The following is a 256,498-nucleotide window of genomic DNA, read 5'->3' as shown; positions in this document are numbered from 1 at the left end:
TGATGTAGAGAAACCCTACACAGAGTTAAGCAGTAGCAGTAGCTCTTAACAACTAAATTTTGTTTCCAGGCAACAAAATTCTCATGCTTCCTTCAGTTCCTCATTAAGCAACAGAAAAGCCTGAAGAAAAATTGGACAAAAGTTTTTAGGAGAACGACGCCCTGTATCTAGTTGTTCCTGATGGTCCTTCAACAGCTTCACCCAGATATATCTGACAGCACAGCATTGACAGCAATTCAACAAGAAGAGACAAACATACTACTTTACATTTTATCTGACTGAATTACAGTTTTTAAGGAAATATTTCTATCTCTAATAACCAATTTTATAAAAGCACCTGCCCCCTTTTTTTTCCCAACACATTTGTCTACCGATTCCTATTATTTTTATTTGTGTACGTGTTTTCTGTGGTTGCTTGTGCCATTCCACTTGTGTATCACCTACTGATTCTGTGTGTGCCTCTTTTTCAGACAGTTTAATGCTCTAGAAGTTTGCAGCTTGATTGTCTAGGAACTACTATAGTACATGCACTGTATAGTCTCTTCTCATATTCTGGGTGAGTATGTCCAGACCATAAAAAATGTGAATGGCTTTAAAAAGCAGTAAGGTAGGCAAGTTGAGAGAAGCTCATTTAGTCATAAAGAGAATCATATTTAATGTAGTGGTTTGTGTATCTGTAGGAAGTTTCTTTTTTTTTTAAATCAGATCATACGCCATTTCATTTTTCTTCATTATTATTAATAGCACTCTTTTAATTTGTTTTTCTTGTCTGTGTCTCCATTTTTCTGAATAATGGAGTATGGTTCTATGCCAGTAGATAAAATATGCAGCAAGACATCACCTGTTACTTTACTTTTTGGCTTTTACCCCTAGAATGCTTGAGGAATTCACATAATATGTGTTGGCAGGGAAGTGCCATTATCTGTATTCTACAGCCAAGGAATTCACTCCAAAGAGCACAGCCAGAATTCATGGAGGCGACAGCTCAAATGCACATCGTTCCTTTCCTCACAACTGGCTGCAGCAAAGTGGAGGCCACCTGCGTGCTGGGATGATCATGGTATCGGCTCAGGGAAGCAGGAAACAAGTTTAAGGTCCAGAGGACATCAGTGTCACATTAGAAACACAAAGAAATAATTTTTTAAAAGGTAGGATTTTCAGTGGCCAAAAGAACAGTGATCTAACCTGACATCATTTGCAACCACTGGGAATTTTACTGCTGACTTCACTGGGGGAAGGCTAATTTAAAGACTGAAAACTCCACTTAGTTTGAGATTTTAGTAGTTCATAGGAGATCTCTGGGAGAACTTGATGTCCCAGTTTCATCTTTGTCTCTTTCTTAGTTGAATATTTCATCTACAAAACGCATTCATGCCCACTCTCTCCACCTTGTTTTAATGCAAACTAAAACTAAAATCCATCAAACAGTGATGTCACACTTGGTTTAAAAAGTTTTAGTTAAGTACATCTGAAACAACAAACTATGCACACATTCTTACTTGGTAGATGATTGTATTGTCTGCTTCATAAACACTAATCCAACAGCCTGCCAACTTCAGCTTCTGGTTACCAGGCCAAAAACTGGTTGGATAAAGATCTTAAGTAACAATCAAAAGGTAGTGGTAAAATGGAAAGCAGCAATCAATACAATGAAATAGTATTCAGACACTTCTCTTGTGGCCCTTATAATGTTTTTCTTGGTATGGTTGCTAAATGCTCCTGAATAGGTCCAGCCAACTGAGTTTTTTTATGCCTGGAAGCTAAACCTGGAAAGTCCTGCACTGTGCTTTTCCAAAGTCAAGAGATCAAAATGTAGTAAAAGGGCTTGAGTTTTTTTAATGAATAGATGGAGTCTATGCATTCCACGGCTGATGGAGTCAAAAACCAGAAAAAACAAACTACCTCACTAAACTACACTGACATTTTTCAAGTGCCCAGTGAAACAACAAATGCCAGGTTTGCTTTTTGCTTTTTTAAAATCTGCTGCCCAAAGGCCAGAATGACTGTGATATTTACATAAAACTCAGTCAGTTAATGAAGCTGAAATGAATTCTGATTCAGGCTTGCAAGTTTTAGTGGTGATGTAACTGAATCTAACATTTTACCAAAATGTTACTCAGGCTTTGCTTAGCAAATATTAAGGTGCTTATTATCTGATCACTCAGGTCCTTATTTTATTTCAACAGTACAACGATCAAGGCTATTCCTATTGCATCACTCTGCTGGATTTTACAGAAAGCAAACATAGACTTCAAGCCAGTGCTAGCAATAAGCTCCTGCATAGTAGCATATCTCCTCCTGAACTAGTGATCTCTTCTTGGTGACATTTACTGTGCACAAATTAAAAACAAACAGTGACATTTCATTTTCAGTCCTCTTTATTGTGTGAGCTTCGGGGTAGAACTGAATAAATAAAATTATAAAGCCAAATCTACACAACAGAAAGCCTCCTTTTCTAGCTGTTCTAGTACAGCTATACCACAGGCCTACCTGATAAAGTACAGCAGCTTGGTAGACCACTGCATTATACAAAATCAGCTGTACATCAGCAAATTTACATATTTATTTATGCCATTATATTGGACTATTTTTCAAGGTTTTTGCCAGTCTAGAAAACTCACAAGCCCCTTCCCTCCTCAGGAAGGGCTCATTCCAGTTGATCTCTGTGATGAATGATGGCTGGGGCAGTCCAACTGCTTACAGATCAACTGCGTCATCATCTGAGTGAGCTGGGGTACAGATTGCTGTCATGCTTGTATCTTGATATCTGTAAGCACTCAGCTCCCACTTGGGAACCCAAAAAAGGTCAAGTAGACAAAGGTCATCATCAGATGTACTTTTAAAAAATACCTTTTTTCTGTAGGAATTGATTTACAATATCTAAAATGGAGAAAGTCCTGCCAGAAATGGATTTGTAAAGAAAATCAACAAGCCACTGATAATGCTTTAACAACTGATATTTTTAATGATGTTTACTTGTACAAAATGTTTGTTAAAATGTCTTTTTGCAATGTCACTGCTTCTTCTTCCCAGAATACCCTGTAATCTCAGGGCTCTGGAGGAAGGTTGTGACATGTTGTTACCTGAACCCCCTCCTATTGAATGTAAATCCCCTTACTCCCATTGGCCCAGAGTCATACCCACTCTTGTTTTCTGTTGGTGGGTTTTGAATCCCTCCAAGGTTCATATAAACCCCTGACTAGCAATAAACACTCTCTTTTCCTTCTCCCTCTCTGGTGGTCCCTGTGTGTCCTTCTCTGGGGCTCTCGGGGATGACATGGTCAGGGAAACCAGGGAGCACATTTTCTGCTAAGCAATGGACTCAACTCCAGAACCAGGAGAATCATCCATACCGTTGCAGATTGCGTTCCTACAATAGACAGCACCAACGAGGCAGAAAGAAACCCCAGAAGGGACATCTTTCCACATCTAAGCATAAGTAGGGTACATACATAAAAGAGAACAGTTGAAGCTTTTTCTCTGATTCTGAATGCTGAGCAGTATGGAAATATCTGGACCTCAGAGACTTTAAATCAATACATTTGCTTCTTCAAAAACTGAAGAAGTCCATGATCCCTGGCCCTTTGTGATGACTGCATCCAGTATTGTTTTATGTTATGTTTCCACCAAGCAATATAAACATCATAGTATTTTGCTAATTATATTCATTTAGACATTTGTATTAGATTGTGAAAGGTCTTAAGCAGAGCTTTAGCAAATCTCAGATAAATGTTGTATAATTATTTTTATGTAGCACTCCTTCATCTAAAGCAAAAAGATGTTTCTTACTGCTTCACCCCACTATGGAAGACAGCACTATTTTTTACAAGCTGCTAAGCCTGGACAGATAAGATGATCTTATAAGATCCCTTCATATATGTTCCTACAGCATTGTGTTCACATACTCCCAAAAGAAAATTCCCGCTTTGAGAAAACTATTCAGTGAATTATTTAATTGCTTGCAGGAAGAAAGAGATCCAGAACCCTTTCCTATTAATACAGTTATTGCCTCAAATCCAGCAGCTTCCTTTGTTATTCAGTGCCATTACTAGACAGATCTTTATACCAGGAGGTTTTCCTGATATTTAACAGTACCTAATTTCTTTACTTTTCAAGTTACTAACATTTCAGGATTAGAAAGGTCTTGTGGTTTGTTGTGTCCAGCCTACCAACACAGGTACCCATGCCAAGGTATTAATGGTCACCTTATCATTATGTATCATTATATCAATATAATGTGTAATTTAAGGTTTTTCTTTTCCTGCTTATGTTTCTTATTCCCTTTGTTCCCTAATTGATGGATAAACAGCAAGCATATTTCCACCTCACTTGTTTTATTAGGTTTAATAGGCCAAGCTTAAAAGCTTGAGTAAACAGTTCTTTAACCATCCTAGAATCAACTATGACTGATGGACTTTGGAATACAACAGCAGGCATGGTTTCTCCACTGTCTTCTGTAGAATCCATGCCTCCATGCCTCTGATGGATCCACTCCTGGCCATGCCAGATCACAACACATTGTTCACAGAGGCATCATGCTGGCAATTCATAATCATCCTACAATTGTCTACCTCACCCAAAAACTTCACCTTGTTTCCAAATTATGCACTTCTGGTTTACTTCTTTTACTTTTTTCTTTCTGACTTAATTTTTCTCAGTTTCTACTTTTATAGAGTCCTAAATGGCTGCTGCTGTGCATCTGAGGTAAAGGCAAGTTACTGCAAAGTGAGCAAGTAAATATCCTTTGGTAATCACACCTGTGTATATTTGTATTCTGTTACAAACATTTTTTCCACATGCTAAAAAAGCATTCTTTTACTACTTTACAGTACTGTAAATCTGCTACATTCAATGAATTTAGATTTAAACACCTCCAGTGTGGCAACTTATTTGTTTTCCAATGTGTTCAGCTCTTTATCCATCGAGGTTCAGCTATATTGCTATTGGTAAACCTCACATAGATGTAGATTAATGTAGGGGGTTGACCCTGTCCAGCAATTAAGTACCCACCCAAACGCTCACTCACTCCCATACCCGTCAGGATGGGGGAGAGAGTAGGAAGAGCAAAAGCAAAAAAAACCCTCATGGGTCAAGATAAAGACAGTTTGATAACTGAAGGTATGAAAAAATATTAATAGCAATACAAAAGCAATCACTCACTACCTTCCACAAGCAGATGGATGCCCAGCTAGTCTCTGAGCAATGGCTACTTTAGAAAGACAGCCTCCCAGGTTCTATAGATGGGGATGATGTTATAGAACTTGGAATATTGCCTTGTTCAATTCAGGTCAACTGCCCTAGCCGTGTCTCCTCCCAGCCTTTTGTACACCCCTTACTTATTCACTGGGAAAAATAGAAAGAGTGGGAAAAATAGAAAGCCTCGATACTGTGCAAACTCTGTTCAGCATCAGATAAAATACTGGTGAGTTACCAGCACTGTTTTAGTCCCAAATCCAAAACACAGCACCATACTGGCTTCTATGAGAAAAATTAGGTCTGTGCCAGCCAGACTCAGTTACAAAGAGCTTGCTTTACACTGGCCGGCACAGGATGCTGCTACCTGGGTGGTCATGGCACCAGGTATCACCTCCTGCCTCGGGTCTCTAACTGCTCTGATGCCTAACAAGGGTTTTTTATCTCACTGCAAGTATTAACAGGTTTTCTGTACTTCACTGGCAGCCTACTCTGACAAATTTAGTACCTTTGAGATCTTTTTGACCTGGCAAAATTTGGTTGAAATTGACTAACTTTGAAAAGCTTCTGTGGAAAGACGGACAGACAGCTGCACAGACACAGATGGGGGCAGCAAGAAAGGGAGGCTAAAATCCAGATATCTACGTGAAATTCTCCCTGAGCTACTGGGCAGTGTGGAGTACTTAGAGAGATGAAGCTAAGGAGGCTAACCAGACTAATTTTGCCATTAAATGATGGCTATACAAAGCATTAAGCATTCACAGTCCAGTCTTAATTTCTACTTTAAATTGAGGTCAGAGGTTCCCCATTACCTTAAAGAGAAAATTATTGCATCATTTGGATAGGTGGCAGTGATAAATGCACACACCTACCCCACTGCCTCTTTTGGGGCTGTATAGGAAACATGAAGAAGTTCGGTGGATTAAGCTGAAAAGCTGGGCCTTGTCCTGTGGTGTTATTGAGTGATGTTTCTAGTGACTCATGGGGAGAATAAGCTTGGCATTAATTAAAACACATCAGTGATGAAAATTATACAAATTATCTGATTTATTTTTCATCAAGTGTCTGACTATATCTTGACTACAGATGAAGTTTGAAGCAACCACACTCCTAACTCAGATATCTCCATTTAATATCTCAAGTTGATGGGATGGCTGCAGCAGCAGTCTGCCTGCTTTTGGCTACTATTTAAAGATCACCAGCACACAGGCAGCATACCTCCCAGCTCACCAGGGAGGACATTCAAGGCACAGCTGACTACAGTCAAACTGTTTTCTGTAGTGGCAGGAGTCCAGGGTTACACGGATTATAGAACCAACCTTCTCACTTCATGTAGCTTCAAAGGATGTAACACTGAGGGGAGGGAGGAGAGGAGGGAAGATGTAAAGGTGGCTGTCAGTGATCTTGACTCTGACAGATTCCAAGCCGGACCCATTTATCAGCAAGGAGGGAATAGGAAGAATTTCTGGAGGGGATTATAATGGCTTTTTATCAGTAAGTGCCAATGTTTGAAATACTGACACATAATCACATTGTTGTATTATCCTATTTAGTTTAACATCTCGTGGGGAATTTTTAAAAGTATATTTTGCTTGGTTTTTATTTAAATCATTGTACAATGGTGATTGGCAGAATATAAACTATATTGCTAGATAATAACTTTAAAAAAAATGTTTAAAGGAATGCATTTTAAAAGCCCTTTTCCCCACTCTTTATTGCAGTATCTAAGAAACCTGAAGTTAAAATAATACTTTGCCTTTTCTGTCATTTATGCACTTTTAGGCATTTTGCCCAAACTTTCTCTTATACAAACAAGCAGGACTAAATAATTTGAATTTTATAGACATTGAGGAGAATATTAAAAAGGTATAGCAGGTATGATTTTATCCCTATATGCTCCTTGGAACATACACTACCCTATAGCATGGATAGAGTTCTCATTTCTTTGTCACAAAATCACAAACTATGTTGCGTTGGAAAGGACCCACAGGGATCATTGAGTCCAACACTTAGCCCTGCACAGGACCATTCTCAAGAGTTACACCATGTGCCCATGAGTATCATCCAAACACCTCTTGAACTCTGTCAGACTTGGTGCTGTGACCACTCCCCTGGGGAGCCTTTTCCAGTGCCCAACCACCCTCTGGGTGAAGAACCTCCTTCTAATATTCAACCTAAACCTTCCCTGACTCAGCTTCAGGCCATTCCCTTGGGTCCTGTCACTGGTCACCAGAGAGAAGAGATCAGTGTCTGCCCCTCTTCTTCCCCTCACAAGGAAGTTGTAACTGCAATGAGGTCTCCCCTCAGTCTACTCTTCTCCAGGCTGAACACACCAAGTAACCTCAGCTGTTCCCCATATGGCTTCCCCTCAAGGCCCTTCACCATCTTCATTGCCCTCCTTTGAATGCTCTCTAATAGTTTAATATCTTTTATATATTGTGGTGCCCCAAACTGCACACAGTATTTAAGGTGAGGCCACACCAGTGCAGAGCAGAGCAGAGCAGGACAATCTTCTCCCTTGATTGGCTGCCTGATGCCCCCAGGACACGGTTGGCCCTCCTGGCCGCCAGGGCACTGCTGACTCATGTTCAACTTGCCATCAACCAGGACATCCAAGTCCCTTTCCATGCACTGCTTTCCAGCATCTCATTCCCCAGTCTGTATGAATAACCAGGGTTGCCCCATGCCAGGTGCAGAATCTGTCACTACCCTTTCTTGAACTTCCTATGGTTGGTGATTGCCCAGCCCTCTCATCTGTTGAGGTCTCTCTGCAAGGTCTCCCTGTCTTCCAGGGAGTCAACAGCTCCTCTGAGTTTTGTGTTATCTGCAAACATGCTTAGTATCCCTTCCAGTCCTGTGTCCAAATCATTTATGAAGACATTGAAGAGCACAGGGCCCAAGATGGAGCAGCACTGGTGACAGGTTGCAAGTCACTCTTATCCTCCATGCTCAACCCTTGAGCCATTTGTTCAATCACCACATGATAGGAAGAAACAAAAAAAATCCTAAACTCTTTTACAGATCTTTTTTTTTTCTCCCAGAAAGAATACAAAACCAAATTACTTCTCTGCTCAGGAAATTATTCAAAAACACATATAACGTTTTAGCAAATGGCAGCACCACCACATAAGTGGCTTCAGTGCACCCACTCTGCAGACAGCAAAGGCTTGTCAGAAACCATTTCTCCAAAATAGGCTTTAGTGTTTCTGGACACCTTAAGACTTCTATACTCAGAGAGCAAACATAATAATATTAAAATCCTCTCATGCTGCTAAAGATCCTGTGCAGTTCCATCAAGTCCTACAACAGTGAGAAAGTAAAAAATAAGCTTTTTATGTACAACTTTGTCTCTTTGTTACTTCCTAGTTACAGACAATGTGAATCTTGAATTTTTTACTTCATAAATGGTGGTACCAAACACCTGCTGAACTACCGAAAATAGTGGAGCAACACTTCGGTCACAATTCATTCCTTGAATCAACAGTGTTGATGTCTTTGCATCAACAATGAACATTGTTATAAATGTGTCAACCAACATGGAAAACTAAGAACACTGGAATATGCATTCTGACCTGCATCTGATGACTTGACAGAGCAAAATGCATTCATGTGTATTTGCAGAAACCTCTGGCAGAATTATTCTACGACAAAGTATCTCCTTCTGTAGTAAATTGCTGAGGAGCAACAGTTGTTCCAAATATTACTCAGTATTTCTATTTTAATAGCAAAAAAAGGCAAACAAACAAATCCTAGTAGATACTTTGCTTCGGTTTTAGCTTCTTATTACCTTAAATAAACAAAGCAAGCACCTTGTCATTTCACCAAGAACTGAATCTTGAAGTGTGAGTAGTGGTATGAAATTTCAGTTTGAAAGCTGAAAATTGTCTAAGGTTTTAAATCATTGAAAGAGCTTTTCTATAAAGGAAAGTATTAGGCATGCTTTTCCTTTTTGCTGTTACAATCTCTTAAATCTGGACTCATTAATTACACTAGTGGCTATTATATATAAGGGCTAATGTGTTGACCCTGTACACACAAATGGCTGATTTATCTAATGCCCTGTATTATAGTACAGAGGAAGCTGTTAAGTAGGATGATAAAACAATTTTATCATCTTTCCTCTGCTGCTGTTCAGGCTGCTTCTGCCATACTTCAGTCTCTGCCAGCCAGGAGTGCAGGGCGTTACAACTGAAAGAGGCTGCACACAAAGATTTATGTGACTAGGCACTGGAGAAAAGGTAATGGGAAACCTGCACTTGTGGAACAATATCTGGACTAAACTACAAACCTCTCTCTGACTGACAATCCAGAATCCTCCTCTTTGAATTTGATATTAAGTTTATTCTACATCTCTGTGGTGAGAATCTAACTCATCCGAGATGATGACTATCACATTCCCATACATCTTTCTTGTGCAAGCGGGGGAGCACTTAGAAGAAGCACAAATATGCTGACTGTAAATCAGGCCTGAATTCTCTTTCCTTTTTCTGAAGAGTAGCACCAGTAATCATGAAGGCAGTTACTCACCACTTAGGGTAACAATGGCAGGATCAGATTCATGTCCCTGGCCTCAGCTCACAGGTAAGTTATGAAAATAGACTTGAACACTAAGACAGTCAGTGCCATCAAAAAATCCCATGAGGGTTTAAGTAACACACAATAAATATTTGTTTGTATTGCTGCCACAAACACTGAACAAGGATAATAAAACTATTTTAAATAAGTCCTCATTAAATGGGACTTGTTTCATCTTTGTCTGAAAATGGGACAGTGTCTGTGGAAAAAGGACTTGGTAGCCATGTAAGCTGAAACCTACATAACAAATGAAGACCCACAGATGAGGCAGTAAATTTGTAAAGACCATTTTAATTCTGACATTTCCATCTTTGAGTGGCTGACTTGGCAACATATAAATCTACACTGAAACAGTGCATGTCAAGATCTGTTGCATGTCTATGCCCTCTCTCCTTTCCCTAGGAGAAGAGCTAACTGTACATTCTTAGGAGAAGAGTCACTGTGCCTTCCATACCTTTCTGCAAAGATCCGATGTCAGCAAGGACCTTGGCAAACATCCTCTGAAGAATTTTGCTGAAGTGGCTGAAGACACTACTGTGCCTATCTGTCCTTCTTCTGTTACTTACCTTATTTCAATAAACAGTTACCATAGCTCACCTTAGGGGATGATTTTGTTGAAAATTTGTCCTATTCCTTGGGGCAGTTAAGACACACGCACATGTTGCTTCCTTGTGTTCTACAGTATTAATAACCCAGGGTAGGAAGGACAGCTATAAGACCAATAATATCTGAAAGTGCCCCTGTGAGATTTGCCTGAGTCTGTTTGCTGAAGAGCCCCCCAGCCAACTGTGTTGGAAAGCACAGTTAGAGGGCCACAGTCTCTGCTAGTGCAAACCAGTACCTAGTGTTGCAGAAACTCATGGTCCTACACCAGCTTGACCTCAGTTAACCAGCTCTACCTGTTCGTAAATATTCAGTCATCAAAAGGCAAGGTTCCCTACACTGTGCAATGATCAGATGCATGTAAGGCCAATCCATAGCTTCCTCTCTATGGAGCTGCAAGTCCATCCCATTCCCATGTGCCCCAATTCATTCCCCAAGGAGCTTCCACAAGCTTACCCAGCGTGATTTGCAGTCACTCACGTAGTGAGCTGAACACAACATTAAGGAATTCTGATCTTGTCTAAATAAGACAATGCAATCCACTGGTCGACAAATACTTTGGAATCTTCTTAATAACTCTATTTTTATCAGCTTGAGTGCCAGATGTGGTTGTGTGAGGTAATTATCAGTGCTGATATTTGAATTCAGGGAAGTTCTATCTTACTGTGCTTTTGCTCTGCTCATTAGAATTTGCTCCATGGTAAACCTGTCCCTGTGCCATTACTGTGCTGGCTCCCATTTGCTGCTAGCATCCAAGCAATTTTTCCTAAATTACTTTAAAAGTAATGATGGCCATGCTTCCAAAAATATTAACCAGCTTTTATGATATGGGAAACTAAAAGGGAAAAAAAAAAGAAACAGATTTAAATGTCTTGCAAGTAAAAAAACCTGGCCAGGAAGGTTTTCAACAACTTCTTTCTTGTGAGAAGGTGGATTTTGTCTATTTGTTGGCCTTCATTTCCTGATTGAGAAATGGCTTTCAGATTCTCAAAAATATTTAGAATAAAATAGTTAATCTATAAAATTAAACAACTTCTCCTGCCAAAACCTGTCATTTGTTACCTCCATTTATCTGTGGAGCATTATGAGCAATATTTTAGCAGTTCTTTACAAAGCCTTATTGTGCTTCATTTTGTCTAGCATTATAGCAGAAGGCTGTTCATATCCTTAAGGTGTCATGATCCTGGTGGTCGGTATTTTCTCTCTCCCACCTCACTTCCATGAGCTCTGCTGTAGTAACAGCCACAGTCAAAGGGCAAGTTTCTCTCAGAGACGTATCATATTTCCACAAGGTCTTATTCTATTAAGAGAACAGCTGCAATTCAATGGCAAAATCCATAAAATGCTATGTAAGCAGCTGGACTCCTCCAGCTATGATACACAGTGATTCCAACACAGAAGCCCAGGAATCACTTTTGGCTATTGGATGAAGCATACCACTCTGTGCAGAAGTCTTTACCACGAGGTTACACAAACATCACTTGTTTTCTCACATGATGGAGACTCCTGCACATGCAGGAAATTGCAGTTTGAAAGTACATGTGTCTTGGTGAGTGAATGTAACAACTGACAGTAAGATCCTTACACTGCACTAAACTGAGAATTGGCAAAACCCCTTGTTTCTGTAGAAAATTCAATAATTTCAAGAGGATTTACAGAAAGCCTTGTAGGCACAACTCAGTGCAGGAGGGTGGGTACATTTAGGATTGCAATAATTTAACCTGTGCAAATGCATGGGATTTGGTTTTACAATTAATTTCTTTAGCTAAATAAGGTATTTGAAACAAGAGATAAAAGAAACATTTCATATCTTCCAGGTAGAAAATTTTTCCTCTGGCAAAGACTTTTTATCTAGTTGTTGTTGATATCACACTACCTTGTGTAGGTCTTGGGTCATTGCTAGGATTTGGTGGAGATTTTTCAGCCATAGGTTTTGGCATTCTATCTGTGTTGAAAAAACCCAAATTTATTTTTCTTTTTAATTTTTTTTTTTTGTGACTGTTCTTACGAAGAAAAAAGGGACAAGAAAATAACACAACAGCATGGAAGAGGCATTTTCAGTGTATAAACAAACTCAGACTATGAGGTCACTGATGTCTCAAACACAGCAAGTCACTGGGGGTGATAAGAGAAAGAAATGCTTAGGGAGCCAGCTGCAGTCCTTTGTCTCCAAGGAGCAGCTGGTGATGAGATGCTCTTATTAATGAAATGGTTGCTCAGTGCCGTTGATTTACTGCAGCTAGTTGTCCTAGTTCAGTAGGTGGGACCAGTTTATCACTGGGGGGGGGGTGTGATCGAAGCTATGTATTCTACCCCCTCTATTAATTTCCCAAGAACAATGGACCATTTGCAGCAGCTGCCCAGGGCACAGCCGACTCCTCAGGGTGTGAGCTGGGTGTGAAAGACACCTGTGAGACAAGAGCTGTGATAACTTCCCTCCAGGGACTCATTAGCACCTTCACACCCAGCCTGAGGGGGCGTGTCTGCTAATGGGCCATCAATGATTCCAAAATACCCCATGACTCACAGAGTCAGATCACCCATTGTATAACTCCCTGCCCTGGCAGAGGGACTGGGTGCTCCCACCTGGACCTGAGGGTACATAATTTGGGGGCTTGAAGACCTTGGGGGACCAGTCCCTGGATCCAGAGGAGGACCAGAACATCTATAGGAGAGCACAACTTTCAATCAGACTGCAACCACTACTCTTCACCAGATTGTAACAGTCAGCTGCACCAACAGGTTTTTTCACTTCCTTTTACTTTGGACTTTGGGGAACCATGTGGGGTGCTGGGTCATACTTCTGGGTTTTGTGGGTTACAACCAATTTCTCTTTGTGCCATTGCATTTATTGTAATAATGTTATTAAATTGTAACTCTGACTTATAATCTCTTTTGTGTTGAGTTCATTTCTCCTGCCGGTTTACCTTTAAACCAGCACACTAGTGTAGCCAATTCTGATTCATGTTACCGTTATGGATACCATGCCTAGGAGGCAGCAGTGGTTTTTTGTTAAACTGATTCAAAAAAGGTGTGAAAGTAGTAGATTCAGAGGGTTTATGTAGACTGTCTTGTAATTGAATTGCCAGGTGACTGACTGACAGATCCCAGAGCTCAGTTTCCTGGATCACTGATTGTTAGTCATCTGGGAGTTGATGAGTAAGAAATGATATTAGCTGTGTTATTCAAATTGGGGGAAAAGTATCAATCAGTAAGGGGTTTAGGATTAATAACATTCTGCTAGCATGGAAGTGAGCATACAAATAAAATACTGTCAAATCACTCTGAGAATGGTTGTGCTAAACCTGCATCAAACAGCTGGGGCTGGCTCAAGAGCTGGTAAGGACATGGGCTTCCCAGGCTATGTGTGTGCACAAGCCTTTTTTTTTTTTTGTTGACATTGATGGCTTGAGGTTGGAGCACCTCAACTCCTGTGACGAATGACAGTAGGAAGACACTGAGGATTCTCTGCAGAGGAAGAAATTCCTTCTAATAGCAATTTGTGTCCTTTAGCCCATGAATTTTTAACACATCACACAAAAATTATCTGACATATACTTGCACTCAGCTTTGGTACTTCTGTATTTCCTACTGCATTTTCTATAAAACTACATTGTTGAGGGGGTTTTATGCCTTCTTCTAATACAAATACATGCCTAGTTAGGCAATTCTTATGCTGAGCTATAAAGTCAGTCTTTCTCAGAGAACTGTCCATTCTGTATACTGTACCTAACAGTCTCTTTCATGAGGGATTTGTGAAGCAGGCAGCACACTGATAAGGTCTTGCTTAGCAACTGTTCTAATGTACCACCTTAGTAACTTAATAGCAGGTTTTTGTTACCACCTCCTGGAGGTTTCTCCCTTCAGGGCCAAGTGGGAGTATTGCTCAATTTCTGACTGAGCCATTTGGGCATTTAGCCATAAGGTTACTTAGTATAGTTTCCTACTGGAGAGGTATTTGAAGCCTTTGCTTCAGGTTTGATGAATGTATTAAATTGGTGACAAGGGACCCATCAGTTTCAGGCAATGCAATGCTCAAGGAACTTGAGGATTGTTTTTAGGACAGCCTGCCAAGGGTTTGTAAGAGGTTGCTAATTACTATCTATTGCAGTGACTTTTCCAAAGGAAGTGGATTGAAATGCAAGTTCACAACTAGTTTCACATAGACCACAAAGGAGTTGTCTGAATAAAGAGGCTTTGATTTGCCACCCTCTTTTGCTGGATTCAGACTTCTGACTAGTTCCATGCCCTGTTGCCATACTTCTAACTATTCCCCTACGCTCAGGCTTTCTTTTCACAGAATCAAAGAATAGAAGGGAGAAAGATACCATAGAGCAGCTTGTGCCATGAAGCAAAGATGGATCCTGCCCAAAGATGGGCTGCATGAATCGAATCATGGCCAGCAGGTCAAGGGAGGTAATTCTCCTCCTCTACTCCACTCTCATGAGACCCCACATGGAGTACTACATCCAGCTCTGGGGCCTCCAACATAGGAATGATGTGGACCTTTTGGAGTGAGTCCAGAGGAGAGCCACTAAGACGAACAGGGGCCTGGAGCACCTCTTCTATGAAGACAGGCTGAGAGAGTTGGGGTTGCTCAGTCTAGAGAAGAGGAGGGTCCAGGGAGACCTCATTACAGTCTTCCAGTATCTAAAACTGGCCAACAAGAAAAATAGGGAGGGACTTTTACAGAAATGGCTTAATCTTTTGTGTCTGGTAGTGACTATGGAGGGTCTCTCTGCCATGGCACAGTGAGTGGCACTGTTTTGGAAAGCGGAAAAGTGTGGCAATATTACCTAGTTTTCTCCTACCATAATGTGTCCATGGATTACATGCCTTTCTTACATCTCTGGCAAATTCTTTAAAGCTTTGCCCCATGGACAGGCTGCAGGACAGCAGGGCATGATACAGAACTGGAACCAAACACGTATAAAATACTATGGTTAGGATTCACAGGTAAATAATTAGTGGATGTCAGCAAGGCATACAGAAAATCTTTCACATTGAGGCAATTTCACTTCAGAAAGTAAAACATCACTCTTTCAACAACATTTTCTTTTCATTACTGACTGTCTTAAGAGCACTGTGGTGTCTGAAATAGACTAAGCATTATGAGGCCTGGGCCTCTGAGAACTATTCTGTCATTTTTCTCACAGGTGTCCAGTTTGCTTTCCATTTTCTGGACCCCTTTTTTTTGAGCGACTGCTGCAAAGGAATGTTTAGATATCTTAATGAGATTTTCAGCTATTTCATGCAAAAACACTTTTGTCTTAAGACTTTCATGCTCACTTAAGAGCTTTACATTTATACATTCAAGAACTACTTTTCTTTTCTCTGGAAGTTAGTAATTTTAATACAGTATCCTTATTCAATAGCCAGTTCTGGAGATGCATCTGCAACCACTGAAATCAGTGAAATGCTACTGGGAGCGAAATCAGACCAAATCATAGAAAATGAGGAACTAAGACCTGTCTCCTATTGTGACATTGAAAATATGTAGGTTCCCTAAACCAATGCTTCAGGGAGGAAGAAAGTCCAATGGGAAGAAATGAGAGGAAATACAGTATCCTGTGTGCTTTTCACACAGGACACAGATTTGCTCTATTTATTGGGATAAATCAGTCTAAATGTATAGTGTACTGTATTTTTTCAATCATATCACAGATATTTCACAGCCCAAGACAAAACCAATATAAAATATTACCTGGCTCTTTCAGTCCTTTTCTCTAAAACCTGAGCTTCTAATGCTTTTTTGTATTTCCTGTTATCAAGTCTCATACAATCTCTTTCTGCAATTTAGTACCAAAGATGCTGCTACAAATTTTTTCATTCCATAATATGCATAACAGACTTTTACAAGAACTGTTAAGTATTCAGCTTTTACCCAATTAGGCTTTTGCTAATGCCTTTTTATTTAAAAATCTTATTTCATCAACTACCAGCTCATTTTAAGAAAGAACACAGCAGTACAGAATGCAAGTTAGCTCCATTTTTGAGGAGTTAAATTTGCTCACACAGAGTATCTATATGTAGTCTATAAGGCAAAACAAAATTGAACAAATGTCTCCCAGAATCATACTTCACAGAGCATCTCTAAAGTGTGGGGTCTTTATGAATAATTCATGATCTACTACAGTACACAGAATAAAAGATTACCCAAATCTGCTCTTCAAATACATCAGACTACATAGAAATTGAAAAACACATACCCACCCTAGAAAGACCGTTGCATAGTGATTATTTCCTAGCACACAAACGAGGGTTTATCCCACAATTTTCTTGGAAAATAGACAGCTCCCTTTATCACATCAGATACAGCTGTCTTTACAAAGGCAACACATAGGAGAACATGGGAGACTGCTACAGCTGATCAAGATGAGAGTTGAATCCTGTGTTGTGTTTCCAGTATGGACAGTGTGGTGCAGGGTTGGTGAGAGGACCTGCAGCAGGTAACATGTTCTTCAAGGAGCAATGTGTAAGGATGAGTATTTTGCCTTAGAAAATAATTAGGGTTTGTTTTTTTTTAAATTACATTTCCAATTCTGTATGATTGAACAGATAATCAAATGCTAACTTCAATGTAAATTTGGTGTTGGAACTAGAGTTGCTCACTGGCAGAATGAAGATGAATCCTTTAAATGTGGTTTAAAACTGCTGTCCCTTATGGGCAGGGTGGGGATGCAGCCTTTCACAGGGTGAGGACACTGCAACAAAATTTATTACAAACTACATCAGGCAGAACAACTTATTGCAGGGATTGCCATTTCATGTAAGTTTGTAAAAGTTCCAAATGGCAGGCTCACATAGCTCATCTCTACACATTATTGCAACATGAAGCAGCCTTGTCCTCATCATGCTGGAGTACCTACTTCCTTTTCTAGGTGAGGAAATGTACATATACAAACAAAAAGAGTGACAGATTGTGGGATTTGTTTCCAACTGTAAATGTCTGTGTAACTACATATGCAGATTAGGTATTGCCCTTGAAGACTTGGAGAGCAGCCAATGTGCTGCTTATGTGATGTAAACAGTTATGCATAAGCAGCATCTGTTTTTACAGGGTCTGTGATACTCCAGCTTCCAAGTTGTTCACACTGAGATTTTTCTTCTGCAGTTTCTTATCTGCATTATTCTGCAGTTTCCTAAGTACCCTCCAAACGATGCTTACCTTTTCAGCTCCGCAGTGATCTTTCCTCCAAAATCTTATAAGAATTTCACCCACACACACCCGTGACCATGCCAGGAACAGTTGTTGCATCTCTGCATTTCCAAGGTGCCATTGAAGTTCTCATTGTTTTGTCACTTTCTGAACTGTGTTTGATCAGAGCTGCAAGATTTCCTCCTGCCATGGGGTAGGTGTTTGTGTGTGTGAATGTGTGTGCATGCATACCTGTGTGTGTACGTCTAAAATATCTGCTCCATCACTGCACCTATAGGTATATCTAAAGCGAGTCACCTGAGCCAGCAAGTGGGGACCTGAAGTAACCCACCCAAGAAGTTTTTGTTCTAATCAAGCTTTAAGAAAACAAGAAAAACAAATATGTGGCATTTCTATAAGATATGTGTTTAAAGAGAAATAAAGGGTCCTCTTCTCCTCATAGGTAGGCTCAAGTTAAATACTTAAAACAGCTGTAGAAATAATATTTGCATGTATGTAAGGAGTATTTATTTTGTGGATGTCAGCAGATGTGAAAATATTTGGTCTAATTCTGTGAAGACTAATTTGGAAAACATTTTTATGATAGGATCCTTGGTATTTATTAATGGAATAGTTAAAAATTGTAAATGCACCATAATTGATTAGTAGTCACAGACTTGTTGCAGAAAATAAAGGATGGTGAAAGAATAAATATTTTAAAAGAAATGGTTTTTTGCTATCTCAGTATTCTTTCTGTATGTACTAGACTTTGTAAAGGGTCAAATTGCAGAGAATGGACCTTAATTCCTGTAATGCATCTCACACAGCTCTTTTGCTAATGTCTATTCAATTGAAGAATAAGCCTATTCTAAAATTAACTGTGGCCCCAGGGTTTAGTTTTAACAGGATGTTTCCATTTGTGGGTACTGTGTGGCTTCTGTGCAAGGAAGTGGGGTTTTCTATATGAAAGCATTGGATCCACTGTACAGCTGAGGTAGAGGAGAAGATGGCAGGTGTCACATTTAGGGTTAGTCCACATTAGAAAAACTTGCCCAGAAAAATTATTATACAGGCAATGAGTGTGATTTCAATGTCACTTCCCCACTGGCCTATTTAAACTGATACACCTGCATCCATTTTAGGGTTTCTATCATTAAAATAATGCATTGCATCAGTACCTCTCATTTTAGGTTTTCATAGTTAAATAAACTGTCAGCATATATTCATCTATGTACACATATTTTCATTTGGTTTCCTAGAGGAAAAAAAATTGTGCAGTCATGCTATATACAACAGTCCTTATAATACTTCCTGACCATGTTAGCTGATTTTAATCAATCTCCAAAAAGCAGCAGAGATCACAGACACAATTACTTTCCCACAGTTTTCATAAAGATGGATAAGTCAAGCACAGGAAAGACTTCCTGTTATTGCCTGCATGAAAGGACAGCCTGCAGTTCAGCTTTTATTACACTCAGCCTACACAGAAGAGGACCATTCTGAATGTGTTAAATGCAGAAAATGAGCCTTTTATTATCCACACCATGTTAGATGTTGGAGACTCTAACCATACAATGAACTGGACTTCTTGTGTACAGCTGCCCCCGGCAGCATATCAGAGTGTATCCCTGTATTAGTATATCCCTGTATTAGTACCCACCCTATCAGTCTAACAGCACCAATCCCAGGGTGCTGCCTTTTTTCTCTAGGCTGGCATAGCTAGAACCATAGAACTTTCCAGGATAGACAAGCTTTTCCCTGCAATAAAATTTCTGAAGTCAAATTCACAATTCGTCTAAAAGTGTGTGTGAGTAGGATGGGGGTCCAGCTGTGAGAACCAGCACGCAGTTAATTTCCTTTCAGTCATAAGAGATAACTGGGTTCCTTACCAACTGGAAGGCACATTTTGCCCAGTGCGAGTATGGGCGGGTTTTGGGTTGGGGTTTTTTTGTGTGGTTTTGTTTTAGTTTTGTTGCTGTCATGTTTTTGTTTTGTTTATTTCTTACAGGGAAACTCATTGAAAGTCAAGCCATTTCACACAGTGATGGATGACTGGGAGGCATCATTGAGTGGTGTAAGCTCCTGACTCCACTCTTGAGTCTTGCTTAATGAAAATAAAATATCTGCATATGCACAAGCAATAAGGAAAAAACTGCACTAAGGTTGCAAACCAAGCACTCAGAACAAGCAAATGCCAAAACGGACACCTGAAGAAACTTTACTTAGTTGCCCTTGGCCATATAGTGCTTTGTTTGTTTGATTTTTAATTAGCTGTACAAGTCTTAATATCCTCTATTCAGTGCACTGGAGGTTAGAGCTTAAGGAATCTGATTCCTTTTTATCCTCCTTGGTCATAGCACCTAAAAATGACTCAGTAAGGACATTACAAGATTGCTCTTAATACAGAAGTATTTTTTTCTATATGCTTTTCAACCTCTGTCATTACCATGGTATCTAAGAGCTTCATAAGATTTACCTTTTAACTCCCACCTTAAATAAGAGGCGTTTATTATTCATCTTTTCCTGGCTAGACTTTTGAGAAATAGATGTACTGTGTCAAAACTAGAATTCATCTCTCCACTGGAGAGTTTTCTCAGGTGTAAAGAATCCATAAAACCTATTACAGCCAGCTCCAGCTTAACACTAATTAAAGCAAGAAGACAGATTTTTATTATGGCTTCACAGAACATCCAAATAACCAGCTGCAGAGAGTTTGGTCTCAAGGACAGATAAAAGATGTTCAGACACTACCACAGTCAGCATCACGGTGCCTGACTTTTGGACTCTTGACTCTCAGGATAACACCTAGACACTGAGTGAGATACCTTGGACTAATACCCTCAGAATCTGTACATGTAGTATACATAGCTGCTAGCTGGGGATGCTTAGGACATAGCTGTGCTACAAACGCAGCCACTCTCCATAATTAGGTACCTCATTCAGGGATTTTAAGTCTTCTTCCTCTGCTTGGTGGTATCCCTTTTTTGTATTAAATGAAGCCAGAGAGTCAGACTTTTAAAATATGGCTGGAAAAGTTCCCTTTACCAATCTCTCTCCATGTAACAGTTAAGCAGTTAGACCACTGCCTCAGAAAGTCAGTGAGCAGGATTCAGCTCCTTCATGACCAAATGGAAAGACAGTGGCTAAATCTTGACCTCCTGAACAGTACACTCATCCACCTCCCAGCAGGAACCTGTCAGGGCCCTGATGGCACTGGTAGTTCTTAATGGCCCTGAGGAGCCATAGCCAGGACCCCCACTTACAAACTGCCCATGGACAGTCTGGGCAGTCCAGACCCTGCCTGAACTATCTGGTAGGTAGATCTGCCTTCAGTTTGATCTCCTGCTTTTCTTCCTAGATGGATCCATATTGTAGCTCATCTCCAGTTGTGGCTGTATCTCCTGCTGCTCCTGGCTGGATTCCTTATACAAATTTTACACTTGGTTCTTTGCTTCATCATGTCAAGGACTATCAGTGGAGCTGCATTGTGCTGTGACTGACGGTTCTGATCAAGTCTCAGGGCAAAGTGCTCTGGGTAACGAGTATAGTGCCTGTGCAGCAGCCACCCTCAGCTCAGAGCTTGTCCTCACAGAGAGCAATAGTGCTGATAATAACAACAATAAGGATGCAGGAAGTGAAACGGAGAGAGACGAATAAACCCCTGTAAAAATAAATGATGCACAATACTGTAGCTCACCAGCCACTACCTGATGCCTGGCCAGTAGTCGCCGACTGGGGTTAAACTGTGGGAAGTGTTTACTTGCGGTATTTCTTACGTTGAGGGTAAACAAAGATGCTGCGTCGCTGGGGCTCTAACAGCGCTCTGCCCTACTCAGCTGAGCCCCTGCCGGCGCCCCGCCCCAGGAGCCCTCCAGCCCCACGATAACCGGACGCCCGGCCCAGCGGTGTCATCCCAGCATCACCTTCCAGTGCTTTGCTGTTTAATAGACTCAGTTCTTGCTATTCTCTATTCAGGGAATCTGCTTTTCACTCCACAATCAGAATCTGACAGCAAATGTTTGCGTTGTCACATAGAGTGAACCTCGTGTGCCAGGGTACTCAGTGTTTGGATGGCTGCCATCGACATTTATCTAACTTTCTGCACAGCACGCAGGCCGTGGAGTTGCTTTTCGTTGCTAGGTTTCTGCTTGAAGAGGCAGATAGTCACAGGTGCCCATCACCCCGCGGCAGTCCTCTCCACCTTCACCCCACGTGTGCCCCGGTAAGGGATGCGGAGCGCCCAGTCCTGCCACTGCTGTCAGGAGACGGGCGCTGCCCTGCGCCCCTCCCCTTCCCCCGGCCCACCGCTCCCGCGCCCCGAAGCGCGGCTGGTGCGGGCGCGGGGAGGGGTCGCGCCATCCCGCAGCGCCGGGAGGAAGTGACATGTGGCAGCGGCGGAGAGGGAAGGCGAGGGGCGCTCTGTTCCCGGCGTGGAGCCGCCCGGCGGGTGGAGCCTGCCGGCCCCGCCCGAGCCTCCCTCCCGCTCCCGCCGCGTGCGAACTAGTGGCAGCCGGTGCGGCTCTGCCGCCGCCCGCTCCCGGCGCCCCAGCGCGGCACGGCTGCCAGGCTGCCAAGCCGCCGGCGCCAGGTACGTGCCCGTCTCCCCGCGACCTGCGCGCTCCTCAGGTGCGGGGCCGCTCTCCCCGCTCCGCCCGGCGCGCTGCCCGAGCCGGCCCCTCCCCGGCGCGCTGTAGCGGCGCGGCCCCGGCAGCTGCCGGCGGGGCGAGGGATGCGGGCGCGAGTTCCCTGGTTTATTCTCCGCCGCCGCCCGGACCCGTCGCGTCGTGTCTCCCGCGGCCGCCGGGAATTTTCCTGCTGCCCGCTGGCCCCCTTTGTGTAGCGAGCGCTGCCTGCGCCGGGGTTTCCGTGGAAACGGCGGAGCTACGGGCGCCCAGCCCCGCCGAGCTCCCCTCCGCCGGCTGCGGCTTCCACTTTCCCTTCGGTGCTCCCCGCCCGGGGAGCTGGCAGTGGCCGGGGAGGGGGCGGGCGGTGCGGTTGCCGGGGGAACGGCGGGTGCGATCGCCGGATCGGTGCCGCCTCCCCGAGCGGGCGCGGCGTGCCCGGTCACAGCGTGCCCCGGTGGTGGGTCTGGAGCGGGCGGGCTCGGGCACAGCGTGCCCCGGTGGCGGGTCCGGAGCGGGCGGGCTCAGTCAGACCGTGCCCCGGTGGCGGGTCCGGAGCGGGCGGGCTCGCTTACAGGTCCGTCGTGGCGGCTGTTCTGTCCGCGGTACCTGGAAGTCCGTGAGCTGAGGCGGAGGAGAGCGACGGGCTGCCTCCCTGGTGATGTGTTCACGCATTATAGCTGTGCCTTTCACCTGTCTGCGTCTCTTCAAAAAGATATTTAAGCTGAGTTAAATAATGGCCACAAACTGACTTACGGTGTATCGACTGATACCATGTGTTGAAGGGTATTTCAATAACAAGTTATGCCTTTTAGCATTTATTTCAACAAGTGAGCACTCCAATGCCTGAAAGGACGACCCCCAAGAGTCTGTTTCAGCAATGTCTCTCGGAGACTTCTGATCTTTATCTCTGATGCGCATTTCTAAGAGTTGTGTTTTCAGTCGGTTTGCAGTCATCTAAGCGTGATGTACCTTATACAGGTGCTTGCGTGGGAGGGAGCAACCTTGTTGCTACATGAAAACCGAAAATGCTTTACAAGAGGTAAAAAGATGCCAGAAATTCTCAAAAAAACCCCAAAATAACCAAACCCAAGCATTTCTTTAAAAAATAGTGATGCGTCCAGCCCAGAAAGTTGTACCAGGCGATTGTAGTCTCAGCTTGTACTGATAATGACTTCACGCTAAAAGTAAGTAACAAAAGAATTAAAAACTAGTAGAGTAGAGAAACCATTATGGAACAACTTAGGCCAGAATTTGTAGCCTTCTCTTTTTTCTCTAACTTGTCATCTGAATGATAAGATTGCTGTAGATGTACAGATGTCTGTTTATATATGCCAGGACTATTTCTGTATAAAGACTGATTGGGTGGATCATTAGAATAGTTGATATGTTCTAAATGTTTGTGTTCATTTACTGACCAGCAGCTTTCTCTAGATGCTTGTATCTGATAAAATGCCTAGGTTTTCCAAATAATATAGATTAAAACACATGTTTATTCAGTTTAGAAGTTTATGTAAATATTATGTAAAGCTTTGCTCTTTCCTGTTAATGTTTTGCATTAACAGTGCCTGAATAAGCTGTATTGAAAAATGAAACTTTAACCGTGTTTTGTGGCTGATGGGGCCAGGTTTCATGGGGAAGAATATATTGGGAAGCTGGCAGTGAACAGAGAAACTGTTGCAAGCTGCTGATGGATAAAGGTTGCTCTTAAGCAAAGTTTAGTTGTGTTGTTGGCAAGCACTTTAACAGATTTCAGTAAGTGCTTCACAGGGAGCTGTAAGTAATATATCTTAGAAGTGGAGAAACTGCAGAGGTTAGCGCTTACCCAGAGTTACAGGCCAGGGAATGCTGTGCCTAGAGCACAGTAATTAACTATGTTTCTTGAAACCCCATAGGTGTCTGTTTGGTAGGGACATTGTTTTTTCAGTCAGTCTTATTCTGTCCAGCCAAATTGCAGAGGCAGTGAAGCAGTGTTCATCACTGAAGTGGGGTGTGCTCTCCTCGAGTGATGGGTTTACATCACTTACAGTTTAGTGTACTTACTGTACCGTAGCAGAGAAGAGCTCTGTAGGAGGAGGGTTCTCTGCAGGTGATGGATGAGAATCCTATGGCTGTACTCTGCTCTGCTGAAAAGGCTGATTTTTTTCTGTTGTGTACCCTGTTTTTAATGCTGGAAGGTGAAGACTGGGAGGAGTGCCCCTTGAAATCTCTTCATGCAGGGGGAGACTGTCACAACTGTTCTGAGTGTAACAAGATACTATTCGTGTGTTACAAATGAGCACGTGCAGCCTTTAGAACTTGTATTAGTCATTTGATCTTAACATTTAAATGTGAAATTTCCCCTGCGTGATTCCCTAACTAACAGCATCACTACTACTGCTGTTGGTATGTCCTGATAAGGGAGCAGATCAGCAAGTGGGCAACAATGCATAATAGTGCACTGTACATATGCTTTGCTCAGCAAAATCTTTTGCAACTGTGGGCCTTGCTCACTAAGGAAAACATATAAGTCAAGGCAACTGTCTCCTCAGGTGAGATTTAGCTATACTGAATGTAGTGGGCTTCACTAGAAATGTGACTGACAGCGGTATGCTATGTGCTTTGTTGCCTTTCAACACTGGCATGTGGCAGCTGAGTATGTATTTTTTCCCTGAAGTGCTTTGTCTGTGGGATGGCTTTGGCCACTGATTCAGTTTCAGGTGCTTGGGAAAGTTTGCTCATCAGACCGTTGTTTGGTGGTCTTGGGCTTATTCGCATCTGACTGTGTGGTGAGTACCCTCATCACCTCTGACTAATGCTCCTGTGCTGCTCGGAAACTGCTGACTCACTTCATTTTCGTGCTTTTCCCCTGTCCTCCTCCAGTGCCTTGGACTAGAGATGGGGTAGGGCCCCAGGGAAGGTCAGGGAAAGAGGAAATGGAAATAAATGAGAATAACTGTGTTTTGCAGCACGGATGAAGATACTGCAAAGATCTCTTTTTGATAATTTGAGAAAAAGATGGTGGCTGTAATAGATTTGCTGAAATGGTACATAAGACGTGTGTTAGGAACTGGGCAGATGAGTCTTAACAACTGGAGTGAGCCCACAGTTGGGAGATGCTGGGTTGTGGTCCTGCTAGTGGTCTGCTCTTCAACTTAAAGCGTTTTTACTTCTATGCCTTTGTTTTGACCTTCTGCCCCTCTGTCTGTCTTGTTACATTCTGCTACAAAGAGCTTTACGCAGAAATAATTTTCTCCTGCTTGCAAAAAGAACAGGAACAGGGAAAGCAATTAACCAGTTCTAGGCTGGAAACAAGTCAGAGATAGAGGTCACTGAGAGAAGGTTTACTTTCCAGAAGGTTAGGAGCTTCAGGCAAAGACAAGCACACTGATTTCACTTGCATGTGAAACTGTTTATTAACGTGAAAAATTTCTGACGTGCACCAGATTTCTTTTTAGTCAGACAAAGTTAAATTTCAGTCACATTTTCCCAGTAGGTTTCACATGAATGAAAAGGTTTTCCTATGGTGATTCAGTTGGCAGACTAGGCAAGTTTTTTCACCTATCAGAAAAAGGGTAAGACTCAATTTAAAACGTGGTGTTTAAGACAGACAAAGAATATTTTTGGGGGAATTCTATACATAGAAATGGCACATGATTTCAAGTGACAGCTACTGTGTGAAAGTTAAACTGTGTCCTGCTTCTCCTCATCTCCACATTATCGCAGTCTTCACACATCGTAGTTTGCCTCTTACCATGTTTTTCAGCACTTTAGAAAATACCATTACTGCAGATGCTGCTTTGCACTTCTGGAAGGTCTGGAAGCATTCTGTCTACAGCAGACTACACCTGTACTTAAATAATTTATGAGGTTTCCCCCCTTCAAGTCACAGGTGGTTGTCAGGGGCTAATTCTGTGATTCTGTGTATCACTGTAAGATTTTACATGCCTGTGCCCCTGACCGTGTACATAAATATTGCATTTTACCCAAGATGCAGACAGAGAAAAGTTTTATTTTGAATTTAAGCCTTGTAAAACCATCTCAAATGCATTTGAAGTTAGGAGGAGAAATTCTCAAAGCCAGGCTTTTAAAAGTACTTGGGTTTCTGCGGTTGTTCAGAGGTGATATAGAAAATTCAGGTAGGTGTTGATGTACTTAATGCTTAATTAACTGCAAAATTTATAAAAGTATTACTGGATTCTTAGCAGCACATTTGGTAACTGTTATCTACACATGTGCCATCCAGTAAAGTAAATGCTGTCAAATCAAGCACTGTCTCTGAATGATTTTGCTGGATGTTTAAGGTGCTTTTGACTAGCCCTGGCTTTAGGTGCTAAGAATACAAGATCATTGATTAATTTCATATTTGGCTGATTTGGAGTCCTAATGTTTGATAAACAACAAGGACTATTGAAGCTTGTTGAGAGATTTCTTTTGGCTTCAACAGCATTTGAATCATGTCCAAAATGAAACCTCCCTTTATTACTGGACTTAATAAATCTAGGGTTTGTGATAGAGGCTTTTATTCTCTGAAGTTCTTATATTAAATCAAGCTGTTAGGGACTATCAGGGAAAATGAGGAGGCTGAAAGTATTCTGAGTTCAGGGTGTGGCAAAATAGTTCTCAACACTTGTATCACATGAGGCAGAGGTGAGTGAAAACTAAATGTAAAAAGGGACTGCTAAAATGTGGATAAAGCCATCACCATGTTTATTTGGGTTTTTACCTGGCATTTGAATGTCTGGTTTTGTGTGTAGGTGCGGCTGAGCCTTTCACTGAAGCTGGCATCTTATTTTTTGGAACTGTGCCAATCATATCTCAGCTATAAGATGTTTTTCTAAGTATTGGGTGTTACCTCTTTAAGGCAAGAATAGGTTTTCTTTGAATAATAAACCTGAAAGCTTCCTTGCCACATTCATTCTTCAGTTGAACTATTTTCTACAGGAAGAACCATTAGACAATATTTAATGAATAAATATTAATAATCCTGTGTATCTCTTGGTGTGGCTACATCTTGTGTTTGCATTGTCATTTCCAGTTTTGGAATGCAGTTTTCATAAAGGAGAAATTCAGCTGCCTTAGACTCTTCAGTGTCATATGATAGAATACAGACAAATAAATACTTGGAGATTAAAAAAAACCCCTTGTGAGTCTATTTCTGTTTAATGTTTCCTTAGTATTCAAAGAACATACTAATGTTACTTCATATTAATTAAAAATATGCAAATGGCTTAGCTGAAGGAGGCAGTCTACTGTCATAGAAGATAAAAAAACCCTCACAGCTCACTTGAAGCTGTAATCAGGTGAATGGCACTTTTCATTTCCAGTGCTCTTAGCAATGTCATGTGATTTGTACTGGAAGCTTTTGGATTCTCTCGTGGAGGAGGTCAGTGCTGTTTCCTCATATCTCAGTGATTCAGAAGCCCAAAGAATGTGGTCTGTGCCATGTATGTGTTGCATTTGGTGGCAGTGTTGGCAGCATGGCTGAAACCTGCCAGATGGGAGAACATAGTTGTCTCCAGCAGGCCATATAGCTGCTTGGAGGAAGGTACCATATTAAAAGTAGCTATACTGTTTTTCTGGGGACAGTAGAAAACCTGCTACCAGTGCACAGTCTGGTGATGGGAGTCCCACTTGTAAGCCAGTGGTACTCTCACCATTGTGTATTTCTCAGCTCAGTGATCAATGCCTTATTGCCGCCACTTTCCACAAATATTTTTTTAAGATTCTTACTGCTACAAATTCTATGTTATTCTTTAGTTGCTGTTTCTGGCTTTTTTAAATGAACAAAAGAGCAGGGCCACACAAGTTAGAAATTAGGCTCCTGGGAAAAGGCTTAGACTGCCCAAAATTACTAAATGTAAATCACAATTCCAGATGATATAAAGAAGTTGTTTTACGGGAGTGTCCTGAGGAAACAAAGCTATTCTTTTCCCAGTGCTGGTGATTTTTATCTTCTGATTGTTGTTCTGACAGCATCTATCAATGCCTTTAATTCCTTCTTAGGTAGGAATAATGAGGGAGATGTACATTTGTGTGCCTACTTGGTACTTAAGTTATAACTTAGAATTTATGGTACAGAACCATCTAAGTTTGGTTTTCATTTTTTGAGGAATGGAGAAAGGAAAGGAAAGTAGAGTTCATTAGCTCTTACATACATGGTAAGTTGTACCATATCCTGCATGCATCAACTGGTGTCACTGAACATCCTTTTGGGATGTGTCTGTTCCCTCTGTACTCTCTATGCGTAGCCTTTCAGAAGCTGTTGGAAGGAAAACTTGAGTGTGGGCAAGAAGGCAAATAAAAGAGGAGGATGGAAAGTACCATTTTATGTTGAAAGCCAGAGCCTGGGGAACTGGCAGGTTTTGGTTCTGGTGTTGGCTGTTCTATGGGTTTGCCTCATGACTGTCAGAAGCTCTCTTATGACTGTTCTAACTTCCCTACGTGTAAGAGAGGGGCAGTAAGACAAATGTTCCCAGATTTACTTCACTAGTGCCTGTAGATTTTCATATCAGAGGGGATGGATAAATCCAGGAAAAAAATTGACAAAATCCAGCTTTCTAATCCTATATATAAAGGATTGGACACTGTCTATAGAAGTGAACTTAGTCGTGCTGCTAAATCTGCTGAGTGGATGTGAAACTTCTTTGCCTGGATACAACTGCTCACACTGTGCTGTGTTACTTAGTCTGTCTGTTGCAGAACTGGAGTTGGGAGGTGATACTTTTGTAGTCTAACTTTGCAACCAACTAATTGTGGGTAAGAATAGGAGGATTAAATATTTAAAGCTTTGATCTAAATGTGATTTGTGTTTTCTTGTTGCCTCAAGTGTAAAGTTGGTTTGAATGCAGGGCAAGTATTTTGTCTGTGGAGAGCATAGGCAGTTCCTGTACCTTGTGCTGACCCTATGCATTGCTGTGAATGTAATTTACAGTTCTTTAAACAAAGGTGAGAGCTATTTGACAAGCATAAGCCATGAGTCTTCATAGGAGGGGCCTTCTTTCCAAAACTTACCTCTTATCAAGAAAATGTTTGGACTCCCACGACAATTTAAGAACAAAAATAAAAAAAGCAGCCCTGGTTTTATACCAGCTCCTGAAGACGTTTTCTCAGCCTTCTTCAATACCCCCATCTTTTTGTGCTCTTCTAAAACAAATGTTTTTATCATAACCACTGAAGAACTCAGTAGCTACTCCTGTGTTGGATCTGTTCCTGAAATGCCCAGAGTAGAGGTGATCAGTGCACCCTTGATGCGGGGGAAGTATCATGATGCAGGTGACAGCATCCTGCTGTACTGCCCCCCACCGCCTCTGTAGTTTTTGATATGTTAATGTCCTGTGTACAGGAGTGATCTCACTATTGAGAGATTTCTCACAGGCTGTGCACTGAGGACCAATGGCTTAACTAGACAGACTCTGACCTCTGTACCTCAAATGTACAGTTGCCTCAAATAGTCCATGACTTCTCTACATAATTTCATGTATCATAAATGTGGAAGTGTCTCTGCTTAGGGATGTATGTATATATATTTTTATTTGCAAAGGCTTAGTTTGTTGGAAACATTCAGATTCAGCCACCTTGACTTTCACAGAAAGCCAGATCATCCAGTGAAGTGACTTCATAGAAACACATTTTGGGGGGACTGGTTTTTATAGAGGGGAATGGCAAATGACTAAGCACTTAATATTGCCCATGAAAGCAAGTATTAAATTGGCTATGAGCATGTGTTATAGCTGCATGTCCTATACCCTTTGAGGTTATTCACCTTGGTTATTTTTGAGGAACTATCCAGGTTGCTTTTATTTGTGTGACAGCATAGCCCACATCCTGCTTAGGTTCTCAGTATTCTTTCTTATGAGATTTTTGCTCTTTAGTCCTGCTCCCTTGCTCAGTCCCTAAATTTTACTGGTGTGTGTTGTGTTGCCCTTGGTGGCAGTGCAAGTGACTTTTTAGGTTAATGATGCAGACAAGTAAAATACAAAACAGAGGGACTTGGTTGTCCCTGAAACTGAACTCTGGGACTGAACTCTTATAGACTCATCCAGATCTTGAGTATCTTAGTGCATCTTTTTATTGTAGTTTTTCCAAGTCAGTTGCAGATAATTATGCATTACATATATATATATATATGTGTGTGTGTGTGTGTGTGTGTGTGTATACATATATGCATATACATATATATATATATATATATATATATAAATGTATTAAAATACAGAAATCTGTGGGGGACAGTTGAAGAGCAGCACTTGGCATTCTGGAAAGAAGCAACTTGTTTTCCAGTGCTATTTTTGTGAACTTCATGTTCTTCACCCAAGATAACTGCTGTACTTCACTCTGATGTGGTTTTTGAGGATCTCTAGGAGCTTGGAACAGAAGTGCTTAACTTCAAGGGGTTTACTCTCTTCAAATAAATAGCACCCCACCTAGTCCTGCAGTCCCTAAATGCTGCATCTCCAAGGAGTTTTGCATTGATGTGTTTAAATTCATCTCCTTATGGCTTCCTTGTTCAGCTGTCTTCTTGAATATTTCGTCCTTCTGGAAGAAGAATCAAAACTAAACTGCTTCTGACCAGAGTTTGGCAGTGGCTCCCTGTCTTTCCCACTTCTTCCCAGACTATGCATGCCTTGCTGTATAAACACTTTGCTTCGTTGCTGGAACAGGCATTGAGGCTCACACAGCTCTCCTGTGCATTTTGCCAACAGAGTACACATACACAGAAAGAGAACTTGCATCCTGGCAGGCATACAGAGTTTGCATAGCTGTTTTTCCTACATTAGATCACAGCAGGGAAAATTGAAAAGGAGAAGGATAAAGCATTATGGTATGATAACCATTTCAAAAACTTCTGGGTTACTTTCACTTCTTCAGTTACACAAATTGTCTCTGTACTCAATAGAAAATGAACAATAATTCAGTTTTATAGCAAGTATAAAAATTGGAAATTCTAAAGCTTGCTGGTAGATGGTATTCAATCTTCAGCCTTAGAAACTGCCAAACTGACAGATCTCTGCTTTGTAGCAGTGTGCTGTTCAGGAATGCAGGACTGCTTATGAAAATCTAAAAGCATTCCTAAGTTCCCTTAGCTTTGGGGGAAGATCTTAAGATGCGCTCAAATTCTTCCCTGATTTGAAACTTTTTGGAGAAGATGTGGTGGGTTAACCTTGGCTGCCTTCCACATTCACATCAAGTGGCTTCCTCACTCCTCTTCCTCAGCTGGACAAGGGAAGAAAATAGCATGAAAAACCTTGTGGGTTGAGATAAGGACAGGGAGATCACCCCCCAGTTACCATGATGCTCAAAACAGACTCCACTTGGGGAATTGTAATATGATTAATTGTCAACTGATAATAAAGTAGAGAAGTGAAAAACAGATTGTAAACTAAAACCACCTTTCCCCCAAGTCCCCCTTTTTTCCCAAGGTCAGCTTGATTTTAGACTCTGCCTCTCTGCTGCACCCCAAGTGATGCAAGTGAATGGGGAAGAGAGAGAGGTTGCAGTCAGTTCTTAACAGTTCCTCTTTGCAGTTCCTTCTTCACTGTGCTATTCCCCTGCCACTGCGGAGGTCCCTTCCACATTACATGGTTCTTCAGAAAGAGATTGCTCCAGCCTGCGACCCTCCTGGACTGCATTCCCTGCCAGAAAACCTGTTCCTATGTGGGTTCCTGCCCATAAGCTGTGGTTTCCTTCAGGGCATCTGCTGCCTCGTGAGGTTCTCCCTGTGCTGCAGTGTGTATATCTCTTCTGCCATGATCTTTTATGGGCTGCATATGGAATAGCCACAATCTTCACCACAGGCTGCAGGAGAGTGCCTAAAGCATATCCTTCCCCACCTTCTTAACTGACCTTGGTTCTGCAGGGCTGTTCCTCTCATCTGTTTCTCTCACTCACAGATGCTGTGCAGCATTTTTTAATCCTTTCTTAAACATTATCATAGGTGTGTCACTAGTGCCACTGATGGGTTCAGCTTTGGCCAGTGGTGAGTCCCTTCTGGAACCGGCTCTGTTTGATGTGGGGACGGGTCCGGGTGTCTTCCCACAGAAGTAATCTCTGCAGTCCACCTGACAACAAAACCTTGCCATATAAATGCAACACAGGGGATAATGCTCTAGTAGTTGCTTTTGAGGGAAATGGGAAGTGTTTTAAACCCTAATTAAACCCTAATTAAGCATGAGGCAAATAGATGGATAATTCTTCCTCCAGACTTGGTTGGTTTTTGTTTTTTGTTGGAGTGGTGTGTACAGATAGTCTCATTTGTAGGTGAATACATACACGGCTGTGACTCAATTATTTCTAACTTTTGATGCTCACTGACAAGAAGAGAAGAGCACAAGGGCTTCCTTTAACTTGCTTTGTATGTGCATTTCATATACAGCGGTGTTGTTAAAATGGACTCAGATGTGAAATACAGGGTTGCTATCTGCTGTTTTCACAGAATTATAGAATCAGTTATGTTAGAAAAGATGTCGGAGACCATCAAGTCCAATCTATGACCAAACACCACCTTGTCAACTAGACCATGGCACTAAGTGCCATGTCCAGTCTTACCTTAAATGCCTTCAGGGAGTGTGACTCCACCACCTCCCTGGGCAGTCCATTCCAATATCTAATCACCCTTTCTGTAAGAAATTCCCCCTGATGTCCAGTCTGAACCTCCCCTGGCACAGCTTGAGTCCCTGTCCTCTCATCTTGTCCTCAATTGCCTGGAAGAACAAACTGACCCTCACTCGGCTACAATCTCCTTTCAGGCTGTACAGAGGGATAAGGTCTCTCCTGAGCCTCCTCTTCTCCAGGCTAAGCCACCCCAGGTCCCTCAGCCATTCCTCATAGGACCTGTGCTACAGACCCTTCACCAGCTTTGTTGCCCTTCTCTGGACTCGCTCCAGTGCCTAAATGTCCATCTTGTAGTGGGGAGTCCAGAACTGGACACAGTAATTGAGATGTGGTCTCACCAGTGTTGAGTACAGAGGTTTTGATGGCAACTGAAATTCACTTGAGACACTACGGAAACTACTTAATCTGACCTGAGATATTTTCATAATCTTAGTGTCTGTAACTCATCCACCCGAGAATCTCATTTAGATGAGAAAATGCAAGAACAGGCATCATCACCAGTTTAGTTGTTCTTAACATGCAGCAAAGCATTTAAGGACTTCATCAGGGTAGACTTAAGTGAAAACTTGCATAAGCTTGAAACATGTTGTACTGAAAATAAAAAAAGAGGTATAGTGCTGACTCTCCTCTATTTGTAAGTATGGACAATATCAGCTCAATCTAGATGCTGTCAAATAGGTACCATGTTGCTTTCCATGCTCCAAGGAATTTATTTGCTACATAAACTTAGGGAAACAGTGGGTGACAGTTCCTTTCTTCATTCTTACGCTTTCTGTAAAAGTACAAGCAGTTGTTTTCTCTGAGATCTCTAGTTGTAGTCTCAAAACACAGACTTGGAAGTATAAAATAGAATAGTTCATTGGCAGCAGCTTCTGCTGGCATGGAATTGTTCACCTTGCATATCACTTCTACATCCTTCTAGTCTATTAGTCTAAGCAGAAGGAAATACTAAGAGTATTTGAAGGAGAAAATGCAATGGATTCTGCTGAAGAATGAAACTTGGAGGAAAAGGTGTTAGAATGGATAGTCGTGTAGTGTGCTTTAAACCTGATCATGTAATCTCTTAGTCACAAGAATGGATACTTGTTGACTTGCTCCCTAGACAGACATTTGAGGTTTTAGTATTTGGTTCTGTATTCAAAGGAAAACTGTTATTAAGGAATGCCCCTATCTGGTTTAGATGCACTGGCTGGCCATTTTCTCCTAATTAATTTTAAGGGGTGTTTGATAGAAGAGAGAGAGCTTCTTGGCAGCTCTCTGATCTTAATAGCTTCTGAGAAAATGCATTGATTGGCCCTTTTGTTTTCAAAAGATTGCTGTAATTTTCAGTCATTATCTATGAGGAAATCAGTGTAATTTATTAAACCAGCATCATGGATTAAGAATTAAAGACCTGATTCTTTTAGCACTTAAACTAGTGTTTTGTTGTTACCCATGAGGAGCTTTAGTAAGACAAGATTAAGTGGAAGATGTTCCTGTGAACTCTTAAAAAGCAAGTTTCTAGATCTCTTTTGTAAGTTCAGAACTGATTCTTTTTGTTGCTTGTACCAAGAATAAACTGTATTTCTTGGACTTTGTGTAGGAAAACAGTCTAAAAACTATTTTATTAAAAAAAATCATGTAAGAATGAGCTTCTATCTGAGGAACAATACTTAGCTAGCACTCTGTATACAATGCTTGAATTGCAAATTCTATAGGGAAAACAGCTTGCATTTAATCAGAAGAGAAAATTATTCTGTGTAGTCTCTACTTTTCAGAAAAGAAAAATTTAAGCAGGGTCTCTGACATCTTGTTCCTTTTGCGAGCAAGCTGGGTTAGATGCATTTCAGTGGTGCTGCTTAAGTAGATTTAGTTTGCCTTAAAAACAGGTGTTAGAAACTTTACAGAATTGAAATATGATGGCTGAGGTATTAAAGTGAGAAAGAAATTACTTTCAGAGATTCCATTGTGACTTCACAAAATGTTAAGACAATAATTGTTTAATCAGGATCATCTCATCTTTCCATATTTTAATTCTGTGAAGTTTTGTTTTAAAGACCCAGCATGAAGTAAATCATTCACATAAACATAACGTTTAAATGCAGTTTGACTGCTATTATAATAAAAAGTTACAAAAAAACCCTGAATTGATGAACTAATTGGGGGACAAATTCTTCCGTGTTGTGAAGTATGTCAGTCAGCTGCTTGCTACAGTAGATTTCCATTGATCATATCAAATAGTAAGTTTTTAAGTTTCCACTCTAAGTAGATAGTGCTCCAGTCTTATTTATGGCTGGGTTTTTTATTTTTAATCCAGTGCCTGACTGATCTCTGAGAATTACATTAGATTAGAGCGATTCTGTGGGATGGAGTTAAGCAGGCTGACTAACACAAAATGACTTTTGATCAGTTTTAGCCAGGGACAGTAGGATAAACCAGTTGTCAGGGTTTTGGACACTGTACAATCTTTTAAATGATCCACTTGTAAGCAGCTGGTTGCTTGCTTCCATTCTGTCTGTTTTAAAGAAGTTTTCTGCCTTTTTTTTTTAACTTTTGGCTCTGTCTTCAGAGTGTGCGATGGAGTTGCTGAAGAATGAAACACAGCAATGGTTTCTACTAGACATTCTGCTTAGCCTTCAACAAAAACAAAGCCTTTGGTCAAAGTCCAAGCTAGTAAATTGTCTGCCACCCTAAGAATCATAACTTTAATAGAAAGGCTGGTTAATGCTGCAAAAGCTTTTTGCAAGTATTATGACAGTGGTTACTATAAAGAATAAAGGCCTGTTCTGCCATTCTGAGCTACAGCTGGTGTCAGCTGTGGTACTGAATAGTACAGCAAGATAAAGGGAACAAAAGGGCACATTTTGTCTGCTAATAATAGGTTTGGGACTGCCATAAACTCTTTATATAAATTATACAACAATACCAATTCTCTTTCTTAAATTTTTTTTCATTTTCCTTGTGGCTGAAAACCTGGCTAAATAACTTCCGAAAGCTTTGCAGTGATTCCTGTGTGTGCTCTTTGCTGTGGTAAGCAGAGTCAGCAAGGGCAGTAAAACAAATGTTTCAGGACACTGATCTAGACACAGTGCCTCACATACTGGGGTCTCACATAAACTAAAAGGGTAGGCCTAAAGATTTTTTCATCAGTTAATTCCCTGGGATGCTGACAGCTGCTGTTTTGTTATTGCCATGTGACTGGCACATTCAGTAATACTATCTCAGGCCTTCCTCCCTGGGAAAACTCTTCTATGCCTTAGATGGGGAAACAGTGGAGGAATGGAACAGGGTGGCAGCACCTCCTGTTTAACTGTATTCAGAATACTGGGGATTGTTTACTAAGGGATCATGTCTTCATGACAAGAGCTGGTTGTACTGATGGTGGGGGCAGGTCAGTACAGTATTTATTGGTCAGAATACTCTGCAGAGGACTCTTCCTCTGAATGCTCAACTGCTAAGGTTGGACTGGACCTTTCCAAAATTATAAAAACATTTTGTAAGTAACCTAAGAGTTGATTTCCTTTTGGAAACACTGCTGGGTCACGGGTCATTGCTGGTATTGATGTTTCCTTTCTGGGTTTATGGATTATAACTGACAGAATTGCAGTTTCAAGGAATAATTGAACAAATTGTGTGTATTGTGCATAGCCAAGCTTTTATTCTCTCGCCAAAATCAACTGTTTTTTGAATGTGAGATGGGAACAAGACAATGAGGCTAGAATTACGGGGCTGCTGCTACCTCTTGGTTGGGGAGCATGGCTGGCATAACTTGTAGAGAAAGGCACAAGTTCCTAACAAAGCTCTAAAGCTTGTGTTTACTTTGGAGCTGCTCTTAAAGATAGCAGAGGTCATTGTATATGTCTTATGAAGTACAGACAATTCAAATAAAAATATAAGTGGATTATTTACTCATATTTTGTCAGTAAAGACCTGTAGTCCAAGGAGTGGAGTCATATGCTCATGGGTTTTGCAGAACTAGGATTGAAATGTGAAAATTTGTTTCCAAAGCCAAATATAAATTGATTCAGAAATACAGTATTTTCTTTCCATGCTTACTTTTGCAACTATTGTCATCAGGGCTTTTTCTGCAATAAATTTAAGTTCCATTTTAGTGTATTTAAATGTAAAACATGAAGTCTGTATTAAGTCTGTTTATAGAAATAAATGCACTCTGTAACTGCTCATACTATTTGGTTTTGCAGGTTGTCTTCTGAATTTTGTGTCTGAAGGTACCCTCTTGCTTTCTCAGCAAATCATGGACATCGTTGGCTTTCTGAAGTCTCAATTCATTTGCCACCTTCTGATCTGCTACATATTTATAGTGTCAGGACTGATCATTAACTTCATTCAACTCTTTACACTTATACTTTGGCCAATCGACAAGCAACTGTTCAGGAGGATCAACTGCAGGCTGGCTTACTGCATTTCAAGCCGTAAGATTTCATTTTGTTTTTTAAAGTATTTTCCTGTTTTGTCTTGAGGGAATTGGTAGAAAAGTTCTGGATTTCAAAGTAACTTATACAAAGGTCATGACTACCTACACCACCTGCATTTGTGTGAAGAGATATATGCTTTGTTGAAATGTTTTCATGTGCTGCAATGTTTTGCCTTTTTTATTGGGATGCTTCCTTGACTCAGGATGTTGAAGAAAGATTGCCTCTTATTTGGCTATCCATCAAGTTCCCTTAAGCCAAGTGAGAAATACTGACCAAATAATCCATCTCAGCAAGTTTGGCTTACAGTGTTAACATGTCACTTCCGATAATGGTTTCAATCTTTTTATCATCCATGATTTTGTTAGTGATCTTGGTTTAAGTGTTTCTGTTGCAAATACTGGTCAAGACTGGGAAGTAACAGTAAAAAAAAAGGAAAAATCTTCAATTCCATATGCTTCTTTTTAAAGCCAGTTATAAACTATCGTTTCTTTGAATAGGCATTTCAAACCTTTAGCTGCATCTGTCTGTATTTAGTATATCTATGTAATTATGATGTAGAATACAGCAGGTAGCCTGTAAACATTTGAAAGAAGTAGGGGTTGCAATTATTTTGATTTTCTGGGGGAGCTGGGAGCACAAGCTCAGGGTATTAGTTGTAGAAAGACCAGACCTTTGAAACTGTTGAGAGATGTGACAGTTCAGTGGCAGTTGACTGAATGGTTAGTTCTAATGCAATGAATGAGAGCTGTACCCATTAATTTCTTCTCTGTTAGTAGGAGTTTGGTAGAATCTCCACCTGACAGCAGTGAATTGCCGGAGCATGTGTAGTTTTCTTCATATAATCAATCTGCTTATATATTTATTTTTAAAGAGCTGTAACTGGAGTTTCAGTGCAGTTTTATTGCACTGCTGCTTCCTGACTTTCACATAATTGCTCTCAACTTACAGCAGAGAAAACTCTTCACAGAAACTGTTAAAAATGCTTATGAATCTGTGATCAGTATCTGGGAGCATGCTGTTAATGTGTCTACCAGCCAAAGAGATTTCCCTGGGCCTTTCTGAAACTCAGAAGTACTTTCTAAAAAGGAAAGCATTGCAAAATACATGCCTTTTGATACTCCCTAAAGATGATATTCAAGTGATGATGTGACTGTCAATGCTGAGTGAGTTATGGATGGGTTTGTACTGGGGAAAACTGCCTTCCAACAAAGTGTTTAAGAAATACAGCAAAATGGTTTCTTTAAGGTCACCTGTTCTGCCACTAGGAAGCTGAAAAGGGGAAACATTGTTAGTATTCATAATAAACTACTTGAGATAGAAGTCTGTCATGTGCCTCAATTTGAGGACCACTAGGGGTTATTTATCTTTCATCGGTGTCTCTGATCAGCATGTTATCAAAATATTTTTTTAAACATACCTTTGACTTAAGTTTCAAAGCTGCATCGGCGTGTATAGGCCCAAATAAATTTGGGATGCTGTTTTATTATTTCTGTAATGTAGTGAGAATGTTTCTTCTGAAAAAAATAATTTTTGCTCTCTATGTTTTTCCCTGAAGTATGCAAATACTTTGCATTCGTATGTACAAACGGTGATGTTGAACATGGCCAAGTTTCTACCTTTTGCCTGACAGCATAATACATGTTTGAAGCTTTGGAATATAGAAGATAGTCCACAGCTATATACAGGTGCATATTGTTATTTTTCATGCAATGCTTTCTGCCCCATTTTTTCTTTTGGCTACTTAGTGCAGAGATATCAGCTATGCTAGAGTCTTCAGGCTGAATCCTTCAGCTTAGCTCACTCTGGTCTCATCTAGGGGATGGAGTGTGTAAAAGGGAGTAGTACTTTGTACTTGTCCTTGGAGGGGCAGATGGCTTTGTACTCAGGGTTGCTGATTTAGTCTTCAGTGCTGACACCACTAGAGTAAATTGTGTTGTGAATTTTTTGCCCAGTCATGCCCAGAATAAATTATGTCTAGGTTAAAGTAATCTATTTCTCTGCAACAGAGAAAACTATCATTTGATATGAGTTGCTTATCACACTTACCTGAGTGATATTTGAAAAGCAGAAAAAGGATAGTGAATTGAAAAAAATATTTCAAAGAACTAAAGACCGATTAATCAAAATGGGTGTGCTTTTTGTAGTTGTATGTGTGTATGATAATGCCTTTTGGGGCCATTGATGTGGTGACTAATAAATTAGTCAGGTTTGCAAGGGTCTGATTAAAGTCATGGAAACAGCCTACAGTTGGAGACAATGAAGCTCAACATTGGAGATTATAAAGAGGCACGTGCTTTGCAGTGGTGACAAGTGTCATGTTGCTTTGAGAGGCTGATACAGCCTGAGTGACCAAGTCACTGAAGAGTGAAATAAAGCAGGCATGGGTTAATTTAAGAATGAAATGAAAGCAGCAGCCATCTTTAGATCCTGCAAGTTCAGTTGGTTTCCATTTGATGTCAAAGGTAGAGATAAGGGGTTCCATAAAATTGGAGGAGAACATTTAATCTTTGACACTGTGCTCTCTGGGGGAGTTGGGCTTTTTTGTATTTTAAGTTGTGGTGTTTTCTTATCCTCCTTTTCTTTCTACTATCCTTTCTAATATAAGAACGTAGTATTCTCACTTCTTGTGCAATGTCTGCTGTCATACTGCATATGGGAAGCTAAAGTGCTATTGTGATTAATGACTTGAGTTGGGGGTGCTTCTCTGTTCACATGAATCAAGCCAGACTAGCTTGAGTTAAAATATTCACAGAATCTTAGAATCATTAAGGTTGCAAAAGACCCTTATGATTGAGTCCAACCATCAGTCCAGCACTGCCAAGTCCACCACTGAACTGTGTACCTAAGAGCCATATCTACACATATTTTAAATGCCTGAGGGATATTGAGTCAAATCCTGGGCAGCCTGTTCCAGTGCTTGACAACCCTTTTCATGAAGAAATTTTCCTTAATATCCAGTATAAACCTTTCCAGGTGTACTTGGAGTCCATTTCTTGTGTCACTTCTTAGTCGGCCAAAGGGACCGACCCCCACATCGCTACAACTTCCTTTCATGTAGCTGTAGTGAGTGCTTAGGTCTCCCCTGAGCCTTCTTTTCTTCCTCAGCTGCTCCTCATAAGACTTGTTCTCCAGTCCTTTCACCAGCTTCTTACCATAAAATGGCTATATGGAGCAACTGGGGTATGTTAGTTGAGCATGTGTAGCTGTGTGACTTGATGCTTCTCTACTGTGAGTTTGGTAACAGCACTACAGCTTCTCATTTGTAACTATGGACAATGCAGAAGACTAAGACACACACTTTTCATCAGTGCAAGTGAAAGAGGAGGTGGAAACCTGGTTTCCAGTTTGAATGTATAGTGAAAAAAATTAACTAGAGCAACAACTTGCTTTTAGTGGAATGGACCAAGTGTAATGGCACATACCAAGTTACCTTCAGTAATTGGTGTTGAGAAGTTGTTGCCTTTCTTGAAACCAATTATGAGTCAGACAGGGTGAGTTTAGCTTCACTATTGACCTGCTCCATTATGTGTTAGCATCGGGAAGACCTTTCTAATGAGAGTGTTGCACATGTGAAAGTACTGGTTCTGATAAACTGCCAGCTTTTACAAAAGTTGAAGTGGATAAATGTCCTTTAATTGCAGGTTGGAGGCCTTGTTCGGTTCAAGTGTCCTGCTCCCCAAAGGATGTGTAATCCATTTCCCATTTTACAGTTTGTGTTGCTTTTATATCTTCATGTTTTACTGTAAAAATAAACCATTCCTGTTTGATCCTCATCCCATTTGACAAATACCTACAAAGTAACGTTAGTTCTATTGCTAGTCCTCTGTGTGTCTTGACCTTTACTGAAGAGCATTAGTTACAGAGAGGACATTCAACTTGAACAGACTTTGGTCTGTGTTGGTCTTGAAATGAGCCAAAAGACTAGGAAGAGTTAGGCACCCTCTGTTGTGTTTTAAATTTAAAGAAACAAAACAAAGAAATGCCAAAACAAACATACAGCAACCCAACCCCCCAGGAACCCTACAACAACACCCCTCTCTGCCCCCTGCAACACAACACCAAAACACTAAAGTCTTTGGGCTTCTAGCTTTCAGAAAATATTTTCTGGCTCCAAATATATATTCATAGATTGGTTCAACTGCCTGTTAATCCAATCCCCTTTTGTAAAATGACAGTCCTGATCAACTGTCCCTAATACTGAACTCAACTGAGTGCACCCTAATAAGGAAATTGAACCCTGCAAGCCTCAACAAGGTGACAGCAATAAAAATTTTAAATGTTAATGTGCTTGGAAGATGACATAAGAACAAAGGTTGTGCAAGTAATCAATCTTGGATTTTATTTTTAAATAATTTAGGGACATCTTGTCCTCAATTGTTCTTTTTTAAAGACTAAGAATCAAGATGTATGCCAAGGAAGGAAGCATTTAGTGTGGAATACATCACAGTTCTCATGGATGCTGTTTGTGTCTGAATTGGAAGAGGTGGGAATACATCTTCCTTATCCCCTCGATGTGATAGCAAACCATCACAAAGGATGCACACAGCTATTCTACACTAGCTTATGAAGTTGACCAAACACATAGAGGGAACAGGTTGTCTTGGGATTTGTGCTATATGTGCACGTGACTGTGTAGCTTATTGGGCAGTGGGAAAGTAGTTTGTCATTGTTAAATTAGTTTGTTCTTGGTTGGCTGGTGCAGTGCAACCCCAGGTCGAGCAGAGGGTGCTGGGCTCCAGCGGGCTGTTTGGGACATAATTCTGTCACCTGCCAAGACCGCGAGAATGGTACATACCCATATGGGATAAATGGCTTCTTCAGAAGTGCTGGGTGGAAGGTATTTGCCTGAGTGGAACAGTGGTTGTTAACTTGTCCTCTTGATGCTACTGTATTGGGGAAAAACGAGCTTCTCCTTGTACTGACATCCCCTCGTGCTCCCAGGGTGAGTGGCAAACTGGCCTCCTGCTGACTTCTCCAAACCAGGTGAACTTTACATAAACAAAATACCTGGCAACAGTGACACAGTCATGTGGACTGATGCATAAGGGCTTTAAAAGCAATTGACTTAGTTTGTAATCTGCCTTCATAAATAAATTATAGTAGTACTAATACCTATTCTTGTGCTATGAAAGGGGTATTATTACACCTCTGGGTAAAGTTACACTTTGTAGGTTGCAGTTTATAAATCCTGCTGCGGGGAAGACCCATCTTTGTGTGGAAAGAGGCCCCTTGCTTCCTATTCATTGACTGCAGCAAAAACAAAATGGAAACTGATTCTTTTTATGACTGAGCTTCCTAGAAACAAAACCGGAGGAAACTGAGAACTGCTTCAAGTTCCATCATAATGGCTGGCTGTTATAATAGAGGAAAGCTAATTCCTTCCAAGTGCAACTATAGGCTTTGCAATGTGAGGACTGGACTTCTGAAAAAGGCTCTGTGGTAGTATCAGGGCCATGTTCATCTTCAAGAATTTGTTTCCCTGCATGTAACCTGCTGTCCACTTGGAGTTTCGAGGAGCCCTTGGCCCATTTTACTTGTTCATATGAAGGCAGTGCTGGGGCAGGGAGGAGAATTGTCACTTCTGGTGCAGTTGAGTAGGTAGGAAGAAACAGGAAACGAGAGCCCCAGAGAGGTTGGGCTTTCTTCTTCCACCACTTCCCTCTATTATCACCTTATACTGCAGAAGAAGCAGTCTGCTGTTGTCAAAGTATACCAGTCCCCTTAATACAATCCTATAGTGTCTTATTTATTATAAAGCAAACTGAGTTACACTTGTCAATGTACATATAGCAAGGAGCTTTCATAGGACACTTAGGACTGCTTTCTTAGCCTGTTTGCATCATTATTTTGAGTAATCTCTGCAAAATATATTTTTCTTGAGCTACTTGTCCATATAAGCCTTTGTTATCCTTGTTCCACACACCGTATCCATACAAAGCCACTGGTAAAGATTATGAAAAATTCACAGCTACTTGGGGGAAATTGGAGGTCAGATTTCATAGTCATGCAAGGAGAAAATGTTGATTTGAACCTGTGAAAGCTAGACCTTACCTTAGCCTTCTTGTTTTCTCTCAAGCCAAACCATGGCAATGACTCTAGAAATAGAGTGTACAAAGGAAATGCCCATGTTAGGTTTAATCTAGATAAATTCTAGAAAAAGTAATCTCCAGTAGAAATCATCTACTTTAAAGTGTCATCTACTGTAATTCATCAATGCCTTCCTCCAGCCTGCTTTCTAATACCCTTTTATACCTGTTATGTACTTGTGACAGTGCTGCTGGTTATCTGTACAATTCTCCACTGAGATCAAACCTTGACTTTCTCTTCTTTAATTTGTAAAGGCAGAAGGAGCCGATAACCGCACCAGGTTCTCCATTGTGTTACTGGTAGAGTAAGATTATGTATGCATGCAAGCATTTCCTGCACTCATCCCAGCTTGAACTCCCTTTTTTCTAGATTGTGCTTGTGGAGTAGAATTACATTATTTGCTATGAATAAGTCCTCTGCAGTACCTAACATGCCTCCACATTTTCCCTACTATCATTAACTTGCTGTATCAACTGATAACATTTCAGTCCCTCTCATTTTATGCCACTTGCAGGTGTTCTTCCTTCAGTTTTCTTAGTGGTTCAAATATTGACAGTCATCTCAAATGGATCAACCAAGACTGCAGGCTGATGCAAGCGTGTTATCCTATTTGAATGACATCTGTGCATGACCTTTAGCAGGTTTCCTAATTCAACCTAAAAGGGACATGGTCTGTTATGCTCAACTCTTAGTTTGAGAGAAAGGAACTACTTTCTGTCAAAATGAATGTGAAAAAACTTTTGATACCGATGCTTTCTATGCAAGACCAGTGAAGAGCTAGGGAGGCAGGTAGTCTGATCTTCAACAAAAAGAGCATCTTCACTGTCACGATACTATGTTGTTGTTGCTGGAGCCTTTGTAGAGATCACTTGTCTTCATTTTCCCTTTTTTATTATTTTTTATTTTTATTGCCTCAGATTCCTGTTCTGAAGAAGGGTGATGGTGATAGCCTACACACTGGAAAGAAGGATGGCAGGGAAGCAATAGAAGCTGAACTGCGTTCTGTTTGGTGTCTGTCATCACACTTCACTAAGTTTATAGCACCTTTTGTTAAGTATTAGATCTGGCCAGCAAACTTCCTAGATTCCTGAACTGAGGTAGATGTGGAGTGTTTGTATGAAAATACTTCTGTCTGACGCAACATAGTTCGGTAACATGGTATCTAATAGTTCAGGTCATAGCACAGAATGTGAAGACATTTTGGTGTTCTATTGTTTATACTTTAAGGATGAATATTGCAGTCAGAGGATCAAACTCTTCTTAAGAAACATTTCATATTTGTAGAAACCCCATTTTAACTATGGGCCTGATTTTAGTTGTTAAAGTGATTCTGAATCTGAACTGTAGTCTCTTAAACTTGATGCAAAGATGCAGAAAATAGCCCACTGATCACCATCAACAGTTACAAGCAAATACAAACTAGCAGTAATCCAGCCCTGCCTAGGGAAGAACACTACTACCACAGGAGGAACTACTGGGGGAGCTCTGAATTCTCTGTTTGGTCAGTCAGATCTACTGGTGTAGCATCTAAATGAGGTGCAGTGTGTCTCACTTGCTGTTGATTGGCTACATCTTCTACCCATCCTGCTCCCTTTGGAGCAATGTGTACCACTGACAGTGCACACCTAGGTGATTCTTCCTCTTTCAAAATTATGGGAGTCATGTAGCAGCAAGTTTTTGTGGAGCAGGTTTTCAGGCTCATCCTGTAACAAAAATTTCACCAGCTGGTCCAGTGGAAGTATCTGGTGTCTGACTAATTTTTTTGCAGCAGGATTTCCAAACCAGTAAGAACCAATATGTCCTTTCAGCAGATACTTGAGGTTTTTCAGTGTGACACTTGAGATGAAAGACTTGCTGTGTCCACACGCTTTGTACTCCTCTGTGGCCAGGTAGTTATTTCCTGTGACTTGTTTGCAACCTTCATATTAAGGCTTCTTATTTAAGGATTGTATTGTTTTCTCACTTCTCAGACTGTTGCAAGGTAACGGGGTCTTGTTGAGCAATCTAAATGTATGTTTCTGAATTTCCTTTACATCCTTCTTGGAGAAGTCTTATGCTTAAACATGTTTCTTCCATCTCCATGTTTCAGAAGTAGAAATCCTTTAACTGTGACTAAGAATCCAAATGAAAATTTATTCAAACAATTCTTTCATGTGCTTAGTTTGGGGAAGGCAGTTACCCCTTTTCCAGACCCACTTGCCAAAATAACATTTGAAACAAAATAAGGAACCACAAAGAGATTACAGTGCAGTTGTTTGTGTATAGATTGTTTTGCACTTCAATTATCACACTTTTACATCCGTGGGCTTTTTTTCTGTACTCAAGCAAATTGCATTGCAGTGTCAATAAGTAACATTTGCTTTCTCTCATGGTACTAAAGAAGTGGGAAGTAGATTTCAGTCTCATTATTCCTCACTTCACTTAGCTGTGTTTCTAAATTGAATCTCCAGTATGTTGTATCTCTGAGCATGGTGTTCTCTTTGAAAGTTAAAGACAAGTGGGCTTCTTTGAGAGGTTTTTCATTGTAAATAAATATCTAACTGTTCATTGGTATTTATGTGGCTCTATTAAAAAAATCCAGGAATCAATAAGTACTGCTAAAGAAAGATTTTAATGAATGAATGTATCTTCTGCCTGTATTCCGTAAGGAAATATAGATCATGATTGTACAGATTTAATTTCTTGATTCCACTTCTGAAGAAGCTTACCCTTGTTGGAAAAGTGTGGGAAGTCTGCAGCTGTGAGGCTTTTGGCTGGGGCTCTCATTAATACAGCCTTGGTGCTGTAAAGGAGCTTCCTTCCTATCTTACTGGATTTTTTTTTTTACCTGAAAGCAGTTTCATACCATTCTCTAACATTTTCCAGATATTTCCCTGTGCTCATATAGTGTCTCATCTAAAGATGTGCAGTGTGCTAACACTCTGCAGTTTTCTGAGGATGCTTTATTGGCAGTCTAATTATAGAGAACTAAAGAATCTTTTTCGTCCTACAAACTCAAAACTGTCTGTAGGGCCTATGTGACTGCTCTTTGATGGTTTGCTACTCTTTGTACAAAGGCAAAAGATAGGAAGATATTAACCTAGCAGTACTCAAAAAAGTGTTTTCATTTTTTGGATTGGGTTATGTTTTCAGAAATTGAATGCAAGCTGATCTAAGTGGAATTTTAATGAATGACTTGCCCTACCCACCAAAATATACCAACTAAAGCTGTATTATTTGAACATGTGTTGCCTTTTGTGCTCATAAAGAAGAGGGGGGGATACACAGGCAAAATAGCTGACATACCTCTTCAGTTTCCAAATGGTTTTAATTTAACTACAGTTTAAAATTGAGATCATAGTCCATTTTCCTTTTTGTATAACACTATATTTTCAGTATTTTTTTTAAATACTAAAAGTTCAGAAAACCTCTGCTTGGATTAAAGCTTACTAAAGAGTTCTTCTCCCTTGTGTCTTCACAGGCTCTTCATTAATTCATGCCTAAAATTCAAGGTTTCCTGAAGCACGATTTAAATTTCTGTTGTTTTATGATGATAGCTTGTAGCTTTTTGTAGGTGCATGCAGTTGTCAGGTGTGAATTGGGAAGTCTAGAATGGCAGATCCATTAGTCTTTGAGATACTGATTTTATTCTGATAAGAAGTGATGGATTTCTTCATGTGGAAAGCAAATGATGGTTGATAAATAGATCATTATGCAAGTGCAGGTGAGCAAAGGGGCAAACAATGTCTCAGAAGCAGCCCAAGCTGTGTGGATTACATTGTTGGACTTAGTGACTTAAAGCTAATGAGAAAGCCCTGTTCTGTGCTGTTGCTCGACATATGTGCCCTGCAAATAAGTCCTTTGGAAGTTCTTTTTTTGTGTTGGAAGGATGGGGATGGGAATTAGACCTCTTTTAAGAGCAGTGGTATGCTAGGTTATTCCTTGTGTTGTGTAGTATGTTGGGGTGCTGTAGTAATCTTCAGGACTGCTTTTCAAAGGTGGTTCCTGTGAACAATAGGAGAAGGTTGAAAATGCTGTTGATTACTTCATCTCAAATGGTGTGGGAGTAATAATGCTGTCTTTGATCTTCATAAGAAGCGAAAGTGTTGGGGTGCTGGAGTCTCTCCTTTATTTCCAGCTCACGTCATTATTTCTTGCTGTAGAAAAGTCTTGTAATCATGATTGCGTTTTTAAGCAGGGAAGACCAAAAAAGGAGTAGGAAGGTTATCTGTTCTTATATGTGAGCAGTGCCTGTTGCAGGTGGGTACTTTTGTTGGATGTCTTTTCTTGAGATATGAAAAATAAATGTTAGTAGAAGTAACCTGTGAGACCAACTTGTCTGTCTGGAAGGGCATTTTTACTCATTTCTAGTATTACATTTGCAACGTCATTCTTGCTGCTCTGTTTACTGCCTCTTTAGACCTACAACAAGGAGCTGTGTGTTGATCTTTGGAGGCAGTGCAGGTGGAGAGAGGACCAAGAGAAAATAAATGCCTGTTTGATTGTTACAAGCACTAACTGGTCCCATAAAGTGAACTGCTGGTTTATTGAAATGTGGGAGTATTGCCAAATTCCTTGGGGAAGAAGGATAAGAGGAGCCTTCAGATGTGAGACAAATCTCCCTGACACGTGGCTGTTAAATAATTAATTTCCCCAAAGGGTTTGAAAAGAGCATTTCAAAACACTGACTACTGTAGTTCTGTATTTATGTTAAACTCATTGTACTTGTGAGGCTGGCTTTGTTCCACGCACTGTGTAACTTGGAGAGAAGAAGCTGTTTTGTAGACAGATTGTGTCAGGATAAAAGACAGAAAAAAGCTGTGAAATTAAATGTTTGAAGTGTACAGCTGTTTTGTTTTTTTCTGAAGGGAGGGTTACTTTTAATTTGCAGCATGGGGATAGTTTAAAAGGAACAGTGGCTCAAAAAATGAACAAAACTTGTTTCTGAGTTCTTCTACCACTGTAGTTTAAGACTATACTAGAGAGGGCAGCATCAATTGAAACCTCTTGTTTCAAAAATACCTATGCTGACTTAAAATTTCTTCTTCATCTGAGGAAAAATTGTGGTTTACCTTTTTGTGTGTGTTAACTTAGAAAGAGAGAATCTAACTTGAATGATCAGTGTGCATTGGGAGAGGGAAGGCAATATGGGAATAGGAGCCAGAGAGAAGCTGGGAAGTGAGGTGGTGTGCCAGCACACATGCAGTAACTGAAGGGTCCTGTAGGCTTGTGCCCAGATCAGCTGTTGGCTCAAATAGTACAGACATTCCTTAATGTATGTTTTAAGGTATGTTTAACCACAAGTCTTCAGTTCCTATGATAGCCCCTATGAGGAAAGCCCATTCTGGCTTTCAGTGTAACTTGAAGGCTAGAGCACTTAGGATCTTGCATAAAATCTGATTCTGATCTTGGTTCCCAAAGCAATTTCAGCTTGTCTGTGTTACATCCTTGCTTGGCTGTATTAAACTACCTGTAGTTTGTTTGTTATGTCTCACCTGACAAAACTGATGACTCTCCATCAAAAAGGCTGAATCACCTTTTGATCAATAGTGTTTTGTTGTCTTAATTCTGTAAGAAAATTAAATGGATCATGTTCATGGAACTGAGGTCCAGTAAGCACTATAACCATCGCTGTGTGCTATCAGCCTTCAAAATAAGTGGCATAATGTTTTAATAAAGGAACGTATTTTTCACTTATTACACTATATGCACATGTACATACAGGTTTTAATTCTCTGATTAAGCAAGCTTTGAGGCTGAATTGCAAATAGATTGCCAAGAAGATCAAAACACAGATAAAGCTTTAGCTTTGTAACGGGTGTGATGAATCTAATCCTTATTTTGTGTAACTCAGCATGGTGTAACAGTGACTACACTGGAGACAAAGATTATTTTTATTCCAGTTGAGGATCTGGCCAACTTAAGTAATCATCAGTGTATGTATGAGGGAAGTAAAAAACAGAGGGGGTAAAAAAAATCTGTGTATCATCAGTCTTCAGTTCAGTTTGGTTTTTAACTGCGTAGTATATCAGCCTCTCTCCTAAACTATGAGTTTTATCTTGAAGTTATGTTGACAAATTAGTAAGTGTTGGGAAGAGGTGGCTGTTACCACTTTTAAGTGGAAGCTTCCTTTGTACTTTAATATTCCAAATGACATACTTATGAACTGTTCCTTTTAGCATATTATTCCTTGCCAATCACCCGCTACCTCTGCGTAGTGCATAACTGCCTTTGAGTGGTTACCAGTGAGCTCTGCTTTCAGCAGCCCGTCTGTGCCCAATGCTTTATAAAAGAACACTGCCTTGTATGCTTGCCTGAAGACTATTTCTGTACACTGCATACCCTGCCTTAGTTCTCTGCTTCTAAAAGGAGAGCAGTGGGCTCTGTGGCAAGCCTGGGACTCCCTCTATCCCTGCCACATAGGGTTGATAGATGAAACACTTCTTTCTGTCCACATTCCTGGTTGTGTGGGCTTTTTAAATAAATGGCCAGCTCTGATTTGAAAAAAAAAATTAAGTGTACTTTAAAATAATGTTTCAATCTTGTTTTACATTTATTTTTTCTTGATTGTTTAGATATTTTTTCTCAGCTAAGTGCAGAGAGTTCCACTTCAGGTTTATGGCTGGACCCTCATAGAAGAAGCTCTTCTGTTTCTTTTCAAGAGTATGTACCTCTTGCACAAAGTTCATAAATCAAAGTTCCTTGCTGAACTTTGAGATCTGTTTTGTACTGTGTCACGGAGCAGTCTGATGTGCTGCAACATCTAGATTTGGAGGACTGTGTGTTGAGTTCTTCCTTGTGGAAGCCTCCATGCGAGCTTTGTCCCACAGAGCCAGGCTGTTGGAAGGGCTTTTACATGCCATCTGGCTGAAGTGTTTTCTCACAAGCTTCTCAGTCACACCCTTGGCAGTCAGAAAAAAATTGTATGGAATGATGCTCACAGTAACCTAGATCATAAGTGATTTCTGTCCTTCAGCTGAACTAGCTGACGTTTTCTTTCACTGCTGTTGGGTTACATGGCAATTCCACTTGGAGAAGGATTTGAACTGTTAAAAATTACACCATTTTCAAATGACAAGCCCCTAATGAGACAGGACATACCTGGAATACCTCAAGGCTCTTTCTGTCCCTTCTTGGTTCTACTGTGGTGCAAGCAGTTGCTAAAACATTGAAGCAGCAGTATTGATAACAGAGGTTATTGTCTAAGTCTTCAAATATGATCAGAAATTCAAATGCTGAGTAGTCTTCATTTACACTGGCCTTCTACTTTTCAACTTTTTAGGCAGGACTTTAGAGAACTTCCAAAAGGCGTGCACAGAACCTCAGAGATCTCTGGCATGGTGCCAGTGGGCAACTGAACATTTGTGCAGTTTGCCTTTGATGGGTCTGATGTAGCTGTTACTGTGCTTCTCCTAATTTTGAGTGGTTGAAGTCCTGAAAGAAGTCCAGATGACCAAGAAGAATTGTTTTGAAAAAGCTGTAGGTCTTATGAAAAGAGCAAGTGTAAGCCTACATGAGTTAAAACAAGAGTATTTCAATAAGTAGTGTGTATGGCCTAGAAGGTTGGAACAGAATAATTTTGCCTCCATTGTTTTTCAAGCTTATAAATGCTGCATCCAAGTCAGTGAGTCACATGGATCCTGTTTTGAGAAAGTTGAGGCAATAAAGATGGTAAAGATAATTCAGAAAGGAATTTTGTAGTTAAGTTCAATGAATTCACTGACTCTTGAGATAGGCTGTCTTTTTTGTTCTGTGATTTCTCTACATTTTTTAAGAGTTTGTCATGGAATAAAATTCTGGTAGCTGTGTGCTGGTTTAAAGGTAAACCAGCAGGAGAAATGAACCCAACTCAGGAGAGATTACAAGTCAGAGTTACAACTTACTAAAAAGATTATAATAAATACAATGATGCAAAAAAGAATTGGTTTTAACCCACAAAAAACAGATGTATAACCCAGCACCCTGGAGCATGAACAGGATGGTGTTCATTAACCCCTGTGCTGAGTGCTACGTTGTTCTCCTGAATACAAAGTAAAAGGAAAGGAAAACCTGTTGGTTAGCATGATGGTCGTAGTCTTGTCAAGAGTGGTGGTCCCAGTCCTACTGATGTTCTGGTCCTCCTCTGGATCCAACAAATGGTACCAGAAGTCCCAAAACCTGAAGAATATATATGCTCAGGTTCCAGTGGGAATGCCCAATACTTCCCTCAGGGTGAGGAGTTTCACAATGGGTGATTTAACTCTGTGAGTCATGGGATATTCCTGGAATCTTTGGTGGCCCATTAGCAGACTTGATCCCTCAGGCTGGATGTGAAGGTGCTAATGCCTCGCTGGAGGGGAGTTATCACGGCCAAGTCATTGGTGTGAAGACAGGAACACTCCCCTATCTCACAGGGTTCTTGAACACCCAACTTGTAGCCCGAGGTGTCAGGTTCAGGTGTGCCCTGGGCAGCTGCTGCAAATGAGCCATTATTAACAGTTTGTTATAAATGACATAGAGGATATGGAATACACAATTTTGTTAGACCCACACAGTGATAAGCTGGTTCCAGCTGCTGTAACTAGGACATACCTGGTATACTTTATGTAATATTGTACCCCATGGTTAAATCTTGAAAGTTTTCTGATGTTTTTTCCTTGTGATTCTGTTGTGCTAGAAATATTTGTCATACAGTTGACAGAAATATAAGCAGTGTGTATGCCTCTGATTTTGTAATTCTAGTCTACTCCTGTCACATGCATGCCTTGTTTGTGTGATGGGTCTTTTTTTTGTTACTGCTAGGACAAGTCAGATCATGCCTTTTACAAGAAGCAATAACTGTTTCTCCTGTACCTACTTGAAATGGTGTGTCTGACTGCTTCCCTTCATAATTTGCAAAGTATTGAATGGGAAAATGTATTGGGTTACCAGAGAAGCACAGCCTGACTTTTGTAGGTGCCAGAGGTTGTCTTTGGAAACTGAATAAATGAGCATAAATTTGGAGCCAGTTGATGATGCAAGGTGTCCGTGTGCTGTGTAAGCTAAATCTCTGTTTCATAGGAAAATTATTCAACACCGATAGTTCTAAGACTACAACACTGTTGCAGCAGACATGAAAAAGCACAGAGCTAATTACCTCTTTACACAGAATTTCTGCAGTGTTATACTGAGCTACTGGAACTACATGGCAGTAAGCCAGTAAAACTTTTTTTTGTGGATACCCTTTCAGTTGTAGCAGTGAGAGGTTAGGCAAGTGAGTGGTACATTTGTACCCTCACTTGCTGGAACACATAAGCTGCAGGTTCTCTTAGCGGGTTGCCGTGTTCCACCAATGGGTTCATTTTCTAAAAGCTTTGAGGAAATAGGAATTAAAGCACAATCAAACTAAATGTGAATCGAGAGGCACTGGTGTCCTTAGGTGTGGGAATATTGTCGTATACTTTGAGTGCATGTCTTTCTTAACACAATGTGCACTTTCTGATGTGTATTACATTCTTCAATAAGAAAAAGTGCGAATTTGTGTATATTTATATATTTGGATAACATTATCTTAAGGGGTTACAGACTGACCCCAGTAGAAAAATCACAGCTTGATACTTGATAGGTATATCTGATCTGTAGTACTTTATTTTTAATTCATGAAAGCCATTTGCTTGATTTGTAGTTTCTGACCTTATTGTTCCTCTGAAGAACATTTTGTGAAAGTCACTGATAGGGATTAAGAAGCTAAAATAAGCACTGGGACATAGTTCTTGTCTCTCAAGACCTCATGTGATGAGATGCTGTAAAATTATAGGCAGAGACAGGGAATTCATAGAATGCAAGTGAAAAATGAGTAATGGTTTTGTTCTGAACAATGTTCTCTGTGATAGAGGTTCCATGGTTATTCACCATTAACTCTGATGATATAATATAGGTACTCAGTCAGCTCTTTGTTTCCATTATTGAAATTCAAGTAGAATATCTTGTGCATAAGAAAACTAAGCAGAAGTTACGTGCCTTAAGTAAAAAAATAGTTTGTAGCATATTATTTCTGATAATATGTAGGTATTTCTTATGACTGCTTTAGTTACCTGTAATCAAAACCAAATGCAGGTATTACTGAAAAAGTACAGAAACCTTAGAAGACATTATCCCTAGCTTTGTTGTTCTGCTGTTCTGCAGAGGCTAGTTCCTTCTTTTTTATGTGTTTACACATCTGTGAAATGTAACTCTTGCTAAATAGAGGCTTTATTTAAAAAACATTGCAGGTTTTCTGAGGATTTAAATTACCTTTTTTTAGTTTCCTAATTAAATTCACTTTTCTTTCAATTTGTGCTGGAAATTGCTTTCTCTGGCAACTGCTAGTTTTTTTTATCACAAGTCATTTTTCTGTAAGATAAATTTGCATGTCTTCCTTTCAGTAGCTGAAAATGCAGGTTAAACATCTTGATGGTGTGGATTTAGAACAGCAAAAATAATGGGATTTTCTGTCTAGTTCTCAAATGCTTTCTTTCTAAAGCCTAAATTCTTGATTTTTGATTTGCAACTAAGGAGGATAAACTTGCTATATATAGAAATTAAAGCTATTGAACGACTACACGCTAGAAGGAGAGAAATTAAGTGAAAATAGGTCTTCTTCCTAAATATATGAATTAAACATGATTCACTTGAGTCAAATAACTTCCCTAATGTTTAGATTATCTAATTAGTACATATAAGCAATGCATATGGCAAAAGAACCCCAGTAACAGAAGTGCCTGTAGTGTTGTTCTAAATGAAAGTGTGAGTCCTGAGTACAGACAGTGTTGATAGCCCTATAATTAAGGAAATGCTAATGACTCATTATATCAAAGAGGTCATTTGTGGTTGAATAAATACAACTTAAGACTGACATCTATTAACTTGGTTCATGTTTATTTTTTTGGATACTCGAATTTTCTTATCCTGGCCACCTGGAAGGTGATTGTCAACTGAGAACTCCTTTGGGAAAGGTTTATGGCTGATGCTACCCTACCTAAACAGAAGCCTTTGCTTATTGCTGCAAGGTGCTGTCTTCCTCCTTGTCCAGTGAATGCTTGTTGCAGTCTGTGGTAGCAAAGTGTTTCTCAGTCTGCAGAGTGTTTCTCAAGCAGTGGTGGAAGAGAAGAGAGGTCTGTACGACAGTCTGGAAAATCTCACTTGTTTTTAGAAATACAGGAAATAAGACTAGAAAGGAGGTACTGTATCACTGAAGTAAATTCACACTGTTTCTAGCAGTGGTATAATACAACATATATTTTATATATATATATACACACTCTTTTTAAGATGAATCTTATTCACCTTATAAAGCTGTTAAATATTTTTAATCTGTGAAAGTAAATAGAAGAAGCTTCAGAGTATCAGATACCTGTATTTTCAGTCACCTTAGACATGGGCATTCCTGTGCTGGTAGTGTTAAGCTTCAATTGTTCGCTTTCTGTACTGTTAAATTTCCACATCCATAAGCCATATTCACTGGGAGAACACAATGCTCTTCCAGCATTTGCTTCATAGCTTGAGTGAGCCAAACTTTTCTGCTCTTGGGCCATCCTGATACCCCTGATCTGCCTCTGCTTTGTTTCAGCATTTCCTCCTGAGCGTGGATGTCTGGTACTGATGTGCTGGCTCAGAGATTCTCCCAGTGCTGCAATGTGCCATTCCCTTCTCTCCAGGAAAAAACATCCTAATGCCATTTTTTTCCCTTCTTAGAGCTGCATAATACGAACAGCACAGAAACTTTCAGTGAGAAGCTAATGTTCCCAGATATTTCTCTACTCTGTCATTTCCGAATTATGAGGCTCTATTTTTATTAGTTCTGCAAGATATCATGAGATAATCTGTCCTATCAAAATTAATTCCAATTCTGTTACCCTACGTCTCAAAGTCATCTGATTCTTAAGCTGTGTTCTGACTTTGTATCATCCACAAAGTTTATTACTAGCAATTTCTTTTAGTCTGCCATGTGAATGGCTTAGTATTGCCTGGGTATATTAGATTTGAAGTCTCTTTTTTTCCTGGCCCTCCTGGTATCAGCAAAATACTTGAAAAGAAACTGTGGATATTCAAATACTTGATGGCAAGTTCATATGTTTGGTGTTTTGTAAGAGCAGATTTGTAATAACTTCATAATTATTGGATTTGATTTTTTTTGAGTCTATCAATTTAAGATGTCACTTGCTTATGCTTAATGGAGGTCACCCTGCTCTCATTTAATCTTCTGTTTTGGGATATAGACAGCAATATGCCACCCTAACCATCAAAATGAGAACTGGAGTAACATCATATGTACTGTTCATTTAAGCTATCATTGCTTCAGCAACCTCATCAGAGTGACACAGGAGTTGGTCCTCGCACACTCCCCTGGTAAGGCCTGATGCAAGGTCATACTTGAGGAAGGTGTGGCAAGAGAGAGATGTGTGATGGATCAGGTGTGGTTTTCTTTGTCCTAGGGTGAGTCTGTGTGCCAGAATATGAAAGTTGTTTGGTTGTCTCTTTAGAAAGCAATGGCTGATAAGGGCTATCAAAGGCTGCATTACTGAACACTGGAGATCACTTAACACCTTATTTTAAATTGTTTCTCACATACTCTTCATGTTTCTTCTCCCAGCACTCATCTCTTCCACCTGTGCATACTTGTACAGATGAATATACTAGGCTTCCTGGTTTGTGTACATCAGATACTGAATAATTTAATAAAAAACCTGACACCAGCTACCACTCGCTAAGATGCTTCCTTCTACTAAGGACAGAGCAAAACTTTTCATGATACTTCTTTTGTACATTTCTTATTCAGAAAATCTGGTTCATAGTGCAGACCTCGTGTAGCAGTCATGACAGAACCACTTACAGCATAATTCTCCAGAGTGCCTTGTACATCCTCACAGGCCACCTCAGCAGAACATATTATTGATGTGCATGCCAGAAACCCATGTTAAACTTCAAGAAGGTGATGTGTGTAAATCCTTTATTATTTACTTCAGAAATAGTTGAGTGCAAATAGCACTTGTTTCTTAAGAGAGATGAAGTTTGTGCAAGGTAGAAGAGTAGCTTAGTGCTGTTAAATTAGAAGTGACATCTGGAGCTCCACCTGCGTTTTGTGTGGGCAGTGATTACTTGTGTGAAGTGCCATTTGTTGGACATCATGAAGTACTGTGACAGACACTGCCTGTCCTCATGGTTAACAGGAGGCTGTAGCACATCTGGTCTTTACTGTTCGCAATGATGTCTGAATGACTGAGCACAGTTGGGACAGGGTTAAGGAAAATGGGTGATATAAATGATTTGAAGTCAAAAGTATTGTTTTTATTGGACCAGTTGACATACCTGGAAAACTGTAAAGGATTTTCATGCAGAAATCCTTTTTCAAGTTTAAGACAAATTGCAATATTCAGATTAATTTCAGGTTGAGAACAGTTGATTGAAGATTAATATATCAATTTCTCCATTTAATCTCTCAGGGGGAGGAGAGTTGGTACATACATATTTAGGCAGAGTAGGCATATAGAACAGAGAATGACAGAATTATCTGTGGAACACTAATGTATGTTGGAACATACAAGCATTGTGGAGGTGGCAGAAACAATAACTTCGTAGTCATCCTTTCCAGCTATCTTCTGACTGATTTTAATATATTATACAGTAGGCTTTCCTTGAGAGGAAACAGAAGTTACTCATGTGGATCTACCAACATGGAAAACCTGCAGATGTGCTCAGGACAGATACCTGTTGTTTCTTCTCAATTAACTTTGTACTGTAAGACCATCAGTAACTTCTTCCCAAAAACGTCTTGGGGATCACATGCTAGCTGGAGATGGTAGCTTTTGCACTTTGTTTCAGGCTGTCACGTCCCTTCTGCTGATAACTAATTCCCATGAAGAAGTGAACGTTGAGGTCTTTATAATAAACCAAATGGTCTTAATGTACCATTTGTAAGAGTGAATGGTTTACTCAAGTGGCTAGGTAGGGACAATATTTCTTAAAGATAGACAGGCTTAAAAAGTAATAAAACCTATAAGTAGGTCAAGGATGCCTGAAGAAAAAATGATTTTTGGTTTGTATGTGTGTGTAGGAAACAGCTTGAAAGAAAGTATTGAAACAAGACGTGTTCCTTCTGCACAGTGATTTGCAGTGAATGAACTGTAACCATTTTTTCTTTGCTAAGCAGTCCTTTTGTGGTGCTACTCCTGCACACAGTAGAAAAAGCTTTGTTGTCTTGTGTTTTCAACAAGTAACCACATCCTGACGAGATGTGACTGCCTGATTTCACGCCCATACAAAGCAAATGTTGGTGTCTTAGGAACTTGCCAAGTGGCATGTTTTCTTTCACTGTTTTTTGGTACTAGCTCCTTTGATCAACACATACTGTCCTCAGTCATCTGTGGCAAAAGTAGCACATTGCCTGTGCTGGAATATGTGATTCTTGAAGAAAAGTAAATTAAAACAATTTCCTGCAAGCAAGTACTGAAATTAATGGGACTTAGAACATGACTATATAAAAAGGCTGTACTGTGCTTATGTTTTTCCTTGCAAGCACACCCAGTAACTTACTGTGATGGATGGGGAATTAAAAATCATCATTTCTGCCTTCCTCTCTGTTAGTAACCTCTGCCCTTAAAAGCACAGCCGTGTAATTAATTGAAGTGTTATCCAAGGGAATTGCTTACAGGATCTTCCATGGGAACTTGGGCAAAAATCTTCAAAACCAGACCTGCAGCCAACAGAGAAGAGTTTCTCTTTGTTTTCCTTTTGAAATTTGTGTGCATAATTCCCCATGCCCTGTTCCTGTCACTGGCCACCTACTTTTTGCTGCAAGACAGCTTTAGGTAAGAGGAAAAGAAGTCCAAAGACATTGTGATGTCATCAGCTCCAGTAAATGGGCAGGGAATGGGTGGTGGCAGCACTAAGGAAAGAGGGGGCTGGATTTTGGTTTTCCCTTCTGTTTAAATATCTTAAGCATTTTCCTATGGGTTGATGACCAGGACCTCTGTGAACCAGATAACTCTCTGACACCTCATTGGTGCTCACATGCACACATGCATGTGATGCTCACATAGAGCAAAGAGTAGAAGGGAGTCTGCTTGATGCTGAAGAGCTGATGCCTTGTTAGGCTGTGCTCCCTGAATGACCTCCCCTTCATCTTGGGGAAGGGAGAAAAGCATTGCCTGACTTTCCAGCTGCAGGATTTTTTTCCTCCAAGAACTACTCTTTTTCCCCCTCACAGGAAAAACGTTTATGCTTTTTTATAACAATAAGTTTAATTTTTTTTCCTCCAGGCATTGACTTTTAGTAATGTTCCAGCTCTGAGATTCAGTTTCATGTGTAAACTTACAGCAGAATTCTTGTCTTCATGTTTTCCTCATAATACTTTCAGCTCCTTTAGATAAGAAGCAAGCGGAGACAAGAAATAAGTGCCTGATCAGGTTAGAAGGCATAGTGAAACACTAGAATAGCCTGTGCAAGGAGGCTGTGGAGTTGTCAATACTTAGAAGTATTCTGTAAACCTTTTAGGCAGCTTTGCAATTAGTAGGTATAGTAAGTATCACTGAGGGGTTTAACCCTGTTTGTAGTAGACAGAGGGTTTTTGAGTAGTCCAGGGAAGATACAGACTTGGTTTTTTATTTCCCTCTAGACTTAATGCTGTGAGAAATGTTTAGAAAGTATACCTCTAGTTTGAAAATCTTGAAAGGTAGTAAGTTATTGTAGGTCATTCATACACAGGCAGACATGGACTAGACAATAATATCTGTCAGTCTGTTTTTTCCTTATTTTTGCAGTTTTTTAAAATGCTTTCATCAGTCTTCCATGCAAGGTACTTGTTCATCATGCGTCCATTCACCCTGTCTGGTCTTTGAAATGGTGGTCCCAGCTTCCCCACTTGCCTTGCTTTAATTTGTATTGAAGAGCTTACTATGCTTATATGATATATTCCATAAGAATTTTCTGAGTTCTTTTTCTTGATGTTGCCTTGATTAAAGAAAATGAAGTATGTCATGGTGGGAAACAGTTGCCTAGCTCTTTAAAACTGATTACTTACTTGAGATCCTCAAATTATTGTACTTATTGTACATTTGTGAATCAACACATAACTATGCTTTTAATTGCATTTTAAAACAGGCACTTTTTTAGTTTGTCTTGTAAACAAATGTTTTCATGGCTTATCACATAATCACAGAATGAGTGAAGTTGGAAGAGACCACAGTAGGTCATATGGTCCTTACCAAGAATAGGTAGATCTAAGTTGCTAACAACTTCTGCAGAAAAACAGTGTGAACTGTTTTAATGACTCATTTTTGAAAACTTTGAGGTGGAAGATAACAAGACTCAATAAACTCTGTGTTTTTCTTTTTCCCTTATTTTTTTTCGTATGACTACTTATAGTTCACGTCTGCCTCAGAGATGTTTTCTTTCTCGTTATTGGTTCCAGAAGTGCAGGCATTGAAGAAGTTCAGATTTGTGCAGTGAAGGGCTAGGAAACAATCTACTCTAGCAGGAGGTAAAGGCTGTTTTGTGTAGCAGGATGAAAGCCTATTTTTATTTCAGAAAGGTAGAAAACCTTGTAATTCCTAAGCAGACAGAGTATCCATGTTAGGCATTTGAAGTCATGTTTTCTCCCTGCCACCAGCTTCTTTTGCAGCTAATTATAATGTGCTGCTAATTATAATGTGCTGCAAGGACTCTGCCTTCAAAGCAGGGAGTGGAGATTTCAAGTTTCATTTGATTTTTCTCCTTCCTTTGCATTAATTGTTTGAAAGCGTCGCTGAAGGAATTACTTTGAAAGAAAAGAATCTTCATAATGTGGCTGAATATGAATTTACCAGCTCTGTTGTAATGCTGAAACTCCAAAACCTCATCAAAAGGGAGTGAGGAAAAGCCTTGGAAATCTTAGACCAGTCCTGTCTGGGAGCAAAAGAATCTTTTTTTTCCCCCTGTACAATTGATTTCTACTTACACAATATGACTGGTGTACAAAGAGGAGGAAACTTCCTCCTGTCATCTGTACTGTGAAGTAGGGAAGGAGGGTATGCATGAATGACCTTGAGAGGCTGAGCCACCACAGCAAGTTGCTGGGTAATAGATTTCTGTGGAAGGTTGTAGAAGTAACCTGGTAGCACAAAGTGCCACTACTAATTGTAGCTTGAGATTCACAAAGAGAAGAGGGACTGGAAAGAAGGAGAAAGAAAGGGTAGGAAAGATGAGGGGCAGAAATATGTTAAGAACTTCGAAGCTGGCAGATGGTATTTATTGTATTTAAATACAGAGGCGTTTCTGCTTTGTGTTTCTGCAGCAACTGCCTGAGCACATCAGTGATAAATGGAATGTGAAGTGAGGAGTAGGAACCTATTTCTGCAGTATTTATTCAAACAAAAATCCTGCTTATGTGAAGCCTGAAGAATCAAACCACATCTAGAAATATTTTTGCCTATGCTCTTTTGGAATATATTTGAGACTGAAGCTATATAAGTGAAGGGCTCCATACCTGTGGCACGTCTATATAGTGATATATGATATGAGTTTTGTTCAAATCCCTTGGGAAAAGAAAAAATAAATAAAAAATTCACACCTGAAGTGGGTTGGCTTTTGTCAGGTAAAGTTGGCTTTTTTTGTCAAGAAAGCCTCACCATCATCATCTGTACTATTTATTTTAGGGAATAGATTTGATGGCAGTAGAGGTTAAAAAAGAGGGAATCCCATCTGGCAGTCATTTCTTCTCTTCATTGAGTTCTTAGTTAAGTTAGAAGCAAACTAATCCTGTCACTAATTTCCTTTCTTTTCTGTGATTGTATTTTGCCCTAGGATATGACTGTAGATCTTATAAAGGTTTGCAAATTACTTTGTTTTTTCCCCCTCAATTTTTATTCAATTTTGCTATGTTTTGTGGAGTGGAGGGCTTTTATTTCCATTTTAATGTAATAGAATGCTATGGCCTTGGAAAGATGTAAAATTGTGTAAGACGCAGCTCTTAGCAGGGAAATCTGGAAATATATGCTTCTGTATCTTCACAGCTGTCTCATTGAGATGTGATCATCTTTGGCTTTCATTGGGAAATTAGTTTCCAACCAGTGAAATCTGCCATTGCTCGGTTATCATATGGCAGTCTAAGTCTCCCTCTGCAACTGTGACTATTGTTTTGATGCATAATAGGATGGATTGAATACTCTGTACTCCTGCTGGGGTTGTAGTTACCTGCTCTGGCTAGAAATAAGTAGGTGAACTGACAAGTCAGTCATTAGTCTGTATCATAAACATGCTTTTATCATATTAAGGTAATTAGATAGAGATTGTCTATTAGCCTGGCTGTAACACTGTTAGGTAAAATTCATTCATGTCATTAATGCCTGCTCTCCACTGTACAGCACAATGTTGTCCAAGAGCTTCAGACACTTAATTTTGCTCATGATGACTGCACTGTGGATAACTTGTTCCTGGCTGTTTTCTGGTTTTGGTCATTAGTTGAGACCAGTAGGGGACCTAAATTGAAAGGAATCCAGAAGTGCATCCAGTACTGACCTAGTTTTGATCTTTCCTAAGGTGAATGAGGAATTGTGGTGCTTTCAGGCTTGTCTTGAGCCAGGAGGGCATCTTGGATGTCTCATCCGTCCAGCAGAGGCATTCATATGGCACAGCTTTTCTGAGAAGGAGATATGTTTCACTTAACAAGGAATAACCCCTGGCATTGGACCTTTGCTTTGGTTCAGAACTTTTGTGGTAGCTTTGACAGGAAGCAAGCACGTCCCCTAACTCCTTTTCGGTCTTGACAGACAGCTCTCACTTAGTGCTGTGATACTCCCAGCTCAACACGTAGGCTGCTTGAGGAGAACCACTGCTTTTAGTTTTCCTTTTTCCAACTCTGTGGAAGTAGAGCTTGCTGAGCTTCTTGATTTATTGACTCACCTCAGCTTCCTGTGCCCCACACCAGAAAGATTTCTCTAAATAAAGGTTTGATTCACAAGTCTTGTTATTAGACCTACAGGTACAAGCAAAACAAATACAAAGCCTGCAGTGCAGTCCTGTGCTTGATAATGGGATAAGCAAATAGGAACATGAAAGGTATATGATAGTAACTAGGTTACTGCTGGGAAACCACGCTTCAGCTTGTAAAGATAGCTGTGTTTTAAACAGCCCGCATTACATGTTCTTCATTACAGCCCTTTCATTGCCATGTGCTGTTGTGATGACTGGTATTTTCAACATGATACTAATTTGTGGTTTTGTATATACTGTATTTCTTGTTCTTTATTTCAGAGATGGTGATGTTGCTGGAATGGTGGTCAGGCACCGACTGCACCCTCTACACTGACCCAGAGAGTTACCACAAGTATGGGAAGGAGAATGCCATTGTAATCCTTAATCACAACTTCGAAATTGACTTTCTCTGTGGATGGAACTTTTGTGAGAGATTTGGGGTCTTGGGGGTGAGTTCATTTAGAATTTTAAAAAAATTAATTCTTTTTGGATGTGGAAAAAAACCCCAACCCAAGTTATTTATGTTTTTAAATGTTAACGGATATGTGCTCGAATTTCACCCAGTCACTGTCCAGAATTAGAGGTGAACCTATAGCAATACAGTTCAAGTATGTGGAATACTGAGACAGGATTTCTTGGGCAACCACAGAAATTTTAAAAGTGTTGCAGTTAAAGCTGATGAAGGAGATATTTCTTTAACTTGTGGAGGTCATTACAGTTACTTGTCTCTCTGCTCTTGCTAGGTAACTATGACGGTTCATTGTGCTGCAGAAAGATGAGCTGTTCCATGATTCTTTCCAAGTAAATTATAGACTTTATTTGCTTTTATCCAGTGTTGTCTTAAAAATCCACAGCTAGTGTTTGAATGATGTAGCCTGCCTCTCTCACAAGGAAAGAGCAGCCATCTCAAGTGAAAGCAGTAACCAACTTATGGCTAGTAACAGATGGAGGAGGAATGAGTTACCCACGATTGAATACACTGTTATATTAGTCTACAAATAAAGTCTGCATTTGTTTTCAAGGTTTTGTTTCCTGTACCTGCAGCATCCTTCTAGCTTTGATACTGGCCACTGTCAAAAGTCCTGACTTTAGATTTTGCGAACCTATTATTCTTTTGTGGCCTTTCCTTTGAACTCTTTGCATTTTCTGGAAATTTAGGCATCACTCCAGTGACTTCCAAATTACAATAATGGCTGTCTGTTAAAAAACAAACAACAAAACCCCAACATAAATAGGGACGATAAAAGAGGAAAATGAACCTAAGCATTACAGGCCCTGCATGTAGCCAAAATGGCTGTCGCATCCTAACTACTGAAGAACAATTCTGCTCTAATGTCTAGGACTTGAGCAGAGAATTGAAGGATGGCATGGGACAGTAGGAGATGTAGGGAAACCTGTTCCTGGCAAACAGATGTTCATGCAAAAAACAGCCTCCTATTTATGTGCTCTTTATACAGTGGTGCTTTAATATAGTCTGTCTGATTTTGTAAGCCTAATGGCCTCAGTTTTCTAAATAAAACTGTGTTTTAGGGAGTCAGTCGCTTCTTCAGAAAGCACCAGTGTAGAAAATGAAAGGATTGTTTCTATACAAAGTAGTAGGGGTCTACAAGGTCAAAAATACCTTGTTTTTTCATTGGTGCTGTGGGATTGGATTGAATCTCACTAGCTGTAATTTTTTTTTTGTCATAGCTTTCCAAGTTAATCAGGATTCTGTTTTAGTTTATGCTGTTCCCTATGCATAAGAATGCCACAACATAGAAGCATGCCTGTTGAAGGCTTACTGTGTTGCACTAACTGAAAATATTTTTTCCTTTTTTTTTTGCATACTTGCAGTTATTACTCAATTTATAATTATGGTAATCTTAGGATTCTTTTAGGAACTGATATATGTTGGGGTTTTCGCTTTTTTTTTCTTTGCTTTAAAAATCTATTTCAGTCTTGAGTAATGTATTGTGGTTTTACTTCCCAGAAACTGTTCCAGAAAGAAATAATTCCCATGTGCTCTCATTTGCATAGATGTCTTCACTCAGCAAAGCAGTGCATTTCTCTGTTGGGGCAACCAGCTAAGGTTCATCTTAAGCCAGGTTAACAAAAAAATAAAGGGAAAATGCAGCAGAGTTTCCTCATTGGACTGTTTGTATTGGTACAGTGGTACTTGGCTTGGGGCACTGCAGGGGTAGACGAATGTGTAGGGATGGGGAATATAGGTTGGTTTGACTTTGTGCTGCCTTGCATCAGTTTTCAGCATGTGAAGCTTCAGTGCATGGTGTGGCAGCACAATTAGGAATGTAAGAACCATTATGTTAGGGCTGATGTGTAGGAAAAGGATTTAGAGGGAAAAGGCAGGTGTCTGGTGAGATTTCTAAGATGTCCCAGCCTCCAGGGTTTTGTAGCTCAGAGACTTTGTGAGGAGTTTATATTTAATGACATTTAATTGTAGACTCCATGAAGTTTCTCTGCAAACTTTAGGTATCTGCCAGCACTTTACTCAGCCCATCTCACATCCACTGCAGCTGAAAAGTACATCTTGCACATGCTGTGTCCTGCATCTGTTCTGGTGCTTCTCTGCCTTGTTTGGCATGTTTCAGATACTCTTTTCTGCCTTAAATAATCCAGTGAAAAAAGGAGAGATGACTGGGGAAGCAGGAGAGGAAGAATATGAAGACAGCTTAGAGCCAAAGGAGTTGGAACTGGTTGTACTTGGCTGCAGCAGGGGGATAGAATGACACTGTTGTGACATCCAGCTGTACCCTGCAGCCCTGGGAGATAATGGCAATGCTCTTAACAGTGTCACATGCATGTGTTCAAACTCTCACCATTTTACAGCTTGAATTTTTTATTAAAGGAAGCCATTAAATGTTGTCATTTTTTGCTTAGTTGTTGTTTACCATCCAGGCACCACAGAGTAACTTGCTCACTCCCTGCTTCCCATGGGATGGGGGACATAACTGGGGGGTAAAATTTGTGGGTTGAGATAGTTTATTAGGACAGGAAAGGAAGAGACAAAAATAACTATGAGGATGGTAAAAGAATCAGAATTACAAAACAAATGATACACAATGGAGTTGTTCACCACACTTCAGTTCCTGAGCAGGAGCCCCCAACCAGTTTTACCCCTAGTTATATACTGAGCATGACATTATATGGTATGTAATCCCTTTGGCTAGTTTGGGTCAGCTGTCCTGGCTATGTCTCCTCCCAGCTTCTTGTGTCCCCCAGCCTACTTGCTGGCAGAGTGGTGTGAGAACCTTTATTTAGTGTAAACACTGCTTAGCAACAACTAAAACATGCACATGTTATCGAAGTTACTCTCATTCTAAATCAAAATACAGCTACTGGGAAGAAAATTAACTCTATTGCAGCCAAAACCAGGATCTTTTTTTTGTTTGTTTGAAAACAATATTAAAAATCCTTCAACCTCTGTTGCCCCTTCTGTCCCCAAAAGGAAAAAGAAAGCCCCATTTCCTTTTAGATTTTAATTATGATATGAAAACTGCCTCTTCTGGTCTTAGTTGCAACATTAAATCTGTGCATTTTTCTGCTCGTTCTTTTGTATCTCCTCTCCTGTCCTGGCTCTTTCCTTACAGCCAAAGTGCCATAATCTCAGTGGATTTATAAAGCTTTCTCAGTGTGGTTTTGTTTTTATCAATGTTGGTTTAGGAAATTTTTTTGCCGGTTTTGGCATGGAGTAGGAGTAACATAGTTTCTTGCCTGTTGTTTTTAGGTTTGTGAATCCAAGTGTTCTTCTAAGGACTCAGATCTTATATGACATGAGATTCTCTGCTTTCCTGGATATTTTTTTATTGGCTCTGGAAGAAAATGTGGCAAAAAAACCCAAATATGGTGCTAAGAATTTGAGAAATATGCATGGAGAATGGGGGGGAGAGAATGAAAATACTAACATTTCTTTTGCTTTTAACTTTTTTTTCTTAATATGATATTTTTGGAGCACCCATTGAAAACACTGAGTACTGAGTGAGAGCCAGAGACCTGTTCATTTGTAATGGAGAAGGAGAAAACCTTATGAAAAAGCAGTTCCGTGCTCGCTTTTACTCTTGAAAGTTATTGTAGCTGCTGAGATTATCTCGCTAGTGTATGGATGTGTAACTGTGCAGCACCAAACCTTACATGATTTTGTTCACTGTTGTTGGAAAATAGAAGGAAGCAAACTTCACAAACAATAAAGTCAACAGGGAGTTCAGGAAAACCTGCATTCAGCCCAGATTATAATCACTTATGTATGTATTCCTCTTGTGGGGGGGGGTTGAAGGGTTCTTTGGGTTTTGTTTTCAGTCCCTGACACCCTTCAGCCAGACATTCCCACCTCCTTGTGCTGCCAGACCTCAGAGTTGTGTGCAGGAGGAGGGGTATGTAGGGGTCCTTGATGCCAAGTGATGCCAAGGGCAGCATAGATATCCTTGGGGACAGTTGAGTCCTGTCTTCTGGTGACACAGAGGTGGCTGCAACAAGCTGTGAGGGAAGGAGGTGCTGGGGTGCCAACTTGACTTTCATAGAGTGGAAACAGCGCAGCCCCAACAGTACATAGCTTTGTCCACACCATTGTTTCCTAATAAAAGACAGGGCTGTTACTGTGATCCTGAGCCAGGGTTACTGTGATGATTGTGTTGTGGATGCTCTGCTTTTCCACTCCATGCTGGTATGATGGCTGGAGATGCTGAGTCTGGTGTCTGTGTGTTGCTTTGTTGTGGAAATAGAAGCATGGTCTTGGTGACAGGTCCTTGCACTCTGCTGTGCCCTTCCTATTTCCTGCCTGTGACATTCCAGTCACAGGATTTACTTTCTTAGCAGTAGACAACCCAGCTACTGTATCACCATTTAAACACATTAGTAGCATTTAGTTTCTTTAAAGTGTGTTGCTAACCATCTCACTGGAAACAGACCCGCTGGTACACCAGAAATTAAAATCAGGACATAGGCATGGTCTGAGGAGGGGCATTGTTGTTCAGGATTTTTATCAAAAACACTTTAATATGCCCTCTGACTGGACTGACTGCTTCATTGCTTGATTTGAGCAGGCAATGGTAGAATAACTTTTCTAGTAATTTAGTAACCCTTTTTCTGAGATGAAGACATTAATATTGGCAAAAACTGCCTATGTTTTAAAGCTAAACCTGCTGGTTTATCTCTTTAGCTTCTGATGTCTCTGGTGTTTCAAGCTATTAATGCTGGTGTTTCTGTCTCAGCAAAACATAAATGTTATTCTGAGGGGCTCATACTGTATGAAAATATATTCATTTTCAAAGAGACCATGTTTCTCATAAAAAACCTTAAGCACATGTAATAAATTTTAACCTTAACTGACCACTCAATATGTCAGGAAACCCAAATTTTATTTGAGTTGTTTATTTTGAAGCGTACTATTGGAAAAACTGATCATGGCTTAAATATAGGTGTGAGAAGAGACTTTTGTAGGTTATTGTGTGTGAGTGGTAGATGTGTGAGCACAGTAGTTTATTTGTGAATTTTAGTGTATTAATAGATTTTTAACTAGATTTGAAGGGGAAAGGGGACAAAATCAGGCTTCTAGAGATAAGGCTGGGTGTGGCATGCCTATGTTTGAGAGGTGGTGTTCTAGTGAGGTTCTTTGGTCTGGTGTCTCTGTGGAAGTAGGGCACGGGAATCTATGCAGCAGCAAAAGCACAAAGGTTCTTGATGTGTTAGAAACCACAGAAGTGCCTGAGAATGGTCACAAAGGAATTGGGGCTTCTGCCCAGAAAAGGTGCCAGAACCAATGGCCCAACTGAAGTACATGTGCACCAATGCACATGGCATGGACAACAAACAAGAGGAGTTGGAAGCCATTGCATGGCTTGAAAACAGTGATATCGCAGTCACAGAAACACAGTGGGATGACTTGCACAGCTGGAATGCTGCAGTGGTTGGCTATAAGGTCTTCAGAAGGAATAGGCAAGGAAGGAGAGGTAGTGGGATAGTCCTGTTTGTTAGGGAGTGTTTTGATTGTCTGGAGCTGGATGATGGTGATGAAAGGGTCAAGTGTTTCTGGGTAAGAATCAGAGGGAAAGCCCACAAGGCAGATATCCTTGATGAAGAGGCAGAAGAAATGTTCTATAAACATCTAGGACAAGTCTCACAGTAGGTAGCCTCTTGTTCTTATGGGAGACTTCCACTTACTAGATGTCTTCTGGAAATACGACACAGCAGAGAGGAAGTCTAGGAGGTTCCTGGAGTTTGTGGAAGAGAACTTCTTGACACAGCTGATGAGAGAGTGAGCTAGGGAAGAGGTCCTGCTGGACTGGCTGCTCGTGGTGTGGACAGGTGCAGTCTCTGCTAGATAAAAAATTGGCTGAACGACTGGGCCCAGAGAGTGGTGGTGAATGAACTAAATCCATCCGGCATCAGATTGCTAGTGGTGTTCCCCAGGGCTCAATTTTGAGGGTAGTCCTGCTTAACATCTTTATCAGTGATCTGGACAAGGGGATCAATTAAACCCTCAGTTTGCACATACCACCAAGATGGATAGTAGTGTTGATCTGTGGGAGGGTGGGAAGGCTCTACAGAGGGATCTGGACAGGCTGGATCACTGGGCCCAAGACCAACTGTATGAGGTTCAACAGTATAAAGTGATAGATTCTGCCCTTGGGTCACAACAGCAGCATACAGGTCACAACATCCCCCAGGCTGGGGGATAAATGGCTGGAAGCTGCTCAGCAGAAAACGACTTTGGGGTGCTGGTTGCCAGTGGCAGAACACGAGCCAACAGTATGCCCAGGTGGCCAAGGAGGCCAATGGCATCCTGGCTTGTATCAAAAATAGTATGGCCAGCAGGAGTAGGGAAGCAATTATCCCCCTGTAGTCAGCACTGGTTAGGCCACACCTTGGTACTGTGTCCAGTTCTTGGCCTCTCACTAAAAGAAAGACACTGAGGTGCTGGAGCAAGTCCAGAGAAGAGCAATGGAGCTGGTGAAGGGTCTGGTGTGCAAGTCTGGGAGCTGGGATTGTTTAGCTTGCAGAAAAGGAGGGTCAAGGGGAGACCTTATTGCTCTCTACAACTGCCTGAAAGAAGGCTATAGCAAGGTGGGGATTGGTCTCTTTTCCAAGGTAATAAGTGGTGGGACAAGAGGATGCAGCCTCAAGTTATATCAGGAAGATTTAGGTAGGATATTAGGAAAAAAATTTTCATGGAAAGTTTCATCAAGCATTGGAACAGGCTGTCCAAGGAAAGCAGTTGAATCTTCATCGCTGGAGATATTTAAAAGGCATTCAGATGTGGCATGTAGAGACGTGGCTTAGTGGTGGACTTGGCAGTGCTGGATTAATGATTGGTCTTGATAATCATAAGGGTCTTTTTCAAACTAAGCAATTCTATGATTCTAAAATACAAACTTGTTCTTGTAGGCAGCCAAAAGTTTGTTACTATTTGCATTTAACACAGCACATTAGCATGGGCTCGGACATACATCTTCTTAAATATTGCTATGTTACCTTTCCAACATGGAGAAGATATAGTCAATATAAAACATGAGAAATTAGGAGCCTAACTTGTCTTTCCATCTTGATGTGTCCCAGGAGTATGATGTGAAGGAGTGCTATATTTCAAAAATAGATTGGTTGGAATAATCAAAAGTATGTCAGTGCTGAGGGCAGCCTGAAGAGCAAATAACTTATAAGCCAAATTGCTGCTGCTAATGGTTTGCAGCTACAATGAACTTGTTTTGAAACTGTAAAACAAATTTTTTTGGACATTCTCTGCTGGCACAGTTATATCTTGCTGTTTGTTGTGCTGTTTGATCAAGATGTGTTGAATAACTGAGGCTGGATATGCAGAATCAAGATTTTCTTTCTTTGACAGCATAGCTGAGCAAATGCTTTTAAAGTAAGCTTGTAAAAATAGTTTTTCTTTTTTGTAATGTTGGTGCAGTCATTCACAAAAGGGGAACTTCATGTCTATTTCCATCTGAGCGAACTTGTTCAAAATAAATTAACCTGCTTTAAAATATTATTACTGTAGATACGTTGTTGCTGTCCAGCAGCAATTTCTTTAAACATCTGTTGAAATCACCCAGTTCTGAGCACTGAAAAAGCTTGACTTCCTTCAAGAAGGCAGCTTACATGATAAAAATTGGCACTTTTTAATGAATTTTATTCCGTTGAACAAGGTGAATTTGAAGGTTAGGGGTAACTGTCACATATTTTACCAAAGCACTTTGGTAAAGAAAACAGTGCCTGAAGTCATCTAGAGTTGCATTTTTTCCCCAGTATTTACACAGGAGCTGTGCATGTGTAGATGTCTGAAACGGACCAGACTGTAGCTCTAGTTATGGTAAGAGAGATTGTAGCTCTTGAGGGAAGGCCTAATGTATTCCTCCCACTTCAGAGCAGTCTTGCCAATATGATGCACTGAGGAGTTTCCTTTCCCTAATTAGTTCTGTCATTAGCCTTCCTTCCACTCCTAGGACAGATGGGTGCACAAAACAGTGTGAGGTGACTTAGCTTCTTTTAATGTGCATCTGAGGAGTCGTACTCATGCGTGTCTAGAAGGCCACTTTTAAATTTTAAAAAAGCATTGGCACAGTAAATGAACAAGAACATGCCCTAGGGAAGAATTCAGACATCTGTTCTGCTTTTGTGGTTATACCTGTGCCACATAACACCTTCGCTCACAATATCGTTTCTTGGGGGAGGGGGAAAAAAGGAGTGGTAGCAACTTCTCTTGTGCCTTCTGTGTAACTTGTACGCTTCTTAAAATATGCAAAACATTAGAAAATAGGTATGGTGAAGTAGTTATTTTAGGTAGCTTTTTGGACTGGAATTCCTGCCTTTTAAAGTCTGGGAGAGAGGGCTGGCAGATTCTTTGCTGACTCTGTGCTCTGGGAGCCTTGTACATTCTATACAGAGCACAGTTCGGTTAGTTTATGGTAATTCTTATGATAATGAACACTTACTGTACATAAACTTTAAGAGTGTATTGGATTTTTTTCTCTTTTGAGGGGGTGAAACTGTTGCTGTTGCCCTCAATGTACAGTGGCTTGTGTTAGGCTGTCGCTGAGGTGAGCAGTAGTTCCCTAAGGTTTTATGCCTCCTCACTCAGCTAGAAACACTTTGCATCTGTTGGGGTTTCTTGAGCAAAGCCTTGACTCAGATGTCTTCCTCAGGCACATACGGTGGAGAGGAACAGAAGAGCATGTGAACTGGTCTGTGTTCTTTTTACTGGAAGCTATGCTGTACATGGCCTACTATAAAAATGCTCTTTGGAGGCTTTTAAAGCTATATGATAGAACTATTTACACTTATTTTGGAAATAAGAAAATTACTTGTATTAAGAGTAACTGAGAAAAGGAAAAACCAATAGTGTAGGTAAAAGCAGAGCTAAGGAGAGTGGTAGGAAGAGAGCCTGTTTCTCTCTGCCCAATTTGGGAAGCTGGAAGAGGAGTCTAGGCTCAGTGTTGCTGCTGTGATGTAGTAGGGACTAAGGTAAAACATCGCTTGAAATTGAAATGACAAAAACTGCTGAATACTACGGCTGCTCCTTGTGGGAGAACTGGGTCTGGAGTCCTGATCTGAGCCTATCACTGAGATTCTGAAGGTCTCAAATGCTGAAGAAAGAGCACTTTATTACAAAGCATTAAATCATTTGATAGAGATGGTTTCTGTATGCTTAGAAATGGAATTGTCTGTCATCTTCTGTTCTGCTTCTGTGTTAACAGTTGCTAGTGAAGCTATGCAATGTGCACTTGCCTTCCAGTCTTATGAGCTTTGAGATAGCTTAATTATTTAAAGTATTTTCCTTCTCAAGAACTAAGAGCAGATGAAATAAATGAGCTGAGATAAAGAATTAGGTCAGGTCTCTTCCCCTAGCAACCAAATGAACAACAGTGGCCAAAAAAAATAAAAGTAAATATTTCCTGTTGATAGTAACTTCTATCATTAAATAGTTTCTACTAGTCCAATGTCCTGGAATCCGTCTGCTGAGCACTTTGATGGGCTAGCTTGTAAAGATATCATAGTTAGAAATTGGACTGGAACTACTCCATCTGTCCTTTAAGAAAATGTCACTTTTTCAGGAAATGCTGAAGCAACAATTTCTATATACACGGAACACACACATGTGCGATCTTATTAATTAAATAACCAAGTGAAATGTAGGACAGCTTACTAGTGTGGGCTGGCTTGAAAGACAGGAAAGGACCAAGTGGAATCAGTTCTCCTGTCCAAAGGGATGTCAGTCTGAGGTGATCACATAGTTAAATTCTGGAGTAAGATTTTACTTTTGGAACTTCTTGAATGCTTAATAAATCACAGACTTCTTGTGAAGGGTCTGGACCAGTCACTTCAGTGTCTGACACACCTGTGAGGCAGGAAGAGTGTTTTGGGGTTTTTTTTCTGCTTCAGAAGCAGGCTTTGAAGAGAAATGCACTACTGTGTGTATTTCTGGCCTTTCGTGGACAAACCTAAACACACATCAAGTATACTTATTGCTGCTTCTGTTTCTATTGCTTAAGGTTTCTTCCACTGTTAAACGTTGCATAGCATCAATATGTTGTACAGCAGTGGTTCTGTGACTCTGCTTCTCTTTTTTTTTTCTGTCATGGTTAGAACTCCCATCTTTGGGGAGAAGTATAGCGGTTCTTAAAGGAACTTGAGTTGCCACTTCCCAGGATCTGCTTGAATTAAGAATTAAAAGTTTCTGTTGGTATGGTTTGGGACTTTTGGATGAATTCATCAGTCTTTGAAGGAATTTGGCTTCTGTTTTGTGTTTCAGGATTTGGGTAGGATAGACAAACACACATACATACATGTTTAATTCTGTATGTCTTTTGTGTAGATATCTGATACTAGATTTAACTATTCTGTCATAGAAGAACTTTTTTTTCTTTGTTTTGGTTTTACACTGGAACTTTTCAACGGGAATCAATATATAAGTATCTAACTGCATGTGTCATACCCATGTTGAACTCTTAAGTGGTTTAACTCTGTTTTACTTGCTTTGATTCTGTTATGCAGAGTTCCAAAGTGCTTGCAAAGAAGGAGCTCTCCTACATGCCTATCATTGGCTGGATGTGGTATTTTCTGGAGATAGTCTTCTGCAAGCGCAAGTGGGAGGAAGATCGGAAAACAGTCATACAGAAGTTGCTAAGTCTCCGGGACTACCCTGAAAACTTTTGGGTGAGTGATGACTAACAAGTGGGTTGTGAGGGTTGGGAGGGATGAAGGGCACAGATAGTACTTGATACTCAACAAGTTGCTCCTGAGAACTTTGATTTGAACTTCCTGGCAGTATCAGGAGAGTTTTCTCAAAGAATTGAATTTTCTCTGAAATTTTCCATGTAATAATCTGTCTTGTCTGTTTTCTTCCTCTGTAGTATGTAGCCCTACAGATTTTACTGCAAAAATACCTGCACTGTGATCCATTCACTAAATTTTGTGTTTCTCTAAATACAGGAGCCTGGATAGGTATAGATGCAGGAGTTCATGGCAGTGTAACAGGTGATGTGACAATGTTGTATTGAAACACATCAGCCGTATTCTTTATCTCAGCTCCCCTCTTGCCCTAGATTGCAGAGTTCATACTAGTGTTTTCTCCTTCCCTGTGATTTTGCCTTTCCTGGGAAGGTGCTTGGTCAGACCTGGCCCAGCAGAAGTGGAACCCACAGAGAAGTACCTGGTCAGAGATGTGGCCCATTAGGGCCATTGGCCACGTTACAGGGAGAGGATTGGTATCACTTTTCAGTAACAGGAAAGTGTGCTGTTTTGCATTACTATAATTTTTTAGTATTGACCCTGCCTGGCATTTCCTATTTGAGAATGAAAAGCCTTTGAATTTTTCTCTTCTCAATAATCAGAAAAATCACAGTTCTCACGAGTGAGTGATGGCAGTGAGTGATGGCAAAAGGCAATTTAGTTAAAGAAATTGTATCTTAAGCAGCCTCACCAGAGCCTACAGAAACTATTGTTTAGGAAGCAGTTTTCTCATGAAGATGTAAATGCTATATGTCTCATTCTCTTAAACAAACCTTTTTTTTTTTCGGTCATTGATTGAAATGAGTGCTAAGCAATCAAAACTAATCTTTGTGCTTCAGTAACATTTAAATGACTTCCAGGCAGGAGGCTTTGTAGCAAAGGGGCCATTCTTAATTTTTAGTTTCAGTTTCTCTCACAGAGATTTGCCTGTGCTCTATGACTTTTAAAATGTGTTGAATGACTTTCTATGCACTTAGGCAGTTCAACACTAATCAGTGAGCACAAACCACCACCATCCTGTAGATACTGCTGTAGAGGGATTACAAAAAGGAACTATGCTTACCTGTGGGAGATAGATGTTGATGTACACCTGGGGTTATTGCAGTGTGAAATTTTAATTTGCCTTCATATAATGACATACGTAAAAAGGCACAGCATTAGCACCTTCTTGGAAGGTAGACAGGCAAACCATGGAAAGTGGACTATGAAGATTTTCTTGTCGGTTTCTGTATGTTTCATCTCTCTCCTTAATATTAGGTTCGTGATACGTGAGTTAAGGTGCTCTTTGGTGAGCTGGTGTTGAAGCTTGGCCAGTTTTCTTCAATCTCTGTTTTTGTTGGCTACATTTTTGCTGTGGGTTATGAGCCCTTAGCTTCTGTGATTTGGCAGTGCTGTCTGATGTGTTAGTTTGCATTCAGGCTTGGCAGAAAGCAGATGAGCAAGTGGTAAAATCTCCAAAGATCTTTGTGCTCTCCCCTGCCTTCCAGTGGCAAGACTGATTGTTCATGTCTGAACACTTCCACTGGTATAGTTCATAAGGGCATGAGGCTTTCAGTTGTTCTTCATCTGCTGCCTTACAACTGTTATCACTTCTGTCACTGGCATCAAAGTTACTACCTGTACCTGTCCATGGTCCTCATGCCATAGTGAAAGCCAGCAGGTTGGAGTGAAGGGGAGCAAACTGGGCACTGAAACCTTTCCTAGAAGTGTGTTTAGTTTAGACACTTACCAAGTTTTAGATACGATGATACCTGAACACTTCACCATCAGTGACGCATTTGCAACAGGAATATATTTTGAGTGTAGAGATAGAATGACTCATTTAGAGAAATCAAGTCATTCTGATAACAGGTAGCAGAGCAGATGTTAAAGCGTAAAGGATGGCAAGTTGGATCAATGTTTGGTTTTGACTTTTTTGTTGGGTTGGTGGTTGGTTGGAATTTTTCACTTCAGTCAGATAAGTTACCTATGTGTGTATGTGGCTACAACTGTCCCTGCTAGTAGTGTTAACTTGGGCTGTGCTGGTGGGAATCAGAGAGACCTCTGCTCAGTCAGACACAGAAGACCTGAGCTTCTGTCTAACTGTAGTTCTCTCTTGGTTTTAGTTCCTGATTCATTGCGAGGGCACAAGGTTCACAGAACAGAAGCACCAGATTAGCATGCAGGTAGCCGAAGCCAAAGGTCTGCCCAAGCTCAAGTATCACCTACTGCCACGAACCAAAGGATTTGCTGTCACCGTGCAGTGTTTGAGAAATGTAGGTAAGGAAAGTCACAGGGAACAATGCTAAATCATTATTTCACCTAGCTGCTGTCAGTTTGCCATGCTTTTCTTTTTCCTGTAGCATGTGTCCTAGCAGAAAAGCCCTGGGATCCTTTCTGACCTTTTTTCCGCTATGCTGTGGTTTTACTAATAAAGTCCTAGACCAACTTGGGGTTTTTTATTATTATTTTTGTTTTGCTTTCTGTTACCTTGACTTTGTGTTGGAGAATCTCAAGTCACATATTCTGTACCTATGGCCAAAGGATAGTATTTCTTAGGATTTACTAAGCTATTCTAAATGAAGCAAATGCATCACTAGAGAATATGAGGCAGTGTGTCTTAAAATATTTTCTTGTGGTAGATATCTGCCCCAAATGACATAATGTTTAAATAAAAACATAATTCCGCTTTAAATTCCTGTATAGATTTGCTCTTTAGAGTTTCTTTGTGGACCTGAGGAAGGGGAGTAGATCTTGACTGAAGATACATGTAGGCAAAATTTTTAAACTGATTATTTCGGCATTACAGAACATGAGTAAGTTTTTCTTTGTTAATGTTGTTCCCAACTCCCTACCCCCCAGTTAAGTCTGGTTACTTGCATAGAAAAGAAAAAAAAAAAAAAAAAAAGACAGTGCTAATTAGCCACAGTACATTATCTTTGGGGTTTGGTAGATTTATCTATTGTTAAAAGGCTGGTATGTAAGAAAGACAAAATGGTTATAGGTTTAGAAGAAAATGTTCTAGCCTGACTGAAGCTAATATCAAAACTTCTTTTGTCTTTTAAGACACGTTTTCATGTGGCATATTTGGGATAGCTGCTGTAAAAAGAGCCTTGCAGTCAGCTGTCTTGCTATCTGTCATACTTCTACATATTTTCTTGTGAGTCAGATAGATCATATCGCTGTTGTAGCTTATCAGGCACCTGCAACTTTCCACTTCCAAAATGGATTGTATAGCTTCAATCTTCTCTGCTATGTGAAGAAAAGGTAGGTTATGTTAGGTATCAGCAACTCCCTTAAGGGCACAGTTTAACCTTGCCTTGGCCGAGGGCAGGGTGGGTGGTAGACTTGAGGCATTGAGGAATAGATGAGTCAAAACTCTGTGACCTCTAATGCCCTGAGCTGGGAATCAGGGACAGGTTATTTTGGTGGTGATTTTGTTCTTTTCACTGCCCTGTGTAATACAAGCAAAACATGGTATGATTGTGGACAAATAGTTGATTTGTGGGGAAAATGTTTCAAAAGGAAACAATTTTAGGAACCCCAAGTAACGTTTTTAGAAAGTTTTGGACATTCATACAATACACTACAGTAACACTTACTAGGATCCTAAATATTTGAAAGACCTTCAGAAAAAGAAGGCTGAGACTACTAGATTAACTGCATACTTAAGGGAGTGTGTGTCACTACCTCAGTCCAGAAGCTGTGCCTTACTAGATCAAGCAATATATGGCCATTAAGATGGTAGTATTTCCCTGTGTGTGTTCAAGAAGAAGCACAGAACCATAGCTTCTCATATATAGTTTCAGCAAAAACTGTCAAGCTTAAAACCCCAACCAACTCTGTGGGCTTGATGACCCCATATTGGTGTTGCCGCTTCTTCTGGGTACATTGCTTTACTTGCCTTGTCACTTTTTGCAATGAGAAGAAGATACAAGGGTTACTGCCTGAGTTACTTATCAGCGGATTGTAAATAACCACCGATACGGTGGCAAGGTTTCTGCTTCCAGGAGCAAGGCTAGGAAAGCGGCCAGCGGTGCTCCCTAGGATCAAGCCCCTTAGAAGCGAGGTAGGCTCTTCCCACCCCCGGCCCGGCGACCACCCCGAACGGAATAAATCCACACCAGCCGGGGGTCCACGAGGAAAAGCCAAGTTTAATGCCGCGCGCTAGCTTTTAAGGAGAGCATGGGAATTCCCCGGATGTAGGCGGGGAAGAGGGGCGGAGACGGGATGGAGTGACGCACTTCGTTGGGTGCATGCAAACGAAGGGAAGGAGGGAGGGGAGGAGCGGGAAAAAGACCAATAGGAGAATGAGGTGGGTGGGTAAATTCTACCGTAGGGCTTCTGGCACCCCGGGGCAGGGACACCCCCCGCCCGGGCTCCAGCGGCACCTCGTGGGCGTCACCACCGGCAACCGCCCCCATGGCCGGGTCGGGCCAGGACAGGGCACTGCGACCCGGAGGGTTTTGTGGGAAGAGGAAACTTGGATAAGGAACGACTAAGGGAAAAATAACCAGGGTAGCCACATTAAGGGTATAACATTTAAACTGGGGAAACATCAATATAGGGTGTGAACTTATTAAAGTCCTTATAAATCTCTCGCAGAGCTTCCATATTCGGGGAGCCGGGTTCCTGGACTTCGGCGTCCTTGTCTATCCATCTCTTGTAGTATTATTGCCACTGTATAAACCCCGGGTCTCCTCCGACAGTTACTATATGTTCTCTCCTGCAGAAACAAGAGGTACATGGGAAGAGCACTTAAAAAGCCTTTGTAAACAATGTCTTACTCCTAGAACTCCATGTAACTTTATTATGTAGAGATAACAAGGAGGTCCAGGTGCATGCATATTGAATAGAGAATGTGATGGGAGTCTGCTTTGACAGTCCATAATCTAGATATGTAAGTTCTATCTGGAAGGTAGGTCAAATCTGTAGTGGGATATATCCCTGTGCATCTCTAAAAGTGAGAGACTGATTCTGAGATGCCTGAGCCCATTTTGAGCCCTGCCATTTAAGCTACTGCACTCTCAGCTCTCCCACAAGGGTTGGTGGGCCTGGCTGAAGTGCCTTGCCGAAGGACATAGCTGCAGTTCCACATAGGAGTGAAGTCAAGACACAGGTCTGGGACCAGTTCACAGTTGTGTGGGACAGAGCTTCTATTTTTTTCCTCCTTTCTGGCAAAGGTGTGAAGCACCTTGTCTGAGTCTGGATAGATGCTGTTTTTCTGTCTGTAGAGGTTGTTCACCCATAGTAGCAGTGATCAGAGGTTGGTCCTCTTCAAAACTTTGTATCATCTCTTCATGCTACCTGGTACAGTCATTCTGGAAGTGGTTCTGAAGTACTTCTGCAGTAGCTGGAAATAGACACTGGTGACATCAGTCTGGCATGTCCATCTGTTTTGAAGAGCTTAGCTTCAGAATAAGTTTATTCAATGTGCATACATGAAAAGCTGCCTCCATACCAGTGATGCCATTTCTGTCAGGATAAGCAGATATATTTAGATAAAAATATCTTTCACGTAAAAGAACAAGTAAAGAACCTTCCCTCCTCTTTTCTTTCATAAGTTTTAATGGAATTCTTTTCTCCTCAGAGACTTTCACAAATTCAGACTTCTGCACACAATTAGATTCCTAAAGAAGTGCTTTTAATATTTTTTTAACTTGTTCTAATAATTTTGTCAGTGATCATCTCTACCGATATGGTAGGAGAGACATGGTCCCCAGGAACCTAATTTCTAGAAGCTATCTGCTGTTTTAATAAACTGCTGTGTGCTACCTGTACTGGTCATGGAAGCAAATGAAAATACAGGTCTGTTTCTAAAACACTCATCCATTACTTACAGTAAAAATAAATGTCATGAATACTCCAAAAGATATATTTAACTGTTACTTTTATTGCCTGGCTCTATATCTGGCAGTTCCTTTCAGCTGTTTTGATTTACTTAAGACTTGTGTTTAAAAATATGGCTCACTATGGATTGTAGATAAGCCCAAGTTATGTTGTGTACCTTTTCCTCCAGTTGTGCATGCTAGGAACTGCTGTCCTAGAGGGAATGCATAAGAATAAATTCCAGAGTTATGTTCTCATGGAGTTCAGTATGACAGCGTTTGGGAGTATTTGCAATGACTTTTTTCTTCCCTTGAGCTGTAATTTAGTCCTGGATTATTTTTTTTCAAGTGGGTTTCTAGTCATCATCCAGAGCAATGTACCAAGTTTGAGTGGATGAGTGATTTTTGACCAAGCTGACCAGAGCAATGAAATGTTAAATCAAAGGATTGTGTCAAAGCAGTGTCATACCAAAAGTGCAGTGAATTCCGCTGTAGCTTCCCTTCCCTTCCCTTCCTTTCTGTAGTCTTCACTTCAGATCGTTGTGTGCTAGAATGAAGGTGCATGTAGGTGTACTGATGCCCTGTGGGCTGGTTTGTCAGATGACCCACCATGATTCTTGCATGATCCACCATGTCTACAAAATAATGCATGAAATTCAAGAGGACAGTTGAAGTGAGAAAAATCCTCACTAGATATGTAATCTGAAGATTTTTTTTAAATATTGAAGTTAAGAAATTAAATCTTCAATTCTTAGTGTGGAGCTCTCTGTCAGAATGCTGTACAACAAACAAAGATAAAGATGTGAAAAAAGCTGTGCAGAGATTAGAAAACAAAATAAAAAAACCCTAGCTTTTTTGACAGGAAATAGCAATTCAGCTGGAAAAATTTTGGTTTTAGTTATAATCTATTCTGAGCCTTTGAAAAGGCTTTCAAATATTTATGTTTGGTTTTTAATGAAAAAGAGGTCTGAAGATATAACTTCTTTAGGAAAATATTTCACAATTGAAGCAAAACTTCATTTGATGCTGCCTATATTAGCCTTAGAGTGAGACAGTTGTTGCAATCTTTCCAAGATACTGTGAAGTTGTTTTTTTACTTGTTTCAGAAAGTGAAATTTCTGGACTCTTCAACTTTGGATGAGAAAATCATGAGATGTCCAGTTCTAATTATGTAATTACAAAAGCTACGTTTAATGTTAACCAGTTCCAAAATGTCACAGAGCATGCTAGTGGTGCTTTGGCCATGGAAGCTCTCTGGCAAATGTTAATTTCATGCAGTCTATTTCTTTGACACTTCTGATGCCGTGAATGACCCTTCCCCCCAAAAACAGGACTTCAAGCCACGTTAGTGTAGGGTAAGATAAAAAGTAAAGGTCCTTTAATAACACAGGGCCTACAGCCCACAGGAATACAGGATGACATGCATGTGTCCCAGTTCTAGTTTCCATGGCTTTTATAATAAGATCTCTCCACTCATTGCTTTACACATTTCTTAGTCCAGCCCAAGTCCCACCCCTGTCCAACCCCCTGGAATTGGGACTGGGGTCATCAAGACCCTCTGTCTTCATCAACTCTTCTTCCTCAGGCACACAAAGGTCTCTTGGACTTCATCCAGTTCTGGCTTTTGGGTCACTCTGACCTATGTTTATGTTTCATTCTGTAGGCCTTCTGATATCCTTCAGCTCTACTTTGGAAAGGAGTCTAAACAAGATTAATTAACTAAAGGAATTTGAGCTCCCTGTTCTGGGACAGGGGTAGTGATAGAAAGGCATTAAACTTAAACTGTTAGAAATATTAACTTTCTAAAAATCCACAACTACTGTGTTCTTAAAATCTACAAAATGTGAAAATCAGAACAAAAACCCCTTTGGCATCACTTCTATTGTTCTTTTCCTGCACTTTTGGAATGGAAATGCTGAAGTCTTTAGTTATCTTCAGTTATATCTGGATATAACAGAGGTCTGTTTACCCCTGCACATGTTATCATTGCCTTGGGTTTGGCACTGCTTTGCACCAAAACACTTCAGTATTATTAAAAGGAACTGGACTGACATCAAACTACATACGAGTTGCAAACTGGAATAGGATTTTTTTGTCTCTGGAGAAAAGGAAAATTGTGTATGGCTGTCAGCACATAAAGATGTTCCTGTCCAACTTCACAGAAGTTTTCTTTCAGGGCAGGAGAACAATCTTCCAATGTGTACAAACAGAAACCCAATTCATATAAAAACTCAAATGCGTATGCCTTGTAAAAGATGAAAGAGCAAGTGTTATGTATATCATACTTTGCTTTATTGTATCCCTATTGTCATTAGAATAATGCTATTAAAGAATAAACTAAGACGCTTACCCTGTATAAATCAAACTGAGCTCTTGCTATACTTTAATTATATCGGATTAGTAAATTAGAGTAGATTAGAAAAATCCTTCTGCGCTAAGAAGCTTAAAAATGGAGGCAGATAATTTATTTTAAAAAAAAAGTAATTTTCTACTTGTCCATGGAGATTAGTATGCTTGAAGTAGATTTTGGCTAATGTGCTGTAGTTTTGTGCTGTAGTTTTGAGTTTGGGCTAAGAACTCAACTGTAGTAGGAAAAGAACAGAGTTGTTAGTGAGAGGACAGTCTGTATGCAGTGATAGGAGTTTGGTCTTTTTTTTCATGATTTTCCTTCAGTGCTGAAGCTGTTCTGTTCTGTGCTATGAATTCTATTTTGCAGTAACAAGTGATGTGGTGAGTTTCTTGGAGCTGCATGCTGTGACCAAGCCGTATTTATCTCTCATAACTAGAGAGGTTTCCAAATCTGTGCTATGTAATAAAAGTCTTCCTTAGAGTTTCTTAGGTGGGTCAAGGGCTCTCATAATAAAGGATCATTACATACATTTTTATTTATTCATTATTGCAAAAATCTGGAGCAGGAAATTAAAATACAGCAAGCTACACGTGGAATGCTTGTTAGTCACTTATGTGACAAAAAAAGAGAATTTTTTTTTGCTGTCATTGATCATTACCATGAATGCCCAACTGATTTCAGTGTCAGGAAAATGAATTGTTCTCTGGCAATTTTGTGACTTCAGGAAAATAATGTCTCCAAGGATGTGTTCAAACAAACTTTTTTGAAACACTTCATGTTGTTCAACAGTGAACATTTTTTTTTGTGGAAACTGCTTGTTAATGCTGTCTAGTTTATGTGTGTTCAGCCTTTGAAATGCTTTTGCTGTTACTACTCAGTCCTGAACTGCAGAATCAGTTTTCTCAGCGCTGAAAGTTTGGCTGCAGTTTTGTTCAGTGGAACTTGTGTATTATATGCTTCACATTTGCATGTCTTCATAGCAGCAGCCCAGCTCTCACAAGATGTGGTCTGTCATTCTGTCTCTGCCTTTGCCCTATAGCAAGTGCCTGAGTTATCAAACAATGAACACCAAAGAGGGGCTCTTTTGGACCCCAGCGATTTGCTGTTGCATTAAGCCCTCCTGCTGTAGGATGTCTCTCACAAACAGACACACTTTACCTATTCTTAGTCAAAGGCTATCTACTGTTGACTTTTTAAAGTGTGTATTTGCCTAGTTGTTTCCTTACATTTAGGGGGGTAGTTGTATCATTCACAGTGAATTGAGAAAGGCAGCAGTTTTTCAACTATTGACTCCTAGGAAGTCCTAAGTATATTCTGTCAAACTGTAACAGTTCCCTATGCCCATCATTCTGCACCTGCTGGGGAAGGAGGCAAGGGTGGAGAGCAGACATTTCTGTTCTACTGGTACAGTTTCTGAAAGGGTCACTGGCTCTTTGGCTTCTTAAAACCTGCATTTTGAATATTCCATTGTCATTTTTACCTTGGTGACAGCTCAAATTATGGTGCTATTGCTGATGACCTCATGTTTAAATATTCTCATTGTCTGAGAGATTACTTATTTCCATTGTAGTGCTATGGTAATCACATAACCTGTTTCTCTTCTTGTAGTTTCTGCAGTCTATGATTCTACCCTCAATTTTAGAAATAACGAAAATCCAACATTGCTGGGAGTTCTAAATGGAAAAAAATATCATGCAGATTTATATGTAAGGCAAGTACTTCATATTTTTATTTCTTTTTTAGTAAATAGGAGTGTGTACTTGCAATCACAATTGGAAAAATAAGGGAATGTTTTCAAGTAGGTAATGGAAAGCAAATCTCTACCAGCCTGACTTGACAAAACTTCAGATAAAAATTCATATTGGATGAGAAGGGGGGTTTGTAAAGTTCCATGACTGTAGATTTGCAAGGAATCCATAAATGTCTACAGTACTTTTTGTTTGTTATGTTTTTTATTCATTTGTCTGTTTGTTAGCTCAGCAGCAGCAGAAGGGCCTCTTTTCACTCCCTTGGCAAGAAGACCAAACACCATCTAAGTGTTCAGATGAAGCTGCTTTATACCTATCCCTTGCACAGGAGTTTCTGCTCTGGAGGAGGCCAGTCTCAGGACTGTTCCTGTCTGTTTGGTGGTGTAGTTGTTCAGGAATTTGACTGCTGCTTTATTCTACAAAGGGGGTTGTTTAATGAAAAAAAAATTACCTGGATTCCTTTTCATTAATATTTCTTTAAGTGATAAATACCCCAATGGCTTCCCATAATCTTAATAGGAATGAGCCAATTCCCAGGCAAGGTTCTACCAGCAGCACCCGTACTACAGGCACTCAGAGCATGTGATAGTTTAGTGTTGGAGCATAGGAGCTTAAAAGTGATGCCACAAGTGATCAAGAGTTCATCATAACCCCTTTAGACTATAGTGGACTGGTCCAGCTGGTTTATCTTGGATACCAACATGAAGTACAATAGGGTGACCTTTGCTTTTAACCTCCCCTTTTCTTCCTGTTTCAAAAAATAATTTCTTCAGACTGTTTTTGCCCAAGGGTAAAAAGAAACTTCCACTTGGTAGCTTAGCCTAATGTCCTTGTGTTTGGTGTACACGGCCTGGCTGGGTAGTGTTCGTAGAGGAGCAGCTGGCCCTACCAGAGCGGGACATCTCCCTGCGTTTCCCTTTGCATCACTCCAGCCTGCTGCAAGTCAGTCTGGCAGAGTATGCAAATTGATTTTCATGACTCAGGGTGATAGCTGTTTACCTTTCTGCCCTTTTGAGCTTCTTGAAAAGCACTTACAGACAGGATAAGATTCATGGCTAAATTTGTTCTGGCAATTAGCTGGGGACTACCACAGATGTTCTTCAAAATCCTCCATATTTGCTTATCGAAGTGTTGTAGGTATTGCATTAAGTGGAATTTTGCAAAATTTGGATGGCCGTGTTAAATTGTGTTGACTTCTAATGTTGGTCATCTTAAGACCTTTTTAACTAAAGGAGCAAACCAGTAGTCACACCTGTTAACTTATTAGCTGCAAACAGAAGTGTCCTGTCTGTGAGAAGCGCTTCACTTGTGCTGAAGAAAGTTAATTTGATGCTGCTCTTAATGGATAGTAATTAAAATGTATACTACATTGAAAATGTAAAATTATTGAATAGCGACATTAGTGTACCTAAATGAGGATACCAAGAGGACTTTTTCTCTCTCTGGATTATTGATCAAAATTCTTATGATGAGATGAAAACTTTGTTTTGTCAAGAGGATTTTTCAGTAATAGGAGCCATTTTGCTGGAAATTCTCCAACCAAGCTGCACATAACAAAAATTACATGAACTGGAAAGGTTGATGGAGAAGCACTAGAGAGCTTTACCCTAGGTGTGAAAAGAATAGTTTGTTTTTTCTCTCTATTGCCTAGCTGATTGATAGAGCCTTTAACTTCATAGGTAGAGTAAGAAATTAATTCAAAACCTTGGTATTGTAAATAGATAATTGTAAACCTTAATCTAGAAAATTGCTCTAGTGAGCTAAAACCTAATGCATTGCTATTTTAGCAATCTAAATTTCTGAATTTCACTTACCTGTAAAAAATTAAGGTGGCTCTAGAAGCAAACTATGCTTTGCTGATCTAGGAGTTGTTACCACAAGTTAAAAAAAGGTGGAAAATGTAGCAAGTCTTCTGTCAAATGGATAATCTGTCTGTATAATGCAAGTGCTGTTCGTGGGAGCCAAAGTGTGTAATATTCTTGAATTTCTTGTTTACCATTGGCAGGCGAATTCCACTAGAGGAAGTGCCAGAAGATGAGCAGGAGTGTTCTACCTGGCTCCACAAACTATATCAAGAAAAGGTTAGTTTTTTTGTCTAAACAGTACTTGTAAGCCCTAGTGCTCAGTTATTTATAATGCTAGTAGACCTTCACATTGTGCTTGTATAGTGGTCCTAATTTGGGGGCTTCAGGTGGCTTGGGTTGGTTTGTCTGGTTTTCAGGGTAAGAGTTCTGTTTCTCCACATACAAACTGATCATGTGCTCTCAGTCATGACTACCTTTATTTTGTACTTAAAGAGTAACAGGAAGAAAGCTTGAACAAGGCTTTATTAGAGTAGTTTTAAAACTCTTCTTTAGAAAGTTGCATAAGAATACAAAAACTGTCTTCTGTTGTCCTTCCTCTTAAGGGCACCTTCTTAATCAAGAATTTATGTGCTAAATGAGATATTTTTAGTGTCTTACAATTTTTGTCTTTTGTCTTTTTGTTAAGGCAAACCTCTAGTATTAATAGGACAGGCTGATAAATTGCTTTCACATTGTGTGTATAGAAGGCATGCATTTAAATTTCTTAATTACACAGGATGGGGAGAGAATAATAGTGACTGTGTCTTTGTAGATGGCTGGTAGGCTTTTTTCTTGTTTTCAAATGGTTTCATATGCATCCTTCAGTCTTTCAGACTCTGTTTCTTCTGGGTTTTGTCTTTATGAATATAGGAGATGATGGCCAAGGGATGTGCTTTTTGAATACATCCCACACTCCCATTTCAATCAGTGGGAGTCATAGGCATGCATGGCATGAGGGCCTGGCAGCTCAGTTTGCTTCAACACAGTGATCACACTGGAATGCAGCAGTGCTTTGGGTTGAAAAGTGATAGAATATAGCTACACTCTGGTTTCCTCTCACTGGGACAGTGAAATTCTGCTGTGCCATTTGTCATGTTCTACCCAGGACACACCACATTAGCATTTCTGTATTGACTTATGTCCTACTCTTTCTTGGTTTCATACCATGACTGTTTTTGGTTTAATTCATAGCCCCTCTAAGCAGCTTGCTTACAGGAATGTGAAACGTAAGTGTGTCTTGAGATCTCACTTGTAAGTCTACTACCTTTCCCTCTGATCCCCCTTCTTGTAATTTGTGCCAGTAACAGCTAATTCAGGCACAACCCCCAGCACCATTGCAGAAAGACAGGATGTTACCCACGGGTCCGAGCTCATTCTACGGACATATGTATGCAAATAGTCCTTTCGCTGAAAGGTGCAGAGGTCCACTTTCTGCTACTATGATTCTGTAGTCCTTTTTCGTGTTCCTGAGAACTGTTTAGACATTTGCAAGACACGAACATAAATGAGAATTTGAAATTGTTTTTCTGAATCCCTTATTACATAGTTGAAGTAATTCACTTCAACTTTTTGCTGTTATTCCCTCTTTGGTGAACACTCACTCACTTACAGTGCAAACAGAATGTACATCTATCCTTCATAATATCATATTATATGGCATATGTTAATATCCTTCATATCTGTTCTCCATGAAGACTTTGCTGGTTGGTTAAATCTATAGTTTCCTGTTTAAGTATAGGAGGGAAGGAATGTGTGTTCCATTTTGCACTAAAACCTTTTTGTCTATGTGACTTTTTTTGATTTATTATGGGTGGGGTTTTTGTTTGGTGATGGTTTTATTTTTTTCCTGAAGGTGACTTGTTTCTTTTTTTCCAGCTGTTTTACATTAGGGAAACTTATTTCATTGCAGTCATTCCTGGTTTACTGAATCCCATGTCTTTGTAAAATCAGACTGGCAGAATTTAGAGCAGAGACAACTTCTTCAAGAGTTTTGAGATGATGAAAGCCCACCTGCAGAATCAAAATGCAATTTTGTTTCACCTTTCTGCCCTGCATTTTTACAAAGATAATTTATGGCTTTTAGGCTGGATAACAAGCAGCAATGCCGCTCTGGTGCTGTTTCCCAAAATGAATTCTGTTTCAGATTGTCTTCAAAGTCACTACATGTTTATGATAAAATGTAACAAATCTGCATTCAAAGGGGAGTAATTTATTGCAAGATACAGATTCATCCCGGTTTTTGTCAGTTTTGGTTGTAGCACTTTCTGTTTCAAAGTAAGGCAAGGTTTGCACATAACTGGAAAACAGAGCCCCTGTTTTATGGTGCATTATGGTTGCATGTGCCTTTGCTTATTCTCAGTGATTTTAATAATTTTGCACTACTTTCTCACATTTGCATAAAGTGTGCTGAATTATGCCATAGTAGTATGATTTCGTGGCTGGGGAGTGTCACAGGTACTGAGGTCAAGGCCTGTGCTCTCATGGTGATCAGGACTGCAGAGCAGTTGGAACAAGTAATAAATCATCAGTTAGTGGACATGGAAGGTTATGACCTTTTTTTCTTTTTCTTTTTTTCTTTTTTCTTTTTCTTTTTTTTCTTATTTTTTTTAATTTACATTAGTAAAGGAGTGAGGGTCTTTGAGAGAAGCTTGTCGCTTTGTTTTTTAGGTCATTACCTGATCTCACAGGTACCTCTGTCGGAGATACTTCTCTCTGGGAATCTGAGATGTTTGTTTTTACTACTTAGTACTTCATTTTTTGGTTTAGCCACTGCTACAAATGCAGTGAACAGAATCTTGCCAGATTAACAATGGCACTGTGCTCTTCTAAACAAAACACTGTTCTCCTTCCTTTTCCAGGCTTACAGTAAGCACCATGTCCTTGTGCTTCTTCCTCACCTGGGATGGATTTTGTCCTTCCACGTGGCCAACACTGTATCACTTAATGCCAAATTATGACAGAGGTGCAATTTGTGTTGCACATTGCCTTTTCTTTTTATTTCTTTTATTTTTTTAAATTGCTGTTGCTAGAAAGGCTGCCTTTGACTTTAACAAGGACTGGGTTGAGAATCTTAGTGCCAGACTGAAGAGATACAGTGTAATAGACACAACTCAGCTAGCCATTGCATGTTTGTTTTCCTTTTTAACCTCCTTGCAGCCTCAGTGCCTGAAATAGAAGTTTTGCTTGAGAATCTAAATTTCCATTAAAAAGAAAGCAAGCTTATAACTCTTCTCACTTAAGCATGGAAAACAGGGCATGAAAATATATGCCAAAATGCCCTAGAGGATTAACAAAGCATTTCTGAAGAGGGGAAGTGTACAAGACTCCAGTGTTTGGGAACAAAGAGTATATTTCTGGGTACTCATTCTTTGTGGGCTTCCTCATGAAAAAGCAGCAGCATACCTCTGTCGTCAGACCTCCTGGTGGGAGCAGGGAGGAAGAATCCAGTTAGCCTCTCAGAAGATGATGGACGCTCCCTGCATTACCTCCACATTGTCTGCAGTAACTTAAATTTGGTGGGGCCGATAGAGGGAGCATGTTTCCATATTTGAAAAGGATACTTGAGTGACTGGGATTTATTAGAAACTGAAAACAAGGTCTGTATGCAGGAAAATGAAAGCAACTTAATGTGGGCAAGGTGATTTCAGGAAATTCTGAGGTACATCCTGTGTTTAAAGGCTGATTTGAGATGCCGATGGGTACCATAGGCACTCTTGCAAAAGCTTAGAAGACAAATCAACCCTCAGATGTCTTTTGCAAGGAAAGTGAATGTATATAAACATAACGAGTCTTAACTGAAGAGCTGTTCCCCACAACAGTGTGAAATGCTTAGTGGAGGTGTTGGCTTTGGCGATGTTTTGCCTGTTGTATACATTTTCCATCTGTCTCAAACCTCTCTCAGTGAGATGTGGTCAGCGGTTTTGCTGCCCCCATGCTGTGCAGAGCCAAGAAAGGAAACACTGCTGTGCTTATTTTAAGAAAGCCTGTCCTACTCTCTATAGAAACAGGGCCTCTAATGGCAATATCAGTAATAGTCAGGAATTCTTCACTTTCCTGGGTAATATGAGTATTTGGGAATCTAATTGTATATAGTAGAATTCCGTTTACTGATGATTAGTAGCTCTGTGTTAAACCAGTCATAAACCAAAGTCCTCAAGGCACTGTAAAAAAAACTTCATATACTGTGTAATCTGTTGAAGATGGCTAATTGGCTATAGTGATCCCAGTACAATCTAGCTCACCTGAGTAAAACAGTCATAAATTTTCTAATCTCAATAAGGAGAGTGCAGTGCTTTAATTTCTGTGCAATCTCTTAAAAGCTTAATGTTCCCCTTGAAATAGATCAAATGGTAGCAGCTTGTAATCGCTCAAGTTGCTGTTAAATAAAGAAAGAATTGTTTGTGTCAGCTGGGGGTGTAAGTAAGTGTAAAATCATAGCATAATAGAAATAATCTTCCTGTGGTTGATTAGGACAGTCTTGGCTTTGCTATATTTTTTGGAAACCCAACATGCTTTCTTAGAAGAAATACAGTACTTCATTCTGACTAAACTAAGGGTTCCTTTTTATGCCAGACTTGATTAATTAACCAATTTTATGTAATAACACAGATAAATAATCTTGGTTTTTGAACAAGTAGGAAGGGTGTTTTACCCCATCCACTTTTGATATATTTGCTTGATCAGATCACTGCGGGCAATGCTGTTCATCCATGTGGACTCTAAAGGAAGGTACTGAATTTTAAGTCTCCTGTGCTTTAAAAAACACACACTACGAAACAGAAGAAAAACAACACCCACCCCATTATTTCTTCATATTATGTGAAAAGGGAGGGTCCTTTGATCAAGACCAGTGAGAGATTGTAAACTGGTTGCACACTCAACTGCCTCAAGAAAGGTTCAGCACCCAAACGTCCTACCACAAGCTTCATGGGAACGAGGTGAATAAAACTGCATTTGTGGTTCAAAGCAGGCAGGAAAGGGTGGTGTTCTTTGGAGTCTGGGACAAGATGGTGTCTGGTCACCTTTTCTGATGGGTTTGTGGTGCTGTTTTAGAACAGTGCAGTGGTTGGAGAAAACATTAGGGAACAGAGGTTCTGCTGCTGAGCATGTACCCAGACACTCCACTGGCTTACCAGCAGTATTCAAGCAGTGGCTGTGGCTCTTGCACAAGGTTCAACATTACTACAGAAGTGTACATCCCACCACCCATCTTGCTTTACTGGGCTTGTTATACTCTCCAGGTATGCCATTTTCCAGGCTGCTATGTGCAGAGGAACAAAAGTATGCACACATTATATATATATATATGTATATATGTATATATATATATATATATATATATATATATATACATTTATTTTTTGACTCTGTGTTTCTTGACTTCAAGGTACAAGCTTTCCAGCCATCACTTGGTCTTTGATCTTCCTCCGTGGTTACAAGCCTGCAGCAGGAGGAACATCAAAGTCAGGAATGGCTAGTTTTGCTGGCAGATGGGAATTTAATTGTTGTCCTTCTTTGTTCTAACTAGGATGCATTCCAGGAAGAATATTACCGAACAGGAACCTACCCAGCAGTCCCTATAGTACCACCCCATCGACCATGGACACTTTTGAACTGGCTTTTCTGGGCCTTATTGCTGCTATATCCTTTGTTCAAGCTGCTCATCAACATGATCAACAGTGGATCATCACTGACACTGGCTAGTTTTGCATTTGTCATTATAATAGGTAAGTTTTCTGAAACAAAAAGATTACTAACAGGGTAGCTGTCAGATATGATTTATTGGCACCTACTAAATATAACTTGTGAATTCAACAGCCCATCTGTTATTATATCCACTCTAGCCTGGAATAGGTTAAAAAGATTCTTTTTTTGTTTTTTTTTATTTTTGTATAGTTGTATTTTTTTTTGTAAGAGCTGCATACAAAATCTTCTGTTTCTGTAGAAATCTAAATAGTGACTTCTCAGTGAGTTGCCTACAAAAGGCTTTCTTTTCTTGTGTTGTGTGTTGCTGGATTGTACTTTAAGTGCCTAGAAGAGAGGCTTAAGGATAATTTATTCTCTTGAGAATTCTTTTGTCTAATCATAGTCTGTGTAACACACTGGTAACCCATGAACTTGTGGTTTAAGCCCAGGCTGATGTGACCGTGTACACTGACTTATGTAGCAGAGGGAATGGCTGTCACAGGTAATTCCCACTGTTCCTGTGGTAGTTCTGAACTGCCTTGGCTTCTGTTTAAACTAGTATGTTGTTTAAGAGGAGGAAGGAAAACAAAACAAGGAGCTGGCCCATAGAAAGGGAAGGGAGGGAGATCTCATTTGATGCCCTTCATGGAAGCAGGAACCAGATCAGTTTGGCAAATTATATCAGATCTGAGTGTCTGTGATTAAGTGCTTGTTTGAAGAAGAAGTCCCCTTCCAGAATAAGCCATACATTTATAAAGCATATATTTTTTTAATGATTGCATTGACCATCACTTGTATTTATGGCTTCCTGATTTTAAGTTCTGTGTATATTACAAACACCCTTTGAAAAAGAAACAGAACTTCACAGTCCTGGCTCTGAGTGAAGTGGATGCAGAGATACTAGAGTTGGATTAAACAGCCATGTCCAGAATAGCGATACAGAGGAAACAGGAAAATAAGGAGCACTTTTTGTCTCAGAAGTGCATCTTTGCTCTCTACTTAGGAAATTGTTCCTAACACGCAATATTTCTTTGTGCTCTTAGAAGTCTGAATCTTGAGCAGGTCCTATTCTAGCCTGATCAAGATTAACCAACTAATGTCCTTTTGCCCATCTGTGAAGAGCTTGTTATGGTAGGCACACGATATCCTTTCACAGAAAGTGCCCACTGAAACAAGTCCTGCATTCAGCTACTGTTGAGGCTTCTTATAAAAGTGGAAAAGGAAGAATTGATGTGTGTGCATGCAGGCAGGAAATTTACTTCATGATGCTTTGAGCCAAAGGAAGGAAAACAAGAGCAAGGATAATGTCCAGCATGATCGTTGGTACATTAAGTAGTCAGGGTAGAGGAAAATAGAGCGCAATCCCTTGCTCTTGTGCTCACCTGGAGAAATTATTGGTGCCTAGAATGCTTTGTGTAAAATGCGTAAGAATTTCTCGGAGCAGTGACTACAACTTTGAAGCATTTTTTTTTCATCCACCTTACCCATAAGTAGGGCCTCTTTCCTCTTCTCTGACTGGTGAATAGGATGGGAGCGTAGTGAGCACTTTGGCTGGGATGTGCCCCTCAGGAATGGGAGGTGTTAGGTTCAAATCACTATCAGTTGCAGAAAGTTCTGTTGGCCTCCCCTGGGCTCTTGTTCAAAATGGGTATACAACAGTGGGTGGGATGAGGTGTGACATCATTGCAAATGCTTCATCCCTGGCAATAGCACTCAAGACGGCATTTGTTCTGCCTTTCAAAGAAACGCTGACATAGTCTGTTTGGTACTGGACTGTGAAGCAACGGCCCAGTGGTGCACTGAAACACAGGCATTGCAAATTTTTTTTGTCATCTTCTTTTCAGCATTTTCCTCTTACTCATTTTTCCACTTCAGCAGGGTGGTTGTTTCGGTGCCATCCTGAAATGCTTCATGCCTTTGTACCTTCCATAATTCAGGGTTTCTGGAGTTTAACCTTAGGGCTGGATGCTTTAATGCTTGGCATTGTGGCATCTGTGATGGTTTTGGATTTAGCCTTTAATTGAGTGACACCACACTCCTCACCCTCCACCCTAAGTCCAGTACCATCTTGCCCTCAGGTCACGTGTTCTCTCTTTCAGGAGGGAAGAGACAGAACCTGTAAACAAAAAACTATGATGCTACTAAGAATGGACAGCAAGAATGCCCTTTATTTTGGGGGGTTTGTTGGGTTTTTTTTCCTTTCCTTTTCATGCTGTCTTACTTTTTGCCTAGTGTTCTTCTGCTTCTAGCCACAAGTAAAGGTTAATAAGCAGGCTGCTGTGAGCCCTCTCTTGAATGCAGTGATAATCCAAAGGATTTATTCTCAGGTTATCTGTGTCACTGGGGCTAACAGGAGACTACAGCAGCAGTCTGCTGCCAGAATGAATGTGTGAGCTCCCAGGCTGCAAAAGCACAGCTGAAGAACACGTTGAGAGTGCACAATGAGCATTGCTGCCCCATACACATCTGTGGGATGGTGCAGGTTGGAATCCTCTGCAGCCTTTGAAGGACCCCTGTGCTTAGCAATAGCTCTGTTCTCACTCTGCATACATGGTGTGATCAAGCCCGGCCTGTAATTGGCCAGGATCTGTGGTGCAGCAGAAGACGCTGCATTGCCTGTAGTAGAAGGCTGTTGCCTGATTAGACTCAGCCAGACACCTTTAGCTGATAAGCAGGAAATAAGAAAGATGATGTCACTTATTAGCAGATAGCAACCGCTGTGAAGCTGTGGAGGGAAGAGAGTCTGTGAGAGTGGAAGGAAGCTCAGCCATTAGCAGTCAACCCAAACAAAAGGCAGAGCTGGTTTATTGCTGAAAAGTGGATGTGTTACTAAGTACCAAAAGAGCAACAGTTATCTTGGTATGTCATAGTCTGTTTCTGTTTCACTATATCCCTTTAAAACCAATGTTACTGCTAGTTGGGAATCATTGGTCTCCTTCTGTGGAAGCAGAAAAAAGCTTCAGCCCAAGCTGCCACATTGACTTTAGTAACCAGAAGCTGAGTTTCTGTAGCAAGGTCATTGTCCCCAAAACGTGTTCTGTATCCTAAGGGGTATCTTTGTCATGAATGTTCTAGATGTGATGCAGCCACCTTCTGGCAAAGGAGCAACCAGTATTTTATTTTGCACTTTGTCTCCAGCTTTAGGCAAGGGCTCAGAAGTGACTTCTGCCGTGGCTGGAGACAGTGGTACATGGACACAAACATACCTTGGAGGCTGTGCCAGCTGCCCATTTGTAGCAAAGCAGGGAGTGTTGTATTTGCTGTCTTTTCCAGTGTGAGTGGTAACTGGGACCTGGTGGCTTATCAGATGATATAACTGGCTTTTCACATTGCTCCTAGTAGACCTTTTCTCACTGTTCATTAACTGAAGCAGCACAGGTAGTATTTTTTTTTCTGTGTCAGTTTGACAGCTCACCTAATACTCCAGGGAGGTTTATCCCTAATAGTCTGTTGTAGTAGACTGCTGTTTTTAAGGGCACGTTTCAGTACCTGATACAGGTGCAGATATCACAAGATAAACCTTTTTACAGGTTTTGATAGAAAAGAGCAGTTGCTAGGATGTCCTTTATCTGGTACATTCTGCATTGTTTCCAGATTGTCCATTGGATAGTCTCTGCTTTTTGTGGGCTCTCATAAAACACTTTCTGGCTTTTTAAGTAAGTGACTGTTCAGGTGGAAAGAGCCATATGAGAAATGCTCCACTGCAGCTGGAGTAGAAGAACTGTAATCCCTCAGACCCTAACTTTCAGATCCAATGAATGAATAACCAATATATATCCAGCTCTATTGGTTCAGTTCAAACTCTTTCAGCCGTAAATAAATGACATCTCCTTTTTATACTGCAACTACTGTCCCCTCTTGCTTTGCTGTGCAGCAATTTGGCTATTTATACTCCCAATAATCATCTCATTATGCTCGGACCGGGAGCCCAACACAAGGCAGTCCCTGCTCCAAAGGATAAATGCTCAAGTAGTTTGAGGGACAGACATCTTTTGAAAACCAGCTTTAAGTTTCACAGGACACATGGCAAGAGATTTATGTACTTAGCTCACAACTGCTATTTAAAACTTGGTGCTGATATTTTGGTGTTAAAGCAGTGAGCTCTTCTGTCAAATGTCAGCATTTGTATTTGACAGCAGCTTCTTTTTTGTTCCTCCTCCCCTGATTCCCTAGTCTCATTTGGGTTCAAAGAACCCAGTAGGTGTTGCCTTTAGATTGCCTTTCATGTTTTGGTAACTTGTGCTGAGGAGGACATCCTTCATGCTTTAGAAGTACTTCATTATAGAGCTGTCAACAGCAGTTAAAAGGGGAATGCATGCAAAAGATGAGTGAGCTTCTCTGGGCTTTTAAAGGGAGAAGCAGCTCTTACATGTTTAATGCTAAAAGCACAATGGCATCTGGGCTGATAGCAAAGGGCCAGCAATTATGTATTGGTTACAGGCAAGAGAAGTGTTTCATCTGAACTAAGTGTAAGGAGTAATGAGCCAGCTTGGATTCTGTGGGAGCTGCTGTGTCTGCTGTACAGTCTGTGCTTGGGGGTCACAGTACAAACTGTGAGTCCTCAGGGACTGGAGTGTCCAAGTGCAGAGTGTGGACCAAAGGGCTGGAACATGATGTGACCTGGGCGGTGAGGCTTTTGATGCCCACAAGCTGAGATGAATGGAGGGCGAGGAGAGCACAAGCCAGCAGTGTTATGGTGAGTTTTAAAAAGGGATACAAACCATATGCAGGATTCTGCCTGTGTTCATTCTGCTTGGTGGTGGAGACAGTCTGGCCTTTCAGCCTGGAGCCTAAAATCCGATTTTTATTGTTTGTTTCTTCTCCTTCATAGTATGTAAGACAGGCCCTCAGTGGGGATTCAGTGGGAATTTCTACCATTCATATAATCTTTACTTGTACATATCTTAATTTCAATGTATTGCCTATATACATATAGGTGTACAGCAAACTATTTATGTGAATTTTTGATGCCCCTACCTACTGTGCTGTTTCTTGTACTTGCTGTGTGGTATAAAGGCAAGGTAACACACAAGAAGAAATTCTGAGGTGTGGAAGGTGGAAATCCTTTGTTCTGAGCTAAGGTTTTGCTGATGGATGTGGTACTATGTGTGGAGGTGGTGGTTTTCCTGGAGCTAAAACATGTTCCAAGGAAGAGGTTACATTTTTGGCTCTATTGATTTGTGTTAGCCCAGCCCCCACCTTCCAGCAGGCAGAGCAGGTCCTCAGCAACCTCCTGCATCTTTTGGATGCTTAGTCATTTGCTGTGGAGCAGTGCAGGGATGCCTCAGCCAATAAAGCCCCTCTCATGCTCTTCTCAGGGTGGACTTACTTAAACTCTCACAGCTATTAATTTAGGCACAATTCCTGCCTGATCTCCCTTTTACCTATTTCTTGAAGTAAAACTCCCAAAGTTCCCCTTCGTGCAGTTGTATTTGAAACCTGAGTAAATTCTCAAATATGATGGTATCACTAGGGTATGCATTGAGGCCCCGGGAGAGTTATGGAGAAGGCAGGCAGTGCAGGAAGAAACCAGGGAGGCACCCCAGCACTTACCCCCAACTTTGTTTCCACAGTCTAGGCAAACATGAGCAGGCCCTTCTCCTTGCACCCCACATTTCCCAGGATGCTGAGGGCTACAGGGTAAAATGAGGACAGAAGGCCCTGGCAGCTTCTGAGAGGGATAAAGGAGGGGGAAAAAAGACATCTGAACTGCTGAACTAGGTATATTTTTGTGTCCAGGCAGTGGCATTCTTGGAACTGGATGAAATCCCCAATGTGCTGTGTGGTTGCAATAACAGCTGCTCTTATTTATGCTTTGTGTCTATCTCCAGATGCTGTTTCTATCCCTTGTGGTTAAAATCTTAGTGATTTCATACTTACTATTATGTTATGATCCCAGACTGCAGCCTACATGTTGGATCTTTCTCTTCTCTTCCCCAGCTCATGGCCAGTTAAATGTCAGAGATGGTTTTCTTTTTGTCTTGTCTGTTTGTGAGAGCAAAATCCTTTGCATGTCTCAGTTGTGTGTATTTCTATTCATGGACTGACAGTGGAGTGTGACAGTGAGCTCCCTCGGAGCTCCCTTTCTGGGCTGTTCACTGCACAGCTATCTACCTGTGAGAGAGCCCTGCTTTCCTGGCATCCCAAAGACCTGAGGGCAGCCCTGTGGACAGACCAGCTTCCCACTGTCTAGCCACCATGGTGACACAACATGTGTGACTAATCTCTGGTATCCAGTTACCACTTGCACTTTAAAATCTGTCAATTTACTGTCATACTACAGAACATGGATCTGTAGTGATGTTCTTGTGGCTGATACTGTAATGCTCAGTTGCAGCTGCTAAAGCACAGGGCAGCACTGGATGCCAGCTGACAGCCCCTCCCATTCAAATGCTGAAGAGCAGCAAATGCCAGGACACAGAGTGTTGTATCAGCCCTGCTGTTCACAAGTGGTGCCTGGTAGTGGTATGAAGCCTCTGGATTCTCTTAGTGATCTCTGGCTCTGATTTAACCATAAAGAGGCCCCCTTGACTGGTAAGAATTTGTCCAAGGTCATCTTAGAGAAGGAAAGACAGAGGGGGTGAAACATTTATATCACCCTTATTGGGCCTTTTCACCATCAGTCAGAAAGAAAGTGGGATTTTGGAGGCTTTAAGGGAGGTTTGGGGCTTTCTTGGTTTGCTTGGTTTGGGTTTTTTTGTTGCTGTTTTTTGGGGGTTTTTTTGGGGGGAAAAGGCAGCCCTAGCAGAGGGAGGAAGGTGTCTGTGACTTCTAAGTAGGTTTAGGCCTGAAAGAAGCATGGCAGTTCTGGGTATGTACAGTAGCTGAGCAGAAGCTTGGGGAATAATAGATTTTGGGCAGCTGAGCCCCTTGACCAAAAAAACAAACTGTGAGGAAAGGAGGTGAGGCTACATTGCCTTTAACTTAGTCACTTTAGGTGATACAAATAAATAAATAAAATAATCCTTGCACATGATGAATTATTACTACTAAATTAGCTATAAAAGTCTTTTAAATTAATCAGGCCACTTGCGACATGCCCATTACAACTTAACATTTTTTTTTTATCAAGATCTGAAAGTGCCCTTGCACTTGTTTGTGCTCTTCCAGACACAGGGGCTGTTGAAAGCAGAATTCCCTTTCCCTGCCACACCTGGAATGCAGACATGTACATTAGTTTACTTTGTAACTTGATGCCTGGGAGCCAGCAAATACCAGCAGCCCCACAGCATCCCCATTACACAGCTGGCCTTGTCCAGCGTTTAAACAGGGGTGGGCACACCGTGCCTGTGCCTCTCACACTCATGCTGGTTCCTTGTAGCCTTTTCCCTGCTGGTGGGAGAGGACATGTCTAGCCTGAGGATCTTCATGAGATGCCAAAGGCAAATAACTTCTTGTGGAGGTGTGGAAGCATCAAACGCACCTGTGTCATCAAAGGCCACACAGGGGTAGTGTGGGCAGTTACCTTTAATGCTGTGCTGCTGCTGGAAGGCTGAGAACATTGTTAATCTCTTTCACCTGTGCAGATCTTCAGTCCTTGCCTGCAATGCGCTTTTCACTGTCTTTATTTTGCAGCTTCTGTTGGTGTCAGATGGATGATCGGGGTTACAGAAATTAACAAGGGCTCCACCTATGGCAACAATGACAACAAGCAGAAACAAAAGTAGCATCTTCAGAGACTGCGTCAATCCAAAGGGAACAAATGCAACTGCTGAAAACTCTTAAGTGCATATCACAGTCCTTCAAGTGACATCAGAGGAAGGGTAGGATGAGCAATTGCCGTGCATATCCGAGTATGTGCTCCTGTTGTTTTTCTCTGGGGGTTTGGGCTGATGACACACTTGAAAGATGCACTCCTTTGTATACTCTCCACAACAGGTTTGCATTTGTGTGGTTGGTTTGTTTTCCTATGAAGTGTCTTGAGTTCTGAAGAAAAAAAAAATTCTGATGTGCTTGTATGAAGAGACTCTACCTGGAAACTAACCAGAGATGCAAGCTTTAATGTCAGGAGATTGTTACAAGGTGATTAAAATAGATAGTTGTTTAGATCACACAGTTTAACAACCATAATCTGTCAGTGTTTAAAAACAGTACAGTAAGAGTACTGCTTGGTTATACCAGTATTGGACTGGAGCAGCTCTACTGAAGTAGCAGAACTGCAGTAGAGCTTTTGTACATCTAGAACTTACTGCCACTGTGCACTATGTGGGCCCTTTAAAACTTCAGCCAGACCCTGGACATCCAGACATCAGAGCCTTGCAGTAGCATAACCTGGAGCAGAATTTGGCCTTGTGGCCTGAGCAGAGTTACATTAGCCACTGCCATCTCTTTCCCCAGGCCATACATCTGAGAGATAGCTGAAACTTGTAATTCTTGAGAGTAAATGCCATTTATGGTTTGGAAAAACTGAGGTAATAAAATTCCTTTTGGCTTTAAACACTACTTAAAATTCTAGGCCTTCCTAAAAATGGTAGGAAGAAAATAACTGGGCATGGTGTAGTGAAATAATGCAAAGTGTGCATTAAAATGTAAGCCCCACACCCATAATGTTGTGATCCTAATTAATCTGCTTGTCTGTCTTTTCTGATAAATTAGTTTACTTTGTGCCTCATAATGATCAGCTTGAGGTAATAGTTTAAATATATTTTTTTTTCTTTTGGGGAGAAGAGGGGAACTAGGACAAAGACCTAAGGCAGCAATACAGTTCAGGTTTTTTTATGCCTGTCTAGACTTGACACCTTTCTTAATTAAATAAAACTAGAATCAAGCTCCTTGGTAAAATGGTGTTGCAAAGGCCTTCTGTTTTAAAACTTCCAGGGTTAAAGATCTGCAGGTTACTAAAAAGAACTTCATAGAATTACAGAAAACAAGAAAAAAAAAGGGGGGACTTCTGAATACCAACAATTATTGTAAAAAACCCCAGTCTTTTAAAACCTACAGATGCTGATACTTAGCAAAGGAGATTATGATTGGCACTCTCAAAGTCCACTTTCACTGCACACACAGGACTAAACAACGATAGTCTCTAGTGCAGAAAGTGAGCACTCTTTGGTTCTAGCAGCTGGTATAAAAACCAGCTTTTCCTCTACTAAAACAGAGGCCAGAAGAAACAGAGGCTAATACAACAGAGTATGAAACATCCCATGAACTATGTATTTGCTGTTCAGTACATTAGATAATTGCGAAACTCATTTTTTTAATATGCAGCACCTAAAGAGCAGGTGGAGCAGTGCTTTTAGCATGGGGCAGTAAGTGAAGTTTTTTAGTAGAGGAGGCAGCAAAATTTTCAACATCAAGGAAGGAATAGACTAGAGGAAGTGTGAGAGACTAGTTTTGGGGCCTTTTTTCCTCATGTGTCTTCAGTACACATGGCTTCCCTATGCTCTGAAGCTTTCTAGAGTAGGTTGCGTGATGTCATGAATAGAAACATGGGCTCTATTGCAGTTTTTCCAACACATGAAACAGGTAAGAGTCCACGAGCAAAAAATGCTGCCATGCTTACAATGCTATTCTTTTAATAAAGCACATGCCCTGCACTCTATTTGCTGTGACAATCTGAACAGTGAAACCCCAAGTATTACACAGAACCTGCCATCTGAAGCTATCCTGTAGTAATGATCAGGCACATTATTGAGCCAGACCTGAAGACACTGTACACAGGAGTTTGAAAATGGGTGTGAGGCAGAGGAAGTGTTTTACTGTACACAGTACCTGGCAGATACAGTGGCCTTTTCTTAGGGTGGTAGGTGAGTATTCTGAGCAGCAAATAAATACATACTCATGTAGTGACAATGACAGAGACCAGCTGTTTTGCCTGTTTTAAAGAGCCACTGACTTAAACATGTGGTAGGGAAGACATTTAATCCTCCTTACAAATCTCAGCCCTTTCCTCTCCAACTGTGTCCAGTGCCACCAAATGTGTAAATACTTCTGAAAGAGTACTTAGATTATTTCATACCCCTTTCCCTAGGACCAACCCTTAGAAAAGGCTGAGGGCCAAACATGCAACTCCTGGATCAGTCCCAAGTACTTCTGCAAGACCCAGCACACAAGAACTGCACCCCTGGGCCCTTCCACCACTCACTGACAAACAGGGAAAACTTAATGGTACTTGCCAAAGTTGAACCTATTCCAGTTCACTGTATTAAAAGAATGACATAGGTCATTAGGAAGCAGTGTTTGCCCCTCATCCCCATGAGCAACTCTGTTCTACAACTGCCTTAACAAAAGTAGTCTTAATGTTTGTTTATACAAAAATAAAACTATGAAAAGCCAATATGCAGTGAAGGAGTTTTCTTTTGCTTGGTAACAACAAACTAGTAACAGTTTGCAACCCCTATCCTGACTCCTAAAAGCCGTCCACAGTTCTTGTTTGTGTACAAGGGCATGTGAAACAGGGCAAGTGAGAACAGAAATGACTCAGATACATCTCTTCACGGCAAAGTGAAGCACACAGCAGGCTGGGGGGCACTTTTACTCCAGCTGCTTTCATAGTCCTTTGCTGAGGATGACAATATACTTACCTTCCTATCACAACTGAAAACAGAGAACCAAAAAGAAGGGGAAGTCTGTTTAAATTCAGCATTATATTTTTGAGAGCCTAAATCCACTGCACAGGTGACATGCACACCAAGGCTCATACTTTTCCAGATAGATTTTGTGATATGTCCTCAACAGCTCACCCCACACCTGGGACTAACCAAGGACTTGTAGATTAAGAGAAAAGACACTAGAATAAAACCAAATACTAAAAGAAATTCCAAGTTATCAATTCTAAGTCTAAAGCTGTAACAGGAATATGTAACTTGTACTAATGCTTACACATAACAGTTTTAAGTCACCTGTTTGTGGTAGCAAGTCAATCAATCAACTAGATCCTGGGTTGCAGCTGTTTCTTCCAATTGCTCACCACTTCTAACTCTTCTTCCTTGTTTGAGACTGGTGACAACCCAGGTGTGGTAGGGAAATCAAAGCCCAGGATCAGAAATCAGCTTTAAAAAACTAACAGTAAGTTCTTGGTTTTGTGACACAGAACACGGGAATAATCTTAAACAGTTCTCCTCTAGACCACAGAAATGCCATGCAGAGCACTCCCTGTTCAGAGTCCATGCATTCAAGAAGGAAGTTATCCCTGAGATAATTGTGTCAGGAATTGCCCATCACCTTCTTTCCTCAGAGGATGAAAGGGAGGAACCTTAAATCTGTTACCACTTGTGTAAGAAGGATCTTGCACTGCACGTCTCAAAACTCAACAAAACACTGACTCTTGTAATATAAGAGCAGCTTATTCCAGTTAGATTAGCTATGCAGTCTTATACAAGTGTTGCAAAAAGGTTTAAAATGTGACACAACCCCCTTTTTGGAAGAAAATCCCTTTACCAACATCTCCTAAAATAAACCATTTATTGAGAAAAAACTTTTTTTTAAAATTTCATTAATCAGCCTTGTGCATAACAAATCTGAAGCTTGCCAAAAACAAATAAACAAAAAAACCCAGTAAAAGTTCACAGTCAGTGCACTCAAACAGATTAAAAAACAAGGTCCATAACGCCTGATAACACTACAGCATTTTTCTGAACCTAAAGAGTTCAAAAATACTACATATTAACATTACGGTTCTCAATCAAATGAGAAACAGGAAAAAGAACAAAAAAGGTATGGTCCATATACAGTAGTAATGGCACTTTCACTGAACATGCAGCTTCTTCCAACTTGCAGACACCGTCACATGAGCAACATGTGCCAAGTAAAATGTACAGGAGCAGCAGAGAAAGTGACGCCTGTCACTTGTGCAGTCTTCGTTAAGTTCAACTTTTATACTGTTTCTCAGTCTTTATGTAAATATTACATACAGTAGTGATTAAAATCTCGTCAGAATAAAAAAGGCCAGAGATTGAGCAACTTCATTCTTCATCTGTGCAAACCTGTGAAGGAAGAAAAAGGCAATTACTGAAGTCAGTTGTCTCTCTGTACTGCAGCAAGAAGATAACAGATCAATTTCTTTAGCACCCTCAAACATCTTTAAAGCTTCTTCCTGCTTCCTTGTTACACAGGATAATGCATAACAAGCATTTATATGCAAGTACTGACATTCCCCCTGTCACCATGCAACCCTTAGGTGCCTAAAGCCACCACGTTCTTCCTCTCTGACGGATGGGATCTGTCTACAGTTGCACTGATGAGGGACAGGTATGACAATCCCAAACACAGTTACTGAACCAGAACACCAAAGCAAACAACTTTGTGCTGGAAAATGGGACAGAATTCCATAACCTACTGTGCCCCTACTTCTTCAAAGAAGTTACTAATACACCTCAATTCGTAGCTGTGAATATTTAAGGAAAGAATCACACCATAGTTCATGCAAGAACTGCAGATTGTTACACCAACTGCCAGATAAACATGCTATATGAACTTTAAATAGGAACTTAAAAGCAGACCCTTGCACAGAAGAATGGTAGCATTCTCAAGCATGTGCTGCTTTCACTTTTTATGGAGAGGGCCCTTATCTGTAGAAACCTGTACATATATACTTCCTGAAGTTTTCAGTGCAGAGCCCTTCAGATCTAATTAGCTATCACTGAGTTGAAGCCTGACTAGTCTTTTTAACATAAAGATAATGCATATCAAAACAGCTTTTCAAGTTTATTGCATAGTGTATACCAGGCCGTAGAGTCAAGTGCTTGCTAAAATTATCACATGTGCTTCTGAAAAGTTGCCACACCATGTTTTCTGGACAGCATCAACTTGATACCAGAGCCCCTCACCACGATACCAAGCCTTGTGGCATTGCTGCTAACAAGCCAACTAAAAGACTTTTCGAATTCCCATCTGCAGTTTTTGTAGCCGAAGTCATCAGACAAACCTTGACAAAGGGATGATCAAGGAGCTGGCTGGCCGTCCACCTCATCTTTGGGTCACTTTCCAGGCAGTGGCAAAGGAAGTCTTTCCCTTCTGGGCTCACTTTGTCAGGAATAGGAGGCTTATGACCCATCCCCACTTTATACATGATCTGGAAGTTGTGCTCATATTCATGCCAAGGCCTCTGCAACAGGTAACAGCATTGCTAAGTGCATGCTTTAGTGAGTAACTTACTATCCACTAGAGCATATATTGCTGTACTCAAGGAAATGAAAAAACCCCAGAACTTGCAGATTTACGCATGACAAATTGCTGAGTGGGGCCAGATTTTGCAGAGAAACTGCTAAAAACATTTTGCATGTCGTCAATACATGAAATATCCCTACCTTGCCGGTGACCATCTCTATAACAACACAGCCCAGGCTCCAGATGTCTGCTGCACGTCCGTGCCCTTCTCCTTTAGCTCTAGTAATTACTTCTGGAGCCATGTACGCTTTGAAACATCACATATGACATCATCAGTTCATACAGCAGAAGGAACGGTATACAGTAAGTGACTTAACTGGTAAACTTTTTTAATACATCTGTAATGAATTACTACTCAGTTTTTCTTGCCAAGTTTTGCCATTTGCTAGCTTCTTGTTCTTTGACATGTTTGCAACATAACTGTTTTTCAGTTTGAAAAGTGATAGTGAAAATGCTGCTACAGTACATGCTTTCTGTTATTGCCATTTTTTGAAAACAGATTAAAAGCAGCTGTTCAGTAAGAAGAGTACTGTTTCAGACTGCAGAGACAGACAAAACCCCAGAAAACACAAGCTCTGGCATCGTTATGGTTACCAGACAAATACAGTGTTATCTCTCTTGTTATATCATTCACTCATTGATTGGCTTATGGATACAAAGCACAACTAGCTAAGGTAAAACCAAGTTTTCCTGAAACACATGGTTTAACTCCAGCACAAACTTCTGGCAGAGGTATATTTTAAGGTAAGTAGACAACTACCTGCCCAGCACAAGCTTCCTTACCTGCAGTCCCCAAGGTACTGTTCACTTCTCCAGGCATTGTCTGGGTATTGTTCTTCAGCTTCACTGAGCAACCAAAGTCTCCCAGTTTAATCAGTCCAGATGAGGTAAGAAAGATGTTGGCTCCTAGGAAACACAAACAGAGTAACACTTGTTTAAACCAGAGCTGAACTGAGGAATGAGGGCTTCTTAATATATACCCTTGGCAGTTACACAGTGGATAATAGCTGAATTCACACTTAGATCTTTAGCTGTGGATTAAGTGTGGAATATGACAGCATTAAAGATGTTTTGGTCAGTGTTATCACAAAGCCCACTGGAAGTTGACAAGTGTTCAAACTGAACAACTTTTCATACAAGCCCATTACAAGAAATGACTTCTCCAGGACTTTAGGAATTCCAGTGCTTCTCCTTGTGAGCATTAGACTCTGAAAAAACTGCTTTGTGGCAGAGGCCACTGCTGCATACCTATCACTAGGCATCTTTTCAGTTCTGCTGAGTCAAGACAGGTGATATACTTGTCATCAAAAATAGTGTGGTCAGCCGGACCAAGTAAGGGTCCTGAACTGCAGCTGCACTTCAAGTAACAGGTCTGAGTCCCTCACTTCAAGAAGGACATTGAGGGGTTGGAGCAAGTCCAGAGAAGGGCAACACAGCTGGTGAAGGGTCTAGAGAGTAAGTCCTATGAGGAGCAACTGAAGGAGTTGGGGTTATTTAGCCTGGAGAAAACGAGGCTCAGGGGAGACCTTATTGCTCTCAACAACCACCTGAAAGGCCAAAAGCTGGATTCTGCAAGTATCAGAATGAAACCGCGAATCGACTGCAAGTATCACCTGGCAGAATGAGAGCTTCAGCTGTGATCCCTCTTGAGGAAAAACAGGTGGTACACACAGAAGAAAGCTACACCTACTCCAGGAATAGGCAAATGTTGGGGATTTCATTACACAGAGCCTCTTCCCAAGTCATACAAAAGATTCATTCAAAAATGGCTCATGTGAGTAAAACTATCCAAACGTTCTCACTTTTGTTCCACCTTGAACACTGGTCAGTGCAGAAGTCCTTAGCTGTTCCTCCTTTGTGTTATGTTGTCCTAGTCAATGACCTTTTCCAGTTAGCTTGGCTGGGCACCCCCAAGATACTCATAAAAAATACAAAGAATCCTCAAAAAGCTCAAGTTAAAGGCAGTGCAGGGTCAATGATGCCAAAATCCTGCCTGCTTCTCAAAGGGCTAACTACTCTAAGAATGGTTGATAACTATTTAGTCCAAGAGGAGTTACACAGAACTGCACTTAAAGGGGGAGCAAAACCATTAAGCAAAATACCTTCCAACCTTTAATTACTATAGGCTTTTGCAAGTTCTGAAAGAAGAACTAATATTCAGGGAATATAACTCTTCTGCACATTATGTCCATAGGTTTTCCACTTGCATCATTCAAATACTCCAGAATACTACACATACTCCAGAATTCTTTGTGTGGATTCTACAGTTTGCTATCAGAGGGACACACATGTCCAGAGTCACCTTGCAGTAAAGGGCATGTGTAATGGAGCTGGGTAAGACCATCCCTAAGCTTGAATGAATGAGAATATAGAAACGCAGAGAAGCAGTTCAAGAAGGCAGCTTGATGGGTCACTAAGAGTCCTGGCATTAGAAAAGTGACAGCTTCATCTTCCTTTGAACTACTGCCAACAGCTTTTCTAGTGATTTCCAAGCAGTTGCTTGTCAGAAAATAGGTGTACTCAGCCCAGAGAGCTTAGGAAAAATGGCCATCACTAGCAAACACTTTTTCAAGGATGTTTGGAAAACCTAGGTTTCCATTCCTCAAGAAAGCACCACAAAAATTTCAGGAAAGAGTACAAAGCAGTTTCCAACTACTACAGTGGGTGGAGCCTGGCACTGCTGAAGTGCAACATTCTCTCTCTTGAGTACATGTACTGCTATTGGAACAGTTTCATTTCATACAGTTCAGAACCTACTTCCAAGGCCTTTCAAACCAAAGTTTGTCATTACTTTTTATTAAAAGGACAATTTAGCATAAGTGTTACCATGAAAGCTGCTGTTAGCCCTTTTCCCTGAATGCACTTGGAACTGTCAAATGGGTAGAAGCACTAAACCGGTTTCACCAAGAAGAGAGACAGCACTTGACTCATGTTGCTGACACTTTCTGTCAGCTGAGTAAGTCTTCCACTGGTACACTGTCTGCTGAAGCCTCTGTTTTTTAAGATGCTTGTTCAGAAACCAAGACCAGACTCTGGAAGGAGTCTTTAAAAACAGCCTCCTTGTTAAAGAAAACCTAAGCAGAATCCAGCAGGACCTGGGTCAGAGAAGAGAAGACAAAAGGGCAGTACTTTGAGGGTGACCGATGCTTTTTTACCTTTGAAAGTTAATGGTACTGGGAAAGGAACAAAATTCCTACCATATCTGCAAGATTAATAGGGAAAATAAAACCAGAGACCATGATTAAAACAGCAAAAAGGTGTCACACTCCCATCTGTTTCTCCTCTCCCCCTACACATAAGCTATCAAAAGCATCTTCACTGAATGTACTAGTCAGAGGCCAGAGGTTGCCCAGTTCTGCCCAGCCCTCCTGCTGTTATACCACAAAACCTTCTGGGGACACTGCAAACAAAGAGCCAATGTCAAAAGCTGTACTCCTGCTAAAGACAACAACAGCCATGACTAAAGCATTTAAACTCAAGTTTCATGCCCTCTACCTCTGCCAAATCAGCCCGACAGTATGCACAGTGAAAACTGCACTAGCATGATAGTTCAAAGGTTTTGGTGGAAATCCTGTGAGTCCAAGGAGCAGGACCAAAAGCCTCATTAAAGGCTGTGGCATAAGTCCAGAAAAAAAGGCAGCTCACAGACATTCCTTAGCCAATGCTTAAGCAGTGCAGCAGTCAAATTGATTCAAGAAACAAGCAGGGCAAGTTCTACTCTTGGATGAGAAAAATCAGCTCTTGCATACTCTTAGAAAGCATGACATGTCCATAGTCTCCTGTTAAACAGTTTTCCATCTCCTGCTGAATGACCTTCCTTGCCTTGTGCTCACCAGGAAGACTGGAATGGCAGCAGTTCTAAGCAAACAACAAAGTTACCAAGAAGACAGTAACACAGTAGCAGTTTGATGAAGACTTTCTGGCCTGGGGCATCTCATTCACACATTCCTGATACAATCCCTTCATTTTCTGTGTTCACGCTGAAAACACTACTCCAAACACTCTTCAGAATATGCCCTTCTCTCCTGAAGAGAATGAACCAAGCATGGCCTCAATGATAATTCCTCTCAATTCAGCACGTGTGAGACCACGCCTTGAATGCTGTGTCTTCTTTTTAGGTTCCCCAGTATGACAGACAATGACATACTGGAGCAGACCCAGGAGAGCAGCATGAAGACGGTCAGAGGGCTGGGACACACACCATACAAGAAGAAGCTGCAAGATGCGTTTGTTTAGCTTGAAGAAGGGAAGCCTGAGGGAGCACGCATGTGGGGGAATTTATTGTGGTTTTCGACTGTGTAACAGGAGGGTATCAAGAACATGGAAACAGACTTTCTCCTCAAAGGCACACTGTAAAATGATATGGGGCAATGAACACCACAGCAACCTTTGCAAATTCCAGGGAAGTATCAAAAAAATGTTTCTAAGAATGGGGATTGGTCAGTCACAGGAACAGAGCATCTCCATCCCTGGAGATACACATATATCTCAACTATGAGCAATCTGATCAAATTTGACATTGGATCTGATACTGAGGCTGGACCTAGAACAGAGAGCTCGAACACAGATAGGTTCCCTTCAGCATTAAATATGCCATCATTGACCACTGTGCAGAACAGCTTCCTGACAAAGAGTGAAGTAATTCCAGCCAAGGAAACTGGTTAGCCACAGGGGTTAAGGTTCAATACCCAGAAGAGAGATTAAAAGAGTATCCCAAAAGACTAACTTCTGCTACATACTAGCACCACCTGCTTTTCATACTGATGCAGATTAAGCAAAAACTGTGCAGCCAAATGTAACAACCAGCCAAAATAACCCTCAGTTTGTCCTCACAACTACAGGTTGGGGCAAACCAAGGTTCTTGGCAGCTGTATCTTGCTTCATGTTTCACCCTCACACATCTGGATGCCACAACAGCACCTGAAAGACAACAGTGGCACAAGGGGACACTACTAACCAGAAGACTATTTTTGAGCACAAGGTACTTGGCAGACACTGTGAGATGCAGATAAGCCATTATTGTAAAAACTGTTTACTTGCTGCTAGAAGAAACAGATCCACAGTAATCTTTAGCAAACTGACCATGAGAGATGTAACATGATCTGACAGCAAGATTTTCATCGGAAAGCAGGCTGAACAGTCTGAATGACATATCATTCTTCCCTATAAGAAAAATAAGAGTACCTGTCTACACAAGACCTAAAATTAAAACCAGAGTGTTTTTTACTGCTGTTAGCCTGAAAACTTGGGGATGCAATGAATGCTAGCATAAAAGGAGAGAGAACAAAAGCCTTCCAGTGCAACATCAGATACCCTTTGTAAAAATACTCTCTGTGGTCTGTCTGCATGTTCTATCCTGAAGTTTCAGGAAGGTCTATACATAGATGTGTCTGCAGTGACCCTCTGTTTGTAACAGCGGTTACTCTTAAAAAGCACCCCAACATTTGACATGAGGAACCCATAGCAAGAGAAATGCCCTCAGATAATACACCATTACAGTTCCGTTAAACAGCTTTTCTCAATTCATGCATTTTCCTAAAGAGCAGAAGACCTATTTGGAAACGTATTCAGATATCAGCAATGACACTGAGCAGCACGAAAGAAATCCCTGTCCAGCCCTGGACTGTAATCACAAGCTTCCAGGAGAACGTAATCCAGCTAAGCAAAACCTGGATGTGGAAGGATCAAGAAAAGGGCAAAGGAGGGCACCGTGAAAAGCACAAAGGGGAATTCACAACTGGAGAGAAACTTTGGTGAGGAAGGAGAACCAGAAAAGGTAAGATTGCTGGAGAATGGGAATGAGGGAGTTTTCTAGGGGAAAAAAAAGCCAAAACTGACTCAAGAGTGGCCTACCTGGGTGGAAGGCCTCTGGATCGTAGATAGTTCTTTTCCCAAATGAGAAGCACGAGGCCAAAGGACCAAGAGCAAGTGGGAACCTCCTACACTGCTGCAGTGATTCAAAACCCTGTGAGCAAGAGGGACATAGAAACCCAGCATCGTTGGGTTGCACTGCCTTGCCATAAAATGAGCATTTGCAGGACACATTGTGTGCACTGTTTCCCCTGCCTTTGGTTCACTTTCTGCCATTGGTGAGCAAAGTATTCCAGACCAACAAAACCAAGACAACTAGACATGGAGGATGTTGTTGGAAGGCGCAGAAAAAGAAACAGGAACCTGGAATGAGGACTGACACTGAGTGCCCTAAACACATGCCAAAATCAACACCCCTTTAGTTACTGTAGTTCACATCTGCTCATTTGTAAGCAAATACTGACAGCCAGGCATGAGAAGATAAAATGTATGGAGAAAAGAAAAAAGACAATATAAGTAATTTTAAGATATCCCTTTAACTTCCTTTAACAATTACTATGTTTATTCAACTACTCATCTGAAATCCTAAAACTCTTTGGGAAAATGGAATTAGAAGGAAAAGTTCCAGTGCACAATTCTAGTACTGTACACTGCTTGTCAGCTCCAAAAAACGCCAGTGTTATTTGCACAGACAAGAAGAAAACCAGCATTACATAACTAGGTAAATTATTACTAAAAACGCAAGGACTAAGAATTAAGATTGTTTTAACAATTGTCCAAACTCGACAACCTCCAGAGAAACCATATAAATCATGGGCACAATTGATGAGTTTGAAATGACAACTGTGAACATTTTTTATGATCTACATTTAAAAAACCCAGCACATAACTATCCAGTAACTCATAAACTGAAACGTTAGTGGAAGGCTTTATACATTTAATGACTGTACAGATAAATGCACACTAAATCTGCAAATATGTTCCCCCATCCTTCCCCCTCCTCTGATCTACTACATTGAAACAAAACCATTACCTTTTCTGGTTAACATTACCTTTAATGTCTCGATGAACAATACCATGTTCATGTAGTACATTGATAGCAATCGTGATTTGCTTTGAGTAGAGCCTAATGACATGCTCCTGAAGGCCCAGTTTTGATACCTCCTCCAGAGTGCCCTCATCACAGTACTCCATGAAGATGTACATTTCTTCCTGTTGTGGGAACCAAACCAGATTTGACTGGGTATAGTTTTTTATATTTTATTCTTTTTAAACACTGAATTAGGATCAAGTTTTCCTTTCATCCTTCACTGTCCATGAAAAGACCAATGGAAGTATCGTGTAATGTTTTAATGGACGTATCTCTTACCATAGACTGTCTAACAATTATCAGTTCAGAACTCAATTCTCTCTGTCACATTGCAACCTAATAGAGTCTATTGCACAGCTATAAAATCTCTGCTACGTATCTATCTGCATCATTTGTACACAACTGATACTATTTGAGTGTATAAAAAAACATTACTTTGGCATCAACCAAACGACACTTTGGAAATCTTGCGAGTACACTACACAGAAATCCAAAAAGATCCTTCACTTATTTAGAAAACAGGGAAAAAGCTAAATGTTTTGGCCTTGGTTTTTATTCCCTCTTACTCCTAGTTCCTACATTATCATGTGTTGATTACTTGGGATGGGCAAGTATTTTGTTGTTTTCTGTGGATTTAACAACCCTGTCAACTCTATACTCACTTTAAGGAAAAGTTAGGTTACCGTTCCCACTCTGTCTCCAAGCCCAGCCAATTTCAGCCAGACTCAGTATAAAAAGGTGGCAAAGACACTGAGCTCTCAGAAACTAGTCCGAGAAACCAATGACCCAGTGACACAGACACCAAAATTTGTGTCTCCAAGTAGTGAAGTGCAGAGAGAAAGCAGCCTTTTTTCCCTTTTAAAACCAGCAGTGGATCTGCAAATCAACTAATTCATATTGGGGATATCAGTCAAATCCACTCAGCGCTTCCCAACCAGACATCAGGATTCAAGACTCACAGTGCAAGTGAGAAGAGCATGTGGGAAGCAGAGAGTAAGTTGGGGCTCTCAGCACACAACTCTCAATCCAACTCCATAAGAAAAACACATTTCAGTAGTTCTGCTGCTCAAGTAAGAATATTTGTTTTTATCTTCTGAAGAGGTGCTAGCTGAATTCCAGTACTCCTCTGGCATCAAGATTTAAATGCCAGCACTAAGTTTTTCCAGGAATCAACACAATATACCAGTACAACCTTTGCTGCTAACAGTGACGGGTTTTAGCTTGTCTAGTCTTTATCTACACAAAGAAGCTACCACACCATGCATGATACAGCTTGCTTTTAGAGCAGTTCCGTATAGTAGCAGCATACAATAGCTCCAGCATTACTCACTCAATTCATTTATTGTGAGCCTTCTCTGTTTATGTACCATTTCCAAAAACCTCCAAACTATGTTTCAGAGGCCTCAATATTCAGAGAAAAGACACATCGCTATTCACAGAAATAATCAGACAATTAAGGTGGACTAAAATGTTCTCAAATAAAACCTCCAATAATACAAAGCTTCTTAAAATTTTCTCTGTCCTACAAAAAAGTGCCAGTAATTTCCGTTTTCTTACCCTGTGGAGCTCCACACCAAAATAACGAACCAGATTAGGGTGTTTGATGCCTTCAAAAATCTTCAGTTCATCAGCCGTTTCTTTGATAGTTTTGTGATCATTAGGTTGAAATCTTATCTGCAAGGAGAATTGTCATTATTTTGCTACTATTTAAACTTAATAAGAAACAAAAAGAAAAAAAGAAAATGACCCAACCTAAACTCAACACAACAAAACCCCACAGCTTAAAAAAAAAGGTACTTTAGTCTCTTTTTTTTTAAATAGCATCATCACGCAAAGAGCCCCAAAATACTACCCCTCCATCCAGAGACTTAAAGCACACTAAACTTTTTTTTTGAAAAATAACATAGAACTCTGATGATTTATAAACTTTATAAGAGCAAAATGCTGTTACTTAAATGTATAAATACATGTGTGTACATATACATCTCTTCCAAGTTTGCCTTCTAGCTTAAATGTGGCAGATAGACAGAGTACAGGAGAATCTGAAAGCAACACCAGTGACAGCTATCATTCAAGACAGAATAGTTGCCAGGTACTTCATCAGGGGAGAGTCTAAGGGATTTCTTTGGGGGTTTCATTGAGAATGAGGCAGAGGCAAGGAAAGGGTGTGGCACGGAACAATTACAGGCAGTTTTTGATGAAAGAAACAGGTTTTCATTACTTCTCCTGCAATATATTGTGATGGATTCTTCAAGGAGGAAAAAAGTCTTCTGAAAAACTGATTTAAAGCTTCTAATCACACAAAGATAAGCAAAATGAATAGCAAGTTATAGAAGATGCTACTTTTACCATACTGGTAGAAAGCAGAAGCTCCATTAACTGAGTGCAGGACAACTGCTAAAGGAATAAATACACTTATTTTTCCTTCGGTTGCTAGAGCGTTATGATTGTTGTGTATAGTAATTCCAAGCTATTCTTAAGGAAATACAGAAAAGCCTTTCATATGGAAGTTGCAAACAGTTTGCATGCAAGCCTATATTTAGCCTATTAGAGAAATGTCTGTCAAACAAGATGTATTTATGAACTTATTTGAGCTTCTTCCTAAGGAGCACACACATGCTAATCTGTAGAAAGCACCTGCATCTAGAAAGGAATTCTGAATCCCAGAAACAGAATCCTACCGATGGGGGAAAAAATACGTTATTTCATCAGGAGAAAAAATGTAATAGCAACAAAATTGCAAGTGGTGTTATTAGTCAGTAAATGAGTATGGTAAAAGAAGTTAAGCACAAGTCCAGTCTTGCTTTTCCACACACAGGAGAACACGTAAGCATTGTGTGTGTGGAAGAACAGGCTCATGAAATGTAATTGCTGTAGTATCCAATACCAGCATGGTAACTGTTACAAAGAGTTGATGCTTGCAGTTGTCTGAAGATGTAGAAATGCATTCCAACTAAAGCTTTTCTTTTTTTTTAAAAAAAAAGGTGTTGTAGGGGAAATGGATCTCTACGCCTACATAGTTTTACTTATTCCTATCCTGAAAATTAAATTTTCCCTACCCACCAGGTTAGTCAAGTTTTGTGACTCAACCTAGCTCACGTAAACTGCAGCAGAGGCTGAAAAACATCTGATGTCACACTTCCTACCTTTTGCTCTAAGGAACTAATAAAATGTGAGAGGAAACACTGCAAAGTAAAATAAAAAATTTGTGTACAGTTTTCACTAATCTTTCAAAATTATTTAAGCTCTCCTAATGGGAGTTTACATATATTAAGCAAGCAATAATTAAATGCACAACATCCCTATAAGATTAGTAAGAAACACTGAATTTAAATTTACGCGAAATGGATAGTTATAAATTTGAAAAAGAAAAAAAAAAGAAAAAGCTTAAGCAAGTCGTGGAGGAAAAAGTGATAGCAGCAGCTGTGGCTACATGAAGAAAAATCTGTCTTCCCATTCTTTCCCAGTTAGCTGACAACAATGTTCAGGAACCCTCAATGCCTGCTAAGTCATGCACATGCAGTCTAGATAAAAAACAAGGGCAGCAGTGATTCTTGTATACACAGTACTCACTTCCTTCATAGCCATCAGCTCTCCAGTGTCAACACTGATACAGGTATAGACCTTCCCATACTGGCCTTCACCTGCAAAATTAAAATAAGAAAAATTACACTACATTCAATAAGCAACAGGTACATCACCTACAATAAGAAAACAACACCAAAACCAGCTTGTCAATGTTCTTTACCTGTATTTTAATTTAAAACTTCAAGTAGCTTTTAACTGTAACACCTAATACCACATTCATAGACCTGAATTTGAGCTTATTAAAAGTAAAAACATTACTTTAACAGGCTGACCTGAATGAAAACTTCTCATGAACTTAAGGATTTTCCCCCAGAATCCCAATTCAGACAGTGAAAAAGAATCACATGGGGGAAGCAACAATAAGACTAGTGAATTAAATCCCAAAGTTTGAGCTCATTTCCATTAATATTTCTGGTTCTTCCAAATGCAAAACTCAAACATTTTACAGGGTTAAACACATGCAGATCTCACAGGATTATATCTATGTAATTGTTCTAACCAAAACCTTCTCCTTTTTTCTTGTTTGATCAATGAAAATGTCAGTGAAGTTCTACATTAAGAAAATCCAAGCTACAACATTATTTTGTATTTTAACATTCTCATTTTAGTAAAGGTGATATTACCTATGTGGAAAGGAATCATTTTCAAAGATTAGATTCCCTTCAAAAATACTATGTTTGATATTTTAGCCTCATAAATGAACAATAGACATACCAATTTTGTTTCCTCTCTGCCACTTGAAAGTCACTTTTCTCAAACCTACATGCATGACGTTATCGTAAGATTTTGGTGTGTCACACACTTGGCCAATGATGTTCTTCCTTCTCATCTCTCTGTATCTCCTCTCTTCAAACAACTGAACAGACTTTTGAACAGCTTCCATCGGTGCTTGCTTGGAAGCAGTGTCTAAAAAGAGGAATGAACAATTTCCTTGACTCAGAAATATTCACTGTTATATTTTGTTACCATTTGATACCATGTGAAGTGACCCAAATTAAAAGAAAACTATTTTGTGAGTCTAATTTAAGACGTAGGAAAAGGACATTTTAACAGTCACATATGAAACAATCACATATGAAACACACATGAAGCTAAGGTAAAATGAGAATACTTGGAATTTCCTAATCATCTCTTACTCAATTCAACAAAATTAAATGTGTGAAATCTAACACACTTCTTTGCATGTGACCTGTAACTAACCTCTGAGACTGGAAATATGTTAGGGTCATTAAGAACACTAAGGAAAGAAAAACAGGTAAAGTTTTGCTCTACAGAGATATGAGAGGTTTCTTGAAAAAGTCATAGCATCTGTTATTGCAAAGAGGTATTAGAAACTCAGCTCTCAAGTCCTCAAACAGAATCCTAGGGAGTGAGGCCACACTCCTTCATCCCCTCCTTGTAAAGCACAGAAATTACACACCTGTGACTGCTGACACCAGTAGTTTAACCTGTTCCTAACAGTATCCAAAAGATGGACATACTGATATTCCCAAATGATATATTTTACTCCCCACCTATAAGTAATACTACTTCCTCTACACTAAATATGCTTTGCTGTATTTTAAGTCAAAATCTTTGTCTTATTCACAGTGGACAGTAAAACCAGTTCCCATTACAGCAGTCTTCTAGAAATTTAAGGTTTCCCTCATTCTTCTTTGCTAGTTTAAAACAAACTCAAATTACTTCAGTATTTATGTTCCAAACAAAACGGAAAGACTTCAATCTCAGAACAAGAATTTGTAGCTCTTTCTGTGTTTTGCCTAAGCCACATAATGAGACTGGTTTTTAACGTGACAAATTTTTTTCTAATGTTTCGTGAGGCTCCATCCTGCCTCATATGCAAGCAAGCTTCATGTATAGGTATCTGTACAGTACAGGACTGTCTGAAGTAATCAAGTTACTTTGTTTCATGAAAATCAGCAGCAGGACAGAGAGGAATATGCCCTATAATAGCCTTGAATTTAGGAAACAGTGTGGGATCACACACTGTTAGACACCCAAAATAAGAAAATCCCACACTGGGGAGAAATCTTAGGAAGTGAGGAAGTACTTCCTACTACTGTCATGCAACTCATCATTAGGCTGAATAGGGACAGCAAACTTCTACAATTCCTATACAGTAACAAATTAACTCAGTTTTGTAGAATGCTACTAGTATCTTTCAGAAACTGAAAAGAATTAACTTTTATGAATTACTCTCACCTTAGAGTGTACACCATGTGATTTTGTTAGCAGTATCTTACACCTGCCATCAGACTTTTATTCTTTCTCCTTTCTGCATAGAAAGCTGTGAAAACCTCTTCACCATCAGCAATAAAATTCAGTCTCTTAGTCCTTTTAACAGGTTTAACAGACACTACATTATAACACTCCTAAACACCTACCTTTGGTCTGGTTGATTAATGTTCTGAGCTCCCAACTCCGCCGGGATGAACCACTCAAATCTCCTTTTGGATACAATGGCTCTAGAAAAATAACAGCGTGAGCACAAAAGCACCATTTATCTCATGTTAAGGATTATGCCACTACACTCAGCAGAAGCTGAGATATTACATGTCAGAACTAACACACCCCGTATGTATAGCAACGTATGCTCTTGAAATCAAAAATGAACTTCTCTTTAGAAAACAAATTATGAAATAGAATTTAATTTATATAGAAACAGAGATCTCCCTCCACAGCTGAGGGAAGCACTTAAAGCCAGGGCACTCAGAATCCAATATGCAACATATGTGTAGGAAAACAATTTTCCATGGTTTCTTAGAATAAGGCTTGTGTTCATTCCAACTTAAGCCAGTTCCTGTTCATATAGATACATAAAAACTGGAATAAGCACAAGGCAGACAATATTTTCAACATTTACTTAAAAACAAAAATTAAAAAATACCCCACACTTTTTAATATAAATTTTTAAGCCATTTCTCTCTTTGAAATACAGTATGGATGACCACAATACCAACTCTACTTTGCTGTAGATTTTGCACTTCCTTTTAATTTGCACAATCTTTCAAGATATTTGTTGCAATAAATACCACATACAGAGAGGCTGAAGGAGGAGCCCTCATCAGGACATCAAGTCACATACCCTGTTCCATCTTCCAGGATTCAAGTAACAGCAAGTGTTCATAGTATGAATACTGTAGTGATAAAGAACTGGACAGAAAACACTTCATGGCCCAGAAGGGTCCAGTTCATACCTCATTAACAGTGTTTTGGAATTTACTATCAAATGGATTATATAATTTAGAAATCATGCTACTAATTTCATTTTGAACATTGGAACTTAGTAAGACATCAGGAAATCTCTCCAGATACAATTCAGAAACAATGTGAAAGGCAAGAGAATAGTAGATATGTATGAAAACAGAACTTTTGCTGACAATATAAGCCTAAAAGTCTAAGAATTCTCAATGAGGTGAAAAAATATTTGGAAAGGGTAAAAACTGGGAACAGAGAGAAACAGCTTAACGACATAAATCATCTGGACATCCAGGTCACAATTTGTTACTATAACAATCACCTTCTCGCTCTTCAGTGGGACTGGAGTGACGACTAAGGGATCTGAACTGCAACTCAGCTGCTATTGAAGCAAGTCGATCATTTTCAGGAACACTGGAACCCCTGTTAAAAAGAGCCATCATACTAATTAATTTGTCATTAGTATTTATTTAGTGTGATGCTAATTTAGCTGCAGTTTTAAAGAGAAAGAACCTCTGAAGCCTAGGATACAAACCATGAAAGCAATGTGAAAGAAAAACTGATGCTGAAAGGTAAACTGCAAACCCCTTCTATGCTATTTTTCCTCCAAATGATTTTAGTTATGCTACTCTATGAAAAAGCCCCAAGCTTCCAAAGTATAAACTACTTCAAACTATCGTTGCCAATAAAAACAGAATCCATTTTCATGACTTGTAATATACTATTAAGGCAGCTGCTGCAGGATGTAGCTTGTACAGGTTTGGATATACCACCAGCAGTCATTCAGCTGGGTGATAATGTGAGCCACATTATCAGATGAAGGGTGGTAACTGAATTCATATGTGCCTCGTGCACTGCAAATACAGGCATAGTGCACAGTCATTACAGCAACACTAGTGGGAAGAGAGAAGCTGTTGGCGGGAAGGACGCTTAAAATGACAGCAGCTTGACTGCTTGGAGGCCCTAGTTCTTCCACACAGCATGGAGTAGAATCAGATGCCTCAGAAAAAGAGCCAGATGAATAAGCATTCTAAACAGAAAGGAAAGCAGTACTGAGAGAAATGAGACTTAAATCCTCAGATCTCCAGGAACTTCTCTCCAGCCTCAGACATTGATCAATACACTCATGTTTTAGAAGCACAAATTTCTTGTGAAAGTCTTTCTACCACAGCTTCCTTTTGGACAAGGTTCCCTTTCAAAGTATGATCAGGAAGAATTATCACTGATACCTCCTTAAACATAATGCTTGAGAGGTATGAGCTGAACATTACTGGAAAATGGGTAACATTGTTAAATCCTTCACTGTGAGCTAATAACTACAAAAAGAAGAAAAATATCTGGCATCATAAAGTGCACACACCTATGAGAGGACATCCCTACAGGCCTAAAGTTGCTTTGAAATTGTATATGATTATTACCTAAGAACAGTTCAAGATAATCCTAAGAACAGAACCTAAAACTGTATTCCCATGCAAATGTTCTCCACAAGATGTTTGCTTTGTACTTCCTTATACTGCCCAAGTAGATTTTTTAAGTTTGATCAGGACCTGAAACTAAACTAGTGAAAACCCTCATTATTCTTCAGGAAGTTGAGGCTAAGGTAGTTTTCAGCACGCACAGAGCAACAACTCCTGATGCACAAAATGCTTTAAAAGAAGCAAAGCTAAACCACCTCTAAAATGAGGCAACAACTAAACAGAGGACCTTAAGCATCATAGCTTTGAATGTAGTATCTAAAACCCATTTCAGGCCCATCTTAGTCATCCAGATGTTTTGTTTGTGTCCAGAAAGACTGTCTGCACACTTTATGCAAAAATATAGTAAAAGAAAAAAAGAACATTGATACATTTTGGCTTCAGGCCTGAATAAATAATAAAATCATGAACAATAACCTTAGCTAGCTCAGAAATGAAACGTCTATACAGGTCATTAGCATGAACACAGTGTAAATGTCTAACCATCAGAAAGCTCAATGTAAACAACCAGGTATCACTGCTTTGGAGTTTTTAATTTGTAGTTGTATTAAATTGATTTCTTTTGTTTTGGTTAAGAAAAACTTCACCAGAACTATGGTGGCATTTGTGCACTGTGCACTGCCTATTACAATTGATTTACAAAGTTCCTACATTCAACTTTTTACAGATATTTAATGTTTATAATCATCCCTAAATGTATAAAGAGTTTCTGGAAAGTGTACAAAAGTTCTGTCTTTGTGCTATTCCAGCAGCTGGACTCCATACCTTGCATACAAAACCACAGAAAACACTTTCTTGATCCAAAAGATCGCATTTCTCTTTTGGAGCACAAATGAAATCCATAATTAAGACTGCAATGTGTTAAAGTCTGTAACTGTGTTTTAACTATACTAAAATAAAAAAATGTCTAGAAATGTATTACATCATAATGTTTTGCCTTCCTCAATAAACAAAACCACTTAAAAGTCCCCAAAAGCTTCCATACTCTCTCTGCTTTGGTATTTTTTCTTCAAAAACTCTTCCTAGCTCATACAGGGTATTAAAGGCTATTTAGAAATCCAGACAGTGCACAAATAAAACAATAAAATCATGGAATATTTTATGAACAACACTCAGAAAAGTGAAAGCTGAGAGCTCTAAGAAAAACGCAAGTCTTTAAAAAAACAGGCCTAGACAATTTGCTAAAATGCTACATTCACAGCAACTTTCATGTTACAATCCATGAAAGCAATATCAATTTGACTGCAACTAAGTAGAATTCTCATTTCTTTCCTTCCTAATGACTATCTTCTAGAACTATAAGAAAATGTAAAAATGCCAACTTTTACACTTTTATCAGTATTTGTGTAGGACAAACACACAGAAAACATTAAAAGAATACACCGTCATATTCAAGTATGTCAAATTATAAAACTGACAGTTTCAATGAGTGGTATAAAATCACAAAAAAGCCTACAACTATTAAAAACTAGATCCCTCTTGGAAAATTAACTATCTTTAAAAATATGCCTTGGCTCAAAGGGCTGTACATTGCCTAGAAAAAAATCCCTTTTATATGCTGTGTAAAGACTAAGTTAACTATCAAGTAAACAAGTTCCACAACCTCAAATTCATAAACATTAATTAACCTCACACTGTCATCTTATTAAGCTTCCAGAACCTCTCAGTGAAAATCCTCTACAATGTTACTTGAAAGAGCTATTCAAATGCTGCACACTACTGACTACTCTGTCTTTTCCAACAGTGGGCTTAAAACAGAAGCATGAAGGATAGATAATAAAGACATGTATTTTGAAAGGCAAAAATTAAGGATGCATTTTCAAACAAATAACAACAAAGAAAAAACCAAACAACCCAAAAAATAAAAAGAACAAAAAAAACCACCAACAAAACAATACCCCAAACCAAAATAAACCAAAATGAAACAAAAAAACACCTGCACTCACAAGCTGTACATCTAGAGGCTACTGCAGGGTGCAAGTCATATCTTAGCAAAAAAACAAACTCAAAAAACTTGCAGGAAAGATTGTATATAAAAAGTCATGACTTTCTTCCCTCTTCACAGCTTAATGCATGCTGCTGCTGTGCATCTGGTAATAAATCAAACCATGGTGGTTTTCTAGCTAACAACCGAAAACTACTTACTAAAAACCAATTTGTAATCAAGTCACATCTAAGTTTCCTTCAGTCACCATCAATCCTGTTGTTCCTTCACTACCTGTTCTTTTCTCTACAGCCATGTAATACAGTCAGATATGTGTCTCCATTCATAGGAATCTCTGTCCAAGAGAACTTTTGGTATCTGCAGTAGAAAAAAGAATCCAAAAACCCTAAGATACTCCTATGTAAGAGCACAGTTTTCAGAGGCAGGGATGCACGGGGAGTGGGAAGGAGTAAAACTGGGAGATATGTCAATGGTCTGACTGTGGTATGGGAAGAATAAATACCAACAGCCTGAAATATCAGCCAAACTGAAGGTCCAAACACAAGAAAGATATTAACATAGGTCTGTTAAAACAAAGCCACCTATGACAATACAGGAGTTGTTTCTTGTACATATCCTGATATAGAAATGGTTTCTTTCATATTACATTTATTCTGTACCACCTGAAGAAGCCAAAGTTATAGCAAGAAATAATTAAAAAAAAATCCTCCTGAAATCTTCTGTATTTAATTTTGCATTTGCCACTACATTGTGTTTGAAAATATGTCTGACAATAACAATACCAAAACCACTAGAGAAATAAAATGCAAATCCTTGGGTTTATTTCTGTCTTAGTTAACTCAATGAAAGTGATTCTACGATTCTAAGTGTTAGTTATCAATACTAATTACTTAGTAAAGTTATACCAATGAGCTGACTGGCATATGTTCATTTCATGGACATATTTACTGAGCAAATCTGTAATTTACATCAGAACTGCATGCTTTTAACTACCACATTGTTCAGACACTTTCAATCTGAAAGCAGTCTTATCATCAATTTCCAAGACACACAATTTTGCTCAAGTCAAACATGAATGAAGGAGCCAGTGGAAGGCATGATGGGAGGGGAAAGCATGGTGCAAATGATCTACTAGGATGCAAGTATGTGGGACAGTTATATGGGTGATGTATGTAGGATGAGGCTTCTACTTCACGAAGCGGAGCTACCTGGTATCATTTGCACTGCTGCCAGGTTTGGGCTGAGCTGAGTCGCTACCGACGGGAGCGGGGCGACTGACAGCAACACTGCAATGGTTCCGCGCATCACAAGGGACACTCCGAGTGCTGTGGTAAGAAGGAAAACTTCAGGAAACAGTTAAAAAATGTTTGGAGTTGAAAGTTTGTGTGACGATCCTTGTGTTAAAAGTTTTTGAGTACATCAAGCAGTACATGGAATAATTCTCTGTCTCAGAAGCTTCATGAGCTGCCAATACATGCAGTAATAATAATCTTCAAAATAAAAATTTCCCATCTTCAAAGCAGTACTAGTTTCTGCCAACAGCTAAGTGACTTCCAAGAAAAGAAACAAGTGTAGAGTTTGTCACAATTTTTATCCTCTTGAAAAGTAAGGCCCTCTGTGTAAATTTATGTATGGTAATGTTTATTTTGAAATTTTTTAAAACTAATTTGGCATTAATTCTCATGTCAACTCTTTCAAATGCAAGAGGAAAGATCCATTGTTTCAAGCTTATTCACAGCAGGTTGGTAATGATGCAGAAATGCCACCATATTTCAGAATGCTACCTGTTTAAGTTCTATATATGCTATACTACAGAAAGCACTGTCACGGGCACTTACACAGACGTTCAAAGTGGGGAAGGAAATAAGAGTTTCATTAATCAGAAGTTTTCACCGAATTACAGCTTTACATTGCAACATTGTGTCCAGGGAAGACAAAGGGGATAAGTATGACTTCAAAGTAAGAAAGCATGCACCAGTACAAAAGGGGGGTGGGCATGCAGAGAGAAAGAGAAACCATATTGTCATTAAAAGTACATCAATAAAGTCTGGATTACTTACATGCCAATTTTTTCTATTTGTTTTGCCCTCAACAGCAAAGAAAAGGTGTTCAACTTACTGACAGTCAGCATAACCAAGAGAGGATAAACGAGGTTAGAATGCTGTACTAAGGCTAAATACCTGAAGCCTTCAGGCGTGGGGATGATAAGATGAGGATTTGGTGGATCACTATGACAACGAGGCACTTTCACAGGACGGGGACTGTTTCGATGAACAGCTGCAAATTAACAAATAGAACACATTTGTTCAGATGTCAGAAAAAATCTACTAGGGTTGTTTCAAGACACAAAATTAAAACAAATTCCTAGTTTACAGAATTAAGTCTGAACTGGTACATTTTTTTTCTTATCCTTTAAGAAAAATACAAATTATTTCCATTTTAAATACACTGGTTGTATGCATTAATACTCTTCATATTATTGTATCATTTAACTCATCCATAAAATAATGAAAATTCTCCAGATAAGTAAAAATTAGCGATTAGAAAGTGTGTACATGCATCACTAAAACTACAACGTCATTATTTCAACTTCACAAATTAAAGATTTGTTATCTTATTGCAAAATAAATATGAACAAACCAAGCAATAATTAAAAAAACAAACAGCATCACTGTTCCCTTTGCATGAGAATTAGCTTTCTCAGACAATAATGGAAAGCAAGATGAGTGGTGGAAAAAGCCACACCTGACAATTTTACTCATACTGATGCCCCTCATGACAGTCTGCCCCAAGAAAATGGGACAGGATAAAGAGTCAGTACTTTCTGCCAGGATAAGTCCACCTCAGTGATCTGAATTTCTGCCTTGTTTGCACAACTAGGACAAGCAGAAGATGCCAGGGCCAGGTGTTTGTTGTCCTGTTACAATTCACAAATACACTAGTGGAGACCCAGACAGCATATCCTAAACCACCTGGGTGGACATAGGCTGTTTCACAAAAGCAAAAGACAGGATAAAACACCAGGAGACAATCATTTACATGCCTAGAGCAGCAGTGTGAACACAACTGGATCCTCAGCTTTGGAAAAAGGGATTAAGATCACAGTGGGTTTAGGTCCCTCAACATGGTATGCAAAAGTAAGCAGAAAGTCTTACTTTTCTCCTAATCATGACACAGGAATGGGTATCTACAGTATCTACAGACAGAATACAGTTTATATTTACCTCCGTTTATTTCACATGTATTAAAGTTTCAGACTGCTGTTCAAGTCTGCACCATCTGTTAGCCCTGTGCCTCTGAGACAAAAGCTGTCCAGTAATTCAGTTTCTGTGATCTGCTATGTCTGCAATAGCATTTGTAAGAGTTTCAATACTTTGGCATCATCATGCTAGTGATTGATCTAGAATGGGACTCCCTCTCAACAACAGTATCCAAAGTGAATGTACAGGTTTTACATCACAGAATTCAGCTACATTTCATTTTAGACTATGCTTCTCTTCAAAGGACTGGACTGACTCTCACTGCAAAACATTTCTCAGCTGTAAGACATTCTCATCAAGATTATATCAAAACTGAAACTTTACTGAAAAACCCCCTCTTGCCAGAGTCAAATTACTCTCCTTTATGTCTTCTGTCATCAAGCCTGCCCAGTAAGTGACATCAGGAGAAAGAAAAAAAGATGACATGGTATTTTGAAAAGTAAACAAGTCAAAGGACTTGAGATGAGGAAGAGAAACAGTGCTGAGAAAAAGATGCTTAAATGGGAAACACAGATGAGGAAATGTTTTCAACAGATATACAATAAAAAGATGTTGATTTTGTTCTAATTAAATGAACATTATATCTATAAAGATATATTTTACACTATGACAAATTTTATATTTCACACAGCTCTATCAAACCCTCACATATAACTCATTTATACCTTAATAATGTAAAGTCCAACAAAAGTGTAAATATTCACAGTGCCACAATGAAGGTTTCAGAGAGGGAACTGTAAATGCCTTCTTAGACTTATAATCACTTCTATACCCAGTCTAAAAATAACAGCCCTTTCCCAGAAGATTTGTAAGACTTCACAGGAATTCAAGGATAAAAACAAAGGAAAGCATCTGTAAAGCTTAGAAGTTTCCTGAATAAAACCTCTAGTTAGGCAATAATGGTTTCACATAAACAATCACAAAAAGATTAAAAATACTTTTATTGGTATTTCTAGCACTTTAAAAGTACTTTACGATCAAAATTCTGTAACAGCAGCAGCAAAGCTCCAGAACAAATGCCAGTAACTTCTGCCTTACCAAGGTACAAACCTGTAACAGGACTGTGAGGTTTTCCAATAACATGGCCAATGCACTCATTCATCAGAGCTTGTAAACTCTAGAAAAGACAAACAAAAAGTTGTGATGTTTTGTTACAAGAGAGTTGATAGTCACATGATGAAGCTCACAGTAACAAAATCACACTGGTTAAGTACATAATCTGTTAGGTAAGCAGCTCTATATTCTACCCATTATACTAAACTTTTGGATCCACATTAGGGTTTGGACTTCATTTTTTTTTAAGCTGGGAAATCTTAGTTTTGTCTTGCCTTTTGCCCATGTCCGAATTACATGAGAATTGAACACTGATGTATCACAAAGAACATTACATAATGTAAAGCTAGCAGAACTTAAAAATAGCCATTTTTCATAAAATTAAAATCAAGCTTGCTGGAAAAAGCTGCAACAACCTTCTCTGCACTCTCCTCTCCACATCTCAAGAAAACATACCTAAAAAAACTGAGTGAGAGTATGATGGCCTGAATCACAAGATCAAAGTCTGTGAAACAGTAAATACAAAGCCTTGCATATTAAAAGAAACCCACTTCTCTTATCTACCCATGAAGCTAGCAAAAATCTTTCATGAATGGGATTTTAACAGTTAAAATCATTGAACTGGTGCTCAGGCAATCTGAGTCTAATTATTAGGTCTACTATCCACTGTGTATTAAACACAGACAAGGTGTTTAATCTTCCTCCGGTTCAATTTACTTGTCGGAACACCAGGGATATAACATGTCTCCACAACCAGGTAGTAAAATTGTGTTATTTGGTAGATCTGTTAAGAAGGGCACTTCTGTAATGCCAGTCACTCAGAGTAGGCAAAATTTCTTCCAGAATTTCAAGAACTTAGTGAAGACCAGGAACTTGAAGCTAGACTAACAAAATCCAGAATTACTGAACTAAGAAAGCGTTTAGCTTGGGACTGGCATATCTTAACAAACCAGACTGAGCTAGAATCTCAACTTGAAATGCAGAGCTTTAAATCTAGTCCATTATTCTTCCATGACATCAGATATTACCTAAGTAAGAGACGAGGACTGGTATTGCCATTTCTAGGTGAAATCCTGTGACCTGTGCTATACAGATTAATCAAAGTGGCTTCAAGTATATTTCAGTTTGAAAGAAAAAAGTCCAAAAATGCAGTTCAGATTATGGGGGATCCCCTTTTCTCTCCCCTCCTTGTTCAAAGGCCGATTTAAAAACTGTGTCAAAGCAAAAAAAGTTGACAGCTACTTTCTAAAGCTGAAGTATCAGTGTATTCCAAACACAAGCTTAACTCTCTCATTAAGGCAGGCAATCCTTTCCCAGCAACACACACACAGGACTAACACATAACTTACTAGAGAACGCTTGATAAAAATACATGTGGGAAAAGACTAAACTACATCATTTCTGTTACATGTAAAATTAATGTGGCTGGCATTTTACAGCACATAAAAATCAGAGGCACTGACACTCACACTATGCTATTTTGTGGCAACTGTACTTTCACTTCTCTGTAGTATTGTACCAAGATCAGAGAAATAAATTCTCGGAATTTTATTTCCACAGGAAAAGGACGAAGGCAGAGCATACAAAAAAGCCAGTTATAGTCTACTATTTTTTTCCTTATACAAGCAAAAGAAAGATGCCTTAAAGGTCTCTTTCATGCTGGAACAATTTGAAGAAATATCTTTAAACAATTGTGATTTTGTATTCATACCCATAGATGAAATCTGGGTGTTAACTAAGCCACAGAAGCTTACATTTAGAAATTCATTATGACAACTATAAATTATAACTCTGTAGAAAAGCTGCTGCCAACTTTCCCAAGACACAAAGGGAGGTGGCTTCCCAAGACAATACCAGCAACTTGGCAGCAAATTGAAAACATTATTGTCAACAGTCACAAACCTACTCTCTTCAGAATCTTACAAACTGAAGAGATATCAGCATCAATATACAACAACAGCAATTGTCTCAGAACAGCATCTATATTCAGATCTTGTTTTATAAAAAGAATCATATACTAATATAAATCATATAATGATCATATTAAAAGAAACATATACTGATAGTTTCACAAGAACCTACAAATAACTACAAGCAGAATAACTTATTCCATACCAAAAAATCATCTTCTGGGAGAGCTGAAATAAATGCTGGCTCAATGGCTTGAAGAAAATCAAAACCTTGAGTTGCCCATCTATCTCAAAGGAAAAAAAAAAGTCAGAAAATGAAGAGCTCTTTGGCTAAAGCCATCCTAAGAGTTTTAACTACATCCAAGAACAGTAAATGACAGTTAATTATTTTTCCTCTGGAAAACATGATAAAACTTTTGTAAGAAAATGGACTAATACGTAAAACAAAAAATTTAACTTTTAATAATACATTTGCCCAATTATACACAGATAAAGTCTGATTTTAGCAGACACTGTCAAATGAAGTGAGCAGGCCACGCTATGTATCTCAACTCTTCAGGAACAGTATCATCAGCTCACCCACAGTATGCTTCAGAGCAACGAGTCAAACCACTATGCTCCCTGCCTAAATTCTCCTTTCTGAAACAAGACTGAAAGGATACTAACGATTTCATGACCATGTGATTAGCAGTGACTAAACTTCAGTGTTTTCCGGCCTAGACTGGTAAAATAAAACAAGTAACTTTGCTAGAATGAGTTGTGTCTTCAGCTACTTGCTTTCCCCCACTGCCTCCTCTTAGACCTACTAGAATAGTAGCTGCAACTGACAAAATACAAAACCATTGGATACCGTGAGATGGAAAAGATCCACATGGACCATCAGAGTCCAGCTTCTGATTTTACACAGGGCAACATAAAAGTTAAATCATGTATCTAAGAGCATAGTCTAAATGCTCCTTGAACACTGACAGGTTTGGGGCCATCACCATTTCACTGTGGAGCCCATTCCAGTGCTTGGCCACCCTCTCAGTGAAGAAATTTTTCCCAATACCCAATGTGAGCCTCACCTAACACAGATTTAAGCCATTCCCTTGTGTGCTGTCATAAGAGAAGACATGAGGAAGTTGCAGACAACAACTCACTCTCCTCCTACCTAAGCTGGGCAAACCTAGGATCCTAAAGCACTTCTCATTACATCGTGCCCTCCAGCCCTTTCACCATCTTTGTTGTCTTTCTTTAAACACACTGCAGTACTTTTTACATCCTTCTTAAACTGTGGAGCCCAAAAATATGCAGAGTACTCAAGTCAAGGCTGCATGAGCACCAGGTATGGTAGTACCACCAACTACTTCGAACTGGTTAGCCATACTGTGCCTAAGGCACTCTAGGATACGGCTGGCTCTTTTGCCACCAGGGCACACTGTTGACTCAAAGCTTACCATCAAGAGGAACCCCAAGATCCCTTTCTGAAGGGCTGCACTCCAAGCTCTTTGCCCCCAATCTAGTGTATATCCAGGGTTACAGTAACCCAGGTGCAAAATCTGGCATTTGTCCTTGTTGTCCAGTACTCATATCTATTAATTTCTCTCTGTAAAGTCTCTGTACCCTCGAGGGAATCAATGGCTCCTCCTAATTTAGTATCATTGGCAAACTTGTTTTGTATGTGATCAACTCGCATGTCCAGATCATAGATAAAAACAAAAGAACTGGCTCTAAAATTGAGCCCTGAGAACACCCTAGTGACTGGCCACCAGCCAGATGTCACTCCATTTAGTCCAACTCTTTGAGACCAAACCTTTCAAGAACTACTACAGCAGTAACAAGTTGGCTGTTACCTGGGTCGTGTGCCTCTGCCACTCTCACATTTTGTTAGCACATAATTCATCCATTTTCTGGCAAAGCTGATATACTTGTCTCCAATTTTCTGCCTGAATTCTCCCGACATCAGACGAACAACTTCTTTATGGTACTGCAAGAAACTAAAGATTACTTTTCACATATTAGTAAGAAGAACAAAAGTGAGAAGTACTGTTTGCAATATCCACTGGAGTATTTGCAGGCCAACAAAACTCTACAGTATGGTAAGTTCACATCCTATCCTCAGACAAAATTATTTTATGCAAGTGGTTGCCTAGTTGTAGAAAAAAAAAATCAAGGAAAGTGCATGATACAAAACGTGTTATAGTGAGAGTGAGAGGCAGCACTGAGCTATACTGTAGTCTTCTGAACACGTCAGGGAAGTGATGATGTTTAACAGCACACACATCTTTGAAGAAACATCCTACATAAACACTCAGTTCTGTAAGAGATTGAACTGCAAAGTAGTGTTCATTTTTAGTTACATTGCAGGCAATTTTAGGGGATAAAGTAGTTATTCATGTACATTTAGAAGTCAAAGAAATACTAGCTGTTTCTTATAAGACTTTCCCTAGAAGTATGTTAGGATATGATATAATCTTAAAAACAATTTTACAATGCTCATAGGAATCAAATAGTGAAATAGATCACTCAAAGCCTTCGAGTGTAACATTTACAGTGCCTGCACTCTAAGGCAGGCACTTAAAAGCTCTATGTACTGCATAAAGAACCACCATAAACTTTGAAAGAATGTCTCAGTACACTATTATGCTAGTCTAGGTGGAAAAACTGTGACAAGACGTTACACCACAGGGTGGCAGAGTCACCATCCCTGGAAGTATTCAAAAAAATGAGTAAACTTAGCACTTTGCTGTATGGTTTAACAGGCATGGGCATTCAGTTGAAGGTTGAACTTGATCTTGGAAGTCTTTTGCTATCTTAATGATTCTGATTTCATCCAAACCACTGCCAAACAGCAGAGCCTACAAGACTATACCTGAAATCAAGTTCTTAAAAGATTTTAGAGTTCCAGGCATTGCTAATTTAACAGATTTATCAGATTTAACAGATTCGTCTCTTGCTTTCTGATTATTTTCATGTACGATTTCTGAGGCAACACATTTTTTATGATGTTCTGCTAAAACTGGAAGGTCACAGTTGACTAGAAATTAACAAATATGAGACTCATCTACATGAAGGACTGGAAGGAGATTCCAGGCAACACCAAACCTGTCACTCCAAAGGTTATGGAGCAGGTCATTTGTAGTGTCATCATGAAACAAGAAAAGGACAACCAGGTGATTAGGTCCAGCCAGCATGGGTTTTTGAAAGGCAGCTCCTACTTGACTGACCTAATGTCCTTCTATGACAAGGTAACCCAGCTAGTGGATCAGGGAAAGGCTGTGGATGTCATCTACTTAGATTTTAGCAAAGCCCTTGACATAGTTTTCATAGTACCACATTTTCTCCTGGAGAAACTAGCTGCTCATGGTGCAGGTGCAGACAGGTACACTGTTGGCTGTGTAAAAAAGTGGCTGGATGGCGGGGCCAGAGAATGGTGGTGAGTGGTGCTACATCCAGTTGGCATCCAGTCACTAGTGGGTGTGCCTCAGGGCTCAGTTTTTAAGCCAGTCCTACTTAATATCTTTATCAACTATTTGAACAAAGGGATTGAATGCATGCTAACCAAGTTTGTGGACAACACCAAGTTGGGCAGGAGTCTTGATCTGCTGGAGGGTAGGAAGGCTCTGCAGAGGAACCTGGACAGGCTGGACTGCTGGGCCAAAGCCAGCTGTATGAGATTCAACAAGGCCGAGTGCTGGGTCCAGCACTTGGGTCACAAAAACCCCATGAAGTGCTGCAGGCTGGGGGATGAGCAGCTGGAAAGATACTCAGCAGAAGAGGACCTGGGGATGCTGCTCGGCGGCCACTGAACATGAGCAGCAGTGTGCCCTGGTGGCCAGGAAAGCCAATGGCATCCTGGCATGTGTCAGCAATAGTGTGGCCAGCAGGACTAGAACAGTGGTTATCTCTCTGTAGTTGTCACTGGTGAGGCTGCACATTGAATACTGTGTTTAGTTCTGTGCCCCTTACAACAAGGAAGACATTGAGGTGCTGGAGCACATCCAGAGAAGGGCAATGGAGCTGGTGAAGGGTCTGAAGCACAGGTCTGATGAGAAGTGGCTGAGGGAGATGGGGTTGCTTAGCCTGGGGAAAAGGAGGCTCAAGAGAGATCTTACTGATTTCTATAGCTACCTGAAAAGAGGTTGTAGTGAGGTGGGTGTTGATTTCTTCTCCCAAGTAATGAGCATTAAGGAGAAGAGGAAACAACCTTGAATTCTGTCAGGGGAGGTTTAGATTGGATATTAAGAACAATTTCGTCACTGAAAGAGCAGTCAGGTATTAGAACAGCCTGCCCAAGAAAGAGGCTGAGTCCCCATCCCTGGAGGGACTTAAAAGATGTGTAGGTGTAGACATGGTTTAGTAGTGGACCTGGTAGTGTTGGGTTAATGATTGGAATCAATTATTTTATAGGTCTTTTCCAACCTGAACAATTCTCTGGTTCTATGAATTCTTCATATTCCCACAGAGTTATTAATTACCTTATTTTGCACCAATGCAAGACCTGAAATTTCAATTAGTTCTTATCAAAACTTTTAGACACACATCTTTAAGTTTTTGTTTCTTACCTCAAACCCAAAATTATAACCCTGAATCATGGCTTCCCGGTAGTATTGCTGCAAAGTGGCAGATTCAGATTCATCAACTTCAGCATCAAACTCAGATGTGAACATGTGATCAACTCTATCAATGGCACTGCTTATCTTATTGCATAGCTGTAATGCATCATTCTAAATAACAACAAAAAGGGATGGGGAACATCAAAGTATTATTTATATTCTACAGTTGACAAGACTAAGGCAAATATGAATCTAGCAAATACATTATTTTAAATGAAAATATACTTTTATGCCACAAGAATTCATTCAGTCTTGAAAAAACAAACACTTTCCAGCAGTTGCACTAAGCAAGTCTTATAATTAACTGCAGAACTACAATAAAGTTTCTTTGCTTGTGTGAGATTAAAAAAACAAAGACAGCAAAAGGCTGAGTGGGGAACCAACAAAAAACTCCAAAAGAAACAAAAACATCCAACCAAAACCAGACAAACAAGAAAGGAGAAAATGAGTTTTACTATCTATAAGCCCTTGGTTCTATTTCCACCTTGGTATACGACACAAGTTCTATTGAACACAGGGACTCCCTGTGGGCACTTCAACCTAACAAGTATTTCAAAAATACTTCCTTTAAAATACAAACAAACAAACCCCCACCAAACCCACAAAAGGAAACCCTCATCCAATTAAAAAAAACAAACAACAACAAAAAAAATCACTAGACTCAAAACAAAGAAAAATAGAAAGTACACACTAAAACCGAGAGCAAATAAACAGAGAGAGACTACCCACTTTTACATCACAAAACAACCATCTTCAAATATGGGAAAAAAAGTTGTTTCTTGAAGATCACTGATTTTGGTAGAGTTACTTTTTATGAAACCATACAGTTTCTTTCAATTCAATTGTGCTCTCATATAAAGATGTATTCTTTTTGTTGCTATGAATATTTCACTTGCACTATGGACTTGTTTCCCAGTTACCCAGTAGAGAAACAATTACACCAATATAGCTCAAGAACACGCTCAAGTAATTTCCAAAAACAGAATGAAAATTGTACTGAAAGTGCCCAGAGGACTGTCACATAACTTACAATTGCAGAATATGCCATCAGCTTTGCAAACAAGTCTTCACCCCCGTTTTTACTTATCAATGAGCAAAGGGCCATCAGTTTTGACTAATAATCTCAAAAATTGCTTACCTTTAGCTGCTGTAGAGCTTTGGCAATGATTGGTTGGCTGGATGTCTGTTCCTGGCACAGAGTTATGAGCCCTTCAATAGACTGCTGGAAAGCTTTTCTCTGACTCACTAGGTGGGCAGATTGAATGACTACAAGGAGGAGGTTATCAACCTAGGAAAACAAGACACCACTAGTTCTTATAAACAAAATAGTCTATAAAAACATGCCACATATCATCACATTCCAACCAGTTATTTTTTTAAATTCTAAAATATCAAAGACCTCTCTCATCACTATTCATGAAAATCTTTAATTCACACAGAAGAGACCGATGCTGAAAACTCAACTCGATAAACTGTCACCTTGTGCGCAGAGTGCCACCAGGGCAAATCCCACAGCAACTTTTCAAGGGCATTATACTCCTATTCACTTCTGGAAAGGTTTGGGAAACACTGTATTAAATTACCTTCAGATTAGTTATACACAAAAGAAGTGTCAGTTAAGCAAAAGTAATTACATTTTCTCAAAGCAGATGGAAGTAACAACCATCACATAAACAAACATAATACACTTCAGGACAAAAGCTTATAATTGAACAGGGAAAAGTATAGATTTAACATACAGTATTTGCTCAGATTTTGAAAATTATCAACATATAAGAATAGGTTTTGGAAATGAGAGCTCGGCTATTGCAGAAGTCTATAAAAGCACTGTCACAGATGGTGCTGTCTTTACTGTGGCACTGAGCCATGTACCAAGTTCTGCTGATTTCAAACTACAGACACTGTGAAGTTACTCACAAAACAGGACCTACTTCATTCTGATTTTCAATACTTCATCCCCAAATAATATTTTCATGCCCAAAATTCTTTAAGTGTTGACGGGATTCTTTTATTTGGTAATTTTTAAATAATACCTTGCATTTTTTCTAGTTTGCATCAAAATGTCAGGACTTTTTAAACACAAGACACACTCTTTCTGAAGTATTTTTTACTTCCTCACCTTTCAATTCTGGATTTAAAAAAAAACTAATGACAGTGTTATAAATATATAAACACATACACAGACATAGTGCTTTATATGCCCCTACATGTCAGAACACCATCTGCAAAACACAGTTCATCTGTCGGTGTTTTCATTTTCCGAAAAAAATACTAACTTTGATAGAAGTCCAATGAACTTCTAAGCACTTAATCAAAGGGTATTTTTTATTGCTCAGTCTGAACAACAGCAAACAAGAAGTAACACGTTTGCATGTTAAGAACAGCAGTATGTACAGGAGTGACTTTTTCAACTGCTTATAATTGCTGGAGATCTCTGAATGGTAAGGGCCAGGCACAGTAGCATGGAAAGTCACTCTCTTTGTGGACAGTAGAGCCCATTTATGGTAGGGATCCACAGAACTGCATGACATACCAAAAGGAAAAATTCACTTAGCTTAACATAAGGATGTGAGAACAGGAGGGGCAGAGAGCTGCAGCTGGCTCAGCTGCCAGAGCACAGCAGAACCAGTTTCCACTGGCAGGAAACCCGTTGGCTTGGGACAAAGGAAAGTATGACTGGAAAGATTTCTTCCTGCAGAACTGTTGAGCATCCAGTAAATTCCACAGAAACTTAACGTTAAATGTCAAAATTCATCCAAGGTCAAAAGGTTTCATGCCTCAGTGTGTGGAAAGTACACAACCACATGTTCTTGGAAACTGGTACTTTTTAATAAAAGTTACAGTTTTCAAGTCTTATCCACAATTCTAATACTGAAACCAGACTAAATATTGAAAGTTATCTCTTTATTATACAAATCCAACTCTGAAAAATGCACATTGTAGAGATTAATGCTTTAATACTTGCATTTAACACAATTAAGAATCAATCCTATCCCTGAATTTGACTTTACCTATAAAAGGACACACGCCTCACTTAAACTACTGCAGTTAATCTGACAGGATAAGCATTCACATAACTTTGGAGACCACAAGTAGTGGGGAAGAAGACCAAACCCACCTGCATGGTGCGCAGGGTATCAACAGTTTCCACCTGTGGCACTACTTTGACCGGCTGACCCTCCCATGCACTCCAGCTGTCATCTGAGTCATGGTCTTTGTGCTTTGTCATTAGCAAATAGGCCTCATATGCAAGCTCATCTGAATCCTTGGAGCAATCCTTTCCAGCAGTCGCATTGAGGAGCTGCAAAATCACAGATTTTTCCCCCGCAATACTATCTGGTACAAATACTTGTAAACTCTCAAGTCCAGGAATTTGTACCTGTAGAAAAAAAATAAAAATCTCACTCTCTTCTATGATACATAAAATAGATACAATCTCATTTATGCAACAGAATCTCCATTCTAAAAAGCTATACAATATATATACTAAAAAAACTACATTAGGCCATTTTTGCACTAAAAATCAAAATAACTCATCATTTATTTTTAAATCTATTAGACCACCAATTTTCAGTGACATCTCTCCTTGTACCTTTAAGTGATCTTTCTCCATAGCCTCCTACAGGAATTTTGTTACAAAAAAGTCCAGATTCGCATATATCCTGTATATGTGTGTATAAACACATGTATAAAATATATATACAGATATTTTAATAAGTAAATGAGTCAACACTAATTTAAGACTCATGAAGCACACATTTTTAAGACTGGACTATTAAAAGAAAATTCCTTCAGAATCCATACTTTTCTCAATGGCTACCAAAGATAAGAGTAAACAAAAATCTGGCTAAAAAAGTATCAGTTTCTCTTTTACTGTTCATGAAAGCTAGATGATTAATCCAGTTCAGTAAGAGCCTTCTCTTTCATTAAAATACTACTGATACTACTTAAAAACTACTTTGAATTACAACTGTCACCACATTGGTAGCAACACTTGAACCATATCAGGCACCAGAAGTACACTGTGTAAACAGCAAAATAGCTGATCCTTTGATTTGACATGAGATCACTGACTCACAGTGAAGTTTAATTCTACCTTTTCAGACTGTGATGTCATCAAGCTACGAAAAAACCAACAGACTCAACAATTCTAGCATTAGGCAGATGCATTTTATAATTAAAGCCATTATAAACCATAGGTCAATGTAAAAAAACAGATGGCTGTTATTGAAAGCTAACTTAGACTGCCAAAACTAATGAGCAATGGACTGAAAAGACTGTTAAAAATTTAAACTCACTACATGATATTAGAGGGTTAAATCTTGAGAATCAAATAATCTATCTAGATCATTTTACCCACAGATGTTTCAAACTTGAGATTCAATTTTTGTCTTCAAAACATGCACATAAGAACAATGGTAAGATCTTAAACCAAAAGGTCGACCAAAAATACTATGGTGTTTTAAAGTAACCAGAAGTTTATACTTGGGGAAAAATATTTTTTAAAAGTAAACATACTGATTTCTCTGGCCATTTTCCGACTTTTAAACAATTCACAGACTAGAGCCCTGCCGAGCCAGATGTTTCATCCATATGTTTATTAACAACCATCTATGAACTACTCTCCTATTAACTTGTCAGTCTCCCTTTGAACAAATTTCTATTTTTAGCAAACATTTATATAAATCTAACAAGAACTTTGTCATACAAAAGTTAGTGCATTATTTCCCAAATGGGATTTATATATATTAAATGTATTGAAGGATAAAAAAAGAACAGTAGATCCCAATACAATTAATATGTTGAAGCAAATTATTTACTTCAAATTACAGTAAAGACTTGCTGACCTAGGAATTTTTAAGGAATTCTACAGGACCACAAATGTAAGGATTTACAGTGCAATAAATATCGGGCACCAAGGGTTTAAATCACTTTTGCTGCACAACAGTTTTCCAGCAACAGTTATTCTGAAACAGAACAGTCCATGCATTTCTCATTTAGTACTCTCAAGGAAGCTTGTTGGAGTAGACCTCCACTATAACACTGTTGCTTTATAAGAGCAAAACACAAGTCCATAGTCTGAGATTATCTACTTAAACATGTTCATTTACTGATGTACCCATTTACTTTATAAATCTGAAAGCATTTGTTATGTAACAGTATTTTCAGATCACTACTAAGTGTTATTACTCCTCCCTCAAAAATGAGTAAGCACTTTTGAAACAAAGTTTTTTTCTCAGTCAAAAAGAGAATCTTTGTGAAAACAAGGGATTAAGGCACTGATTTCCCAAAACACAGGCTAGCATTCTCACTCACACAAACACAGAAAACAGTTTGACTACCACAATTCAATATTAAATACACAACATTTTACATGTTGAGATATAGATGCCCAATTCAAAACCAGAAAGCAACTCCATATCCTTCAACATTTTTTCTTAGCACACTCACTTCACTTTCATGCCTCTAAACCTTATTACCTATGTGAATTTACCTTCACATACTCCTTGGTTTTCAGAGCATTCAGAAGATCTCGCACAGGGGCTGACAATGCAAATTCTGCTGCTATTTCAAGGTCCTACAAGTAATCACAAAAGAAAAGAATATGCTTTCAGACTGAATTTCTTTAAATCATATAAGTAAGATGAGACTGTTAACTTACCTTCCTCAGCATTTTAGCAAAACCAAGAGCTTTGGAGGCTCTTTCTCTAGCTTCATGGAACAGCTCTTTCAGTGCTCGGCTGATCTCTATAACAGATCTCCTGAAATATTGGCAGAAATGAAGTGACAATGTTTTAATAAGTCATATTGCATTTACATAGCCACTAGAAAATAAGAATTATTTACATACATGTTAATAGAAAGAACATAAAGAAGGTAAGTATTTGCAAGCAGCTGAGAAATAAATTGAGCTCGCCCAGGCATATTTTTGATAAGAATATAAAAAATTAATTTAAATATCATTACATAAACTACCTCGTACCCTGAATTAATGAGAAGGTTACTAGGTTTCAAACAAACAAAACAATGGTTCATTACTACTGCACATAGAAATACAGCAATAAAGACTATGGAGCCTTGCAATTACAAAGTTTGCATTCCAAGAAATAAAATACATTATGTACCTGTCAGATGTATAGAAACATGAGTGTGTGTTTGTTATTATTAAGCCACAGGGCTTAATACCTGATTTCATCTGATGCAGTACTGTCATCGGCACTGGCCCAAAATTCATCACAACTTTCTTGCAGTCCAGAATCTAAAAAAATTCCTGTAGATTTCAGCAGCATTCCTGCAATATCACTGTAGCAACAGAAACAGTGGAACTTCAGAGCCTTATTCAGGTAGCATGGCATCTTAAATTGCTTCCTACTCTGTCTAATTGCTTCCTACTCTGTCTAGAGCTGTGTTGTCAAGTCCACCTACGGAAACAAGCTGCATCTTGGAGCCCTCAGTTACTCTACATGCACAGGCCTAGCAGGAATGAGGACCTTCCACGGAACCCTCCTTTGTTACAGCCAGAGTCAGAACTATCTGCACGCACTGCATCCTACAGCTACAGACATTGTAATAATCCATATATTCGCAAAGACTATCAGCTGCTTACTGAGGCCTCAAGAAGTCCAGTTTGGGCACCCTGAACAAATACTGACTTGAATACGCATTTGATACAAATCAACACCATAATAAGAGTAATTAAAGAAAACCTACCAAAACAGCTTTCCAGCTTGAGCTTCACCTCCTCTTATATAAGGAGTTATTTCTTTGGTGAAATTCCATTCTTCCTCCAACAGATTTTTTAAACTGTGAGACGCTTGAGGTAACTGCTGCAGCATTTGGATCCAGCTTCGCATATAATCAAAGTAAACCTGTACAAGAAAAGCAATAATTTAAACAGAAATTATTATATAATGGGTAACTAAGGACTAGAACTTCTCAATACTACACCATTTTTAGAGAAGCTACTGGTACCACAATTTTCATTTGCTATGACTGAAAATCATCTCCATGTTTCCACACAAATGATGCAATTTATGGCTGAGAAAGTACAAAGTGCTACTAAAGTATTAAATTCTCCACAATACCTTTCTGAAAATTCCAACAGTATGACCACCTTGCTTGCTGTGCTGTTATTCACCATTGTATCAGTGAATACCCATAGTGGCCAGAGTTTCTGTATCTGTTATTGGCTGGGTTACTCCAAAAGGTTTTATCTGAACATACCCTCCAGGATATGGCTAAGTGCAGTGAACAGCTTTCTGAGATTCTACATCACACTTTCTGTTCCTTGATGTCAAGTGTTATCTCTCACCTTTCCTTTGATTGTTTTAAATCAGCATAAAAAAATCCAAGTAAGTATAACTCTTCAAACATCTGTCGTTCTGGATCATACTGAATGCAAAAAATTAACTGCAATTTGTTTTAGGTCAGTAACCACGACATCCAGTAACATCTCTCCTTAGAAATGGTTAAGACACTTTCTGTCGTTTCAGACTACACTATAATAATGCCAAGATCATAGAATCATAGAATAGTTTGGGTTGATAAGGACCTTAAAGATCACCCAGTTCCAACTGCCTGCAATAGGCAGGGATAACTTTCACTGCAATAGGTTTCTCAAAAACTGATCCAACCTGGCCTTGAATACATCCAGGGATGGGACATCCACCATTTCACTGGGCAACCTGTTCTGGTGACTCACCATCCTCACAGTGAAGAATATCTTCCTAATATCTAATCTAAACCTACTCTCTTTCAGTTCAAAGCCATTACTCTTCATCCTATCACTGTTCTTCTTCAGAATCACTAGACCCCATCTTTCTTGTAGGCCCTGTTTAGGTACTGGAAGGTACTCTACAAGTTGCCCCAGAGCCTTCTCTTCTCCAGGCTGAACAACCCCAACTCTCTCAGTCTATCCTCACAGAGAAGGTGATACAGCCATGTGATAATCTTCACAGTCCTTCTCTGGGCTTGCTCAAGCATGTCCATGTCTCTCATACTGGGCACAAACAAAACAAGTAAGGATTTTCAACATTAATAAGATGAATCATTTTACTTTCACCTAGCCAGGTAACTTCTGCTAGAGGATTATAGAAATATCAGATGGAGGTGAAGGCAGGCACAGGACATCAGAAAATTCAGGTTAAATAGTATATTATCACCACTGAAAAGCATATAATGGAAAAACTCCATGAATGCTCAACAATAGATAGTGCCAACAGTTCTGCTGACAAACACTAGGGGTGAGGCACCAAAGTGTATCTGGAGTTGTCTTTTTTCCCCCCCTCAGAGTAAGGAGGACAAAACTATAAAATCAGTCACATCCAAAGCAACAGTAATTTAAACTAAATTTACTAAAATATATTTTATTTAGTATCCTTCAGAGGCCAAGTGTTTTTCTTGAAAATATTTCTTTAACTAATTGCAATAATGAATGCAATACCAACACAGTAAATATGACATTAGTTAAAAAATTGTATTTAATTTTATTCAATATTAAAATATTATTAAAAGTTTAAACATATGGAATTGACAGATTTATATATAAGCTATTTTATTGTAAATATGAATTACTTACAAGTATACTTTACCACAGTTGAGTAAAGAGAAATCTGTATTGCTAAAGTGGCACTGGCCTCCCATTACCTTTGCAAGTCCATTAAGACAATGACATTATATCAAAGTAGAACAACAACAAAAAAAACCCACCACAGAACCACAAAACTGAAAAACTCCAATAACTACACCTAACATAACAAGTTTCTATTAGCAGTTTTCAAATTAATACACTTACCTGAACTTACTAGCAATATTCAGATAAATACACTTACTTGAACTCTCGTTTTTGAAGCTTACCATTAACATTTTATGCAGGTCCTCTTCAAAAGAATCAATGTTGCAATTAACCTTCTGTAAGTCATCTAACACCTCCCGTAACATAAACTGGTAATATTGCTTCATTAACAGACCACCCTTCAGGATCTCTTTACACTCTCTCACTAGCTGCAAGAGAAAAACCCAAAAAATGTCATCAGTCAAGACATTACTTTTAAATTCTCCCTGCAAACTGAAGCTTAATTTATCACTTCAGTTTCTCTAAGTAAGTCACTACATAATTTCTACAACTTTTTGATATGAATACAATTACTCCACATCTGCAGGAAACATGTGACTAATTTTCCAAGATTATTTAACTGTAATCCCATTACTTGCCACGTAACTGTAAAGGGAGATGAAGGCAGATGTTTCAGACTTTACTCCCTGCACAGGGCAACAGCAGCAACTTAATGCATAATTAGTTTAGAAAGAGGCAAAAGGGCTCACTGTCATCACCAGTTTAAATGCAAGCAAATCAGGAATAACATACAATGTATTTAACATGTGCTTAGAGACCTGAGACACATTTTACTACAATAAATTCACTTAATCTACTGGGCAGATACCCACAACTCAAAAATCTATACCAGACTTGAAAACAGATTGTGGGGGTTTTATCTGCTTCCCTGAGCAAGACTAACATAAGCAAAGTTATCTTTTCAACTGCAGAAGTGGTTGCCTTTGGCAAGACACCCCTCCCTGAAAGCTTAGTCTTTATTTCGAGACGTGCACAACCAGAGGTATAGAACACGAAAAAGCAAGGATGTTTTCAAACATACACTAACAAATGCCTTTCCTTCAGAATTCCTTCCAGTGCTAAGTGGGTATTGTTCTGAAAAAAATAATTATTAGTCTTCAGGTCTTTTCTGAGCAACAACTTCATTAAATCAAGAGTCTGAGAGATTGAGAGGTAATCGTTTGGAGGGTCAGAGGGAACGGAGTTGTTGGTTAATAGGTTTTCAAAATCTTCTATAATTGCTGCCCTGGCAAAGTAATGTATAAATATAGTGGACTCAGTGTATGAGAAATAATAATGGCATGACAGCAAAAAACATACAAGAATGTCCTTAGTAGACAAGAGTCTTTGGAATATTTTACAGACCACAACACATTATGTTGTGTTCCCCAACGTGAAGAGGAAACAAGCACAATAGTCCGAACTCTGTAGTTTAAAACTTAGCAAGTTAGGTGAAAAATGAAAAAACAAGGAACTTTTTATAAAGTGGAAATCCAAACCTACACTTTTATATCCCTAATATGTCTTACATACCTAATGTCATACTTAAAAATAAATGTGCTTCTTCACTCTCCACTTAATCACATCCAGTGTACTCTGTGTTAACCTATGGGGGATTTTTGCCCTTCAATCCATGTCTATTCCAAAATAAGCTTGCAAAACTTCACTAAAATTACAGAGTTTTATTTAAATAATACTCTTTTATAGAGACATACTATTAAATAACAGAATATAGGATTTACAAAATCAAATGCATTGCTAATTTAAAAGTGTCAACTTTTGGCACTTGTAAGGCAATGGGCAAACAAAAATACAGTGCATAATGAGCACGTGAAAGAATGTACAGCTTAAACTGAAAATATTATCACTATTACTGGGGTTAGTTTGATGTGTTGCTTTTTGTTTAGGGAGTTTGTACAAAAAATTATTTTTTCAAAGGAGGTGGGCCAAGACAAACAATATCTAGCTTAATCACCAAACAGAAATAACCCATGTGCACATACACATATCCACCTCTCAGCACAACTGCTAAACTTGAGAACCATCTCAAACTGCTCAGGTACTACACAGCCACCACATGAGGGCAAATCGCCATTAAAAGAAAACAGTTCTCCCTGATAATGTAAGATCATCAGGATTACAAAAGCTAGTGCTGAAAGTGAAACATGGACAATATGATTAAAAAAGAATCAGCTAGCGAGAAAGAGTAGTTACAGAGAAAATGAGGGCTCTCCTTTCACAAGGATGCACAGTGATCCCACTCTCTCCCTTCTGAGTAACACACTGAAAGAAGTTTAAGAAGCAGTTAAGATGGCCCAGCCATCCTGAGTTGCATACAAGTTATGCATCCTTGTCCAGCAGGCAGAGCAGCGTGACTGAAGACAAGACAGCTGGGTTGATCATACTGCAGATGGTCAGCTTCCGGGCTACAGGGATGTCAGTGAGGGTGCAGGACATTGTTGAGGTCCCCTCTCAGCCACCTCTTCTCAATGCCGAACAGGACCAATTCCCTTGGCCTTTCCTCATGTAAGAGACACCCTAGTCCCCTCAACATCTTAGCAGCCCTCCACTGGGCCCACTCCAGGAGTTCTATGTCTCTCTTGTACTGCAGAGGTCAGAACAAGATAGAGCACTCCAGATGTTGCCTCATCAGAACTGAGTAGAGGGGCAGAATCTCCTCCCTCAGCCTGTTGGCATGCTTTAACGTAATAATATAATAATGTAACATAGGACCCAGCTTCCAGAAGGTTGGATCAGAGTATCTCCAATCCAGACTTCCCTGTAATTCTGTTTTGTTTTGGGGTATTTTTATCATCATAATCATGGCCAGGCTTCGTGAACGCAGATTTGGGAAGGGCTCTTCCCACGTGGGTGTGCCCTTCCAGCCTGCACAGCGGATTTTTTAGGTGAGGCACAGCGTGTGCAGAACTGGCCTCACCCTTTAACACCTCAGGTCCATCTGCCACGGCCGAGCGAGCTTGGACAGTGACAGTGAAATCCTCAGGACTAGAACATACAGCCCCCAGTATTGCCAGGAGGTCTCCCATCCACATAACTAACCGGGGCTGACCCTGCTCAGCTTCTGAGATCTGACACGATCAGGCATCAGGGAGGCATTTAACTGCCTCCTACTGTAATTCTGTAATATTCTGAGAACTTGCAGAATAAAACAGACATCTGGACTCTAGTTTTGAGGTTGCTCAAAATTTTAGGAATTATAATTCTTCAGGAACCAACAGATCTATTTGCAAAACATCCTCCACAGCAACTCTGCCTGTTCAGATAAGCATTTGCAGAGTTGAATTCCTCTTTTCAATGCCATTAGCAAGGCAGTGCACACCAAACAGTCTGTAACAAACACATTGTTTTACAGGAAGAAAGTGTAACTTTTACTTAACTTGAAGTTCACAGGGAGCACATAAAATGTTAAGGGTAAAAAAACAACCCCAGTTTCTAGAGGATATATTTTGCTTAAAAACAGAGGATGGTATGCAATATTTAACTATGACTGTTAAGGTTGTAATTGTAGGTTTCAATCAATGCAGGGAGCAAGGAGACGAGCAGAGGGGAGGAAAAGAGTACAAATTTATTTGGGACCATAAAGTAACTTAACAATTGACTGTGAAGCAGCGAATAACCGAAATGTGAAATCATAATCAGTCCAAGAGCTTATTTAAATGTTTACCCTTAAAGATCATCTGATAAAACCCTGACCTGGTTATGCTTGCAGGGAGCAGGGAGATCAAATTTAGTATGCCCTGGACTACACTTTGGAAAAACAGCATTGGTCTAAACAGCCTTCATTGTACCAGATAGCCACCAGAAAACAAATCCTCATACAATATTCTCAAACAGTGACATGGCTGACAATCTTGGGTCCCTTCCCACAGAAAATACCAGATATTTATATAAAACAATATACTGGGAAAGATTTTTTTTCCCTTTTTTTTCTTAATTAACTTTCATTTGGTGATTACTGCATGTTAGCAGATGTTTTATATTTGCATGAAGAAAAAAAAGATAAAAATGAAAGAAATATAAAGACCCTTAAAACTGCTTATGCTGACTAAGAAATGCAAATGGAGGAAGATGTGCTGGAGAAGGGTATACAGCTTACAAAGCAAATGGAACAAACACTGTTTACCTTTGTTGGCTAATAATTCTTTTAGTCACCAGTTTTGAATTGGAAGTCTAAATCAGACAGGTACATACAACCAGATGCTCACTATGCAAAAAGCAGGCACCCGTATGAAATAGAAGACTATTTACAAGAGTTATTACATAACTGTACTTCGTCATTCCTTACACTAATCCTCTTTGAACTGGCAACCATATCATAATGAAATGAGAGGTAATTTCAAAGAGGGAATATATATCAAAAAAACAATTGAAGCAAACCTGTTTAATACTCAAAAGAGATGGTTCCCCAGCAGGTCTTTGTTCCAACCTTAGCTTGAGACACTCATGGATGACATTGAGCAGGACTCGGCAGAGAACCAAGAATGCTGGTTCAAAAGATGGTAAATCCATGGATTTCAACTCTTCCCATGACACTGTGCTGCATTTTTGCTCACAACAAGGTGGGAAATTTAGTAACTGCACATAATCTGAACACAACATGGGATCTGGATATTCTGAAAACTGTAACAAGAAATAGGTATCATGAAAAGGATCCTTAAAATTCTTCAGGATTTTGCATTTGTTTAAAGTACCATGACAAAAGTCTATTTTTAAAAGGTAACATTTTATTAACTGGCAAGTCAACCACAGAAGTTTCATGTTTAGCTTTAAAAAAACCCAACAAAGTATTTTTTTTTTATTTAGGGACCATTAGTCTGAGAAAACCAATTATGGACCCTCAGGAGTGAAGAAAATGTCTTAGTTTATGTTTTTGTTATGACTGTATCTAGAGAAACAAGTATGCACTTGGCTATGTCAACTCAGTAACCTCCTTCCTTTTCAGATACATAATGCATATATTACATAAAACTCCACACTGCAAATGAATGCATTATTTAAGAAAGCATCACTGGCTAAACTAAGCCAAACTACTGAAAAAACAAACTTACGAGCTTTGGTAGACATTAAAACTGTTTAAAAAAGAAAGATGAAAACAAAATATAAAGAGATCAAGCTAGTTTGTTGTTTGGGGTTTTTAATTAATAAACTTACTTTTCATTTAAATAAAAGTTACATCTAAATAAAATTACTTTTCTAATTAGAGAAAATAATTGAGATTATCTGAAATAAACATCCTAGATATCTTCAGTATCTACCTTGTGGTAACATTCTAAGCAAGGCTGTACATGGAAGCACTCTGGAGTTTAATTTAGGAAGAAAAGTTGGACTGCAGTCCATGTGCAGCTCCTAATGATAACACACCAGTCATCATCTAAGAATAAGATTTGTTCCAGATTAAGTCTGTTTTATTCTTATTCTCATTTCAAAGTTGCTAACTATGACACCTACATATCCTTCATTCATATAATAGACATAGCTAACATTTTTTAGGTTTTTCTTCAGTGCCAAATTTAAATAACATCACTATAAAAGAGAGAAAAACATAACCAGAAATTAGAACAAGGATAAAGTACTGCCCAGAAGGTAAAAAAAAATTAATCCACTCTTAAGCTTATTATGTAGCAGAAAATTTAAAACACATATATAAGAACATATCTTCTTAGATGGAAGATTAATGTCTTCTTTTTACTAACTCTCTTTAAAATAAACAAGTAGCACCAGAGATAAATATTTTTATACAAGAAGTTTTCATTAACAACAATCATGGAAATATTACACTTCCACAGTTCAACAAAAAATTTAAGAAATACAATCCTGACTGTCATGCAAATATAGTGTTGGAAAACTTAGTTCTTAAAAGAAATATTAAAGGACTAGTCTATGAGCAAGAATAACAACAAAATTGAGTAAATTTGTTATATAGTTTTCTAGCATCAAGGATAACAGATGACATTAAGGCTTAGTATTAGACACTTAAACTTCTATTGTTCAATTTGACTGATCTTATGTGGGGTCATTCTGAAATAATTCAAGGTATTACCAAGTACTTCTTAAAACAACCCCAAGAAAAGCCTAAGCCATTTATTGAGATCATACATAAAATCCATACTCAAAAGCGCAGCCAGCTGAATAAACAACAAACAGGATGCACAAGCTTAAATACTGTTCTGCTAAAATAATATCTCTGATTTTGTAAACTAAAGTAAGAAATATTATCCATCTTTGTTAAGAAACACATTGTACAACTCCTACACAAAATGGACTGTATAGTGCCTGGAGCCTTGATACAGTATCAGATGAGGAATCATACATCTTTTAAAAACAGTAAAAACAGACATCTGTAGAAAGATTTACTCATATTTAAGATGAAATGAGCATTAAAATATATAGAGTGGAAGAATCCAAAAGCACATTTTAGATGTGATTTAGACAGTGTTTAAGCAACAACAGACATAAAAGCATGTCCAGAGACTGTAAATGAAAGTACACACGTAAACACAGAGTCGAGACATGGGAGTAACAGAAGCAACAAAGATTAACAGAATACCAACAACTATTTCTGCATACATGTATCAAACTGACCTGCACTAATAAAAAAAACAAACCCCAAAGACACTACATTCAAAGTATGTAAAGATGCGAAGACCAAGCAATTCAAAACCGTCTCTTCCATTTCAGTACAATGCCATCTTTTGCTACAGTAAGGTATCATCTTTCTGACAAAGAGGGTTTTTTGGTTGTTGGGGGTTTTTTGTTTGTTTGGGGGTTCCCTTTAGTCATAAAATCATTTCTTAAAAGAGAACAACATTCCAAAGAAAATGTAGCAATTACTGAAAATGAACATTTGAAGTAGACACAAGGGTAGAGAAGGAGGGAAAAAAATATGAAAATATTAACCTTACATCTTACAGAAGTCAACCAACATTACAGTACCAAAAAGTTTAATTCTGTGAAGCTGCAGCAAAGACTCAAGCTACTTAATATTTCATTAACTTATTTTAAGTACCCTTGTGTAGTCAAAACTTTTGAGGTATTTAGCAGTTTCAAAAATACACTCAAAGTCTTTTTCAATACTCCCAAACTATGTCTTATTTACTGTGGTTTTTTTCAACATATTTCTGGATATATAGTAAGCTGAACTTTCTATGTGCTTTTGGTTTGGGAGCACTTTTGGTTACTGTAACAGATACCTGCAGGTTTTTCTTATGTACTTGACTCTTTAGGAAGATCTTTGTGTATTTTTAATGCAAATTTTCTAGAACACAAACTGAAACCACTTAGAGAATAAATATTCAACTAATAATTTCATTTTTACAGTAATAGCTACACTAGTAACAGTACAAATAAAAACTTTCAAAATCAAATAGCTTTATATTTAAAAATTTATTAATCCTAAAAAAATAACCTCTGAGGGCAATGTACAATTCTCATTCCTTTTGCAAAGGTGACAGTCAACATTAAGAGATCAACAGCGTATCAAGGACCACATACGGTATTTGTATTAGAACAGGTACGTTGACTGAGAGATGCCTTCAGCCAGAATTCATGGGTAGGTCCCACACACAGCGCCATCCCATCAAGGAGGACAAGTAACCCTTACAACCAATTCTTTCTAGTATAAAAATGTCTGCAAGTTAGGTAACAGTTTATATTAATAAACTAAACTCAGCCTTGAAAGAATTAGTGAGCACATCTTACAATATCAAGCTTCAACTACTGTCCTTCATTTACTGCTTAATTCCTAATTTGGTTTTATTAACTCAACCATTCATAATTAAGAATACAAAACGACACAAAGAAAAGCAGTAATTAAACTAAGAGCCAGCTGAAGAATGCAACACGCTAACATGACTTGTTTTCATAGATTCCAAGGTTAAGAGCATCCATTCATTTTTTCCATGTCCTTAACCATAATGTGCCACCACAGCACTTCATTTATTTAAATGACAAAAAAACCCAGAACTACAGTGATATTTTAATAAAAGGCATCTTGCAGAAAGAAGAAGTCTTGAAGAAAAGGACAATGACCACCTCCATGGCTGATTTTTCTCATAATCTAATCACTGTGCTTGATTTTGCACTCTAATTCTTCTGACCTGCTGCTTTAGACATTAGAAAACATAATGAATAAAGATGCTATCATAAAAATGTTATTACAATTACAAAGAAGAACCAGCTTGGGCTTCACACAAATTGTAATTCAGGTCAAACGACAAAAACATTTCTGGAAGGAGAACTGGACTCCTAATCATAATATACATTGCCTTTCAAAAATCAACAAAGCAATCAAAACTTTTACAAGAGTCCGATTCCTACATTTTCAGTTAAAAACAACAGAGAAAGGAGGGACTCCTGTTAGCCATTTACACAACTAGCAACCTACCTCCAGCTGGTGATCACTCCTTACCAACGCCATACGAGCCCTTTGCAATGAACCATGCATTAGCTTGTGCAGTCTTAAAATTAGTTTCCTCAACCCCATTTGCTTCAGTGCTTTATCAACAAACGGCCTGTAAATAGAGGTCAGACAGTGTTGGCTGCAGCTTCCTTCACCACTGCATTCTGGAATAACCCAAGAGGCAGAGTCATCCTCAGATTCAAGCCTATCAAGCCTCCTTGAAAAATGGTCCTGAAAGTCAAAATTTGGCTTATTAGTAAAACTGTTCTTGATGGCTTGTCTAAGTTCCTCTACATTCTCCTCAGAGATTTGTTCTTCCCCATCACTCTCCTCTGTGCAAGTTCCTGAAGATTCCTTTACTTCTCTTTCCCTATGAACTTCTTCATCCTCTGGATCATTGTCCTTTGATGGTCGAGGAGAAGGAATTTCAAACACTGGCCAGCCAATGTCAGAAAGATTTTTGATGCCCAATACAGTCCCCATAATCCTTAGTTTCTGATTTAAGTCTTTTGTAATATTTAACCATAGGCAGAGTGCCTGCACCCTGTCTTGAAAGTCCTTTGCAGCATACTTTTCATAGTCCTTTTGAAGAGCCTGAAGAGATGGATAAAGTGCTTCTATGTACTCCAGCAGCTCCATTATTCGCTTAACTTGCTCAAAGGAGACACGCTGGCGACGGAGGTGTTCATGGTAACTTGAGTAACCAAAAGCACTAGTTCCATGTGTTGATTTGCAAACTCCTTCTCCTGAAGTACCATTGAGACTGGCTCCATTTTTTACACAGGAGAAGCTTCCGTAGTCCACTTTGAAGGTGAGGATTTCATTGATGATATCAGGGATAGCTTGACGGGCTGCATAGAGATGGAGGTCTTGGTCATTAATGCTCCGGCCAGCATGCCACGCTTGCAGCTCCAGCCAGATCAGTTCATTGGATCGGTTCAGCCAGACAGAAGAGGTGTTTTCCTGTCCCCTCTGCTCCCTGTCCTTTTTCTTTGAGACTGAGGTAAGTTTTAACAAAAGCCGCAGGGTTTCAAAGAATTTCAAACGGTCTGCTGGGCAATCACTCCTAGAAGTCTGACGCGTAGTTCTGGGGATTGGCATGGGCACAGAGACCGGAAGCTTCGCATTGCTACAGCCAAGGCTGAGGTAAGGCTTATTGAGATCAACATCTGGAATTGGTTTTTTTGGCAGAGACCCACCAACTGAGTCTAACATAAATGAGCACTGCACATTTTTCTTGTGATCTCGTTCTGTTGTCCTTAGAGCGTCTCTGATCTTTTTCCCTTGCTTATAGCTGTGCTCCTCCACATTCTCAATGGTTTTCCCATTGTCTTTATGCAAAGCCTGAGTTGGCACACTCATCTTTTCTGCAAGAAAAGAAAAAAGAATGTGACTGCAGCAACAAGCATTGTTCAGGTCAGCTCCTGATCACATTTCTTAGGTTGAGCGTAACACAGTTTAATACCAATAGACCAAAATAGGCATGGATAGAAGTAAAGAGAGTAATGGTAACTACTAAGACTGCAAGGTTAAATCAACAGTAGCACCAAAGGATTTCTTTCTATTTTCTTGCTTTATCTCTCTTGCAGGAAGGATCTCAGAATTCTCATTATCCTGAGTATGCCATCTGCTGAGAACTGAATATGATCAAAAGGGAAATAATGGTTTCCAAGTTCATTTTCCATACATTTGTCACACAACCTTCCAAACAAAAACTTCAAAATGCAACAAAGCATTATTAAGGATCAAAGTCAAACAGAATTAAAGACTCCCTCCACTGCATGTGCAATTTCATAAAAACTGAAACATAAAAACTTTGAAAATTAGCTTGAACGCACTAATCCTGCCCTCTTTGCTCTTATTTCCGTGAATCCCTCTGTAGTTCTTAATACACTGCCTTAATACATGGAGAGCCTACCTCCCCACTCCAACACTCAACACTTGCTTTCTCCCTTACTACGGAACAGAGACATGATGCTCTCTTCTCTACCTGTTCTTTCCTCAGGAGCAGCAGACCTTACCATTCTTTTGCAGCACCAACAAAAGAACTTCGATCTCGATGTTGTGGATCAGAACAGGAGGAACTACTTGGGATTAGAAGAGTGGTTCTCTCTCTCTTGGAGTTGGTGGCAGGCTGAAGGGAAGCACCTGTACACAGACTAGCTGAAGTCCAGGGATCAGCAGTTGGAACACAACAAGCTACAAGGTCACAGGGCCTCTGCTTACTCCAATACAGAAAATATGTTCAGAATGATGGCTGAATACTTTGCCTTGTTACACTGTTCACAGCTGCTAATGAGTAATAAGTGAGTCAAGAAGGATGTGACCTGCTGCACTGCCACCTTCCAATCCTCCTATCAAAAACATAAAATTTAACCCTTGCCACAGTTGTGTAGGTTTACAGCAGGTCACAATGACACCCAGCTCTAGGGGAAAAAGATAAATTAAATTCTGAGAAAGAAAGAAAAATCACAAAGTCACTGTGATTCACAACACAGTCACAACACTCACTGTTTCTTGCAAATACAACTTCATTAATGCCTCTTACACTACTTTTATTTCAAGTATTTGTGAAACTTTCTCCAAATAGATATCAAGTACAACAGCAGATGACCATAAAAACCTAACTCGAACACAGCTTTCCTCCTGGAAATAGAAACCTATGAGTGATTCTAAAAAACCTGCCATGGAATTCACTGTCATTGATTTTACAGCTACGTACTCAACCACAGTTGTGAAGCAGCAGAACCTCACCCTCAGCAGTTTATAACTCACAAGGCTTACCAGCATTAGACAGAACAAGGCTCAAAGTCCTGCTAAGCCCACAGCCAGAACTCCACACCACAGCAAGCACTGCTGAAAGGAGGCAACAGCCCCAGGAGCTATGCCAGGCAAACAGCAGAAAGCAGCATTTTACACAGGCAGGCAAGTAGGCAGAAGATGGAGATGGACAGAGATGAAACCTACACCCTCTCCGGACAGATTTTAAAGTAGATTAGAAATTGATTTCTAACAGCACTTTGATGCTGAAGATTTTGGTGACCTTGAAAAATAAACTGAATTCTCTTATATTTAAAGATCACTTTCTGATCTTACATTCTAGAGAGATGGATGTCTAGATCCCTTCAGTTTCTATTTTAACATGTTACTCTCCTTCACTATTAATCTTCAGATTTCCTCACCCCACCAAAACATATCGAAAGAAAGTTAAAAATTATTCATTATTACACGTCTGAAGCACCCTAATACTTGAATGTTCATCATTCGTAACAAAGTCAAGGCATGATAATCTACAAATTATTTCAAAATCCTCTCATTTTATCAAAAAAAGACACCAATTATTCAAATGCACCTGACAGTTCTGCAATAAATGAGTATCAATGCCTTAACTGTACAAGTTCCTACTACTGATTTCACTGATGTATTGTAATACAGACTTAATTTGCAAAAAGAGTTCAGCTGTACTAATAAATTTTGAGTTATGATTACCTTTAAAGCTACGGGGGGCAGGAGATTTCATAACCAAGACACCATCAGCTGGTGGGGAGGAGCACATGGTAGAGTGAAATCTTACAGCTCATTAGAAGAATATGACAAAGTGAACTTGAGGAACTTGATGAAAGTAAGAAAGCAGAGTCAACACTGGTTCCCTTTCAAGTATGAAGCTGCAGAAGTTTTAGACTGGAACGCACACACAGGTACTGCTTTGTATCTAGTCCCTGAGAACCCAGCACTTCGTTAAGCAAGGCAGCACTCATGGGCTCAGGAGACACACGTATGTCTTATGGGAACCTTCCAAATGCATTTAGCTTAGGAAATGTGAATCCCACAGGTTCTTGGGCTACAAGAGAAACAATTCAGAAACTAAACAGACTATTGCATAAATTTATGTTTCAGTGCTAAATGCATTTTATAATAAATTTGGTGTGACAGAAATTAAACAAAAATCAGAGGTGGAAGTGACGAACCCTATGTCTAAGCTGTCTAAGGAAAGGAAAGGAAAAATACCTTAAATCTGTTATTTGTAAACATCTGAAAAGTTATTTCAAATTTACCTTTTCAAGACTACATCAAGCCAACTCCTGAATGAACCGTCCTACAAGAAGTGTAACCTATTCCATCTCACTAAGAATGTGCACACACATTCAAGGTCAACCAACTCGCCCACAAGCTTTTGGTTTTGGGGTGGCTTTCTCTTTTTCCCTCCGTAATACAGAATAACTTTTCTGAGAATGTTCAAATAGGCAAAGTTCTTTCCAGAAAAAGATACTTAATAGACAACACTATCCAATTCCCCATTAAAAGAAATCCAACCACATTTTTAAGATTGTTATGGGTTTGGCCAGGTGGGCCTAAATTTAGGTTTTAAAGTTCAGCTAGGCCTAGGATTGTCAGCTGATTTAAGCTGGGCTGAGCTAGCTCACAGCTGACTTCTTCCAGCCAATAATATTGTATTCCATACCATACTACATCATCTCAAAGGGGGTAAAATCCAGTGTGTGGGAGTGGCTTAGTTAGTTCCATCATGGCTGCACTAAGAGGAGGACATCTAGCAGCTCCTCTACTATGCTGGGCCCTGCTCCTGTTGCCTCTGCTTGCATTTTGTTTACATTCAGGGAAGTAGAAATATTTTGTTGTTATACTTTCTCTTTCTTGTTGAGTGTCTTTTGGAGAGCTTATGAATTTAGAGTAATGGGCTTTGTATTAATTGGGAAGTGGGAAGTTATTCCTTGTTATATATATGTAACTTGTGTAAGTGTGTGTTATGTTGTAGTTTCCTCTTAATTTTCTCTTCTCTGTATAAATACATGTAGTTAGTTTCAGCATAAACCTGCCTTGAGGGGTTTTTTTTTCCTCTCCCTCTTCTTTTTTCCCTTGGCTGGTTGGGGGAGGAGGAACCCTTTTAACTCTGTCCTGGACAGTTGGCGTTTTGCCAGCTCAACCCAGGACAAAGATCCACTCACAGCAACCAAGTACAGGATATTCTCGTGCCAGAAGAACCATTCCCCCACAAACAGAGAGACCTTGCTCCAAAAACTCAAATCCATTAGCAGGGATACACAACAGCTTCCCAGTTCTCATAAAGGTATCAATCTTCAATATGTGCTCAGCAGCAAAGGCTAACAATGAAATACATTACAGTTCTTTAGTATCACAATGTCCCTGTTTAGAAATTAAGGGGTTTATAAAGCACAGAATGAAACAAGAAAAAAATAATCACCAAAAGCAATAAAAGTTTATGTTACCATTATACACAGAACTAAATAGGGTTAATGTTGCAATTGAAGTTTTCATGGCTTTTAAATGTGCCTTTTAGCAAAGTTAAAGAAGATCAGTAATTCCAAAGCTACAGTTAACGCAAGAACAACAAAATTTCTCTTCAATTTAGTATAAGGAAGAGGTATTTTGGTGAATTCTTTCTTCAGTGACGTTATCCAGAGTGGCTTTATGATGTGAAAGGAAACCAGAAGCTTTGGAAAATGTTTGTATTGGCCCTTCTTTTATTATGAACTTGCATTTCACAGCTCTGTGTAACCCAAGAACTGACTGTATTCCCATATTCACACTAAACAATTTATCGTTTTCTTCCCTGCATTTTACCTTGAAAACACAATCCTCGCCATGCACTCTGGTATAACATTTCCTGTTTCATGTGAAGGAACTTTAAAAATTGCTTCCAGAACATCAACTGGCAATAGTCAAGCTGCCATAACACTGGCAAATAGTCTTGTCTGACGTATGTAAAAAAAAATAAACTAAACAAACAACAACAAAACCCAAACCCACAACCCTAGGTATATTCCGTATGAAAATGCTAAACATACAATCTTAAATGGCTTTTTTACATTCATCCAAGCTCAACAAAATCACTATAATTGCATATTTTTCTTTCTTAGACAGGCAGCTTGAAAAGATGTAGGTAGCTACTGCATGTTTTTTAAAATTATCTTTTCAACAAGCAATTCCCATATTCTACATCTGCTCAAATTTAAATATAGCTCAAAAATTCATACTTAAAGCTAAAACAGCTTTATTAATATATATTGTTACTTAGTAAGATCAGAAAAAAAGCACATATCCAGTATCTTTCAGTTTTTCCCTGCCTTACCATTTTATGAGGCATAACTACACTTTAAATGCTTCAGTGACATTAAAGAGTAAAGAATAATTGCCAAAAACTGCATTTTTCAATAAACAGCCTGTAAAGAGCTTCAGAACATGAAATCTGGGCAGAGGAGCAACTACACCATTACTAGAGCTCACAGAATCACAAAAAAAAAGTGACTGAAAAATACATCTGAAAGTCATTTCTTTCCGACTTCCTGCTCAAACCTTGATTTATTTCTCAATTAACTTGCTTGTTATCTTACCCAGTTCTGTTTTGACAATCTCTAAAGATGGAGATTTAACAACCAAACAATCCCTGTGGCCAACTGCTCACTTTTCAAATACTCTTAGAGCAATTTTTTTTCTTTTACACCCACAAGAGTTTTCCCTCATTGCAACGTATGACAGCTGCCTTCTGTCCTTTCACTACACCTCAGTATCGGGGTTCATCTTCTGTATATCCCCTCCATCAGGTAATGACATGCTATTGCTATGACTTCATCATCACTTTAGGAAAAAAACCCAAGACCCCACACCTACCTTTTAAAGTGGAGCGGCTAGCAGGTCTCCCAATGTTATTTTTCTGATGCTTTGTTGACATTCGCTTCATCTGGCGGGGTGTGCTAGGGGGAGAGGTTCCATAGAAGGTGTCGGCACTTGCTTCATCTGATAACTCCTCAGGGTCAGACTCAGAGACCTTGCAAGGAGCGTCCGCTGATTTGCACTCTTTTCTGTAGGGAACATGATAGACCACAATGTTCAAGATAGAGAACTTTTATTGGCAATATCTGTTTAGGAAGCTAAATTATCCATAAATCCCAAGCATAATCAACCTTCCATGTTTTCCTGCCACATCCACGTATACTTACCTCCAAGTTTTTACACACATAAGGACAACTTTCCAATCAGTATGTATGTATGGCCAAACTTCACAAACAAAGATTTGGGAAGGGCTCTCCCCACGAGCCCTTCCAGCCTGCATAGTGGATTTTTTAGGTCAGGCACAGCGTGCGCAGAACTGGCCCCACCGTTTAAATCCCAAGGTCCATCTGCCACGGCCGAGCGAGCTTGGACAGTGACAGTGAAGTCCTCGGGACTGTCACAGCATCCGGTACTAACCGGGGCTGACCCTGCTGACCACCCGAGATGTGACGGGAGGGATGGCAGGGAGGCACTGAACTGCCAGGGGATGGTCCCCAGTGAGACTCGAACTCAGGCCCTTGGGATTCAGAGTCCAGAGTGCTCTCCTTTACACCACAGGACTGCCCCCAATCAAGTAAACTATAGGCAACATACAAACAGGACAGTGTAGACAGACTGTCACCAGGAGAAGAGTGTAAACATACATGTACATATGATGTATTTATTTCTTAAAAAAATTGTGGCAAGCCTTAACTAAGAGGTACATGAATCAAAGGCTCAAGTACACAAACATAATGCAAGACAGTCAATCTAATCAGCAGCAGAGACAACAGCAGAGGTCTCCCCTTCCATTCTCCACCCCCTAACACATGCATAACACAAAGGCAACTTCAAAATCAATTGAAAAGCCTCTCCCACTCTTCACAAAATTTTTATCTAGCATAGGAGACCAGAATATATCTTCCATGGATCTTAACATTAAGTGTATTAATATCATTAATACCACATATAAATATCACCATTCCCCAATGGTGCCATAACCGGAATTCTCTTGCTTTCTGTTATGGGTTTGGCCAGATGGGCCTAAATTTAGGTTTTAAAAGTTCAGCTAGGCCTGGGAATTGTCAGCTGACTTGAGCTGGACTGAGCTAGCTAACAGCTGACTTCTTCTGGCCAATAATATTGTATTCCATACCATATTGCATCATCTCAAAAGGGGTAAGAGCTGGTGTGTGGGTGTGGCTTGTTCAGTTGCTTCACAGCTGTGGTGCCAGCCAGACACTCTGCTGTCCCAGGAGGGATGGAGAGGCCCAAGCCCAGAGCACCGGCTTAACATCATGTTATCGGAGGGAAGTAAAATGTTTGTTCTTAGCTTTTCTCTCTGCTTAAGTCTGTCTCTGAAGAACCAACTTCTCTAGAATCATTTGTAGTTAAAATGGTAGAACTTGTGTTTACTGGGAAGTGAGAAGTTATTTCTTGTTATACATAACTTGTGTAAGTGTGTGTTATATTGTAGTTTCCTCTTAATTTTCTCTTTTCTGTATAAATACATATAGATAGTTTCAGCATAAACCTGGTTTCTGAGGGTTTTTTTTCCTCTCCCTTTTCTTTTTACTTTAGCTGGCTGGGGGGAGGAGGAACCCTCTTCACTCTGTTCTGGACAGTTGGAGTTTGCCAGCTCAACCAAGGACACTTCCATAGAATCATAGACTCAATTGGGTTGGAAAAGACCTCCGAGATCATCGAGTTCAACCCTTGGTCCAACTCCAGTCCATTCACCAGATTATGGCATTCAGTGCCACGGCCAATCTCAGTTTAAAAATCTCCAGGGATGGTGAATCCACCACCTCTCTGGGCAGCCCATTCCAATGCCTGATTACTCTCTCTGGGAAGAATTTTTTTCTGATCTCCAACTTAAATTTCCCCTGGCAGAGCTTAAGCACGTGCCCCCTTGTCCTATTGCTGAGTGCCTGGGAGAAGAGACCAACCCCCACCTGGCTATAACTTCCCTTCAGGTAGTTATAGACAGTGATGAGGTCACCTCTGAGCCTCCACTTCTCCAGACTAAACAACCCCAGCTCGCTCAGCCTCTCCCCACCGGACTTGTGCTCCAGTCCCTTCACCAGCCTTGTTGCTCTTCTCTGGACCCACTCCAGCATCTCAATTAACACATATCTAGGTGAACACAGACCAGTAGCTTCAAAGAGAGAAAAGAAACCAATTGCCTCCATTCCCTCACATATTTCTGAAGCAGGTGTGCAAATAACTTGACTCTACATAACCCTCAATAACTTTAGTAAAAGACACAAAGGAAACTGATCTGTATCAGTGCAAGAGTAGCATCAGTACCTTATAACTGCAATTTCACCAGAATCACAAATGACATTCTACTTGCCTCTTACTTTTGAGGCAGACAAGGAATGTCACTCATGCTCTGGTGGAATGAGTTTGACTTACTGCAGCAAGAAGTATGCCAGAATATCACCAGCTTACAGAACAGCACTAAGGCTAACAAAACAAAAACAGATGCTGTATTTTTTTGTTGGCCTGTGGCTATAAACAGAAATAAATACCTTAGCATGCAGAACAGCTATGTTTTCCACAAAGTCATAGGAATGTTTAGTGTATGAAATTACTCTTCTCAGATTACAGTTCTGAGAAGGCAGCAGGCAAATTCACCAATCCTAAACCTTAAAGGTTACCCAAGAAAAATGACTGAGGCGGTATTGTAGCACCACCTGTAGTCTAAGGAGAGTCCTACAGTGAATTTGGTCATAATGACAACCACAGAACCATCAACACTTCTAGTTTAGTTTCCTTGCCTTCAGAAATCATGCTGTTAGCGTCTTCCAGCAATCCAATTTAACCAGCACCCACTAGCCAAATGTAACAAAAAGTCTTAATTTGTTCCCACAGATCTTGTGAAAATAGGTGGGTGAATGAGAAACAGATCTTGTAAGTGCTGATCTGGGAAAGTGGAACTCAAGTTTACATCTTTTTGGACACCAGAAAAATTTTATTTCTGCAAACTCTTGGAAACAGCCCTTCTGCAGAAAACACTTTGAGCAAAGTACACCCCTCTGATTTTGCCAAAGCAAATCAACCACAAGACACTAAACCACATAAAACAGAAGTCATTGGTTTCAGTGCTTATGAAGCTATTTATTTTTTCAGTGATCTCACTTGCCTGGCAAGGCATAGGGTGGGGTGCTGATGCTCCTGTGAGGCCTGGCAGAACAGATCCTGTGGCACTTGCATTAGGTCTCTAAGGCAGCTTTAAACCAGTACAAGCTACCTTGTTATGAAAGACCAGTGAAAACATTGTTTTTCTTCTGTTTATAAGAAAGCAATCTTAAACAGTGTAACGATCAAACCTCTTCCCCAGGCTGAATTAGGTGATCTTTAAAGAACATAATCTTGTTATTTCAGTCAACATTCATGGAGGCATTTAAAAGACCCGCAGATGTCACTCTCAGGGACATGGTTTAGTGTTGGACTTGGATGTGTTACTTTATGGTTAGACTTGATCTTAGAAGTCTTTTTCAACGTAAAAGATTCTATAATTCCACCTTGCTTGCTCCTTGCTATGTCCAATGAGCAGGCATGAATGCCAGAAGTATTCAAATCACCCTCCAACCTCACACCTCAATTATACAGATACTGGATGCCACTGGGTAGGTATGACTTACTTAACATTCAGGCACTTGTTCTGGGTCATTTAGTAAGCTGTTCTCTGCTTTGGTAAAATGCACAGCAGACACCACAAAACAGCAAACACACTCTGCAGAACCACTCTTGTTAGCACTGATGAGGTATCTAACCAAAGCTGGCTGGTGTGCTTAGAGGGATGAAGGCACAGGCTGCAACCCAAGTTTAAAAACTCTGCATGCTCAGTTTGGGGCTCATGTGCAAGATTATACCTTATCTCAGAGCTCAGGTCAATGCCAGTGAACACAAACATTCAGTTTTACCAGAGCAAGTCTTATTATACAACAATGTACTAAATATAAAGTGTCTGAACTAAAGCAACCACATCAACTTTGACATGTTAGTATCAATTTTTCTCATCCAGACAACACCAGATACACATTATCATCAGCAGAAACACTCTGGTATTAAAATCAGTCATAATTTTTACAGATTACTGACATAGAATTTGCAATGTTTGTATTCTATTTACTGTCATGAACCAACCATAGACCAATTAAATCTATCAAACTATAAAATGCAGTGCTGGCAAACCTTAATCAGATGGTAGTGTTGGTTGTTACACAGAATTGTTGGCTCCTAAATACTGTTGCAACAAGAGTTGGGAAACATTAATCAAAGGTAATTTCTTCTTTGCCACCAGGAACTGCAGGTTTTTCCCCCCACAGCCAGTGAGGACCATCCTAATCTTAATAAGGCACACACCTGGAAAGTGAAAGCTACAAATGCGACAACTACAGTTACTACTTGACAATCACAGTCTAAACCCAATTCTTAGAAGGAAAACTAGAACTGCACAGCTTTCACATTAGTCTGTTTACAGGCTGATCCCAGCCTCAACTTCAATGAGCAAAATGCTTCTTAGCAATTTTACCCTATGAATACAGGAAAGATTGTAGCCAGGATGCATAAATCAGGAATATTGACGAAGTTGCAACAGCAGTATGGTAAAAGCAACAACGAAAGCAAAACCTCTTGACAGCCCTGGAATGCACAAAAAAAAAAATCCAACCAAACAAACAAAAAAAAAAAAACAACACTGAAAACCAAAACCAAAAAAACACACCACCCAAGAATATTTCCAAAAAGTAACTACATATCTTACACCAGGGTGCATTTCAACCAGAATCTGAAAAGATAGAAGACATGGCAATGTTTAGCCTGGAGAAGAGGAGGCTCAGAGGTGACCTCATCACTGTCTGGAACTACCTGAAGGGAAGTTATAGCCAGGTGGGGGTTGGTCTCTTCTCCCAGGCACTCAGCAATAGGACAAGGGGGCACGGGCTCAAGCTCTGCCAGGGGAAATTTAATTTGGAGATCAGAAAAAAATTCTTTCCAGAGAGAGTAATCGGGCATTGGAATGACCTGCCCAGAGAGGTGGTGGATTCACCATCCCTGGAGATTTTTAAACTGAGATTGGCCGTGGCACTGAATGCCATGATCTGGTGAATGGACTGGAGTTGGACCAAGGGTTGGACTCGATGATCTCAGAGGTCTTTTCCAACCCAAATGATTCTATGATTCTATGATCTGTAATTCCAGCTCAGTTATGAGCACACAAAATAAATATTCTCAGTTTTTCAAAGGCCTGCAGACAAAAATAGGAGACGGGGTAAACAGAGGTATGAATTTTGAAGCAGTAGGACCAGAAGCAAAATGTCAGGTAACCACTGTTATTGATAAGGGCCATAAGTCTTCAGAAAAATACTGTAATTTATCACAAAAAATAAAGTAATAAATTAAAAGACCCCTGAAAATCACATGGGAACATGTTACATTTAAGTAGGCCAGAGTAACACTGAAGAGCGTGATATTTCACCAATATTAACTTTTGCACTTTACTGAAGCATTATTCAAACTTTCCAAGTTTGTAACAACCATTAATAAGAGGTCATGCTAAAAACTGTGACAGCTTTATGCGGGAAACACATTTTTACTCTCCCCTTCACATCAGCTACCCTCCTCACAAATTCAAATGCATCAGACGCTTACATAATTAACTCAGGTTCAGCCACTGCTTTTCATCCCACATACAGCTTAAAAGCTTGTTGGAGATCAGAGCAGAAGAGGGCAACTGACTTGACTACAAGCACACAGCAGTAAATCTGAGTTAGGCAATTACCACACAGCAGCCAAGAAAATCCCCCACCATAATCTCTTGGAAACTGCAGCTCCACAGACTGCTGCTGCTGTGAACAGCTTCCTGCAGTTTCCAAGACATGACACATGCAGCCATCAGTAAGGCTCTTTCTCAATAAGTATGGCACCCCGCCATTTCCATACAGAGATCTGTACAAGGTCCACCATGAAATTACCAAGTACCAGCTCTTTGACACTCAGTGTCTCTTTTAAAGACAAAAGTGACTATTTTAAAAACATATACTCCTTAATTTAGGACCAAGGGCAGTCCTGTGGTATAATGGAGAGCACTCTGGACTCCAAATCCCAAGGACCTGAGTTCGAGTCTCAGTGGGGACCGTCCTCTGGCAGTTCAATGCCTCCCTGCCATTCCATTCCGTCACATCTCGGATGCTCAGCAGGGTCAGCCCCGGTTAGTTCCGGTGGCTGTGACAGTCCCGAGGACTTCACTGTCACTGTCCAAGCTCGCTCGGCCGTGGCAGATGGACCTCAGGACTTAAACGGTGAGGCCAGTTCTGCACACGCTGTGCCTCACCTAAAACATCCACTGAGCAGGCTGGAAGGGCACGTGGGGAGAGCCCTTCCCAAATCTGCGTTCGTGAAGTCTGGCCATACTATTCTCCTTAATTTGGCTGCAGCTTGATAATTAAAGTATGTAGGAAGACAAAGCTACATTGGCCTATTCTTATTAATGTGCATTCCCAATTAGCTGGAGTAGCAGAAAACAGGCACTACACACTGCCAATCACATCTTTTTAAAGTTACAGTAGCTCTTCCCAGAGGTATCACAACCATTCCATTTCAAAGATAAACAATACTCTGACAAGAACTGTAATCATCCCACAGCTGCTGGCAATACAAAGCAAACAGAATTTTTAGGTACCAAACTCTGCATCTGTTAAAACTGAAAAACAAAATGGTACCCAGTCAGAGCTCCTAAACACCACACACAGCATGACTCTGGAATCAGAAGCTCAAACATCTGCAGGGCAGTACTGGGTTTAGTTTTATAGCAAAAGAGAATGTAATGGTACTCCTGGACCAAGAGCAGCAGGACACAACTTCCCTAATCAACCAGTAGCACCCTGGGTAACCAAGACTGAGGATTAAGCAATCTAATCAGGAAAACATGATAAAATGAACTGAAGTTCTGCCGCAGTACAGGATTGCTATCTAGTATAAACTCCCAGTGCTACATTCCAACATTAGGAAAGCGTCACACATCCCTACATTTTAAGAGTCCCTTAAAAATTCCCAGTTCTGAAGGAAGCGATAAGCTTAAATAAGTGGACATGGTTCCAAAAGGTTTATGAACTGAAAGCAGAAAGGACTACAAAACCACTTTTGGATAAAGTATTCCTGAAGATCTGCCACATGTGTGAATACAAAAAAAGAAGGGCTTGCAGCTACTGCATTTACTGCAAACTGCTTTAAGTGCAGCAAAAGGAAATCTTCCATAAAATGTAAGTTAAAAAAAAATCTTCAGGAACTTTTTTCATTATATTTTTTTTATTAGGACAGCAGGAATTTGCACACAGTTTGTAAAAATAAAACTGTATTTTTTTGCTAAATACATGTTGTGTAAGTCTGGCACAGTGCTTACTGGACAGGAAAATAGTATGGTTAGAAACATATGAAATTCTGTGATAAGCACAGACATTTCAATGGCGTACATGTCATGTATTCCTATTGTGTTGTGACTACACCTGCAGAGACTGTAAACAAACACAGTATTCACACTAAAACCCAATACTACATACAGAAATGAGATACTTGACCTTGATTTCACATTTCAATCTTGGATTCCCAAGCTCAGCATTTCTGAGCAGTCAATGATAAATCTTAGTCACCAATAACCCGTCATTGCCGCCAATATATTAATAGGACTGTTACAAACTTGGTAATACTTGGTAAGATTCTTAACAGTATCATTAAGTTCAACTTGAAACTAAGGAGGTGTCTGGCTTTATAATTTGTTATCCTAAAAATAATTTGGGTAAGCTACAGGAAAGAACCAAGTTTGCATTTTTGCTTTTTTTCAACAAGAATCACTACTGCAAAGATAAATTGCAGATACATCCTCCTTAAAGCTCTTCTAGTGTAAAAATGTTAAGCAATCAGGAAAGTCTTCAAATATGAAGGGCAAATGTAATTAGACTTGTAAAAATCACATCTCCATTAAAGCCTGGATCAGATTTCTCCTGAGATAAAAAAAACCACTGTATTACTTTTGGAATATATCACTGCTTGGAAAAAGAATATACACAGTTTTGGGTGAGGAGTTGGATGCAGTATCCGTTAGCTATTGCCTTTCCAAATTTTAGAGAGAATATATGCCACATCCTACCAGTACAAAAAAATATCTGAAAGCAACTTTAAGTTGGAAGCGAGAAGAGTAACAAAAGCTTTGGTGTTCCAAGTTTCTAGTTCACAAGGAATCTTGCAGACATTACTTTACCCTAGAAAGGAGGCATCTGGATAATTACCCTGGTATCTGCACTATTCTTCCTTTCTACAGGAGGTGATTCATCCTATCTTGTTAAATGCATCCATTTCCCAGCTCTTCTGAAAGCTAAGAAACAAGTATTTCTGAGGGTCACACTCAACCTTTCATCCATTTCTATAACAATAAAAGCACATAAGACTCCAGGCACACAAATGTCAAGGCCAAATGAATCGATGAATGAGGAAAAAACCCCAAACTTAAAACCTGATCAACCTGAGATAAGCTCAGATGTTTGCAGCATGGTGCTAATAACACCAAGGTTGTAGTTTTGACCCCCATATGGTCCATTCACTTAGTCTCAATCGTCCTTTTGGGTCCCCTCCAACTCAGAATATTCTGTGATTCTGATCTACCTTAAAACTGGAAGTTTGAAGGTGACAGAGATCCTAAAAATAATGTCTGGAGGTAATCTCAGTAAGTGAAAAAATATTTTGTCATGTTGTTGTCTTAAAAGAACATTTTAAAGCAGAAATCTAGGGCTTTTCTGTATTCACTAAGTATTTCAAAACTACATTTTAAAGAAGATACAGTATTGCATAACAACTTCAGTTTTAAGAAATATTCCAATTCAAATTCAGCTGTACATAGCTACAGTTTTTTCCTCCCAAAGGAATCAGAGGAAGGCAGAACATGTGACCATTTGCCTTTGTAGTCTAGGAATGAACAACCAGCATGATGGGGGGGGAAAAAAGATGACACCTGAGCAGGAAGCAGGAGGGCAGAATTTACTTACCACAGATAGTGATTTTACCATTTACTGCTGACACTAAATGCAAAAAGGCACTTGCACCTTTCATTAAGTGAGCCTGCAGATACAAATTTTAGTTTTCATTAGAACAGCTTACAGCAGAGACACTTGCAAGAGCACAGAAAACATGACGTAATATTAAAAAACCTTTTAAATCAAGTAGGAAATATAATGAGGCTTATTCACACAACCTTTTACAGTTAAGAGCCTCAGAAATTACCAGCATTATAGTCACAGTAAGATGACACAAGAAGGGAGCATCTGTTCTCGTGCTCTTTTTGCCTCCCAGGTCACACGTTCCTGCCCCCTGTGCACAGAAACCAACCATCACATGACCTCAGCCACCAATTTGAGAGTGAAAAAAAAGAGATGAATTTTTTGGTTCATTGTTTACCTGTCAGATCTATCCACAGGACCAAAATGCCTACAGACAAGTGACTGCAAGATGCAAAAAGAATGCAGTGGAGGAGCTTGGCTTCCTCTTGTAGAGAAACCAGGGGAAGAAAGCAACCTGCTGAGTGTAAAGTGAAATCGTGCCTTCAGCCACTCTATTCTGGCCGCATATGGAAGCGATTTACAAGTCTGTCTGTCCCCTTTGCCAGAAGACACCAGCACCCAAGATGCACAGGTATACCAGAGTACTGACCTTGGTTCTTCACTGGTGCTGCTGAAGCAATCCAGCTTAGCTGAAATGGCTTTGTTGGCAGGACTTTTCTAATTTCATCTGCTTTACTTTTGCTCAGATATCCAAATGTATTTAATGTTACACTAGCAAGTCTCATATGGCAGACACTGCTAGCTGACAGGGGAAGAGAAGGATGTCACGAAATGACAACAGTGATTCCTAATGCAAGTCAGCTGCAAAACTAAAGCGATTTTTACTTCCAGCAATGATAAAAGCAAAATACTCAGGCAGGAAAATGTTGAAGGTATCACCACCAAGAACTGTCTGATAACATAACTTCAGTTAGCTTATTTATAAAATAACATATAAACAAGGGCTCATGAGCAGAAACAATAAAACTTCATCGGAAAATAGTCAGGATGTATGTGTGTATATATGGCCAGACTTCGCAAACACAGATTTGGGAAGGGCTCTCCCCACATGCCCTTCCAGCCTGCACAGTGGATGTTTTAGGTCAGGCACAGCGTGTGCAGAACTGGCCCCACCGTTTAAGTCCCAAGGTCCATCTGCCACGGCCGAGCGAGCTTGGACAGTGACAGTGAAGTCCTCAGGACTGTCACAGCACCCGGTACTAACCGGGGCTGACCCTGCTGAGCATCCGAGATGTGACGGGAGGGATGGCAGGGAGGCACTGAACTGCCGGGGGACGGTTCCACTGAGACTCGAACTCATGTCCTTGGGATTCAGAGTCCAGAGTGCTCTCCTTTACACCACGGGACCACCCTAGAAACACTAAAACTTCATCAGAAAATACTCAGGATGTAAGCCACCCTTTAAAAGCCACACTTCGCTCACTGTTTACACCTTGTTTATCTTTGAAGACCAACCTGTAGCACATCTGTCCAAATGCAGACAGTCAAGACTACCACCAACTCCCTGCCACCCACCTGCGAACTCTAAGTCCACACTACAACAGCTAACAGCTGCTAACAGCCAAGAACCAAGCACAGCAAATGCCAGATCAGCCAAGGCCTGGGAGAAATATAAGGCAAGTATCTCTGTAGCAACACAAACAGTGGTTTGGAGCAAGACTTCGCTGTGACAGAACAACTATTTCTCCAGAAATCAACAAGGAAAATCATAGAATCAAAGAATTGATTGGGTGGGAAATGACCTCCAAGATCATCAAGTCCAACCCTTGGTCCAACTCCAGTCCATTTACCAGATCATGGCACTCAGTGCCACGGCCAATCTCAGTTTAAAAACCTCCAGGGATGGTAAATCCACCACCTCTCTGGGCAGGTGATTCCAATGCCGGATTACTCTCTCTGGAAAGAATTTTTTTCTGATATCCAACTTAAATTTCCCCTGGCAGAGCTTGAGCCCATTCCCCCTGGTCCTATTACTAACTCATTATTGGGGAAAAGACCAATGTAAAGCTAAGACCTAAACAGTTAAACTTTAATTGATTCCAAGTGACAACTTTTCCCCTTTGGGAACTCTTATTTAAGCTGTTTAATTAGAACAGAAGGACTCAGCACATGTGAACACACTTCATTTTTTACAACAGGCCTCAAGCACATGTTTGACTCGCCAGTGCTCTCCATTACAAAGTTCCTTACAGCACTACTGCACTCACTAGCAAATTTTAGTTTAAGAGAGGAAGTCAAGACAAAATTTTCTGCTTCTCAAGACCTCAAAGCTACCAGGGTCAGTTCTGTGAATTACTCTTACTTTGATATTTTTCCCAAAATTCTGCTACATTCTTGGGCAGAAGCTTCTATGTGCTTATTATACTTACAACAGAAATGCAGAGTCTCAGAAAAACCTAACAAAAGCCACTGAAACAGTGGTGAGGTGTTGGAGCACCTTTTGACTAATTACAAAACTATGGTAAACCTCCAAAAGAAGAAACTGTCAAGCAATGATTTAAAAATAAATTACACTAGACGCAAAGCAGTATGCATCATATCTTTATATTGCAATTAGTGCTAAGAACTACTGAGACTTCTGCAAGTTACACCAAATAGAAGTAAGTATAAGAAAAAAATAAAACAGTTATAACAGTTTTGGCAGTTCTTCATGTTCTCATCTCAGAAAAAATAATATTCAGAACTTTCTGGGTTCTTTCCACTAGTAAATTTAGAAACAGAGAAAGGTTATCTAATTTTTCCATCTTGGATATTATACATTTTTATGCAAAGTTAAAAATATGAAGTAACAGCATTTACACTAGATTCATCTCTGAGTTTCCTCCAATAGATTATTTGACTAAAACTGTGCTATGCTTTATTTTGATAAGAAAGATCAACAGGCCTTTGCTTTGTAATATGCAAAAGTGTATGAGAATTTTGAAGGGTTTTGTAGGTTTCCACATGTTTAAGCCATGTTTAAGCATACCAGGTGAGGCTGCAAATGGATCAAAGAACTGTAGAAACAGGAGCTAAAAGAGCTTTACCCACCCAGGTAGTACCTACCTCTCTTCATTGAACAACTAATGTCAAAACATCCATTGATTCCAGTCCCCATGCTTCTTCCTTAGTGCCACTTTTTCAACTGTAACTATGTCCCAGTTCGTATTTGGGGGAAAAAAATAATAAAACTTTCTTTTTTCTTAATGTGAAGCTCTGAAAGATGTTTTCCTCACTAAAGTAAAGGTGGTTTAGCACTACATAGCACAGTATCAATCCAAAGGGTAAGTGCTGCAGTTAAGTTCTTGGCACCAGCACAAATCATATCCCAAGGTCTCAAGCTACACACCAAAAAAAATGAAGTATATTTAGTTGAGAACTACCTATGAAACATCTGCACTAACACATCTGGGTGGATTTTCAGGAACATTTAAGCTACACTAAGAAAAGCTACATACTACTGAGATAGGAGATACTATGACAGAAAGTGTTAGGCTGCTAGGCTCAACTATAAATGTATCACAGGTAAAAGTGATAATTTGGGAAAGGCACAGACCTGTGACAAAAGATAAGACCTCTAACAGCCATTCTGCCCCCATTCTCCCATAAACAAACTTTATTCTTCTGGCAGAAAGTTCTATTCCTAGATGCTAGATAAGAAAAGGTAACAACTGGTTTTGATCCCAAGGTCTGAGTTAATCTTTTAAGTAAAGTCAAAGTCTACAAGAATCCTGAAGGCAAAGCTATAAAAGTTAAATATGTTTTTAGTGCAAGCTGGTGCCTAAAGCACCTGATGCTGGACTATTAGCCTGTGATCTTTGGAAAACCAACGTGATGCAATGGAGCTTCGTTACTCTGCATTATTTGGAGCATCCCAAAAGCTCAATGGTCACATCCATGGCAAGTTCTACATTGTGGCTCTGAAGTTACAGATGCACAGGTACCTGTGACCTTGTTATCACTTATTGAATGGATGTTTCACAGCCAAAATGGTAAAAGTCTCTCAGAGAAGCCATCAGGAAGAAAACAGCAGCACACATAAAGTCAAGGGCAGAAGAAACCATACACGTGTACCACATTAGAAAGCAACACACGACAGTCAATACCAGACACAAAAGGAACAGAACTAGTTTCTTCCTTCTACCTTGACACAGCAGGAGACATTTATCAGGACAATAAAGTTATATTCCATCTTGTGTGGCTCCAGAATAAACCTGATCAAGGTTCATGGCAAGCTGATGTGACTTTACACACAGGGACTGGACACGAGTGACAACTCAGTAACACTCAAATTCAAGTGTCAAACATTGTCATCTGGCCTTATGTTTGCAGTCGGCCAGGAAAGAGCATGGGACCATTATCAGCTCTTTAAATAAATAAGCTTCCAAGTTATTTTTAAAAATTGAAAAATTTAGTTAATAGATTACAGACTACATGTAGTATGAATGCAGACAGAACACTTGACAGAACAAGAAAACTTGGAAAGCAACAGCCCTGCAAGCATAAATGTCACATATAACAACAAACACAACCACGCAAAGGAAGAAACATGAGCTGAGACACCTGCATCTTCCTGTGCTGACAGAGGTCAACATACTGCTTGACTGGCAGTAGACAGTAAGAGAAATTGTTTTCTAAATGTATTTTACATGCAGTTTAAAATAATGGTTTGCGTATAATTTTAGAAGTGTGGTTGTCATGGAAGCCAAATCTTTATTAGCCTCTAAAAATCCCAATTAGCTCCCTGAAATAAAAATTACTGCATATCCCTTATCTTTCCCTTTGAATTCAGTATATTTTTTCCATCACAGTATGGTTTGCATTCCACAAGGGTCAATATCACTCACTTACATAATAGTAAAACCAACCTTGACATAGACAGCACTAATTATAACAGACATAAAAACAACTCAGGCAGCCACACAACACAGACTAATCCTTGCTGCTACAAATGCCAAAGACATCTCAACTAGCACTTCATGTGTGTTTGTGCGTAGGTGGAGCAATCAGTCATTCACCCCAGTCTTGCACATGTAAACAAGAAAACGCAATACATGAAGAACTGAGATTACATCTTGCCTTATTTAAATGCATGGGGGGGAAACAAAACAATAAAGTGCAGTAAAACTCCACAGACTTAAATAATTTTTCCCACTGAAGTTATGAACCTAAGTTAATAAAATAATTTTAAACCCTTTCACTGCTGATACACTATCAGTCACACAGAGAGTCTGGCAAACAGGAAAACAGGCTTAGCACAATTCATGACATGACCTCAGGCTTCCCCCAAACCACAGATGCTGCAGACTGACAGCCCAATTCACTGTCATTATAGAGCCCACAAATCTGACAGGCAGACTGCTGAAAAGCTTCCCAGTGCAGAGGAGGACTCCAGATTATTCACAATTCTTTAAGTTCCACTTTATTCACAGCCTTGTTCCTTCCTTCATTCCTTGAACTGGATGCATGTCAGGAGAAAAGAGGGCAACGAGCAACCAACACACATGTTAGAGCAGTTCTACAGCTCTCCATGCCTTTGCAGTGCTGCCAAACAAAGGACAGAGTCCCAAACAACAAACTACATGCTTAACGCCTCATTTTCTTCTATAGCGGATTTTCTGCCAAAAAATTCTGGGAAAGTAAAATTGGGCTTGGGAAATTTAAAGCCTATAGGCAATAATCAAAAAGAAACAAACACATCTGTTTCAATTAGCATTCTAAGTTACCTACTGGAAACATCTTATCCGGAAAACTTTCTGCTTGCTTTGCTATAAGGTTTGATATTTAAATGTGAATACTTTCCAAAACTTTCCAATAGTATCTTTTCATTTATGCATACCCACAGCATGCTATCCAGCAGCCAAGTGCAATCCTATCTCAAAATCAAAGTCTGCTCTTAGGCTGCCCGAGTATTTCAGTTTGGAGCTGCCTCTCCGCTTCCCACCGCAAAGTCTTTTTCAAGAAATAAAGGAAAACCTGGCAAAACCAGGATGCTTTAGGATCCACAATAAAGACTGAGGAGTGTATAATTACAAAAAAAAGCCATAAATATATATTATGCTTGCCTTAAATTTACCAAATCTATCATAGCATTTATATTCTAACAAGACACAGAATCCTCACACCAGGACAAGCAGGTTTCTAACACATAGGGCAGTCTCGCAACAACAAATCAATAACCTGTAATTCTTAAAGAAATGTAGGTGTATTGTTAATGAGAATGACTGAACACTTCCCCAACAGAATTAAACTTAAAGAGAATGCATTATACCGACACACTTTAGCACAAGAAGAATTCTTTACCCTAAGAACACACTCATACTCTACAAAGATTAAAGCTATCTGCCACCAAAAGGATTTCAAATTTTCAAACCTGCACATGGTCCCATCGATTTCAACAAGACTCTGACCTCACAGCCACAAGACCTAATGATGACTCCAAAATTTAAATAAACTGGAATCATATTTTAAAAATATCAGATATTTTACTCTTCTATTACATTTAAGCTAAAGCAAGTGTTGCATAAAGCCAGAGAAGTAGCTCAGTTCTGAAACAAATGTGAAGTTAGCACACAAAGTACACAGAGCACTGAATCACAGTGGAGTACATGCATTATCCTACACAAATTAATGCTACTTAATTGTTTTGAGATATCCCCTTCTCACCCACCAGCTCACTACAAAATAACTAATTCAATTTCCATTTGCTGGGTAAAGTTGCCACCACATTATTCACACCCACATCCGACTCATATAAACTGTCTTGTAATAACCAGAATCCAGCAGAGGTCAGAAATGGCTCTGCACAGGAAATGCCTGGGTGTTTTCCATTCAGGCCCTGCAGATTACTCTTCTACATGAAGACAGCCCAGGTCTAGGGTCATGGAGTTGTAAAAACTTTAAGTCTTTTTCTGCTTAACCTGCACTATTAGTCTTTGAGGCTATTGTAAAAAGGAAATTGGAAGATTACAAATTCAGTAGCCCTACCAACATTTGTATTTCACAATATTTCTGTTAAATCTAATTACCTGTTATATACTTTCTGCTTTTGGCATTCTCCTGATGTAAGAAAAACAAATCATTCATACACATTAATGAAAAACCAGGCATTCATAGAATAATAGAATCAGTTGGGTTGGAAGAGATCTCTGAGATCGTCGAGTCCAACCCTTAATCCAACCCCACTTTGATTACTAAATCATGGCACTCAGTGCCATATCCAATCTCACCTTAAAAACCTCCAGGGTCGGAGAATCCACCACCTCTCTGGGCAGGCCATTCCAATGCCTGATTACTCTCTCTGTAAAGAAGTTCTTCCTGATATCCAACCTAAAACTTCTCTGGCAGAGCTTAAGCCTGTGCCCTCTTGTCCTACTGTTGGTTGCCTGAGAGAAGTGACCATTGTTCAGCTCCATAGCCTTGATCCAAACTGGATTGCATCACCACTTCCCTTTTATTACACCAGTACGAAACAGCAGCTTGCAGTATCCAAAACGACCTCAGCAACATGACAGCACAGCCTTTTTGCACAGCACACCTGTAACACAGCACACCTGACTACAGCCTGACAGCACCAATTGATCATACAAGCGTTTTACAAACGTTTCCTGAATGCCTCCTAGTGAGAAGTGAAGTGCATCAACAGGATGTTATTTCAAAAGGAGAAATAATTGCCACGGAATTAATAACTTGGACTTATGCAATACTTCTACAGCCAGCTGGAAACACCAAACCATAGAGTAATTTGCAACCCCGTCTCTCAGTAGGGCACAGATGGAGACTTGCAAAAAGCCAGTCTGCAAGTCATAGAATCATGTCATAGAATCAACTGGGTTGGAAAAGACCTCCAAGATCATCAAGCCCAACCCTTGGTCCAATTCCAGTCTGTTCACCAGATCATGGCACTCAGTGCCATGTCCAATCTTAGTTTAAAAACCTCCAGGGATGGTGAATCCACCACCTCTCTGGGCAGCCCATTCCAATGCCTGATTACTCTCTCTGGGAAGAATTTTTTTTCTGATATCCAACTTAAATTTCCCCTGGCAGAGCTTAAGCCCATGCCCCCTTGTCCTGTTGCTGAGTGCCTGGGAGAAGAGACCAACCTCCACTTGGCTAGAACTTCCCTTCAGGTAGTTAAAGACAGTGATGAGGTCACCTCTGAGCCTCCTCTTCTCCAGACTAAGCAACCCCAGCTCCCTCAGCCTCTCCCCATAGGGCTTGTGCTCCAGTCCCTTCACCAGCCTTGTTGCTCTTCTCTGGACTCGCTCCAGCACCTCAATATCCTTTCTGAACTGAGGGGCCCAGAACTGAACACAATACTCAAGGTGTGGCCTCACCAACGCAGAGTACAGGGGAAGGATCACTTCCCTGGTCCTGCTGGCCACGCTATTTTTGATACAGGACTGGATTCCATTGACCTTCTAGGCCACTTGGACACACTGTAGGCTCATGTTGAGCTTCCCGTCAATTAGTATCCCCAGGTCCCTTTCTGCCTGGCTGCTTTCCAGACACTCTGTGCCCAGCCTGTAGCGCTGCATGGGGTTGTTGGGGCCAAAGTGCAGGACCCGGCACATTCAGGAGGCGACAGCAGTTGCAAAAACCTTGAGGCATCACAACATTAGCCTTCTGCAAGAAGGCGGGGGCGGAGGTGCAGGGCGGAGGTGCGGGGCCTCGTACGGAGGAGAGGGAGCGGCGGCTGCCGGGGCTCCGACCGCCGCTCCGGCTCCTCCCTGCGAGCCCCCGGATCTCTGCCTCGCACCCCCGCCGGCCTCGGCAGCGCCCCAAACACCCGCCCGCTCCCCGCTGCGCGGCTGGGGACAAGGGAAACGAGCTGCTTTTAATTGCAAAGCGCCCACAAAGCATTGCCTTACCCACCGCAGCCACTAGAGATTTCTTATCGAAGCACTTTCTCGCTCTGCAGAAGCGCTGAAGAAGCAGCAGCAGCCGCAGCAGCCGGAGGCTCTGCAGCGCGGAGGGGACTGGGGCGGGAGGCCGAGCGCGCGGCCCCAACTCTCACAGCCCGAGCCGGCGCCGCTCCGCTCACGGAGCTCGGTACTGACCTGCCCGGCGGCGGCTCCTCCATGGCGGCGGCTGCACAGACCGGCGCGGCGGCGCCTCTTCACGCATGCACTGGGGCCGGCATGCCGGCAGGGCGCAGAGCGCGGCCCGGGGGCGCAGCGCGGAGCGGGAGGAGGAGGAGGATACGGCGGTGGGAGCGGGTCCCTACCCGGCTGCAGGAGCGCGGCCGCGCAGAGCTGCCCGCGCGGCCGCCATCTTGGGAACAGCCTCCTAGGGCCGCGGCGCCGGCAGCATCGCTACGGCGCGCCAGGAGGGACCGGCCGCGCCACAGGCGCGCGCTCCGCCGCGGCCGGGCCGGGGGCGGCTCCCGGCGGCGCCGCTCCCGCAGCCCCGACACCTCCCTCGGGAGCTGCCGAGAACACCTCCACACGGCTCTCCGAAAGGGGCCGCGTCTATCCCGGCGCAGGGAGGTGATGGGGGCGCGGCGGGCGCTGCCGCTCCCTCTCCGCCCCCGGCGGCGCAGCTGTCAGGCGGCACCGGAGCCCGCGGGCCCGGAGCCTGCAGTGCCCGCAGCGCTGGCAGACGGGAATAGAAGGGAAATCTGACTGCTGGGAGGAAGGTGGTTTCCCTCGGCCAGGTGCCAGCTCCCCGCAGCCTTGCTGGCTCCATGGGCAGCGTGTGCGGGCGCTGCAGTGACCACGGCCTGATGCAGGGAGGGGGAAGGCGGGAAAGACCCTCCAGGTCCCGTTAGGGGGATGCACTGCAGGGATGATCTCCATTCTGCTGCGGACAGAGTGACTCCTTTCAATTTATGAACCTGGACTTCCTTAATCCTCCAGGAGCATCGGTTGTCGGCCTTGATCAGAGAACTGGAGCCACGTTATCCAGTTGGAAATACGGGGAATAAAGATATAATTTCCTGGACTGTAGTTTGGCTGGAATAGCAGTGTTAATGCCCTTCAAAGGCAGAAAAGTGCCATGGGTTGTTTGATTGTTATGGTTGGTGAGAGGGAGCCTCATCTTCTGCTTCATGGGACTGGAAGCACAGCATCCACCCCCCGCATCAGTGATGTGTGTAAAAACATATGTGTTATTTCTGAGGAGTGACATTTGAACTTGGACTGGAATCAGTTCTAGATTATGCTTTATCATAGAATCATAGAATCGATTGGGTTGGAAAAGACCTCCGAGATCATCAAGTCCGACCCTTGGTCCAACTCCAGTCCGTTTACCAGATCATGGCACTCAGTGTCACGTCTAATCTCAGTTTAAAAACCTCCAGGGACGGTGAATCCACCACCTATCTGTGCAGTTCCTTCATTAAATTAACTGTACGAGAAATTTGCACCTTTCTATCTGATACTAAAGTTCAGTTGTCACTGTTCATGAGATGAAGTTGTCCATTTATCTGTCAAAGTTTACGAAAAAAAATTCAACAGGCCTTTTGAAATTAAAAAAAAATCAAAATTACAGCTGAAAGGCAGAATATACTTCTGCTATACATTTATCATCTTAATAAATGCATGCATTAAAATGCAAGACCAGATGAATAACATTATGCAGGAAGCTACTTATTTCTACAAGTCCAGAAAGGTACCTAGATCATCATGACCCTGATGGGCATAAACATCAAGACATTCAGCATTTAGGTTGAGAATTATTACTTAAGATACCTCATGTGATGGAAGAATGCACTGTTTAGCATGTTAAAGACTTTTGGTCAAATACTTCTGTCCAAAACTTTAAAGCAGTTCTGAAGGCGGATATACACAATACATTCCTACTAATCTGTCACAGTGAACAAAACTTAGAAACCATAGCTGAAGAAAGTCAAGATTAGAAATTCTGAAGTGCTAACCTAATAAATTGCTTGTTATCTCCATAAAAACACATTCTCTGAGGTAAAGCTGCTTATTTCACAGTATGCATGGGTTTTAGTATGCTCACCAATAACTAAGGCTCAATGTCACTGATGAAATTTTAGCATTCTTTTCAGTTATGGTTTATCATCTGACACCATCTCTACAGTTTATTTGCAGGGCAGAGGGGTATGTACCAATCATGGCAAAATTTTTCAGCCTCTTCTTCAATCAAAACAATAGTTTAATGCTATGTTAGAAGCACAGATTTTTCATCAACTAGAAAAAAAACCTGATAACTGCCTTTTGCAACAGATGTGATGACACAGTGGTGCAGATGCAGAGACATCCCAAGGGCCCTTAGCAAAGGTGAAAATGGGGACTGACCACTGACACTGCTTTCCATAAATATGAAGATAATATACTCAAGTAAGTTGGGGTTCACTGCAGCCTCTCAAACAAGGAAATCCAGAAAATCTTTTCTACATGCCTCTTCCCCTTCAGGGCAACCCAGCATATTGGGTTGCATCACATTCTTGTGGTATACCCTAAAGAATATTCTACCACTACAGATAACTGGCTAAGCGATACTGCTTTGTCTGTCATAGACTATAGCAAGCAACATAGATCCTGGCATTGAGGAGAAAATTATGAATGACCTACAAAAAACTTAGGAAGAAATTAAAAGAGTTGCAGGAATATGTGGAGCTGATAGTACAGGAAACAGCAGATGACATGAGGCTGTCAGAGCCTACACAAAGTGAATATTTAGAAAAGAAAAACTTTAAAGATGTTACAGAGGTCTTACAAAACTCTATATGAAAAAAGTACTTATTTGAATCTTTTTTTGCTTCTCTTAAGGAATGTCATCTTATTTCAAAGATTCTGTGACTGCTGGTTTCTGAGCCTAAACAACAGCATTGCACAGGTGCATGGAAATTGATAAATTAAATTGTTCACTCTGGTTCCACTACTGGAACAGAAGGCGGCACTAGATTAAAATAGACATAACAACAAATGATGTTTTATCTGTCAGAAAATTAAGTTAAAATATTAGGAAAGGATTTTATTGTCTAATGTGGCGAAATCATGACCCCAAAATTCAAGGTTAAAAGAACCAAACAAGAAACAGGTTACTGTCAAAATAGACACTCTTATTTCTGTTTAACTTCTGGTTTCTGAAGTTTAGGATAAATTTTCTTCTTTTTTTCATCAGCCATGTGTGTTTATAATTTAGCAAATGCTGTGATTGCTTAGAAATTGCTTTTTATGCTAGCAACATGCCTTTTATTACACCAGCAGTCCTAAAACTTGCAATAGAAATTTAAAAGATGGCAATAGCATCCTAGTAACAAAAATAGGTCTTTCAAATAGCTTTTTAAAATTTCTACTGCAACTACCCTTGAAATTTCTATCTATTCCTAGGACATATATTCTATTATTCCTTTCTCCTCATTTCCTCACAGGTATCAGATAGGACATACATACATACAGCTGTGCTTTTGCCATTTGTCATTTCCACAGCTCTTTTCTATATACAAAAAGTACTAATGAAGAAAAAGAAAGATTTGGTCCATTAGGTAATTAAATATAAGAATATATTTGAAAATTTTTCTCCCAGTACCTGTCACAAGACCAACTTCTATTTCCTGTTATGAATGTAAGCACAGAATAAGGCCAGCTTGGGTTTTTTTTAAAGTCAGTTAATGAAATGTGATAATCAGATTATTCTTCACTGTGAACTACATGCAAAAAATCAAATTCTTGACAAAACCAGCTTTTTGCGTTTAAATTTTCCTTCCAATAAATTATTTGCTTTAATTCCATTAAAAGCTGTTCAAAAGTAAAAGCAAAGTTAGACGTTGGAAGGCAGTCTAGGTATAGTTAATCTAGATTTAGTAAAATGTGCTGAAGATAGAATATTAATTTTTTCTTGGTCACAAATTAGAAATGTTCTTCTGCAATGTGATGAAGAATAAAACGTGAACTACCTGGACATACGCAGATCCTTCCATCTACAGTTTTGTTGTTCCCACAGAAGGTCAGTTTGGGGAGGCCTTGAAAGTAACAGAACTCAGTTCTCAGTGTCACATAATCTGAGCTTTGCTGCAACTGGTTTGAAGTGTGAAGCTGAAAGAAATTAAGGAGTCACACTGTATATACCCCTGTTCAATCATCCGTTACCCCTGTGATTCATTCCCTTTGGAAGGTCGCATGAGAGCTGCCAAGGCTTGTTTAGCAGCATGGTTTAACACCCATGCTATAATAGGAGTCAGCTAGCTTGACAGAGGTAGAATATTTCTGTCTGAACACTGTCATCTCACAGGCTGCCTGTTGGATTGTGCAGGGTTTGATATCATTAATTCACCACTATTAAAGGAGTATTTGTCAGTAAGAGTAGCATGAGGTCAGAGACATTCCCGGAATTATTGTCTTATCCCTTCTGAGCGTTATTTTTTTAGGTACTTCCTGTCCTAAAAATCAGCTGTATGTAACACTGCCTCTGCCATTATTAAAATGGCATGACCCACATAAGAGAAGTATAAATTTCAGTTGGGCTTAAAGCAGTATGCTCTTACTGTATAAAGTGGGTCTTTGGGCTTAGTGCCTGTAAAGCTGGACATAGCTAAACCCAGTGGCTGGTATTCAAAGGTACCGAGGCACTGGGCATAGAAATTATTATCTTTAGATAAAAAGAGATGGAAAATGTCTCTCTGTCAACATAGGTATTGTAACAGTCTGGCCACAGTAGTTTATGTCTTCCCAAGAATTGACTTTGGACCTGTGAAGATAAGCTGCTCTGAATTCAGAGCTGCTTGAAATTGACTATCAGCAACAGAGTAAGCTTGCTTAAAGCTAGCTTGGCTCCTGCTAAATCACACTACCTACTGCATTTGGGTTCCATACAGTAATTTCATGTTCAAAGAAGCTCCACTGAAGAACTGGGGCCCATCCTCTGAAATCATATTTGTACACACAGAGCATATACATCTCTTTTCTGTGTGTACCTGACAGTGCATTCAGTGCACTGTTGCACACAAGTCTCCATGTTTTCATGCATCTTGCAAGTTTGAGCAACTGCTTATATTAAAACTTATAAAGTGATTCTGTTTATTTCTATCAGCCCAGAAAGCACAAAAAATTTCCAGACTATGTCTTTTAAAATATCTGGTTGTGCATCCAATATTCTTTCTATGTCTGCCTTACAGCAGCTGTGTTATCCCAGTGGAAAACAGCTGTGAGATCTATATCAAACTTTCCAGTCTAGAGATATCTTCTAAAGTTCCTGCCCATCTCTTCTCCTTTCATCAGCTATTTCTATAAAGTGGAAGTAATCCCAGAAAAGCAGTGTAGCTGGCATACTCCTTTTCCCAAACAGCTCCTGGTGGTTGCATCAGCTATATGGAGTTACAAGCAGCCATGAGAAAATTTTAATCTTTGTTAAATGTTAATCCCTGCAAACATTTATAGACACATCAGTTCACTTATATAATAGGCATACTGAAATCAATGGGATAACCCTGTGAGAACAGTTACTCATACATATAAATGTTTATGGGATTCATTTCCTCCTTTTGCTCTGAATCATCTGGAATAATTTTGCACCCACAACTTCACAAGGTGAGCTTTGTGGTGTAATCCTCTCGATGGCTTGGTTCAGGAGAACAGCAACAGTAGTGAAAATATTCTCCCTTTGTTGCAATGCCATCCTAATTAGAGAATAGTAGGATAGTATCTAATTCTACAACTCACAGTTATGTCCCATTCTGCAGTGTTTCAGGTTTTATTTTGCACCTTCATTTCTGTCCATTACTTTAAAAAAGCTATTATGTCATTGTGAACATAATTATTTTCATACTTCTAGATATTTACACAGTTCCTACAGTATAAAACACTGTAAAGAGGTAACTGCCTGCCATTCGACATTATTTCAATGCATTCAGAGTTTTTTGTTCTCATTTGAATCTTATTGCCCCCTATCATTATTTCTATAATTGATTTGCATTTCCTCTTCTTCACAGATATTGATGCTTATTTTAAGATACATCCATGCTAGGAGACACAGCACATAGCACTTGAAATAACTGTTGAATGATGTGAGCTGATATGCTGTCCTGGCACAGCAATCTCTTCAGATATAGCCAGCTGAGAAATCCAGATTATGACCCTTGTAGCAGGGAGCTGGGATCCATGTGACATTCTCTGCTGAGCTGGGGTTTTTTTAAAGATGATTTCTATCAACATCTTTGGGTGGATTTCACTATGTCTGTGAGGATCCAACAAGCATTGAATTTTAAGAGTAGCTGTTTTAACACTAAATTGCACTCTGAAGCCATTCAATGCCACAGCAGTTGCTCTCAGCTGTGGCGATAATCAGAAATAGAAAGGGGTCAAAATTATGTTAGTTTTTGTTTCTGTCCAGAGAAAGTAGAATGAGATAATATTGGCTGAGAAGAGGATGACCTTATTGAAGCTGAGGATCTGTAACTGCCCAGTTCCTCCTCTCTTGCACACTGAATGCTATGGCATGTTTTAACTGTAGATAATCTGAAGTTGGGAGAGAAATTTTCTTCATCCTTAGTCTCAGCAGAGAGACCAGTCAATTAGCCCAGTTACATAGCATAGCCATTGAGACACTAACATGAAATAGACCAAACTTGGTTAAAAGACTGCAGCTTTCTTAACAATGCGTGGATGTTGTGGCATACCGAGCTAGGAAAAAAATGCTAATTCAGCACCCAGTTTTCAGCAGGGTGAGCATACATTGTTCATTCAGTAGTATTGGAGAAGGACTGCTGAGTAAAGTGTGCTTGTTCACCTGTCGGAAGCATTCAGTATGGCTCAGTTGCAAAATTTTATCTCATGTTGCGTAACTACAACCTGTCTGAGATGAGATCATGGAATTATTTATCTTCTGACTGGCTCTTTAGGGCCCATCTGCCCAAGGTGGCCTCTCATTGGTCTTCATTTGGCATAGATGACTACTCACAGAATGAGAAGATATGTATTCTATAACCTATGGAAGGTAAATGTGATATATGCTGTATTTCTAAAGGGGCAGTTAAGGTAAATAGAAGAATAGGACTGCTATACTTATTTGGATTTTAAGATTCAAGACTAACACTTCAGTTAAAACTTTTGCATAAGATTTATGTTTACACATTTATAACACACCCCCAAATGACAGCTGAATTCCACAACCCCCAGCAAAAAAGAGATATGGACGTGTTGGAGTAAGTCCAGCAAAGGATCATAAAGATAGTGAAGGAGGTCGAGCATATCAGATCTGAGGAGAGGAGCTGGAACTGTTCAGCCTGGAGGAGAGGACTTAGGAAGAGTCTTACCAATATGTACAAATATTTGATGGGAGGGAGTAGAGAAGATGGGCTCAGGGTCTTCCCAGTGTGTCCTGTGAAAGGACAAGAGGCAATAGGTAAACCGTGGAAAATTGTGTTTAAATGAGAAAAACTTTCCTTATCATGAGGGTGGTCAAACAATGGCATGGGTTGCTCAGAGAGACTGTGGAATCTCCATCCTTGGAGATATTCAAAACTGAACTGGTTGTGGCCCTGAGCAACCTGATCCTGCTTACCCTCCTTTAAGAAGGGGGTTGGGATTAGGTCATCTCCAGCAGAACCTTTCCACCTCAACCATTCTGTTGCTAACCTTGTAAGTACTTTTGAATTACCAGCAATCTCTACCACAGAAAGTTCGCTAGGAATTGCAACTATGTAAAAGCACACAGCACCAAAAACTATTGGTATTATGTATAATTTTGGTACAAATTGTGGTGGTTTTAAATTAATGAATTTTTAATAAAGAACAGTCGCAGGTAAGAATTAAGTTATACTAAAATTTATGACTCACAATGCTGTTAAGTAACCACTTCTGCCTACTAAACTGTAACTTTCTGTCACAAGAAGGTCACAACACCAAATATATGGATATAATCACAGCTTTGTGAGCAACTCCTTTTTCTCTTCCTTTCCAAAGTTGTGCCATTTCTTACTAAGTTTTCTAGCAAGGCTGACCATACTCCCTTTTTTATTATTATTTTATACTTGCACCATACATATTGTTTTTAAAAACTCCTAAAGAACAAATAATATTAACCATATCTTTTGCTTTTGTACTTCAAATGATACAAAATCCTGATATTCAAATTGTGTAAATTCTACACCATTGCATTGTAGGTGTCAGATAAACCAAGACTGTCAGGGTTTTTTTTTTATGTGGTTAGATTTACAGCTTTGCAAAAAGTGAGTGTGACATCTATCATTTGTACAAAGTGAGATTCTGAAAATCTCAAATTCCTCTGCTTTCTGTAGTTGTTTTTCCTGGGTGAGGTTTGTTCAAACAAGTGATGAATGGTGCTGTGCTATTCTCCATTCATGCCACTGTACCTCTGCTGAGCTTTCTGATATATTTTACTTATCGCACCATCTGGATTTGGAAATTGCCTGTAAGCATGTTTAGTGTGGCAAATATATAAAATCTATTTATGTTACCAGTATTTTTCAGTCACATTTCATGCAATGTTTATTACAGCTATTCCAAATCTCCTTGTTGTATCCACAACAGCCTGCCAACAAGAGTGCTGAGTAAGAGAATTTAACTGTGAATGGATCTCTCTCCCTCAAGGAACCAGCTCAGGCAGACCTCAGAAAGGGATGTTTTGCCTGCCTCATCATTTGTCTAAAGAGGGTAAGGGCAGAGCTATCAAAATTACTCTCTGATGTAATGAAGTGAATATGAGTCTCCTAGAAAGCTGCGAGTTGTGTTACATCATCACAGTCTCTTGTTTCTGAAAGGTCAAATGATCTTTATTTGAATTTAAAAGGTTTCTGCCTGAGAAAGCAGTAACAAACAACCAGCCTAGTAAATATGCCATGGAACGTCTTTCCTACTTGTTCGTCGGCATTTTGGTTCTGCAGCTCAGTAATGGATGTGCACTGTTTTTTTTACATTATACTATTTGCAATTTTTAGCACAAGCCAGAAGTGAATCTGATTGCCAGCTTGACATTCACAGAGCCTTATATTTGTGCGTAAATGTGGAGGTTCAATATAAAAGGGTTGTGGTCATATTGGTCATCAGAGTCCTAGAAGCCAATTATGAAAATGTGGCTATTGGCATGTAAAAACAATCCGAAAGATACTGTTTAAATGTATAGGCACTGTATTCAGAACCATAAAGAATCAACCATCTTAACTACACAATGTTGCAAAGCAAGTCTGCTAGGTTTTCTAACAGCCTCTTTTTAACATACTTTATCCTTTGGTCATTGGTGTTTTTTAATATAACTTAATTTTAATTTAGAAATGTAATATTTCTGTTGTATAATATGGAGGAATTTTTGAGAAATTACAGCCACAAAAGAGCACATCTGGGTGTTATATTTAGTAGAAGGTTCTTTTAGTAATAGTAGTTATATCCAGCAGATATAGAAAGGATGGAACAGTAGAAACAAAAGAATGTTGCAGGTATTGCCTTTCTAGTATAACTTCAGCCTTATACTATCCTATATTAAGCATTCACTTAACAACAGTTAATTGCACTGAATTTAGCTGATTTTTTTTTCAAAGAAAGAAGTCTGCCTTAAAAATAGCTAATTGATGTTTAGATTGTCAACTGTTGACTCTCTCAAAAGCAAGAAGGCCCTGCAGAGAGACCTTGATAAATTAGAAGACTCGGCAATCACCAACCATAGGAAGTTCAACAAGGGAAAGTGCTGGATTCTGCACCTTGGACAGGGCAACCCTGGATGTTTGTATGGACTGGAGAATGAGGTGCTGGAAAGCAGTGCCATGGAAAGAGGTCAACAGCAAGTTGGACATGAGTCAGCAGTGCCCTGGCAGCCAGGAGGGCCAACCGTGTCCTGGGGGCATCAGGCACAGCATCGCCAGCCGGTCAAGCGAGGGGATTGTCCTGTTCTGCTCTGCAGTGAGGTGGCCTCACCCTGAATATTGTGTGCAGTTTTGGGCACCACAGTCTAAGAAATATATTAAGCTCTTGGAGAGTGTTCAAAGGAGGGCAACAAAACTGAGGAAGGGTCTGGACGGGAAGCCATACGAGGAGTGGCTGAGGTCACTTGGTTTGTTCAGCCTGGAGAGGAGTCTGAGGGGAGGTGTCATCACAGTCTATAACATCCTCATGAGGAGAAGTGGAGGGGCAAATGCTGATCTCTTCACTCTTGTGACCAGCGACAGGACTCAAGGAAACGGCATGAAGCTGAATCAGAGGAGGTTTAGCGTGGATATTAGAAATAGGTTCTTCACCCAGAAGGTGGTTGGGCACTGGAATAGGCTCCCCGGGGAAGTGGTCAAAGCACCAAGCCTGACAGAGTTCAAGTGTTTGGATGATACTCTCAGACACACGGTGTGACTCTTGGGGAGGGTCCTTTGCAGGGCTAAGAGCTGGACTCAATGATCCCTGCGGGTCCCTTCCAATTCAACATATTCTGTGATTCTGTAATTATGTAATTTATTATGACACCTTTATGAGCCATGCTTCTCACCTCTGTGTATTGCTGGATTTTTTTTTTTCAGCTTCCACGTGCTTGGATTACATGGCACTTTCTTTCAAAGCATTCTACCTGAGACTGATCTTCATTTCTGTATAATCCGACTAGCTGAAAAAGGGTTTTCTTTGTGTATTTATAGTGAGAAAAACTGGCAGACCTATGAATACAACTCCAGCAGTGCTTATGAACATTATTGAATCTCTTTCCATTGCAGCATAAAACTATAATAAAGTGTGCATTTTTTACCAGCACAACTACGTCAATAATAGAACTGCTACTGGCATACATTACAGACACCCATCATTAGCATACTATGAAAGGGCCATTTATTGTAGCTACAAGTAGGAAAAGGTTTATTCTTGTCAATAAAAAAAGACCCAGTTTCAGTGCCATAAAGATGTACCTTCTTTTTCCTTGCCAAGGGCAAGGAACTCTCTAAGGAACAGGCTGCACAGTTTAGCTGTTGAATGCTTATCCACCTGTGTGCTTCCCATCTGCCAAATTTATTATCAAAGCAGCTCCCAGATTCTTTGGTTATAACAAAAGCCTACATGTACATTTTAAAGCCACCAAGAACACTTGATATTCAAGGTTTGTATTTCCTTAAAGTGCTGGATAAGGAAATAAATTTTTTTAATCCCCTAGCCTCTGTCCATTTAAGATATTTAATATTAACAATTTCAGTCTAGTTCAAGGTCTTTAAACCAAACTAGCCTGTTTTGCATTTTCTGTGTGAAATGGAAAAGGACAGAGAGAAATGCAATGTTTAGGATTTCTGAACTCCTTTCAAAGGTAGGTATGCATTTAATCTGCATTCAGTAGAGCTAAAGCTTAAAGAAAACAATTGGCAAAATCAAAGAGCTGCAAATTCAGCAGTGACTGCGAGAGAAATCATGGTGGTTTTGCAGGAGGGTGAAGTCACAGCAGACGCCAGACATGTCCTGCACCAGCTCATTTTTGCTGCAGGCCACCTTGCTCTTGGTCTGCAGAGTGCTGACCTGCCACAAGCCCGAAGGGAAATTGTGTTGCAGAGCTTCTGCTCATCTCTCTTTTGCGCAAGTGCTCCATCCATTACCTTCCTGGGTAGTGGCAGTGCATGGCCTACATCGACCTGACTCTCGGGTTATCGTGGTGTGAGTCATACACAGGCTACATGCTGTGTGGTATCTGCAAGGGCAGGGGTACACACAATGTGACAGGGAGGTGCTCTGTCTCTTGGTTGGACAGCAGCAGTCAGCCACAAGAAGAAAGCCCAGGAGAAATTATTCAGGGACTCTGGCTCTTGCCTCCCAGCTCTCTAGTACACTTGGAGGAGTATTCAAGTTACACCTGTTTAGGGAAGGTGTAACCTCTGACTTGGGCTGTCAAGCTGGCTCGACAAGCAGGAATGGGTCAGGGTGATGCAAGCCCTGCCCTTGCCCTTCCCTGTTAGACTGTTTGTTTCTTTCAGAGGTATCAAGCAGACTGAAGCTTTTAAGCAGGAGGGAGGGTTAAAGAGACACACAAACATCACTGAGAGCTGTAGACAAAAATAAACTGCATTATTTTTACAGAAATGCATTTAGTCAGTTTATTTAGTCAAAAGGATGACCCTATATATGGAGTTCACAAGAACAAGCAGAAGATAGAACAGGTATTTGGTGAACTGAACCTACAAGAGGTATTACAGTGCTAGGACAAGTTTGTTAATTTTCAGCTATAACATCAGCAAAGATCAATTTGCAGTAGAAAAGGATGCTAAAAGTATTTTATAGAAGAGAATCTTGCTCATCAGTACTATTGAAAAGGCAAATATATTCCCCCTGTATGTGCTTGGTTTTGATGTGTTTCTAGGAAAAATACAATGGTGAATAAAGGGTGCTTCATCTGCAAAAATATGTTTTCAAGTGCTCTTAGACTCTTATGACACTGATTGCTTAAAAATAGATCCTTTCAAGGGAAGGAAAACAACAAACCATTCATGCAAGAAGTCTCAGGCACTAGCAATATTGGCCAAGTTTAAGATTTGCTGGTGGGTAGGAGCTGGGGATGTACTAAATCATAGTGGGCTTAAGGTAACAACTGAACAAGCAATGTATTATTTTCATTTCATTGGACAAAGTTAGACCCTTGTCCTGCTTATAACCTGCTTTTAAAATTGCAAAACAAAACATGAAAAACCCCAAACAAACACAACCTCCCAAATGTGTCAAAAATTGGAATTACTTATACAAAACATTCATCAAACAAGTTTATGCTAATGCCTGTTGTAAGTATTCCTCAGAGTATTTGACATTTGTGCCATGATATCTGTGTGCTGTGTGACATTCATGATGTATTTATGCTGCCTGAGCAAATGCCTCGCTGGGAAGGTTGTTGCTGTTCTGCCGTGGGTTGATCACTGTCAGCCCTGTACAGCAGAGGGACTGTGCTCCCCTTATATTAAAGTTGTGAAGCCAAAGGAAGGTGGGAGATGAATGATGCCTCGATCCTCTGCTGGTCTGCCTGTTCACTGGTGACATTTCCATTTTTGATTAAAGAAATTTCACCTACATTTAGGCAGATAAGCAATGAAATTCTCTTGCCTCAGAGCATTAGGAATAATTTTTGTAAGTCCCAGCTCCAGCAATCATGTGAATTAGCAGAAAATACAAACTCAGATTAAATTTCTGTCTTCAGTTTTTAAGGAAAGTGCTTGAAGATATGATCCAGAAGTATTTAAAGTTTCAGTAAGCAAAACAGAGAGAAAATAAAAAAGGATTTACATATACTTAGGCCAGCCTTCTCGTTCTGGGGACCTGAATCATGGCTTCTGAATGCCTGGGTTAGCAATTCTGTATTTAGCAGTGACCAAAATGTTCAAAAATAACTTCCCACTATTCATACAGCTATATTTATATTTGGTAAAAGCCATGCTAAGCTTCTAAAAAAAGAAACCCAGACCTTGGCAGTTAGCAGGACATGTCCACAAAGATCAATATGCAACATTACTGCTTGGAACTGAAGTTTTCTACTGCCACCCCTCCTCAGTGGCAGAGACTGGCAGAAGCTACTATCAGGCACTCCGCTTCTTCTTCTATCACTTGTCCTTTAAGTGTGCTGCATAAAGCAACAGTATTCAAATTGATTGAACTTTCAAAACAGCAGGTTCATCTGGAAAAAATTTTATTTCCTTTTGAAGTGAAATAAATTCTGACCTCAGAAGCTACGTATTTGGGAAACTGTGGAAAGTATTTCTGATTGAGTACAGACTAGATAAGCCTTAACCCATTACCTGCATTTCCTGTTATTTTCTGCCAAGGTCTGATTTATTTGTTGAACTTATCCAGTCACATGTGTCTCGTCTTTTATACAGTAAGTTCTTTGCGACAGAAACCATAGTTTTCCTTATTTTTTTTAAAGACAGTACTGGATAATCTGAATGGACTCTTACTTGTTGTATTTAAGTGCTAAATAAATAATATTTTTGGCCAATTCCTAGTCTCACTGTTGTGCCCAAAGCTACAGTAACTAAATGAAGTATTGAAAATCTCTTTGTTCCTCTATCTAGGAGACTTCCACATTCCAGAATACAGGGTTTTAAAGCTGACATCTGAAGTGATACAGGTAAATTGTCTCCTCTGTCCTATGTGCCTTCTGACACATACGTGTACTTTACATGCAAATTAAGACTATTATGTTAAAAATGTGCGCCTCCTTTTCTATGTTGTCAGTGTCAACATTATAGAAACTCCTTAAAACTCTTCCAATACACATCCCAGAGTCAGAATTCAGCCAACACTTTCTCAGAGAAGCAACCAGCCTCTCACCTGACAATGGTTTATGCAAGTGCCAGCCAGTCACTTGCAGCTCCACAGGGCACCAGCTGCTTCCTGTGTGCTGGCCCAGGAGAGCACAACAGACCACAAATGGGTCTCTCTCTGTATTGATCACTACAAAAAAACCCTCTAACACACAAACAAACAACAAACAAAACTATATAAAGAGAATGTATAATGCTTTAATCAGAATAAGGATCTCTTGTGGAAAACTCTAAAATAAAACGGAGCAATATTGCAATATACTGACCTGTATGCAAGCCTGTGCCTGCACTATTGCCTTGAAGATATTGTGATGCAAATTTTCTCATGTCTCGTTTTGATTTTCATGTGACTTATTCTGCCTAGAATTCCTGTATGTCTTTCTAAAACTTGTATCATCATATCTCTGTGGTGCAAAATCATATGTTGTGTCATTTGAGTTATCACTATCTGTACATTTCTTATCTGCCCATACCACTATGAATATGTTACCTATACTTTAATGGTACATTTGCAACTCTGGTAATGAATCTAAAGATTAAGAGATTTAAAATTATGCCCAAGGTGTTTTGGATGAATATATCTGGCAAATGAAATTGTGTAGTGATGTTTTAGGAGCTCTTGCATGGCAGAGTCTTCCTTATGATTCAATAGAGTTAAGTTTTCATTAAATATGTACTAGAAGGGCATGGAAACATCACTGATTTTTATCTCTCTAATGTCCTTCAGGAATCTGGTACCTTTGGTGTGAATTATATGGGAGAAATAATCTTAGATCACCCCACATTACACCACTAGTGTGTTAGTGAGAGGTTAGGGCACATTACCAAGTAATTTATCTAGTTAGTGTTAGAAATTACAATTACATGTGAGAGGAAAAATTATGCAGAGTGAACTATGCAAATGACTACACAATGTGACCTGCCACAGCAGTCTTTCTGCATCAGTTCCTCCAAAAATCTTCAGTGACCTTTGAAGCTGCACTTCCTCCCCACCTTCCTCCTTCCCTTATGGACAGCAAGCTTTGTCATCAGCAAGACAGTGAAAAGCCAAAAGTCCTGAGCCCCACAAGAAATAAAAGGGAGGTTTCTGTCCTTCTACAGGTTATAGTTCTGTAGAAGTGAAATCCTGCCCTTCAGTCAACATTCACACCTGGGGAACCCTTTCAAGACTACCTAAAAAATAAAGGTAAAATTTTTTTTCAGTTGAGTTCTTTCAGCCTGATGCTGAGATAGATATATGTATATATATATATATATATATATGTGTGTGTGTGTGTGTGTGTGTGTGTGTATGTATATATGTATATATATATGTATGTATGTGTATGTACATGTGTATATGTATATGTATATGCATAAAAATTAAAAAAATATATAAAATATTGCAAAATTCTTGCCTCTACTTTTTAAATATTTGCATATTCCGTAGTTGTTTCATGCTAAATAAAGACAAAAATCATTTTATTAGTGGTAACTGCTACTCAGTTGCATAATGAAATGCTTTAGAGTGAAATGCAAAACCCACATGCTTATTCAGAGGATTTAAAATATGTGATTATAATAACACACAGTCTGTTTGTCAGTCCAGCTTCCAACACTGTAAGCAGCAGAAAAAGTCAGAGAGAACAGAACCATGGAAAAAATATGTAAAAGGTCCTTTCTAGTGTTACATTTGTGCATCTGTAGGGACAAGGATGACAGTTAGCCAAGTGCCCTGAACACTCAATTTCTCCTTTGAGTGAAAGTACGTTCACAGTTTTTTCTCTACAAAGACGCCTCTGAACTTGGATTCTTTTCTGATGCTGAATGCCAGCTTGTTCCTTGAAAAGGAAGGGATTTAAAAGGCCATGAAGCTAAAAGGACTTCTGTATAGATGGGCAATTATAAAAAAATAAAGTTTGCATTATTACTTCATTTCAGTCTGTGCACGAGATCATCTTATTTCTGTTAAATAATTTCATTTGCTTGTAATGCCCTTCTTGTGTCCTAGAGACTCCTTCACCTATAAAATCAAATAGGGATTAAAACATCAGGAGGAAACCCTCATCAAAATTGTATACCTCATTTTTACTTTTTTTCCCTACACTAGCCCCATATGACCCAGAGAGACTGGCTGAAAGCGTAGAAGTCTTTTCTGCCATTCTCGATATTTGTGATGTGTTTGCACTCTGTTTTTACTGTCTGTGTTGGATGCCTTGGTTCCCTTCTTCATTTCACTACTTATCTCTGGTGAAGGAATACCCTAAGGCAGAACTGGCACCAGCAGCACAGGCTGAATGTAAGGCTTTTCTTGTCTGTCAGTGAAACAGATGGATGGGCTCATCACTTTAGCTCACCCACCAAACTTCCCCTGCACTGGCTGGTCAGAGCAGCCTGTCAGGCTTCAGGAGCTGCAGTTCTGCACTCAAGTCAAGAGAAATTGCACCTTTTCCCATTTCCATCTAAACACATCACATGGTGAGCAGAAGTCATTTTCCTCAGACAAGCCAAATAAAAGTCAGGCTTGTTGTATGCTGGCTTGTCACTCTCCGAGGAATGATTTGCTGCCTGACTTTTTTACGGGCAGCAGCCCTCCTGGGCAGAGGGAACCAACTGGGCACCCCAGCCAGTCAGACAACCCCCGAGCGGCTGAGCCTGACATTCACTAGTCATGCTGGGACAGGAGCTGAGGGACCACCAGCAGCATGACAATGGAAAAAAAGACTACGCACACCAAGGAGACTGCCTTCCCATGCTGGGCTGCAGCTGGGGGCTCCATAGCCAGCAGTAAGGGCACGCAGAGGTGACTCACTGAGGTGACTCAGAGGTCACCTGTGGCAGAGCTTGCCTCTGACAGTATCTGCTCTTCTGACCAGTTATTATAGATGACCAGCTGAGAACAACCACGGTGGAGCATTCCTTGGTATCAAAGGAGCTGTGGGGTTGTCTCTGGGGACAGGGAGATTTCATCTCCCTTTCCCTTTGGCACACACCACCCTGCTGTCTGCTAGAGCCCTGCTGGCACCAGGTCTGCTTGGTTAAACCTTCCCTGTGGCTTGAGCCAAGCCCTCAGGTTTTGTGTGTGCAAAGCACCCACTATTCCGCTGCTGGTATGTGGTGAGTGGTGTGGGAGCTCACTCCAACCTGCAAGAGAGCAAGCAGAGGTGCGTGCAGCAGTCACACACCATCAGAGGATGGCCTCATCCCCACCAGCCTGTTAGTCACACAGCCAGAGATATACTGCAGCCACTGACTGCACCTATAGGCACTTGTCTTCTGCTGAAAAGATTATCATCCCAGCTATTTGCTGCTGCCTCACTGCTCCAGCGTTTTTACTTCCCAGCTCCTCTGTTCTGTGACATTTTATGAACAAGAAAACAAACCAGCCAATTAAGGAAGAATGTGGAGGGATAGGTTAATGATGTGAATAGTCTTGAGGGTAATCTGGTATCAGGGTCAGCTGAAACATTTTATCTGGCTGCAATATAAATCAGGGTTTATTTGGAAACAGCTGTAGTGATTTAAAAAGTTACCATTTCCTAGCTGTCTCTTACCGGGCAGTGTTTTCTGCAAGTGACTGCTGCCGATCTATCTGAGCTCCAATTGCAGGTTGCTTGCCAGAGTGCAAGGCAGCTTGGATTGAGTGACAGCACATGGGGAATTTTAAAATCAGCCAAGCAAATGCGCCCAGCGGCTGGAGCGTAGGGCTCAGATGACGTGCTCTTTTAGGAAGGTGACATCTCAGAGCAGACAGCTGAAAACAAATAATCCAATGTAGACAATAGTATCTTAAAGCAGCAAAAAAGCACCAAAGCTCTTTGTATTATGAAGGTTAAGCCATTCTGTTTGACACTTTAAAATCCAGTTTATCTGAATTTTCTATGTAAAAGGAATATTTTAATAGTTAATCAAGGTAGTTTTACAAGATCAAAATATAATTTGAGTGTTTGTGCATATAGAATGATTTTTTCTGGTTGCCCTCATACATCCCTGATCAGAGGCACCTGCAGAGTATGGCAGCTCCACTCCTTCTCCTCTGCATGCTTCCACCAGGGATGGAAAGGTAGGCAGTATGGCATTGTGACAGATACTCTCTGAGGCAGGTGGACAGAGCTCTGCCATAAGTGTAAGTGATGAAGGGTTTTTGCCTTTCCATGCTCTTCTTCCCTAACCTAGATCAAAATTTCTACATTCTTTCCACGTTTCACCTCCAAGGCCCTTTCTCTCAGCCTGCTGAGCTGTATGGCACAAAGCCCTGGGTCCCAATCTCTGCCAGGAGAACTCACAACAGCACTAATCAGGGTGACAGTCATGAGTAATAATAAACAGTTCTTTTGGATGTGACATCTTGTACAAAAAAAGAAAAAAAGAGCTATCAAAGCAATCAAAAAACCCCAAGCAAGACTGGAACTTAAAGAAAGAAAACCACAAAAGTTTTGAGAAATCCTCTTTACTTACTGCACATAAAAAGGCCTGTTCCAGAAGTGTCATATGCCGAACATACACCAGGGTCCAGTGGCTTGGGCAGAGTGGCAGTGGGAAAGAACAAACTGCAGAAGCAGCAGGAACAGATTTAAAGGTCACCAAGCTCATTCACTTTGGAAAACAAGTGAACACTGCGATACTGTGAACACTGTGCCTACTGTCTGCTACACCACTCCCCATGACTGCTATCCTACTCCTTTTTCACTGTCATTACAATATATTTATCGGTGGAAAGCTGTGAAACATCAGATATCAGAGGAAAAAATGCAGAGTAGCAAAGGAAATAGCTTGCGTATGTGTGCAGGGTGGAAGCTTGCAGGTACTCGTACTTCATGGAGACCGTGACTTGCTCCTGGCTCCATATAACATCAGCCTGAGCATGTATGAAGAGCTGGGTATTGAAATGATTTTTCCTATCCTATTAAAGTGCATTTAAAATGGAAGCTGTGCGTCTAATTTTCCATTTACTTGTCTAATAAAAACTGTTGTTTCTTTTTATGTTCTCTATACTTGTTTTCTTCCTGTGCTGGTTTTGCCTTGGGTAGAGTTGATTTTCTTCATGATAGCTGGTAAGGGGCTGTGGTTTGGATTTGTGCTGAAAACAGTGTTGGCAACACAACTGTGTTGTAGTTACTGCTGAGCAGGGCTTACATAGAGTCAAGGCCTTTTCTGCCTCTCGCACCACCCCACCAGTAAGTGGGCTGGGGGTGCCAAAACTCCATACAACACACCATGTTTCTGTCCTGAGTGACCATCATAACAAATGGAGTCCAAAGTCATGAACTAAATTAACTCAGTAGACATTTTGTGGAGATTTTGTGGACATTTTATGTGCATTTTATGGACATTTTACAGGGGTAAAGTGACTAAGTTTATTATGTCAAAGTATGGGAAGGGGGTTGAGGGTTAATGAAATTGTACTGGATACTGTGGTACCTGAGTATGATGTAAATGGTATTGAATAAGGGTGGAGAGTGTGCTGGTTGGGACTAGATTAATTTTCTACACAGTAGCTGGTAAGGGGCTGTGGTTTGGATTTGTGCTGAAAAGTGTTGGCAACACAATGATGTTTTTGTACTGCTGAGCAGGCCTTTTCTACCTCTCATACCACCCCACCAGTAAGTGGGCTGGAGATGCATAAGGAGTTGAGAGGAGACACAGTCAGGACAGCTGACCCAGACTGATCAGAGGGATATCCCGTACCATAGGGCATCATGCTCAGCCTATAGAACGGAGGAAAGAAGGAGGAAGGGGGAGAAGTTCATAGTAATGGTGTTTGTCTTTCCAAGTTACTGTTACATGTGATGGAGCCCTGCTCTCCTGGAGGTGGCTAAACATCTGCCTTCCCATGGGAAGGAGTGAATGAATCCTGTGTTTTGCTCTGCTTGCATGTGTGGCTTTTCCTTTGGTTATTAAATTGTCTTTATCTCAACCCATGACTTTTCTCACTTCTACTTTTCCAGCTCTTTACACAACCCCACTGGGGGTGGGGCATCACATGGAATCATGCTCAGCATCTAAATCTAGGAGAAGTAGGACCAAGGGGCAACATTCAGAGTGATAGTGTTTGTCTTCCCAAGTGGCTGTTGCAAGTGTCCAGCAGTGGGAGCAGTTGAACACCTGCCCGCCCATTGAAAGTGATGAATAAATTCCATGTTCTGCTTTGCTTGCGCATGTGACTTTTCCTTTACCTACTAAACTCTTTATCTCAGTCCACAAGTTTTCTCACTTTGACCCTTCCGACTCTCTTCCCCACCTCACAAAACTCCATTTCTACTTTTCTGGGTGACATTCTGTTCTGTGTGCTCATGTGTGTATGGAGGTTAAAGTGCAGCAGCAGGAGTGAGACCATGGGTAATAGTGGCAAAGACAGAGAGCAGTGAGTATACCTTGTGTGTGAGTGTGTACATCAGTGTGTGCTCAGTAGCGACTATCAAGCGCAACTAGCTGGTACCTTCAGTAGAGGCCTGGGAGCTAGTTATCAAAGCAGCCATGAACCTGGCCCAGTTACTGGAGAGAACGGAGGGGTTGAAAGCTGATTACTGTGCTAATTGGGCCCCGTGGTCATTGGCCAGCCATGTGTGTGTGTGTGAATGTGTACACGATTGTGTGCATGTTGGGAATACGTGCTTGGCCTCTCTGTGGGCTGGATCTGGAAACACTGAACTGCTCTGTTAAGCTAATGGATTTGGCAACCCCTAACAGAAAGTATACATGTGTATATGTATATATGTGTTCAAAGTCAGTAAACCAAATCTGAATAGTATTTCCTATTGATATATTGTTCTGAAAATTTACCTTTTCCTGTCATATGCCTTATTGTATGAGTTGTTTTTTTCATTTGCTACAGTAATCACACTATTTATAGAGTCAGATTTTTGCAAGCAAGTTTTCAGAAGTCATAACATTAGTCTGAGACCCTCAAATTTATGAAATTTCTTTACTTCTACTGTTTTTCCCCCCTAAAATGTGTTTGCACATTAAATAAAATGTTAAGGCTCCTTTTATAATTAATGGATACTGAGGTCTTCTAGATTAAATGTGGGTGAAAGTTTGATTTTTGTCCTGCTTTGTAATGCATTTCATAGCATTTTCATAGCTTTGTCTTTTATGGTCCATTTGTTGCCATTGTCTCTGTCACTACTTTCCTAATTTCTTAGTCTTCTTCATCTTTTTGTTTCAAGTCTGCACCTCTTTCCTCACCTGGTTTTAATGATGTGGTAATCCTACACTTGCAAAGGCCAAACCTTTGCACCCTCAATAGCAGGATGAATTCAAGGCCAAGCTATTGTGAGCAGTTCTCATTTCAATAACCAGTTACTTTCCTATGAAGAGAAAGTGCTAGTGATTTAGTTATCTGGCTCACAAACTGGAAGGTATGAATAAGACCTTGAATTTTCTTACCTTTAGTCAAATCTTCCTTGTTGTTACTCAATTTATTGTTGCAAGCTGGTTTAAATTAGCAAGACACTGTTAGTATTATGGGAGTGATCCAATTCTGGAAATACTTGCTACAGTGCTCTGCAATGTTTATGCGACTTTGCAAATAAGAACAGGTGAAAATCTGTCTTTGGGTATCATGTTTAAATCTCCATTGCACAGTTCTCCTCTCCATCAGAGCTGACATTTTAATCTTGAATCACTTCTCCTTTTCCTTTCTTGTCCGTTTAATCATCTCAACAAGGGAGAAAGAAGCAGAGGGAAAAGAGAAGGACTAGTGTCAAGTTTCCATATAAATTTAGCTCAGTGGAATGGGCAAGAAAATAGCAAAGGAGTTGAAAATTAACTCAGTTAGAAACCAAATGCCTCCCGCCTACATGCAACAATGTAGTTACTAGGATCTTTATGATTTTGGAACTTGTTCTGTTAATACCTTTTTTCCAATTATAAAGTCATAAGCAGTACTCTTACATACTTCCACAGAACAGCCCCTTTTTCAAAGAAAATTTATGCAGATATGTAATACAATCAATGGGTGGATTGGATCAGCAAAAATTCAGTTCTGATGCTTTTAAAAGCAAAGCCTATTTTAGCTTCCATTCTTCCGAGTGACCTGAAGATCAAGGCAAATTCAGTAACAAAAAGACTTTCAGTAACATTGTCTGCCCCAACTGAAGTAGGATTTCAGATCATATGTCTATACTTACACTATATGTCTTTTTGCTGCCTAAGGACAAAAACTGCCTCCCACATTTCTTATATAATGCTCAGTTAATTGAAACCACAGTATAATACTTAGTAAATTGGAGGTAGAACAATTAGAAGGCATATGGAAGGTGTATGCATTTTTTTCCTATTTTTGCTTTTTCCATCTGGAAATGAAAACAATTTGTGGAGGAAGAAGACATTTTCATTGCTGTTACACATTCTTGAGCAGTGATTTTCAGTCCTAACTGTCTTCAGTGATAAAGAACAAATACAGTGAGCATGAAAAAGTGATGTAGGTAAAAAAAAAGACACAACCACATGGAAATGAAAGAGTATCAGTGAAAGTTAGCCATGTCTGTGTTACTATCATACTTGAGCAGCCTTAAATTCAGACATCTCATGGTTCCTTGAAAGAAGAGGATCTTCTTTCTTACCGATTTCTATGCTGCCTGCTACAAAAAAGACCTGAATGTGAGTGTGTGTGTTCTAGTGGAAAAAAATGTACTTTCTTTTTTTTTTCCTTGTTCTCCTCAGACATGATTACTGTATGAGGAATTGTTAGGATTTCAGAAAGATGTAAGTCAATTCTCAGTACAGTATCCTGGATGTAGAGTAAAAGAGATTTATTTGTGAAGTTTGACTTAAGACATCTTTGAACACAAATAAACTGATTTGTCTGAAAAAAGAAATACTATTAATACCCTACCTGGTTTAATATCAGGACATTCTCAATAGCAGCAGTGTGCACTGTTATTTTAAGAAAATAAATCATAGGTGATAATGTGCAAGATATCTCAGTGGACTAACTTGAGTTTTGCAAGAGTGCATGAGTTTAGACTTGCATGCCATACCTTAAGTAGCAGATATGTTCTTGAGAAAATGGAGCCTCTTTGTTTAATGAACTCATACAATGTGTTTTGGTAGAAGCACACACAAAAAAAGTTACATTACACTGAACTGAGAATATTGATACAGCATTGTCAAATAGACCAGGTATTATTCAGTTTCTCTTCTTTTCGCATGAACATTTTAAAATCTGTTCAGTTTCCTGTACATATTGTTGATTATACTATTTTGGCTCCACTGAAGTATGTGACAGCTCCCATTGACTGCAGCAGCACTTTGATAATCTAATTTTCATGTACATATTGAATTAAATATAGCAGCAGTTCATTCACTTGCCTATTTAGCATTTTTGTTTTGGTTTGTACAGAGGAAAGAAATTCCTACTGGTTAACAACAATGAAATGACAATAAAAGCTAAATAATAAAAATAATTAAGTGATTAGTGATGGAAATGTCAAAAACCTGTTTTGATGGTATGAACACATCTGTAATATGAAAAATAAGGAAACTTTGTCAAAGTGTGTATGTGGGCTACTAGTATGGAAAGCTGCCTAAATGAATGCTCTTTGATTAATTAAAATGAATCAATTGCACATCCTGACCAAAGACTTTGAGTGGCAAAGCTGCTTAGATATTGCAATCATCATAAGCAGTAGTCTGCACCACAGTACCTCAAAGGTCATCACAAAAAGCATCACAGGTATGCACCGTCCTGTTGCAAAAAAATGTCAAAATGCTGAAACTTCAGCAGCTTCTGGACTCTTCAAAGCCCACTAGGTGACTCCTGCCTATAACATAAAATCTCTCTCACTCTTTTAATGGTATCTTCCCCAGTCTCCTCCCTTTCCAGACAAAGGAAAGCACTTTTTTGTTCTCTCAGCTAGATTTGGCCACCTGATTGTCAGTATTTTTCCTCTCATAACTTAATGAAATGTCTGAAACATTAGCCTTCCTAGTTATGAGAAAGAAGAAATGTTGATAGAAATAAAAAGGTAGAACACAGAAGAGTCTGTAGTTGTATAAAGCCTTGCATTATGGAAGAAGAGACTGCTTGATTGCCTAGTTTGAAGAAAGGATATGTGGTCACAGCCTTCTGACTGATCTGGCAACAAATAAGTCCTCTCATGTTCTCTCATTAATGGTGAACATAGTGAAGTGGAAGGAGAACTGCTCGGCATATTCTTGAGAACAGATGGAAATAAAGCAAGCCTTCTTTCAACGGGACTATGTACACTGTAGGTGGTGTTATCTGATCAAATGCAGAGATCTAGAGTGCAGATGTCTCCTATCAAGTTCATCACAATAAATTCTTTTTGTAGACAATGAGACAAATGAGAATTCCCAGGACGCAGCTCATCCCAAAGGAGACATATATTTAGTCAGACAAACTGTTCCAAATACCTATTCCTCAGTTGGTTGGAAAGGGAATCTGAAGAGCGACTAATTAGTTACAGACCATTTAAAAATCAATATTTACCTAATACCATAACTTTATCTCAAGTTAGGTAAGTTGAACTCCATTCTACATTTCTTTTCTAGTAGAAGCAGGACACCAAAATGTTTTCCTGTATATTCCCCAGAAGAGGTGCTTGGATTTCACCTGACTGTATTCTGAGGCTCAGAGAGAGGTACTGAGTTTCAGAAAACGCCTCTATTAATCTGTCTTTTAGACAGTCCCTCCATCATCCTCTTTATTTTGGGTCACTTGTCCCCTCTAATAATCCCAAGCTTTACTATATTTGAACTTGGTAATTACAATAAAAAATTAATTCATTTTGGTTGTTGATTCCGAAGCTCAACTCTATCCATTCTACCTTTTCCTCCTACAACTGTGCAACTTTTTCTTGTCTAACCTGTCCTTAAGACATCTTTTTAGCTGACCTAATCCAGAGCTTTCTTGTTGTGCCAGAACAGACTGTTCTCTGTGTCTGCTCTGAGTTTTTCAAATTTAAAATTAAGCTTATCCATCATGAGTATGGAGCCTCTTGCACATCTGAATGTTTCTATTCTGCCACAGAAATGCTAGTTTTCTCTTGGTGATAAGAAACCTGTCCTGCAGGCTCTTCACTCCTAATATTTCAAGATAATTGACTGTTCTTAGTGCTCAAACTACCTTTGGAAATGTTATGTCAAATCCAGATAATTTTGGTAATAACCCCTCTTTGGCTTGTGAACAACTGGAATGATCAGTCTCCTTTTCACACATTTGCTATACATCTAGCTATTTTTCAATTCATTTTCCATAGCTATTTCATCTGGATAAAATTAAGGTATTGCACTGCCCTTTTTTAACACTGACTGCTCCTCCAGTTTGTCAAATTCATGTGGAACGCTACTCCTGTCCTTGAGTGTACCTGAACATGGTCAAGTTTGGGGACAATGGTAATTACTCAATCATATGGCTGATCCATGGAGCCCCTAAGTGCCAGAGAGTTTGGCTGGTAAAGAAATTTGATTTTTGAGGTCAAATGCCAGGACCATTGTGCATTTTGCACTGTTTTCAGTCCTTCTTTCTTGAGAACTGCAGTTGCTTGACAACACTACATTGATAAATCAAAGGAGAACTGAACCTTAAGCGCTGCTTTTTCTCCCTCCATTCAGTTGGTTTTCCTCATCCGCCATAAGCCTGGTTTCCAAATGGCACTTACACCCTAGACTAAAGCATCTTTCCCCTGTTCATGGAGCTAGGAACTTCCACAAGTGAAAGTCATTTTTAATAAGCCCCTGAGACTCCAGACAGAGTCTGCCTCTAGGGAGACTGGACATGACTAGGCTTTTCTAGGCACTTTCAAGCAGTTTTCAGGACAGACTTCTGTTAGGAAATCCTATTAGAGAAATTTCTGTGAAATTTTTAGAGTCTTGTAAAGGCAGCTCATCCAACTCCTTCCCAGTTTACCTCAGTCCTTGGTTTTATGTTTTTATCACAGCTGTAAGAGCTAAGAGCCTCCTTCCTGCTTTGAGTGGTACATACAAAATAACCTTTCAACATACACAATTTTGCAGTGAACTTTGATAATTTTTTTATGTGTGATGGCATGATACAACTCTCCAATTGCTGGAAACTAGATGGAAGGTCCTTTTCAGTCCTGTATTCCTTATCATGTAGGTAACACTTTTATAGCATAGACAATTGGATGACATGCAGAGACTAGAATTCTGCTCTGAGATGCTGCCCATGATTTTCAGCAATTTTATCTATATTTTAATTAAATGAAATGAGCATGTTTAGTAAGATAAGAGTGCCTTTTACCTCTCCTAGCACTCATTACAAACATTTAAATATTATTTTGTAACATCCTACATTCCAGGTCATGTTTGAAGATTAAAAAATGGAGATTGGAACAGTGGAAATTATTGACTTCATTTACCACATTTGTTTGCTGATGCGTGACTCCAGTGGGAATCAATAAAAGCTTATGCACTCACAGACACCTCTTCAATGCAGCCAGCTGGGTAAAAAAACAGGTATTAAGGAAGATAAATGTCTTTCTCTTGCATTTCTATGCTCCAGTAATATTTCTTTGCCCTTACATTTGAATTAATAAAGTTAAAGCCAGATATTTGCAATATCAAATTTGTGAAATCACATTGAGATTTCTGATTTGCAGCCAGGCTTCCAGTCACTGTAAGAGCCTGAGACCTATAGTATCTGAGAATTGCAAAAGTTGAGGACTTTTATTAAATTGTTTGACTATTTTCTGAAAATATTCACGTGTAGATTTAAATCTAACATGTTAGTAATTTTGTTCCACATTAGAGACCTGTATCACATCAACAGAATCTGTAAGTATAATGTTTGAGAAAACTCTTGTGTAGAGGCTGGCACAGGCGTGAAAATGAGTGCCATGCTCCCAACAAGCTACTGCAAAATTTTCTATGATTTAAGGAGGAGATTAAGATACAGAACTCAAGTACCACTAAAGTGGTAACAGGCTTGAGAAATAATGCTGCAATCAAGCTGGTATGAAAATGGCTGGCTGGGATAATGCGAGAGAAACTGCTATGTTTGGATATCCTGTTATCCAGGGTCACTATCCCTTTATAATTGCTTTGTGGGAAAGTCTAGGCAAGGATGTCTTTCTGACATTCTTAGAATTAGTCTTTTGAAAGTCTAAAATAAAGTTCTGTTTCATTTCAGCTAAAACAGCATCTAGTGAACACTGTTGAAGTATGGAACTGATCCTGTGTCTGCTTATCTGTTGCTAAGAAATATTTTACAGTTTAGCAATCCTAATTCTAATCCTTTTCTGAAATCCAAACTTTTTAAAAGTAATAACAGCAAAGGCCCAGAACAGGCACTGTTTTCTATGACTATTTTGATGAAGATTTCTTATTGCATAGAAAAATAGGACCAAAACAGACTTAGGAGATTAAAATACAATTTTCAATTGCCTAGACATTTCAGGATTTAGTTTTGAAGAAAATGTAACTACATTTATGAAATGGTAAACAATTTTGATAAACTTCTTAAAGTACTTATATTGCTTTCTAGTTTATCTGTAAAAGTTTGGGGTATTTGGGCTAAATATTTCAGTGAGACTAGTACACATTCAGCTTTTGTATAGCATCAAAAATGTTAGTGTGTTTTCATTTAGATATTAAAAAGTCTGTATTTTTGTTGTTGCATTTTTAAGATATAGCAACAGGCATGTAAATACATTTTGTACAATTATGTAATGATTCAGAAATACCATATGACAAATATATAGAAACATATAAAATATAGCAGGGATGTACTCTATGGATTATTAAGAAATAGTTATTCTATCTGATCATACTTATTACTTCCAGTTCTTGCTATATTGTGCCACTTAAATATTTTTGATTAATCCAATTTAATTTCTAAGAGAAGTATCTGCAAAGCAAATAGATCAATTTTTTTCTGTAGTTGTCCTAATCAATTTTCCTGTGCTACTTCTCTGCTTATAATGAATATGGTTTATGTTTTGAAATCAGTTTTTACCTTTTTATTTTGACATCCTTTTCAGACAGTTTAAGCCACATTTTCATTTTCTTGCTGCTGCTTAGAGATTCAGTTAATTCTCACTGCCACTTGCTTACACATCCCACCCAAATTCTCCTCTGTTCAGCTTGAACCAGCTAGAATGCATATTTTTTTATGATAAAAAATGAATGAGTAGCTGAACTGGAACTATTTTGAAGCACACAAGGAATTTGAGACTAGAGATGAGTCACAGATGGCTCACAAATTCATTGCTTTATAATCCTGTAAGGGGGTGTTAGAGAAGTGTTCTGCCTCCCTGTCCAGGTACTACCAATGTCCTCCTTGCTATCCCATTTGATTAATGCTTGACTTTGCATATATTTATCCTTATAGCTCCTCTGTGAACAAGGCATTTACAAAATAAGAAGCTAACATGCAAGGTAACTACAAGTGACATCTGAAATGGAGTGTGCAAAGTCTGAAGGCGCTGATTGGGAAGAACACTCTGCTATGCACTAAGCTAATATGGGGTTTGAGAACCAATACTCTGCACTGCTGCAGGCTTTGTCTATGCTTGAACTGGGTGGGTAGCACACTCTACACATCAAAGGTTGTTTGTCTCATATTTGTCTAAATATTATGAATTATCCTTTTTGAAATATCCATTAATAGTGTGCTTTAAGCAATTCTATATCATGGATTACCAGAGACAGTTGCTTATTGCTGAGGTTAATTTAAAATTAATACTTTCTTCCATGTATCTCTCACTCTGACATGTATCTCTTAGAACAAAAATAAGCAGGACAGATATGTTTTTAAAATACTGTGTAATTAGTCCCATTTTGATTAAAGTGACATCATATGCTTTCAGTTTTGTGTTTCTTGTTCATGCAAAACACTCACTTGGAAAAGATAACACTCACACATCCTTAAATAGGGACAGAATTTTGTTGATTGGGTAAGAGATAGTATATGAAAAATGAAAGTGAAACAGTATCATTACACTGATAAGCCTTTCTATGCTAGTATGTTAATGCTACTGGTCTGCAAGAAGCTCTGTTGACTCTTCAGGTAGATTCACACAGGTATGACATTTGTGTTACTGGAAACTCTCTCTTGATTAGTCAGTGTTCTCTCTCTCTATCTTCCCAAAAACATCAACAGTAGGTTAGAAACAGCAGTTCTGACAACAAAATCGAATAGGTCACCTGCATGAAAATATAGAGTACTGTTGCCCTTTGAGACTGTTGAACTCTCTGTAAACTGTGAATGTGCATCTGGTGGTTCTTGAGGGCACTCTGATGTCAGTAGAGAGACTTTTTATGACAGCTTGTGTCATGGAAAAGTATTTAGGCAGACAGATCAGATCCACAAGGGGCGTATCCATTTTCTTAGCTTTTGGGTTGCATGAACTGAGCCACAAATATTTGATTAAGACAAAGAAAAGAAAAAACAAGAAAACTTTACTTCTGCCATACTGGCATTTTTCTACTAGAGCTTTAGAGGTGAAATTTTTGCTCATGTGGAGTTTGAAGAAAACTACTGCAGGAAACCTGATGGGAATGAAAATAGACCATGGTGTTCCACAACTGATCTTGATACCACTTTTAATTACTGTGGCACCTCAGAGTATAAAGGCTAGAGATGTATTTCTTCCTTCCATTTGCCACAATATGTTTTCTACCACAATTTTTGTTTTCCTTTCTAAGTGTGCTAGTTTTGACTCAGTGACTTCAATGGCCTGGGTTTTGATGGCCAAAACTCCATACAACACACCATGTTTCTGTCCTAAGTGACCATCATAATAAATGGAGTCCAAAGTCATTGGCCTAAATTAACTCAGTGGACATTTTGTGGAGGTTTTGTGGACATTTTATGTGCATTTTATGGACATTGTACAGTAACTAAGTTTATTATGTCAAAGCATGGGAAGGGAGTTGGGGGTTAATGAAATTGTACTGGATACTGTGGTACCTGAGTATGATGTAAATGGTATTGAATAAGGGTGGAGAGTGTGCTGGTTGGGACTAGATTAATTTTCTACACAGTAGCTGGTAAGGGGCTGTGGTTTGGATTTGTGCTGAAAAGTGTTGGCAACACAATGATGTTTTTGTACTGCTGAGCAGGCCTTTTCTGCCTCTCACACCACCTCACCAGTGAGTGGGCTGGGGACACACAAAGAGTTGGGAGCAGACACAGTCAGGACAGCTGACCCAGACTAATCAAAGGGATATCCCATACCATAGGGCAACATGCTCACCTATAGAACTGAGGAGAGAAGGAGGAAGGGGGAGAAGTTCATAGTAATGGTGTTTGTCTTTCCAAGTCATTGTTACATGTGATGGAGCCCTGCTCTCCTGGAGGTGGCTGAACACTTGCCTTCCCATGGGAAGGGGTGAATGAATCCTGTGTTTTGCTCTGCTTGCATGTGTGGCTTTTCCTTTGGTTATTAAATTGTCTTTCTATCAATCCATGACTTTTTTCACTTCTACTTTTCCAATTCTTTACACCATCCCACTGGGGATGGGGGCTGTGAGTCACTCGCTCGGTGGTGCTTGAACCGTGACAAATAAGATATATTTAAGTATGACACAATATTTAGATCCTTCTGTGTTTGTTTTATTTTCAATCAGGGATTTACTTTACATGTGAATTTAGAGCATTTTTATTGATAAGAGTGAATTTATTCATATGATGTGGGGGTGACAGTGTGTGTGTGGATCTAAGGTCTGAGGTGATTGATGAACGCATGCTTAAGGACCAGAGAACCACCTCTAGAATGTGGATGCCTTGTAGCCAGTAGAATCTTTCCATGTATGTTAGGTGAACTACTGACCAATAGTGTACTGGCATGTTATATACAGGAGTAGATAAAAGTGAAGCTGTTACTAAAAATAAAGTCCTTTGTCTTCGGTGAAGCATTCTGATCACACTGCAGCCTGAACTGTCTCTGCCTCCTCTGACAGTCGCTGCTAAGCTAATCTTCTTTACCCAGACAAAGGGTGACCCCAATAATACAAATCACTAAAATGTTGTAATTTAATAAAGTCTAATTACTGCACATACAAGAAAGGACTTTGGTTTGGATTCTCCTAAAAATATGGTTTTTCTTCTCTGTACGTGCAGTGCTTCTCCTCATACTTTGTTGTCATTACTCTTGTCTCTTACTTTTTCCTGCTCTCTCCAAAACTGCTTTTCCAGATGACTTTTTACATTTTTCTTTCCTGCTTCCCATTCAACCTACCAATGGTACACTCTTGAGCCTGATGGAGTGGGATCATGTAAGTCTCTACTAAAATTCTGTTGAGCACTGTCAATTATTTATGGATCTTGTGTACATTCTGCAAAGCTTTCTCAGCCAGTGTAGAAAGTAGAGATTTCTGAGCACAGGGGATCTGACACTGAAGGTTTTAAGTCTGCTGCTTGACAAATGAGGGTTCTACTTTTCCTTTTATCTGTAAGTAAATATAAAAATATAACAGAAAGGAAAACATCTAAAGATCTACAGTAAAATCAAACTGCCGGTCTTCACATCTCTTATTTCATATGGGCAGGGGGAAAGTGAAAATGAAGAGTTAAAAAAAATGTAAGGTTAAAAATCTATTTTATTTTTCAAATCCTGAACAATTATCTCCTAAATCTTACTCATAAAAAATTGTATTTGAAGACATTTTAAAGCTGTATATTAAGGTTTTGCTACCCCAATACAAACAAATGCAGCATGCCAGAGTGAAATTAAAATGCAAGTGCTCCTATCAAGTACCATCTGTTGCATGAAATCATTCCAGACACTCTTAAAACTACCTTCTGGTCTTTATTTTCAAGCATTCCTCTGACTACTTACTAATCTATCTGATTTTTCTAACTGATTTTTACCTATTTCCTGAATGTTGAGGGGAAAAGCAGGATTATGTTTTAAATTTAAACACATAAATGAAATTAAGGGACTGATTTCTGCTGTTCATTATAGATACTGATATGTCAGTGCAGATGCTTGAATTAGCATGGATCAGTTTCTTCCAATGGCAGGAAATGCCAGCCCCAGATCTTGGTGATACCACATTGTCAAAACAGAAGAGTAAGGGCTTTCCCAAATGTGTATGTTTGTTTTGCATTTTTTGTGTTATGGTAGTCACTTGCTCTTACTTTCCACACAATTGCCTTACAGTACTTAAAAGTAGAAGAAAATATCCTTCATAAAAAGAAAAAAAAATCATGTGTCCAAACATTAAAAATGATCATCCAGTCATTTTTTCACAAACCTCAAATTGGGGACTAAATGTAAATTAAGAGGATACCTTTAAATTGCACTTGAAATTGTAAGAGTTGTCATTACTCTTCAAAAACATATTGAAGAACAGCAATTCAGGCATGTGGCAAAATAGCTGTCTGCTTTCCAAAACCATCTCTTTATACATATTTGTGAGAGCTGTAATAGCCTTTAAAGTGCTTTACAGAGTAATAGATGGAAGAATTGAACAGCTTGTCATTCATCAGTGACCTGTACTGTGTTTTATATGGCAAAGTAATTACAGAGGCTAGCAATTGTACCATCAGCTGTAAAGTGTAATGGAAATGATTAGGCAAATATAGTTAATGTAACTGACTCCTTTTCAGCTTTCTCATCTGTCATTTTCTCCCAAATCTTTCCAGTGTATTGTTACTTCTTCCATACATCTCTTCAAACCTGCCACCAGCTCATCTCCTATTTTATGTTCTATCCTAAATCATACTTTTTTGATCAACAATTTTTTTGTGTGTGAAATGTTTCTGTTTGTGAGACTATTGGAAATTTTGTCACTGTTCTGATTCACGATGGAGAAATTGAGTTTTTTTAACTTCTTGGGGAGAGGAAGACCATTCCCCTCACTGTCCCATCCAGTCATCACTGTCCCATCCAGTCATCATGGTGCAAGCACTTATGTGGGAAAATGCTCACTGAATTCATTAGAACTACTGCTAGATACGAGTCCCTATTAAAATTCTCATGAGTATGTTTTCATGAGCCCTTGGACCTAAAAATGATGCAGGACATAGGTGTTATTCTCTCAATTTCTGGCAAAGAAATTTTTATGGTAAAACCACTTTTATGGTAAAACCACTTTCATGGTAGACTCCTACTTATGTGAGATATGGTTCAGTCTAAATGGGAATTAAAAAACAAACAAACAAACAAGCAAAAGGTATATTTTCTGGAGTTGCATATATGTTCCCATTAATGTCAATAGGCAGGAATGCTAGGTCACCAGGCATTACTTAGCTGGTCAGGACACTTGTACAGCCTGCAGTTAAGACTCTACATTCATGGCTAGGTTTTATCAAGACAGAAATGGACAATTACACTGCTTGCTGAAAAAGTCCCTAGACTCCATCAGCCGCAAAACTATGTCTTGGCACTATGTGAGATCACGCCAGCCAGCATGGGCCAGAGGTATGCCAGGGAATGTGCTAATGTTTGAACAGCTTGCACCATCACAGGATGGTGTGCAAGTCCAGGTTCCAGCCACATTTACTTTACTAGTATAGACGCAGTCTTTGACCCTTCTTCAACAGCAAAAGGACATCCTGATCCTGAAATCATTATCAGTCAGGTTGGAAGAACTAGGAACACTGCAAGAACATTCCAGCATTTGGATGAGCAAGGTATGAGGAAAAGACTATATATATTTACCCAGGAAGTTTGGAGTATATCCAGGTCTGGGCATGGACACAGATTACTCTCTGAGTTGGGTTGTAGATGTAGTTGCTGAGGAGAAGACAATCTTTTGTGCAATTTTCTGAATCAGCAAGAGAAAGTATGATCCTTGCACTGTGGCAGGTTATACTAAGGTCTGTCAAGAGTGGCAGATGATTTAGGCTTGGGGATTGTGCTAGGTCAAGGGAGATGTCACAGGGCACAACTGCAGATTAATGAAAGCAAATTCAAAGACAAACAGAAAACTTAGCTCTTCCTCAAGTTTACGGGGAAAAAAACTCTCAATGAAGGAGAAGGTAAAATTCTATGGAAAAGAACAATGCAGCTAACAAAACATTCTCCTTGAGTACTGCAGTAGAAAAAAGTTCTCAAACTTAGTCTTTTTTATATGCTCTTATTTATGTGCATAATTATTTATGATTGCCCACCTAGACAATACATTGCACTACTGAAAAATAGGAGGGAACAGAGACTGTGCCACAGTCATTGTTGCCCTTTGGAGAATACATCTTCCTGCCTATCAAATGCACTTACCTTCAGCACTTGTCTCAGACTCTGAAGGAATTTGTAAAAAGTGGATTTGATTGTAATGTGGGTAGATGGTAAGATAGCAAATGCACTAAAAATTATTTAGGATATATCTAGGTCCAATTTCCAGCTAATAGAGTGAACTGAGTTTAAATTCATAGTTTCATATATATTCTTAACCTAATACTGCCTTCCTAATAAAAACAGCCAGTATACTTCCCTTACAATGAACATCTCTGTCCTTCAACTCTGTAGTATGAAGTTCTTCATCCTAACCCACTGACTATGTTTCTTTTTCTATCCTTATTCCAAGCCTGTAGAAATGGCCTTGCTCTTAGAAGTTTACTTTTCTTGTTATTTGGTCCTGTCAATATATTCACTGCTTTACTATACTATTGTTTATGTCTATATTTCCAGTTTCTGTTTGATTCTCTAAGCAAATAAAATTACTCCATTAGTCTGAGGAGTTTAGTTCTTAGATTATTACTCAGGTGATATATACTGTATCATCCAACTAAAATGTAAGAGCTGAAAGGTATGCACCATGCCTTGACCTTCCTTTTATAGCACTCAAACAACATGACTGCACACCCCATTATGTAATTCCTTTTTCTGTTAACCAATCAGAACAACAGGCTGGAGAAAAGGACCAGCCCATTACAGCCCTTGACTCTTAAATGACGTAAAAGGTCAGTCCAAAAACTAATTAGCCATTACTAATCAAAAATAACTCCAGAGACATGATGAGGACTCAGAAGCCAGCATCCCTTGTGCCCCACCAGTGATTCTGGGCAGGCCACTGGGATGCACAGAGGTCCAGCCTCAAGAGTTGCTTTGAGTGCCTGTGGGTGTAGCAGTATAAGTAAATGAAGTTTGTGAGAAAATGAATTTGAATGAGTAAAATCAACTCCTTCAATGTTTTGTGAAAGGAATCACCTCCTTCCTTGAGTTTTGTTACACTGATCTCCTTCAGTGCAGATTACAAGGCAGTGCAACAAGAGCACTCACTAACTCGTGTTGAACACTCACTAGTGTTGCAGTATCACCTCAAAAGTCAGTATCTTCCGTGGATTTTGGTAACCGTGAAGTAGAAAACATGAACATCCTATCTCAGACCAGCTCAGGACTGTCTGTTCCAGATGCTCTAAAGGCTAATTACTTTAGTTGCTGTATCTTGTTGCTGTGGCTACCCTGCTTTTTACTCCAGAGGCAGAGTTCAAAGCTCTTTTGGGTGAATCACATACCTGGCAGAGACAGGTAGAGGAAGGACAGACATGATTGGAAGTGAAGAAATGCAGTTTGTCTCATTAAGTTGTGTTTGCAGAGATAACCCCTCACATTATTTTATAAAAATATGAGAAGTAATGAAATTAATCAAAGAATGAAATTAGATGAAATAGAAGTCCAGTGTTCACCCCTGTCTGCCTTGAGAGCTTTTACAGAATCATAGAATATACTGAGAAGAGACTCATCAGGATCATAGAGTCCAACTCCTGACCCTGTGCAGGACACCCCAAGAGTCACACCATGTGCCGAGGAGGATTATTCAAATACTTCTTGAACTCAGGCTTGGTGCTGTGACCACTTCCCTGGGAAGCCTGTTCCAGCACTCAACTACCCTCTGGGTGAAAAAGTTATTCCTCATATTTAACCTCAACCTCCCCTGACTTAGCTTAATGATGTTTCCTGTAGTCCTGTCACTGGTCACCAGAGAGAAGAGATCAGTGCCCACCCCTCCTCTTCCCCTCACAAGGAAGTTGTAACTGCAATGAGGTCTGCCCTGAGTTTCCTTTTCTCCAGACTGAAGACACCAAGTGCCCTCAGCTGCTCCTCATATGGCTTCCTCACAAGGCCCTTCACCATCCTCATGGCCCTCCTCTGAACACTGTCCAAGAGCTTAAAACCTTTTATATATTCTGGTGCCCATAAGTGCACACAGAACTCGAGGTGAGGCCACACTAGTGCAAAGTAGAGCGAGACAATCACTTCCCTCGACCAGCTGCAGCTGCTTTGCCTGATACCCCCCAGGACACGGTTGGCTCTCCTGCCTGCCAGGGCACTGCTGACTCATATTCAGCTTGTCATTAACCAGGACCCTCAAGTTCCTTTCAACAGCACTGCTCTCCAGCCTCTCTTCCCTAGTCTACACACACAACCAGAGTTGCCCAGTTTCAGGTGCAGAAGCCAGCACTCACCCTTGTTAAATTTGTGATAATCTTGTAACAGATAGGGAGAGCTCTTCATTTTCCATTTTTCAGCTGTGAAGATGTATTTATTCCACTTCTGTGCCTCTTTTTTGCACATTACTGGTTACTGATGTACTATCAGTGGCATATTTACATTCTTTCTTCCTCAGGGAGACAGTGGAGAATCCTTAGTTTTTTCTAGTCCAAGACAGCTTTATATATTATAGGCTCACCTCCTGGAGCTGTGGTTGTGCCCTCCCAAAGAAACTTTCTGTCTTTGTCAGTTTCTAGCTATATTTCTTGGATTAAGAGCATGATGGGAGCAAACTGATCCCAGGAATGGACTGCCCTCTCCTGGAAAGCAGCATGCACGTTCGAAATATCACATTTCAAGTGCTACATTAAAATCATATTAAAACTTAGGAAAAAATCATCCATTAAAATTAAAGTATACTAATACTCTGATAAGTAGCCAGACTGATGCCTTGGTCTGCTCTTTCAGTATGTCAATTCATTCTACAAAAAAAAAAAAAATTGAAGCACCAATTCAAAACATCCCCTTCTCTGTGATGCTGAATCTCAGACCTATTTCTAGCTCTCATGAAAATTGTGTTTGCCCAAGATTTTTTGTGCTCTCAACATTTTCACTGACATCCTGTATTATTAATGGCCATACTTTCAATTTTCTCTCAGGGCCTCCCATAGGTCATGTCTCTTATTAAGGGAGACAGAGGTTCTCCATAGGCAGGTGTTGGGCTGTGAATGCCTTTCAAACAGCAGTATGTGGCTCTGGTAGTCTCCATTCCCTGGAACTTGCCTAACAGCCATCATGACAATTGTCAAGCATGAGGATTATTTTTCCCTTGAGATGCTATGCTTGCAAAGGAAGAGAGTCAGCAAAGTACAGTCCTATTTTAAAAGTTTCTTGTATTTGATATCAGCATTAGACAGGATTTTGCCAGAGTCTGGTTTGGTGGAAATGGAAGGGACTTTCTCTTCACTTTTGTGTATGGAAAATTCAGAATTGTTCCTGAGTCTCAGCACTGAAGTACACATGATGAAGTTACATATGAAACATCCAGCACAAAGACTTCTCCATCTGGTGGGTTTCAGCAAGTCTTCAGTACTGCTGTTGACAACCAATTACAGTGGAAAGTAGAAATGGTATCAGATCCTTAGTAGCTACCTTGTCTCAGTGTGTAAACTTCAGAGGTAGGATTTAACTACCCAAAAATAGATGGTTAGTGTCATTTTGAAATCTTTAGGTTCTTGCTGGCAGAAAAGTTAGAGGATATGAAGGAGACCCAGACCATTCTCAAGTGGTAGCTGTAGCTGTTGCAGGATTCCCTAGGGAGTCTAAAATGGTATTAGATGCTTTGCCTAAACAGTCCATCTGTAAATCTTCTGCCCTATTTGAAAATACTTTATATCACAATGAAGCTGTAAAGGGTTTCCCCATTATCTATTAAGATGCAAAAATAGGTTTTGCTGCTCTTCCATCATTTAAGGCATGCAATGGAGGAAAAGAAAACAAAGAAGCTGTAAAGCATTTTAGTCTTTACCATGCCTTATAACACTAAAGAACCATTAGATCTCAGTATAGTGTTGTTCATGTTTTGATTTGGACTAGCACATTCATTCTTCAGTGACACTTTCTATCATGGTTGTCCCTGTGTACAAACAATACCATTTCTCCCAGAATGTGTCACAAATAGCATTGTTCTTTTTCCTGAGAATATAATGAAGTGCCATCTTTAAGAAGAAGACTGACAGGCTGTCTAGAAATGTCAATACAGACACTAGAACTGTCAATACTCCCAAAAAATCATCTGCATTCATAGCTCCAGGAATAATTTTCACCCTATGTTTAAGTAACTAGTACTGGACTAGATTCAAATATCCATTGCACAAGACTTTCATTATCCTGCTCCTCTCATTGCAGAGCACAGAATAGTTAGAAATAATTTTATAACTCTTCAAATTGTCTGTGGTTTGGTCACATTAATTTGCTTTTTAAAAAAATACAATTTTTTTTCATTTCCTTGCAGAATCAGCAAGATACTGAAAGCTCGCCTGACACTTATTTTTCTTCTTCGTCATCTGTTTTGCAAATTCCAATGGCCACATTTTTATTGCTTATAGTGACATGTATGACAGGAAGGGCAGTTTCATCCCAGTCCTAAAACCAGATTGCCCATATAATTTTATCAGTTAAAATGTCTTTTATGCCATGTCCTCACTTGCCAGTTCTGCTGGTTGAGTAGAGCTAAGAAAGCTTTTGGTCAAGCAACTCAGTAATTTTCCACATAGAATACTCTGTACAGAAGAAAAAGAGCAACTGAGCATCTATGCCCTAAAAATATGTGTAGAGATTATTAGATTTATTATAATAAATGTACAATGTGCAGTAGGAGAAGGATAATGGTGTAGGACAGGTATTAATATCAGGTAAGTTTTCTAAGAAAATAAAACCCTAACAGTTGTTAACCATCATGTCAAGAGCTAAACAGGTGATGTATATCAGAGAGAACATTAGTGCAACAGTTCACTTTCTAACTTAAAACCAAACTCTTAGTTTTTATCATTAAAGCATCTACTTTATACATATAATTTTATGTAATGTGCATTAGAAGTTATAGCCAGGAGACTCTCATTATCTTATTTGATTGGATAATAGTGTACTTTCAGCATTCCTATTATTAGAAGAGTAACAATAGTTCAACATGAATTTTGCAAGTGTATTGAATTAATTTTCACATAAAGTTGCAAGGCTAAAATTTCCTATTACTTGACTTACAAAGCTTTCAAGCTCAAAGCATTAAAGCATTGCAAAATTAAATGTCTATATGACTCCCCTAAAAATAATACCAGTCTTTCATCTTAATCACTATGCACTCAGTGTCTATGGTTTTATTCATGCTGTGCTTGGTAATCTTGCATGTAATAACAACTGATAAAACTTTTAGCTAGGTCCTTCAAAAACTTACCTTGCTTCTATGCTGATTTTCTCCACCATTTTTACTAAAAGGCTTCCTCTAAATAAAAAAGATTATCAGAGCATAAATATTCCTTTTTACTCCTCATATGAAAATCCTATAAAATGGAGAGCTAGAAAGAGAAAAGAGAAAAAAACCCCAACCAATTCAAATAAATAAAAAATTCTTTGAAAACCAAATGAATCTGACAAAGGATTATTTACTCACCCATGCAGTTTTTAGCATCAGTAATCACAATTTGATAGAGAACTATATTAGTTTAAGATTGTCATTCTGAGTTGGTTTTATGTAAATTTTTTTCATTCCTTTATGTCTTTATAATAGCTCACATTTTTCTCTGTTATATACTGGCTTAAAAGGCATAGGCTGCATAACCTTTTAGTTCTTCATCTATAGGCAGAAATATCTGACAAGGATTTTATACCTTCTTCATGAAAACCCTCTGCATGTCATGGGTAACGATACTATACCATCAGTAATTAGTTTTGTTAAGTATTATCCTGAGTTGCTGCATCACCCTTTCCTGTGAATTAAGTTTCCTCGTTTATCATGGTTCTAAATGTGAAAAACACAAATATTTTTAGTAACTATTTTTAAAAGTAGCTGGTTGCTTTTAATATAATTAAACTTTTAAAAAAAAGTTTCTTACTATCAGCTATTGTATGAAAGTCACAAAATTTTTCCAGATACTATTTTCCTCTAAACCAGAAATTTTCTAGGATTAGCCTCTTTCAACCAGATGTTCTTGGTCAGAAAAGTTTATATTAAATTCAGTGAGGACTTTAGTGTTCTGTGTGTGAGATCACTTTGACTAGGGAGGAAATAAGAATCTATTACAGGTCCTGCTTTTCTTAGAAAATTAATGAAGAAAAAATAATTTTAAACAGCATTGAAGTAATTCTAGATGATATGTAACTCCAAGATCATATGAAAAGTGTTGATCTCATGATATTTATTATAAAATGGAATTGGTTAGCAAGATTAGAGCTTAGTATTCTGATTAAGCCTATAGAAAAAGATTTTATTCAAAGTAAATAATATGCTCTTATAGTGCGTGTGAACCAACCTGCTCTGTCTCACCCCTGTATATCTCCTGATTCTCCTGCTACCACCTTTATTGTCCCAACCTATTTTTACAGCTGGTATGGCCGTAAAAATGGTATAAGCTTGGGAAAGAAGGGCATATGTACACAAAACTTGTTACTTTTTTCAACTGTAATAGTTGATCTAACAGAAAAGTATTAATCCCACCTATGAATCTTGTCCATGTTCTGAGACCACCATCACAGCATGAGCAAGCAAATAAAAGCCTTTATTTGCATGGAGTGGAACTCTGAGAATCAAAGGATTCTCAGTCCACAAAATGATTCCCACATCTTCAGAAGATAGCTGAATGGATAGACTTTTACACCTTAATTGTTCTCGTTTAGTTAGGCTGACAAAAATACCTTGAAGAAGATATAGTTAAGGAAGAGTTCATAGTAATGCAGATGCTGCCTGTGCCCTGCCCAGCATAAGTTGCACTTCAATGTACATTGTTTACTCCTATAACCCTGTCTTTATGTGTTTACTGATGTGGTTTGGCTATCTAAGCTTTCTAAAGAAGATCTAGCCATAGCTTCCATAGCTTTTTTTTTCCCCTTAAAAATCGCTACTTTGGTCACTAGAAGTGTGTCCCCTAAAAGTGGATGAATAAACCCAGTTTTTACAAAGAACAATTTGTTGAGCAAGTCCGACAGCTGAGCTGTTGAATTTTTAATAGTTTTCCAATCCAACTGCACACTCTATTTGCCAGGCATATTATCATAGCAATACCAAATATCCTTGACTCTGAACAAAAGCGTAGATGCTGTTTTAGTAGTAACCCTCTTTCCTCCCTTCTTTTAGCAGTAGGTAAGGTCACTGAAAGAAAAGACATTTTGCAAACATGAGCAATAGTTTATCTCCCTGTGTAAAGGGTGATTAAAGCTAATATGCTTTCCAGAAGGATTCTCCAAATAGACAGCTAAATTGATTTCTAGTTCACCAGATCAAGTGGGCTTGTTTTGCATTGTTAATGTGAAGTCTGGGTACAGGATAGAATCACGTTTGTACAATGTCTCTGAACATCAAAGCCTCTTTCCCAGGGTACATAAGTATGAATTGAATTTGCAAATGTAGGTCCTAAACCTTAAAAAGGCATTTTCAAGTCCCCAAATCTGCGAGTATTGCAGATGATTGAGGGGCCACACTGCTTTCTTTATCATTTTCTGAGTGCTCTGTCCCTGGGTGTGTTCTCACACATGGAGGCTTGATTGCAGGGTAAGAGGAAAGGGACATTTTCTCTAACTATCCAAAGGGACATTTCTGTAACTGTCCTACCTTTAGGTAGACAGGCAGCCACTCTCAGTACAGGCAGCCAGTTCAGAACCCTTTTTACACAAATACCTCTTCCCGGTATTTCTAGGCAAGAAGAAATAGAGCTAAAAATTGTGTTGTTTTCAGATTTCTCCAGGATAATGTCTCAAAAACTAAATCTGCATAACCTGACATCGTGAAACTCCAGAAGCAGAGGAGAGGCCAGAGAAGAATGTGGGCAACAGCTGCACAGAGGACAGAAGATTGTGGTGCTGAGAAGCTGCTTGCTAACTCATCAGGGAAGAACGTAGCATGACCTTACTTCAGAAAAGGGAGGAGAATAAAAATAGTTCATTACAGAATGGGTTGGCCAGCATGTCCTAATACAAAGGGCAGTAGCTTCTGCTGTAGGAATTTTATGTCAAATGAAGTTTTTTTCAAGGAAAATAAGACTGTTACTAAAAGGGACTATATTCAGCAGCATGTATTCTAAAGTGATCCTAGAGGTGAAACAGTTTCAGCTCTTGTGATTTTCTGAAAACACATCCTTTACAGAAAAGAGGGTACTAATTTTTTTTCTTAAGTTGCCCACAACACAAACTAAGTTTCAGTTTTGCTGGAGAACATAAGCTGAGGATGTCTGAGATAATTTTAGACTGTGTTACCACTGGACAAATGATATATCATCTTCATTTTACAAGGCAACATTAGCTCCTACCTCTGTTATGAGCTGACTGCTGACAGTTCATTTATATTCAGTGTATGTTGTCACCACATTTGTTTGGTATTTATTTTATGCTAGTGATTTTCAGTCACTGACAAGTGACCTGTGACAGCATATGCTGCTGATCACTGCCATGTCTCTCGGACAGAAAGGAGAAATTTGGGTGGGAAGTGTTCCCCTCAGATGAGGAGGAACAAGATTTCCCTGAAGGGGAAACTTAGTTTAGGACAGAAAAATAAGTTGCAACATAACACCTGAGAAATTTGGAAGAAACAAAGTGAATGTAGGGCTATGTAGTCCATACATTGTACATGTAAGATACTGTCCAGCATTGTAGCTTGTTCTGTTCTTGTGTACAGCTTTGACATTTACTTTTAGCCAAATAAAACTTGTACTAATAGATGTCATAGTAGATTTTTATCTCTTTACTCAGTGAAATGTCTCCATATAATGAGTAAGTTTTTCCCAAGGGCTGTTAGAAGCAATCCTGCCAGTTCTTCCTGTGCCAGTCCCAGCTCCCAGCCTGGCACCATGCAGGGAAAGTCACACTAAATGTAAGCACACAAAAAAGGTCCTTTTTGGTGGTGCATTTGTGTAACTATGGAAGCAAAGATAAGAGGCAGACAGATCAGTCAGATGTCCCAAACTTTCTGTTTCTCCACTTAATGAAACTACATTTGCAGATTTTTCCTCATAGAAAGACCTCTAACCTTGGACTCTTTCCCACAGAGCTGGACGATAGATTGGTCTGGGGAGAGGTGCAGAGGAAAGGGATGACTGAGTTATGCCATGGGTGTGAGATGGAGAGAAATAAGCTCCCGTTTCCTCAGTTTCCTGTCCTGAAGCTGTCAGGCACCACCAGCCCTGCCCATCCCAGCCCAGCCACATAGGGCTGCCCCATGGCCCGGGACACTATGTCAGCCCCTGGAGCCATCAGCCCCTGCTCCAGTAATGCCACAGGTGACCCTCAGCTCACTCCTCATTGGGTTGGGATAGGCCTTGGCAGCCACGCCCTGTCCCAACAAACCCATGGGGAGTTCTGTAGGGAGCAAAATGTTTTTCTTCATGATCTATGCCATCAGGAAAGGTTTTGTGTGTTCCTGTTAGATCCTCTGCTCCCGCCTTGGTTGTCTCCAGGTAGCATTGCCCGCTGTGGGGTGGGTGCAGCAGCCAGTGCAGCACAAGTGCCTATCTCGTTCAGAAGGGGTCTGCAGGGTGACCACTTGGCTCCCCAGCACAGCCTTCTCTGGGCTGAGCAGAGACCATCTCAGTCTGCAGGAGCTGCCACACTCCATATTGAACTCAGTAGTACCTTCTCTGTCTCCAGCCCTGTCTGAGCATGTTTCACAGCAGGAGTAAGAGACCCACTCATGTGAAGTCATCCTGGGATAGTCTTTTTTATTAACTAAATTTCTGGAAGTGAGCCCTTTGCCCAAGGTTTATTATCTGCCAGGAGGGTATGTATCACCTAACATGTCAGAGAATCAGCAGGCTTTGTCTGCACCCACAATAAAGGTACTCAAGGGCCACTTGTGGGAGAAGGATAAACAAGAAACACAGTGTGAACATCAGGGATATAGCCCTTGTAGCCCTGCCTGCCTGTGCAAAAGCTTAGCTGGGGTAAGGAGCAGCCTGACTGGTACAATTGGAGCGCAACTGAAGGAGAAGAGTCTCTGGCCACATGTCACAGGAGTGGCTGTAAGACTGATGCAGTAGAGGGCTATGAGACACAACAGTCATCTCAGTGGTATCAGCTCAGATACTAGTTCTCATGCACCTTTTTGAGGCACTCACATATGTCTACTTACTTTAGCAATGCTGACATTTATCAATAGTATGTAATGAATATGTATCATTTAAATGAATACTAATGTGTATAATTTGTATGTATTTTACTTGAGAACTTCTGAATGTAGTTCAAACTTAGTATTGCATGCACTTATCTGAATGCATTTCAAAAAATCCTGCCATTTTATTTGCCATATTATGTAAACATAACCCATCCATGTAGAGGAACCAGTAGGAAATATTAGGCTCTGCTATTGTACTTGATACTTTGTTAATTTCTCACATACTGTAAGATATGAAAGAACTATAATAAGACAAAAATCTTTAGGCTAGACATAGGAAAGCCTTAAGAGTAAAGATAGTTTTTAGCTGCTTTTCTGGGAAGGGTATCCTGGGAGTTTTTTAACCTGTGGTTGTTTGTTCAAGCAGTAGTCAGGAGGATGTAGGAGAGTTGATTCTGTTTGAGGGATGGAAGGTGGATTGGGTGTCTTCTGGGGAGCCATTTCCAGCCCCTCAATTGCTACCATAAAGGGCACAAATTAATAGTCTAATTATTTAATTAAGTATTCAGTTGTTTGTACCCACATGCAGAAGAAGAAAATATGGGACGAAACACTGGCAGGCAGAAGTGAGCTCTAGGCCTATGACTCAAACCATCCCTAAAGGTAGCAAGCTATAGAGATCTTCACTTTTGGAAGGATTTAGGCCTGGACAATCAACTGTTTATGACTATGGACAAGAGCATCGTTCCTCTGAGTATACTCCATTAGAATACTTAGTCCTTTGAGTGGGTCTCATTCATATACCAATATGTGAGGGTCATATAGAGTACAATGAATATCAGTCTCCTATTTGTCAAGGTCATTTAAGTCCAGATTTTTTTTGAAACATTTTATTATCTGATAATCCATTAACAGGCTATTCCAAGTAAAGAGCTTTCAGCAGTGCTGGGAGCAAGTGGGTAATGCCTGTGGTGCTGGGGCTGCAAAGCCACATGTATGAGAGCCTGAGGCAGGAGAGCAGCTGCTGGGTGGGAGCCAGAACCCCATTTGGTGAGTTCCAGCAGGACACAAACTGTCCTTCATCAGCTGCAGAACTGGCAGAGGCCAGGGATCAGGCCTAAACAAGTCTGACTTGCATTTCTCATCATAGCTGGGGGGTACTCCAGCTGAAAACAACTGAACTGTCAAGGTGAGACAATTCCAGAAGTTGCAATTATGTTATGAAAAGCAGGGGCAAACCAACTGTGCTCAGTGTGCCCCTGGGGCAGGGGAAGTTGTCACTTGCATGAAATTATGTTGCTTTTAGGCTTCTACTGGAGAGGTTTTGAGAAAGGAGATTTCTGTGTGTTCCCAGGGTGATTTGGAAGAAAATTTTCTTCTTTCTTTGAAGAGAGTTATTCTGATCAGTCAGTCTTCCTGGGGCAAGGATTCAGTGTGCTGTATTCTTCCCAAATGAAACCAAAGTGCTCTAAGAGATGACCCATAGCACTGAACTGCAGCCTGCCAGCTGAGCAGGACATGTAGACATAACCAGGTTGGGCAATGGTCAGAGTGCTGTGGGAACTTGAACATTTCAAGCATCAGAGAATCACAGGTTATTCTGAGTTGGAAGGAACCCACAAGGATCATCAACTCCAACTGTGAAATTAATAGTGTGGAGTCCTGGAAATGCAGCATTTCCTCTTTTCATGTCTACAAGCTGTGAGAGTATATCAGTGGAGAAGGAAGTCAGAAGGTGCAAAACCCATCCTACAGAGAAAGGAGGAGTATTGCCAATGGCTTATGGAGAGTTACACTACATCTGTTTGGAGAAATTGTTGTAGGTGTCACAAATCTAATTCACAGAATCAGAAGAAAAAGACAACAAAATGGATTATTTGGTTTAACCATCGTGGTGTAAGAACACATATAGATCCAAAATATCTGTCAGATATTCATGAAATCTGTTCCTGAAACTTCCAGTCATGAAGATCCCACAACCTCACCAACCAAAATTTCAGGTCTTCCCTGAGTGCCCTTTTGTCCAGGCTAAGCAAACCCAGCTCACTCAGCTGCTCCTCATAAAACCTGTGCTCTAGACCCTTCATCAGCTCCATTACCCTTCTCTGGACATGCTCCAGCACCTCAATGTCTTTCTTGTAGTACAGGCCCCAGAACTGAACACAATATTTAAGGCTCAGCCTCATCAGTGCCAAGTACAGGGTGATTAATTTTTCTTTTAAGGCCTGTCTAAAGACCCCCTGAAGTCAGCAGAAATATTTATATTCCACAAACAGAATTTACTGAATCAGTGGCTGGAAGTATCTCTGAATAACTGACAAGTCTTTTGTTAAAAGCTTAAAGAAAACACACACTCCAAGCCAGTGCAGCAGAGCTGCATGGTGTTCCCTAGAAAAGCTGTAGAATGAGCAAGGATGTATCTCTCTCCTGAAGTGAAAGCCTAGTGAAAGTATTTTATAATTTGACACTTGACATTCAAATACATTTGTTTTCATTACTGCAGTTCTATATCGCTGATCTTCCAAATTAGCTTTAAGAGCATAATTTTGAATTTACATCTCACTTATTTCTTTTACCCATACTTATTTTCCTTTAGAAGTAAGTAATGTCTTCTTCTGATTTTCCTAATTTTGATGAAATCTATGCTATTTTCTTACAAAATTAGTGATGTGTTTTGCTCTAAAGAGTGCCTTTATTTTTCCATGTGTCATAACCTGTATTATGTTTTTCAGTATCTTACAATGATAATACCACATTTGGCTTTTCCTCTCTCATTTTTCTTGTTCTATTTTTCGCTGTATTTCACACCTACATGCTATCTTTCCTACATGGAGCATTGCTTTGAGAAAATAAAGCTTTTGAACCTATTAACATTATGTAAATTCAAATCAGTCGACTTTAAACCTCTTTTATTGAGGTGAGAAGGAAAAGGGGAAACTGAGAAAGACAATCAAATCCCCCAACACTAACCCTAACCCTAACCCTAACTCTAACCCTAACCCTTTGCTCATGTTAGACTTTAATGTCACCCACCTTTTGAAAAAACTATCGTCTGCTGCACCCTTCTGGACATTACCAGCACAGCACATTCTACAGAAAAACACAGCGCCAGGTAGGATTACGGCACGGTTTTCCTGAGCAACAATGCAAAGATGTAGTTTCATTTATTGCTAATAGAAAATGGGCATAAAAATCTCCCTGCTTTTGATTGTTCTAAGATTTAAATTAAACCCAGGAGAAAAGACTTTTGGTACTGTTTACTGTCAGATCTAGAGTGGTTTCAGACTTCTGCATCTATGGCATTTGCTCTCTGAGGACAGAGCAAGTAATGCTGTCAGTGACAGAAAAAGAGAGCCTTGGCTCCACATAGTGCATATCCATGCTCATCATGTTTTCCTGCAATCCTTGGTGACTGCACCTCTCTCCTATGTTAAATTGGGAAATCTTCAGGTCCTGTATGCCCTGCTCACTCCCAAATGGTCCTCTAGTCCTGTTTCTTCCCATTCATGTCTCTTTAACATTTCCATTTGGTGCTTCTGGCTTCCACCAGGACAGTCTGTCTCTTCCATAGCCATGTGTACAAGGTGTATGTCCCTGAGATTGATCCATACATGTTCTAACATTCTGGTTGGAGGGTACAGACCTGCTGACTGGCCAAGCAGAAAAAAAATGGTGTTTGTTTCCACTATAAATGTCCTTATGGAAAGCAAATTTTGAGGTTTTTTCTCTGTCCAGCCACAGATTCTTTGAAGCCTTGTAGGAACATCTGAGTTCCTTCCCTATGCCAGATATGATAGAGGTTGAATGATATGCTTAAAAAGTGATCATGGAGTTAGAGATGTGGATGACCTGTGGTTGTGTTGGCACATGACACAATTCACCACAAAACAGTTACCAAGACCAAACACTTGTTTTCCTACTGGTGTCACTCCATCTGCCTGTTCTGACTACAGGTTGCACAACGACTACCTACTGAGAGCCCTCTGCAGTGTCTCAGAGCCCTCTGCAGTGTCTCAGAGCTGAGCAAAAAGGCCATTTCCCCACTGTCTCCTTACCAGCCCAGGGTGCATTTCACACCATTGCCCTGGAGACATGTAGCTTTTGACCACTGCCTTTATCCCAGATGACTTGTCCAATCATCAATGCTCACAGGGATGTGGCTCTTCCATGTGGCGTTTCCAGATCACCATTCTCCCAGCACAGAGGGGAATATGTGGGACTCCCTCCATCCTTCTAACTGTCATTTTCATCAGTCCTCCCAGTCCCAGCTGAAGGCTACACTGGTTGGCCAGTTGAAGCTCCTGAAGACACTATGGCTGGGAATGCAGGGCTTACCTAAGCTGAGCCCTGTGGGGCCAACAGAGGTGGTGTTGCTGAAATACATGTACCCTGAGGTCTAGGCAGACCTGAGATATCAGCAGCTTTGCCTGGAGAAGAAAAGCTAATCATACACTGAAAAAAAAGTGAATGCTGCCTCCTAAGTCATGAACAATAAAATTAAACCAGAAATGGGAAAAAGCTGATGAAAGTAATCTTTCTTCCAGAAAGGGCATTGGAGGTTGTTAAAAACAATTCTTGTACAGAGTTAGCATTATCAGGGTCTGTTTGTTTAAGATTGGCTTACACAAAAACATAAATCAGAAGTTCTAACCTAAGCACTGCAGGCCTGTGACTGAAAGTATCATTGGGACCTAAAGCTGAATATCCAGGACTATATAGAATTAGATTATGTCTGAGTCCCCATACTTTCCATCTATGATCCCCATCTTTACCTTTGCAAAGTGAGGCCAAGCAATCTGAGAATTTGTGTTCCACAAAACAAGAAAGCGTCTTCACATTTCCCAGCATCCAGTAGAAATGATTGAATCTGATTTGGTAATCCATCCAATTCAAGGTTGTTTGAATGGCCAAACCACGTTAAGGGGGGAACAGCATGGGAGAATTATTAACTTAATCCTCCCGTCTTGTTTGTTTGATGCTGCCTCACTCCAGTGTGAGTCAATAAAACTTTGTGCACCAACACACACAACTTCCAGCACCCACCAGTGGGGCCAAAATGGGGATTAGCAAAGCTGCCTTTCTCTTTCTGTTTTTGTTCAGCTCAGGTAAGACTCCTTTGCTTTCTACTTGCCTAGGTGTGACTGGGGCCCAAACACTTGCAAGTTCCATGTGGTAAAGGTAGGTCCCCAAACCCTGGTGTCACCACTTCCCTGGATGGTGGTGGAGTCAGGGCTTGCTGGCCACCAAAAGCTGCTGCTGAATAAAGCAAGAGCTGTAGTTGTTCCAGGGCTGTGCTTGTTAGAGACACCAGAAGAGCAGCAGCCTTGGTGTCTGCATGGGCAACTAATGGCTCCCTTCAAACTTGCCCCATGGCCAGAGATGAGGGCACCATTGGGAAACAACCCATCAAAGGTGGTACAAAACCCATAGCAGTCACGGAGAAGGTTATTTCTAATTTCACACGCTTTGGATCAAATGCTAAAGCTAAAGCTATTTTTACTGCCAAGCATTGCTAAGCACAGTGATACTGATTTTGACTCTTTATGTGAGGAGTTTTAAAGCTTGAAAGTAAAATATTTTTAAAAATTAACATGTTCCTTTATATTCCATAAATTTCACATTTTCTGTTGTCAAACACTTTTAATAAAATGTTCTCTCTTGTTTTGCTGAGGGCAGTAGGTAGGAACTTACTCTTCAGTAACCTAGATCACCTTTTCCAAGAATACGTCTAGAATACTTTTTTACAATTTCAAAAGAAGGTAGGTGTTCCACTAATGGTCATATATGAATTTCAAGCTTATCTACAAATTCTGTAAATGACCATTCCACTTGTAGTTTACATTTCAACCATATTTCAATCATATATCTTATTCTTTACTACTTTAAAATTGCATATAATTGTATGGCATTTGAATGACTTTTTAAAAGTACTGTAAAATACATATCAGTAAAGTTTGTATGCCTTTCTAATAGCTGAAACTTTTAAGGTAAGAATAACATGAACATACCACTGTGTGATTGTACTGGGTTGTAAAAGGCAACTGATTAAGCAGGTTTTTTTCTATTTCCTCATGGTTATCAACTTTATCTAACTTGCTCCAAAGTGATGGTCCACAACTGCCCTAAAATCAATTCCTAGGTCTTCTGGATCAGTACTGGTCAAGTCTGGAAAGATACTGGAAGATACTGAAAGATACTGGAAGAAACTGGTTTGTTCGTATATATTTGAATATTCTGCTCAATTATCATGTAAAGTAAGGAGCCCCCAAGGTTACGGAGCCGAGTCAATGATTTCTCTTCACAGAAGTAATGATCAATGCTCAATTTATTGCTTATTACACACTTACTATATCTCATACTTCTAAAAGCACACAACTAATACAAGCACACTATTCATTAATAGCTAGTGTCCATGCGCCTCACAACACGATTTGATTGGTCTCTGCTTGCTGCTGTTTATTGCAAGTCTGTTTCTTTTTGAAACTATCTCAAGGACACAGGCCTTGCAATTCTCTGCATAGACTGGGTTGGGCATACAGACCTCTAACAGCAGGCTGTGGCTTGTACTGTTCAAATTTCCCCCAACAATCATGTGTCATGTCTGGCTTTATAAAGACTTGGACTTCTGTCAGCCGAATACATTCCCTGATGCATTACTTATTTAATTTTTTTAATTCTTTCCTAATTTTTCACTTTGTAGTATTTTTCAGGCAACTAGTGTTACCTTTTCACCTTCTCTTTTTCTGTTGTCCAAACTTTTGCCAATCTGCATTTCCTTTTAGTTTATGCATGTCATCCAAAAGTCAATGTATTCATTCTAAAGCTACCGTAATAATTTTTTTTATGGCCACTGAAAAGGAATAGTATCCAAAGTAGAGATCTTTGGACAAACAGAGTTTTCAGATGTGTCATTTAAGTTTGGAAAGTAGTATTTTCCTGTTCTACTCCCCTGTAATTCTGGAACACTGGCCTCAGTTAACTTAGGAAAAAATTCAGGAGAGGAAGTGCTTGTTTAGTGAATCCATGAGGAGAAATTAGTAGATATGGATATTGATGCTCCACATAGTCCTGCTGCAACAGTAAGATATGAGTGGTTTCAGTGCCAGGGGTTTCTTAAGACACATGTTTTTTATGGCATTGAGCCAATTCTGCAAACAAGTGGAGAAGATGCTCTCAGGCAATGAATCATCTTACTTTCATTAGTGGCCCATATAGCTTTTATTTCCTATGAATGTTGTATGGAGGTAGGTGATGGATGACCTATATGTCACAGAAATTAATTACCCTGCAGTGATGCTGCAGTGAATTGAGCCTAATATAAGTGCATAAATGATTCACAACATCACCTGTGAGAATACTGTACAAAATTATTAATTTCCTGTATCTACCCATAATAATCTAGCTTGAAAATAATGAAATTATTAAACTGTATCACTTTTGTAACCTTGTAACCTGATGCTGGAGATGGAAATAAACTCTTGTAGAAATTAGGAACAGAATCTTTACAGACATAGGAATAAAAAAATCAATTAGATGGCAAAACCCATTGTGATCAATATTTTAGAGCTGTGTTAAATGTATTAGCAGGTACCTCGTATACATCTTAAGCATATGCAGCTTTCAGATATAATAAAACTAATAATTTACTAATTTAAAATCTTGGATTGATTTGTTGCAACAGAGATGCAGCCTGACAATTTCATTAGTAAGTCTGCTCAACCCATTACAATTAAACAATGGTGGCCATTGTAAAAGGCTATTTAGCAATTTTATGATTGTGGTTTCTTGCTCTAGGGAAAGGCGTCTTGGGACAAACAACTAGTCAGCGACCACTAAAGCTGTAGTGATTACACAATCTACATGTCACATCATAAACTCACATCCATCTGATTCATGCTTTTCCAAAGCTTGGATATTGGTATTACTTCCCTTCCTCTTTCACTGACTGATGCTGACACTACTTAGTCTTTCTCTCTGTTCCCCCTCACTCCATATTTCTTGCTCTTAACTTCTTCTCTACATATTTTTTCTGTAGTTTTTTTCCTATGGCATGTTACAGTAATATGACTGTGATTGTGTCAGGAGACAGAAGTTACATCAGAGTTTATCACCTTTTACCTAAAATTACACAACATAAATAGTGTCTTCACCCGTCTGAGCTACACAGAAAATGGGACTCAATTTCACAGATCTTAACTGCAGAATTCTCATTTTTAATGTCTGATTCCTTTTTCTTTCCTTCCATTGTAGTGAAAGGAGATATACTGGATGACTATCAAAGGACAGATGGTGTTTGGATAGTTACTCGAAATAAACGGTCTTATCAGACAGATAACGAAAAAGAGTGTGCAGAGAAATGTGAAGCAGAAAGAAGTTTTAATTGCAGGTAATTCCTGTTGAATCTTAAAAGTGTGTCATTGTGGATGTCTGCATATCAATGATATTTTCCTACAGTTGCTCAACATCCTCATTCTGCTGCAGCTCTGCCTATGGCAGTGTCTCCTATGCCATTATCTTTAGCTCGTGGTTTATCTCCACCCATAAATTACCATATGATCAATTAAAGAGCGGATTTACAATGTGTTTCTTATTCTATAGTATGTTTTCAAATTCCCAATGTTATCCAACATTACGTGGAGAGCTGCTTGTGCCTCTTTTGCTGCATGCTGGCTTGTTTCACAAAATAAGAAGAAATGGTTCAAATCCCTTGTGGGGAAAGATACTAACCTGAGCACCTAGGATGCTGTTGATAGTATTTTGCCAATGCAGCGACTTGCTTCCCACACAAAAACTTATTCACATAGTTGTATGTCCTGAATGAGTGAGCCACTTCAGAGTAATAAAAAACAGTCTCTTACTCAGTGTCTCAAATACTGAGTGCAGTAACTGAAAGATATAAATGGATACAAGACAGTGCTATTAGTGAAAAATGTATAGAAAAATAATTATTAATTGAATAATTTGAACTGAATTTAAAATATTGCCTCCTGTGCCAATATTGCTTTCTTCTCAATTTCAACAGGGCTTTCCTATTCACCAGGAAAAAACTACAGTGCTTAACACTGGCTGAAAATGCTAAAATGACAGTGATGTTTGCCAGCGTGGATGCGGTTCTTTATGAAAAGAGAAGTATGTATACAGTAAGATGCTACAAATTTACTCATTAAGCCTATTTTAACTTCATCCTTTTGTTCTCTGCTGCAGCACTGGAGCAAATTGCTGCAAGTGGTGACAGTTTCAGTGAGGTGGGCCTGCACCTATTATGAACTGGACTGAAATTGTCAGAGAATTCCACATGTAGTATCAAGACTCATTAATATTTGAGTTTATATTTAGTCATATAATATTGGTAGCAGGCAGAATAAACACACTCCAAAGCAAAAATTGCATTTCTCTGCTCTTTAATTGTTTGCAGTCCTCTGATTCATAGAAATAGTGGAGTTCTTGGTTATGTAAGTTTTTACCTCCTCCAAAGCTATTCCATGGAAGACAGGCCTAATGTCTCCAGCCTCAGTGTTCATCCCAGTGGCCTTCCTCAACACGTGCAATCTTGGTCAGAACCTTCAGCTTTGCTGCTCATAGGCCCATTGTAGCCACCTCTTCCTGTAGAAAAAAAAGTCCTACTTTGACATCCTCTCATGCTTCAGAATAAATTTGTCTTGTTTACATTTTAGCATTAGTTGAATTTGTAGGGTGAGATATAGGTCTGGTCCCCTATCTCCTAAACTTTTTGAAAGCAGAGCTTTTCCTTTCTGGCCATATCCATGACTAAAGGAAATGTCACCACATGACTTCACTGCAGGAGGAGATGCTGTATCTTGCTCTGCACACCAAGGGACCAGCTCATCAGCCTGGAGATGCCTGTTACAGCAGGATACAAGAGTGTACAGTCATCTTCCTTCTCTTTTTTGCTAGCAGGAATACAGGACTAACTGATTCCTTCTGAAACTCACAGCTACCACTGGCAGCATTGTTGTGAGGTCTCTGGATAATCCAAATAGCAGCATTTTGTATCTTTTGTGTCCCCAATTCACCTCAAACCAGAGATATTTCACAGAAGGCTGTTAGAAGTGAGACTAAGCTTCCTAGAAGCAATTAATCACAGCATCACCCAACCTGAACCTGAATTTGTAAATAAAGATATTTACCTTCCTTAAGCATCAGAAAAGTTTTCTGTCCCCACCATGACTCCTCAGCACCAGGAAATAGCTGCTGTAAAACTCCTTTCTGCTGAGCTATGATGGAATTTGGTCTGCTGGGAAAAAGCAATCTCAAGGACAATTCCATGGCTCTGCCACTCCCTTAGGTTCATGATGACTGTACAATCTCACGTCTACCTGACTCGAAACCTGGAGTTCATAACAGCTACTCTGGCATCAATCTTTGTAAAGTTTATTTTCCCTGGAATTGGATTAATACCTGTGTAAAACATCTACTTTAAAACAAAAAGGTTCATCCATTTGTGAGTGTAATAGTTTGTATTCTTGTGCTTGGCAACTGTATTTTAGGCACTTTCATTTTACCCTAACACAGATATTTCAGGATCTGTATACAGACCATACTCTGAATTGTCCAGGGTTACAAAGGCAAGTCCATGGACATGTGTCTGGCAGTTACGGATTACTTTCCATATGTTAATGGCAAAACCATGTATGAGGAATCCTCCTCTGAGTACAACCTCCTTGATAATTATTGGAATAATTCACAAGGTGGACTCTGTTCACTATATCATGTTGAGTCAGATTTTTCACCCTCACCTTCAAAAGTGCATTTTCCTTTGGTTTTTACTGGCCTCTCAGAGTTTAAGAACCATGGCATTTTTACTAGCTGAGTGGTCACCTGCGATGCTTACCTTCTTGTAGGGGTAATAATCAAAGCTTTGGCACTTAATCACTGAAACATTTCTGAAGAACTCAATTAGAGACATCTTCTTTGCAGAACATTTTCCCCAGTCAAACCTTAATTTTGTCTTGACATATAGTTAGGCTTTTGATCCCATCCTTCCTTTGAGGAACACAGACTATCAGGGGTTATGAGTGAGCAAAGCCAACTTCTGTACAGGACAAAAAACTAAGAGAATTTGAGGCCAAACTGGAAGAAGACACATTACCAAAAATGCTATTCCAGAAGGCTCAGATACTGAGGCCTAAATTCATCGTGGGCTCCATGCATCATTTGAACTGGGAAGTTACTTGGTTGTCTTCCTTCCTGACCCAGCCATACAATCTTCGCCCCCTCTCCCCAGGTGTCGGATGTGTCCAGCTTTATTATTTAGACAGACTAAAATAATCTAGGAGGAACCTGGCAACATCAGAAAGTGTGTGGGCAAGGCTATTGACCAGAGATGGACATGCTGGGAACTGGGTGTCACTGTTGAAGTTACAGTGACTAGACTTTTGGTCCTTCCAGTAGTACCCTGACAAATCAGGCTGAAGCACCCCTTTGGCAAGACATGCAGCACAGACATTTGTAGTCCCAGCCGCAGGCTGTGATGGCAGCAACTATTGCAAGGTGTTCAAACAAGTCTCAGTTTTTCCTATCAGATTGGTACCTTGTCTTTGCTCTAATATTTTTATTTTATATTTTGGAGTTTAGAGAGATTCTTCTTGTGCAAGTAAATTGCTGGAAGGGGAATTCAAGATCACTGCCTTCAATAATTTGAGACTTTTCAATGTCCATTGACAATAAAAGCATCATCAACATGATTTGCATTCTCTCAGTCTTGGAATCCCACTAAAAAGTATCTAGGAATCTGAGGCTAAGAGGAATCACAGGTTTGGGGATCATTTATGTGACAAGTGTATTTTGATAACTAAATATTTTCTGCCTTGAAGGAATAGTTGCATGCTGCAAATGTGCTTATGAAAAATGCCTTTCAAATAATCTCCAGCTGCTGGTGAAAGATGTTCCTATTTATCCCAATATTGTAGTAGTATAAGTATGCGGTTTTTGCATGTCAAAACCAACTGTAACTTGATACAGCTGTTTTCTTGACTAGATTTTATTTGCTTTGTAAAAATGCTTCAGCAATTTTCCTCTTTTGTTCGTAACTAATTTGTTTTAAATGTTTTATATAGGGTAAAGCATGGCTCATCATGGACTGCTGAACTCCAGTTATATCAGATTTTCAATTTCAAGACACGTAATGTTGTAACACCATTGAATTAACAAAGCCAATTCCATTTTAGTTTATCTTCTAGAATGTAAAAGAGGCATTGGGAAGGACTACAGAGGAACAGAAGCCAGGACTTGGAAGGGTATTCTATGTCAGAAGTGGGCAGAAAAAATACCTCACAAAACAAAGTATGTCCTTATTTATATGTCTTTGTGTTGTTCTGACTCTCTTCCAAGCTTCCCCGACTTCATGTGTATAAATAGCCTTATAGTGCAAGTTACCAAAGCTGGTTGACCAGTGACTTTTTGTGACAGCTTTATCTTCATGTGCCTTGCTACTTTTGACTCTACCGTCAAAGAACTGAAATGATCTGGATAAGGAAAGAATTCATTGTCAGCTAGAGAAGTTGTATCTAAATGTGAGGTGTCTTAAGCAGATGAAATGCTCCTTCTATGAACACATGATGAAAATTTTGCTGTTGTTGACAGTGGGATCATAATTGTGTTGTTCTCTATTAAGTGTAAAATAAAAAAAGCAGTGACATCTGTCCAGCTTTGTGACCCCCTGCCTGCCACACAGACAGTCAAGAAAAGACATTAAGAAAAGTATGCAAGAGCCAAATGTACCTGGCCAGGTAGAGTTTTCTCAGTACTGGGTCCCACAGGGCTCACTGAAGCAAGAGGGGAAGAAGAGGTCCTATTTCCTCTGATCTATGTTGGAGTTTTATTAATTTTATTTTGTTGTTTTTCTAATGAAACTTGATTACACTTGTTCAGATTGTTTAAAAGCCATTTAGTCTTCTCTGAGAAGATTACTGTAGGAAGAACCCTAGTGTCACCTGCTTCAGATCTCTTTATGATCTGGTGTTTAGTGAACAGTATCTATAAATACACTTTTAAAATAGCTCCATTAGGACAAATACATGACAGAGCCACAGGTTGTAGTGAGTAAATTAGATCAACTGGATGCAAGTATTAAAGACAGTAAATGTCCTTTGAGACTGTCATAGTCCTTGCAGGCTGTAAGCTCACTCCTTATTGATAACCAGGACTTAGGGAGAAAGCTACTAATAATGATGGTTATGGAATGTTTTTTCATTTTCCTTTATGGCTTACAACAGGGAATCTATTTCACTCCTTTTTTCTGTGAATGAATAAAACTCACATCTAGCTGAGCAAGTTGGACATTTTCCTTCTTCTCCACTAAATTACTGGTATTAAAAGAGAATTTTAATACTATTACAGTTATACACCTGAAAAATACCCCAATGCAGGGTTGGAGGAAAACTACTGCAGAAATCCTGATGGGGATGAACGTGGACCCTGGTGTTACACAACAGATCCTGCTATCAGATATGATTACTGTAACATCCCAGATTGTGAGGACCAGGTCATGCAAACTGGAGAAGGTATATTTACTTTTCAGAGAAGGAATTAAAGTAGGTAGTTTGCATAGGTAATACTATTCCTGCTACTTGCTTGTGCTTTATTACTGTAGATTGCTTTCAAATGAAAATTTAAATCAAACTGCATTTAAGAAATTCTAAACACAGAGATTTTTTTCCTAATTGCCTTGAGTTATCAAAGTAATTTTGTAAATATGGAAGAACTGAATTTTTTAATCGTTTGTTGATACTGTCCTGCTCTTACCCCAACAATTTATTTAATTTTAACAAGAACAAATATTGACCCAAGTGCTGTGTTACATACTAAACTCCTATTTCTCTATCACTACATACAGATATGTGACAAATTTCTCTCTCCAAATGACACATATTCCCAAGGCATTATTAATTTGGCTAGGCTTCTGAATTTCTTCCATCATTAGCTGGAGCAAACCCCCTTTTCCTTTTAGCATAGTCTTCTGTGAATAGATCAGGATTTGAATTCATAGTCTGGTGCCTTCCTTGCTTTGTTTTCTTTCTGCTTAGGACCTACAGTAGAGTGCATGCAGTGTAATGGTGAGGACTACCATGGAGAAGTGTCGAGAACAGAGTCTGGGCTTGAGTGCCAGGGCTGGGATGCCCAAGAGCCTCATATGCACGGATTTACCACGAAACAGTGAGTCACACTCAGCACCGAATTCATTCCCACAGTGTCTGGGAGACTCAGCCTAAGTGCTGCAGCTGGCCATAGCTAACTCACAAGCTTTTCTTTCATTTTCAATGTGCAGCTATCCAGAGAAGGATCTAAGGATGAATTATTGCCGCAATCCTGATGATGAACTTCGGCCCTGGTGTTTCACTACCAGCCCGACTAAACGCTGGGAATATTGCAAAATTCCTCGTTGCAGTGAGTCTGATTTCCTGAGATCACTCCAGAGGGCAGCTCTTCTCATTAAAATCATTCAGTGAGGGGAAAGACAGGAAAACTCAGCTCTGAGTAACCTGAGGATACCTTTGTGAAGCAGTGAAAGAGCACACTAATACGCGGAATTGCTCACAAACTTTCAGTTATGTAAAAGCATGTAAGGTCAGTGAGGACGTAGGTGTCATAAAATGAAATAATGTCAAAGATGTTAGGGGAAAACATGATTTGCCTTTTACCACTTTACTTTTCAACTTACCTGAGAATTTAAATTTACCTGAGAGACAGGGCATTCAGGTTAAATCAGGTGATCGTTTTCTGCTGATCTGTTAAATCATGAAAAACATCTAAATTACTATAAGGCCATACTGTGATGTTTTACCTGAGTCTGGCCAGCATAGCCGGCACTACCTTTTTATTAGCAAGGGGTGAATTCTGAGAAACAAGTTCAGGCTCTGGAGAAAAACCTGACTTATCAAGCTCAATCCATTAAGCTGAGCACACTAAATCTGGATATTTCAAAAGCACTGAATAAGGAGAGTGGCATTGCTGTTTGCAGAACTGAATGATGCTTTGAGGGGGGGGCTGAAGGGGGAGGAAAGCATTTTTTATGCATCTGCACTTGCCAATACTCTAAACAGTGGCATGTGTTTGCTAGATGTAGTTCTCTTCAGCATGTTCAATTACAGATGGCAGAATAACTATTTATAGACTTCTGTATGATAAATTGTGAAAGTTAACTAGCATTTCCATTGTGCTTAAAACTTAAAGTTAAGGAAATGCCAATCTTTTAGGGTCACTCTTGTCTCCTTGGGAAAGTCTGTATACAAAGTGTATGTGTTAGGTATGTGCTGTAAATTCATTTTCTGTTTGCCCTCTGCATGTTCTATGCCTCTGATCATCATTCTTACTTTCTTTGCTGTTTCCTGTAAGCCAGATTATTTCACCTTCTTTCTTTCACTCTTCCTTCTGCTTGTACTTTCCCAAGTCACTGACTCCAGAGGCTCAGCTCTGAAGACTGCTTTGCTTTCCCTCAAAATCTCTACTTGGCCCTTCCACCTCAGCTGTGTGTACGATATTCATTTCACTTGGTTTTACAAGACTATAAAGGACTACTTACTGCATGTTCTCTTCTGCTCACAGAGGACTGTAGGCACAAAGTCTGGCTTGACCCAGAAAACTTATTTACTGACTGCTGTAAAAGGGCAGACACAAGATATCCATCTGGCTGTCCAACTGTTAATAAAAATGTACTCTTTGTTTTTGGCATGGCTTTTAACCACGGTCACCTTTGCTGAAAGAAAAAAATGCATTTTTGACGTTACAGAAAACAAAGGAATTTTACATATTTTTGAGAGTACTATATAACAGCATTTCCCTTCCCATTCCTTCATTTCTGTTTTCTTTTCCTGTTACAGATACAGGCCCAGCAGTTTCTGGCCCAGGGTCCCAGTGTCTTTCAGGGAAAGGAGAAGACTATCGAGGAAGGATAGCCATCACTGAATCAGGAAATGCCTGTCAACGCTGGAACACACAGTTTCCTCACAAACATGGCTGGATTCCTGACAAATATCCCTGCAAGTACGTTGAGCCTCATCATTGTAACAAATAGCAAAGAACATAGTAATTCTTTATCAATCCTGGTTTTCCTCATTTATGTTGATAATCTATTCTCTTGCTCTTTGCCAGTGCTCATTACTTTTGTTCAGGTCTTGCTCTTCCTTTTTTTCTGCATCCCTCTTTATTCTCATGTATTTATATCACCTATCTCCTCCACATCCCAATGCAGAGTTATTAGTTACTCCTTTTATGTTAAAAAATACCTTGGCTGTGTATTGGCACATTTGGCCCTCATTTGGCACATTGCTCTTCTGTAGAGTGATGCTCCAAGGTCAACAGGCTCCAACACATCCTTGTGTTCCAAGGTCAGAGGAGCTGTGTTTGCAGAGCATTACTGATGTGCAAGGGTAGCTGGGACTGGGCTTATACCTCTTTATTTTGATCCCGCAAGTTTTCCTGGGCATGTGACCCCTGTCCACTATCACAGGGCAGAGAGCAGCATTCACTGGTTCTCCTATGCACACACTTCCATGATCTGTCTGTCACATCCAGCCTTGCCTGGTTCTTACTGTAATGTCAGGTACACCAATGGTTTGTGTTTTGAAGTCAGCTTTTACTGCTGTATCTTGGTTTCAATAACAAGAGCAAAAAGTGTAAGCATTGAAAAAGTTCTTCATATATCATCAGCCTTTAGACTGTAAATTCAAAGACCGTTTGGTTCCAAAACAATGATGTATGAAGTAATTAATCTCAAAAATAATAAATATAACCACTGAGTTGAATTCTGCATGCAGTAGTTGTTAACAGTCATGCACACAACTCTTCTGCATTTGTGTGAGTAGTTTAAAGCCAGTGTTTCTGTTTCAGGGGCTTAGAGGAAAACTACTGTAGAAACCCTGATGGAGAGAAGAGGCCTTGGTGCTACACCATCAACGACACCATTAGATGGGAATATTGCACAATTCCTCCCTGTGATGGGAGAGAACAAGAGATTACTGGTATGAATAGTGGAATGTACTTGAAATAAGAACTTTAAAACAGTGAGAGATTTATTGTTTCTTGTTGTAAATGTATTAAATATTTTTTCAGTCACTTTGTCACTGTTCTTAATGTTTGCCTGCCTGGCCTGTTGCAAAACCTGCCAAATACTGAACTTTCAATGGTTAAGGAAATACAGTGAAGGGTGTAAATCATCAGCTGACCCAACAGGATGAAAAAGATCTATTTTTTTGTTTGTTTGTTTCAAAGATAGGGCCATTACAGCAAGTTCATTGAAAAAGAAAATCACATTAAAAGAGATGAAAAACTGCTAAATAAAAGGAGCTCCCATTTTTTGAAAGTAGCCACAAAAGGGAGGACAATATATTCAAAGTAATAAAAATGACATTGAAACATTAATTCATTTAAGCATAAAAAATAACAAGAAAGTCTTAGTCTAAAGGATAATAGAGATATTGAAGTTTAACATACGGTCTGTTTGAGAAATTTATCATGGGCAAAATTACCAGCATCTAATCTTCAAGGATTTTTTGTGTGAACTTTCTTATCTTTAACTCTAACATGATCACATATACCAAAACAAAACTGAATGGTGAACCCTTCACTGACCAACATCTAACATATGATATTAAAACTGTAAAAGTTTTCTAAATATCTTTGAAAATGCCCGTCTGCTACTGGCTGTCATGATCTCACTGGATGATATCTGCATAAAAGAGTCATTCATTTTTGCCATCCTGTGTAATTGTTGCTTCCTTATGCCTACTCAGTAAGAAAATAAAACTATGATGCAAAAGATCGGTTTCTGTTGTTTGCTGCAGATGTACCTATACAGATTCCCCTAACAGAGGAGTGCTACCAAGGCAAAGGCCAGAGTTATCGTGGCACAACTTCTATCACTGCATCAGGAAAAAAATGCCAGGCCTGGAACTCCATGTTCCCACACAGGCATGAAAAAACTCCGGACAGATTCCCAGACGCGTATGTTTATCTCACCTCTTCTCGCTTTTTCTGACAACGATTATTGCTCGTTGTATTATCTTTGCACATCTATGCTTTAAAAGACTGCTAGAGATTGTATCTATACAAGACAATTTTTTCAAGACACAGAAACAATTTCTGTAAGTCTCATTTTTAAAAACTGTGTTTTCTAGTTATCTAAGTTCTGAGTAAAATATATCTGAGTCTCTTTACTCTTAAATCTGAGTTCTGCAACCAACACGAGGAGACTTGTATCCACAGTCTGGGCACCTGCTGAAATATGTTTTGTTTATGAATTTGAGAACTTTGTGGTGACCTTTCTAATTATTTAATCTGAGTGGAGCAAAACATTTATGATGCAAAGCACACTGTCAGACATATTATGCTTTGGAATACCATCAAAGTGTTGTTTGCTGTTGGAATTAGGCACCCAGAATTGCATACACTGAAATTTCTCCCTTGACTTGTGTCCATCAGGCTAGCAAAACTGTACCAGCAGTGACTGAGTCAGTGATGAGCTAATGATAGTCACTAATATGCCAGTTTTTATTAAGGGTAGGAAGGCAACATCATTTCAGTTTTGCAAAAATCCATCATGCTTGGTGGATTACGAGTATAAGCAGGAAGGTTGATACTCTTCTATTTTTTTTTTACCTTTCTTATGCTATCACCCAACACAATTTGAAATGTTGTTATATTTAGGCATCAAAATACTGGTGTTTTGAAACTGGAACACCCTCAGAGGGGATGATGCCTTTCAAAAACAATTTTAAAAATTAAAATCAAGCTGTGAAAATGTGAAATTCACGTGTTTAGAAAAGAAAACTTTTCAGTTCTTTTTTATTCTATAATGTGCTGCGATTCAGGATGGGGAAATACTGAAACTCTGCAAATAGTTCAGGAGAAAAATTCTACTTCCCTCTGCTCCAGCAAGGACAGGCATGTAGTGGTCCCACTGAATTCAGTAGAGATGGGGTTTTGGGAACGTGAGAGGGGATCAATTGCATAAGCATTTATTAACTTTATATTTTTTAAAACCTTTGGCTTTAAAAAATATAAATTTGGAAAAGCATATGTGCCCCGTACAAATCTTCCTGCATATTTATTACTGATTCACACATTCACACAATTGTGTATGCTTATACATATATATTTAGAAATTAAATCATTGGCATATTGGGCATTTATTTAGGTACTCAGGGCATGGAAATATTACAGCCAGAATATAAGCCAGTAGTTGAATTATGTTTCCTTATGCATAAATATATTCATGACTCTAATGTACATGTGAAATATAACTCTTCACTAGCATCACAGCCATAAATATGTTTGCTGATAATATATCTGCAATAAGTAAAAACAAAAATAAATATATTTATCCCTACACAGCACAGGTCTTTTTGTCAAGATATACCTATGCTTACTTTCAGTCTTATGCAGCATGACTATTGACTTTATTTTTGCAGGGATTTGAGGGAAAACTATTGTAGAAACCCAGATAATGACAACAGCCCATGGTGTTTCACCACCGACCCCAGCACCTTATGGGAGTACTGCAATCTCAAGAGGTGTGATGATCATACACAGGAGCCTACACCAAATGATCCCCCCGCAAGGATGGCACAAGATGTTGGCCTGACGACACCCACCACATCTGGTAACAGCTGGCTATAAGTGTCCCCTCCTCTAGACTCCTTCGGTAAAGGAAATAGTAATGTATCAAAGTAATTCTTGAATGTTGTGGTTTAGCCACAGACAGAAACTAAATACCATGCAGCTGCTCACTCATTCCCCCATTCCTTCCTTGGTGAGGAGGAAAAGAAAAAAAAAGTAAAACTCAAGGATTGAGATAAGAACAGTTTAATAATTGCAACAAAATACAATATCAATAACAATAATAATAATAATAAATGTCAGAGAGCAATAAAACCCAAGAAACTGAAGTGATGCACCATAAAATTGCTCACCACCTGCTGACCAATGTCCCTCCTGTCCCTGAGCAGCAACAGTTAGTGAGTCCCTCCAGTTTTGGTACTAAGCATGTTGTTCTATGGTATGGAATATCCCCGTGGCCAGTTGGGGTCATCTGTCCTGGCCATGCTCCCTCCCATCTTCTTGTGCACCTTCTCACTGGCAAAAAAGGGGAAACTGGAAAGTCCTTGACTTCAGGTAAGCACTACTTAGCAACAACCAAAATATTAGTGTGTTATCAACATTATTTTCATACTAAATCTAAACCACAGCACTGTACCGGCTACTAAGAATAAAATTAACTCTGTCTGAGATGAAACCAGGACATTGACTAGGGTTGTAATGTAACATTTACCTCCCTACTACAGCTTTCAGATTTGTGCTGTTGAGTTGTGCAGCAAGAGCTCTTTAGTTCAGTTCCTGTAGCCTATGTCAATTTAGAGTGCATTCTCAAGGACATCTTTTTCATTCAGGGGAACAAGAGGCAAATAAACAACAATTCTAGTATTCTGCAGCTGTGTGCTCTCGAAATACAGTCACAGTGAATGTTCTTACTATAGAAACTTTGCTTGTGCTGTGCTTTATGTTTTCAGGAGGGTGACCTTAGCTGCTTGTATTGTTCACAGGCAGCCATTTTTTGCAAAATGTATACTCTGAGAGAAATTGCTTTTTGCTCTGTCTTGCTTTGTTGTGTCCTTAATTAATGGTCTATATTGGTCACAGTGTATGGCATTTCTGAAAGTATAGTAGATCTTTCCACGGATTATTTACTTTGAAAGAGAAGGTGGCAGCATTGCATAAAAAGTACATTCCTAAATGGAGCTGTGTACTCTTTTTATTCACATACAGAAGAAAGAAAGTACTTGAAGCAATGTCCTTGGAAGCAAAAGTTGCTGTTTCAGTCAAATGAGCTGCTGAAATATGCTCCTCTCATGGAAGTGCTTAGTGATCCCAACTTAGCAAGAGCTAAGGAGTCTTTTCAAATATTTGCAATGTGTTACAGAAAATGTTTAGCCTTAAGTTCCTTGATTTTTTTTTTCCAATTCTGTTACTCTGTACATCCAGGAAGACATCCATCTTAACAAACCAAGAGATCACATCACAGGGTACATTTTTAGCTTACTTTCTGCTGTAGGCACTAGAGAGTGTACAAATCCTAAAGGTGCTTAATCTGGCTTGCTTCTGCTAACCACCAATACGTAGAGAATCAGCACATAACAATACTTTCCTTTTCTTCTTTTTTCACAGACTGCATTAATGGTAATGGTAAAGATTATCGTGGCACAGTAGCAAAAACTGGAAGGGGCAGGACTTGTCAAGAGTGGAGTTCTCAGACACCTCATAGCCACAGATATTTCACTCCTGTGACTCATCCAAGGGCAGGCCTGGATAAAAATGTAAACAGCTGCTGATGCCACTGGTGTTATTGAACATTTTCTACTTTCTCCATGATCCTTCAGTGAACACTTTTTGTTTACTCAAATCAGTTTAAGCACATCTGGAAGTTATCAGGTTGATAGTCAAGAGTTGAAGAGGGAAGGATGCATTTTACATTACTGTGCTTCAAGCACAGAGGTACACCATGGAATTGGCACTGACAGACAAGCAGCATGAAAGAAATGCTGCACAGCTTCTGTGACTTCTACTAACCCCAAAGTGATGCCTTTTGTGTTTGTCACAAACTATACAGGTTTCTGGCAAATTCTCAAAGTTAACCTAACTTGGTTTCACTGACTTTAGGGAAAGATGGATTAGGCTAACAATAAATAATTTAGTGCAAAGCACTTAAGATTATAAGTTAAACTTTGCATCACACGAGGTCTCAAAAAGCACTAAAGCTATGAATACTCTTGGTGGATGAAGAAATTGATATTGTATTTTTCTAATTTCACTTAATGGTTTTGAGATATAAAGAAATAATTTTGTGAAAAGAGGAAATAGAAAGTATTTCACATTCAGTGGAAAAGTAGTGGGGAAAATAATGCAAAATGTTAGTATAATACCTTTTTTAAAAACATGAACTTACAGACTTCTTCATTCTGTGGCTAACATTTGGAGTCTTCATTCTCTGTTTTTTGTAATTGTTACAGTATTGCAGGAATCCTGATGGAGATATAAATGGTGTTTGGTGCTTCACAACTGACCCAGAAAAAAAATGGGAGTACTGTGAAATCCCACGCTGCTGTAATTATCCTTAAAGGTTTTTCTGTTCTCCCTTTCCAGAACTTGCTATGATAGTTCCAATATATTTTCAATCCAAATATAAAATAACTGCAGTAGGCGGTAGCTTTATCTTTATATTTAGGTCTGTATGTAAGTCTGACACAGTCAACTACCTGTAACAGTCAGCCAAAGTTTAGATAACCTGGTGCTAAGAATCATCAGTAAGATTTCATACATAGAAATATCTGAGCTCTTTCTCCTTGGTGAGGCTAAGCACTCATTGTTCCTAGCTCTACTTAAAATATCCAGTGAAGCTGTGAAGAGAGACATTCCTACCCTGGTCTCTTCAAACATAGCAGAGGATTTTCTTAATCTTCATGTAGTCTTTCCATGCACTTTGTGGCAGTATTACTGCCTGGTCATACAGGTTTCCTGTTAGTTGTGAGCATCAGAAATGACATCCTTTGAAATCCTGTTATTTCTCTGATGACTAATTTTTCATTCTGATCTGGCTGTTAAAATAATCTGTCACTAGATATTTTGCTTTCTTTTGGGGTAAGGAGTAAATTTAGTCCTGAATATTTTACACAGATTTCCTTAAATTTTAATTTTTTTCCCCTATTTTGGGATCATAATCAGTGTACTGAGTAAGGGTAGTGTTTGCTGAAACATTCAGCAATGAAAGAGATTTTACTCTTTGTGGTTCCCTGACATCAATAACAGTTGGAATGTAGTGGAAGCACCACTTGGCACATCTAGTAGTCATTTGTTTTCTTTGTTCTTTCCTTCCTTGCCTGTATTTTGACAGAATAGTAATTTTTATGTTAATATCTGGCAGAGATATGGGAAGTCTATTTCTTCTTAATTTTGTGTATTTTTTTTTGTATTTTTTTTACTATTATTATACTTAGAGGCCAAGTGCCTGCTCTGTTGGAAAAGGTAGCAATAGAAAATAGTCAAGAGTGGTCCCTCCCTCAGGAATGTGTGATATTCTTCATGTTGGCCATCTAATATCTTTCTCTAAGGGGCAATGCATTAGTATTGTACACATTAATTTTATCCACCAGACCTAAGAGTTGAGCAGGCAAAAATAATAAGGAATAGTATATAAACAATGCATACCACAGCTGCAAAAAGCCCCTCACCGGAACTGCTGTGGTGGAACTTCACTTTGAGATTTGATCTCTTTACAAAACTGCTTTTGAACACCATATTTTTTAATTAAGTAGGGGAACCTTACAGTCTTTTGCCTTTGATTGATTACTTTATTAATTGTGTGATACCAAAACCAGCAAATTTATCATCCATAGGACCATGTGCAGTTCTGGATAGGGTTACTTTGTTCTTTATGAGCCCCCAAACTCAAACCATTACAAAAAGTTCAGAAATATTCGGATTAACAAGAAAATAGATTGAGTGGTGTGAGGGCAAAATTGGAATATTTTGAAGACAATGACTGAATTTTGCTTATAATCCAGGGATTGGTTTGCACTCTAACAAGGTGTAGACTGCAATGTTTAAAAGAATCTAGAAATTGTTATTATTGCTCAAGTAATAAACTCTTCCACTTTCTTTAGCACTCCTTTCCCTTTAACTTACCAACAGATTTTCTTTTGGGCTGGTGTTTATTGTAGTTTTACATTTATTATCTTACTACAGCCAAATGCTTGACATAGTTCACAATTTTTTCAGGTAAATTAATATTTTTTTCATGTCAAATCTTATATTTTAGTGCTGGAGGTAAAAACTTAAGGTAATGATAATATAATGAACCTACAGATTCTTTACCCTTAGTTCCTATTAACCAACATAGAGAGTGAAAGCCCAGAGAAGATAAAATAATGTCTTTCGCCATTCATTTTTTATGTGATTGCAATCTGGATGGCATTACAAAACTGTTTTAAAATTCTCCATTGTAGCCTTTTTTATTCTGTAGCTTCTTCTGAGCATGACTGTGGAAAAGTGCCAATGAGAAATGAGCGAGCCTGTGAGAAATACAGCATGTGCAAGGCATCTCCAGGGGCTTGGCCCTGGCACATCAGTCTCAGGACGAGGTACTGGTATTTCAGACTGCATCGCTATCTGTAAACACTAGAGTTTCATGGGGAACAGACATTTAAAAGACACTGACAATAACAATATTTTTTTTCTTTTTGATCACAATGTCCACAGATAGCTACTTACTGGCTCATTAATCCCAAACTCCCCACTTGCCCCTGAATCTGTAGAGGGCACACTTGAACTGCAGAGATAAAGTACCTGTTTATTTACTGAACTGAGGAAGGAAAAATTCCAGCTGAGGATAGTGACAGTTAATGGCAATCTGCAGTGGGGGATTTAAGCCCAGGAGTATAGGACCTGCAAAAGGAAAACTGTGACTGGCAAAAGGTTTGAGAGGCATGTTGCTGTTTTGCTAATATTTCCCATTGTGCACAGTATAGATGAGATTGAAAATTGACTATGCACTCTTAAATTATTTTCTTCTCTATTCTAGTACCAACAAGCACCATTGTGCTGGCACTCTAATACATCCACAGTGGGTCCTTACTGCAGCTCAGTGTTTGGAGGGGTAAGTATCCCTTAGAATGAGTGACACACATTTCCTAAACCTGGATGAGAAAATCAACAGAAGAGCAAGATGTACCCAACAAGACACTTCCTTTACCCCTTATTTCCTGTCTTTCTTGTCATCAAACTGATTTTTATCTTCTGGTCCTCTCTTAGTCAATCAGCATCAGAGTAAAACAGATTATTTCTATCCTCTGCCCTCTCCTCCATCACAAAGAGTGCCAAAAATGGCGCTAATGATGTGCTGTTGCTAATTGCATTTGGAAAAACAGTGGTTAACAGATGACCTTTAGGACTGTACTAGCTGTGAACACTGCAAGATGTCACATTATTTACCGCTCATGGGATGTTTCACCATCAGAAAGTCAAATAGTTTAAAAATACACATTTTCCTTCTCTCCAAGAATAAAAGTCAGAACAGTCAGAAAGCAGCAGCCTGATCATACTGTTAATTGCAGTTCTCCAGGGAAATCACTGAATTTTATAAGAGTGACATTCCTGATAACATGCATGAATGTATAATCTTACCTTTGTCTTTTCTTCCAGCTCAACAGAGCCTTCTGCCTACAGGGTGTTTCTTGGAACACAGAATCTCAATGCAGAAGAGCCATCTCTGCAAATCCAATCTGTTCAGAAAGTATTAAAGGAACCAAGTGGAGCAGACATTGCTTTGCTGAAGTTGAATAGGTACCCTTTCAGTTCAAATTTTCCACTCCTAGCACCTTCATTCTGAAGTCACAAGTTAGTTTAGCCTGGAGTTAAGTCTCAGACATGGTTGTGAATGGTATTAGAGAGTGTGAGAGTCCCCTCAGGGGTTAGCATAGGTATCTGTGCAAGGGTGAACCTGAGCATCTTTCCTGTTGAATGACCCCACTGGCAGAATCCATCTGAACTTCTTGCATAGTTTAGAGAAGGCAAGGACTAGTTAGAATGGGAGGGATTGTCATGGATCATTCCCACTAACTACCTGCTAAGAAGCAGCTCCACTGAAGCAGAGAGAGTGAGGGCAAACTAAGCAGCTTTTCCTGTTCAGCTCTGAAGCCTGTGAGCCTCGTGCTGGTTTAAACTGGTGGGAGAAATTAACCTGACTCAAGAGAGGTTACAAGTCAGAGTTACAATTTACTTAAAAATATTACAATAATACAATGATGCAGAACAAAATTGGTTTTAACCCACAAAAACCAGAATTATGACCCAGTACCCTGGGACACAAACAGAATGGTGTTTGTTAGCCCCTGTGTTGAGCGCCACATGGTCCCCCTGAGTACAAAGTAAAAGGAAAGGAAAACCTGTTGGTGACAATGATGGTTGTAGTCTGGTTGAGAGTGGCAGTTGCAGTACTATTGAGGTTCTAGTCCTCCTCTGGATCCCACAAGTGGCACTCAAAGTCCCAAAAGCCAAAGATTATACATGCTTAGGTTGAGGTGGGAATGCCCAGTACCTCCCTCAGGTGGGCAATTTCCAATGGGTGATTTACTCTGTGAGCCATGGGATATTTTTGGAATCTTTGATGGTTCATTAGCAGACATGACCCCTCAGGCTGGGTGTGAAGGTGCTAATGCCTTGCTGGAGGGGAGTTATCATGGCTGAGTCATTTGTGTGAAGACAGAAATGCTCCCCTATCTCACATGTTTTCCTTAACACCCAGCTTGTAGTTTGAGGGGTCAGGTGTGCCCTGGGCAGCTGCTGCAGACAGTCCATTATTATCCGTTCATGAGAAATGATATAGAGGGTGTAGAATGCACAGTTTTGGTCACACCCACACAGTGATAAGCTGGTCCTGGTCGCTGTAATGAGGACAAGCCCAATAAAAGTTTTGGCCAGGAAGCACCATGTGGAGCATGTAGAAGGGTCAATTTTCCTTTTCAGTGCTCCAGGCTGGGCCACATGTGTGTTACATGAGCTGCAGGCTCAGCCAACAGCTCAGTATACCCAGATCCTTCTTGTCATACAGTAAAATAACTCTGTGCCTAACTGTAATGTCCTCAAGCTCTCTTTTGTGTCTCGCTTAGATGTCTGTCTGATCAGTCTACCCTGAAATGTGCACAGTTATTTCAATGTTGTTTGTTACTTTTTCCAGTTTTACTGAAACTTCTCTACTTACTTTCTGGTTTGTCTCTGGTTCTTATGCTAACTTAGTCATAGATTAAAGCTCATTAAAGCTCATGTTTGACCTGAGAGCAAATTTCCTTCTAAAAATTCACCATACAGCTTTAATCATCTTAGAACAATTTCAGCTCAAGTTCCCTAGTGCTTTATTAATCAAAATCCCACTGACTTCAGGTGAGTAGGGGGAATACATGCTCTACCAGTTTTACTCTTTCTTAGGTAAGAATGACTTTGTTAGTCCATTCCTCTTTCGCTGGATGCTCTATGCACATGTGCACTGTAGACACATACATGCTATGGGACTGTAGTCAGTTTGTTATCAGCAGCATCCACCACAATTCAAAGGCCAGTTCCTTGAATGTCAACAGGTTTTTCAGGTGGTGTCTCATCTTACAATGGTTGGAGAATTTTCTTGTTGCAGAACAGTAGCACAGGTAGAAACCAAGTTAACTTCATGATGTTGGAGTAGCAGAAGCTGCCATGCTTTGTTGCTGTGGTTTAAAATTGTTTGCCTGGCTACTGTCACACCATCATGCCAAACGAGCCAGAGTTGCTGTTAGGGACATACTACCAGTGGAATTTCACCCAAGGTACTAAATACAACCTTGAAAATGAAGGTTGTAGGTACAAAAGGAACGACACTAGGAATTAGATAAACCTAGGAACACAGAAACCCACTCATGAACCCAGGTTCGCTCTTTAATCTCCTCTTGTCTATAAATTTTCAGGAATTCTTTCAACAAATATGGACTTTACTGAGTAGTGAATTAACAGGTTTTGGAAGCTGCAGACCTGATTTTCATTCTTACAGAGAAAACAGCTCAGGATTCATTTCATCAAAGCATGTGAGAGTTGAGGTTTGATGTCATCATCTTGGACCTCAGAGGGCTGAAGGATAGAATTCAAAATGATGATGATGAGGGCATTGGCACAACTGTAGCTTCTGCACAGACTCTGGTTGGCATCTCCTATCTCCATGGACAGCTGAGTTAATGTTTCATTCATATTTTTATGTTGGAGAGATCTTTATTTCAAGATGTGTCAGAGGCAGTTCCCTTTGGTCTTTCATTGTCTTGAATTTCCTTAGGGCTCATGGCCCTTGCACAGCCTGATTAGAAACAGGGAGATTTATTAGTTCCCTTTCATGTGATATTGAAGATCCCACTACCTATCAAATCATGTCACATCACATCATATACTTTCAAATAATTCTGGGCCTGAAAAGAGATTATAAAGATTCATTTTATCCTGATCAAAAATCTGGAGTTCTTCAAGTCCTTTTACTCTCTTTCACATCAGAACTGACCTTCACAGGGTAGGCTCCTGACAGTGGTATATGTCATTTAACAGCTTGTTCAGACATATCTTCATTTTACCAAAGCTATTTGCACTTGTCTGACTCCTAGGTCAATATACCTTTCAGAACTCACCTCATCTTTTCACATCTACATCTGGCAGTCAATAAGGGATTAGACAGTCCAAAGCAAAGACTTCCCTATGCAACATTGTCATCTCCTGCAGAGCTGCTTCCCAGGCCCTGTCTGCTATATATTGAGCTTTATTCCAGTGTTGAAGACTCCAGGCATAATTTTGTGATGAAGAAGAGGGGATTTTTTTTGTATTTACTTTATTGAGGTGCTAGACTTTGTAATGTATGAGATACATGATGTCACCCCCAGTTATATCTCCCACATAAGCAGGGGAGAAAGGAATTTTCTGGGACTTCAGCTGTGTTTGCTCACTACCTGCTGACCAATGCCCATCCTGTCCCTGAGCAACAATTAGTGCCTCCCTCCAGTTTATATACTAAGCATGTCATTCTGTGGTATGGAATATCCCTGGGGCTGGCTTGGGTCAACTTCTCCTGTGACTTCCCTGTGTTGGCGACCTCTGAACCAGAGACAGTCCAAGAAAAGTCAGGATCAGACCACGGGGAAGGGTAGCTAGGGACTGGACTTGGGCTTGTGCATGTTGCTGTACACACTGAGAGGCTACCAGAGGTACACACTCTAGCACTATTCTGCAAACACACTTACATGTGACTGTGCCCACAAACACATCCCAGGAATTTTCAGTGGCTCTAAGGAATCTTTTTTCCACTATGTGATTAGGCACTATCTTACAGCCATCTGTACAGCTTCAAGGCATCATCAGTTTCTCCACACTGTTTCCATGTAGAGCTTCTGAGTATGAAGATTGAACAAGCTGATGGTTATTTTTTGAAGAAAATTTTAATTATTCTTTATTTTTTTTTCAGTCCTGTAACAATTACTGACCATGTAAAGCCAGTTTGTTTGCCACCAACCAGTCTGATGGTTGAAAGAAATGCTGAATGTTTTCTAACCACCTGGGGAAAAATAAGAGGTAAACCATACTAAGAGCAATTGAAAATTTACGAAGGTTTCCAAATACTATGTCGGTATATGTGCAATACATTTTAGTTACAATTTAACTTAATCAGAAGTCACCAGGCAATATTATTCTTTTTATTACTTTCTCTCAGAGCTTGACTTTTTTCCATCTCATTGCTTACATACACTGAATTCAATAAACAAGAGAAAAGAGAAGTGTAATTAGACTTAAGACTCTGCCACTTCTTATCTCTGTCTCTTTTGATCTCTCTTCCACTTCCATATACACCATATTTGCAAAAATAAGGGATATACTCAAATAATGTCCTTACCTTTAAATTTGGTCTTCAGCTGTACATTTTATAACATTCCACCTACCTTCATGTAGTCTAAACATTACTGTCTGCATAGACTTCTGCAGGGATGTGCATTCACTGCAGACTGATAGGACTTTACTGGTGGACTTGTCAGTGCTGGGGTAACAGTTGGACTCAATGATGTAAGAGGTCCTTTCAAATATGAACTATTATAAGATTATATGATATATGGACAAGTCTTAAGACCAAGTCTAAGCCAAGCACCAACCTTAGACTTTGTATCATAGATAAGATGGCATTCCAGGAACTATGAAGCCTTTAAGTCAGAACTTGCTCAGACCCAGCGATTTTTGGGGCACAGGCAAAATGAGTGTGAGTTGCAGGTTTTTAATGTCAGTAAAACCCTTACCTGACTTTTGTTCACAGTCTAGTATCAAAGAGCAATCACGTGGTCTCCTAGTGCACAGCACTCACTCCACCTATGCCAGTGGCTGAGTATACCCCGCTCTCTTTGACCTGCTTTTACTACAGCAAGAAGCAATTTCTCATCCCTGCAGGTTCCAGCAGTGATGCTGGCAACAGTCCTCCTTCAGTCCCAGCTCTCACAAACACACTTTGCCGAGCTATATGAAAGGGAAGCCCTTCCCACACCATTTGCCAGACACCGCTTTTTTAATAATCCATCTGTAAAATAAAGTCAGTGAATTCTTCCTTGTGTATGCATCCATAACATTTAAGAAAAAACAAAAGGAACAAAACACGTCCCTCTCTCTGAGTTTCACCACAAGCTTCCACATAGATTGTAGTACTTTTTTCCCTTCTTGTGTCTTTTAGCTACAAAACTGATGCTACAAAAATAACACTTAAGAACAATCACTCTAATATTACTGCAATTCATCCAACTCATCAACGTTATTAAGAAACACTTTTCTCTAACATAAACAGTAATTACTGGCTTTCCTCTCATCTTTTTCCCCTTTCTTACCTTGCTTTTTTTTCTTTTTTTCATGCAGCTTGCCACACGGTGGCAGCTGCTTCATGTCTCCTAGTGATCACAGCCACTTAAAAAGTACTGCACGTCAGATTTCTTCTGGAAGTGCATTAGGATGGAAAAAATCAACAATCCATTGTTGCATTTGAGCAGTGGGAAAGAGGGTCCTGCCATGTCATGCACCTCAGTCACAAAATCAGCAGGGGAGGGAGAGCAGAGACAGAATCCAACATCTAAATAAATGATGTTTAGGAAAAAATCAGCCTTGGCTTCAGAAAAATTCTCCTTGCCTGGAAAACACTTTAGGCTTGAGAGACTTCAAATTAATATAATCACAGGCTAGCACTGAAATAAGCATTTGGTTGTGCACCAGGATGAAAACTTGAAAGAAATACAATAGCTCAGATTACTAAGCATCTGCTTTTTATTTATTTACTAACACTTTGCAAAGTAAAATAACCTCTGCTTGTTGAGAGTAGGTTTGATCCAAGCACAAAAATGTGAAAGATTTAATAAGGTACTTCAAGGAACTCAGAGACTAGTAGAGCTGGGGATGGATCCCAGTTCTTTCATTATTGAGACTTTGCCTCTTCACTGGATCACAACAGCCAGGCTACTATTTGTAACTGTTTTATTTTCTTGCTTGTTCATAAAGGTACCAACGCAGACAACAGATTAAAAGATGTGGAATTCCCTATTCTCGAAAACGAAATATGCAATCGCCCTGAATTTATGAACGGAACTGTCAAAAATCATGAATTTTGTGGTGGATTTACTTTTGGAAACATAGATAACTGTGAGGTAAGAATAATCTATCTTTGAGTATAAGCAGATCAATGCATATAATTTGTATTTTCAAGGCTCAGAAACAGCTTCAGCAACTCAGTGCTTCTGCATGAAGGTTAAAAGCTGAGGCATAGACAGCATTTTTTATTTCACTCGCAAAGTCAACCAGAACAGCAGGGAAATTGTATAGGGTAATACCCTACTCATACTAGCCTAGTGTTGTGAACACCCCCCTCACCTGAAGTAAGGCTTTAATATACTGCATGGACTTCCCTTTGTTCTTAGAGACAGAGATGAAACTAGTGACTGTTTCTGGCACAGGCTGGAGTTGTACTGCATCTTTACTTAGTCCCTCAATTAAATAAAGCTTTCCGTACTTCCAGTTTTCCAATTTTCACAACTATATGAAAAGACTTTTAACATATGTTTTTTGCAATGGAGGCTATCATGTTGGAAGCTTTGCAATAAAACCCTGGTAGCTGCTTGGTGACAGTCAGGAAGCAAACACTGGTTTGTCTGAGCAGGTGTTCAAGACTGATGGTGTAAATGATATCTTTGAGAATGTGTGTAGTCCAATCATTGATAGGGCCAAAAATCATTGGACACAGGTATTTGTACCTTGCCATGCCTGGATTTTAAGGGACAGCATTAAAACTATTAAATTAATTTTGTCCACTAGATCAGAGGTTGTGGAAAATTAGGAAACTTCCTTTTTGTGTGTGTGTGTAATTGGTCTCACAGTGATCTGAAGATGTATCCACATCCATGACTCATAGGTCTTCAGACCAGGAGAATGATCTGGATGCTTGGAAACAATTTCTTTTTTTTATTCCCAGATCTTTTACTCCAGGAGGTCTAATAAGACACTCTCCCTCTCCCTCGAGCCCTTGCATTAGTCACATTTTGAGGCCTTTGGAGTTACAATATTATTCCTGACAGTATTTTGCTGTTTGCATGCCTAGTGTCTCCATCACGAGAGCAGTCACTTCATACTCTCTTTTCCTCCCTAGGCTGAAGTTGGGGGACCTCTAGTCTGTCAAGATAAAGATAGATTTGTCCAATATGGAGTCACTTCTTGGGGACTGGACTGTACCCAGCCATCAAAGCTTGTCTTTGTCCGAATTCCTAGTTTTGTTCCTTGGATCAAGAATGCAATGACTTCCCATTGAATCTGGTTACAGGCTAATTTTCTGGAAAGCAGTTCCTGCATCAGAAACAACACTGCAAGTATGGTTTTAAAACTTGTTTTAAAAATGATGTAATAATTTTTAAGAATCTTAAATAAACACCATTACTGTCTGAGCATAAATGGCTATTGCAAAACAATAACCAATTTGACTGATGGCTACTTTTTGTCAGAGCGTCTGTATTGTATCTGGGTAAGTTAACAGTGTTGCGTGTGGCAGAAGCTGTAAGGTTCCTACTTCACCCCTCTCTTTTGAGGCATGCTCCAACTCATGAAAGTTCAAACATCTGCTTTTCTCATCTCTAAATGCAAGCAGTTGATCTGTCTCCTTGTATAGGCTCTTTCTAGTGCAAGAAACTTTATCCCAAACCAGGCCCGACTCCATATCCATCACTAGCATCTGCTCCCCTTTCTATAGCAGCTTTTAGAATAAGAAACCAGCAGCCCAACCCAGCTGCTACCTTGGGTAAGGAAAGGGAAAGCTGGACTATGCCTGTGCTGCATGGAACTGGATGAAGGTATGGTGGATCTGCTTCTTCTTGTGACTAATTCCACCCACTCTCACAACCCTGGAGAAACTTTGTGCTGCACCATGCAGTCAGCTAACCTTCCTTGGTTGGATGTTTGTGTGGAATTAACAACTATCCACTCCAATGGGCAAAATGGAGATTTGGATGGCATTTGGCATGGTTCACATGTTTGTGAGGCACTCACACAGAAATTTAGTTCTCGGTTGTGACACCAACAGTTCAGCCCTGACAAGAGCTCAGGAATCAAGAAATGTCTCAGAGGGCAAAGATGTCTCAGAGGGATGGACAAGTAAAGTGGTGCCAGTATGTGCCTTATCAGACTTGGTACCTCATGCTCCTGTGAACCCTGCAGCAGGGAGGTGAAGAACTGCAGGATAGTCAAGACTCCCAGAACAATATACTGTCCTGGGTGCCACCCAGAGCAATGGAAAAGGACTGTCACTGAAAGTGTCAAGAAAGGCTTTGTTAGTACTTCAAAGGAAATTGCTGAGTGGGGCATGTTCCAGCAGTATCAAAAATCAACAGAAGCACACCTGTCCCATTGACTCCAACAGAATTTTTAGCTGTTGTTCCAATTTTCTGTGTATCAGTTAAAAATGTATCACTTCCAAATAGAAAATATATTGACCTAATAGCACTTCCTATGGACCTGTAATCTGAACAAGGATTTCTGTATTTTTTTAGTCTTCCTGTTGAATGCCTGATTGAAAGTATAATATAAATCTATATCTAGTGTTTAGGTACCTTGTTAATGCTATACAGAACTCTACAGACATCAGGCTCTTCAAACTCATTTTGGGATTTTTTTAAAAAAGCTATACTTAAAAAACCAAATATTTGCAGACTCTCTGCTTTCTCCTTGATATTCTTTTAAAACATGTGACCCTTAGTGTGGAGTTTCTTACAGTACTGCAGGGCTCTGTGCTCTGACCCAGGTGAGCTGGAGACAGTGGTAGCTCTTTTCCACTTTTTTCTGTGTGATCAGCTGAACAGGCTGTTGCAGGGGATCATGCTTCAGCCTGCAACCACTTCTGCAGCCTGTTGTTACTATTTACCTCACTAATCAACCTGTGAGACAGGGTTGGGGAAAAACCTGAGGTGTGAACTCAGAAACAGCTCCCCTTGCTCTGTGAGTAATATAATCCACTTTCTAGTTGCAGAAGTTTTCTGCTCAAGAATAGTACTCAGTGTGTCTCACTCTACTTCTCCTGTTGCAATATAGCCCCAAAGGTATAACTTGAACTATATGCTCAGTAAACATGGATGCTTTCAGAACCTCTTGAGTGCAACATTTCTCAGAACACATGAAAGGCTTGTTGCCATCTGGCTCTTGCTTTCTATCCCCCATGTATGTTGGTTTTGCAAGTTCTGCCAGTAGTGCTATCCTTAAAAAAAACATTGGCATGAACTCTTTGTAATAACTGTCTGGACCCAAAAACAGTTCCTGTTTCTTTTGATTCCTGTAAGACATTCTTCAGGTCCTATGGGCACTGTCTAATGGAAATTTCTGGTATTTGATACTGGCATTTTCTAGTAGATACTGAACTGTGCCAGCTGGGGGTCTGCTCCTGCCCAGGCAATGCTGTTGCCTACAGAAGTTCTGCATAGTCTGCCTGTAAGGCACAGATGGCAGTAGCGCAGATGTGCAGCATATTGCTCATGGAACCCAACAACCCCACGCATTTGCCACTGAAATGCTGCTGCTGTTTTATGTAAACCAAAGGCTATTGTTCTTGATTTCAAAGTACTGAAAAGGCTGTTCTTCTTGGGCACTTTTGTTGGTGTATCTCTCCATACTGTTTGATTAGATTTGGGTTGGCTGTCAGTGTAACAGTTTTCACATCATTATGAGTCACAATTGGAAAATGTTTGGGGTTTTTTTTCTCAAGAATCCATGTGACTCTTTAGGAGTCCACCCTCTTGCTACAGGATGTTCTCAAGAGCTGAAGACTGTCCTGCCTTCACTGTACAGTATTCTCCGAATCGTCTTTAACTTGATCCACAGTTGTTTAAGTCTTTTCATTTTGTGACTTGGGGTGTGTTTTTAGCTTTTATGAGAATGCAATAAGGAAATGTTGAATTATTTTCTCCAGTGGATATTATAGCTGTTGTCTTACAGCATGGCAATTCTTGATTTACTAGCAGTCATCTGTCCTGTTTTAGGCATATAGTGATACTTCTGACAAAGTTTCTTGTATTTTCCAGTCTTTTCATGTGCCTAAATAATAAATCTATTTTTATATTTGCAGTTGACTACTAGGACTGTGTCATTATCACTAGGACTGTGTCAATACATTGCCATAGGACATAAGAACTTGAACCCTGATTCTGCTTATAACACCAGCATTTTTTCATCAGATGGGACTGCATCCTTGGCACAAAAATACCACTATCTTCATTTCATCTGTGCTTCTTAAGTCTGCTTTGGTGCACTGTATGTTCTTACTCTGTCACACTTGTAAATGTAGCACTGTATTTTTCTTTTGTTTTCCTGTATCTTAAGCCAGTAAATAACTGCAACATTCCAAACCTTTCTGAGTGCTAAAAATGCATTTTTTTCCCAAGAAGGTATCTTACACAAGATGTTACATGACTAATGGGTTAAGTTTGTTACTATGGAAGGTGTTGCAGAGTTAGAAAAATAAGTTTGGAAAAAGTTATGAAGATAATTCCAGTAGCTCACATCATCATCTCTTTAAGCTTTTACTTCACTTCCATCCACCTTCCACCCAATTGCTGGTGATGAATCTCATATTTCTGCACTTTCTGTGGCAAAAATAGAACATGATATGCTACAGTCTTTGGGATACATGGTACATGTAAATGGCATATCTTTCAGAAATTTACTTTGAGTTAAAATCTAATAGGAACAAATTATAAAGCTGATCAGCAAATTTTTGATGATTTCTAATGAACAATTTACTGATCTTAACTCAGGAGTTTACATGAGAGTCAGGGAAAAAAGGCTTAAGCTACTTTTCCAATGTTGTCTTTAGCAAACACAAGCTGTGGTATCTAATGGCAAGGTATTTTTGGATAGGAATATAGAAATTACTAAAAAATAAAGGAGTTTTATACAACATCCATTAAACTGGAACTGTAATAACACCTGTATAAACTGCTTGTAACTAAAGGTGTTATAGTAGGTTATATTCACACACAGAAACACACATACTCACACATCCATGTGTGTGCACACACACACACGCACACATACACACACACATGCAATTTGCCAAAATATTAAACTAAATCTAAAGCTAATATTCTCACCTTGATGAAATATTGTTGAGAGTCTCACTGGCTCAAATAGCTTGAACCGATCAGTTGAACGGCCCTGAATGGAATATTAACAATATAATTGTCTGCCTTGCCCTCTTAGCATTTCATTTCTCCCATTAAACTCATTAGAACATCCTTCCTTTACACAAGTTACTGAGCCAACAACAAGTATGAAAATAAACCTGCATGTAAGTGACAAGCAGAAACTGCACTTGGAATTTTCCATACAAACTTTGCATGGAAAATGGAGGTGGCTTGTCCCTCTTTTCTGAAACTGTCATAGAAGTAAGGAAAACATTATGTTTTATTTCAGTGACATTTCTAGACACCTGATTTCATCACTAGCTGGAAGCATCAGTAAACAAACTTATGCTGCACAGATCTTTGTATATAACTGTCTAAAAGAGTAGAAAAAACACAAAACCAGCACCTTAAAAATGCCAGGCATTTGCTGGGGTCTTTGGAGGCACTTGAACAACTGTTGGGTAAAATGCAAAATCTTTCCACACATTCTCTCCTATGCTTTTCTAACCAGAAGAGGAATAGTAGATATGTTTCTTTTCTTCATTTTCTATTCCATATTCTGCAGCCAAATTCAAGGACTCCCCAGTAACTCCAAATTCAAGGACTCCCCAGTAACTCCAAGCATTTTGAACAGAGTGGTCAAAGGGTTAAGTTGTACCACTAGGTGTGAGAGAAAGGACTGATAAGAGTTTGACAACTCTCCCCCTGCATGGGTTCCAGAACAGCAGTCATAGCTGAGTCCTGTGATTTGGAACAGCAGAGACAGGATCTGCTTGCCTGCTAAACACAAAAAAGTATAGTCATGACCTGCTGGGCACCAGTCGTTGAGGAGCCTGAGAGCAAGCAAACAGCCTCTTTCTTATAGACTGTTCCAAACAGAAAATAGGATTAAAAACAGACATATAGGTTGCATTTCAGGCCCTGTTATGTGCTACTTCTCTGTTTGTGTTGTGCAGCCACACACAGAAAGTGTGACTAGCACTCATAGATGGGATGGTGATGGCAGTACAGCAGGACAATAACAAAATCAAGAAAGAACAATTTTGCATGTAAAACATCCCTTTTGAGATTTTCCCTTCCTTTGAAGATTTTCAAAGGCAACTGAATCTTGCCTTTGATCCTCTTCTCTTAGAAAGTAAGTAATATCCAAGTGGCTGTTTTCTGACATTTTCTGATTCTGAAATTTAAAGAAATTTTGTTTATGTGAATTTATTCAAAAATGTGCCCTACACTCTGACATTTTTGCAATTTCTTTTGGGGGAACTTTTCTGAGCTTACAGTAAATCCAATTTCAAGGGTCAACTTCTATCTAAAAAGCCTTCTACTGTTGTTTATATTTTAACCACTGTGCTAACTAATGTACCCCGACTCTGAAATAAGATCTGATAAACTTCCACCTCTGGGTGGGCCTCACAGTGATCAAATAAATGAGAACAAACACCACAAGACCAGAACTGGGGAAAGATTTAGACACTTTGTAGATCTGTGGGGGAAAAGAAGAAAGAAGTAAAGGCACAAAAGGAGCCAGATAAATCAACAATTTACAAGAGATCCTTTCAAACACAATGCCTTAAGAGGTCACATTCTTGTCACAAGACAGCAGAGAGGAGTGCCAGTCTGTCAGATGAAAGACAGTTCTCCTGTTTTGACCTTTTCTTGTGGAAAACTTATGGAGTGATCATTTTTTAACCAGGAAAAATTGCTAACAATATTCTCAAGTTCATTTTTCCAAGATCAGACACATTAAGACAGAGATTAATAATATTTCTCTAAATCTACAATGTCATCTTTGAAAGAAATGGCAATATAAGTTTTCTCTCTTTTTCTCAGAAATAAATCAGGAACATCCACACTAATGTAGGTGCACGTCAATCAGATTTGAGACACTGAGATCAAGAAAAGCACTAGACCCAAGCCTAAAATTAGTAACTGCTATAGACTATAAGGAAGGAGTATAGACTCCGAAGGAGTATATGTAGCCCTTTAACACAAGGAAAGCTTGCAAAAGAGTTTGTTCACATGAGGCATATGGATTTTCCAAAATTGTACATGTGTTAACAAAACTTTGGCTACCACAATTAGCTTCTGTGATTTTGAAAACCAGTAGAAAAAGCTAGTCTCATTAAAATCTCTAATACATAGTGTTTATCAACGAATTT

The 256,498-nt window shown here is 39.7% G+C and overlaps 3 protein-coding genes across 9 annotated transcripts; 2 read left to right on the top strand and 1 right to left on the bottom strand.

Annotated features, from left to right (window-relative positions):
* Positions 1 to 21,903: 21,903 nt before the first annotated feature.
* Positions 21,904 to 100,345, top strand: AGPAT4 (1-acylglycerol-3-phosphate O-acyltransferase 4). Of its 2 annotated transcripts, XM_071549415.1 has the most exons (9): positions 21,904 to 22,097; positions 36,906 to 37,136; positions 62,430 to 62,599; positions 73,134 to 73,295; positions 75,476 to 75,629; positions 83,136 to 83,238; positions 85,281 to 85,356; positions 90,647 to 90,845; positions 98,380 to 100,345. In XM_071549415.1, exons 2-9 carry the CDS (start codon positions 36,959 to 36,961, stop codon positions 98,469 to 98,471), a joined length of 1,134 nt encoding a protein of 377 aa, XP_071405516.1. In that variant the 5' UTR covers positions 21,904 to 22,097; positions 36,906 to 36,958; the 3' UTR covers positions 98,472 to 100,345. The 2 variants fall into 2 exon arrangements, with proteins under 2 accessions (XP_071405516.1, XP_071405517.1); XM_071549416.1 differs by lacking the exon at positions 36,906 to 37,136.
* Positions 100,346 to 102,190: 1,845 nt separating this feature from the next.
* MAP3K4 (mitogen-activated protein kinase kinase kinase 4) lies at positions 102,191 to 174,121 on the bottom strand. Of its 5 annotated transcripts, none has more exons than XM_071549412.1 (27): positions 173,819 to 174,121; positions 155,521 to 155,711; positions 148,858 to 150,239; positions 144,852 to 145,094; positions 140,696 to 140,842; positions 138,551 to 138,708; positions 138,026 to 138,142; positions 137,502 to 137,601; positions 137,334 to 137,417; positions 134,958 to 135,218; positions 132,978 to 133,127; positions 131,789 to 131,950; positions 129,077 to 129,210; positions 127,447 to 127,525; positions 125,317 to 125,395; positions 123,199 to 123,295; positions 122,227 to 122,343; positions 117,921 to 118,021; positions 116,785 to 116,865; positions 115,115 to 115,306; positions 114,386 to 114,456; positions 112,370 to 112,486; positions 110,775 to 110,934; positions 104,695 to 104,817; positions 104,052 to 104,158; positions 103,670 to 103,849; positions 102,191 to 102,728 (listed from the first exon to the last, which is right to left on the bottom strand). In XM_071549412.1, the coding sequence occupies exons 1-27, from the start codon at positions 173,839 to 173,841 to the stop codon at positions 102,708 to 102,710; spliced, it is 4,677 nt and encodes a 1,558-aa protein (XP_071405513.1). In that variant the 5' UTR covers positions 173,842 to 174,121; the 3' UTR covers positions 102,191 to 102,707. The 5 variants fall into 5 exon arrangements, with proteins under 5 accessions (XP_071405513.1, XP_071405511.1, XP_071405512.1 ...); XM_071549410.1 differs by lacking the exon at positions 173,819 to 174,121 and adding an exon at positions 171,989 to 172,070; XM_071549411.1 differs by lacking the exon at positions 173,819 to 174,121 and adding an exon at positions 171,989 to 172,070 and having other exon boundaries at positions 125,329 to 125,395.
* A 48,986-nt stretch (positions 174,122 to 223,107) lies between these two features.
* On the top strand, positions 223,108 to 250,670 carry LOC139669026 (plasminogen-like). Of its 2 annotated transcripts, XM_071549408.1 has the most exons (19): positions 223,108 to 223,205; positions 226,351 to 226,486; positions 227,123 to 227,229; positions 230,289 to 230,403; positions 231,460 to 231,623; positions 232,146 to 232,275; positions 232,388 to 232,506; positions 233,940 to 234,102; positions 234,949 to 235,079; positions 235,902 to 236,061; positions 237,528 to 237,718; positions 239,281 to 239,429; positions 240,123 to 240,216; positions 242,132 to 242,249; positions 242,690 to 242,764; positions 243,310 to 243,450; positions 247,130 to 247,236; positions 249,187 to 249,332; positions 250,328 to 250,670. In XM_071549408.1, the coding sequence occupies exons 1-19, from the start codon at positions 223,157 to 223,159 to the stop codon at positions 250,484 to 250,486; spliced, it is 2,454 nt and encodes an 817-aa protein (XP_071405509.1). In that variant the 5' UTR covers positions 223,108 to 223,156; the 3' UTR covers positions 250,487 to 250,670. The 2 variants fall into 2 exon arrangements, with proteins under 2 accessions (XP_071405509.1, XP_071405510.1); XM_071549409.1 differs by lacking the exons at positions 239,281 to 239,429; positions 240,123 to 240,216.
* Positions 250,671 to 256,498: the final 5,828 nt, after the last annotated feature.

Source organism: Pithys albifrons, chromosome 2 (assembly GCF_047495875.1).
Source record: "Pithys albifrons albifrons isolate INPA30051 chromosome 2, PitAlb_v1, whole genome shotgun sequence".
Lineage (NCBI taxonomy): Eukaryota > Metazoa > Chordata > Aves > Passeriformes > Thamnophilidae > Pithys > Pithys albifrons.
Note: the sequence above shows the minus strand (reverse complement) of the source record. Positions and strands in the feature narration are given on the sequence as shown.

What these genes read in the sequence shown, in the direction of transcription:
- MAP3K4 (XM_071549410.1), bottom strand. Translation starts at nt 172,038, where the DNA reads ATGGCCTGCCCAGAGAGGTGGTGGATTCTCCGACCCTGGAGGTTTTTA. An exon ending in GGAGTGATCACCAGCTGGAG is followed by an intron (nt 145,095 to 148,857) that starts GTAGGTTGCTAG and finishes TTCTTGTTACAG; the next exon opens with TTTTCAGAATATCCAGATCC. An exon ending in TTGATCATCCCTTTGTCAAG is followed by an intron (nt 102,729 to 103,669) that starts GTTTGTCTGATG and finishes CTTCCTTCACAG; the next exon opens with GTTTGCACAGATGAAGAATG.
- AGPAT4 (XM_071549415.1), top strand. Translation starts at nt 36,959, where the DNA reads ATGGACATCGTTGGCTTTCTGAAGTCTCAATTCATTTGCCACCTTCTG. An exon ending in AGAGATTTGGGGTCTTGGGG is followed by an intron (nt 62,600 to 73,133) that starts GTGAGTTCATTT and finishes TCTGTTATGCAG; the next exon opens with AGTTCCAAAGTGCTTGCAAA. An exon ending in ACAAACTATATCAAGAAAAG is followed by an intron (nt 85,357 to 90,646) that starts GTTAGTTTTTTT and finishes TGTTCTAACTAG; the next exon opens with GATGCATTCCAGGAAGAATA.
- LOC139669026 (XM_071549408.1), top strand. Translation starts at nt 223,157, where the DNA reads ATGGGGATTAGCAAAGCTGCCTTTCTCTTTCTGTTTTTGTTCAGCTCA. An exon ending in CCTGACAAATATCCCTGCAA is followed by an intron (nt 234,103 to 234,948) that starts GTACGTTGAGCC and finishes TTTCTGTTTCAG; the next exon opens with GGGCTTAGAGGAAAACTACT. An exon ending in CCGGACAGATTCCCAGACGC is followed by an intron (nt 236,062 to 237,527) that starts GTATGTTTATCT and finishes TTATTTTTGCAG; the next exon opens with GGATTTGAGGGAAAACTATT.